This window comes from Carya illinoinensis, chromosome 12 (assembly GCF_018687715.1).
Source record: "Carya illinoinensis cultivar Pawnee chromosome 12, C.illinoinensisPawnee_v1, whole genome shotgun sequence".
NCBI lineage: Eukaryota > Viridiplantae > Streptophyta > Magnoliopsida > Fagales > Juglandaceae > Carya > Carya illinoinensis.
Genome location: NC_056763.1, coordinates 25,001,663 through 25,222,418, shown reverse-complemented (window position 1 = coordinate 25,222,418; position 220,756 = coordinate 25,001,663). Strand labels below are relative to the sequence as shown.

At 34.4% G+C, this 220,756-nt stretch overlaps 19 protein-coding genes and 5 long non-coding RNA genes across 36 annotated transcripts; 13 read left to right on the top strand and 11 right to left on the bottom strand.

Moving 5' to 3' along the window:
• The first annotated feature begins 7,483 nt into the window (after positions 1–7,483).
• On the top strand, positions 7,484–11,119 carry LOC122288931 (metal-nicotianamine transporter YSL1-like). Of its 3 annotated transcripts, none has more exons than XM_043095763.1 (8): positions 7,484–7,630; positions 7,814–8,189; positions 8,313–8,485; positions 8,699–8,793; positions 8,893–9,039; positions 9,130–9,319; positions 9,397–9,511; positions 9,819–11,119. In XM_043095763.1, exons 2-8 carry the CDS (start codon positions 7,829–7,831, stop codon positions 10,742–10,744), a joined length of 2,007 nt encoding a protein of 668 aa, XP_042951697.1. In that variant the 5' UTR covers positions 7,484–7,630; positions 7,814–7,828; the 3' UTR covers positions 10,745–11,119. The 3 variants fall into 3 exon arrangements, with proteins under 3 accessions (XP_042951697.1, XP_042951696.1, XP_042951695.1); XM_043095762.1 differs by having other exon boundaries at positions 7,526–7,630; positions 7,811–8,189; XM_043095761.1 differs by lacking the exon at positions 7,484–7,630 and having other exon boundaries at positions 7,637–8,189.
• Positions 11,120–11,265: 146 nt separating this feature from the next.
• On the bottom strand, positions 11,266–17,407 carry LOC122288932 (protein HLB1-like). The gene is made up of 14 exons (XM_043095765.1): positions 16,967–17,407; positions 15,995–16,117; positions 15,733–15,802; positions 15,164–15,277; positions 14,623–14,706; positions 14,169–14,219; positions 13,945–13,974; positions 13,694–13,756; positions 13,509–13,574; positions 13,297–13,425; positions 13,052–13,087; positions 12,063–12,182; positions 11,723–11,911; positions 11,266–11,518 (listed from the first exon to the last, which is right to left on the bottom strand). Exons 1-14 carry the CDS (start codon positions 17,341–17,343, stop codon positions 11,408–11,410), a joined length of 1,563 nt encoding a protein of 520 aa, XP_042951699.1. The 5' UTR covers positions 17,344–17,407; the 3' UTR covers positions 11,266–11,407.
• Positions 17,408–20,745: 3,338 nt separating this feature from the next.
• On the top strand, positions 20,746–23,233 carry LOC122288930. Its single transcript, XR_006236056.1, has 2 exons — positions 20,746–20,946; positions 22,233–23,233. It is a non-coding gene; the product is annotated as an uncharacterized LOC122288930 (long non-coding RNA).
• A 1,668-nt stretch (positions 23,234–24,901) lies between these two features.
• LOC122288928 (rab GTPase-activating protein 22-like) lies at positions 24,902–29,567 on the bottom strand. 2 transcript variants are annotated; one of them, XM_043095759.1, is made up of 5 exons: positions 28,976–29,567; positions 27,934–28,069; positions 27,741–27,790; positions 26,609–26,662; positions 24,902–26,477 (listed from the first exon to the last, which is right to left on the bottom strand). In XM_043095759.1, exons 1-5 carry the CDS (start codon positions 29,248–29,250, stop codon positions 25,199–25,201), a joined length of 1,794 nt encoding a protein of 597 aa, XP_042951693.1. In that variant the 5' UTR covers positions 29,251–29,567; the 3' UTR covers positions 24,902–25,198. The 2 variants fall into 2 exon arrangements, with proteins under 2 accessions (XP_042951693.1, XP_042951694.1); XM_043095760.1 differs by having other exon boundaries at positions 28,652–29,120.
• An 11,546-nt stretch (positions 29,568–41,113) lies between these two features.
• LOC122290159 lies at positions 41,114–44,329 on the top strand. The gene is made up of 5 exons (XR_006236314.1): positions 41,114–41,325; positions 42,299–42,380; positions 42,495–42,602; positions 42,689–42,825; positions 43,971–44,329. It is a non-coding gene; the product is annotated as an uncharacterized LOC122290159 (long non-coding RNA).
• A 15,245-nt stretch (positions 44,330–59,574) lies between these two features.
• Positions 59,575–62,305, top strand: LOC122290250 (methionine gamma-lyase-like). 2 transcript variants are annotated; one of them, XM_043097855.1, is made up of 2 exons: positions 59,575–60,454; positions 61,498–62,305. In XM_043097855.1, exons 1-2 carry the CDS (start codon positions 59,677–59,679, stop codon positions 62,052–62,054), a joined length of 1,335 nt encoding a protein of 444 aa, XP_042953789.1. In that variant the 5' UTR covers positions 59,575–59,676; the 3' UTR covers positions 62,055–62,305. The 2 variants fall into 2 exon arrangements, with proteins under 2 accessions (XP_042953789.1, XP_042953788.1); XM_043097854.1 differs by having other exon boundaries at positions 59,579–60,454; positions 61,477–62,305.
• Positions 62,306–72,861: 10,556 nt separating this feature from the next.
• LOC122290032 (cytochrome P450 78A9-like) lies at positions 72,862–75,137 on the bottom strand. Its single transcript, XM_043097547.1, has 2 exons — positions 74,094–75,137; positions 72,862–73,807 (listed from the first exon to the last, which is right to left on the bottom strand). Exons 1-2 carry the CDS (start codon positions 75,057–75,059, stop codon positions 73,187–73,189), a joined length of 1,587 nt encoding a protein of 528 aa, XP_042953481.1. The 5' UTR covers positions 75,060–75,137; the 3' UTR covers positions 72,862–73,186.
• An 11,303-nt stretch (positions 75,138–86,440) lies between these two features.
• On the top strand, positions 86,441–89,563 carry LOC122290455 (mediator of RNA polymerase II transcription subunit 10b-like). Of its 2 annotated transcripts, none has more exons than XM_043098180.1 (6): positions 86,441–86,622; positions 87,702–87,968; positions 88,068–88,148; positions 88,262–88,364; positions 88,489–88,578; positions 89,171–89,563. In XM_043098180.1, exons 2-6 carry the CDS (start codon positions 87,742–87,744, stop codon positions 89,240–89,242), a joined length of 573 nt encoding a protein of 190 aa, XP_042954114.1. In that variant the 5' UTR covers positions 86,441–86,622; positions 87,702–87,741; the 3' UTR covers positions 89,243–89,563. The 2 variants fall into 2 exon arrangements, with proteins under 2 accessions (XP_042954114.1, XP_042954113.1); XM_043098179.1 differs by having other exon boundaries at positions 86,442–86,622; positions 87,721–87,968.
• Positions 89,564–90,290: 727 nt separating this feature from the next.
• On the bottom strand, positions 90,291–91,364 carry LOC122290454 (homeobox-leucine zipper protein ATHB-7-like). The gene is made up of 2 exons (XM_043098178.1): positions 90,809–91,364; positions 90,291–90,734 (listed from the first exon to the last, which is right to left on the bottom strand). Exons 1-2 carry the CDS (start codon positions 91,070–91,072, stop codon positions 90,402–90,404), a joined length of 597 nt encoding a protein of 198 aa, XP_042954112.1. The 5' UTR covers positions 91,073–91,364; the 3' UTR covers positions 90,291–90,401.
• A 9,292-nt stretch (positions 91,365–100,656) lies between these two features.
• On the top strand, positions 100,657–103,438 carry LOC122288822. The gene is made up of 2 exons (XR_006236030.1): positions 100,657–101,952; positions 102,400–103,438. It is a non-coding gene; the product is annotated as an uncharacterized LOC122288822 (long non-coding RNA).
• Positions 103,439–110,128: 6,690 nt separating this feature from the next.
• Positions 110,129–111,616, top strand: LOC122289362 (transcription factor MYC1-like). The gene has a single exon (XM_043096340.1). The coding sequence runs from the start codon at positions 110,129–110,131 to the stop codon at positions 111,614–111,616; it is 1,488 nt and encodes a 495-aa protein (XP_042952274.1).
• Positions 111,617–126,215: 14,599 nt separating this feature from the next.
• On the top strand, positions 126,216–128,195 carry LOC122289443 (transcription factor MYC2-like). Its single transcript, XM_043096428.1, has one exon. The coding sequence runs from the start codon at positions 126,370–126,372 to the stop codon at positions 127,834–127,836; it is 1,467 nt and encodes a 488-aa protein (XP_042952362.1). The 5' UTR covers positions 126,216–126,369; the 3' UTR covers positions 127,837–128,195.
• A 3,045-nt stretch (positions 128,196–131,240) lies between these two features.
• On the bottom strand, positions 131,241–135,970 carry LOC122289065 (probable lysophospholipase BODYGUARD 3). Of its 3 annotated transcripts, XM_043095979.1 has the most exons (5): positions 135,760–135,968; positions 135,016–135,465; positions 134,553–134,881; positions 134,202–134,401; positions 131,241–131,763 (listed from the first exon to the last, which is right to left on the bottom strand). In XM_043095979.1, the coding sequence occupies exons 1-5, from the start codon at positions 135,779–135,781 to the stop codon at positions 131,442–131,444; spliced, it is 1,323 nt and encodes a 440-aa protein (XP_042951913.1). In that variant the 5' UTR covers positions 135,782–135,968; the 3' UTR covers positions 131,241–131,441. The 3 variants fall into 3 exon arrangements, with proteins under 3 accessions (XP_042951913.1, XP_042951912.1, XP_042951911.1); XM_043095978.1 differs by having other exon boundaries at positions 134,202–134,380; positions 135,016–135,970; XM_043095977.1 differs by having other exon boundaries at positions 135,016–135,968.
• A 7,087-nt stretch (positions 135,971–143,057) lies between these two features.
• Positions 143,058–143,538, top strand: LOC122289429. Its single transcript, XR_006236158.1, has 2 exons — positions 143,058–143,310; positions 143,411–143,538. It is a non-coding gene; the product is annotated as an uncharacterized LOC122289429 (long non-coding RNA).
• A 3,220-nt stretch (positions 143,539–146,758) lies between these two features.
• LOC122290327 (beta-carotene isomerase D27, chloroplastic) lies at positions 146,759–148,940 on the top strand. 2 transcript variants are annotated; one of them, XR_006236356.1, is made up of 6 exons: positions 146,759–147,372; positions 147,545–147,637; positions 147,938–147,999; positions 148,159–148,265; positions 148,413–148,552; positions 148,623–148,940. XR_006236356.1 is itself a non-coding variant. In XM_043097963.1 (6 exons), the coding sequence occupies exons 1-6, from the start codon at positions 146,989–146,991 to the stop codon at positions 148,670–148,672; spliced, it is 792 nt and encodes a 263-aa protein (XP_042953897.1). In that variant the 5' UTR covers positions 146,764–146,988; the 3' UTR covers positions 148,673–148,940. The 2 variants fall into 2 exon arrangements, 1 of the variants encoding a protein (XP_042953897.1); XM_043097963.1 differs by having other exon boundaries at positions 146,764–147,372; positions 148,457–148,552.
• A 760-nt stretch (positions 148,941–149,700) lies between these two features.
• LOC122290326 (uncharacterized protein At5g39865-like) lies at positions 149,701–151,140 on the top strand. The gene has a single exon (XM_043097962.1). It carries the CDS (start codon positions 149,830–149,832, stop codon positions 150,796–150,798), a length of 969 nt encoding a protein of 322 aa, XP_042953896.1. The 5' UTR covers positions 149,701–149,829; the 3' UTR covers positions 150,799–151,140.
• Positions 151,141–157,520: 6,380 nt separating this feature from the next.
• Positions 157,521–159,126, top strand: LOC122289460. Its single transcript, XR_006236164.1, has 2 exons — positions 157,521–157,659; positions 158,877–159,126. It is a non-coding gene; the product is annotated as an uncharacterized LOC122289460 (long non-coding RNA).
• Positions 159,127–161,867: 2,741 nt separating this feature from the next.
• LOC122289073 (NAC domain-containing protein 12-like) lies at positions 161,868–164,119 on the bottom strand. Its single transcript, XM_043095994.1, has 3 exons — positions 163,687–164,119; positions 163,243–163,511; positions 161,868–162,921 (listed from the first exon to the last, which is right to left on the bottom strand). The coding sequence occupies exons 1-3, from the start codon at positions 163,871–163,873 to the stop codon at positions 162,139–162,141; spliced, it is 1,239 nt and encodes a 412-aa protein (XP_042951928.1). The 5' UTR covers positions 163,874–164,119; the 3' UTR covers positions 161,868–162,138.
• A 12,128-nt stretch (positions 164,120–176,247) lies between these two features.
• LOC122289789 lies at positions 176,248–177,252 on the bottom strand. The gene has a single exon (XM_043097073.1). It carries the CDS (start codon positions 177,033–177,035, stop codon positions 176,421–176,423), a length of 615 nt encoding a protein of 204 aa, XP_042953007.1. The 5' UTR covers positions 177,036–177,252; the 3' UTR covers positions 176,248–176,420.
• A 1,370-nt stretch (positions 177,253–178,622) lies between these two features.
• LOC122289788 (polyadenylate-binding protein-interacting protein 12-like) lies at positions 178,623–184,069 on the bottom strand. Of its 2 annotated transcripts, none has more exons than XM_043097071.1 (11): positions 183,853–184,069; positions 183,145–183,714; positions 182,747–182,860; positions 182,592–182,636; positions 182,438–182,510; positions 182,232–182,344; positions 182,081–182,140; positions 181,940–181,987; positions 181,761–181,829; positions 179,569–179,630; positions 178,623–179,447 (listed from the first exon to the last, which is right to left on the bottom strand). In XM_043097071.1, exons 2-11 carry the CDS (start codon positions 183,679–183,681, stop codon positions 179,390–179,392), a joined length of 1,179 nt encoding a protein of 392 aa, XP_042953005.1. In that variant the 5' UTR covers positions 183,682–183,714; positions 183,853–184,069; the 3' UTR covers positions 178,623–179,389. The 2 variants fall into 2 exon arrangements, with proteins under 2 accessions (XP_042953005.1, XP_042953006.1); XM_043097072.1 differs by having other exon boundaries at positions 183,857–184,069.
• A 2,910-nt stretch (positions 184,070–186,979) lies between these two features.
• On the top strand, positions 186,980–196,136 carry LOC122289757 (ubiquitin carboxyl-terminal hydrolase 9-like). 2 transcript variants are annotated; one of them, XM_043097023.1, is made up of 14 exons: positions 186,980–187,127; positions 187,404–187,570; positions 188,239–188,490; positions 189,283–189,430; positions 189,797–189,856; positions 189,960–190,055; positions 190,998–191,396; positions 191,515–191,655; positions 192,240–192,410; positions 193,071–193,328; positions 193,431–193,579; positions 194,304–194,864; positions 194,985–195,255; positions 195,402–196,136. In XM_043097023.1, the coding sequence occupies exons 2-14, from the start codon at positions 187,419–187,421 to the stop codon at positions 195,540–195,542; spliced, it is 2,799 nt and encodes a 932-aa protein (XP_042952957.1). In that variant the 5' UTR covers positions 186,980–187,127; positions 187,404–187,418; the 3' UTR covers positions 195,543–196,136. The 2 variants fall into 2 exon arrangements, with proteins under 2 accessions (XP_042952957.1, XP_042952956.1); XM_043097022.1 differs by having other exon boundaries at positions 187,068–187,295.
• A 276-nt stretch (positions 196,137–196,412) lies between these two features.
• Positions 196,413–199,543, bottom strand: LOC122289759 (glucan endo-1,3-beta-glucosidase 11-like). 2 transcript variants are annotated; one of them, XM_043097027.1, is made up of 3 exons: positions 199,119–199,543; positions 197,879–198,996; positions 196,413–196,751 (listed from the first exon to the last, which is right to left on the bottom strand). In XM_043097027.1, the coding sequence occupies exons 1-3, from the start codon at positions 199,171–199,173 to the stop codon at positions 196,662–196,664; spliced, it is 1,263 nt and encodes a 420-aa protein (XP_042952961.1). In that variant the 5' UTR covers positions 199,174–199,543; the 3' UTR covers positions 196,413–196,661. The 2 variants fall into 2 exon arrangements, with proteins under 2 accessions (XP_042952961.1, XP_042952962.1); XM_043097028.1 differs by having other exon boundaries at positions 197,879–198,993; positions 199,119–199,539.
• A 739-nt stretch (positions 199,544–200,282) lies between these two features.
• LOC122289758 (granule-bound starch synthase 1, chloroplastic/amyloplastic-like) lies at positions 200,283–205,315 on the bottom strand. Of its 2 annotated transcripts, none has more exons than XM_043097025.1 (14): positions 205,157–205,315; positions 204,158–204,530; positions 203,942–204,022; positions 203,564–203,662; positions 203,372–203,461; positions 202,552–202,615; positions 202,363–202,463; positions 202,155–202,264; positions 201,801–202,044; positions 201,540–201,716; positions 201,256–201,447; positions 201,079–201,165; positions 200,835–200,963; positions 200,283–200,688 (listed from the first exon to the last, which is right to left on the bottom strand). In XM_043097025.1, exons 2-14 carry the CDS (start codon positions 204,512–204,514, stop codon positions 200,572–200,574), a joined length of 1,848 nt encoding a protein of 615 aa, XP_042952959.1. In that variant the 5' UTR covers positions 204,515–204,530; positions 205,157–205,315; the 3' UTR covers positions 200,283–200,571. The 2 variants fall into 2 exon arrangements, with proteins under 2 accessions (XP_042952959.1, XP_042952960.1); XM_043097026.1 differs by lacking the exon at positions 205,157–205,315 and adding an exon at positions 205,005–205,147.
• Positions 205,316–213,451: 8,136 nt separating this feature from the next.
• Positions 213,452–217,459, bottom strand: LOC122289488. Its single transcript, XM_043096526.1, has 6 exons — positions 216,546–217,459; positions 216,036–216,198; positions 215,630–215,806; positions 215,461–215,544; positions 214,578–214,659; positions 213,452–214,257 (listed from the first exon to the last, which is right to left on the bottom strand). The coding sequence occupies exons 1-6, from the start codon at positions 216,887–216,889 to the stop codon at positions 213,818–213,820; spliced, it is 1,290 nt and encodes a 429-aa protein (XP_042952460.1). The 5' UTR covers positions 216,890–217,459; the 3' UTR covers positions 213,452–213,817.
• Between the last annotated feature and the right edge of the window lie 3,297 nt (positions 217,460–220,756).

Genomic DNA, 220,756 nt, shown 5'->3' with positions numbered 1-220,756 from the left:
TCATTAATTAACAATGGCTATCTCGATATATATATATATATATAAAGAGAGTAGAACCTTGACGAATATAAAAGATATAATTTTTCATTTCTATATATATATTTATATTTATTTTGTATCGCTCAAGTGGGAATAGATATTTGTCTATATATATTCTATGTCTTTTTTTTTTTTTTTAAACAAAATATATATTCTATGTCTTGAAGGAAGGCAAATGAGGTCATCGGGCACGTCCAATATATGTAACTTGTCACTTTTTGTGCCTCGCGTGACAATTAAACCAATATGAGATCAGTATTGGTTTTGAGTTCCACATTTAAAGGGAAATAGGAAAAAAAAAAAAAAAAAAAGGAACATGATCAATTTTGGCTGATTCTGAAACATATTGATTAATCTATGCGTATCATGATCAATTTTCCGTAGGTGATTTTATAAAACACTTTATTTATTTTTTTAATTCTCTTTATAAATATATGTGTGTATATATATATGTATATAATTTTTCTCTTCTAATATCAACAATGTATATTAATTAATCGTCTTATGGTTTTGTTCTATTAAGTAAAGTTAGGATAAATGGCCTTAACAGCTAAACCAAAACATGGGCATTTGGTCAGCTCCATTTCAATTTTCCAAGTGGCCATTCGGTTGAGCTTCTTAAGAGATTCTTACTTATTTATTATGGCATATATGGGCTGCTATGTGGTATTGATTTTATGATGGTTTAATTGAACCTTCCTTTTGTGCTTAAAGGTGTAGAGCTTTATGGGCTTTAAGCCCCAAAATTGTTGGTTAGCAGGCTAAGTGGATCGGCACTAGCGTTAAACTACAAGCCTGGCCAGTACATTTGTAATCAAACTAAAATATCTTTTTTAAGTCTTTTTATAGACAAACTCGCAGCCTTAATTTAAAAAGAGAAATTGTTTATTTATTAAGAAATTTCATATAAATAAATTTATAAATTGATGTATCTTGATATGTTACTTTATATTATAAAGTAATTTTTATTATAAAATAAATATAACGTATGCGTAAAGGAGTAAAATATCACAAGGTCCAAAATAATTCTCAAGGTTCAGTCCATTAGAAGTCCATCACTAGATGACAAATGAAGAGATAGAGAAATGAGACAACGAGGAAAATGATGGTGTCAAGAAGAAATGAGGGAAGGGGATGGGACATAAAGAAGAAGTGAAGTGACATAAACTAGGGACAAGGGCACATACGACTTGGAGACTTTTTGGCCAAGCTTATCGAGGAAGGCTTCTTCAACCTCGAGACAAGGGTTCTAGCGATGGGGTTGGAACCCAGAGAGAGACCTCCAAAATCTATTATACAGTAATGATAACAGGCCATGAGAGACTGTAAAACAAGTTTATTATAGTGGATTTTCCCATTTTCGAACCCTCGTGAACGTAGACCTAATGTTGAATCACGTAAATCTACATCTTCATCTCTCTTTACTTTCATTGCATTTCTCTATTGTTTAATGCCATATACACATGGACACCGCACAACCTCACTAGACTACTGTCAAGAACCCACACAACACCGATCCAGGCACAGCACAACCCCAACGGGGTAAGGGATGGATCATTCTCCCCTTCTAGATGTTTGTGACGTTTTTGGGCGTTAATGGTTTGATACAAAATTATGTTAGTTTATAAATTTATTTTTATAGAATTTGTTTGTAACTATAATACTTCTCATATAAAAAATATCTACACCAACTTTCATAAAAAACTCAAGTATTTTAATTTGTGCGCCGGTGGGATGGGCATGTTATAGTAAAACTAAAATAGAAGTGCTACAGACATAAAATAATTATATAAAAATAAATTTATGAGGTGACTTAATTTTATGTGATTTGTTAGATATATTTTACAATAAAAATAATTTTACAAATTACATTAAGTTACGTTATTTAATGAGTTTATTTTTATATAATATTTTCTTTGTAGCTAAAGCATTTTTTAAATTAAAAAAATATATATACAGAGACATGATCCTTCACTTTTTCTTTTTAATTTGTAGTGGGAAGTTTGGCTGCTCCCACAAAAAGCGAGGGTCTTTTTGTATCGCGAATGGTGACTCTACCTGCAAAATCACAAACAATATATACATGAGTACTACTGGCGCTCTAGCAGATGCATTAATAATGCTAGTGTGCATGCAATGGGCAATGGCTGGAAAAGAGATCGAAAAGCGACATTAATTATTGAAAAATGATAAACTTGTGGACCACGCATTAATATCCATTAATACAGTGTGTGCAGTATGGGTACGTACGTATATAGCAAAAGCATTGACTTCATTAATCAAGCACTATCTGTCTGGTGGATGATGAATGATGCAGCTATATATATTGATACAATAAGTTTCTGGATTTGTTTAAAAAACAACGATCGAAGAGACAATTTAGTGGAAAATATCATGTCCGTACGTGATTCTCATGAGTTGAACACTTACGTACGTAGGATGCATGGCTAAAAGAGATCACCGCGGCCACCAGCTTAAACCTTATCTAATTTCTAACGTAAGTTCAAAGTTCTCTTTATTTAGAGGTCAATTAGCTCGGATTTGAAACTGATGGAAAAGCTAGGGGCAGGCCGATGATATGTGCTAGCTAGCTGTATGCAGCTATCATTACCATATAATATATGAGTTGCTGGGAATCATTCGAAACTTGAAAAACAATTCGATCCACTAGTTTGAAGCATTTTTAGAGGTGTTGATACTTTCGTGCTCGATTCGTCTGCACAAATAATGATCTGTCACTGTACCATAATGAACGGTAGGGAATGAATTTATAAGCATATTATATATATGTATATTTAGTGATTGAATGAATTTATCCTTATTGTTAAGATAAGATATTGACATGCACCGTCCAACATTCTTTCCTCTAATGCCTAATCAACTCATTATCATGACTCCTAATTAGTCTTATGCATATATGATATGAGAGAGAGAGAGAGAGAGAGAGAGAGAGAGAGAGAGAGAGAGAGAGAGAGAGAGAGAGAGAGAGAGAGAGAGAGAGAGATTTTGAGTTTATATATTGGGTGGTCTAACATGATTTAGTATAAAAAAAAATCCCCTAGCTATACTCATTTTCTTTGTTTTTATTTGAAGGTGGTGGAAATTAAAAGCAAGCAAGAAGAAACAGAGAACGACACTTGGAATGGTGATGAAGGAAAGCAAGGCCGGATAGGCGCGCTATCCCATCAAAATCCGAATAAAACCAATTAATCAATGCCAGCAATATTTAGTAGATCAAAGGTCACATGATATTGCCAAAAGATCAGCAGTCTCATGTACGCATGCTGAACGAATATTATACCAAGTCAACTTCCACAGTTTCCTGTGTATCAAAGACTTCTAAATAGGAGAAAATATATATGTTATTCCTGTAGATGATCATGACCATACGAAAAATTCTTCATCTTTCAACTTCCAAGCACCGTTAAAAGAAAAGTGGTATCAAAATCGTACAATATAGTGTAAGTGATCCCATGATCGAAGTTGCGAGTATTTCATGTGCACGTGCTCCCCTCAAAACAACTTCTTTTCGAGAATTCTTATGCGCGACGTACCCATCGTTATTATGGACAATGTTAGGTGCATCCAAATATGTTATCATTTTCCTTAATGATTAAGAAATATATATATACTAGTTGAGGGAACATCCTTTCGACGTTTGCTTAGTGGGGGCATAATTTATATGGTAATTTATATGTAAATACTTTACATACGAGTTGATATCATGTTTAAATATATAATTATAATGATGAGAAGTTTATATAAATTTAAAAGTAAAGAAGTAAACACAAACTTTATATATAATTAAGTCAATTTTATCATATTTTCTTATTTCTACTTTTATTATATTTAGTCAAAGATTAATGGTACGTATAGGATTTATGATTATTTTATTTTTAAACATATGCTTATTATTTTTATAATTATAACATTCGTTTTAAATTGTTACAAAAAGTTTGAGTTTTTGAATGTGGTCATATGTATTAGGAGTTGTGCATGTATATATAATTATTTTAAGTATAATATCGTGTTAAATGCAGTTTAGTTAGACCAGCTTTCTCGTGCACATCAGAAAGTAATAATAATTATGTATAAGCATAAGAACTTTGAACATAGGTCAAGCTAATGGAAAAAGGAGTTTGTTCATTGTTAGTCGATTGCCCCACAACAAACTTGAATTTACTGTTGTACTTGAGAATATTCACTCAAACAAAGGTACATACAGGATTTGTCATTGTTTTATTTTTAAACAGATGCTTATCGTTTTTAGTTTGTAGTTAATTTGTAGAAACCTTTCATTCTGTTTAGAAATAATGCAAACTGTAGTAATAATAAGCAAGAAAATCCAAATGACAATGAGATTAAAAAAGAAAGAAAGAAAGCGGTGTTCATATCAGTCAAAGACATTCAAGGTAGTGATTAGTTTTAATTGAAGGATTCTAGCTCATGCAAACAAAAGCATCAAATCCATTAAAAAAAGAAAAAAGAAAAAAGAAAAAATATTCTAACAATAATAATAAATGAAATAAATAAATGCAATATTTATAGGGGAAAATTTTGCAATAAAATTAATAATACATTAAATGAAATTTATTATCTATACTATTTTTTATTAAACATATAAGAGAAAAAAAAAATAAAAGACTGTAAACGAACCACAAAAAAGAAAAACATTGGAAAGACAATACTTTTTTTTTGGGGTTCTTATTAAGTGAAAAAAAAATTTCAATTTCATTTGTTTATATTTTAAATTCTTAATTCAATTTTATGTAAATTTGATATATTAAATGAAAAAAATTTAAATGAATTATTTGCTAATAGGTATGTACGTAATGAAAACTTTTTATAAACATTATTATTAAATTTGCAATAATTATTAATGTATAAATTAAAACAAAAAAATTTTACAACATTTTAAATTTGATTTTTTATATTTTAAATTCTTAATACAATTTTATGCAAAATTCATATATTAAGTGAAAAAATTTAAATGAACTATGTGCTAATATAGGCAAGCAATGAAAATTTGTTATAAACATTATTATTAAATTTTCAATAATTATTAATGTATAAATTAAAAGAAATAAAATTTTGAAACATCTGGCATTTTAAAATTTTAAAACAAAACATTGAAAAAAAAAAGTAAGATTTTATTTTCTCACTACAAATTTATGAGCAATTATCATATTAATTTAAAAAAAAAAATTGAACACACTATAGGTTAATAGTTAAGTTCAAAATAATTTATAAGATTATTTAATTCTCACATATCAAGCAAAATCTTTAATTAAACTAAGCTAATAGTCCAATTCACTGCAACACATGAACACAACACCGTTAAACAAAAAGATTAATTTTGGAATAAATATTAGAACATAAATTAAAAAAGTAAAATATTTTAAATTCTTAATATAACTTTATGTACAATTCAAATACAAAGCAAAAAAATTTAAATAAATAATATATTAGTAGGTAGATCTACAAACATGTAACAATGGGCTTTTTTCTTATTTGGAGAAAAAACCCGGCCCAATGCTCAGCTCGAATTTAACAATAAAGTCCAGCCCATCAACTAGCGCAAATAGCCAAAATGGCGCCGTTTTCAGCACAACAACCCTCAATCCATCCTATTCACATTTCAAAACGACGTCGTTTCATAAAATAAAAACCCTTAGTACAAATAATTGCAAACCACCCCCCGGCCCGATTCTAGATTGTTCTTCCCTACCCCCCTCTCTCTCTCTCTCTCTCTCTCTCTCTCTCTCTCTCTCTCTCTCTCTCTCTCTCACCTTTCTTCTCCTTCTTCCATGTTTTCGCTTCGGATCTACACTGTCTCTCTTTCCTTCCACATTTTTTTAAAACCTTACAAATTTTAGTTCTATGTCTATTTGTGGTGGGATTTATTTATTTGTTGGTTTTTGGTGTGATTGTCTTGTTTCTTACTTGTTTGGTTTGATGTTCATTTTTTGTTTATTTTTTTTGCATTTAGATCTGTGTTCTTAGTCTTTTTATCTTTTCCATTCATGTTTATTTTTTGTTTTGTTTGTTCTTACAGATCTGAACACATCTTCACAAATCTAAAGAGATCTGTTTTTTGTTTATTTTCTTGCATTTATTTACATATCTGAACAGATGAGATCTGTTTGTTGTTCTCGCCTCTTCTATTTTTTTTTTCTTGAACAATTTTTTTTTTTTAAAATCTTGCATTTGTTGTTACAGTCATGTAGAAAATATTTTTTTTCTTACATTTCATGTATATTCAATACACGATTTTTTTTTCCTTGCATTTCAGTTTTGTAGAATAATTTTTTTTTTTTTTTGCGATCTGTGTTCCTAGGATTTTTCCGTTTCCGATCCAAGTTTATTTATTTTTTCTTGCATTTGATTTCTTCCACTTTTTTTTCCTTGTTCTTCATCGTTTGATGTATATTACCTTTGTATTTTTCACATCTATAGAACAAAATAAATTTTCCTTTCGATCTGTCTTCCTATGCCTTTAATGCTTTCGGTTCAAGTTTTTTTTTTCTTGCATTTGATTTCTTTTATTTTTTTCATTTTTATTTTGTTTCTATTTTTTTTTTTGTGATGCATATGCATATGCATATGATGTAATTATATATACTGTAATATTTCATTCATGCAATACTGAAAGAACAAAAAATAACAAGCATACTTACAACGACCGAGATTCACAAGTAGCACGAATCTAAAAGACATAGGCAATTTTGTTTTTTGAGATAGTGAGAATATAGAATACAAATGAATGAAATGCAAATATTAAGTTTTAAATTTGTGGTAGACGAAGTGATAAGATTCTAAGTGTAAAAAGACAACAATATTTAGGCAGTGAAGTAAAACGGCAACGAGCACAAGGAAGTAAACAATAGAAGTTAGGGGCAAAATAGAAAATAAAATAGAGGAAAAAAATTCAGGAGGTTAGAATGTAAAAAGACCAAAACGTCTGTTGAGAAAAAAAGAAAAAAAGAAAAAAAATCACAATTTTCAAGTAAAAAAAGGGCAAAATTGGAAAAAAAAATATAGACGAAAACATTGTACCAAACTGATTCACACTTTATGTATAAGTATAGATATATATTCATGAATGGGTATATTTGGTGAGCATATTTGAGAGTCATATATATATACTATCATTTTCTTTCTATAAAAACAAATTTTAAAACTGACATGGTTTAATGTGATATATTAAATTGTAAAATTATTTGTATTATAAAATATATTTAACCTATCATATGAAATTATGTCAATTTGTAAATTTACTTTGAGATCTCTTTTTGGTCGTAGCATTTTCCTTTTTGAATTAAAATGCTTCTAAATTTCATACTTTTGAGTAATATTAAATACAGTTTTAGAATATGTAAATTTTGCATACTTATTATTAAAAAGAAAGAAAGTGAAATCCATTGTTAAAAAAGTAAATTTTTTCAAATGAATCCTAGACTTACCCACTTTTGAAAGGTGGGTATATATTAATTAAGGTTTTGACAAGTGGCGCTATTGCATGATAATTCTGCAGTGGTACCACACCAACCATTGTTGAATCTAGAAGAACTGAACAACAAGAAGAATCCAGGTGAGTGGTTACATGGAGACAGAGATTTCTTATAAATCTGTCTTCCTCTTTTCATCATATTAGAGTTTGATTCAAAGTTTCATGCACGGTCCACAAATTTTCTCTTATCCTTTTGCCGCCAACTAGTTGGGATTATATCATTTTCAAGCTGAGATTTCTTCTAACATAGAGAGTTTTTAGAAGATTTCTTTAGGAGCCATGAGCATGGAATTAGAAGCAAAAGAAAAGAAAGAGATTGAGGGAGAAGATGTGGGATTTCCAGCTGATGAACATGAGGGGTGGAAGAGATTCCAGCCATGGACAAAGCAGATAACAGTGAGGGGAATTCTGGTGAGCCTTATGATTGGAAGTATGTACAGTGTGATAGCCATGAAGCTGATCCTCACAACCGGGGTAGTTCCTAACCTAAACATCTCTGCTGCTCTACTTGGCTTCTTATTTATCCGGACATGGTTAAAGGTGCTCGAAAAGAGTGGTTTTGTGTCAAAGCCATTCACTCGCCAAGAGAATACCATGATACAAACTTGTGCAGTTGCATGCTATGGCATTGCTAATGGAGGTTTGAAGTTTTAATATCTCGAATTTTGCATATCAAATTCTCTAATTTTCCCCTTTTTTCTTTCCTTATTCCAAGAACTTTGATCTAATCTAGCACTTCTGTTTCTCTTTCGATGAACTGCAGGTGGATTTGGTTCTTATATTTTGGCATTGAACAAGAAGACATATGAGTTGGCTGGGGTCAACAATGAGGGGAACTCCCCAAAGAGTGTCAAGGAACCTGGACTTGGTTGGACGACTGGCTACCTCTATTTAATATCCTTTGTTGGCCTTTTTGCCTTAATTCCTTTGAGAAAGGTACATACATTCCATGGTCTCTACTCTCTTTTGACATTCTTTTCTTCAAAAATTGCAAGAACATTTTACCATGTTTGAGCAGTTTATGTTGGAAGTCAGTGGCATAAAACCTAATGATTTTCATCACCTTTGGTTCAACTCAAAAAAGAAAGCAAGCCATGATGAATTTCTGCCAAATTATCAGTGGTATAAGAATCGTTTTTCATTTTGCAGATAATGATACTAGACCTCAAGTTAACTTATCCAAGTGGCTTGGCAACTGCGGTTCTCATTAATGGTTTCCACAATCAGAGTGATAAGATTGCCAAGTACTGCAATTCTCTTAATTTTAGTATTCATCATTTTCTATCAACAAAAAACCATATAAAAATCAAACCTCAAATCGTCATGGAAACATTTTTTTGCAGGAAACAAGTGCAGGGGTTCATGAAATATTTTTCAATCAGTTTCTTTTGGGGTTTCTTTAAGTGGTTCTTCAGTGGGACTGGGACTGGGAAAGTGCAATGTGGATTCGGACAATTCCCCATTTTTGGATTGAAAGCATGGAAGCATACGTGTGTATTTTTCTTTCTTTTATGCTTCTTTTGAGCTCAACATGTTGCTGTTAGTGATCATCCTATTTAGTTGAATATTGGATTTTGCAGATTCTACTCCGATTTTAGTATGACATATATTGGAGCTGGGATGATTGTTTCCCACCTCGTAAATTTGTCTTTGATTCTTGGAGCTGTGCTTTCCCATGGATTAATGTGGCCGCTTATTAGTAGACATAAAGGAGATTGGTTCTCTGAGAGTTTGCAAGAAAGCGACATGAAGAGCTTATTTGGTTATAAGGTCTTGCTCTCTCTCAAATTTCGTATGTGACTTCTTCTATCCATAGTTGCCAATTTACACTCTTAATTTCTTTGCAGGTTTTCTTATCCATTGCTTTAATCCTAGGTGATGGGCTTTACAATTTCGCGAAGATATTGGCATGCACAATCATCAATATTCATGACAAATTGAAGAATAGGGACCTCGAAATGGGTATAACGAACAAAACAACATCTAATTAACTAGATAGTCTTGGAATGTGCAAGTTTATCTTAAATATATATTTTTTTTTCACGTGAGTTTCAAACTTATCCAATTTTTTCAAAGGGAACGCACAAAACTTGCACACCTTAAATCTGTAAAAATTATTTTCATTTCTACAAACAATAGATAACTCCAATTCTAAAAGGAGATTGGAATTGTAATTCCTCAAAACCAGTAAATAAAGTCTTGTAGGTGTTGAGGAAGATATTAATTTACGTGATTATACTTTGACATTTGGTCCTCTTCTCCCCTGTAGTTGTGGGTGGCCAAGAGAAGCCCATTGAAGTTTTGAAACGGAACCAAATTTTCATCGGAGAGAACATTCCCATATGGCTTGCAACCGTAGGATACGCCCTCTTCGCCATCATCTGCACCCTCGCGATCCCATTCATGTTCCCTCAACTAAAATGGTACTATGTAGTCTCAGCCTATATTATTGCTCCATCTCTAGCATTCTGCAATGCTTATGGAGTTGGCCTCACGGATATAAACATGTCCTATAATTATGCGAAAGTTGCAATCTTCGTCCTGGCCGCAATGAGCGGAAAAGAAGACGGCATAGTGGCTGCGCTCATTGGGTGTGGTCTCATCAAATCTGTTGTTTCTGTCGCTAGCATTCTGATGCAAGATTTCAAAACAGCCTATTTGACTTGCACTTCCCCAAAAGCAATGTTCTTGAGCCAAGTCATTGGCACAACGTTAGGCTGTGTGACAGCTCCTCTAAGCTTCTTTCTATTCTACAAGGCATTTGATGTGGGAAACCCAGATGGAGAGTTCAAAGCTCCTTTTGCGTTGATGTACAGAAACATGGCTATTCTAGGAGTTCAAGGTTTCTCTGCTCTTCCTAACCATTGCCTACAAATCTGCTACGGCTTTTTTGCCTTGGCAATCGGAGTCAATGTAGTGAGAGATATGTCTCCTCAGAAGGTCGGAAAATATATGCCTCTTCCGATGGTCATGGCCATGCCTTTTCTAGTTGGGGCATACTTTGCAATTGATATGTGTATTGGGAGTTTGATTGTGTTTGTGTCGCACAAGATCAACTCCAAGAAGGCTGAGTTTATGGTTTCTGCAATTGCTTCTGGATTAATTTGTGGGGAAGGGCTCTGGACACTTCCTGCTGCTGTTCTAGCTTTGGCCAAAGTAAATCCTCCCATCTGCATGAAATTTTTGCCTTCCTAGGAACAATTTCTCAGGGGACTTGGCTAATAACATTATATGGTGCGAGGTAATCCTGACTGAGATTGTTCAATGCCAGGTTGCCAAAAAAAAAAAAAAAAAAGGAACATCAACTAGATGGAAGGGCAAAACAAACTGTATCCGTTCTCAATCATCAATAAGAATGCACCTTGTATTGTTGTCAGTTGTTCTGGTCGGGCTCATCACCTATCTATAAACAAAACACAGCTTGGTTGGAATCACTATTGGACTAAACCATCTTTACATGCGTACTTTTATATTCCCTAGTCAGGTACACATGGGTTGTTGCTCCACAGTTGTACAGAACCTCATACTTCCGAATGTATAGAGAATAATATAGGTTTTATTTTTCTTTTTTTCTTTTTTCTTTTTTTGGTCTGAACCTTCATATGATAGTTATTGTTTTCAGAACACCTCGAGAACCACTGGTTTCCCCCCAACCAAAATTAAGAAAAATTAAGGGAGAAACTGAGGAGAGAAGAAAGAGGAACAGACTAATGATGTGAGTGTTCTCCGGTAAGATGAGGAAGAAATATGTATTGTGGACTAGCTTCAGGCCTTCTCAAATGTATCTCAAATTTTATTACACAAATTGTTAATCAACTCAACAAAAACACAGCACTGCTGATAAATATAACAAAATGATCAGCTAGTTATGATACCTGCCAGAACATCGCTCTTACCGCGTGCATAGATTGTGTAAACTAGACGGATTGCATCAAGCCATCCATCCAGGGATTCCCAGGAGTCAGCAACCTGAAGGATCAATGAGCAAAAATTATATTTATGACTTTCCAAATTCAAAAACCTAGTGGACTGATCCACCTCTTTTCATTTGAATCAAGATCCAAGCCATAATGCAAATGCAGAATTGATCTGTGTCTGACTAAGAATTATTGGGTTTGAACTTACAATGCAGGACAACAAAAATCTCTTTGGAACAAATAAGATAATGCTTACCATGAAAACTGGCCCATTGATTGTATCAATGCAGAGTCCTGCACCAGGTGGTAAAGTCAGATCAGCACACGCTGATACAGAAACTATATCTGGAACGTCAATTCTGATGGCTCTTTTGTCAATATTCACTACATCTCCCGATCTTCCAGAGAGGCTTTGTGGCACTTGTTTTTGCTCAACTTTGTTTACCTGATGAGAGGGGCAACAAAGAAAGAAGATTTGAGACTACAGAAATAATTATAATTTGCCACAAGAGGTTACCAGCCTATCAAAACCAAGGCATGATTTTCATTATCTAGACAATATTATTATTTTGCAATATAAACAAATCAAAGTATACCTGATAAAGCCCTTCATGGTTTAAAACAAACTGCGACCGCTTCCAATCATTATGAGGTGCCACTTGTATTCCTACAGGGGGTGCAGTCAGGTACCCAACTTTCAGATAAGGCAAAGGTAGCTGTCAAGAGTTGAGTTCTGTCAGTGATTCTCTCAACCAGCATCATTGAAACATATACACAGAGCCCTGCTATCATCTGAACTGAGGGACTCATCTAAATTTCATTTGGGCACCAAATGTAGCATTCCATTGTGAACAATAATCAACCGCAACATCAAGAAGAGAAGCAATGACATACTATGGGGAGAAAGAGAGAGAAAAGGAACAAGGGCGGTGGTCTGAGTTGAAGTGATATTGAATAAGTTTAGGGATGGAGGTCCCAAACTAAGGTGGGGTAAATTATTTAGCTCCAGCAAGGAATTTTACCACCGAAACAATTCTGTGATGAAGCCATGCTGGACCTAATGCAAACATGGTGAATTGAGAACAGAGAAGGAAGAGTCGACACATCGATTTAATGTGGTTTGACGTTAGACCTATGTCCACAGAGAGACTATTTTTTACTGTACTCAATAAAATTAGGATTACGGCATATACATCCAAACCCTAGCCCAGTATATAGAAATTTCCATTCCTTTGTCATATAGTGGGCCAAGAAGCCTCTGCACTTCCCAACCTATTCTTCTAACTCGGCATCAAACTAATTTTGCTCCCAAGATATGGCCTCTTACTTTACTTCTAGAAAATAGTATAAATATCTCGGTATAAATAGGAGACACAGTTGGTTAATGCTATATATTGTAAGTCACCCAAGAATGTCTTTACAGCCTAAACTTAGAATATGCTTGATTTAGGGACCTAAAGGTCAGAACATACACTTGCCAGCCATGTCAAATCACGTGCAGAATTCATAGGCCTGTACCTCACCCTAGCGCAGAACAAATTAAGAAAAGAAAGAAAAGCTAGTGACTGATCTCATAGCAACTAACCATGGAACGCACCAGCCGCAAGGCACTGCTGTAAACCTGTAAAACACATTAGAATAGTCAGTGGAAAATGAAATCAATGTACGCACCAATAAAACACCAGAGTAAGGGCAAAGGAAAATATGTTTACTGTAAGACTTTCTGAATTTCACTTCAGATTTCATTGGTCATGTTTATATTGGAGTCAAAATTCTGTTACATTAGTAAAACAACTAATATTGTCACATACAAAATAAATTCATACATACTGAATAATTTGATTTCAGTGCATGGGCAGCTGCAATGTATATAGCAGATTGGCTATACAACTCATTTGGTGAGACTTCTTTAGCAATGACTGATCCCCCAGTTCTTAATGTGTCCTCTGCTAATCCATACTGCAAATAATGACACCATTTTTACAAATTTACCACTGGAATATTGGACGTCTCAAATATGGAAGGATAAGTTACCAACTGACCAAAACAGTTCCAAGGTTGTAAATTGCTCGATGGAAGTCAAACTGCAACCGTATTGCGGCACGGAACTGCATTGGAAGACCAGTACATATTGAAAATCTTTGGACGTATCATAGGTAAAATCACATTGCAGGTTGTTCCTATACAGCTATCCAAGCACTCTGATATTTTCAAATATATTTTGTACCTTACTGATTGCAGCTCTTACGATTCTTTGCTTTTCTCGTACAGGAACAATTGCGCTGAGTTCCTAAGTTTCACATTAAAAGCATAATTTAAATTAAACTTCCCCGTATAAACACAGGAATAGACATATTTGAAAAACTGCTGAAGTACTCGCAAGTGACCAAAAGTAAGAGTAAAACTACTTAACAAGAAATAAAGAATAAGAAAGAGAAGCTAATTTTTGAGAGGAAATGTTAATGTAACTAAAAATACCTGAAGAGCAAGTCCCCAATTATTAAGTGCCTGAAACAGATTTTAATGAACTTATTACCAATGAATGTAATGTAAATGATTTTTATGTGCTTTGATGAATCAAATAAGTTTTTGAAAGGGAGAACAAATGCAGAGAAATGGAAAGAGAAGGAAGAGTATCAATAAAGATGCTGGAGTACGCCATTTGGAATCATAAATTAACTCAACAATTTTTTGGAAGATACCTGCGGACTGTTCCAATTGAGTTGGACAGCTTTTTCATAGTTCTTTGTAGCCTGCAAAATCAGATTAAGAGAATCACCGTTTAAGCACTATAATTCACTGGAAAAAGTTTTGGTTACTTGTCAATGCAAAGAGCATAATAGCTATTGTATAACACTAGATGGTAGACAATATAAGTGAAATGGGGAAGAGGGAACCGCATCAAGCATAATTATTGCCTTTTAATGTCAAAAAGTTCAGCTACTCCAATCATCAGAGCAAACCACTATATACTACAAAGTAGATTGTTTTATATCTACAATGCTCTAACATTTCAACTATTATATCCATTTACGGCTGCAAAAAATCATCTGGACACCAAAGTAGCAGGCAAAAAACTACAAAAGATGGTAAATATTTCAAAGTTATGGAAGTCAAAATCAATCGCAACTGATTACTCATATGTTGGGATAAAACCTGCTTCCATAGTTCTTCAGCCTCCTTTGTACGACCACGCATTTTCGCTCGATCAGATATCGCTATAGCCCAATTATAGAAAGCCTGCATGTAAGAATAACATGTTACTTTCACATAATATATATTTTTTAATAAGTATTCACATAATATATATTATCAATGGAAGTGATGCATTTTCTTCAGGATACATACATCATGGATAATATGAACTGCTAGGTAAGAATTTAAAGAGCGCCATTTTAGCAATGTTGATGCCCTTATATTTTCCCAGGAATAGAGAAAAATCATACTGCAAATTCCTTGGCATTTAAATTATAACCAACCACAGATCAAAGGTTATAAATACCACAGAATATGGGATAAGTACAGTCAGAGAACTTTAAAGATCCTCTCCCCCCAACCTGCCTCCCCATCCTTAGTTGCCTAGATGGCATAGGCGTTCAAGAAAGCTATCAAGCTTCCAGCTAATATTTACTTCTAAGAATTTGTATCAACCAGTTGACTTAATAAGATTGACAGCTATAGTGAGTCGTGTCCATACATCATGAAGTGTTGGGCAAAGACGGGTAGCCTCATCATACTTCCTACAGGCTTCCTCAAGCAAAGCATCCTTAGAAGGTGAAGGAGAATCTTGGCTAACATTATCTGCACTTTCCTGCATGCCAAGTGACAAAGGATCATGAGGCGAAATAAAATTCACTTAAAAAATACACTACAGTGCCTCTAGAGTAAATAGAATGTGCTTAAATATCACACAATCTGATTCGATCCAAACAAATACAGAAACTGAAGCCTTTTTAACTAATCATAGGATGAACGGCCAACATATCAAATATTAAGCACTTAAACCCATTCCATTCTACACATAATTTTTTGGTGTATGATGTTGAGCAGTGTTCTCCTTTGCGGGAATTCGTCATATCAAAATTTCACGCTACAGGAAAATGCTTTTTCACTCTTGAAATACATTATGATCATGAATAAAATCCGAAAAACCAGTTAAGCAGGTCAACACCAAAGCAAGTTGGTTGAAGTTTTTAGTAGAGTGAAAGAAAAATAAAATTCACACATGTTAATATTGTGAGAATCAAATGAGACAGTATTTCAGACCTGAAGAACCAATGCCCAGTTGTATAGTGCGTCATAATCTTCTGGGTTTCTGTCTATGGCAGAAGCATACCTACAAAATTTGAATATAGTAAAAATTTGGAACAGGACTCTAAAAGAGCTTACAATCTTGTATTTTAATAAACTTACAAGTCTAAGAAAGTGGTTCATAACACAGCATTAAGATTTTGTCAGGAATAAAAGAAAGGAACAAAACAGACAATACTGGCAAAGTTGATAATTATGAAGGATAAGATGATGATACCTCCTGGCAGCAAATGTAAGAATCCGTTGGCGAGACCGACCTTCCTCATCTACACCCGTAACACTATTGATTAAGTCCATAGCAGCATTGTTTTGGTCTACATGTTGTTGTAGACTTTCTTGACTAAACAATTGAGAAGCACATAGTAAAAAGCAAAGTTTTCGTAAAAGAAAATTACAGATAGTTATTCTTACTTGTGATAATATTAGGATGGACGATATAAAAACAATGTGTGAAAATAAAGAAGCAAACAGCTTAATAAGAAATAATTGTTACCCTGGTAATTGATGGGTATTTTGGCTATTACTCCTACTAGCAGAATCAGCTTTCAGAAAAATTTTAGTTCAGGTTCGATGCTTTTAAGATATGAACACATAAGCCTATAGAATTAGGCGTAAAAGTTGAATAATGAGGAAAGCCACGAAGTCTAATGTGGGTAGGCAACATCTAAGCATCAATAGAAACGGTTCGAATCAAATTTTTACCCAACGACGTCTGCCATTGCAAGCAGCAATATTATGTCATATCAAATTCAATAGGATATAGAGAGTGCACACATACACTTGACTATAAAATGGCAGCTACAATCAAATAGGGCGGGCACAGACCAATCTCAGTGGAGCAACCGCGAAAGCAAGTGAATCAAAAGACGGGAAAAATTATCCACCAAATTCCAGATTCTGATGATATAAAAAAACGACTAGAAATAATTGTGTCAGCGACTAGAATCAAATCAATCTTGACTGTTGGGTAGATAATTCAGATCATGAATTTATATAAATGGCTTAGAGATAATTTCATTAATTCTACATGAAGTAAATTAATTTTCAGTAAGATTTAATTCATCGTGGCCCATCGTCTCGCAACCTATGAGCTATATTCAACCAAGAAATATGTTTATCAAGCATGTTTTGGTGTTAATTAAATCTAGAAAATGTTATTAGTCGGATGCGGAAAGGGAGACTGGCTGACCTATAAGGTGAGGGGGCATCTGGACCACTCTCATCTAGCTCGACGCCTTTCAATCCACCGAGTAACTCCCTCATCGTGAAAGTTCGGCTTCCTTCGTCTTTTCGCAGCTCACGCTGGGCGGGTGCGTTCGCTGCGGAGTCATCGGCCTCATCAGATATGAGCGAGCTTTGTTTGAGTTCTTCGGGCTGAAGATCTGCATCGACTGCCACCGGTGACTCGAGTTTAGGCTCCAGCACGGAATCCGATACCGCCGGTTCTATTTCTCGTTCAGGCTCCGACGATTCAGGTTCGGTTTCCAGTTCTAAGTCTGCTTTCAATTCTCGTTCTGGCTGAACTCCGTTCTGCAATCCAGGTTCCTCTGCGGTGGTGGTGGACATGTTGACAGACAGATCTATTAGACTGTTACTGTCGCAAGCGAGGGCAGGAAATGGGAGTCCTAGACTCCTAAACCTCTCTTTAACTGATTTCGCGGTGAAAGTGAAAAGTGAAAAGAAAAATATAATTATAAGTATAATTGTGTATTAATTTGTGTATTAATATGATGTGATTGGTTAAAAAGTAGATTTTATTAAAAATAGTGTTAATTTAAATTTTAAATATGAATAAATCAGTATTGGTATGCAAATTAGTGCGCAATTACGTTTATATGTAGCAAAACCTTTATTATTATTATTATTATTGTGATTTAAATTATCACCCTTTCATAGTCACTTATATAATATACTAGGTAGAAGTAACGTGCAATGCACGTTTATCTAGTTTAATGAAATAATTATTTTAAAAAAAGATATATATTTTAATTCTAAATCTCAAATTTTAAAATCTTCATCAAATTATAAGTGCAGATAGTATTTTTTTTTTTTTGAAATCAATTTGAGAAAAAGTTTAAAATTTAAAATTTTGTTTTATTTTATTTTTTAATTTTATAGGATAGTGGTCATATTTCAAAATTTCTTAACAACAACTTATGTTCTAAACTTACTTAGAAATAAAATGATTATTTTGAATATATTTAAGATGTGATATCCTTCGTTTAAATGCATGGTTTAAACTTTTTTATACTTATATTTAGAATAAATATAAAAAAACTTGTTCAAATATGATTTTTTTCAAAATGCTTGCCATTATTTTCATTTTTAAAATTTTTTTTAATAGTAAAGAAAGTAATTACTAATGACTTTGTTTTTTTTTTTTTTAATATTTAAAGATGTTTAAAAAGATATAATTGCATACAAGAGAAAAATCACGAAGGATATATTTAAAGATGTTTACTAATAAGGGCTTTGTTGGTGATTTTAAATAAAAAGTTACAAAAACTTCAAATATTATGCATATTCAATGATTCATATAAGTGGCAATACATGTTTCCCAGCAAAAAATAAAAAGTGGCAATACACCAAACATGTATTTGAGGTATTTGAGGACTATTAACCTCTTTTACCAGCTCTAAGCCTAACGCAAACGAGGCCAAAGTTTATAAAAGTAAAAAAATTATATTTAAAAAATATTAAATTTAATTATAAAATGTGTAAGTCTCTTATATTTTTATTATAAGGAAAAAAAAAACTAATTGTTTGTTGGTAGATTATTTTATGATTTTTAAGGTGTGAGATTTATTTTAATATGTTTTCTTGATATTAATTATTGATTACATTTAAGTTACTCTTTGACGTTTTAAAATCTTAATATAATTTTATGTAGAATTGATATATTAAGTAGAAAAAATTAAAACTTAAATTTAAGAGAAAAAAATATTTTAAATTGTTAATAAAATTTTATGCAAAATTTACACATTAAGTGAAAAAATTTAAACGAACTATATACTAATACATAAGCAATGAAAATTTTACAACATTTTAAATTTTACAACATTTTAAATTTAATTTTTCATATTTTAAATTGTTAATAGAATTATATGTAAAATTGAAATATTAAGTGAAAAAATTTAATTAGGCCGTGTTAAATGACGCCGTTTTAAACCCCTTAACCCACCCCCATCCCTAACCAAAACGGCGCCGTTTCACACCACAAAACCCTAACTATAAAAGCTCCTCAAACGCCCCTCCCTCCCCTTTTCGAGAGTCTTCTTCCCCGCCCCCCTTCTTCCCTTTCTCTCTCTCTATCTGTCTCTCTCTAGGTTTTTCCCCTTCTCTGAGCGTTTTCTCTGTTATCTTCTCGTCCCCTTCGTGTGTGGTTCTCCGGGATGGGGGTGGAGGCCAAACGTGCTCTGCACGTTTGCTTAGTTTTTTTTTTGATTATTTTATACAAAAATTTGTTCAGAGTAAATTTAAAAAAAAAATACAAACAGAATTTTTTTTTTCATGATCATTGTAGTTCTCGGCTATATTGCACAGGGCCAATAGAGATAACATTAAAATTTTTATATTGTTGCTAATTGAATATTTCTAGATCAACAACAAAAATACACTATCATGAGAAATGATCAGGACCCATTATCGAGATCCCAAAAAAAATAATTGGGATCCCAAATTTTGGACTCAAAAAGTGTCCTGAATTGACTTTTTTTTTTTTTAATGATTAGATAAAGTTTTTTTTTAGTAATGATGTGAATTTATTTTTAAAAAAATATTTGAAAATATAAAAAAATGAATAAAAAATACAAAATACAAAAAAATATATTGATTCAATTGATGTTCGATAAAAGTCTTTCGGTAATTCTAACAGCACTCTTTTTCAAACCATTAGTCTTTGTTTTCGGTATATCTTCTACCATCAACTGAATTTAACATATAATACATTAAAAAAATCACAAAAATAATAACGGTAGTTGAATGCTAGAGTGGTGGCTTTAACAACTTCCTTATTTGTAGACTATGTGGGTATGCTTTGTGAATTTGTTCGTGCTCACCTTGTCCATCGAAGATTATATTTACATTTTTTTACATTTTTAGCCTTATTTGACTGTGGTAATTTTTGATTTGGGTCTTTTCGAATTTTGTCTACCTGATAGAGTCTAGGTTCTTATGTTTCCCTTTTATTGGATGATCTGGTTCTCAAAGACAGAACATACTTGTCATTTATTGAATTTTACATAATATAATAGATATATTGCATGCTGGTGTGAAGTGTTATCATACTTATTAGTATGGGGAGGCGTGATGGCAGGTTGATGGGAGGGGGGCAGTTTCGTTATGTTTTTTTTAATTAGTTTATATATTAATAATTTGATAAATTTTATAATTATAGAGACGTAAAATAAATTAATTTTAACATTGTACTTAATTATAAAATCATATCGAGGGGCTAATAGGTAAAAAATTATCACCACAAAATAAAATAAATAAATAATAGTGATGCTATTAATGGTATTATCAATATCAAATTTCTTATTAATATAAAATTTTTATTGAACAATTAAAATCATATTTTCTAAATATCAAATTTCCTATTAGTATCACATTTGTTATTAAAGGAATAATTTTATTCAAGAAAAAAAAATAGTTATATTTTGAAATGATATATTTAAATAAATCATTAAATGGAAATAATTATTAAAAGAAAAAACATTGTATAACAAACTCAAAATAAAAATAATTAAAATTTTATGAAACGTTAATTTTATCTTTTAAGTTTTTATTTCTATCATATATTTCTTTTTCTTTTTTTAAAAAAAAAAAAATTGGTGTTGCTTTGTAAAGTAAAAAACAACTGTAAAAATTCAAATCAATCTGACACCGTTTAAACAAACATAAAAGCCCTTTCTTTTGACCTTTTTTTCTCTCTTCTTTTTACTCTCTACGCCGACAGAGTGATGTCTCTCACCTTTTCTCTATTTTTTTCTCCATTACTGAATCACATCACCACTCTCTCCTCTCAGCCCTACGAACACCAAGATGAAGAGCAACCGTGATAAACCCCCATCTTCACCATTAACAATTTTTTTTTTCTTACTTACTTCCAAAGTCGGTACCGTTTGCATCATCCTCTTCACCATCTGCAACCACAGACTGTTCGCAAAGGTATAATTTTTTTTTTCTTTCTTACAGGTAGATCTGGATGTAAATCATGTATAGAACACCACCGTTGCTCTTCACGGCATGAGTTATTGATTTCTAACTTTAGTTTTTCATAAAAACCTTCCGAAAGCTAGGATTTTTTTTTTTTTATAGTAAATCTGGAGCATCGGGGCACTGTTCTTCGCGGCATGAGTGATTGATTTTTAACTCTAGTGTTTTGTAAAAACCTTCCAAAAGTTAAGATTTTTTTTATTCTAATTTCTTCGCAAATCTGGAGCGTTGGGGTTCTGTGTTCGTGAAATCGTGCAGAGCACGTGCAGAGCTCTTGGCTTCCTTTGTGGTCTTCATGCTTTGGAACTTGAGCTGATTCTTTTATTTCATTGCCTTCTGAAGCAACCAAGTTGGGATTTTTCAGTCGTTGGATTAAAAGTATTGTGTGTTCTTGTGTCTTTGTTTTATCATGTTTATGGCTATAAAAATGAAGTTGCAGTATTCATGTTGTATTGTGTTAGTGAAATCTATTGATTTTTCTTTCTATGTTGTCAAGCTTAAATTCTCTAGTCTGTTGACTCCTTTTTGCTGTTAACTGGCTGCTTTGTTAGCCCATCTTTTTGTTGCCTATTGCTTCTTTTAACTCGTCCTGTCGATGGTGATGTACGTGTGTTCTGCATTTCAGTTTAGTAGTCAGTAATTTATGATAACATCTGGTTGATGAAATATTTCTTAGGCTGTTTCCGTATGTTTTATTGCTATCTATTCATTATTCTATTCTTTGTACACTTATTATGCTTAAAATTGTTGAGGTGGCTTCTTCTTTATCTACAGGCAGAATTTTAACTTGCCTGGACTGGTTATTTTCTTTGATGATTATATTTCAGAGATTTGGCATTGTTGTGCAAGCTATAGGCTTTTGATGGGAAAAATGTTAAAATGTGATACAAAAGAAATGTTAAGTCCTAAACACTATACAATTTAGTGTTTTGGGTTTTTGGTCTGTTTTGGGTTTTGGGTCCAATGACACAACATCACACTATTTCACATTACTTTTCTTTTCTTAACCTATTCACTATCAAGATAGCCAACAAAAACAGAATACATTATTATTGGAACACATTTTTATTTTTAGATCCTCACCCTAGGATGTTTATCTAATTCTGTTTTTGCTCCTAACTTTAGATATATCATTGACAAAACATGGAACTTTGCTTAACGTATAATGGAACGAAAAAAAAAATTACTTATATAGTCTTTTTCATTTTGAAACTTATTAGTATTTTTTTTTTTTGCAGGGCTAGGGTTTGTCACCCAAGAAATCAGCAATCCTGGAATTAGCCTTGGATATGTATCAGAGGGTTGAAAAATACAAGCCCAAGTTTCAGATATGTTTTGCTATTTCTTATTACTGTCAGGCTATTGGAATTATATAAATACTTATTTAATTTCTAGAGTTCATCTGTTTTTTTTTTTAATTGTGGGGTTTTATTTATTTATTTGGGTATGTTATATGCTGTTGGCTCTTGGAATTATATGGCTTCTTGGGTTAAATGGATTACGGTCTGTCTTGGGTTTTGGGTTTGTGAATAGTTCATCTAGTTTAACTGCTGTTCCATTTTTTTTTTTTTGTAGTTTTTTTTTGAAGTTTTTTAATTTCCAATGACACAACATCACACTACTTCACACTACTTTTCTTTTCTTAACCTATTAACTATCAAGATAGCCAACAAAAAGAGAATACATTATTATTGGAACACATTTTTATTTTCAGATCCTCACCCTAGGATGTTTATCTAATTCTCTTTTTGCTCCTAGCTTTAGATATATCACTGACAAAACATCACACAATTTTTCTTTTCTTAACCTATTCACAAAAGAAAGAGTACACTTTTATTTTTAGATCTTTGATAAATCTGACAATAGCAAATGAAAGGGATCGAAAAGTGGAAGATAACAAAGATCTTTGATAAATCTGACAATAGCAAATGAAAGGGATCGAAAAGTGGAAGATAACAAAGATCTTTGATAAATCTGACAATAGCAAATGAAAGGGATCGAAAAGTGGAAGATAACAAAATAAGTAAACCACAAGATAGACTTACAGAGATAGAAATCAGAAATGTAAAACTCTGAAAGTCTCCAACCAAAAAAACCTGAAAAGAAATCACCATTAGAAACGAACAGAAAACATTAAGCACTGCAGGAAACAATGAAAAAAAAGAAGAAGAAAGAAATGCTAGTAGGGTAAGGTAACAATGAAAGAAAGAAGAAAGAAAAGCCAGTAGGGTAAAGAAAATAACCCAAGAACTAAATGTGCAGCTCTGAAAGAAAGCACCAAACGACATAAGCAGGGTGAACAAAAATAATCTTCATAGACCCTTTTAAGGTGCAATGGCTTCCTGAACTATCATCCTAGGAACTCCCATCGCATGCAGCAGACCACTACAAAACCAATCAATCCACTGGAAAACCAATCAAACCAAATATTGGAAAACCAAATGGAAAACTGGCAGCATCATACCACTGCATATGCATTTTTTATTTCTTGCATTTTATTTCCCATAATTATTTTAAAAAAAAGGTATATATTTCATAATAAAAAAAATTAACCATACGTTTTATTTCTTTTACATCAAAAAGAAATTGTCGTGATTGATTCTTTATTTCTTGCATTTTTATTTATCAGGATTAAATATTTGTGATTTTTTCATATGGCATTTGTTTTTTCTTCTTAGGTAGTGAGCATTGTTTTCTTTGTTGTGATTAATCATATGTCATTTGTTTTTCTTCTACACTGAGCAATTTTTTCTTCTTTATCCTGAATGGGCAGGATTTTTTTTATTTGTTTTTAAGGTTTTAATTATTTTTTTTATCCAGATTAAGAATGTTTTTTTTAATGGTTTTGTGATTCCATATGTTACAGATGTAAAACTCACAATTACCCATACGCATGCAAGACTCACAATTAACTACAGGCATGCACTGACCAACTGAAGGATCTTCTATACGCATGCACTGATAACTGACAAGAGGGGACAAGAGCAGGGCTTGGTACCAATGCAACCAGCGTGTTTAGACTGCACAACCAATGAATTTAAACACTTTTGCACGGATGAAACACACAAGCAAAGAGTAAATACATGAAACACGGAAACGGAATGGGATTGCACTGTTCATTATTGTAGCAGGATCATTGATGCTTTTTATTATAGAGAGATATTATATTAAAATTAAGATATAAAAATAATATCTATTGAAAACTAGGGGTGTAAATCGTTAGCTCCAGGTGTCCATTATTTTTTTCAAACAGGACCGAACCGGTCAAATTTTTTTTTTCTTTTTTATCAAATAAATTAAGAAAAAAAGTTATTTAAATTATTATATTAAAATTAAGTAAATTATTAATATGGATTATATAACTAGTTCATTAAAAAAATATTTTATATGTTCAATGAATTATTTAAAATTTTATATTATTAATGGTGATAGGTTAGATAAAAATTATATAATTATTATATAAAATAATATATAAAAAATATATTTAAAAATTAAAAATATACATTTTCATATTCGTTCGGTCGAGTTTGGAAAAATCTCACCCCAACATCAGACCGAAAATTGAAAATTGAAAAATCCTTGAATCAAAACTGACCAATCTGAACTGAAACAGTCTATTTGGTCGGTTTCTCCAATCCAGATTAATCGGCTTTCAACCCTACAGTGAAAATTAATATGAAGTATTTTCTAACATTCTAAAACATAATTAAAATTCCTATTTGCTTTTAATGAAATAGGTTTTACAGACCGAATTTAGATGTTTTAATTTTATTATCTGTACTTGAAAGATTTAAAGAAAATCATATAATATTATAGAATTCGCTCTTGAGAGTCCTCCGTGTATTAAATAACAGCGATCACTAGCCAACAACATAATTTGGGTCATTGATAAATCACACCAGAAAACAAAAGCAAAAAGAAAGAACGTCAATAAATACCATAGCCAAGGGTTAAGAAACTCAGGGCAAAGTTAGAAGTAATTCTGCAGCGTTGCCAACATCTCTCAAATGCCTCCTTAGTGAGGACAAATACATTATACATCCCATAATTTACTCACTGTAGGCTGGTATCAAGCATTGTGAATCAACCTTAAATTAGAAGTTAATTTTCAAAAGGAATCTTTTGGTTGTTTGGGGGGGGGGGGGGGGGGGGGGGGTTGGTTGGGTTGTGGGAGATAATGAAAAGGAAACGTGAGCAGGTTTTCCTAAATCTTGTCATGGAGGGTGACCACCAAATCATGAGCACCATCAAGAAGCTTCCACACATCCAGATGGCCGGCCATGCTATTGCACTCCTTCATTATTTCGTCCATGCCGCTGTACTTCTCTATTATGAGCTTCCTCCTTTGTAGAACGCAGGCTGCTATCGCGTAAAGCAACAAATCATCATTAGGAGGGGCTTTCAGCCGTATTCTCCCCCATGTTGACTTGGCAATCCCTGCTCTAATTGCTGCCTGATCAGCCCATATTACCTCCCAGAGGCACAGAGTCTGCTCAAAGCTTAACTCCCTCCGGAAGAGAACCACCACCATTCTGTACACAAAGAAGCAATCCTCAGCTTGAAGCTTTTCCAGGTGCCTGTAGAGATGAATATCCTTGCCCTTGATAATCTTGGAAACAATTTTCAGCTGCCGTTGGATTCCAACCTCATCAAGCCGGAAATTATGCCGAGCTTTTTTCATGAAACCCACAAAGCACCAGAAGGCTTCATGGTCCTCCTCGAACACCGTGATTATTGGCGCAAGTAGATCACTCATACCTTGGCAGTAACCAATCTCGGGATCATAGACTGCATATGCTTCCAGGATAGCAACCAGGCGAGCAGCATGGAAAACCCTGGATGGATCCAAGTGATCATACTCGTTCAAACCAACACTCTCTGCTAACCAGTGAGCTTTCATCTCGGACACTGCAGCCTGAGATGGCGAGTAAATAAACCATTCATCATTTGCCCTCAGAGCATCAAGACGGATGATTCTCCGCCAATTGGCAAAATCTTCAGCAGTGAGGATTTTGGACTCACTTTCAGCATTCAAGGAAGACTCATTTTCTGCATCAGAGGGAGATGTGTTATCCTTGGCAGGCTCATCCAGGTCATTCTTTTCAGATACTTTGTTGGCAAGTAGAGGTCGCATGTCCTCAGATTCTTCCCAAGAGTCGGAATCAGTGGACTCTGTATCTCCAGCAGAGACATCTTCAAATGTCAGTCCACTCTTATGCGCATCTTCTTCCAAAAATGAATCAGAGGACTGGGGGGCATGATCAAAGAAAGTGGGTCCATCCTCAGCTAATGGAATTCCTCCCTCAGTAAAAAGGGACCTACTGGCACTGACCACCTCTTCTAAGCTAAGAGAATCTAGAACCTGACTAAAATTCACACTGCCCTCATTGCTGCAGTTCCCAGAAGTTTCCTTCAGCTTTAAGCTGTTCTCACTGCATTTTAAAATTTTCTGGCAATGCTTCCGCAGGTTATCATATTCTTTTCTGCATCACAGGTATGGACAGTGACTAGGGGAACAAGAGAAGAGGGGGTGGAAAACACGAGCAAATATATGGGCCGCAAAACATAAAAACCTAATTTTGGATGTATTTACAAACTAAGATAAATTCCCCACCTTTTCCGTATTTTGACCAAATCCCTTTCTTTCTGAGAGCTGTTAATGTCATAGCTGTTGCACATGAGAAATCACAGTCAAGACATGAAAGAGCTAAGGGCTTGTTTGGGAAGTGAGATGATCTCATCTCAAAACTTCTCATAATTTCCTTCCCAAATATCATTCAAACACAAACATTTTTTAATTTCAAATCTTTAACTTTTTCATATAATCATTACAAAATTTTCAAACTTCCAAACAAAATATAAAAAATAATACAACTTTTTTAAATTAAAAAATTATATTCTAACAATATTTAAACATCATAATATTTTTGTTCAACATTTTCTCTTTCATTTCCCAAAACCTAATAAAACATCTTAACTCAAACCATTTCACTACTATTCACATAATTCTCATCTCTTCTCATCTCATTACCCAAACATGCCCTAAAGCAATTTGGCCCTTGAAAAAAACAGCAACAATGAACACAAGATAGCCAGAAACAATATTATAGCAACCTATATGTCTGTTTTCTCATTCTGAGAGAAATTCTCCAATAAGTCAATATACATAGCAAACATAATGGTGCTGCTGGAAGCTTCTTTCTCAAGGCTTCTTACAACCAAACTAGTATTAATAGAATTGAGTTAGTTTATTTCTTAAGGCTTCTTTTAATCAAACTAGCATCAACAAAATTAAGCATGGCCAAAAAAAAAGTCATATAAAAGGTATCTCTTGTTACAACTGAGCCTGAACTTTCATGTCAAGCTCAGGAAGCAACTCAGAAACAAAAAAGGTGGATACCACCCAAAAAACAAAAAGGCTAACCTGAGCCTATGACTAACAATGTATAGAGACAAAGATGAATGACTCTGAGTCTAAAACAAGAATGATTGAAAAATATGGACAACAGTGGAGCAATAAATAACACAAGACCACCTAAGCCTTACAGTCAACCACAGATCAAGGAATCCATACAACAAAAGCTAAACTGTGGCTATGACTAACAATGTAACAAGATGTGTCCAAAAGGCAGTAAAATCTATCTCAAATTCTCATCACAGAGAGAGAGAGAGAGAGAGAGAATGCAAATATAAACACACAAACAAGTGGAGTCATGAATATATAAAGGTAGAGATGGCATGCTTACACTCCAAGAAGGAATGGCCAGACCTCTGTTCTAAGACTTGGATCGACACCCTGCATCAGAGATATTGGGAATTTCAGATCTTCATAACGGTAACAAATATAGGGAAAAAAACAGAAGCAACTCATAGCATTATAATTAAATTTGACAGGAACTCCGAACAAACAACTAGGCCCGAGAAAAATCAATAGCTTACTCCATCACGAACTTTCTTCAGAAACTTGACCCCACCGTCACTGAGCTTCCCATCTGGTGTAAAGAAACTCTTCCATAATTTTGGCACAAGGGCATGTTTTCTTCTCCGGCGTGACCAAGGTGATTTAAGACCAACCCTGAAAAATACAAAAAAAAGAATAAAAACTTCTCCCAATGGGGAACAAAAAAAGAAAATGGCGAGGAAACTGACGATAATGAAACTTCAAATAGAAACTGAGGAACACAGTAGCATAAAACATTGATCTGCACCAGAAAACAGACGAGCTTAAAAAAAAAAAAAAAATTATAACGGCAGTAAAAAATTAGTAAACAATTTCATAATCAAACGCCGATTCCATTTCCAACATTTTCATCCTCCACCTTAAATTTCTGTAAAAAATGAGGAAAACACATAAAGAAAAACAAGAGCACCATCGCACTCGCTATATGACCGGATCAGCTAGGAACACACGATCTAAACCCGCATATAAATATAAAATAAAGGAACGTGAATTTCACAGGATGAGACAGCTTTACTAATAAGAACTAGTTAAGTAGTGGCGTTTTCGGACAATGGAATCCACAATTGAGTACTAATCAGATCCGGATCTAAAGAGAGAAACCCTACCCTACGAGAGATGCGATCACATTGATTGATGGGAAACAGAATCAAAGGGCAAAAAACTGAGGATCATAGGAAGAGGAAATTAAGAACTCACCGATCAGTGGAAACTGGTGAGGACGAAGATGACGACGACGATGAATGAGCAACGACTAACAAGACCGATCGCAAATGAACCCAGGAAGAAGATGACGTCGAAGAAGACGACGACGCTGACGGTGAAGAGGAATTTGACGACGACGACGGTGAAGAAGTGTGACTTCGCCGTAGGGCTCTCATTACGTGTTTCTCTTCCGTAAGCATTTATCTATCTATCTAGTTCTTCCAGGGTTTGAAACTGAATTCGGGGATTGGTTTTGATTCGTTTTCATTCCGTTAGGATTCGGATTTCGATCTTTGAGATTTTTCTTTCCTTTTTTACCTACGAGAGTAGACGACGGTGCCGGTCAAGGCGAGACCGACTATGGCCGTCACAGCGATGGTTATTCCGACATTGGAAGCCGCCGCAGAAGCCCAGAAGCCGAAGCCGCTTCCTCCACCAGTGCCGCCGCCTCCGCTGCCTTCAACTAACAGGATCCATCCTTTACCATCAGCGCAGCCACCGGAGGAGAGGAACAGAATGAACGAGAGGAAGCACGGCGAGGACACCGTCAAGACCTCGCAGCCATTATCTCTCTCACCCGTCCTCAACACCATAACCGGGAAGGAAAGTAATAAAACCCACCCACCCGTGTATATATATATATATATATATCTTCCCTTCTTCTCTGCTCGCTCTCTCTATAAGCTGCTTTATCTGGAACTCTGCTCGCTTTCCATGGAATGCAATAATTAGTGCAGAGCTACTAAATCAAATTTACTAATTTTTATGTTAGTCTTTCTGTGAAATCAGCCAATCCACATCTCTCTGACTCTGTCTCTCTCTCTCCTCAGAAGCGAATCTTCCTATCTTTTTTTCATTTTGTCAGGCCTCCCTCTGTGACAGATAGTGGGGGCGATAATGGTAGAAAAACCTTGATTTGCACTTTAGCGGAATGGGCGGGCACCTAAAATGTTTCGGCCCGCTTTCAGAATTTTATTTAAAATTTTTTTGTCAGAATATCTTTCAGAATTCATTCCCACAAATCACACTTTTCTTTATTTTTTTAATTTTTTAATTTATTTTTTTTAAATTAATTAAATTCTTTTACCCATTAACAGTTATCAAATATTTAAAAAATAAAAAAAATATTATATATATTGCGTGAAAATAATTAATAAAATTTTTCTATTTATTATAAAAAAATTAAAATAGATATAATTTGTGAAAATAATAAGTAGAATTCTTCTAAATTTAACAACCTGGCAACAAGTTTAATAATATAGTTTTAAATTTGTTAGTCTAGTAAATTCTCTTTTTCTTTAAAGCAAACTATGATAGATTATTTAAATGAAATGATTAGGTTATATTTAGATGTTAAAGTGATCTCAAAGATTTGTTAATATTAATGAAAAAATTAAAAAATAATAATAAAAAATAAATAAATAATTTATAAATAGTAATAAATTATTTGTGAATGATAGCAAAGTAGTCTAACATTACTTCACTTAAACAAGCACAGCCTAAGACTTAAACTTTTGAAAAGTATGAATATAATTATATATCAAATAAGTCTTTGAAAAATAAATTTATAAATTATTATAATTGATAAATAATATTTACAGTTTTAGAGTGTAAGTTTCGGATAATTTTTTTAAAAAAAGTAAGTAAATATAAGTCCCACGTGAAAAAATTATTTTTTAATAATAAATCTTAGTTTTTTAAAAAATGAGTACATGAGACTTATGTATCCTATATATTATTACTGATTGTAATTTGATATGAAAATATCAAATAGCAAAGCTTATTTGCATATTGCATTAAATCACCTTGAGATATTTTTATTAGACTTAATAATTCTCCTTACTATAAGTATCTATAAAATAAATTAAAATTTGAAAATCAAGCCATAACTTTAAATAGATATTAATAAAAATTCAACATACACATGCAATATTTTGCAATTATTAAAATGCTTTCCTTTTAAACAAGCATGACTATGTGCAATTTAATTTTAATATCTTTAATAAATTGATAATATCATATTAGTTGGTTATAAAAGAAATATTATATGAAATTGAGCATCTTGTTTTTATTTTAATAATGTTATGTGCATCTTATAAAAAAAATTTTACATACATGACTCTTTTTATCATTTTAATTTAATTGAGTATATTTTAACCTTTTCACTTTAATTTTTCAAAATTCTATAAAATATCTTAACTTAAACTATTTTAAAATTATTCACAAATCATTTTATTATTATTCACAAATTTTTCATCACATCTCACTTAGCTGTATCATCAAAAGAGATGTAAATGAAAGTAAGGATAATGAGAGGATTATAATTAAGGATAATCAAAGGATTATAATCAGTGGGACCAAGGTTGGATTGATCAAATGGAATACTAACATTATGCATGTGAATTAAACTGCATGAAAATAAAAAAAAAAATTAAAAAATCCTTGGGGGCTGACAAAACAAACAATGAATCATGTCGGACCACACGACTCCTTGCTTCACCCCTTTACCTTCCATTTTAAAAGAAGTCACATGAAGTGTGAGGATTCATCTTAATTAATATTTTATATTTTATATTTTGTGTGTCAATGGGTGCTCTCATTTACATTGTAATTATATACCCATTGGATCATTATCGGGTCGATGGGATTATTACCCTCAATAATAACTAAAAATCACATGGGATATATAGTATAGAAGGAAAAATAATTAATTATTAGATGAAAGAAATAGAGACAGATTTGCAATCCCAAACAAGATTGTTCATTCGAGTTTTTTATCAGATATTTGGATATACCCAATCTGGAACCCAAATTTTGGCCCGGATTAATTCGGTTATCACCCGAACTAGAATCCGGATGAATCTGGTATATATTTTTTTTTCAAAAACTTATATGTTACTCTCTCTCTCTCTCTCTCTCTCTCTCTCTCTAATCTAAAAGGCTATATGTTATTACAAGTTTTTCAAAAAAAAAATGTAGAAAACTATAAACATGTCAAAATGGAAAATTAAATTTACGCAAAAAATAGAAAACTAATTAACTTTTTACAAAAAAAACTACATATTACATTTTAATACATCGTTTGAACTAATTTACTAAGAACATTACAAAAAAACTACAATTGTTGTGTAAAGAAAAAAATCTATTTCCATGATATAGTCGTATTATCCTTCAAAGCACATTCTCAGATGACAACTTGATCAATAGATTCCAACTCGGGTTCTTCTCATTCTTCATGTCCTAGTCAATAGATCAATAGGAACATGCCAGTACTTGAGTTTAGTAAAGTAAAGAAAACACTGTATGCCAAAAATCAATTTCAAAAGATAAAAACAACATACTCAGACAAAAAAACTCTGAATATGCTTTTGCATTAAGTTAGAGAGGTTGTTAGATCTGCATCAGGTACTTTTCACAATTCAAAAAGAGACAGATACAGTATATAAATCTCATTCAAACGGGCAACTCTGTATTGAAGGGGCCTACGTGTAAACCTTGAATTGCAAGGCTGTGATCATATTGAGTTCATCTTCTGGTAGATGATCCAGGATCACAACCTTTGCAATTTTTTTCTATCGTCGTTATATAAATTTCTTAGATCCTAAAAAGGAGAAGTGGGAATTAATCGATCACTGGCATTCTTTTAACAATATAGAGTAAGACAAGCCAACAGCTAGTTAAACTTGGTTTCATTCAAAGTACTAAAATGATTAATTGGGAGCAAAGTAACATCCATACATAGCCAAGGTTAATTGGGAGCAAGATGGAAATCGTGAAAGAAACACTTCAACATAAAAGATTACAACTTTAGCAACTCGCACATTACCCTATATTTCTCACAAAAATAGTACCCTAAAGAAATCCCAACCCTATATCTCATTACATGCCTTGAGAGCAACAACATAATCCATAAAATAGCCAGCAACTTCAAGAAACAAAACAAATCCACTACAACAACTGAGAACCCAACAAAAATATGAAGCGTTAAACAAATAAAAGGCAAACAAACCACCACAAACAACAAAAAATCAAATCTATATAGCAACTTTGAATCAAAACATAGGCATTCACTCATTCAAATTTGAACTTATGTCCAAAGTATATCTCTGGGCTGACAAAGAAGCTAGTCCTCCATCGGCAAAAGCCGCAAAATAATGGAAGTCATATATAATTTGTTGACTATGTAACTAAAGGAAGATAGAGACAGAGAAATACCAAATATATGCCCAGAACCGAAGGTCACACAAATCCTAAAAAATACGAAATAACACTGGTAGATCTGGCCAACCAATCAACCAAAACACTACTCATGCATTACCATAACATACCGATGATGATGGCTAGGGTTTCAGCTTCCCCAACACACCCTTGATACGAAAGAAACCTACCCCCATAGAGAAGAGATCTAAACGCTTAAAATAGAGAGAGAGAGAGAGAGAGAGAGAGAGAGAGAGAGAGAGAGAGAGAGAGAGAGAGAGAGAGAGAGAGAGAGAGAGAGAGAGAGAGAGAGAGAGAGAGAGGTGGGGGAATATTGCAAGAAAGCATTGAAGAGGTTAGTTCAAAGGTACTAGCTACTATCGAGGCTATTAATGCCAGTCGGGTACCAAGCAGAGCCTCCCAAAGTAAGATTGAGTGGCAAGGGCGACGTGGAAGAGGAGTCGACGGTGCTGCTCTGGTTAGGGCTTAGGAAGAGAGAGAGAGAAGTTAGATTATGAGCAAGAGTTAGGGTTTTTGTTACAGATAAGAGACGAAGAGTGACTGAGAGGCAGTTTTTATTTTTGTGGGTGAAGCTCCGAGCCGGTCAGGTGTATAATCTATTTTTACACCTACCAATCAAGAGCTGCCACGTAGACGATTCAACAAACTCCACTTTGCAGCCGCATACAGGTAATGTTTCTTTGATCTCTCTTTCGCTCTCCCTCTCCCTCCTCCCACCCCGTCTCTCTCTCTCTCTCTCTCTCTCTCTCTCTCTCTCTCTCTCTCTCTCATCTCTCTCTCTCTCTCTCTCTCTCTCTCTCTATAAAATACACTCTCGCTCTCTCCAAGTAAATAATATCTCATTCGAAACTCCCTACCCTCTCTCCTCCGATCGTTGCCCCCTAAACTTCAAGGAGGACATCTTCGAGAGATCAAATCTACAAGGTCTCCGAGGGATCTATTACTACGTACTGTTTTTCTTTCTTCTTCTGTTTAATTTTGGGCTTGTTTGATATGTTTTTTAGACTAGCAAATCTGCTTCTATGCAAGTCCCAAATGAGGGTGAAGCAAATCTACTTCCAATCTAAGAAGTATGTGGAAAATATGACAGTTTTTTTTACTTTTTTGAACCAAGCAATAAGGCTTGTAAATTTGAATAGGTTTTGTTTATATATAAACCCTTGATCAAGGCAAGGCATGACAATGAAAACTATTCTCCCATGACAACTAAACCAAGCAATAGGTTTAGTTGCACGAGGAGGGGGAAGGGAAAATTTGAGAGGGACAAGGAACTGGGAAGGGTTCTTAGGTAAAAGTTTTCCTACATGTAGGTGTAGATATTTGTTTCTTGGAACTCATATGTGGCAAGTTTTCATTTGTGGGTGTAAAAATAATATCCTCATCCTAGTGGCCTAGAGTTTTTCTCTATTTTTATATGTATAACCCAGGTACTAAGGAAACTTGGAATCGGAACCAGGTCCAGATGAACAGTCTTACTAAACTACTAAGTACGTGTTTCTTCAAAATGAACCGATCTATAACTAAATTTTGATCTCATTTAGTCACTAGTTAGCATGGTTGATTTATACAATATATATCACACATAATAATATGTTAGATACAAAAATCAGGATAATTAAAAGGATTAAATATCCACCAAAAAGAAAGAAGAATAGAACACGGATTGAACCTTCAATATATCAAAAAATAATAATACTATAAACACAAAGGGAACACGCACACTGATATAGCATACTGTCACGTCTCCCCATTCTTCTTCTACTTTTCCCTCACCTTTTCTCCCCCCTCCCCCCCCTTTCCGTCTCCCTTTCCCAACTCCTCCCCACTCCCCACTCCCTCAACTCGACAGAGAAAAGGGACGTTGACAGAGGCGAGGACGTCGAGGGGGGCAGTAGCGACGTTGGCAAATAGAGAAGAAGCTTTGATGGCGACGTTGGTGAGAAGCGACGGAGGAGAGAGAGAGAGAGAGAGAGAGAGAGAGAGAGAGAGAGAGAGAGAGAGAGAGAGAGAGAGAGAGAGAGAGAGAGAGAGAGAGAGAGAGAGAGAGAGAGACGTGGTACATTGTTCCTCATCAATATGTGACATTCCTTTGTACCTCTAGGAGTCCTTTATACCAAAACATGGATCTAAAATTTGGGCTACAATCATAGACTCTAATTAGGACGTGAAATGCAGTGAACGGTCTAGGCTATGGCAAATAAGAGAGAGAGAGAGAGAGAGAGAGAGAGAGAGAGAGAGAGAGAGAGAGAGAGAGAGAGAGAGAGAGAGAGAGAGAGACCAAATTAAACCCACCTAGAGCATCAGATATGACAGCCCGGCCCATCTCGCATGGAATGGGCCATGGACTCCCTCGGTCTTTAAAGGCTATAGGAGTCAATCCTCCAAGTCCAACGGGTTGCAATGATCTCCAGCTATCTTAAAAAATTAAAAAAACAAAATCAAAATGTTACTTCTTTTTTTCCTAATTAGCTATATATTAAATCTCACTTGTTACCAAACTAGGGGTACCTGGCCTCTCCTGATCCCTAGTATAACATATCATTCATATTGCATATTTAATTACTAAGTTTCTAAGAGAGAGTCAAATAACTAACGTAATCCCGTATATCCCTTTTTATTACAATTTGTTAAGGATCTAACTATTATTTCAATAGTTTCGTAACCATTGAATGCTGATTTAGTTGAATTCTTACTTTTTATAATCATAATATTTTACCACGCTCTAAGAGCCGACATCCACGATGATTCACTCTATGGTTATTGAACCAATTAATATATAGTAGCTAGCTCATCTTGATCTTTTAAAGACTTCACTGAAGATTATTTACAAGCATATATTTTAATGATTTAACATTAATTATAACAAAGCATACCATACATCAATACATTTTAAACTTGTGTATATATAGGCCGTAGTCCTCCTGATATTATAGTTATTTAAGGGATCGAACAACCATATTAACCATGCAATGACCGAGGTGCACGTTGGCTAGCTAGCTAGCGTTGGTTAATTACATGCCTGTGGCTGCGGGTGAGTAGGATCAGCACTTGTTCTCTTAATTATTATTTTCGTTTTAGTTCAGGCATGATTCCTTGCACGATTACTAAAAAGGTAACATGTACGATTGCCCTTTTTTTTTTTTTTCCTCCTCTTCCGCTCTGCAAGTAAGATATTTATAGATAAATTAACAGATATAAAATATAAATTTGATGGGATAGAAATTCCTTATAATCTTTCCAAAACTAACACATATTACAGCACAAAAACAAAACGGATGATCAGAACCAAACAAATGGCTCCCACCTAATTCCTATGAGGGAAAACTGCTTAATGAAGGTTTTAACACAGTCTGATGAAAAAACTATAAAATTACAGCTGGAAGCTGCAGTGCGAAGGAGTGTGCTGCAACGTATTGGTATGGATTGGCTGGAAAGAACTATCACATCTACTTTTTACTTGATTTTGTATTAGGGAAAGTTGGAACATAGCGTAGCAACCAAACACTTTGACAAATCGTCGGCAAAGGGCCAACATTGGCGGTGGCAGTGCATGCAGGCCTCGTGCCACAACTGGAGAGATAAAAACAACTATATCTAGAAGATCCGAAGGCGTTGGTCCCGAAACTACCACAAATGGAGGTAGAAAACTTCTCGAAACACGACAGCGTGTGGATCCTACTCGCGGCACAAGCAATGTGTAAACATAACGAGCTGCACAAAGGAGTGGATTTCTTCTGCTACCAAGACGATCGGCACTTGGGGAAACTAGCTGAGGGGCACGTGTCAGCCTTTGATCACTGGAAGACAGTAGATTGGCAAGTGATGGTACTACAAAAAAAAAAAAGCAAAAACAAAAACAAAACTAGGAAACGACGCGAATAATATATATATATAAAATCTACTCACATATATTTTTTTATCATTTTATAATGTAATATTAAATTATAGATTTATAAGTGAGACCTAATAAATAGTTTTCAATCATGCATCTAATGTCACGTCATGAAATGATGATAAGATAATAAAAAAAGTATGATGAGTAGCATTGCTTATATATATATATATATTGAAGCTGATCATGAGTAGGATCAAGTTGCATGTTCACTTTACTATTTTCATTCATTCTTGAATCCTTAGTGTTAATTACGTGTTTCGTACACCTAAGAGCTGGGTTTTTAGTGGTTCAGGTCTTCTTTGACTTGGGCTTGCAGATACAAAGATAGAGTAGGAAAAGGTGGCCCTGGGATATCCCAGGAAGCCTTCGATACCAAAGTCAGTGATCGTTCTCAGCAAGTAGGGATTTATGTAAATTAAGTATTGAGTATGAGGAAGAGCTGATTAGAGGAAGTAGTCCCTTTTATTTGAAGGTCGAGTCACCTTATATATCTAGTTCCAGGAGTCACAAGGCCATACCCTGCGACTTAGAGGGGAAGGGACATCTGACATCCTCCCAGAACCCCCTTCACCATACTATCATTAATACTGCGTGATTATTTGGTAAACTCACTTAATGCAGCGTGATCTCCCCGTGCTGTTTTAGAGTCCCATCCCTTCTCTTTGGTGTGCCTCCTTCCTTTTCCTCTGGTTTTGGCTTTCCATGCTTTGTGTAACGTCCCATCCTGACCCAGACGGGCATGCCCTGTAAGAGTTTTATTTAAACTCTATGTCTCACACACTCATATCTAATAGGTTTATATTAACTCAATCTTATCACTTAATTTAAATGAGTTACAGGAGGACTAAAATACCTCTATACCTAATCACAGTGAGATACAAAGTTGTTGAACCCAAGATTTCAAATTTTGTGTAATTATATATTTATACATGGATTTTGATGATAACAAATGAATTCAAAGAATAAAGAAGTCTCAAGCTCAAGTTGTCTACACAATGGAGTCAAGCACATCAAGGAAACAAGCATGACCAAAAAGGGAACAAGTTCACATTAAAATTATAGAGTAATGTTGTAAATCTCTTCAAAATTCGAAATTAGGATTAATGCTCAAAATTAATATTTTATCATAAAGTATTAAAATACATTTTCCACATGTGTATGAATATTTTTGAAAATTAAATTTGAAAATTTTGAAAGATGATTGATTGTCATCTTTTGCATGTGCATGCCTTGATTAAAGGGTTGAACTTTGAAAATATTAAAGATGATTGATTGTCATCTTTCACATGTGCATGTTTTATTTGAATATTTTCAAAAGTGATTGATGCTTTTTTAGACTTATACAAAAGGTAGATGATTTTGTTTGAAAATTTTGAAAAGTAAAGTGTGCTCATTTTGTCATATGCAAAAAGTAAAAGATTAGATTTGAATTTTTTGAAAAGGAAAATGTGCTCATTTTGTCATATGCCAAAAGTAAAAGATTAGGTTTGATTTTTTTTGAAAAAGTGAATGATGTTGTCTTTGACAATTGAAAAAGAAGAACATTTTATTTGAATTTTTTTGAAAAAGTGAATGATATTGTCTTTGACATGTGAATCTTTTTAAATTTGAATATGAAGTCTCATATGCCTATAAATAGATCATTTGAGAGCTTCACATTCACAACACCAAGAGCATACAACATTCATTCAAAGCTTTCATTCTCTCTTCTCTAAGCATTGAGCCTTAATCCTTGTTCATTTTGAGAGATATAGTTTGCGCTGTATTGTTCTTATTTCACTCATTGAGGAGTGTTTTCTGATAACCTACCCACTATCAGCTTTTGTATCAAAAAAAGGGTGTGTATAACCCTTGTGCGTGTAGAAAATATTCTACACGGGGAATAGTTGAATCACCACGTGTAAGGTGATTGCAAGTGTAGAGGGTGTTCTACACGGATCCTTTGTAGCGGTATTGTTCAAAGGTGTAATAGGTTTCTATCTCCACCTGAAGGAGGTTGAATAGTGAATTTGAGAATCCTCAAGGGGTAGCTTGAGGCGAGGACGTAGGCAGTGGGGCCGAACCTCGTTAACATACTGAGTTTACTTCTCTCTTACCCTTACTCTTTATATTTATTGTTATTTCATATTTTTTATATTTTATATTATATATTTGATTTAAATTGTTATTTTTTTAAATACAACTCAATTCACCCCCCTCTTGTGTTAGTCATCTGGGCAACAAAAGTTTATAGATTTCATGATGATCAGGTCATATTCATTATCAAACTATGATGGAAAGATGTACGTTTTCTAATTATTATTATTTTATTATCGTGAATCATAGAAAATCAAAAATCCGATAATTAATGTTCATGTTAAAATATTTAATATGTTCAACTTCTGTGGGTTGTAGGTCCCACTCGGGTTGTCAAGGGACCCTGCAGGGTCTAGCCTCTCAGGCCCCTAAGGGTGTGGAGTACTTGCCTGATGCTGGGCTGGGCCGATCTTCGTGGGCCTCACGCCCTCGGCAAAAATTTCCCCAATACTTATATTAAGGTTGTATTTGAATAGTGAGATGATCTCAAATACTCTGTAAATAGTAATGAAAAGGTATTAAATAGTAGTAAATACTAATATAAAATAATAAAAATAAGTGAAAAAATAAAATAATAGTAAAATAGTCTCACCACCCAAACCAACCTAATACTATTCTTCGCCAATGCGAAATGGCGAAGAGGCGAAGGGCGTCACATCACTGCTGGATTGAGGACGAGCGCGTTGGGGCCATGATCATGCATGGCTTGGAAGAGTGCTCCCGCCACTCCATTATATATGGAGTCTCCATATATAGTGCTATTGCAATTAGAGCTATGGTTCCCCAAAGGTGTTATACCCGGCATGCAAGATCTCGAAGAGTACAGGCGACTATCGATGTATATATAGACACGAAAGAATTAATAAATAAAAAAAGACTTAATTAATGCGTATGCAAGAATATTTGTGAGTCAGTAGTGACCAATAATATCCGCAGGTTCAAAATTATTTTTAAAAAAATCACGCCAAGTTTGGAAACATGTTCAAGTAATGACATGCATGCACAAGCATCATCTACGTACAACAGGTACGCTACACAAGCTCTCAAATAGCACGATCCGGTTGCGACCTTTCCCACAAGTTATTTGATCATCACGCAGCACTTCGGGCGTTCATGATCCCACTAAGTTATTTAAATCATCTTTTTGTTGACCAACTGGAAATGACACCATAATTATGATCAGGTTCACTGCATAGATAGATCATAAAATGTGCAATGTCATTGTCATCTAGCACCTGTGACCCATGTTTCACGTAAGAAGATTGTGTCCTTGATATGGCAACTGAGAAAGGGATGCAATCGTGGGGTGGGTAACCCAATATATATGTATATTATATTATGGGAGATTAATCTCTCACTACAAGAAAACAAGGTTTTTTCATCGACTTTATGATCGTTGCAAAAGAAATGGTTGCAAATGGACATTATTTGCGATGTTTTTCATTTCGTTGCTAAATTCCAATGTGAAGTTAGGAAATAATAGTTGGAGAATTTATTGTTCACTTTGTTACGCGCGACTTTATACCTATTGTGACAGTTTTTATCATCGCAAAAAACAATAATTACTGTAGCAGCGTTTTCTTTATGTCAAGCTGGAGAAATCGTCTCAAAATTCTATTTTTGCAGCGACTTTTTTTCACGGCAATAAAATATGTGGGAAAGGGAGACTAAACATATATTTGAGGCTAAATAAATCCTTATTTGCGGTGAAACTAAATTGCGGCAAGTAAACTTTTACAAAATTAAAAACATTTCGTGCATACGTACCCCAAGCCATCAAACACATCTCACTCCCGCACCCCTCCCTCTTGCCCTATGCCCTAACCCCTCTCCCTTCAAAGCTCTATGCCCTTGAGGCCCCCTCCATCTCAATCCCGCACTCCTCTCCCTCCATCTCAGGAACCACATTCCTCCCCTTTCGTCTCTACCCTAATCCCTCTCCCTCCATTTTAGTCCCGCCCGAAGGTAGTGAGAAGTGAAGAAACCCTCCCCCTCAGCATCAGTGACCCCTCCCCTCCCCCTCCATCTCAATCCCACACGAAGGAAGATTTTTACCTGAAGGAAGCGTGAAACCCTCCCTTTCATCTCCTATCTCACAACTGTGATTTCCCCTTCCCCTTCTATGTGATTTCCCATCATCTTTGAAAGTTGATGAATTTCTCCCAAATTCGAAACCACTCAATAATGTCCTCTCTCTCTCTCTCTCTCTCTCTCTCTCTCTCTCTCTCTCTCTCTCTCTCTCTCTCTCTCTCTCTCTCTCTCTCTCTCTCTCTCTCTCTCTCTCTCTCTCTCTCTCTCTCTCTCTCTCTCTCTCTCTCTCTCTCTCGTTGCTCTGTGATTGATTCCATATTGACGTAATCTCTGTGATTTCTCTGTCATTTTAGGGCACGGGCGGCGTCTAGAGATATGAGGAAGAGAACCCACCCACATCTAGAGATTTGTGCCACTGTATGGTATTTTTATGTGTTTTCTTACTCAGGTTTGTGACTAAAAAAGACCTCACCCACAAACTAATATTGTGATTGTTCTCTAATGTTTCACGCAAACACTCCCCCACCAAATAGTATTTCCTTTTTACCTTTTCCCCTGTTTGATCTAAAATGTTCACGTGTAGTTCAAAACATAGTAATGTCCATAGTGACTTGTATTTCTTTTCTTTGTTTAATTTTCTAACTGCAGCTATATGAGGTTTGAAAATTGCAAACTAACACCCTAGTTTTGCATTTATAGAGTAATGAGGCTTATAGGGATTTCAATTTTTCCGATTGGTACATGATTGGGTGTTTACTCTGTATCTTTTTTCTATTGTTTCATGTGACTCTATATATATAGCTGCAGCTATATACTTTTTTCATTTAATGTCTCCATTCACCTAATTACCTATAAATTATAATTACTAATTGAAATTGATCTCGATCATGTGGTGTTTGGCTAATTTGTCACAAATTGTCAGGTGCATGCCTACATAACAAGAGAAAAATGCAGGTTCTAATTTGAGGAAACCAAAAACCTCTTAAATTAGCTAGGTTGTGAACATAATTCCACGACCCTTTTTCTTTTACTTTATAAACTGAACTCTCTCTCTCTCTCTCTCTCTCTCTCTCTCTCTCTCTCTCTCTCTCTCTCTCTCTCTCTCTATATATATATATATATAGTTGTGCTTCAATAAGGTTTAAGGATTTCGGATTCTAAAACTAATATATTAACTTTATTGGATGTGGTTTGGATGTCTAATGGTAGACAACTGTTTGGTGAGCTATGTGTGTGTTAGGCTAACATTTCAGGGGCACCCAAATTACAAGCCTAACTATAGCATAAGTGAAGTAGCTATGTTAAGAGGAGCCTTTATTTATTATTGCTTAGTTTTCTTGGTAACCAAACATGGGGTAAAAATGATGTTGTAATCGTAATGAATTCATATATTATGTTTAATGCTTTGTAAATTCTTGTAGTTGCTGCTGAAATTTGATGATGAGTGAGTGACAAAAGAAGATGGAAATAGGGCATTAAAGGAGTAACATGGGTGAGGCAGAGGTAACATCTATTTGCCTATTGGTTCTATGTAATTTCTTAGTAAGTTAATTTTAATTTATAGTTAATTGATGCCTTCTTGGTATGCATTAAGAAGGACATTGTAAAACATCTCAGGGTAACATGTTTAATATCTCATGGTTGACCATATTGGAACATTGCAACCAAAACAAGAGATTCAAATGACTATATTCTCATGGTGGTTTGTTTGGGCGGCTCATGCATGTAAGTATCTAACTTTAAACTGTTTTCATTTAAGTAGTAATGCAAAATCAGATGTATAATATTAGCAAATTACGTTTTTATCACAGGTGTCGAGGGGTTCAGTTGGGGTTGCTTGTGGCTGTGTGGACATATAAAAGTTGATAGAATTCTACAAGTACACGATGATCTGAATATATGTGGTTCGACTCGAGGTTGGATGTAAAATATGAGAGTTCATAAATAGGTAATGTAATTTCAGACCATTTTTGCTTCTTAGCATAACTATGCAATTATTGGTAGTTGTTTACAGACTAATAATAAATTAACCCTATGATTATGCTGGTAGGTTATATTGAAAAGCATGGTAATTATATATTTGTTAGTATTGAACAATGTTGGTAAATGTGTTGTTATGATTTGTGATTACAAGGAGTGGTGCATTCGCTTTTATTGAGTTAGAAACATGTGTATAGTCCAGTCATTCTAGTTTAGTTAGTTGCTTTTATTGTGTGGATGCTATTAGGTCAATTAAACATGGGCTGGGCATACAAAGAAAGTTATATTGAATCCCCTTCACACGTAATTGCAATTAAAACCAGTTAATAATAAATATATTAGGGGTGGGCAGCGGTGCCCCGCACCTGGCTACCATGCCCCCATTGGCCCCGCCCCGCATGGGCGGGGGCAGGGGCCCTCGCTCCACATCTAGTCCCCCTAACGGAGGTGGGGAGGGCCCAACCCCTCCTCGCATTTCCCCCGCCCCGCCCCCTACATATATATATATATAAACATATATTTATGTTTATATATATAAATATAAATATATCTTTATATTTTACAAATTGTATATATATAAATATATATTACAATTTGCTATACTTGTTTACAAATTATACATTAACAAATTTAAAAACTATATAGTTTAAAACTACTACATTACAACTTACATAAAATATGTACTAGCAAATTTAAAAACTACATAAATTTTAAATTATAGTCATATTTACAAAATTTAAATTTACAATTTAGATCTAAAAATATATTTTTTTATCACTTTTAGATCTATAAATAATTTTTTAAATATAATTAAATGTAGTTTATAATTAAAGTGAAAATGAAGTGGGGCGGGGTACCCGCCCTCGGGATGCGGTGGCGGGGGACGGATGGAAAAATCCCACCTCCGCACCATGCGGGAAGGCACCCCTAAAATATATAGCCTGGGGCTTTATATCTTTGATGGTTATATTCTATTTATGGTTGATGATTAATTTTAGCTCCACAAAATGGATACATAGTGTGTGCATGGTATTTATAAACTATTAGGAAAAATAAGTGTGAATAATGTTAGTTGATGCTAAAATGGTTGACCAGTTGATTGAATTAAGACAGGGCATAGTTGTAAAGATGTGGCTGCTTATATATATGTGCATATTAGCTGCTGCCCTGAAAGAAGCACGACTGTAAGTTGATGGTAAAGATGGCCCGAAATGCTGCACCTTAGTGTTAGTGGAACCAAGGATGATAGAGAGATGCTGAAAGTGGAAACAATTTGCTTGAAGAAATTTGACGCACACCTGCTTTCCCAACATTCATTTTGAAGTTAAAGAGGAACCTCCACTAATTCAGTACATGACAAGTGTTTATATTATTTTGGTTAACATTTGATGGAATGTAATATGATATTATTTATGTAATTTGCATGACTGGATGATTGCAACAGTTTAATATATAGAAATTCTGTTATTTATATACATGTAGTTATTATCTAAACTAGTACTTGTAATGGCAAAGGGGCAACTAGCTAAGTGTATGGGTGGTTGCTGCTCATGACATGTAACATGTTAATATATATATATATATATATATATATATATATATATATATATATATATATATCCTCAGTAATTATCATGTGGAGTGTGTATTGGCTGAATGAAAGAGCAGAACATGTAGAGCATGTCTTAGCAATTTGTAGATACTTGGTGATCGGAATCTTGTTCATTGTCTTGATGATTTTTATTAATGAGGATAGTGTCTATTCGACTTATTGGTTGCAAAAATGGTGTCTAATATTAATAAGGATGGGAGCTTCACTGCTAAATGGCAGCATAAATTGCATCCAAATCAAGTTATTTTTGCATCGAGTTATTGTGGATGCAAATGTCCACTCGCATCTAAACACATCAGTGGTTAGGATGATTAATTCCAACCAATTTTGAATTTTTTGAAGCAGATAAAAATCGATACAAAAGGTAAGGAATTAGCAATCATTTCATAAAATAGATGTTAAAACTAAAAAATAACCAAATAATTGCATCCAACTGTTGACGATAAAAAATCGCTGTAAAAAGATATTTGTATTGATTTTTTCAACCAAAACAAGCGATACAAATTACCATATTTCTTGTAGTGTCTGTTTGAATGTTGAGATGATATAGTAGTGAAATTATTTATAAATAGTAATAAAATAATTTGAGTTAAGATATTGTATATAATTTTGAGAAATGATGAAGAAAATATTGAATAAAAATATTATAAAAGTTAAAATATTATTATAATATAATTTTTGTTTTGGTGTTTGATATTTTATTTGGAAGTTTAAAAATTTTATAATAATTAGAAAATTATTAGATAAAAAAAACTGAAAATTTAATATTTAAAATTATAAAATATTTATATTTATAATATTTAAATATTAAGATAAAATAAAATGAGACAGACTAAATCATCTTACAAACCAAACGGGATCTAAAAGATAGCAGGACCAGTACCAGTTCCAATCATCCAAAGCATATCCGCAGACAAAAGAAAATGAAAATCTCCCAAAACATGCACACATATATATATATGGACAAGGTTGTGGATTGGGTTTTAATTCAGTGGTGGGCCGGCATTGTGTACCCATTCGTGACAGTACAGTGGCCTACTGTGCATGTGGGGTTTGTCTGCATACACGTCCAATGTCATCCAAATCAGATAAAAACCTAAAATCTATTAATCAGAGAGTACCGACACCATAAGAATGATTGATATTTTATAATTAAAATAAATATTTCCGACGAAAACGTGCCATAGGCGATGAATGATATATAAATTATAATAAATGTTCTAATTATGACAAAACAAGAGGAGACCCCAATGGCATTAATCCCATCAATAGTGGACCATGTTATCATTGTCATGTACAAGATATATAGCCCGCTATAACAAAGAAAAATTAAAACACTTATAGATGTCGCCAAATTCCCAATTACCCCACTTCTTTTAGAAAGAAAATTGATATATAGTTTCCACTTCCCATTAAATTTAGAAGTCATGATCGTCGATCGATATATATATATCTATCTATAATAATAAGTATCTATGTTTTTGCTACAGTAATAAACAGTACAATCCCATTCTGTTTCCGTGTTTCATGTCTTCACTCTTTGCTTCAATTTGTGTATTCCATTCGTGCAAAAGTCTTTAAATTCATTGGTTGTGCAGTCTAAATATGTGTTGTTTCATTAGTCAATGACTAAATTTTGTGATTTCCGCCGGTTGCATTGGTACCAAGGCCTGCTGTTGTCCCCTCTTGTCAATTATCAGTGCATGCGTATAGAACCTCCTTCAGTTGGTCATTGCATGCCTATAGTTAATTGTGACTTTTGCATGCATATAGGTAATTGTGACTTTTACATCTGTAACATATAGAATCACAAAAATCATTAAAAAAAATATTCTTAATCTGGATAAAAAAAAAAAAATTAAAATCTTAAAAACAAATAAAAAAATCATGCATGTTCAGAATAAAGAAGAAAAAATTGCTCAGTGTGTAGAAAAAAAAAATTGCCATATGATTAATCAGGACAAAGAAAACAGTGCTCACTACCTAAGAAGAAAAAACAAATGCCATATGAAAAAATCACAAATATTTAATGCTGATAAATAAAAATACAAGAAATAAAGAATCATAAAAACATTAAAAAGTATAGTTAATCAGGATAAAGATCCATATGATGGCATGCCCTAAGAGATCAGTTCTACATCTACATATAAGTGAATAAATAAAACTGCATTCATTACTGCAGGAAATTTTTTTAAAAAAAATATATAGTTAATCCTGATAAATAAAACGCAAGAAATAAAAAATGCATATGCAGTTATCTGATGCTGCCAGTTTTCCATTTGGTTTTCCAATATTTGGTTTGATTGGTTTTCCAGTGGGTTGATTGGTTTTGCAGTGGTCTGCTGCATACGATGGGACTTCCTAGGAGGATAGTTCAGGAAGCCATTGCACCTTAAAATGGTCTATGAAGATTATTTTTGTTCACCCTGCTTATGTCGTTTGGTGCTTTCTTTCAGAGCTGCACATTTAGTTCTTGGGTTATTTTTTTTACCCTACTAGCTTTTCTTTCTTTTTTCTTTCATTGTTACCTTACCCTACTAGCTTTTATTTCTTCTTCTTCTTCTTTTTTTTTTTTTTTTTTTTCATTATTTCCTTATCCTACTAGCTTTTCTTTATTCTATTTTTCATTGTTTCCTGCAGTGCTTAATATTTTCTGTTCGTTTCTAATGGTGATTTCTTTTCAGGTTTTCTTGGTTGGGGACTTTCAGAGTTTTACATTTCTGATTTTTATCTTTGTAAGTCTATCTTGTGGTTTACTTTATTCAATTTTTTTTGTGTCATTTATTTTGTTATCTTCCACTTTTCGATCCCTTTCATTTTCTATTGTCAGATTGATCAAAGATCTAAAAATAAAAGTGTACTCTTTCTTTTGTGAGCTATCTTGACAGTGAATAGGTTAAGAAAAGAAAAATTGTGTAATGTTTTGTCAGTGATATATCTAAAACTAGGAGCAAAAAGAGAATTAGATAAACATCCTAGGGTGAGGATCTAAAAATAAAAATGTGTTCCAATAATAATGTATTCTCTTTTTGTTGGCTATCTTGATAGTGAATATGTAACAGCCCGCTAGAAATTCAATTAAGGAATTTCTATTGACTTTAGGAACCTCGTGAAAACTCTGTAAGTTTACACGAATCGACTAATCGCATAAATTTTAGCCTGTCAACATAGTTAGTGTTATCACTCACTATGGTGCCAGAAATGCGATTTTAATTATTTGAGATAGTTAAAAGTGTCAGAATACATTATAGTCTACACCACTAGGCTTAATTGAATATTTAGAATTTTTCAGTACTAAGTTTATTACGTTTATTTTTGGAGTGAATAGTAACCTCGGTAAATGTACTGAGCGCAGTGTTTTCAAAATCATAGTGTGAAATGTCCAAATTAGAATAGCGATATTTTATTTGGACACTTGGCAAGATCTTAACCACACATAATGAATAGTATTAGATACTTTGCACAAAGAGAAACCATTAGATGGAATTGTGAAGGAAATCAAGGTGTGAGATCGTGACACCTAAGCAAAATACACATTTGGAAAATATCTTAAGAATAGAGATTTAAAATACACATAGAAAGATTTTAGCCACCTTACTCTTCCAAGTCTACTCCACATTTGGAAAATATATTGAGCTGATTTTTATAGATATTATTGGATAGAATATTTTGAGATAATATTTTATAGATATTTTGGGTAGGAGAAAACCACACTCAACTCTCAACTCCAGCCTTATCATCTCCCTTATCTCTTCCATAAGCATCTCCAGCCATCACCCACGAACTTATCTTCATTTACACGTTTCTTTAAAAGAATATAAAACATTCTCTCTCGGACAGCTTTTAGGAGTTCTTTTGCATGCCCATTTCGAAGCTGTTGTAAGTGTTTTATCATAAAGTCTCCTTCATATAAGTTGTTCCTTTTTTAGTCTAGTTTACATGGATATCTTATTTGCCCCATTTGAAGATCATTTGGTCAGTCAAATATTGTGTAATCTATAGAAAGGTCATTCTGGGAGATAAACTGGAGAATATGTTATAGTTTGGAGTTTTTGACCAAGCTAATGGATAGATATTGGTCCGAAATTTTTATGGAGTATTGTTAACATGTATATATGACTATTGGTTGAGGATTTTTGCATGATTGAAGGTTTTGATGAAATATTTGCTTAGATTTAGAAACTTAGAAACTGGAAGAAGAAAAACAGTTTCTATTTTGAGAAAGTTTAACTCTTTGGTGGTCTAAACCTATTCTAATGACTTTGATAATTTTATTGGAGGATCCTAAGCATCTTATATACATGTTATATTATTATTTTGAAGATATTTGATGTTAGTTTTAAAGATATGAAATTTTATGCAAAGAGATATTCAGATAAGCCAAAGTGTGGATGTTCTTGGCTAAATTTATGTTTTGGTTAATTTTTAACCATGTGATCTAGAATTAGAAGCTTATATATGTTTTAGGACATCTTTTTAAACCATGTGATGGTTTGGTTTGAAGATCACATATTTATAAGTCATAGATCAAAAGGTTGATCAAAACAAGTTGGAAACAAAAATCAATAGAAATAGCATATGAGAATTTCGGCCCTATGGAGTTTTAATAGTTGTGATTAGTTTTAAATTTTTCTAAATTGATATTTGAGTTGAGGATAAAATTTACATGAGGCATGTAAATTTTGGTGACTTTTGGAGTTAGTATGCAAAATCATTAAGTTATGGGTAAAACGGTCATTTTCCTACATGTAGAAAGTAAAATGGAAATTTTACTCTTTAAGTTAGTATTTTTCCATATTTCAAATTATTAGTGATTTAGTACTAACTTTTAGAATCACTAATTACAGTTCCTCGTGATCGCGCTTGAGGTTTTATAAGAAACGCGGAGATCGAGGTAAGTTAGCTTTTAACTTACTAGCAGTCTACTGTGTATGTGTGCTAAGTAAAAGAACTACAGTGTATGTATGTATGTTATCATATGTGTCGTGCCATGCTAAGTTATCACGTAATTGTCTGTTATACGGAATTTATTCTGTCATCAGTTTTTATCTGTTACATAATATATTCTGTCATGTATTATTGTACGTTACAAGTACGTCATGCTAAGTATGCCATCTATTACATGTATGTCAAGTCATGTAATATTCATTGTTGCAAGTATGTCATGTTAAATATATTGTTTATTATATGTTATGCCATGTTACGAAATGTTTCTCTCTCAAGTTGGTCATGTATTTCAAGTTATGTTAAGTCAAGTTTATGTAGAATACATGGGGCCACAACAACTGTGGAGTATGTATTTAACTGCATAGTGATGTGTAGAATACATGGGGCCACAACAACTGTGGAGTATGTATTTACACATAGAATACATGGGGCCACAACAATTGTGGAGTATGTATTTTTCATGTTAAGTCAAGTTTATGTAGAATACATGGGGCCACAACAACTGTGGAGTATGTATTTAACTACAATTGTGATGCGTAAAATACATGGGGCCACAACAACTGTGGAGTATGTATTTTTCATGTTAAGTCAAGTTTGTGTAGAATACATGGGGCCACAACAATTGTGGAGTATGTATTTTTAAATGTTAAGTCAAATTGTGTAGAATACATGGGGCCACAACAACTGTGGAGTATGTATTTAACTACAAATGTGATGCGTAAAATACATGGGGCCACAACAACTGTGGAGTATGTATTTAACTACAATTGTGATGCGTAAAATACATGGGTACATAACAACTGTGGAGTGTGTATTTTTCATGTTAAGTCAAGTTTGTGTAGAATACATGGGGCCACAACAACTGTGGAGTATGTATTTTTAATGTTAAGTCAAGTTTGTGTAGAATACATGGGGCCACAACAACTGTGGAGTATGTATTTACACGTAGAATACATGGGGCCACAACAACTGTGGAGTATGTATTTTTCATGTTAATTCAAGTTTCAGAGCAAGTTCATGCTAAGTCAAGTCCAGTTCATGTTTCAATTTAAGCTATGTCAATTATGCTATGTTGTACACTAAGTTATGCTTTAATTACTTATGAATTTGATTATGCATTTATGCTTTTACTGTCATCCATGCATCATTAGTCTGTATGGAAGTTTTTTGTTAACTTGCTGAGATTTGTAATCAAATCTCACTGTGGTAGTCCCAACTACCATTCCCCCCGAATGGTAGATCTTGTTACAGGACCTGAAGGAGGATCAGGAGCTGACCAACTAGACACAGTCGACTGAACGACGGTGCGTCGTTAATGTTAATATAGTAGTTAAATTACTACTTGTACGATGGAGTTGCATCTCCAGTACTATTGGATCATAACTATTTTGGAATAGTGTTGTGATCTTAGTTATTCAATGGATCTTTATGTATGAAGTATGTTTTAAGTATTGGGATATTTTCAGTTTGGTGCATAGTATTGCTAAAGAAAAAAAAAATTATCCGCTGCGAATATTGCATAATGTTAGATGCATGTTAGGATTATTGCATCTTATATGTTATGAATGGGGGCAGGTAACCTTGTGTTGCATGTCTCGACGCTTCAAATGTCCGTCCAATCCCAAACGGAATTTGGGGGCGTCACAGAATAGGTTAAGAAAATAAAAGTAGTGTGAAGTAGTGTTGTGACGCCCCCAAATTCTGTTTGGGATCGGACGGACATTTGAAGCGTCGAGACATGCAACACAAGGTTACCTGCCCCCGTTCATGACATATAAAATGCAATAATCCTAACATGCATCTAACATTATGCAATATTCGCAGCGGATAATTTTTTTCTTTAGCAATACTATGCACCAAACTGAAAATATCCCAATACTTAAAACATACTTCATACATAAAGATTCATTGAATAACTAAGATCACAGCACTATTCCAAAATAGTTATGATCCAAAAGTACTGGAGATGCAACTCCATCGTACAAGTAGTAATTTAACTACTATATTAACATTAACGACGCACCGTCGTTCAGTCGACTGTGTCTAGTTGGTCAGCTCCTGGTCCTCCTTCAGGTCCTGTAACAAGATCTACCATTCGGGAGGAATGGTAGTTGGGACTACCACAGTGAGATTTGATTACAAATCTCAACAAGTTAACAAAAAAACTTCCACACAGACTAATGATGCATGGATGACAGTAAAAGCATAAATGCATAATCAAATTCATAAGTAATTAAAGAATAACTTAGCGTATAACATAGCATAATTGACATAACTTAAATTGAAACATGAACTGAACTTGACTTAGCATAAACTTGCTCTGAAACTTGAATTAACATGAAAAATACATACTCCACAGTTGTTGTGGCCCCATGTATTCTACGTGTAAATACATACTCCACAGTTGTTGTGGCCCTATGTATTCTATACAAACTTGACTTAACATTAAAAATCCATACTCCACAGTTGTTGTGGCCCCATGTATTCTACACAAACTTGACTTAACATGAAAAATACATACTCCACAGTTGTTGTGGCTCCATGTATTTTACGCATCACAATTGTAGTTAAATACATACTCCACAGTTGTTGTGGCCCCATGTATTCTACACAAACTTGATTTAACATTAAAAATACATACTCCACAGTTGTTGTGGCCCCATGTATTTTACGCATCGCAATTGTAGTTAAATACATACTCCACAGTTGTTGTGGCCCCATGTATTCTACACAAACTTGACTTAACATTAAAAATACATACTCCACAGTTGTTGTGGCCCCATGTATTCTACACATCATAATGTACTCAAGATGAAATGTGACTGGAATACGAAAGGACTGAAGTCCTGACGTAACATAACGTGACTTGAACATAACTTAGAATATATGACCAACTTGAGATAGAAACATTTCGTAACATGGCATAACATATAATAGACAACATATTTAACATGACATACTTGCAACAGTGAATATTACATGACTTGACTTACATGTAATGGATGACATACTTAGCATGACGTACTTGTAATGTACAGTAATATATAACAGAATATATTATATAACAGATAAAAATTGATGACAGAATAAATTCTATATAATAGACAATTACATGATAACTTGACATGGCATGACACATATGATAACATACATACATACATACACTGTAGTTCTTTTACTTAGCACACATACACAGTAGACTGCTAGTAAGTTAAAAGCTAACTTACCTCGATCTCCGCGTTTCTTATAAAACTTCAAGTGCGATCACGAGGAACTGTAATTAGTAATTCTAAAAGTTAGAACTAAATCACTAATAATTTGAAATATGGAAAATACTAACTTAAAAAGTAAAATTTTCATTTTACTCTCTACATGTGGAAAAAATGACCGTTTTACCCATAACTTAAGGATTTTGCATACTAACTCTAAAAGTTTCTAAAATTTACATTCCTCATGTAAATTTTATCCTAAACTTAAATATCAACTCAGAAAAATTTAAAACAAAACACAACTATGAAGAACACACTATGGTTGAAACATCCATAGGTCATTTCCCTTTATTTTTGTTGCAATTCCTTCCAACTTCAAAACTCATGCTTAAACCAAAATTTTGCAACAAACATCTTCCAATCCTAAGTTCAAAACCATACTTAAAACATCCATTTAGAAAAAGCTAATAATCAACACCAAACTTTTTTGTAAAAAGATCCAAGCACTTGAATCACAAGTTTTGACCTTAAATCAAAACATCTCCAAGAATTTCAAAAATCAAATCTTACTTCTAACATATTCATAATATCATCCTAACATCAACCATGCTTTAAATCATCAAACTAAAGTCACCAAAATCACAAAATAAAATTTGGAGTTTTTGGTTTTACACTTAGTCCAAAAACAGAAACTTTTTCCTCAATTAGTTTTGATAAATCTCTTGATCTATGACTTATAAATATATGATCTTCAAATCAAACCATTCCATGGTTTAAAAAGATGTCCTAAAACATATACAAGCTTCTAATTCAAGATCACATGGTTAGAAATTAATCAAAACATAAATTTAGCCAAGAATATCCACACTTTGGCTTATCTGAATATCTCTTTGCATAAAATTTCATATATTTGAAACTAACATCAAATATCTTCAAAATAATAATATAACATGTATATAAGATGTTTAGGATCCTCCAATAAAATTATCAAAGTCATTAGAATAGGTTTAGACCACCAAAGAGTTAAACTTTCTCAAAACAGAAACTGTTTTTCCTCTTCCAGTTTCTAAGTTTCTAAATCTAAGAAAATCTTTCATCAAAACCTTTAATCATGCAAAAATCCTCAACCAATAGTCATATATACATGTTAACAATACTCCATAAAAATTTCGGACCAATATCTATCCATTAGCTTGGTCAAAAACTCCAAACTATAACATACTCTCCAGATTCACGCCCATAATGACCTTTCTATGGTTAAAAATACTTTTGACCGACCAAATGACCATGTAATGATACGAAAAATACATCTACGGAAACTAGACTCAAAGAGGAACAACTTATATGAAGGAGACTTTATGATAAAACACTTACAAAAGCTTCGAAATGGGTGTGCAAAAGAACTCCTAAAAGCTGTCCGAGAGAGAGTGTTTGGTATTCTTTCAATGGAAAGCATAAATGAAGATAATTTCGTAGGGAGGGATGGCTGGAGATATTTGTGGACAAGATATGGAAGAGATGAGGATGGAGTGAGAGTTAAGTGTAGGACTCTCTTACCGGAGTGAGAGTGGAGTGTAGGACTCTCTTACCTAATAATATCTACAAAAATCAACTCAAGATATTTTTACCCAATAATATCCATGAAATTAGTTCAAAATATTTTCTAAATGTGGAGTAGACTTGGAAGAGTAAGGTGGTTAAAATCTTTCCATGTGTATTTTAAATCTATGTTCTTAAGATATTTTCCAAATGTGTATTTTGCTTAGGTGTCATGATCTCACACCTTGATTTCCTTCACAATTCCATCTAATGGTTTCTCTTTGTGCTAAGTATCTAATACTATTCATTATGTGTGGTTAAGATCTTGCCAAGTATCCAAATAAAATTTCGCTAACCTAATTTGGACATTTCACACTGTGATTTTGAAAACACTGCATTTAGTACGTTTACCGAGATTACTATTCACTCCAAAAATAAACGTAATAAATTTAGTACTGAAAAATCCTAAATATTCAATTAAGCCTAGTGGTGTAGACTATAATGTATTCTGACACTTCTAACTATTTCAAATAATTAAAATCGCATTTTTAGCACCATAGTGAGTGATAACACTAACTATGTTGACAGGCTAAAACCTATGCGATTAGTCGATTCGTGTAAACTTACGGAATTTTCATGAGGTTCTTAAGGTCAAAAGAAATTCCACAATTGAATTTCTAGCGGGCTGTTACAAGTGTGATGTTGTATCATTGGAAATTAAAAAACTTAAAAAAAAACTACAAAAAAAAAAATAGAACATCAGTTAACCAGATGAACTAATCACAGTCAAACTAGATGAACTAATCACAGACCCAAAACCCAAGACAGACCCTAATCCATTTAACCTAAGAAGCCATATAATTCCAAGAGCCAACAGCATATAACATACCCAAATAAATAAATAAAACTCCACAATTAAAAAAAACCAGATGAACTAATCACTATCAAACCAGATGAAGTAATCACAGTCAAACCAGATCACACAACATGCTCAATTTATGGGAGTCACCCATAAAGCCACAACTCTAGAAATTAAATAAATATTTATATAATTCCAATAGCCTAACAGTAATAAGAAATAGCAAAACATATATGAGACTCGGGCTTGTATTTTTCGACCCTCTGATACATATCCAAGGCTAATTCCAGGATTGCTGATTTCTTGGGTGACAAACCCTAGCCCTACAAAAAAAAAAAAAAATACTAATAAGTTTCAAAACGAAAAAGACTAGATAAGTAATTTGTTTTTCGTTCCATTATACGTTAAGCAAAATTCCATGTTTTCACAGAAACAAAAAAGCCATATGTCAAATTCACATCCATTACCAAAAATTAACTCAAATCGTATAATAAAAGAAAAAAACAAAAATAATCAATCCTAAACAATATATGACATAGAACAAATCAAGAATGGAATATTTACAATAATAACATGTTCAAAATAGATGAACAGATGAACAAAAATTGATACCTCAAAAATTAAAAAAAAAAAAAAGATTCCCATGTTCAAAACAGAGTAGATCTTCGACTACTGATAGCATATAAACACAAATTAAAAAATAAATTAAAAATCACGTGAAGCAATGCTATCTCTGATTAGAGCAGATCTAGCAAAAATAAACCCATCTTCGACTACTGATAGCATGTAAACAAACCCACAATCAACAAAGGGAAAACGACGGCCATGAAGAAAGAAACCCACAATATGTAAAAACAAACCCACAATCAACAAAGGAAAAACAATACAAACAAAGAAGAAAAAAAAAAAAAACACAAACCGAATAGAACTTAAAAATAAAATAGTAGATCTAGTCAAACAGATCGAAAAGTACAAGACGAAGAGAAGCAGCAGCAGTAGTACACGAATTTGCAGAAAAATAGAACCAAACAAGAAGATTAAAGTTCAAGCAATTACCTAACGAAAATGGAGGAAGTCGACTGCAGCAACACCGATTGCAGAAGAAAGGAACACAATAAAAATGAAGAAGAAGGAATGGACGGCGTGTAGGAGAAGAAAAATAAAAGAAAGAAGAAGAAGGGTAGTGTGCGGCTGCAGCAGGAGAAAGGTGAAGAGGAAAAGAAAATGACACAAGTCCTAACTCTAAGCAAGGCCAAAACGCACCATTTGGGGAGAGAGAGATGGTTGAAAACAAGCCAACGAATTGAGCTTCCAACAGCTACAAGGCTGGGCCCAAAACATGATTTAAAACCCACTAAAAATAAGCCCACCCAAAAATAGAAGGGTACAACAAATAAAAATAGTATAATAAAAATAAATAAAAGTTAAATAAAAATACTACAACTCAATATTAATAAAATAAAATATTTAAAGTTCAACAATAAAATAATTAAAGTAAAGATTAATTTAAATGCAAAGTAATAATTAATATCAAGAAAGTATATTAAAATAAATTTCACAAATTAAAAATTTTAAAATAATCCAACGATTAACACGTTAAATTTAAAACGAGAAAACCACTAATTCTAATAATTTAAAAAATCATTCAATAAAAAGATTCACCATTCCACTGCTCTTTGTTCTATCTGTTTTCTTGGATATTAACAATTTTTCTACGCATGGAAAGTAATATACTTAGAACAATTTAAAATTTTAAGTAGCCCATCTAAAAATTTTATCGCAAATGATTTATAGTATTTTTTTTCTTTTAAATTAATACTAATTGTTCATAAACGTTTTATGATAAAATAATTTTTGACATGTTAGATTATAGTTTAGATTATAAATTTCATAAATTAAAAAATATATCATCTCTAAATTAAAAAATGTATAATAATTTTGAATAATAAATTAATCCTACAAATTTAACAAAAATATTTTAAATATTGAAATTTCTATATTCTTTACAATAATACATGATTTTTACAAGTCGATGATCGTACGTAAATAAATATGGGTTTGATTGTATTCATATTAAATCAAACTTGATTTCATATTTTATATTAATATTGACCATGTTAGGCTAATATATATATTTCTATATAATAAATGTCACATTATTTTATATATTCTTCTTCAACATATAAATTTATTCATCCATAACATTAATATTACATTCATGGAATGGGGGTTAATTCAGTAGTCATTTGATCATTTTTTTTTCTTATATTAATGGAATTAGTTTTTTTCTTTACATTTTACAATTCAGGCAATTAGCTAGCGTCTTGTCTTATTTCTATTGTGAGAACATATAAGAGCATTTACTGTTTATAGAGACTGTTGCAGTACAAATTTCAGAAAAATAGTAGATGATTCAACTTGCTGCAGATTCAGAAATATTCAATCAGCAACAACATAAAAATTTCAATGTTCTCTCTATTTTGACCCTGTACAATATGGCTGAGAACTACAATAATCATGAAAAGAAATAAAAAATTTTATTTGTATTTCTATTTTTTTGTTCAAATTTATTCTGAATAAATTTTTTTATAAGACAATAAAGAAATACAACTAAGCAAACGTGCAGAGGCCTCCACTAGTATATATATGTGTGTGTGTGTGGAAGTTGGCAGAAACCACTCGGCGATTTTCAATGCGAATTAAAGTTGAAAATATGATTAATTTTGGTTTTGTGGGCCGATAAGGAAGAAAATTATCAATATTAGCAACATTTTAACAAATATTTTTACTAGTTGCGAGCAGAAAATTATGAAATATCGTCAATTATATATATGCAATATGCATGCTTAATTGTCTCAGGGCTTGCAATTTGTACAGTGAGATAAAATGAGATAATTTTAAATAAATATTGAATAAAATATTATTTTTTAAAATTTAAAATATTTATTATATTTTATGTAAAAATTTAAAAAAATTATAATAATAAGATGTGATGGTTCTTAATCTAAACGATTCCTAAATTTGAATAAGAATACGATCATAAATATATACTGAGAAGATCAGGCTTTTAATTAGTAGTAATTCCTCTCCCACTCTCTCTATATATATATATATATGTATATATTTCTTATTGGTGAAAGAGAGAATTTGAACCCAATACGTACTTACCATTTCAGCTTATTTATAGTCTATAATTACGTACCAGCTTGTCTTCACAGGTATATATTATATTCCTTCGTTTGGATAAGAACAATTTGGATACGGTAATGATACATTTATCACTCTTTTATTACTATTTTATCATTTATAGTGTATTTATTTTTTTATCATTTTCTTTTAAGTATTTTTTTAACATCTTTAGCCATTAAGAAAAAATTTTAAAAATATATAATTTTAATGATAGTCACTTGCTTAATCATTAAATAAAAGAAAAATTTTAAAAAAAATAAAAAAATTAAAAAAAATGATAAAAAAGTGATAAGATAGTGGTAAGGCTATCATTATTCATTTGGATATGCATATTTCATGATGACAACGTATAGATAACATTTACAATATATATATATATATATATATATATATGTATGTGTGTGTGTGTCTGTCATAAGCCATCGGACTCATCCCCACAAACTGATCATCATGATGTGTGCATGCATCATCCAGTTCATACATCATCGAACCGTCCTCCTGATGTGCGTCTTTTGTCCTGTTGAATTGAAAAGGGTACACTCACCTTTAATACAGAGGATACTCAAGATCATCAATAGTCTAGCTGTCTGCTCTACTATAGGAAAGGAATACTAGCTGAGAATTCTACGTAAGTTCAGTCATGCTGTATATACCCCATTGAGTGGGCACCATACATTCCGTATGCAAGATGAATACAGAGCCTCTGATCTCTATCTCATCTCCTGTCTTCCATAAATGCGGTGCATCCATATATGGACTCTAGGCTGTCAAAATTGGCCACGAAAGCGCAAAAAAAAAAAAAAATAAATAAATAAAAAAAAATAAAAAAAAATCTTAAAATAAATTGTTAATTTCCTACTGAAAAGTAGAAATATTGTAACCAATATTGACATCTTAGTGCAAGTCTTCAAGGAAACATATTCATGCTCTCAAATTTTTTAAATACACGATACATAAAATTATATTCACAATATTTATTTATATTATTATAAATTATTATGTAACATTTATTAAGCATTAATATTCTTTATTAGGACAATGCTACGTCCATATAGGATCCTCACCTATCAACCAATATTTTTATTTATTTATTTACTTTTTTTCTAATCATTTTTAAAACTATTTAAACATTTTTTTTAAAATAAAGAAAAATCATAAATTTAATTAAAAACACTTCTTTAATCATTAAATAAAAAAATTTTAAAAAATAAAATGCAATTCGATAGAAGATTTCTACGGAATTCATTTTATGTGGAAATAGTATTTTCCTTATTATTATAATTCGTTGGTTGTCTGTCCCAATTAAAGCAAAAAATAAAACTTAATTCTGACCCGTAATCTTTAATTTGTCGCTGATCTCTCAGTCTCTCTTTATTAAACCTTTACATCTGAAGCCTCCTCCCCATTCCATTCAATCTCTCCGCAGCCGTGTGCCATTGACATTTGCAACCAAGCCCCGAGCACATGGCTGAAACCAAAAACCAAACCTTTGCTTTCTCCGACAAGAAAAGAACCGATTCCGATCACTTGGACGGCGATAATCTCATCACCGTGAAGAAACAAATGCTGTCCTCGGCATCGACGTGGGAGGATCCGGCAGCAGCGTTAGCGGCGGCGCGCCACGAGTTCGGAGAGCACGGAGGGGTGAACATGTCCATTGAGGCCTCGGCCACCTTCACAGTGATGGAGCCGGAGACGCTGAGCCGCATGTTCGCCGGGGAGCTGGGCCCCGACAGGGACTTCTTCATCTATAGCCGTCACTTCAACCCCACGGTGTTGAATCTCAGCCGTCAAATGGCGGCTCTCGAGGGCACTGAGGCTGCCTACTGTGCCTCCAGCGGCATGGCCGCCATCTCCTCTGTTCTCCTCCACCTCGTCAGCAGTGGGGACCACGTCTTCGCTTCCACGGCCCTCTACGGCGGGACCCACGCCCTGATGACCCACTTCCTCCCCAGGGCATGCAACATTACTACGACGTTCGTGGACGTGGACGATTTGGAGGCTGTGAGGAACGCCATCGTTCATGGCCGAACCAAGGTGCTGTACTTCGAGTCCATCGCGAACCCCACGCTGAAAGTCGCCAACATACCCGAACTTTGCCGGATAGCCCACGACAAGGGCATCAAGGTTGTCGTCGACAACACCTTTGCTCCCATGGTGGTCTCGCCGGCTCGGCTCGGCGCCGACGTCGTGGTCCACAGTATATCCAAGTTTATCAGCGGTGGGGCCGACATTATTGCAGGCAAGCAAGCATTTTTTCGTTTTCAACTTTTCTAAACTTGGAAATACAGTTATTGATGTCATTAGTCATATTAATTTTTTTAAAATACAGCTAATCATATTAATGCTTAAAAATATATATATATAAATATAATTATACATAAAAGTTTTAAAAATTAAAAATACACTAAAAAATGAGACATTGATTTAAGAGATTATTGGAAAAAGTGCTTTAATTTTAAAATGATTTTATAAGAATAAATTTATAAATTAAATAATGGATTAAATTATAAAATCATTTTATTAGAATTTTGGATTCGCGTCATTGTTTAATTTACTCGCGGTCAATGATGTAATCTAGACTTCTAGTTCCACCTTCGAAACATGCCACGTGTTATATATACTTTTTTCACTAGACCATTATTGCTTGTTTTATGCGGCAGATGAGCTTCATTTGTTATTCCCCAGTACGACTAGGGCCACATGACCGTGGTCATGTGAGCACCGTCCAGAGTTCTAATATCCCTAGCTTTTGTTTACGTGTGCCTTGTGGATTAGGCATATGTGGTGTGATGTGTTATACTTCCGGTTACTTTGGGTCGTCTATGTCGGTTGAACTATAATATCTTGTGAGCTTTAAATAACATAAATTATGAAGTGTAAATGAGAAGGCAAAATCATCAGCTATGGTATATTTTCAATTATGAAAGTGGTTGAAGGCTGAAGCGTTGATTTGTTTTCTCGAAAATGGTTTGTTATATATTTGGAATAATTCTGATATATATAGTCATTTTCATATGTTATTTATGAATTTTATTAATATGATTAATTGCATATTTTTATTTAATATGATATAACTAATTACATTAATAAAATATATAAAAATGAATGCATATAAGATTTTTGTATTTGAAACGAAGCAGCATTTTATACGTCTTGTGGATAATTTTTGCATATGCTATTTTCAAGAATTTTATCACGGCCTCAAGTGTCGACGTTGCAATAAAAATTTAAGACTGTAATATCTACAATGACAAATGACAGGAGCTGTGTGTGGGTCAGCAGGCCTCGTGAACTCCATGATGGACCTCCAGCAAGGGCCCCTGATGATTTTGGGACCTACAATGAACGCCAAGGTTGCATTTGAGCTATCCGAGAGAATTCCTCACTTAGCCCTGAGAATGAAGGAGCATTGCCACCGAGCACTGGTTTTCGCCACGAGGATGAAGAAACTGGGGCTAAAGGTAATCTACCCGGGGCTTGAAAATCACCCGCAACACACCCTTTTGAAGTCCTTTGCCAACAAGGACTATGGCTACGGAGGGCTCGTCTGCGTGGACATGGAGACCGAGGAAAGGGCTAACAGGCTGATGCACTACCTGCAGAATAGCACCCAGTTTGGGTTCATGGCAGTTAGCCTGGGATACTACGAAACCCTCCTGTCCTGCTCTGGCAGTAGTACCAGTAGTGAGATGAATACCCAGGAGAAGGAACTGGCTGGAATTTCACCAGGGTTGGTGAGAATTTCCGTTGGGTATATTGGGACATTGGAGCAGAAGTGGAGCCAACTCGAGAAGGCGCTTTCCAGAATGCAGAACTCGGGTTCCTCGAACAAATATTGATCATTTTCTCCTGCCCCTCCTCCATTATTAAAGGATTCTGATGGTCGTTTTTTAATGTTTGCGCGCATGAGTCTTATAGTCTATTTGTTTCGCCTGTACTTGGATGTTAAGCAGCACTGTAATATTCTGCTGGTGCCTATATTAATCATGATCTATTGTAACCAAATGATGGAGGTTGATCCCCAACTTCGTTTGTGCGCAAGAAAGATTTTCGAAAGCAATAAAAAGATAGCATTTAAAAGTTAAAGGAATATGGTCTGCTCGCCCGGTACTGGTATTATTTATAAGAGAAATTATATTTACAATTATAGAGATGAGCGTAAATATTGCCATGCACTTCTTGTAAAAAAAGTGAGTAAATAGCATTACGTACTCAGCGACTTAGATTCAGATGATGAATGCATTAACACATGATCTAACTCACCTTTTACAATTGCTGACAACTGGTTTGAGTTTGAACTCTTAAAAGACTATACTTAAAATTTTCAAATAGTTGGATAAATGAAAATTTTCAAATAAGAGTTTTAAATCGTGCATTATTGAACCGTGTTCATCAACAGCACAAGACAAGAGTACTCCAAGTCCAAATCTATCTCTACATCTTCTTGATATGCAAGAATAGAGTTTAAACCCAAGTCCACGTCTACCACCAAAATAAGATAAAGATAAAGACTGCATTGGTGATAAAAGGCCAATAGTAATGGAGTCCTAATCTAACACCAGAAGTTCAGTAATGATTAGTCCTTAATGGTATATATCATGTAGAATCTATAGTTATCTCATATATATATATATATATATTGTACGTAAATAGTTTATAAATACACCACAAGGACACATTTTGGGTGATGCATTTTATCAAAATTGTGGGTACTCTGAGATGGTATCATAATAGAGTTCCGGAATTCAAATCTTGAATCTATACTCAATTCTATTTAATTAAATATTTTACGTGTTGGGCTCACTCATTAAAAGGGAGTTTAGCCCACACATAAGAGTGAGCGTTAAGATATAAAATAAATAATAAAATCTACATCTTTTTATCATCTTAAATTTTTAAGATAATTAATTATTTATATTAATCACTACATTATATTGAGGCTTTGGAAAAAGCAGTAGGTAAGTCTCAATTAAGATCAACTCAGTTCAGTCTAATTTTAAGTTTATTCTAACATCAAAATACTTAACTATTAAATTACTAAACTCTTCTCAACTTAAAACTTCTTACACATGAGATTTATAATTTTTTTCAATTCAATATCTATTTATATGTAGAATTTATAATCTTTTTTAATTTTTATAAATATCATCTTAAAATTTTAAAATAAATGATAATTTCACGTGATATTAATCGAAAAAGTAGTAAGCTTTAAGCTCCATTATATCGAGCAACCGATCGTATTTTTGTTCAGCAAATTGAAGGCCCATCTGAACATGTTCATTGTTCCCAATGAATAGAGATCTAAGTTCTCACATGCAAGTTGTACTCGCGGCCATATCCTTAGAAAATTGGCTGCGATAATTTGGGCTGGACCCAAAAAAAAAAAAAAAGACCATTGAAGGATCTGAATCCCATGCATGCCCAGAGAGCATTCTGGGCCAGTCTTTGGTCCATTCACGTGAGAGGGAGTCCATTAACCTCTAATAGTGAAAGTGTGAAATGTGTGTTCAATTTGATACGTTTTTCGTACATATTTCGGATGATCCATTATTCAGTCGTCTGGTTAAAAGTGAACAATTCAATTATTAAACGGGTCACAGACCCAGGTTACCCTTTATTAACTAGAAAGATCTTAACATATGAATTGTGAAACGTGACGTGCCATGCTCGATCAAATAGACATTCTTTTTTTAAATAAAGAATTCTTTAATTAAATTCTCTTCAAAATTGTGTTAGAAATTCTAAATCAGAGTACAACGGAAGTGATATTATCTTGAATGGTAAATTTTAGATATTTCCATAAACTTTTTCACACTAGTTGTTTGCCTGAATTCATCATCGTCAATGGTGAAATGTGTCGTGCGGTAAAATCTAGGGCAACAATCACATTTTTCACAACCTAAATATCAAAACTAGAGAAAAATATATTGGAGAGAGAGATTTTCACTTTTACGCTTGAAGTGCATGCCTCATCCAAATGGGGGATGGGCTATGTAATAGTCCCTCTAAATATAAACCCCCCCCCCCCCCCCCCCCCCCAAAATCATCGTCAATGGTGAAATATGTTGTGTGGTAAAATCTAGGACAACAATCACATTTTCTACAACCTAAATATCAGAACTAGAGAAAAATATATTTGAGAGAGAGATTTTCACTTTTACGCTTGAAGTGCATGCCTCATCCAAATGGGGGATGGGCTATGTAATAGTCCCTCTAAATATAAAACCCACTCCCCCCCATCATAGTCAATGGTGAAATGTGTCGTGTGGTAAAATCTAGGACAACGATCACATTTCCCACAACCTAAATATTAGAACTAGAGAACAATATATTTAAGAAAGAGATTTTCACTTTTATGCTTGAAGTGCATGCCTTATCCAAATGGGGAATGGGCTATGTAATAGTCCCTCTAAATATAAACCCACCCCCCCCCCCGCCCCGGGGCGCCCGTTGGTCTTTTTATAAGGCTCGCCATCAAAGTTCTTGAAGTGGCTCTAATTAAGCCAGTTCACAACCTATGAGCATATGGAGGGGACATGGTGCCCACTATATATGGACCTCCTTTATTACAAATTGTATAATTCAGTTCCATTAAAATGCATATATCATGTGAGTCTTAACATTTTCTTTTTTGGGTGGGAGGGAGCCGGGAGGAACACTTGATGGTTTAAAGAAAATAATTAAGCAGAAGCACCTTAATGAGAGCATCTTGACTCTTCCACTGAGTCCAAGATCACCAGAAAATTGAAACAAACGAAAGGAAAAGAATCAGTGCATTTATTCCTTTCCATTTTGAAACATAAATCATGACAAAAGGCTAGAAATCCATCATTCTTATTAGGAATCGTATCGTTCAGTGAGCACACAACTTCTGTTGTATATTCCATTACACTTTCCATTTTAATTCATGATCTTGACCAATTCTCCAATTAAAAGGAAAAAAAAAAAAAAACCCTGTTGTTCTTGAAATGGCTATTCGAGATCAGCAAGATTTCTGTTGAATATTCCATCAAAATAACTATTAGCCATTTGACAGACATTTGAAAGTGGGCATACAATATATTGGTCACCCACAAGACAGGCACAGCTTTTAGTATTCGCATATCAAAATCGATCATGAATAAATCATTCCACCATTTTCATCTTTATATCAAGGCATCCTCTCTCTCACTCTCTCTCTCTAGATCTGTGTCTTTATGCATATTGCATATATCATTCGCTTGTACCTTTCAAGAAAGTTAAATCTCACAGACACAAATTTGGTTCGGAAATACATCGATTCCTCTCGATGCTCTGTTGATTATGGAGTTCTCATGAAGACATGATATATTCATCTACAACGACCATTCCACCCATATTTTTTTGAGATAGAATATATATTCTCTTTGACCAAGATAATTAGTGGTGCAAAACAGTATACGTAGCTGTAAAGGAGATCATAATCTTCAAACATCAGGAAAATTAATAGGCCAAAATATACAGTACTGGATGGTAAGATTTCTTGGATATCTCTATTAAATTCCAGGTTTGCTTCCTTCAAAAATCAGGACTAGTAAAAGAATATTATGCAACAAAAGTAAAGAAAACTCTGTTGTAATATATCAAAGACATGCATGGCCAGGTGATTATAAGATTAATTGGAGAAAGAGACGTGACTAAAAGGACACGGTGACAATGTCGGCCATGATAATACTGTCAAGCTTTTGGTCCAAAAATTGAGAAGGTAGGTTTAAATTAAAGGCACGTAGATGATAATTATTTACGTGTACAATATATATTACTCCGTAGGTACGTATCGATCGAATAATTGATCACAAATAAACATTTTTCTTCATGTAGCACTCAGTATTGTATCCAATATATATCTTTCTTAATTTGCAACCACAACATGATTAGCGTGAATATATGGATAAGAATCTACGAAGATCGCGTGTATATATATATCGTGCATGGCATCAGTAGTAGTACTAGTCAATCTCATTATCAGCAGAAACATTAATGGTTATAATTAAAGAGGAGTACGTACTCGATGATCCAAGGTTGCTATTGCAATTACGACAAATGCATGCTCATGAAAAGGACAACGTGATTATTGGAGTCCAAAGAGCTTCTATAATGTTCCGGCCGAGAAATTTGAATTGGACCCAACAAAGATACCTCTTACACAAACAGACAGAAATATCGATCTATACATGTTGGGCAAGGTGGACAAAATTCTTATGTATGGGAGTTTTCATTACAAGTACCATTAGTTGCTTTCCATCCACGTGTGTTTCACGTTCATTCACCTAGTTGCCGATGTTAAGTGATTATCGTATCTAAGCTCCAACGATGGGAAGATATGTATGAAAGGCTCATAAATATTGTAAAATAAATGAAAATGCCAAACTCACAACTGTACTTGTCTTTAAGAAGACAACTATCGTCCCACAATCTAACACTGGTACGTACCAAGATCGTGCTGACAGCTCTAATTTGTCGAGCATCGATCTCGATCTCTCTGCACCCGTGTTTTTTGCCCTTTTTTATCCTTTTCATTTTGTTTTGACAATATTTCGAATAAGGGAAATGTTATACATCATACCACACCACACATTTTATATATTAAAATAATATTTTTTATTTTTTTTATTTTTATTTCATTTTATTCTTATTAAACTAATTAAATTATTCTATTTATCATCTACACACTATATATTTATTATAAAAAAAAATTAAAATAAGTATAGTATGTAAAGTGTGAAGATGATAAAAAGAATTTTCCTTCAAATAATACGTTCCTTTTTCCATATATTATTATTATTATTATTATTAATTCCGTTCATTGCGGCTAGCATTAAATATCTAGATTTAAAATATCTAGATTTTATTTGTTGACTACAAACTTTAGGATCATGCGTCAGCCATGCATGCATTAAAGCTGTTTGTCAACAATGGCCCGTGCAAAATACCCGCTGGGCCGCACAATCCGATTGGGTCGAAACTGTTAAATTCGGGTTGAGTAAATGTCAATTTTGACTGGGGATGAATTCGGTCATGTGTTTTTCACCTGATCAAACCGAACTCCCTTAGGACCGATCCGGTCCATTCAGTCTATTGTTGTCTTTTTTTTTTATTTAATTTAATGACATTTTATTTAATACTTATATAATTATATTGTGATAGATTTAATATATATACATATAGTATACTATTATATATATATTAGTAATACGTTAATACTATTAGTCTATTAGTAATAATATTATAACTAATAACTATATGTAATAATAGTAATAGTGATAACTATATATCTAATTATATGTAATACTAATAACTAATACTATTAGTACTAATAACTATACTAGTACTAATACTATAAATATATGTAATGATAGTAATACTATATGTAATACTATATTAAATAATAGTAATACTGTTATTACTAATACTCTATGTAGTTATAGTGATTTAATACTAACATATTACATATTAAGCTAACTATACTAATACTATTATAAATTTACAAATATATGATATATTATAATTTATACCATAACTTTATAATATGTTAATACATTAATATATATACTAGTACTATATATATTTTTTTGATCGGTTATACTAGTATTATATATTATAGTTAATAGTTATACATTAAAGAATATAATAATACATTGATACTAAATATATATATAGTTATAGACTTATAATGATTTAGTTATTATGAATTTATGATTAATATAACTATTTAATTGTATTAGTATTAGACTATTAGTAATTCAATTTGGCTATATTATATTAGTTATGTTGAATCAGTTAGTTAGTATAACTATATTCTATATTATTAGTATTAATATAAATATTAGTATTAGTTATAACTATATAGCCTACATTAGAATTGAGAGTCTTAAACTATATAATAGACTAATAATATTAGTACAACTATATAAGTATATTGTATAGCTATATATTAGTTTTAATTATAGTGATTATTTTAACTATATAATAGTAGACTATTAGTATAACTATATATTAGTATTAGTTATACTGTTATGGTGATTTAGTATATTATAATTTATATATTATATTTATACTATAACTCTTATAATATATTAGTATATACTAGTACTACATAATATAGTTATATATTAAAGAATATGATAATACATTCATACTACATATATATAGTTATATTTCTAGTGATTTAATTATTAACTTATCATGAATAGTATAACTATATAAATTATATAATAGTATATTAGTACTAATAGTAGACTATTAGTATAGGTCACTATAACTATTGTTGAAGTATTAGTTATAATGATTTAGTATAACTATATATTAGTATAAGTATAACTATAGTCTATATTAGACTATTAATATTTTTTATACTATATATAATTATATACAACTATTATATAAATAATATATATATTTTAATTTCTATTCGGTCCGATCCGGGGTGAAAAACTCCTGGACTGAGACCGGACCGAAACCCTTCAGTCCCTTGAAAAATGGACCGGACCGGACCGGTCTGGTCCAAAAGTGGCTGGTCTAGTCAGTTTATCTGGTCTGGACCTTCCGATTTTCAGCCCTAATTTTGACAACCAAACAACCTGACCAATATCGAACAATATTTAAACCCAACTCAAAATTCATTGAAGTGAAAAAGCAAAGCTCCTCTCTCATTTCTCGCTTCCGTTACTCTCTCAAAATTTAGATCCCCTTGCTCCACTGGGTTTCCATTACTGTTGGGTCTGAGTGCGTCTTTCGCCAAATCTAGATTTTAAATGCAACAAGTCTCAGGCCAGAATAGTTCTTCCCGTAATGTAAATTCAATTACTATTAGGTCTCCAGGTTCCCTTTGCCAAAATTAGATCTATTTGGATTTTTCTTGTTTGATTGATCTGGAGATCTAGAGGCTAGTTACACAGTAACAAAGACTCACATCAATTTTGCATTAGAAGAGTCACACTTCAAGCTGAGATTCGCATCGATGGTGCATTGGAAGTAGGGGTGAAAACCGACCCCTTCGGCGCGGTTTTTGGGCAGAACCGCCGCCGACCGATGAGAGGGAAAACGGTGGACGGACCGACCGTAACCGGTCGACGGGGAGGAGAACAACCGGCCGTATCGACTACGGCGGTTCTCTGGCGGTTTACGGTCGGTTCTCGGTTTCCCTCCCGCGGCGTCGTTCGTCTGAGAGAGTAGAGAGAGAGAGCTGCAGAGGAGAGAGAGAGGGTTATAAACGCAGAAACGGAAAGGAAAAAGGAAGAAGACGATGGGACTGATGGGTTATATCTAAACGGCGCCGTCTGGTGCCGTTCTAATTTTTTTTACTCACCTTATAAACAAAACGACGCCGTTTGGTTTAATAACAAACGGCGTCGTTTAATCTGTGTGTAAAACACAGACCTAAAAGTAAAACGACGCCGTTCTACTTAAACTTAAGTGGAACGGTGTCGTTTTATATTGATAAAATAAAAAAAAAAAAAAGGAATATTACATCGGCCGGTTCAGCGGTTTGAGCCGGCCTCAAACCGCGACCGAACCGACGATAGGCGGTTTTGCTAAAACGCTGCCGACCGCCGACCGGTTCCTTGACGGTTTCGGCCGGTTCCAGCCTCTGGCGGCCGGTCTGAGTCGGTCACGGCCGGTGTTCCGGTTTCTTGTACACCCCTAATCGGAAGAGTCACACTTCGAGCTAAAAATTGCATCTCTTGCTCTAACAGTGGAGCTTTTTCTTGCTCTAACAGTGGAGCTTGATCCAACGATGTCGTAGTGAAAAATTTCTATGTATCGATTGACCCATACCAGCTTAACCGCATGAAGAGTAACAAGTCTCTCAGAGTGCCATAAATGTTTCTGTCAGTATAATCCCCGACGAGATTTGGATTGTTTTTATGAGTACTGCAACTGCTGTAATTTTTGAGTTGTTTTGTGAATATATGGATTGATACGTGGTATTGATGCATATGTTATTGTTAGAATTGTGGCTTTTGGAAATTCCAAGTTCGAGTGCATGTGGAATCAATTATCAGACATCCACAATGATTCCTAAGTATGGAGGAAGGAGAGATTTCGGAGGAGAGGGAAGATTTGGCTACATTGGAGAATGACTGCAAGAAAGTTGTTGGAGTAGAGTCCCTAGAAGGCGATGAGGATTATAGCCCGACCGCATTATGACCCGACCTGAATGAATCACATTATCGTTTTATTTTATTCTACTATGTTAGAGGTCCATAATAGAATGAATATATATATATATAATATCTTTTTCAAATACCATGAGGAGAAATCATATACACGTGCACAATAAAATCAATTAGTGGTGTTATTATATATTAGTTTTCTCAATCAGTCACACAGGTTTGATTAAAATATTTGAACCTCGACCAACAGGCCGAACGAAGTTAGGTTTAAATACAGAGAAGGCTGAGCTAGGACTGATTTTCTATTTTTATTTATTTATTTATTTTTTTACCTTTTTTTATGAATTCCACGAGGCAACACTCCAAGAGACACCGTGTCGTGTAAATTGGCCGTGCACATCTAAATTACTTTAAATTTAGAAATTATGTTTAATAAATAGTAAATTTATGTTAAATTAAAAAAGAATATCTTTTTAGTGCCTTGATAAGATATATATATATATATATTTATGTAATAGTGCAGTATAATTAAGGATGGTGTTACAGGCACTGTTGGTGGCTCCCGAAGCCACTGTTTGGCAAAAAAAAATTTTTGTTTTTTTATTTTTTTTTTAAATTAGTTTTTAATAATTTTAAACATTTTAAAAAAATATAAAAAAATTATAATAATATTAAAAAAATTTCTTAATCATTAAAAAAAAAAATTAAAAAAAAAAAATTTAGGCCAGCAATGATCTTAGTGTTTTCCTATAATTAATATGTCCACCTCGAAAGGATTAGAATTTAATATTATGGAGCTAGCTAGCTAGCACAATTAATGACAATGAATTTGTCCGTTTCTCTCGACGAGTCGACAGGTACCGTTACATGACCAGTTATGGCCTGTGTATTATAGATGCTTCGAATATTCTAGGATTCTTTTATGACATTTTACCATGGCCTTCCCATTTAATTAATTAATTAAACTACTGCTTCTTCTAATTTTATATACGCCTTCAAGAAAATGATTACACGACTAAGACAATATTTCATTTTGATATTAAAATTAGAGTTATGTTATATAGTTTTACAATTTTAGAGCACGTTAGTTCTTCGCATTCATTTTGAAAATAAATGAATTTTTCATATGAATTTCAACTTTCTTTAAAGTGAATGTAGGACTTAAGAATTAAGATGAATATGAATGGGTACATGATTCATTATAAATATAGTATTAATTCGCTGCATAAGATCATTAATTAATTGTTGGGTTTTAATATATAGTTGTCAAGATGTATAATGACAAATTAGGGAAAAATATGTTTTTCACCCTCCAACCATCACGTACATTTTAATTCTTTATAAGTTTGTTCATCAATCACGTCGACACGACTCATGATAACTATCGAAATAGTGTCATATATATGCATGTCCTATTTTTCATCCGACCAAAAGAGTCAAACTTCAACCAAATGCGAAGAATATGCACACGTTGATTCTTTTGGTAACTTATATACTTGGCTAGAGACTGTACACGTGTACATTACATAAATAAATATTAAGAGTTTATAATATGAATTGGAAAGAGTAATAATGGTAATTTAGAGATCATATAAAATGAAATTTCCCTAAAAGTAATCTACAACTTATATATGTTGAGTGTTAGTCCTCAGCAAGGATTGAACAAGTAAACATAATCATGCATATTGTTTATTAATCTAGGTTGATGCTACAATTTCTCGAGAAATTGATGCAATAAGGGGCCACCTACACCAAATATATGTGGAGGCAACAAGGACGTACACATGCATCATGCATATATAAATAGATAGGCAACTTATTTTTTCTTAAAAAAAAAAAAAATCAAGGATTACATTTGACTAAGGGTCTATTTGGAATTGTATTAGAAGTCTTAAAAAGTATTTAAATAGTTTTAAAAGTTGATCTCTAATGAAAAAATTAGATTATTTGACCGTTACATATTAAAAATATACTTTTTAATTGATCTCAAATAAGATAAAAATACATGTTTAAGGATGTTTTTCATCAAACGCATCTTTCCTGGTAATCTGAAATGTAATTCAAATTTTTAAAAAATTGTCAATGAAAAAAAATACTCATACAATTTTAAATAATTACAACTTTTAAATTTTTAAGAATATGATTATAATTTTTAAAAAATAAAAAGATTGTCAATTAATTGTCATTTATACCCCAAAAAGTATTTTTTCTTAATTTATTTCTAAACAAATATAACGTAAACTTTGAAAATGCTTTAAACTTATAGAACTTATTTCTCATCTCAATTCTAAACATGCACTAAGTGAAAAAGAGAACAATTAAAAGAAGCTGTTTGCAGTCCAATTTATAGTATAATCGTATGTGATTTAAAACCACAACTGAGAAAGGAGCAGATATTGCTTTAGTAGTTTACGGAGATGTTCACTCGTTGCATGCATGCCTTGAAATTGTTGGACAAAAAATAAAGAAGAAAGTAAGTAAGGAAAACGCAAGACAAGGTACCATGTATATATATAAGAAGTAGCACTTTCACAGCCATATTATATAGATAGATGTTGTTTTCATATAACTTATTGGGAGATTACACAGTACACACATATATAAACGAAGTGACGATGTTGATACCTAGAAAGCAAACAGACTAGAATATTACACATCCACGCACTAAACAAAAACTAAAAGTCTGCTCACTAGCCCATACATGGAGGCTGCAGCTTAGGAATATTTTAAGATATTTAACAGTACGACCAACTCCAATATATCCATTATTATTTTAATATGTACATGATAAAGTTCTGTCTTAATTAGATCTGTCCAACGTTTGCGTTTGGCTTTCTTTATCTGCGCCTTGGTTTCAGTTGCACGGTAAGAGGGCTTGCCATTTCACATGAAAGCTTCAGCACCTCGGAGAGATCCACCGGGTTGCGATCCGATTGTGCCCACTCGAATTCATGCAACAAAGTTGCCACCCAGAAGGTCACCGTGGTCAGACCCAATGCCTTCCCGGGGCATGACCTACGACCAGATCCGAATGGCGCCAGCCTGAGGTCGGACCCCAGAACAGAGTCAAGTACGTCAGCTGCATCCTTGCACACGAACCTCTCTGGCTTGAACTGGAGTGGGTCCTGCCATACACATGGGTCCCTCGTGATGGCCCACATGTTAACCATTGCCGTGGTCCCCTGAGGTACGTCATATCCATCTACTGTAGTATCCGTGATGGCCAGGCGGGCCCACGAAAGGAGTGGCCCTGGTGGGTGGAGCCTCAGAACTTCCTTCACCACCGCCGGCAGGTAAACCATCGATTGGATATCCGATTCCTTCAACGGGCGTGATCTTCCGACGACTTGGTCGAGCTCATCTTGCACTTTCGATTGGATATCAGGGTGGAGTACCATCCTCGCCAGTATCCACTCTATCAAAACCGCCACAGTATCCGTTCCTCTGAATATCATCTCCTGTATTAATATATAGAAAAAACACAATTAAGAAAAGGATTAATGAGCATTATTCAAAAGATTATAATGTCTCTTAATCTGTGTGAGTGAATCTTAAGTACTCCGTACAAAAGAGCCACACGGCCAACACTGTTGTAGATTCCAAAACGTTTGATCATTAATTCGTTTATCCTCCTTTTCTTTTTCTCAGAAACCAAACATGATTTTTTATAGGGAATAGAAAATGTGCAGACAGAGTCGTATACGAGTGTTTCATGTTAGTTTGTGTAATAAGTTTTTTGCTTACCCACAGCACGGCGACCATATCGTTGTCAGATAATTTATCAGGCCCTTGAAGAGAGAGAAGAACGTCCACAAAATCATGGTTTCTTTGGCCAGTTTGGGTTCTATGTTCTTGGATAATCCGGTTCACGAACCGCTTCACTTTAGGGTTCAGTTTGGAGCATCTGAACCTGATTTTCTGAAGGTCAAGACCTGAAAGCCATGGAAGGTGGTCGGACCAGTTGAGTTTTCCTAACAGCTCGTAACCTTCTTGCACGAGGTGACCCAGTTCGTCGCTTTCGCTGTCCGATGGCTCGAGGTCATAGTTTCGTCCGAACACCGAGCACATCATGTTGTTGAGCGAAGCTCGCTTCAGTATATCGCGGACAGAGAACTCTCCAGAACGACATGCCATCGTGGACACCATTTGAGCAGCGATTCCGGACCTCTGAGTCTCAGAAGCGTTGATTTGTTTGGGGCAGAAGAGATGATTGGCGGCGATTCTCCTCAGTGTTCGCCAGTAAACTCCGTAAGGAGCGAAGCCTATCGCTTTATTGAACATTAGGCTGTACGCAGATTCTTTCACCGGACGATCCGCGAAGACGGAGCTGTTGAGGATCTCTTTAGCTACATCAGGGTTGCACGTCACGATGAAGCGGGTTTCACCGAGACTAAAAGCCATCAGCCGCTTAGCCCCGAACCACTCTGCAGCTGCAGCGAGCTTCTGGTGAGCCAGGTTAGCCATAAGGTTCATGCTTCCCAGCACAGGGAACCCTCGTGGCCCTGGTATTGGCTTCGGCATGGTCTTGTTTGATATTTTCCACCAATACCGCCCCCATGCAGGACCTCCGGGATAAGCCCAGTACCACAGAGCCGAGCACAGCCAAGCCACGCAGAGAAAAACGAAGAGAAAAATGGTGTTTTGAGAAGAGAAAGCTTTGCATTTGGAAGCGAGTACGAAAACCCACAAGGTATCTACCTGTGTTTCCATGGTGGAAATTAGAGACAGAGGCTAGCTAACACGGGGCCAAAAATATGTGTGGGTTTCCTTATTTGGGATAAACCATGAAGTAGGCGTTCGGTTTATATAGAGCGTGCGGGGTTCGGGATTTTAAACGTTAAATTTATTATGTGTTTGTTTTTTTGATCGTATAACGGAAAAAGATCTGGCAGTTATGGAAATAACGGCGTGCGCCGCCCCGCCTATATGTAACGGAAAGGAAGTGGTCTCTAGTCCTCACGCTTATTTAAAACGCGTGGCATATACCTTATCTCTTTGACGAGGGAACGGCCAATATATGCAATAATTATATATAGAAATAAAAAATTTAATTGCAAGCACAATTATATATTAATATGTGTATTAATTTATTATAATTGGATAAAAAATAGATTTTATTGAAAACAATATTAATTTCAAATTTAAATATGAAAAAATAGTATTGATACGTAAATTAATATGCGACTTTACTTGTATGTAGCAAAACTTATATATAAAATCTTGAATGATGTAGATTCTTAATTATTTCTGAAGTACAAGGTCCAACTGGACAAATAGGAAGACGAAATGTCAATTAATTAGTAGCACAACTAAGCGAGAGATTATAAAAATATCAAAAATTTTATATGTAATTATTTTTATGTATTTTTTTTATGAATTTCATTCATATAATCGACTGTATTACTTTTTTAAATATAAAATATTTGTTTTGACCAATTATATTAATAAAGTACGTAAAAAATTTATAAAAATAATTATATGTAACATAACTTTTTATATAAATCACACCATATTAAGATGATATACAAGTAAATTAATCAACACTCATAAGAAAGAAAAATTTAGAACCATATAGTGGGGATGACGATATGGGGGTGATGCCAGCAATACCATCCTACAGTAGCTAGAGATATTTTAAGATATTTTTATAACTAATTAATTAATTTCTTAAAAGTATATTTATCATTTTTAATTATATTCTTCATATTATATTATTTCAAAATACAATTTAGTCATGAGATACGTATATTGAATCAATAAATATATAGTCGGGTTAATAGAGAGTTAAGAAACCATTATCTCCGTGAGGATTTGAGAGCAAAAATGTAAAACAAGCGAAAACTTGAATTTAAGTTAAGAAATAGGACGTTATAAATAGAAAAATCAAACTACCAATGAGAATTACTTTAACCGTCAATAACGATATCGTCTTGTTTGTATTCTAACTAAATTTTCTGCTAATCGTTGAAAAGGGAAATGAGAAATACATTATATTTGTAAAAAGTCAAATAAATTATAAAATTATAAGTTAAAAGAAACGACAAATTTTGCGATTATGCTACAACAATTACAGTGAAGTTTATCAGGCTTTTTCTTCTTGACCTAGACCAGTTTTTTCTCTATACGACAAGTCTCGACGTGACAAAATTATCAAAAATACCATCAGAAGTTTTCGGAAATACTTAATTTTATATATGTATATATACATATATTTAAAAAAAAAAAAAGATAAATAATATGTGGTATGTGATACGTGGTTCGTGTGGTAGGAGTTGACAAACACGCATTTCAATTCGAGAGTGTTCTAACTCTTTCCTAAAAGACAAGAAGCCTTTCTCTCGTTTTTTATTGTTTTCCTTCTTTATAAATTTAAAATTAATTTCTCTTCGCTTCTTACGTTACGAGTTTAAAGCGAAAGCAGGAAAAATCTAAAACAGCGGGACACAACTTCGGTGTGATGTGCACACGCGTCCCGGACAGAAGGCCTGGGGCGATGCTATCGTGTCCTTCACTCGGTACTTAAAATCGCGCATGGATTTCTGGCAGATTGTAGCCGTCAGGTACCATGGGCCATGACCACAGCGCGAAGGTAGCGAGATCCCACGCGGGCCCCGCCTATCTGCTTTCCATCCATGTTGTGAAATGGTCTTTTTTTTTTTTTTTTTTGTCAAGACCAAAGCTCCTGGGGGCGCTAGATCTTCGAATTTGTGGAGAGGCTGACGTTTCAGAATAGCCTTGGCTTAAATAATGTGGCCTCTTGTGTTTAGGGCATAATTGTCATAGCATAATCATAGGACAACATAAAACGCCATAGGATAGTCCAAAATTGAGGATGATGCCCATCCAAGTTGGGTCCCCATTCGTTATCTTGTAATTCAGGTGGGTCTCTTTGGAATCCCATGACTAGTCCTAGACGTTCATAATGTCGATATCGGTTATCATGTCACATTCTTATAATGCCATTTGGCACGCATGGTTATTTGCAGAATTACTCTTTTGTTTTCCTCTCAGAGCAATCTTTTATATCTACTAATCAAACACACAATACAATTGAAAGTTCAATCTCATCACTGACAAAGAAATTATATACATGATCAAACATGTCGAGATAAAAGGTCATGTAATGCCTTTTAGATGAACGTGAATGAAAAGATCTGTTAGTAAACCTTTTGAGTTAAATATTCAACACTTATCGCGCATTTATGGATAGCATGAATATATCCAAAAGCATTCATGAGCATCGTGTACAAAATCTGGATTAATTAGTAAGGTAAAAGTAAGTTGATTCAGTGAGTGAAGAATAATTAGTTGGTTGTGTTCCTCTTATATGAAAGAACAAAGATATCTTTGTTTACAGTAATCAGGAAAGGATAATCAACAAAGTAGAATAAACTAAAATGTGGTAACGAGTGGATTCATATCACCAAAGATTGGTGGATTCCTCCTAGACTTTGTTGGGACATGATCATGAAAAGGGGGGAGTGAAAGATTTGATCAGTAGTTAAAAGGAGAAAGAGATCAAGTGATATGGACATGATCTAGCAAAGGTTAGTGCGTAGGAGGAGGATAAGTATTCCTCCCTAGAAAAGCTTTGCATTAACTCATTAAAATTGCGTTTTTATAAAAGAATTTGAATTTAAATTTGTATTTTAATTATGATTTCAAATTGATGTCATGATTTCGAGTCTCTTTTTGTTTTTATTATTTAATTGGATATTTATAAGTTCAAATAATCCCAATTTAACAAATGATCAAAATATAGAACTTAATTGTGATTTTAAAGACTTAAATCCATATACCTTTGTATCAGCTAAGTTCAAGATCGAGTTTGAAATCAATAGACTCAAACTACTGAAATCTGCCATGGGATAAATTGCTACATGATCTTAGGCCCCCGACTGATTCTATCATAGAGGCCAAAGATAGACGTACAATAACTCCCCAGCGTGAACACAGTTTACAACTTTCATCATATAATCCAAGTACTTTTCTCCAAATATAGCTACCCAAACACATCATAGAGTTTCTATTTAATTAAACATGAACTTTATCATGTACATAATGTTCTCGCGCATGTTTCAATTAGTTAAAGCCGGGTTCACATTGCATATATCACTGATCCAACATCTTGCCCTAATTAACAAGGGTGAATTTAGATGTTCAACTAATTCATTGATCCTTATCCAGTCAAACCGATGCTTTAATTTGTGCATGTTGGCAGCTGAAGTTATCGTACTTGTTATTTATTAATCCTGTTCGTATAGCAAATGATTCTACTTGAAGACCTTAATTCCTGGAGTAGCCTGATCTAATACTCCATCAATAATGTCTTTATGATCCATTTTTGAAATGATTCAAGGCACAAATCTGATTTTAAAATATAATTAGCACTTGGTCGTTTTTAATCATTCCTAGCTAATTATGTGCGACAATGACGTTGGCCGTTCAAATAGCTCCTTAATTGCTACACGATGACTCAAATTACGACAGATCTGTGAGTACCTTCGTACCCTGACCAGATGAAATGACCACAAATTTTCATTCTTTTTACACTAATTATAAGGATACTGTAAAAAAAATGGATATTTGTAATCAATATTTTCTAACTAAAATGATTATTTTCGATTAAAAATGTACTCATTTTTGTAAAAAATAGTCATTTTGATTGTAAAATATTTGTCACAAAAACTTGTTTTTTTTTTTGTAGTAAACGTACGAACTATAAAGGCTTATAATTTCCCATTTCCCAAGAGATTAGACCTAAGGAAACTAATAATTCGGGTTCTTTCCAAACTCAGGTGGCATAACGTACGAATTGTTCAAGAATTGCATGAGATCGATCACTGTATCAAGACCCCTCATCGATCCCGTCCATGAAGAAAAGGCCTCAAAGTCGTTGTATTATCATGTCTATTCCGACATGTATAGATTCTCCTACTCTATCTTCAATCACATGAAATTGATACAACATATATGTTGAGATCCCTCGAGAATATATGAGGCGGTACGATCTTGATATGGTAAACTTTACATCAATCTGACATGATAAGACTTTGCACTGCCCACCAAAAAGCCCAATATAATTAGGAAATAAAGCTCTTTATGTTCCTAAGAAAGGCAAGCCATGCATTCCCATCGATCGACCACCAACATAAAGCTGTTTATGTTCCTATGACAGGAGGGCGATAGCTAGTAGCTGGCCCTTGGAGGGAGAATATATATATTCGGATCTAATTAATGCTAAAATTATATATGCATGGGGCAGGAGACGTTATTATCCATGTTGGTGGCTGACACCATGCATGTTCGGATGGCTGGCCTACACACGTACGCCCTCCCGCCTTTTCTCTTTGTTTAAGCCCACCAAATTAAGCTTTCACAAAGCATGCATGCATATATGGGTCGAACCTTTCAAGAAGGGGCTGAAGATCGATACGAGTCGACTCAGGATCAAAAAGAAAAAAAAAAAGCTGCAACAACACGTACGTACGTTTATAATTTCTATTGATCGAGGTATAGTATGGATCGACGAATCCCGAAAGCACATCTGGCATGAAACAGCCAAAGATCTTTACTAAAATAATTAAGAGCTAGTGCCACCTGAGAATGATCAATCAAACATATGTTTTTAATTTGATTATTGGTTTTGTGGGTTGAGCAACATGATTTCTATAAGCCTTAATTTCTCAGACTTATTGGCACAACATAATATTCCAAGAGAAAATACACAATTGTTTATTTCATTTGGAAAAAAAAAAACAGTGCTAGGCTAAGCTAGCTAGTAGCTACCTACCTAGCTACCTACCCACCCACAATATTCCGATGGTGCATGTTTTAAAACTACTAAAATCCACGTCCACACACATTGTATCTAATATCTATACAGTACCAAGTGTTTGATCAAAGAGCTTTGACGCCATTTTAAAAGTACTCGAACATGATTGAATATTTCTTTTAAGGAGAGCTTCATTCTTGTTTCATGCATGGCGACCTTGCAATTTAATTTGCAGAAATCCCTTAGTAGTGTGCGTCATCTTTCAACGACCATATATAAAACAGTGCACAAATTGATAATTATATTCATCATATCTGTGTGTGTGTGTGTGTATATATATTTATATGAAATTCAGAAAATTTCTGGTTTAACTGATAATAATTATGATATATAGTTTCATTAATATTTATATTAATAATGGTCGTCCTCCAAGTATATATCTTGGATGTGCGTGGGTCTAATTCTTAATTTTCTTTTGGATTTCATCATCTGCTTGCTGATCATTGATGGATTGTGCGTTGCCCAATGCTCCTCTTTGATATTCCACATTAATTAAATAATGTTATGCCACTGATCTAAAAACTAGTAACCTTGATTAATTACCTGTCAATTGGTGTGAAAGTATATACTTTTAATTAAGTAGTTTAGAAAGGAGCACTACTTTTGAATGAATCAATCTGATGGAGTAATGGGCGGGTCGGTTGCCTATGATAAGAGTAAAAAGGGAAGATGAAAGAAACCTCTATAGCAATATCCTTTTGAAAAATATTATTAGGAAAGGAACTTCTCTTTCTTTCACTCCCTTCCCACCACCTTCCCGGCCTTCTCCTTTATTATTCCATGAAAGCTACTTTCTTTTAAGTGATTTTTCTTTTGAAAATTTTATTTACAATTCAGTAAAGATTGATAACATACCTAACAAATCAAATATTACTATTTAAGTACTGTGAATTGTGCGTTTTACATTTTGCAAATAGAATAACTCTTTTTGGAGAGTCGATCTTGTTCTTGTTGGAGAGTTGATGGGAGACTAACGAATCATGCATTTTGGATGTCCACCATATATACAGCAAGCTTCCATGAAGAATTATGCTCTCCAACAGTCAATCTACCATTTTCGATAGGTTGTACTTCATTTATTCATTATGTCCTGAACATCAAACTCACATGCCGCACCCTTGCATTAATCCCTAATCTCCATGCAATTTGTAATATTCTTAATTGTTGCATTTCCGATGAAACATTTAGGCTTATATCTTTTATATTAATAATATACGCTTAAAAAAGGTTAAACCTGATGATATAACAATATTATATATAGATGAATCCAGAAATTTATTTATTTTTTACTTGATGTTGCTTATAGAATAAATGGTACAAAGAGAAAAAGAATCGTCATCAGAACTCATGTTTGTACTGATTTTCTTTTTTCCTCTTTTGCTTTCTTGATGATTGAGATATGATATGTTGGAAAATTGGCGGGTATTTTCGCACTTTGACAGTGTCGAATGCACGCCAATTGTACGGTGTAATTAACTCAATCGGGAACCTTGATTAAGTTGTTAATTGGTGTGAAAGTACTATATATGTTTAACTTAATTTACGGGGGAGCACTATCTTTTTGAATAATAAGTCTGATGAATTAACATGGATCGATCAAATTGATGAGGATTTATATGCTTATTATTATTATTTTTTTCTCCAAAAGATTTGATTCGGAAAAAGATTGTTTCAGTGATTTAATTATGTTCAATTTGAAATTAAGGTTAAAGTTTCCCACCATATGCATGAAATGTTAACATCTATCTCCTCTCCAGTACTGTCATTTTCTTCATAATTCGACATATTAAATTGTTGGTGACAAAACAACTTGCTTATGGCATATCACTCCATGTTGCATGCTAGGACCACTAGAAATTCGAGAAAAAAAAAATACTAAATTCATGGAAGTGATAATTAATGAAGTTGGTTTTTGATGGCGATCGAATAAGGCTTTTAATTTATATATATATATATATATATATATGAAACTCTTATCGTGAGACATCATCGGCCATTACTTTTTGAATTAATTATTTTGAAAAAAATTTAGAATTTTGATTTGATAATAATAGATAATTTTATATTCTTATTATAATTAATGTGATGAGAGTGAGATGAAAATATAATATATGGCAAGTCTTTATAATATTTATAAGGGTAATGCCAGCTGCTCTACCTCCTAGCGTGCCCCATATGCTAAATGCTATTTTTTTTTTTTTTCCTTTTTCCTTTCCACATTTTTTTAACATATTTAAATGTTTTTAAAAAATAAAAAATATATATCAATACACTAATATTTACTTTCTTAACCATTAAATAAAAAAACAAAATAATAATACGGGCACGCTAGCATTTTCCTATTTATAAGGAAGGATCAATTAATTCATTCTAAAGTCTTTGAACCAAAGTTTTAAATTTAAATTATTATTTAAACTTTTTAAATAATAATAATAATAATAAATTAAAAATTAAAGCACCAGCTGGTATTTCTCATATAGGAATAGTGACCGGTATAGGAAATGCATTTGCTTCGTATATTGGTCATACCTGTGCATTTCGATTAATACTGATCGAAATTTGTGAATTTTTGTAATTTATGTAAAAATTCTGATTTTTTCATAATTTTCACTTAAATTTTCGCATCTGAAAACTATTTTCTTAACTTTTTTTAATCCCAATTTTCTCGAGGACTAATAATCAAATCCTACTCCTCTTTTTGCAATGAAGATGAGGAATTATTTTTTTAAATAGTTGGATTGAGAGTTTAGAAGTATTATTAAGTTTTATAAATATGTGTTTTAACTTTTTAAAATTTGCATTGATACTATTTTAAATATAATTTATACATATATAATTAATTTATTATATATAAACTATCCTGAAATGATATTAGTATTGAAATATTTTATTTTAATGCTTTAACCGAAATGACCATTAAAACGATATTCAAAACTTAACTTTGACCCACCACGGTCAAGGGCAGAAATAAACATATTTATCTACGAATGCCATCCAGAAGATTGATATTACCTTTGTGGGAAACTGGAATGACTCCTTTGACGAATGGGGAAGGATATCATTAGGCCTGGCCTAAGGGTATAGTAGTGCCATGAAAAAAGCATTGGCCTAGTTATTTTATTATCTTAATATTTCCTTTTTTTTTTTTGTTCAAAATGGATAATCATTATTTGGTCAATACTGGATGCCGGTAAAAAAAATTCCATGAGGGTAAAAACATATATTATCTAGAAAAATGGCGACAACTCAACTACCATGTTAGACCCTAGCTAATTAAGGACCTTAAAAAAATCGTGTGGCATGGCGCATATATTCACATACATGGTCGATCTTGATCCTATAGTAGTACTTATTCATTACATCCTTTTCAAAATCATGATCTTGATTTTTTCCAAGGAAGTTGCATGCGCATGAAGAAATTAATTAATCAAGCATTTACATATATCTTAAGGGCAATTCTTCTATAAGTTTTCAACCTTTCATCAATTTGGGCAGCATATATTCCATGCTAAATTCATTCATGATTCGTGCGTATTTCTAACTTTTGCTTTTGGGGTTGCCTTTTTCCGATCAAAACGCATAAGATCTTATAAATAATGTTTTTTGGGAAAGTGGGATTGATTATAATGGTACTTGTAATCCAAAAAAAATCCCGTATGTTTCTTGCATGATATTATGTAAGAAATGAAGCTGAAGACTAAGATATATGCATGGCTTTACCAGCAACTGGGATTGAGCAGATAGAAAAACAATTTTTGATCAGGATACAATGGCTATATATGCTTCTATATATTCTCCAATATTACAAACTTATATATCCAACTGATCAGCCTGGTCATGCATTGTCCAATCTGATATGTATAGCTCCTGTGTTTGATTTGCATGGTCTTATCATACACTTGGAATAAATGTTTTCAAATATTCTTTGAAAATATTCAATTCTAAGACTGGTTATTGGTTAAAAAAAGGGTTTTTCTTTTATTTTATTTTTCTGTTTGTTTAGGGTTCCAGTAATTAGACATTGGGAAAGAAACAGGAGATAAGAGTAGAAATGGAGAGAGTGCGGTATATACCGATTGCGAAATCAATTCCAAAGACAAAGCAGATCATGAAAAAAGAATATATCTGCTTCAGCTTTTAAATGATTAGGAACAGCACTATACGATCCATGCGTGAGTGAATATATATATTACATTCAATTGAAATAAAATCAACAAAAGCCAATAATTTAAGATTAAGAAATAGGTGATCATGGTCTTGATATTGACATCTTCCATTGTCATTTTAGAGAGAGAGAGAGAGAGAGAGAGAGAGAGAGAGAGAGAAGCTTCAGAGAAGGAACCCAGTACACTGATCATCATGTATATATTTCATTCATGGTCTTCTTTTGTGTGTTTTTTGTATTTAATGGCACTAGTGTTGGGCCCCATCCAAATAAAATCAAATTTGTTGCTTGAGGAAACAGCTGGCTCTCTCCAAAAGGGAAGGAGATCATTTTCTTTTGATATAAATAAATAAATAAAAACTGCATGTAAAGTTGGACACTGCTTTATCATTTTGTATTATGCACTGCAAGTTGATTAGGTGATCTCCATTTCCTAATATATGTACAAAACCAGCTTAGTCACAAGTTGGATAAAGCTTTCAGAGTTCAAAAAGATATCAGCCCCATGATGTTACTGTTGCTAATATATATATATGTATATATAATATTATATTATATAAAGAGCTCATGATCTAGTATATATATAGTTGAATGTATTTCTTATTAGGGCAACAGCCTGGCTAGTGCTAGTTAGTGAGTATAGTTTGAGTCTTTGTCAGAGAGCTGTGACCTGATTGATATTATCTCCATCTTAAAAAATGGAGGTCTGGAGTTCGAAATTCCGCTCCTCAAATGTATATAAAAAACAGAGAGTATAGTTTGAGCCTATGATCTCTTTGTGTTTTTTTTCTAAGTAATACAAGTAGGGGTGACAATATGTTACACGACCCATTAACTCAACATGAACATGACATGATAATAGCAGGTTAGCGTTTAGTATTAAGTTGTTCGGATCAAAACAGGTTGATCCGTTAAAACACGATTACTTAACGGGTTGATAACAGGTCAACCCATTATGATATATTAAGAAAATTAAAGTTACAATTATACCCTTATACTTAAAAGTAAAATTGTTAGAATTTTAATTTCGATATTTTTATTATTTGGATTGTAATTTTAGACTTGTAATTAGTTTTATAATTTGTATAGATATTGTGATTTTAACATTTATATAAAATTATGTTAAATTTAATCAGTTCAAACAGATTAATTTAAGATGTATTTAATCAATTTACATAAATAGTTTGAAATGGGTTGTATTGTGTTGTGTTAACCTAATTCATAATATTTACTAATAGGTCAAAACAAGTTGACATGACACAACCCGTTAGGTTAAAGGATCGTATTAAAATTTGAGATTTTGACGCGATAAGTTTAACGGATCAGGTTAGAGTTGACCTATATAGTATAATATACATGTTTTGACACGATACAAATACGACTCATTAACACAATTTAATACCCCTAAATACAAGTTGCAAAATAACTATATAAGTTCAACTTACATAGATCCTCTCAACTGCACAATACACAACAGATCAAGTAGTATATATAAAAGTAGAAGAACATTGCAGAAAAGACAATTTCGGCTATTTTCACACGGATATACTCAACTCACCACTGATCTGAAAGCCTTTTATATCGTCTAAAGCATGAATGAATATTCTTTTTGAACAGTAATTAATTTTACAACAAAGAATATATTTGCGAATTAACTTAAAAATAAACTCAAACCTAAATATGGAACTGATGATGACCAACATTGGCTAGAGTGCCCCCATTGTGTACTCCTTCCCTCTCTACATATGCATTACAGAACATATGGGCTGCCTTTTGTGGTTTGTGATTCGTAACGTCACTGCCTTTTAGAAGGACACAATGTTCTTTTGGGCCCAGATGAATGCCCAGTAAAATTTAGAACATTTCGGATGAGGCTAATTGGGTTAAGTGAAAGTGAGTGTCCAATTCTGTGGATCCCATCCTTGGGCCGATAGATGTGCATTATACTGGGCCTGGATTTGTAACCGGACTTGAAACAGGAATAATTTGTAGAACCTCAAATTAAAGTTTTGACATCCAAATATGCTTCAGTGGTTTAACAACTCGGCCCAGTTCAGCCAAATTTTACAGCCAAGGCCCAACCTCCGCCGATTCTCTCTTTCCCTCCGATTCCATTTTCCACCCAAGAGACCTCTTTCTCTCTCTCGATTTCTGTTTTGTTGAAACCAGAGTCCCGCAATTTTGCCTCAAGCCACCGCAGCGGAGCGCCATCGATTTCTGCCTGAATTCGGAGAATTACCCTACGTGCAAGTCTCCACGGATTCGGGTCTCTGGTAATTTTCAGTCATTCTCTCATTTTTCCATATTTTTCTTTGAAACTGAAGGATTTGACCAGGTTGACTTTCTAAGGAAGTGATAGTTTTTGGGTTCTTTATGTTTCCGTTTGGGTGTGTGCAAAATATTTTGGGGACCGAATTTCGAAGGTCACTTGTTAAGTATTGTTAATAGGTTAACCTCAATTCTGTTAATTGAATTCTGGGCGTTTCAGATGGATGTATTCAGAATTTTAGGTGGGCTTTTATCGTCTAATCTTCTAGGGTCTTTGGTGGTCAAAACATGATTATAGGAAGTTTACTTTTTGTTTCCTGAAATCGACAATTTTCTTCTTGTAATACACCCTAAGACTGTTTCATTTCGTTTAGTGCCCCTAATTGATGCTTGCAACCATTTTAGATTCTGATTCTTCATCCTGGGCGTAACAACAAGATCATTAGTTCATGAGGCTAAAATCAAACCACAAAAGCGGTATATGGTATGCTAGGATTGTTTTCTTTGTTTAATTAGTGGCAAAATACTAGGAAACATATGCTGAGTTTAGTGGTTTTCATAGGATTAAGAAAGGGGTCCAGATTGGGGTTTTATTCTCTAGGTGTGAAAATAGGGAGGAAGTAAGGTGCTCTGTGTGACTTGGATGTGGATTGGAAATGTCGGAGTGCGCTTGGTATCCTTTCAGTTACCTTCCTTTTAAATCTGGTCTATTAAATAGATACCATCACTTATGGCTTGTTTAAGTATTGTTGTTTATTTTGGATACGCTTCATGTGACATCACTAGAGGCTTTGAAGGACAGTTTTGCTTTCGAATTAACCTTCTGATGGATTTTTCATGAAATCTTATTTGTACAATATGAATTGACTTTTGGAATTCCCAAATCCCATGCATGCACCAATTTGCATTATTTTGGTAATGCTTTTTTAGGGGAAACTCTGCAAATCTTGGTTTGTTGGAAGCTACTGTTTACTTATTTATATTTCGATCTGAAAAGTTACTCTGTGACATGCTTTATAATCTATTACAGTGCCTATTATGTTGATGCCTTTGTGACAAGTTGTGATTTTTCCTTATTTTGTAGCCTTGAATCATATTTTCAGGTAAAAGTGTAAAACGCAACAATGGATTCATCACAGAGTGCAGCAACAGCAGGGACTGCTGGTGGAGGTAATGGGACGATGACCTCTCAGGCCAGTGCCATGGTGGCAACAACTGTTGTAGACGATCCAAAGAAGAACTTGAACCAGGTCACCAACTCTATCCAGAAAGTTTTGGGCCTCCTTCACCAGCTCTACCTAACTGTATCTTCCTTCAATGCTTCCTCTCAGCTTCCTCTTCTTCAATGCCTGTACCGTTCTACGAGCCTATTTATCACAATCTATTCTTTTGTTCGTTACTTGCTTTTCTGCTTTTCTAAGAACTTGATTTCTCTGGGTCGATTCTGCAGCAATTCTCTTGTTTTGGAGCTTGACAACATGGTTAAATTAGCTGAGAAGTGCAACATTCAGGTTCCTATGGAGCTTCTTAAGTGAGTCTGTTGCAAATTTGCAATGATTGCTTCTTCAAAACAAATCCTTCTTTATGACTTGTTTCATGATTTTCCATGTTTTCTGATTGCTGATACTGTACTTTTGCTGTTAGTTTGATTGATGATGGAAAAAATCCAGATGAGTTCACAAGGGATGTCATAAACAGCTGTATTACCAAAAATCAGATCACCAAAGGCAAAACTGATGCCTTCAAGGTCACCTTAATATACTCTTATGTAGCGTATTCACTATTCATATAGTTATATATTTCCATTTAAATGCTCCGAGTAAGTTTGAGATTTATGATTGAGTTTTGGGCTTGGTTATTTTATTTTTCAGGGTTTACGCAGACATCTTTTGGAAGAACTTGAGCAAGCATTTCCTGATGAAGTTGAATCTTACAGAGAAATACGTGCAGCCTCTGCTGCTGTAAGTTATATTACATTGGCCTTCTAGTTTCTTAAAATGGTATTCTATATTCAATTCATTTTGATTTTTTCCCAACCCCCTCCTCCCAATTCCCTTTCTATCATATTTTGTCAATCTTCTGTGGTTATTATCTCCTGTTGTTGCAAAGAATGTGGAGCACGTCTTCCTTAAAAGTACTGGACGTTCATCTCATATAATTCTGTTTATGAGTTACTCGTAAGGGATGATTATTTATTGGCAGGAATAACTTCTGTTGTTGATGATTTTAATAAGACCATAGCTAGGGCAATCCACAAGTCACTTATAAGGAGAATAGAAATGCTCTGTGCATGATATCGAATGGAGATTGTTAACTGAATGCATGGCATGAGAAATTGGGACACCTTAATATTGAGTTAGAAATCTATTCAAGTTATTTGCTTGCTTATTAATGGCATAGAACTTGCTTATTAAATCTATTCAAGTAGATCGAGCTGGAACCTATCTGGTCAAAAATAGGTTATTCTATCTGGTCAAAAATAGGTTATTGCACTGTTATTTTAATGTTTTGTGTTTCTACAATCCTAAGCGTTCAAGCTTTTATCTGATGCAGGAATTGAAACGCCTTGCACAAGCACAAACCACTTTGCCAAATGGAGATGTGAAGGTTAAGTCCGACCTTTAGGTGCCCATTTCAGTATTACCCCCTGTTTAATAGTGTTCATCTCGTAGCTTGTCTGTGATCACATGGTTGTTGATAAAAGCCTAATGGATACCTTGATCCAAAACAGTAGAAGTTTTTTCACTTAACTTCCTTTTCAGCACACGCTGATCATAAATTTGGGAATGTGAAACTTCAACTTTCCTCCTTGATTGTAGCATGCTTACTGTTTTTTTTTCCCCTTTTGGAGTAGTTCATGTACCATACATATTTTTAACTGATGTATTGTGAAAAAGGGTAAAAAAGTTATGTCCTGCAGTTGCAGGCTTTCTTACTTAAAGAACATATACTTGCATTTTATAGCTTTCTGTCTCTCTCTTCTTTTTATAATTGGGAAATACAACATATTTATTAGTCATGTGACATGAATGCATGCGTAAACTTGTATTCTCTTCTATTTTTGTATGTTAAGTTATGTTGCCAATTCCCACCATCTTGGGTGTATAGTTTCAATTGAGGAGAGGCTTGCGGGATACATGAGGGATTCATGTTGTTCGATGTTTTTAGTTGGTGTTACCGATTTTATTAGAAACAACAAATACAGTGGCCAAAGCACGTGGTAGTAATTGTTGATTCTTGGTGCATTACGAGGGAATCCTAATGTAGGTGTATTTAGACGGCCGCAATAGAAGAAACATTTCCAAAGAAGAGCCCATAAATAGACTGTTCTGTATGGTATTTCTGAATCCATCCGAACAGCTTCATCTAATTGAAAGAAACTCCATTAGAGGAGAGATCGGAATCTACTTTCCCCTACTAAAAATTATGAAGTTCTTTACGGCTTTAACCCAACTTAATTATCAGTAAGTAGTCGTCTTCTCCCACATGTTTGATAGAGTTAGATTCATTCCTGTGCATTCACAGCACGTGCATGGAAGCACACATCTGCCATCTGCCATTATCCCGTTTCTTCCTACTTCTACAATTTCTTTCGAGTTCCCTTGGCATAAAAACGATACCTTTTTTTTAATCAAATCTATATTAGACTGAAATATACTAACTGGACGTTAGGTGGAGCAGCAACAGTTACAGTACTGAGAACTATTAAGATCCTGGAGCAGCAACACTAACATTTATTGTCATACATGCACTTCCATGCTAATTGTAATGGGTGTGCAATTGATCAAGTCCATAACTCCCACCACTCTGAATTCCCACTTGAATCATCTGGAAAACAATTGCACCAATCATCTGATGATGTTTGGGAACCATGATCTATTGGTTGTGCTGTCTTTAGAATCCCAGTTTCTTCCTCAGAGCACTGAGCATGCCTGCAGTTAGTATCCCCAGCCCCAGGAAGCATGTTTGTTTTCTGGTCGTCACCTTCCGGTAGAATGCTCATGCTGGGTTTATCTTTTGCTTCAAATATAGGATCTCCTTTCTCTGATTCGCCAGCACTGCAACTTCCTTTTTCGTTCCCATGCTGCTTACCCAAAAGGCTTTTCAGTTTCTGCAACTGTTGAAAATCACAAAAACAAACTTAGCCGAACTTCTTTCTCAATATCTTTAGTCTACTAGGGTAAATGGTACCTGAATCAGGAGTTGATGATTCTCTCTTTTTCGAGACTCAAAACTGGAAGCCAGATTGTCATAACTTGCTTTTAATATGCAGTATTCTCGCTCAATCTGCCTAGTTTTCAATCTAGCTCTCCGATTCTGGAACCATATAGCAACCTGGCGAGGCCGCAGTCCAAGCTCGTCAGCCAGCTGCTGTTTTACTTGAGCCTCTGGTCTCGACTCTGCTTCGAACATAATTTCCAGCGACTTGGTTTGTTCTTCATTGAACCTTCGCATGTTGTTCTTCTTCCTCGAACATATGAGATTGTGCAGTTAAGATTCTGGCATGAAAAATAACTCTCTCTACCACTGCTGATGCTCACACTCTGTTGCCAACATTCACGGCTTATAATGAAGTGAGGATTTGTGTCTTTTGAGGCAGTTTGAAATGACGGAAGAGTTCTAGACTTATAGCAGGGGAAGGCGTGTGAGAATCTGTGTGGCTAGGAGAAATATCCCTTGTTCTCGCTGAAGAGGAGCGAGAAGCTGTTCAGTACTTGCTTCTTCGTTCGTACGCTTGTCGAGTAAAAGGGGTTATGATGTCTTTAACTGACCGCCTATTCATTTTCATCCTAACAATTCAATGAGTATGCGAATCTTTGAAAAAATTAAAAAGAAGATTTTGATTGATCGAGTCAGACAAAATATCGATCAAAATCAAAATAATAAAATTAATTATTAAGTAATTTCATAAAAACAAAAAAAACGTTTTGAGTTATAAATAAATCATAGAAAATAAAATTACGTATTAGTTTATAAAATAGATCTAATATATCATATGAAATTATTTTAATATATAAATTTATTTTTATAAAAACTCTTCGTAACGGTAATATTTCTCATTTTAAAATTCAAATATACAATACCCCCACTATATCATAAAAATGATAATCACATACATAAATTTAATGGAATTGCATCTTGTAATAATATTAAAGTATTATCTCATTGCATTTAATTATCACTGGCTAATATTATGGGAAGCCTTCATATGCCTTCTAGTTCATTAAAGAATCAACCCCTAATCATTGTCCCATGTTGAAAATATGAAGAATAGGATTAGCGAGTGCATTGCATTTACATACATAAGCAAAGATGGGTATCATGTCAATGCGAAGGAAAAAAAATCTTTGTCCTCTTTTGCTTCATTGCCACGTTGCTCTTAAAGTATCACTTTCTGAAATAGCAAAGGCACCAATCACTGGCACTTTGGGACAAAGTCACAAAGTCTCCTGACCAATACAATTGCACCACCAGGCTTGTGGTCGTCTACCCATGAGTCCATCACACGTGGTTTTATCTTCAAAACTTTTGTTTTCTCTGCCATAACGTGGCATCAATGTTTTGGCGTGGTGATCTAATTAACCACGTGGTTATTTGGATTGAGCTAAAAAGATACTCCCTTCCACAATTAATATTTGAAAAAAAAAAATATAGCTGCAGATGCAAAATTATTATATAAAACAAATTTATAATTGATATAAATTTATAGAATCTGTTAAATATATTTTATAATAAAAATAAATTTATAATCTAATATCTATATCAAATTGCATCGATTTATAAGTTTATTTTTATATAATTCCTTTAGAACAAAAGTATTTTTAAAAAAGAAAAAAAGAGAGAAATGCTAGGGACAACCGGCTGCGTCCCCGGCGTGGCCTCGGGTCCTATCTAGCATAATCCCTAGATGACGTCGTTCTAATTTGAACAACAAAACAAACCAAGCCACCCACTTCGTCTTCTCCTCATCTTCATCCCTTCACCCAACTTCGAGAATCGAAACCCACCATCTCCGGCGTTCTCTTCACCCATTATCAACTCCTCCCCACCAAATCACCCATCTTCTGGTTTCTAAGACTTCATGTCCTAATGTTTTTTTTTTTTTTTACTTTTTGGGACTCATTTTTTTCTTTCTGTTTGTCATCAAACCCAAGCGTACGTTCTCCCTTCTATTTCACTGCTTTTATTTCATCCATTTGTTTCCGATCTAATTTTCAACAAATGAAGCAATCGAATTAATAGATAATCGACAAAACTTAGCAAAGTTAATCACTTTTTTTCCAAACCATAACCATTTTTTCCAACCACATGCACACGGAGACACCACACGAAGCCGATGAACGCATGAGATCTATCAGTTGTTGTGTCGAATCTCATATTTGTAGGATATGCGTGATTTTCCTCTAGTTTCTCAGCAACCAAACATACTGTTATGGACCATTGCAGACTATAGCGTGATTTTCTTCCATTTTCTCGGTAACCAAACAGGCTATTACAAAACTATTTTCAGATTTTTCTCTGTTTTCTCGGCAACCAAACAGATTTTCCTTTGCTTTCCTCTGTTTTTCTCAAGGTCTTTTTGCCAGGCTTCGAGCTTGTCTTTGAGCTTGATGGGATGAGAATGCACTGGAAATTCGAAGGGAATGAGAGGTTACGGAGGTAAAAAAGGAGAGGAAAAGAAATGAAGGGAAAAGAAAAGGCAGAGGAATCCTATCTCAAAAGAAAACGACGCCGTTGTGTTTTTTATGCCATGTAGGATACGAGGCCGCAGCGGGGGCATCTCGCGGTTGTGTATAGCGGTTTTAAAAAAAAAAAATGCATGTCCTAAAAGCAAAAGCCCAAGAAAGAATAACTATATATTCATTGGGCTTAAGGACTCGGCCCAAGTGAAGCCAATAGTGCCCTCTTTTAGCTTGGGGCCTCCCCAACAAAAGTTGCTGACGTGCTGCTCAATCAGGTCCACTCCCAATTGTATTTTGAGCCTTGATAGCTATGATTTAGAATGGGCCGGTAAGTACATTAAGAAGCACATTTGGACCTTATTGATACGCTCTGAGTTTATGATCAGTTTTCCTCAATAATAGATGATTTACGTGTATATGAGCTTTGTTACTCATTATTCAATATATCACACTTATTTTTTATTATATTTCTCTTAAATTAACTAAATTATTCTACTCATCATCTATATACCACATTTGGTAAGAAAAAAAAAAAAATCATATATGGTGTTAGCATGATAAGTAAAATTTTTCTATATATATATATATGTATTTATATACATACATATATATATACACACATATAAACTAATCATTGTACTGGCTGTTTTACTAGTTACACAATGAAATATGCATGACTGGTTCATTTTAGCTTTAATTAAAATATTATTAATCTAATTATATTTTATAATCTTCATCATTTTTCCAGTAAAACACAGTTCCCCCACATGACCTGCTCCTCACGATTTTCCACTATTCATATTCAAATACTTGAAACGAAACTCAATGTGTCGTTTTGTGCATATTTGAGTTCGTGGTTTCCAAAGATTAGAGGAGTTAAAAATTAAACACACACACACGACACACCAAAACTAGCAGCTTTGGTTCTGTTTTTCTACGTTTGTCTGGTTTGCAAAGAATCTTTGTTAATTTTCTCAATCAAGATTCAAGGCCTATACAATACAAAAGGCTCCTCGCCTTTTTCACTTTTTAACCACTCCTTGCACGTTCCTTTCCTAAAGCTGGTAATTTGCATGAGAAAGAGGGCGGGATCTTTGGTTGATATTGAAGACTTTTTACTATTTTAAAAGGAATTAAAGTAGATTTACATCTTTTAGGCTTTAGCATCACAACTTGCTGTCTGTCACAAACGATCATTCATGAATTATCTTATCATGATTGGATCAAAGGAGCGTTGATTTGTACAAATCTTAAATATATAAGCATCGATTGTATATACTCATTTAAAAAAAGTGAACCCACCACAAAAAGCTGTAAAAAATTTATTTTATCTGATGAGGTTTGCTTTGATCACATGAGACGCGGCATTACTCTGATCGATGCTCGATAAATACCATTTCGTAAAATTTTCTTATGTAAAAACCTTTTATAATTAATTTGAACTGTGGACTCAATCTGTTGTATTTAAACTGAAAATTTCTTACTAAAAGAATTACAAGCAATCCTAAACCGTTCATAAAATATACATTGAACTCTTGCATGGGTTCACGGATCAACAGTAGAAATGGGGCTCTGACATAAATTGTTCATGACATATACATATTTTTAAAAGGAAACATTGTTTACTATAGAATTCCAAAATTTTAAGAAAAGAGGAGACAATGCCGTCAAGTTCATGGTGGGAGTTGGGAAAGAACAAGAATCTTTTGGTGTCTGGATATGGGGTTAGGTGCTTAATGAGGTCAATGACCAAGAAATTAGGGCGCTTTGAAAAGTGATATCAATCAGAAATGCTGCTTTCCTGTTTTTCACAAGTTTTTGGTCATAAAAGGGGCGACTTGAGGTCAATGGAAGCACATCGGATTCAACAGTCATTTTTGTTGGTTTGCATGGTTCCAATCTCTCCATTTGATATTGTCGTCTAGAATATAAAGTTCATTGGCATTCGTACCCAACGTCTCACATTAAAAATTGACTGATCAATTGAGAATCAAGATTCTCTTCAATAACTATAATGAGATAGATATAATATGCGGACCTCATAATATTTAACATTCCCATAAATAGAAAATTGTGGATTTATCATTTATTTTATTTTATTTTTATGGCCCATGACGAATCTAATGAATCTTACTAATACACAAAATAAAGGTTAGATAACGCCTCTAAGTTATTAGGAAAGATCACTCTAATTAATACGAAGAACCGTCAAATATATATTTAGGAGAATAATTATCTTCATGACTCTATACCCTTATAAATAACACTTAGATGTAGCTTTGTGATTTAAGTCAATTGTTCATATACTTATACTAAGATTACTTGATCTCTAACTTACATATCGGAGTTCCAACAGACAATTAGTATCATCCTCTTATTCTTTGCAGATATCTATATAATTGATGGTATGAAATACATCTTTAATCGGATTTGTTAAAATTTTCTTTTAAACACATAATATATTATGTACTTTCACAGCCTTGTATATTCTTTAGGAGATATATAGAGGGCACTAATCTCAATCATAAAAAGCATTTACAACGTGGCACCATTGAATTGGTGGTTGGCAATAGATTTGACCATTATATCTTTCCTTCTATCTTTTACTCCTATTAACAAAGTGATCATATAAAATAGGGGAATAAAGTAACAAGCAAACATACTAGCACATCTTTTTTGGCATTTGTAGTACCACGAAAAACAGGTCAACTTGTTTTATGCTTTTTTTTTTTTTTCTTTAATGATGAAAGCTTTTATTAGGGGTGCTGCCCCGCACCCCCCCGCATGATGCGGGGGATGAAATTTCATCCCGCACCCCGCTCCGGTGTTGGGGGGGCGGGGTGAACACCCCATCCGCCCGGCCCCTGCCCACTTCAAAAATCCTATATTTTAATGGGCTTAAAAAAAATTTTGTGTCTAAAAATATTATTTTTAGACTTAAATTATTATATAATTAAATCTTAAATTAAAATTTATATATATAATAATAATTTAAAAACTAATAACATAAAAATTATATTACTAATTTTTAAATTTGTTAAACTTGTTCACAAGAATCACAAGAGAGTGAGACTAGTTCATCACAAGCTTGCATATGCCATGGGCACCCTAGGCCTCATTTATATAGAACTCTAAGTCCATACAAGAGTCTTACTTGAGCAATGTGGGACTTAACAGTTGTGAACAAGTTTAACAAATTGTAATATTATATATGTATATATATATACACAATTTGTAAAATAAAAATATATATTTATAAATATAAAATATATATATTTATAAATATAAATATAAAATGTGGGGCGGGGTTGAGCCCTACCCGCCCCCCGCCCCCGCTTAGTGTTTTTCAAGCGGGGCGGGGGATGGTGTGGGGTACCCCGTCCACCCATGCGGAGGCGGGGCGGACGGGGGCGGGGTAGCGGGGGGCGGGCCCCCGCTGTCCACCCCTAGCTTTTATCGACAAACTAGCTAGCTACTGTATGGCTTAGTCAGATTTGGATAATGAGTTGAGATGAGATAAGTTAAGATGAAAGTTAAATAAAATATTATTACAATATTATTTTTTAATATTGTTATTGTTTTGTAATTTGAAAAAGTTTAATTGTTTATTATATTTTATATAGAAATATAGAAAAATTGTAATAATTAAATGAAATAAGTTGAGATCAATTCTAAATCCAAACGGGGGGAATGAAATTATTCTTGTGCCATATAGCATGTGCTAGTATGTTTCCCTATTAGAATATATTACGCTTGTTACACTTGTTTTTTGGATTTTTTTTTGTTTTCTTTTATGGTAAATGGTCTAAACATCTCATTAGCTAAATCTTCGAGATAAAGGTTTTTCATAAAATCAACGTCTAATATGACTTCATAAAAAAATATTAAACTTTTTATTTAAGAAAAATGATATTTACAATTATATATAAGTTGTGAAAGTCATGCATATTCCATTTGAAAAAATGGATAAATGATCTAGAATTCACATGAAAAAACTATTTTTTTAATGCTAGAATTCACATTTTTCAAAAAAAAAAAAAAAAAAGCGTAAAACTTATACATTATATTATTGTTTATTTAAACTTACAATTAATTTACATAACTGCTATTTATTTAAAGAGAAACAAGGTAGAAAAAAAGAGTTGTATATGTATCATTACTCAAATTTTTTATATCCGACTGATAATATCCTCGTTTTATTATTATTATTAAAATAAAATTTAACCACAAATTATTTTAAAATTGGACTTATCTTTTATTCATTAAAAACTAAAGGGAACTGTACGTGTAGCGTTTACTACTCCAATTTATCCGAATTGGCTTAGAATCCCACGTGAGAATTTAATTCCTAAACTGTACAGTCTCCTTTCTGTATAAAAAATTCTGCAAAGTACCTAACAAGGGAAAGTAAATAATTAATTAGAGAATAAATAAGACATGAGTACTAAATTTATGTTATTGGTAGCCATAATTAAAAGTCGATAATGGAATAAAAATACGTACAGATCATCAGGAAGATATTAATTGAATGGACGATGCTACTCTGCCGCCGAGTGCACCGCTCCATTTGACCGCACGGTCAAAAATTTTTTTTTTTTTTTTCATTTTTCGTTTCAGATTTTTTTAATATATTTAAAAATTTTTAAAAAATATAAAAAAAATATCAATACACTTAAAATCACTTCCTTAATCAATAAGTAAAAACAAATTAAAAAAAAAAATTTTTGTGACCAGCAGTCACTTTGAGGAGACACGGGGAGGCGGCACACAAGCATTTTCCTAATTGAATTGGGTCCGGGTTTAAGTAGGACTACGTACGTACTGGAGAGCAACAGAACATATATAGATCAGTACAGTAATATATAAGCTGAGTATCTGACGACTCGGCTCTTTTATGTCTGTCATGTGTCTGTCGTCGTCTCGAACCCCCCGCGACCGTAATAAAATAAGTGAAACTGCACTGAACGAGGTGGACGGGTTTTCCTTTTTTTTCACGTAAAATATTTATAACGTTACCCAATTTTACAGTACCCATAAAAACGTAAAAAGTTAGGCTCTTGTACCATGCAGGCTATAGGCATACTACGAAGAAAACAACAGACATCATAGAGAGAGAGAGAGAGGAAAGTAAATATCCTGGAATAATACATTGTCCGTAATAAATTGTACCTTAATCAGTATTTCTTACTCATCTTTGGTACTATACACGTTTTGAGCCTCATCGATACGGCCATGATAAATGATCATCACATCCTTTTTTTTTTTTTTTATTTAAAGGAGGATGGTAGTTAATTCCGAACTTTACTGATAAACCCTCATATTTGATAGAGAAAAATTATGGTTACAAGACCTTTTAATAAAATAACCTTATTACCAATTAATTACAACCAATAAGGACTACCCAAATCATAAAAAAACAGTAAACATTAAAAAAAAAAAAAACAAATTAATATGACATCAGACGAAAAAATCTTCTGCGTAACTGATCTACTAAAACCAAACACGCTAGGTTACTCTCGACAATGCTTGCTTTCTTGTCTGCTTAGTCTCACAATAGAAGAAATACAAGTATACAACTTACCTTGTACTGAAAATGATATGGCCTGCTTCCTTTATCTTATTTGCACATAGGGTCAAGAACATTTGTCAAGGTATAGCAAACCTTTTAGTCTTCTAGGAAGAAAACTATGAACCCGAAGGTCCATACACGAATTACGGGCTCCTTTTTTGACAAAATAACCAGCCACCATATTACGTTCTAAAAAATTGTGGCAAATATGAGCATTAACATGGCAAAATGATCATCACGTCTGCTAGGATTATTTAGGATAAAAACATACTGCATAAATGATAAGGGTTTTTGGAATTGTTGAGATCATATATATTTGGGTTATTTTGGATAAAACGTACTGCCAAAATTATACGTGATGGTGTGATTAGGTCATGAATTAATTGATTATCTGGCGCTCTCGACATGGGTTTTACATGATGAACGTGTCCGTAGAGGTAAAATTAAAAACCACTCATGCGCGTGAGAGAGATAAAGATCAGGAGCTGAATTTCATATGTAGTATGTAGCAGAAACGACTAGATAGATCGTGAATGATAGAAGTGACTGAGACAGACTGAAAAAACAAATAGAGGGAAAAATGTGGTCGTAAATGATAGAAAATATAATATAATAAAAATTGAAGACGGAGAAGAGAGAGAGGAACGGAAAGATATTGATATATTTTTGCTATTTTTAATTATAACAGAATGCAAGTTATAGATTTTTATTTATAAAAAAAAAAAAAAAATTTGCATTGAGATAAAATAAATTAAACGTTTGATTAGTCATAAAAATCAAATCAAAGTGAATTGATAATTTGATATTATCTCAAACTTTGAAATTGATAATTTGATCGTCAATGAGACAAAGAAATTGATGTTAGCGATGAGCGGTGCATGTCAAAATATCAAATCTGAGTTGTGACTAATAATGGGTTGATAATGGGTTAATGCCAATAAAGAGTTAGGCTGAAAGATTGAGCTAACAATGAGTTACAGATCAGTTGTAAGATTAAACTTAAAAAGTCAAAAATGGGTCTGAGATTTCAAACGGTACTCAAACCAAAATTCAATAAAATAGACTCACAACTAATAAAAATACTCGAGGGTAAAGCTACGGGAAGAAAGTATAATATAATACAATTTGAAGATGGAGAAGAGGGAGCAAAAGAGAGAGTTTTTTAGGGTTATATCTTTGTTATTTTTTTTAATTATAATTGAATACATAGATCTATATATATAATTACAGAGATGAAATAAGGTAAGTATTTTAATTATTATGAAAATCAAATTAAGATAATATCACAATATAGTGATTTGATAATTATAAAAATTAAATCAAAATAATATTAATTCAAATTCTAGAGAAGATATAATCTCCGACAAGTAAGTATGTTATTTTAAGGAAACCCCCAATTAAATCTTTATTTGCATTAAATCATTTTAATTAAAATGTGACCGTTAAAATGATTGATAAATTAAAAAAATTAATACAAGTTCCACCCACCTAGATAATGGATAATATTGTAAACTTTTTGGAAAGTTAAAAGGTGTACTATTTTAGATCCCATGAATCTGTTTCAATAATGAATATGATGCGATATTTATTAACTTTAATTATTATTTTTTATTGATATATTTTAGGTAATTTTATAGATAATTATTTAGTAGAAATCAGTTAAAATATGACCCCATATAATATAAGATATAATTTTTATGATAAATGAGATTGTATATATATATATTATATCTGCCAATAGTTAAAAGTTACAAATTATAAAAGAGAAATTTCTAGTTGAAGCACAATGCGCTTACCGTACTTTTATTACTACGTTTGTCCTTTTCACCTCTCGTCTCTTCTTCTGGCCTTTTTATCTCTATCTCTTCCTTCTTAAGTTCTCACTCACCCATCTCATTCCATCGTGATCACACAGACCCATCTCGTCCCCTTCCAGTATCTCTCAGCTCTATCTCTCCATACTCTAGCCTGAGAGTTTCTTAGAATACCTGAGTCTGTGAAATAGAGGGTAAGGACGAAGATGAAGATAAAGGAAGCGTTTTGTTTTGAGGGGAATGTTGTCTGGCTCGAGGCCACAAACTAGATCTATGATATTATCTCAATTTCACCAATTTGCCAAATTAGATCTTTGGTATCCCCAGTTGACAGGGGTGCTCATATCATTGATCATGAGTTTATGACGTCGGACCAGGCTTCATTCCCCCCAATTATTGCTTCCATTCAATCTAATCACAATCTCCTTAAGTTTGTTCTTCATTTTTTTTTGTCTTGATCTACTGGTGAGCATTCTTACCTCTTTTTCATGTGATTTTCTCCCATGTTTGGTATATTCTTATCAGCTTTTGGGACTTTTTTTTTTTCATTATGTAGACATATATATTACTATGGTTTTTTTGTAATTAGAGAAATTATGGTCGTTGGGCAAGAGCAGATTGGAGTAATGATGATGGATTTTGACTGCTTTTTTCCACCCCTTTTTCTGACCGAAGAAGAGTGAACGGATCATCATTACTCTTTTATTTTTTTCTCTAAATTTCATGGATCAGGCAGGCTTGTGTTTTTCCCTGTCAGTCTTTCTAACCCTCAGGTTCATCATTGGGCTGGTTCTTTCATGATGGCTTCGCAAGAATCTTCTCTGTGCGTTTCTGCCCTTTCCTGTTCTACTTCGTAATTGGCTTCTTCTCGAACTTCCATTCCTAGCCTCAACACCAAACGGTACTTTTGCTTAGGGTTTTCCTCCGATGGATTCGTGCAGTACTGTTCATGCCGAGAGAAGTTCAGATCTCATTTACTGTGTTAATTTGCAAATTTTTTCTCAAATAGACTTTCATATATAATGGTTATAATAATAATAATCGATATCAATATGCATGCTTGTAAAACTGGATGTATTATTATCATGGTTTTCGAAATATCATTCTGTGGGTATATGATCTGGTTTGATCTTTTGTCTTTTATTATGCAAGTTATACTGAGATGGGTGGATTGTTGGCTTTTCTTTTGTCTGGACCTCTGAGTCTGGTCACTTGATGCTTTTTTCATGGATGAAGAGACGGCAAAAGCACTCGATCTGTTTTTTAGAGGTATGCTTAGGTTACTAACTCCATTGATCACTTAACTCGATGTTTTTTAATTTGCAAGTTTCGATCCAAAGATGTTATTAGCTTTTGTAATGCGTGTATTTGACACCACATCCATTGCTTCAAGAAAGGAAAAAGAATAATTTCACAAGGCTGACAGATGTGCGAGTAGGTTGTGTTCGAGAAGCAACCCACTAGTTATTTGCAAGAGCACTCTATTATTTGCACTACTTCTTTTATCTAGGATGTTTTATCAGATTTTAGAGCGATGAGAACGCGAATGGTGACATGTAGTAATATTTACACAAAATAGAGAAGAAAAGGAAAAAGAATGATGTGATAGATTGGATATCTGATTTTACTTGGACCTTCTAGTCTTGTCCTATGTGGCTATGTATGAGCAAGTTACAGTTCAGAACAGTAACTTCTTTCTTTGGTTTTTCTTCTTAGAAATGAAACCCCACATTCTGCAATCTGTGAGAGGAGGAAGATATGTTATAAAAACTAGTGTTGTGAACGGGTAGCTACTAGCTAGCTGTTCATCATGTTCTTCGACCAAGAAGACAGCAAAATCTGGTTTTCTGAATGCCCTGTATATATTCTGCAATCCTTCTTTTGCGTAGTATTCTACAAGTCTTCCTATATCAAGTCCATCATTTATGCTTCCTAGACTGCATTGGGATTTCAAGTTTGAAGTATTTATGGTTAATTTCGAGAATTATTTGTTCAAATTTCAACGAGATCGGACGCGGGACAGAAGGCCGGAAAGGCGGGATGTAATGTCATGACAATCTTCGACGTCTCTTCGCAACAGTAATATTTCTCTCCAAAACTGAGGTGCTGATCATAAAGAGTAAGCTGCATGGGTTACATGAAGAAGTGTTTTCTTGCGGTTTTCATGATGAATTTGCTCTTTCTTGTATAGAAGGAAATATAAAAAAGGAAAGAGAAGATCATGAAGCGATTTGAAAGATGAAGGAGAGAAGCTTCACCGAATTAGAAGACAACGTCCGTGATGGGTCTCTACTCTCTTAATTAGTGCTTTGTGGTGTTGGGTGGAGTGTTGTGCATCATTCGGTCATCAATTTCTGAAGCTGAGTGCATATGAAAACGCTGAATGCCTTTAATGGCCTGACTCCTTTTCCCTCTGAATCATTTACCATAATGCAGTTAGGTCAACATCAGCAGTTACAACATGGATTCCCCCATTGTTTAGTATTTCAATTACTTGTTAGGAATCTAGTACAGCAAAAAGATGTCAGCTCAGTGTTACACCTCCCAACACATGATGTACTGTCTCCCTAACTCGTCTAGATAAAAAAATTTAAAGAGAATATAAGTTTAGATGTATTTATATAAAGTAAAAAAATATTGTAGGTCTTGCGTATAAAGAGACGCTAAATTAAAAAAGATTGTGGATTCTATGTGTAAATAAGTTTTGAATTAAGATGATTTTAATAATTTGAGAGTTGAATGTTTGAATGTTAAACTTAACTTAAAATTAGGTTGAAATGAGATCCAACTTTCAAATGGGGTCTTAGATGTCATTCATTTCATTAGTCAACTTCTGTATATGGTATATATCTTGTTTAATCTTACTGTAAAGACACTCTATCTCGAGAAAATTAGATTTTCAGAATGCATTCCATGTTGACCTGTCTTGCTATAAAACCTATTAATTGGCTCAAAAACATTCAAGGTTGTTTGATTTCATCATGTTGGTGAGTGTTTGTGTGTGTGTACGTGTGCTGTGAACTTTTCTTGAAGTGTTAATCAATTCCAAATTTGAGAAGTCATTCTGCACATAACCTTCCAGGGGGTCTGGCTTGGGTCTTGTGGCAAAATAACTGGATACTGCCTGTTATAGTCAAATCGCCGTCGTGTAATGTTTGGTTAAGGAAAAAAATTATGCTGATGGTCTATCTAATTAAGAAGTTAAGAATTCGGGAGTTTAATACTATTGGATTTTGGAATCATCTATTAGTTAAAGTACTAAATAATAATTATAATAATAACAACAATGGAGAGAATAAGAAATTGGAAACTTTAAATTTAATTCAAATTTAATTATATTCATGGACCTTGCCTTCCAGCAATTTTAAATCTCTTTCTAAAATATTTAAGTTTCACATATTTTGTTTGAAAAAGGTAAACAAAACTTTGAGAAATAATATTTGCAGTCGTGGTTGTCCAAGCGTCACGCAATCTCTTTGAAAAAAGTGAATTAATACAGAACCCATATGAAAAAAAAATTAATTTTTTAATCGTAGACTCCACTCTTTTTCAAAGTGATTGCACGGTGTTTACACACTCCATAACTATACATAGAATACTCTAAAACTTTTATTCATATAAGAAATTTTATTTTTAATGGCTAACCTCATAATTTTTTTAATGAGAGTATACCACACTTACACACTCCGTATCTATAATTACTCAATAAAAAAAATAGTGCTACACATATGAACAATATTATAAACTATCTCATTTTATCATTTTTTTTTATTTGATTTTGAATTTTAAGATTTTTACTATTTTCAATAGTTGACACATGTTATATAAGTAAAATTGTAAATAAAGATAGTACTTCCAAAAAAAAAAAAAACATTCTGTTTAAATGGGCTAACAGATCATTATGGTGATCAACAACAATTTAAGCGACACTTTTTTTTCCTTAAAATTCATGAATAATATTGCTGTTTGTTAGTTTAGAATAAATAATATTCAGTGCCACGTTGTTGAGAATTCAATATTGAGATTTCTTTGCTCGGAACCAACGTTGTGGAATTATTATTTAAAAAAAAAAAAAAAAAAACTCTAGAACTTCAAAAAAACACTACACTTTGTCGGTTTGGCTAACGGGAAGTATTCAGTTATATTTTCGCCTCAGGACCCAAGCCAAACCCCCTTCCAGGTAGGCAAAAGAATCTCACAATATATAGACAAATTAAGAATCAGCTATTCAATGGTTTTCATGTTCGATATATGGTAAGTTACTAACTTTCTTTAGAGCTGACACTGCCTTTCATTTTAACTTTTGTAATTTTCCAACGCACGACTTATATGATCCACCACCTAAACCACAGTTACTCAAAATACGTTAGCGAGATGGAATAAACTGCGGCTTTCTTTTTTGTGGGCATTTCTAGTTGTATGCGCGCTGTTGTCTATACCTTTCTCGGGAAATTGAACCGACTATTTTGCGTCTTGAGGTCATCTGAGATGATTTGATCTGTAAAGAATGAATTTTGCAAAACGTATAAGCAAAGTCGCGTACTAATCTGCATATCAATACTGATTCATTCATATTCAAAATTTAAATTAACATTATTTTCAATAAAATTTACTTTTTGACCAATTACATTAAATTGATACACATATTAATGCGTAGTTATGCTTGTTACTAGTTAGATTTTTCTTTAAAGAATAGTGTTTTATGAGTTTCATAATTGAGATGTATTTAAATACAAATATTAAATATATAGATTCATATGAATTTAATTCTTTTATAAAAATTTAAAAAAATAATAAATCTTATCATAATTAATTTGAAGTAAATTGAACTCACTTTTAACAACTGAACACAGCTTAAACAAATCCGGAGTCTGCATTTTAAGCAGTCGGTAAGAGATGTGAACCCATTACCTTCCGGGCCTTCCCCCACCTGTGCGGCTCTTGTACGCGGCCCATAACACAATTGGGAGTGGACCTAAAGATCAGAGCCCGAATGTAGCTCACTCGAAGGCCTGAATCCTAAAGACTAGCTGAGGCTCTAATGTTCATAACTTTAATCATCTCGTACTCTTACCATTTGTTACTTTCTCGATCGTTAGTACTTCATGTCGTTCAAACAACTAAAATTCCATTTTGATATTGATTAAATGACTGATAATAATTAACACTCGCAGACTGTTTGCGTTGTTCATGACAGATCGATCATCGCAACACCATCTGTTCAATAATTCCTCCACCTCTGAGGATGATTTTTTTTATTAGCCTCATGAATTTGTTCTTTCAAAATTATTACTAGTGTAATTGAATCATTTTTTTTTCTTTCAAATCTTTTTTAATCACCTTTAAACATTTAAAAAAATTACACATTTATTAGTAGTCACTTCTTTAATTATTAAAAATATAAAAGACACGAGCAATTAAAATGGGGGGATTATAAAATCTTGAGACTTAATAGTATTATCCTTGTTCAATATGTGGAGACTTGATTTGTGGGTTTGATTTGTTAGAGATGTAATATTTGTTTATGATTAGAAAAATTTTATTCATCATCCTCACTGCATATATACCACATACTATATATTTTTTTATTTTATTAAATATATATAGATAATGAGTAGAAGAATTCAATTAATTTACGAAAAAAATTAAATACGATGGTTGTGGATAATGAACAGCATAACTGATCTTGTGGTTATTATGATTTTATGCTCGGTCGGTCGAAATTCTTGACTTAGGAACGACATGTAGCATCCAACATCTATCCGACAGAAACAAGTGACAGCTACTTCAAAAAAAGAAAAAAAGAAACAAGTGGCAGCAACCCTACATATTGGTACATATCGACAACTTAGTATTAAAGCAGTCATCCCTATCCCGATTCGCCTTGGGGTGAAAAAATGAGTGCACTTTTCACGTTCGAAATCCTTTGGCACGCAACAAGGACAGAAAAGTCTACCATCGGTTCCTAACTTCCAGCTCATGTGCTTGGATATGTTTATCCTAAAAATAAAAAATAAGTAAATAATTAGTAAGAGGTAGTAAGTCTGCTGTCATTATCCTTCTTGTAATTGGTCATCAATATGCATGCTTTCTTGTAGATCATATGCTGTTAGGCTTATACAAGGAGGTCAAGGTAGCAAGGGATCATGTTTACACTTTCGAATAGTAAGACAACAAACCCAATTTCTTGTGTGCATGCTCTCATTATTCATTATTCATCCAAATTAACTAATTAAGTACGCATTAATCAATTTCCCAGTTGAGAAAATTATTGGACTGGTCTTGAAATTTTGGCATTTTTAAAAAAAATTGGCCTTCTTGATGCCAAAAAAAAAAAAAAAAAAACTTCCTACTGATCCTACAGAAAATATATATTAAGTTCTTCTACTGATAATTTGGTATGTAAAACAAATATTCTATGCCGTTGACACGATAAGACTTGATTTGTAAGAGATTAATTAAGTTTTAAAGTTTTTCTTTATACATTAAATCTTGTCATATTAACGGCATGGAAGGCTTGTTTATGCCAGCTGATCAATAGAATTTTTCATATATATTTAGCAAAGTGGTTTCATGATCGATTCAAGTATCGTCAAAATGGAAGGAAAATGCTGAGACGACACAGATTCATTTTTCACTTCATGTATATGTAATCAGTGATCACATGCAAATGGATGCGTGTTTTAATAGTACACAGTCATCCTTTTGAAATTTGAATTCTCGGGGACAACATGATACACGCGATACGCGCATGGTTCCAAATCCAATGATCACGTGCATGCAGTTGTGAAACGTGTTTGCACCTGATTTGCCGGTCTTGATCAAGTGGTGCATTAATGAGAAATCGATTACCCTTTTAGTACCACATGAATTAGTTCATATATAAAAGGTTATATGGCATAAGTCAATACAATAATTTTTGGCCGGCAACCTGCTCAACCGATTGATTCATAATCTGGGAGTGCGACATGGCGTGAAAAATAATCTCATCCACGTGATATTATTCTTATAAAAAAATAATAATAATTATATTGAAGGCCTTTACACTATATTATATATGATCCAAGTGATATAATTTGATTTAGAAGATAAATTTTAAAATTTAAATCTTATAAATCGAATTATACCTTATAAATTGTGTCTTGTGTAAAGTCCTTTAAATAGCATAGCACTACTCATAATATATATATATATATATATATATATATAAATATATATAACTATTAAAAAGATCAAATTTTAATAGTAAGTCTCTATTTTTCACAAAGTTTGTACAAAGCTTTCACTTCTTTTTTTAAAGAAAAATGTCATTATTCATTTATTAAAAAAAATTATATCCATGATCGGATACGTGCAAAGATATCCTCATATCAACCATTATCTCATAAACTAATTAGTGCATTTGGAACTTCACTAGTACATTATTTTTTTTTTGTGACTAGTCTGATATTCACAAGTGCTGATACTCTCTATAGACAAACATCCAAGAGACAACACTCTGCTTAAACAGAGAATCAATCTCACCCTTCATAAAAAGAGATGACTCAACCTCTATAGATAAAAGTCCATGAGATGAAAACTTTTTTTTTTAAATAAATAAGGAAAGTAGTAAGATAGATGTGAAAATGGATGGATTAAAATTTAGATCAACTCTAGTAGACTTCAGAATTAGTACCAGTACTTAATTGAAGATAACACGTTTGTCTCTTTTCAGCTACAAAAATTAGATATGAAAGATTTGATAGTGGCGATTTTGGTGATTCAGTGCATGTGACCAGATGAGCTGCTGGAAGGGGTGGCATGTGACGGTCACGTGCATTTGTGAATGATATGTGAGGACCACGCATAATAATTTTTACAAAACTGCTACTATCCTTCGAATGATTTGCTGCCTGTGAGTCTTCTTGTGCTGTGTCTATCGAGCGTTGTTGAAAAATTATATATTGGTCTTTTTTAGCTTTGAAGAAAACAAAATAAACAAAAATAAATGACTATCTTAATAAAAAAATGAGTAAATAGAAAAAAGAGAAAATGGGAGGGAGGAGAAGGCCTTCTCCTCTTCATTCGGTAAAAATCACATCTGGAGGCTTTGAGAGAGAGAGAGAGAGAGAGAGAGAGAGTTTGTCTTTTTAGAGGGTTCCGTAGTTTGGCTTTTTAAAGGGTTTCGTCTTTTCCAAATTATTTTTATTATATAATATACCTAAAGCTCTCCCTTCCTAGATGGCCGGCATCATCGTACCTTAAATCAATACCGAAAATGTTTTACTTTAGGACAAAACATGATAGAATAACAACCATATTACAACTCAAATATAACTTCATATTTAAAAAGTTTTCACCTTAACTCAAAAATTTGGTCAAAAGTACACTAGGTCAACGTAAATTAAAACTTTTTAATTTTTTAATACCCAATTATTATTAAATTATAGCATAGTTGTTTTTATATTATCTTCCTTTACTTGATGAGAATTATAGAAGTGCTCAGGCACTCTTCCAAACATTGGTTTCGTGTTTCTTATGAGAACTAGGTCCGTTTGGATAATAAAATGAAATGAGAAATTTTTAAAACTTTTTAGAGATTTTTACGATTTTATTTTTAAATATTATTTAAATACAAAATACTTTTTAATTTTAAATTTTTAAAATTTTTATCTAATCATTACCTAATGATCATTACAACTTTTACAAATTTGTAAATAAAACACAAAAATCAATACAAAGTTTTTAAACTCCAAAATAAATAAATAGAAAAATTAAAGTCAAAAGAATTTTTTAATTTTTTAATATTTATATTCAACTTTTTCTTCTACATCTCTTGAAACCTAATAAAACATTTTAATTTAAACTATTTAACTATTATTCTCAAAATTCTGATATACTCCAAGTAGTGAAAAGAAAAACTCCGAATTTTATTACACTTAGAAAATAATTTTTGCAAATTTAAAATGTACTATTGTCTTTTCTTTTTTTCTTTTTATTTAAAAAAATTTGATATCTATCCAACATTGTTTTTTTTTTAAAAGAATAATTGATACAATTATTTAAAAAAAAATTTAATTACAAGTATAACTACATATTAAATATATCTTAATTTAATGTAATTAATTAAAAAATAAATTTTATTAAAAATAATATTAATTTAAATTTTAAACAACTTTCTTTACAGTTAACAAAACTCTTTTTTCTTTTTCCAACCATTTGCGGGCTATGCAGTCGTATTGCGTACGAAACCTTATCCAAAATTCCTTTGGCCAACAAGAATTTATTTATTTATTTATTATTTTCTAAGCTAACAGGAAAACTATTTATAGCATCATCGCTCATTTCCTTCTTTGCTGATATTTCTCTCCCTATTTGCTACTTTTCATTCATTCTAATTATCACAGCTTAATCAAAGACGCTAAGTTAAAAAGAGATCAACAGCAAGGGCATGCAAGAGAAGCAAATGGATGAGATAATTATGTGTTCCCCTTCTTCTACTCCGCTTGTTCCCGTTTGTCATGAGACCTCACCAACGATTGAGCAACTTCTACAGTTCATAGTTCAAAGCCGGCCTGAGTGGTGGGTCTACTCCATCTTCTGGCAAAAGTCCACAGACAATAATGGCCATGCTGTTCTATCATGGGGTGGTGGTCATTTTCGTGGCACCAGGAGCTTTCTGTCCAAAGCGAGCAATGATCATGACCAACACAAAAATGGGTTCAGTTCGGAAAAACTCAACGTGAGCGAAGGACCGAAAGTTCTTTTTGCCGATCAGGACTTGGACATAGACAAAGTAGCAATGGATGATGTCACCGAATCCGAATGGTTTTACGCCGTCTCGTTTACACGATCATTTTCTGTACGCGATGGTGGCGTTCTTGGCCGCGCATATAGCAGCGGGGCATACATTTGGTTGTCAGGTGATCAAGAGCTTCAATTCCATGAGAACGAGAGAGTTAGAGAAGCTCGTATGCATGGGATCCAGACTTTAGTTTGTGTTGCAACCTCAAGTGGGGTGGTTGAACTTGGTTCTTCCGATTCAGTTCAAGAAGAATACTGTGGTTTGGTGCAACAAGTAAAGTCCCTTTTCGGTGTTGGAAATGCTAATTCTCGTGAGGAGCCAAGGCAGCTGGGAAGCCATCGGGGTCAGCCACCAGTTGCCAAGCGCCCGGATTTTCCTTTTCTAGATATCGGAATGTTTTTACAAGCTCAAAAGGCGTGCACCTTGCAAGAGATCAAGCAACCAGAAGTTTATGCAATATTTAAAGATGAAGGGGCAGCTGGTCTTGGCCGTTCATCATCTTACTCAGGGCCTTCTGATTCTAGAGGTGATTTTGCCTCTGAAAGTACTGAGAACATTCGGCCGAAGAAGAAAGGGAGAACGCAAACGAATAGGCGAGATTGCTTGGTCAACAACTTGGAAGCAGAGAGGAAGCGCCGAAAGAAGCTTAACCATCGGTTCTACGAGCTCCGTTCGGTGGTTCCCAATGTTTCAAAGTTGGACAAGGCATCTTTACTCGCTGATGCAGTCGTGTGCATCAATGAGCTCAAGGTCAAAATTGATGACTTGGAGGCAAAACTCAAGGCACAATCCCGAAAGGCCAAGATTAGTAATTTGAGTGGTATGTATGACATGAATCGAAGCATAACTACCTCCACAGTTGATAAGAAAAGGCTATCATCATCAAGTTATACTGCAACTACGATGGACGTGGAGGTGACAATTGTTGGATCAGAAGCCTTGATCCGAGTACAATGCCCGGACTTGAACTACCCACATGCAAGATTGATGGATGCAGTCAGAGACCTTGAGTTTCAAATTCATCATGCTAGCATCTCAAGCGTGAAGGGGCTGATGCTTCAAGACCTTGTGGTACAAGTTCCTGATCATGTATCACGAAGTGGCGAGGAAATGAGAATAGCTATTCTTAATCAGGTCATGCGGAGTTAATTCGTTGTTATCATGTGGTACTTAATCTACTTAATCATCCTGCATCATATCCTATTAATTCGCACGTAGCTAGCTAATTCGACAATTAAGCTTAATTACAATCGATATCTGATCAAAAGCTCAGTTTTTGTATTTCTTCCTTTCCTATTGATCTCTTCCAAGATTTGCTTCAACCTGTCATCAATCATATATATTTTGGCTCGAGTTCCGTCGAAGAATTCTCCAATGAATCTAGGCAAAACAGTCGAAAGCCAAATGTCGCAACTTGCGACATCGATCGTGATTGCATTTAGTATACATATAAATATATATATATATATATATATATATATATATATATATATATATAAATATATAGTTCGAATTACGGTGCAGAATGAATGCATGTTTCCGAGAGAATGTAGTCCAAGAAGTTTCGTCGTGTTTCATTCTTTGGTACATGAAAGTTTTGCAACTCGCCGTTGACTTTGAACGTTGAATAGTACTACATATTAATTGCGTATTCTTATTCGTCAATTATCAGTAGCTGATGAGAGGTAAAACTCCTATGAGGCTAATAAATCTGAGCTTAGCACGGAAGTCGGACGGTAGTGCACCGGACGGGTCAATGGTCAACTTGTCTTTTACTAGAGGATGATTACATGATGCATGACATAACACGTCAATGACTTGAATATTAAACTAGAAATGCTACTATGCGCGCTAAGTATAGAGTTGGAGTTGTCCCATTAACGTGTCACTTTCATGTGGTGCCAAGTGGCTTATTAAAAAAAATTTAAAATACAAAAATAAAAATGATAGAAGGAATTTAAGTTTACCTTTTTTTTAATCCTATTTTGTTTTAAATATATATATTTTTTTAATAAGGCACATGGCACCTCATGATGGGGACATGTCATTGGGACATGTCATTGGGACAACTCTATTAATGGCATACTTAGGTGACAGAGTAGAACTCTATTTAAATATGTGAAAGTTATGAAAAATTTGTACAGTATTAAAAGGTCCAAATCACACGTCTTTTATTTGAAAAAAATTGACAAATTTGATATCCGTATGAAAAAGTTTACTTTTTAACAATGAACCTTACTTATTTTTAATAGAGTATGCTATCATTAAGTTAGGAGTAAATCTATTAAGCAAATAACTTTTAAAAACATGATATATAAACAGGTAAGCCAAGCAGAATCAATCTATTTTGAAATATTTAGATTTCATTTCAAAATTATAATTTTATTATTATTGAGTTATAATATTCATATCTGTTAGCATGCTTGTATTTTACGTTGGGACTGTAATCAAGGAACTATGCTCATATTTTTTATTGTAGAGTTTGTAATATTGATTTTATTACATGTTATAATTTGAAAAATATTGATATTTATTTCTTAGTAAGTAGTATCATTTCTTTTTAAGATATTGTGACTACTAGTAAATATAGATTTTAACTTTTATATAAAATTATCTAACTAAGTCAAATGAGTTAAGCACGTTAGCTCAACCCATTTATATGAAACGAATTTTAACTAAGTCATGTTGTTTTAATGTATCAAAATGGGTAATACGAAACGATTTGTTATCTAAATGAGTTTGGTTAGGGTTTGAAATTTTGATACATTTATCTTAATGGATCGGATTCGAGTTGACCTATGTTAGTTAAATGTTCATAATTTGACATGACACAAACACGAAAACAAGAATTGCCACTCCTAATATTTTTGTAGTACAGATAGGTTTGGAGAGTGAGATGAAAATTTTTTATTTTAAATTAAGGTTTAAAATATTATATATTAATATTATTGTTATTTTAGGATTTAAAAAAGTTAAATTATTTATTTTATTTTATATTAAAATTTAAAAAATTATAATAATGAGATGAGAATTTTATATTTAAACTTAATTACGAAACCTAAGCGACTATAGTTTGCATTTGAGTCCTATTGCTAGTAATCTGGGCCGGGAGATAAACATGGGAAAAAGGAGCCCAGACCCACAACCCCACCATGAAGGCCGTGGGAGTACAGGCCCATTGCGCCATTGTGAAACTTTCGATTTCACACGGAAACACTCGTACTGGGAGTCTTATATTTGTTGTATTTCTATTAAATAATTCTATTTTACGGTATTTGCATCACACACTATTTATATGATATAATTTAATTTAAAATATAAATTTTAAATTTTGAATTTTATAAATTTAGCTATCTATTGTAGACTTATTTATTGTGTTTGTTAAAAATTATGGTTTATTAAATTATTACATTAAATATATTAAAATTAAAAGTAAAAACATATATAAATAAAATAATAATATAAAATATATGAAAAAAATATAGAAAGCGTAGAAAAAATAAATGAAATAAAAGGCTTCAAAATCCCTAGGAATCTAAAAACAGAAAAAATAATAATAATAAAACAAAGCAAAACAAATCCAAAATAATTTCAAAGAAATTACCTCCTAAGAGTAAAGTTACAAAACAGACTCCAATATCACTTTAATTTTATTACAAAATTTTTAAAAATCATATCATCTTATTTCAATTCAATAATGTGATTCTCATTACTAATAAAAAATTATTTTAACTTATCTCACTTTCAGAACAAGTCCTAAAATAATAGTATGAACATAGGGGCACTGACTGTCTTCGTACCAGAAGGTATGTTGGGTTGGACTTTAGAAAATCTTGGTCGTGGTCGGTGAAATATGGTTCAACAGGCTCAGTTTTTAATATTTCAGTAATATTCCTGTAATTCAGAAAAAATCTCATATATAATATTATATATTAGAAATTGACCCTCTGTAATAAATTGATAATGGGGAGTGGCTGCTACCAAAATTCCAACCCCAACCGCACGTACCCACAGTTTAACTAACCTAATGAACCATAAGCTTGTCAATTAAGCCTAATTAACCACGTGTCACAAAATTAAGGCCGGACAGGACGTTACAATTTTATCGGCAAACATGACATCATTACTCTTGCAACAATCGGGATCGCTTCAATATTTCTTTGATATAAAGTAATGAATATTGAATTATTTTGGTAAGACATGATTAAAATATCCCACATTTGACCAAGAGAATCGAGTAGCTAGCCGCAACTACTTTCTCCTAGCTAGCTCGCTAAGGAACATGAGGAACATGGCCGATGGTTTGAATGAAAGGCCACCATAATGTAATCAATTTTCATAATTATTTGCGGTTGAAAACTTGAATATTGTAGCTTGACTTTACTTTGATCATGTGACAGATTCTGGGGATGCATTTCAACATGTTGATGCCATGTTTCGCGGCCGAGTAATTCTAAGATGGTCTAAGCTTTCAGCACCTGCAACAAGAGGAAGAAGAGTGGAGTCCAGAAGAGTGTGAATCTTTCAATGCTGAAGTTAGTTAGGATCTGTTATGACAAGGTTAGTATGTAGCAAAGAATAGAAAGATCATACATTTCTCCGTGGGCAAGATTAGGATATTTATACTTGACCTGAGCTCATCCGTTGAGGGAGATTGTACAGTGTCAGGTCGTGCCTAAGTATACCTGCCACCTCCCTATTGCTACAACGAAGTGTCAAGTCGAGGTCGTGTTGTCCCATGAGTGTGCCATCGAGTGTTTGCTTCCCCTTACATGCATTAAATGTAGCGTGTCTTTGACCTTGTGTGCCCTCAACCTTGCACATCTAGTCTCTTGGGTCCTGAGGCAGTCACCTGTCAACGTATTCTTTTAGCGGGCCTTGGTTCCTTACTGAACCCTCAGATCACCATTGCTCGTAGTGGGCTTTTTGACCAACCCGGGCCCTAGTCCGAAGGCCCTTCAGAAGGGTGGACGTGTTATAGGGGCGACAAGAGCCCCTTCCACCCCGAGCCACCTTATCTTCTGTTGGGTGGGCCTCAACCTTAGGCCGCCTTGCACCCCTTGTTAGGTGGGCTGCAGTTCCCCCAACTTGCTTGGGTCTAGGATTATTGGATGCCCTATTTCGAACCACTCGGATCGAGCCCTTTTCCCCTCACACAACTTGTTTAGTGGCATATTGCATGAACATGGATCTATCTATCACTAATTCATGACCTTGTTGGATTTGATCATACAAAACAAGTAGCTTTGTCCTTCCATTAATCTTAGAGATCATTAATTCATTTTTTTTTCTAAGTAGGTGATTAATTCATTTTATAAAAGAAACATGTTTTAGATTACTTTGTTTGCATATATATCATAATAAAAAAACAAGCAACAATCTTTTAAAGATCATATAAAAGGTAAAAGATCATATCCCAAATACGATAATTGATATTAAGACTGTGCATCTAGGTTGGGAAAGAACCCAGCCTCGGTTCAGAAACCGGGTTTCAATTCTGGTGACCATATCGCAAACTCGGGTATAACTCAGTCCGGGCACTGGTTTTAAACCCGGTACTCGATTTATTTTTATTTTTTTAAAAAATGCACAGAGAAATGACTTCATTTTTTTTGTAAAACCCCCATCATTTTTTTTTTGCTCTTCAGTTCAGCCCCATCCCCTAAAACTCTCTCTCTCTCTCTCTCTCTCTCTCTCTCTCTCTCTCTCTCTCTCTCTCTCTCTCTCTCTCTCTCTCTCGCGCCAAAACTCTAGCAATTGTCGCCAACTAGCAAAGGCTGTCGTTTGGCTAGATCTAGTCTTTTCTCTTTGTTTTGGTTGACTTCACGTGTGGTAATGCATGAATAGTATTTTGTTTGGCCAGATCTACCCAGGTTGTATTATTATTTTTTAGGATCTAAGCTCTATTGATGCTTGTGTTTTTCAAGTTGTCTAACATCATAGATTATACTTAATAATAAATAGAAATTGGCCTTTAACAGAGTTTTACTACACATAGGCCCACACACTACATATATATAAATATATATATGTTGGGTTTATTCTTCTTAAATTAATTGAATTCTTCTACTCATTATCCATATACCAAACATTTGGTAAAAGAAAAAAAATTAAAAAAAGGTATATTGTGTAGCGTGTGGAATTATGTTTAGAATTTTTCATTTAGATTGCACGACTAGACAGGATGACCTTGAATTTGAGATTGCATGACTAGACATGAAATAATTAAAGGAGTGCATGAATTGAGATGTATGTTTCCATGTGAAAAACATGGGATGTGGCTTTGCCTGGTGGGAAATTTGAGAAAGGAAAAGGAGACGCTGATGACGCAAATGAAGGTTCTCAATACACATGTATCAGCTATGGAGGAATACTTTAATTGATTGTATGAAGCAAACACATTATGTATTGGCTCTCTGTAATCCACTTTTGATATTTAATTTTTATATATTATAATTTTTTGTTTTGTAATATAATGTGTAGATATCAAATAATGTAATATGTAGTAAATTGCATTATGTGTTGCATAGATTTTACATGATAAATATCGAATTTCTTTTTCTTTTTAGCTTCATTTAGTTAAAAAGTTAATTAGTTGGTTTTTATATATATATATAATATTTTTCTTCAAAAATTTGTAATAGAATATAGGCTTTTAGATAAATAAAAATAATTATGCTTTTCAGCAATATATTTTTCTTAAAAAAAATAATAATATAGGCTTTTGAAAAAAAAAAGAAAAAGAACCTCGGAGAGTCTGGTTTCCTGCCCGGGTCATAACCCGGGCCAGAACTTGACCTGAGTTTGAAACTCGGGTTCAGAACCGGATATACCTAGATACCTAGCCTAGAACCCGAATGAACAGTCCTAATTAATATATCTTATATTATAGGTTATATATATATATAGGATAGAACTACGTGACATGAACGTGTTTAAACAACAGAACCAGATGCAGACATGCGTGTGAAAATATTAACCATGAATTCATAACACAGTCAGGCTATTATGTCGCTCAGCTATTATAGTTGGGTGTGCCGCCTCTAGGCTATTGTTTTTCAATTTTTTTTCATATTTTTTAATATATTTAAATATTTTTAAAAAAATAAAAATAAAATACATAAATATACTTAAAATTACTTCTTTAATCATTAAGTAAAAAATTTATATATATATATATTTTTTGGTGAGCAGTCAATAGGAGCGGTACATTTGATGGGGGGCAAAGTAGTTTTATTCTTCATAATATATCGTGTTAATGTCTACAAAAAACAAATTATTGTTCTAGTACTGCAATGATCGATATAATCTATATTGTCAAATCTTATATATTTTAGAAAAAATTACTTTTGCATAATATCTTAAATATATCGAAGTCCACACGCAAATTGCTTTAGGCCAACTTTATGAAACAGCTACTTATGAACAATCCAAGCTAGCTAAGGGTATTTTCCAAATTTTCGGTGTAAAGCAAACTAATTTTCCATTTTTTCGGTGTAAAGCAAACTAACATTTAACCATGTGGAATGTGTGACAAATAGATTTGAAGTTTAATTCAAACTAAAAAACGTAAGGTACTGCTTCAGAAATGGGGCATTGAAGTCGCCCCTAATAAATCATGCACGTGCGACGCCAAGTACTTGTTTTAATCGATCCCCAGCTGCAGCGCCCTGAATGGATCCTTCGTACGTTGTAGGAATTACTAAATGGCATATATAGTAGTGTGTACGTCACATGTCGTACCCGATCGATTACAGAAACAACTGTTTATTTGTTTCTAAAAATAACTCTTTAATGTAAAAATGAGTTTATTATCATAATTAATATTCATCTTCGTCGTAAATAATTTATCATAAATGTTTTTTTTTTTTTTTTAATAATGCATATGCTTGCCTTAGTTTTTCTAGAAATAGATAAATCATGTGGAAATATAATACCACATCAATATAAATATAATAAACTCAAATTTTCTTTTTCATAACGATTACATTGCACTGTATACAGCATTCCTTACTATATAATATATAGTTTAAACGGCTCCCCCCAAGAGGACAAAGCTGGATGGCCGGGAACATGTACTATTCTTGTCTTGTCCAAAGTTCATCTTATTGCTGATCTTACAATCCATCCATGTTCGGAAACTGTAAACTAGGCACCCCCAATATATAATAAAGTCAAACAAAGCCGAAGGCCTTCATGATCAATCATTCTTCCCAAGTGAGATTGTTCTGTGGAGTCCATTCAATAATATATATATATATATATATATTCATAATTAGTTGAGTGTTTTTTTTAATACGATAATATTTTATTTATAAAAAAATTAAATTCAATTATAGTCTTCATACTAGCTAGCTTGTAATTAAAAGAATTCGTCCCCTTGAGTTTTGATTGATATATTATATTTTAAGCATATAGTATCAAAATAAAGTTAATGAAAGGAAAAAAAAAAAAAAAAATGTGAAAATAATGAAATTTATACTCAAGTGAACAAAACAGTACGGATGAATTATTGTACGGAAAAATAAAATTAGCCGGGAAAAGCATGCATACTACATAATCACGGGCATATTTTCTTTCTTTTTTAGGTTTCCGTAAGCAACCTATATACACTCTGCTGTATGGACTTATATACACTTCATCATAATAATATGAAAATATTGATGAATAAAATAATAGTATGAACAAAGGGGTACTAATTGTCTTCGTGTCTGAAGATAATGGGCCGGAGAATGTTGTGTTCAACTCTTGAAAATCTTGGTCGTGGTCGGTGAAATATGTTTAAACGGACTCAGTTTCAACGGAAGAAAATATATTAGAAATTGACCATATGTAATAAATTAATAATGGAAAGTGGCTGCTACCAAAATTCCAACCCCAACTTCCCGTACCCACAGTTTAACTAACCTAATGAATCATAAGCTCCTTGTTAATTTAGATTAATTAATTAACCACGTGTTTAGTGTCTTTTTTTGTGTCACAAAATTACGGCCGGACAGGACGTTACAATTTTAACGGAAAACATGGCACATAACCCTTTCAACAATCGGGATCTCTTCAATATTTTTTTAATATAAAGTACGGAATATTTGAATTATTTTAATTGGTAAGATATGATATTTAAAGTATCCCATCCACATGTGACCAAGAGAATCGAGTAGTGCGCTAGGCAACCACTTTCTCCTAGCAAGCTCGCTAAGGAACATGATGACTGATGATTTGAATCACTACAAGAAATTTGATTTTTAGACCGAAATTTGTTAGGAATGAAATATATTTTGTCCTTAAAAATACTTTTTAGAGACAAAATTTTGAATAGTGTGACTCTATTCGAATGCGGAGGAAGAAATATAATGATAAATCAATCGGCTCTCCCTGTTTTAACCGTAACAAAAATCTGGCCTATTCAATCCCAAAATTAATCTTGTGTTTTTTCGGATCAATGTTATACCCGACAATCAGATTAAGCATTCTAAAAAATGCTATACAGTCGGCTTGTCGGATTACTTTACTGCCATCATATGGAGGAGCTGAAGGGTCTTGCACTAGCTCACGAACCTGATCGTCTGTGAGAGCATCATCAGGTACCTCATCACCGCTTTCACTATCATCCAAGCCAGCGTCCAGCTTTGCGGTCTCTACACCCAGCGCTAGCAATGAGAATACAATTAGTGTGTCCTCTCCAGATGGTCAATTGTCTGTTCGAACAGTTAATACTTTTCTTCGAACAAAAGTCACTTAAAAATGTATTGGTTCGAACAACCTTGGTCAAATATGGTTATTAGTTTGAATTAACATTTCATGTTGTTCAAACAAAATTTTAAGTTTGAACAAAAATTTTTCCATTCGAACTTGATTCTGACACGACATTTTTTTATTTAAAAAAAAAATTTCCATTCGAAAGGTTTCAACCAATTTCATCCCTAAAAGTATTTTTTTGAGATGAAAATCAATTTTTGTCTCCAAAAACTTTCTGAAACAGTCTTTTTAAAACAAAATAGAGACAAAAATTTTTCATCTTAAAAAATTTTTAGGGACGAAATTTAGATTTTTTTTTTGACAAAATTTTTTATCTCAAAAAAACAAATCTCTTTTAGTGAATGAAAGGGCACCAGATATAATTAAATCATTTCTCCTAATTATTTGCAGTGGAAAACTTGAATATTGTAGCTTGACTTTATATACTTCGATCATGTGACAGATTCCGACCGGTACTGCTGCATGTCAACTTGTTAAAAGTGGTATATTGCATGAACATGGATGTATGTATTGACTAATTGACCAGCCTGTTGGATTTGATTATACAAAACAAGAAGCATAGTATCCGGCTCTGTCGTTCCATTAATCTTAGAGATCATTAATTCATTTTATAAAAAAAACATGTTTTTAGATTACTTTGTTTGCATATATATATATATATATATATATATATATATATATATATATATATATATCATAATCAAAAAACAAACAACAATCTTTTAAAGATCAAATAAAAGGTAAAAGATCGTGTCCCTAATACAATAATTGATATATTTTATATTATAGATGAACGCTGCTATGGCCACCACTGAGAGCTCTCGCCCGCTAGGCCAAAAAAAATTCCTTTTTTTTTGTTTTTTTTTTCACATCATTTTTTAATATTTTTAAATATTTAAAAAATATAAAAAATTCACAATAATATTAAATAATTTTTTGTTAATCACTAAGAAAAAGAGAAAAAAATAAAAAGCTGGGAGCTACCATCCCCCAGCGGGGGATCTAGTATTATTCATTATAGATTTTCGGCAATGCTACATACAGTCGTGGAATTGCAAACGCCACGCAATCGCTTTGAAAAAGAGTGGGGTCCACGATGAAAAAGTTAATTTTTTTTCATATGGGTCCCATATTAATTCATTTTTTTCAAAGTGACTGCACGCCGCTTGCACAACCACGATTGCAAATATCATCTCTCATAGATTTTATACATAGGATAGAACCATGCACGTGAGATGAACGTGGTTAAACGACAGATCCACATGCATGCAAACAGTGTGATAATATATAATTAACCATGCATTCATAATATAGCGTACTGTTAAAGTCTAAAAACAAAAGTTATTATAGTTCTAATACTTCAATGATTGATGTAATCTATAGAGAAATACTTTAATTATAAAGTAATTACATAAAAGTAAATTTATAAACTGGATTGATTTGATGTAATATGTCAAATTGTAAAGTTACTTTTAATATAAAGTAGATCACTATAAAAAAAATTAGTAGATTGGGCACTTTTTATTTCCTACAAGACTAATATAGCCGGAAGTAGCTAACATTTTCATTATGTAATATCGTGGATTTACTTTTGTATAACTTTTTTATATCTGTAATATATAGTTCTCTAATTTTTACTGTCAAATCTTATAAATAGATCCTTGTTGAACCTAAGATTTCAAGTTTTGCGTAATTATATATTTACACATGGATTTTGATGATAACAAATGAATTCAAAGAATAAAGAAGTCTCAAGCTCAACTTGTCTACACAATGGAGTCAAGCACATCAAGGAAACAAGCATGAGCAAGAAGGGAACAAGTTCCCATTAAAATTATAGAGTAATGTTGTAAATCTCTTCAAAATTCGAAATTAGGATTAATGCTCAAAATTAATATTTTATCATAAAGCATTAAAATACATTTTCCACATGTGCATAAATATTTTTGAAAATTAAATTTGAAAATTTTAAAAGATGATTGATTGTCATCTTTTGCATATGTATGCCTTGATTAAAGGGTTGAACTTTGAAAATATTAAAGATGATTGATTGTCATCTTTCACATGTGCATGTTTTATTTAAATATTTTCAAAAGTGATTGATGCTTTTTTTGACTTATACAAAAGGTAGATGATTTTGTTTGAAAATTTTGAAAAGTAAAGTGTGCTCATTTTGTCATATGCAAAAAGTAAAAGATTAGGTTTGAATTTTTTGAAAAGAAAAATGTGTTCATTTTGTCATATGTCAAAAGTAAAATATTAGGTTTGATTTTTTTGAAAAAGTGAATGATGTTGTCTTTGACATTGAAAAAGAAGAACCTTTTATTTGAATTTTTTGAAAAAGTGAATGATGTTGTCTTTGACATGTGAATCTTTTTAAATTTGAATATGAAGTCTCATATGCCTATAAATAGATCATTTGAGAGCTTCACATTCACAACACCAAGAACATACAACATTCATTCAAAGCTTTCATTCTCTCTTCTCTAAGTATTGAGCATTAATCCTTGTTCATTTTGAGAGATATAGTTTGCGCTGTATTATTCTTATTTCACTCATTGAGGAGTGTTTTCTGATAACCTACCCACTGTCAGCTCTTGTATAAGAAAAAAGGTGTGTATAACCCTTGTGTGTAGAAAGTATTCTACACGGGGAATAGTTGAATCACCACGTGTAAGGTAATTGCAAGTGTAGAGAGTGTTCTACACGGATCCTTTGTAGCGGTGTTGTTCAAAGGTGTAATAGGTTTCTATCTCCACCTGAAGGAGGTTGAATAGTGAATTTGAGAATCCTCAAGGGGTAGCTTGAGGCGAGGACGTAGGCAGTGGGGCCGAACCTCGTTAACATACTGAGTTTGCTTCTCTCTTACCCTTACTCTTTATATTTATTGTTATTTCATATTTTGTTTATATTTTATATTATATATTTGATTTATAATTGTTATTTTTTTTAATACAACTCAATTCACCCCCCTCTTGTGTTAGTCATCTGGGCAACAATCCTTGTACGTGATGTTTTGGAAAAAATTACCTTTGATTCTCCTGGATGTTCGCATGCAAATTATTGCTTTAGGACTAGTACAGTACTTTATGAAACAGCTCATTATGAACAATCCAAGCTAGGTTGAGTATTTTTCCAATTTTTCCTTTTAAAGCAAAATAATATTTAACATATGGAATGTGTGACAAATAGATTTGAAATTTAATTCAAACTAAAAACGTAAGGTGATTCAGAAATGGGGCACTGAATCATGTGTACATCATGCTACGCCAAGTAATTGTTTTACTTTCCACCTTGTGTAGGTAAACATGCATAATATCAAGGGTACAAATCCATAATCCCCAGCTGCAGCCTAAATGGATCGGCCTTACTGCTCGTATGTTGTAGGAATTATTAAATGGCATGTATACTGGTGTACGTACGCACGTAACTACAAGAAAATAGTTATTTACTAGCGTTAGTAATTTTTGTAGATAATAATTATTTTTTATCAAAATGAGCCTATTCTCATCTCAAGTAGTATTATTTTTTTTGTAAATAATTCGTCATAAATGCTCATCTCTCTTATAATGCATGTGCTTGCCTAAGGTGTAGTTTGGATCATGAAATGAGATGAGATGATTTTAGATAAAAGTTGAATAAAATAGTATTAGAATATTATTTTTTTAATATAATTATTATTTTTAGATTTTAAAAAATTAAATTATTTATTATATTTTATAAAAAAACTTGAATACATAAATTATAACGATGAGATGAAATAGATTAAGAGCGTTGCTCAATCCAAACGGGACAATACAATACTATCAATCATCCTTCCCAATTAGTGAGATTGTCCTTTGGAGTCCATTTAATAAAAAAAAATTATATTCATATATAGTTGAATGTTTTTTTTAATACGATAATATTTGATTTATAAAAAAATTAAATTCAATTATATTCTTCATGCTAGCTTGTAATTAAAACAATTCGTCCCCTTGAATTTTGATTGATATATTATAATGAAATTCATAGTACTGTTAAGTGAATAAAAGAGTATGGATGAATTATTGTACGGAAAAATTAAATTAGCCGGGTCAAACATGCGTACTACATAATCACGCGCCGGGCAACTTTTGTTTCTTTTACTTTTTTGGTTTCCGTAAGCAACTTCCCCATCTCCAACGTCCTGCATGGAGAGCAGAAATCTGCAGAATCAAAAGCAAGTTCTTAAAATGTTTTTCGCAAGTCGAGATCCAGAGTTTCCGGTCCCCTTCCTCGTTAAGAGGCATATGTTTCATGTGGGTCTGTCGAAATCAAAGATTGATACGCGTTAACGCAGAAAGCTAGCTAACTAGTCATGATCGAGCGTGATCATGACTTGGAAATTAAAATGTACGTCCCATAAAATCTGGGAGATCGAGGATAATCAATTACTCGTTATTGACAATTGATCCGAAACGAAGACGACGTGGGACATGGCGCCTGAACGTACGCAGGTTCAAATCCAACCTGATGAGTGATGATCGACCCTAGCTTCTCAGACCATAAGATTAATCAATTTTGCACGCGGGCAAATAAATGCTCAAATTAACTATCGTATAAGGACAAGATCATCTTAAAAGAAATTTTCAAGATTAAAATCATAGCTACATGTTCTTGGGGAATGTAGTACTTCAGTTGGTACCTCGTTTTTTCTTCTTTGAACAGGAACAACGACCACAGGTCCTAAAGGTCTAGAAATTACAATTTGTTTCTTAAGAGTATTTTTGTTCAAACATATTCATCATCATGCATGTTCTTTTCTATATTATTTTTTTTCTTTATTCAATGTGTTAACGTCGTATTTTGCACATTTTTTAGCTGAGCTCCCAACAACTTGAGTCTTCAATCTTAAACTTGCAAACATAGAAAAAACATCGCGAGATAGGGGTCGTGATGGTGGTCGCACTACAAGAAAAATGACTATTTGTGATAGATTATATGTGACGAGAATGATTATTTAAGACCAAAACAAACTCATTTTTTGCCAAAAATAGTCATTCTTGTAAGAAATAATTAGTCACAACAGAACAATTTTCTTGTAGTGTCGGGCAATCTCTGATGCCAATGTCATTATCATCTTAGAGTTCAATATAAGTGAGTAGAGAATTCAGACAGAATTTATCGTATATGGGGATCGTCTTGTATATATACCTGGTCTCTGGGGTCAACTGTCTAATTTTTTGTGTCAGAGATACATGTTATCTCATATATCTTCTTAGTCAGGTGTTATAAATGCAGCTTGGCCTTCAATACATGGACACGATTATAAGTATTATAGGATCCACTTTCATGTATATTTATTGCACGCTATATATATAATATGCCCTAACCTAAGAACTCTAAGAAATTTAATTCCCATATAAATATTGAGCCAAATTAATCCCCCTTACACACAATTACATGGACGATGGTACCGCGAGCAGCCTAGCTAGCCACATGCTGCATGGTCGATTTCAATGCGGACAGCTAGCCTACTTATCGAGGACCCCGCCACGTGCAGGGGTAAGAAGTGCATGCATGTATCCTATAGCCTTATGATATAAGTAGGCTAAGTGTCTCCTCTTTTAAAACTCGCAAATGGTATTGTACGTATGCCTTGAGCAAATCTATACGTTTGGAGCCAGTGGCTGTGAGTCATGGAATGAAGCACGTACGGATCAATGAGTAAAATATAAAACAAATTATGGAAGAAGATCAACAGAAGAGGTAAAAAATAAAATAAAAAATAGTTATCGCCATGTCCCTCTACGTAATTGGCCGGCAAAAGAGAATTACGGATTCTCAAAAAGATGGCCGGCCGGAACCGAGATCTTTCTAGAAAGGATCTGCGACGACCCACGAAATAAGTTCCCCTATATTTGGGGACTTTAAGTACATACGGTAAGGTGTTTATCACATGGATTTTGACCGAACAAATTACTAGTGAAAGAAACCCAATATTTATAGCACATTCATAAGCGGCATTTTAATACTCAGAATTCCTAAGCAACATCACACACTTTCTTCTTTGCGGTTTCTCGTTCTCGTTTCTACTATCCTTCGCTAGCTTTAATTATCAGTTAGTCAAAGACGCTAACAAGATCAATCAGATCATCAAAAGCAACAAAGTGATCAAGCAAATGGAAGAGATTATCTCTTCCGCTTCTTCCTCTTCTCTTGTTAACGCTTACCATGAGGCCTCCTCATCCACGATTCAGCAACGTCTCCAGTTCCTTGTTCAAACCCGGCCTGAATGGTGGATCTACTCCATCTTCTGGCAGACGTCCAAAGACAGCAACGGCCAAGTTGTTCTGTCATGGGGCGATGGCCATTTTCGTGGCAGCAGAGACTTCGTGTCCAAAGTGAGCAACGACAAAGGCGATAACCAACCCAGATATGGGTACGGTTTGGACAGAAAGAGGGTGAGTAAAGGAGTCCAATCTCTTTTCCCTGAGGACTTGGACGTAGACGGAGTAACATTGGATGGTCAGGTCACCGACTCCGAATGGTTTTACGCCGTCTCAGTGACACGATCATTTGCTGTACGCGATGGTGTTCTTGGCCGAGCATATAGCTGCGGGGAGTACATTTGGTTGGCAGGTGATCAAGAGCTCCAATTCTATGAGTGCGACAGAGCTAGAGAAGCTCGTATGCATGGGATTCAGACTCTAATTTGTGTTGCAACTTCACGTGGGGTGGTGGAACTGGGTTCTTCGGAGTTAATTGGAGAAGATTGGGGCTTGGTGCAACAAGTTAAGTCCCTTTTTGGAGCTGGAAATGCGAGTTCTCAGGTGTTGAGGGAGCTGGGAAGCCATCAGGGTCAACCACCTATTTCTGCCAAACGGGATATTGCTAATTTTCTAGATATCGGAATGCTTTCACAAGCTCAAAAGGAGTGCACCTTGCTGGAGAAGCAACCAGAAATTGATGCAATTAAAGATCAAGGAGGTGGTATTGGCCGTTCCTCATCTGATTCAGGGCATTCTGATTCAGATGGTAATTTTGCCACTGAAAATACTCAGAACATTCGGCTGAAGAAAAGAGGGAGAAAGGCCACGACCGGGCAATATTCCCCGGTAAACCACGTGGAAGCAGAGAGGCAGCGCCGAGAGAAGCTTAACCATCGGTTCTACGCCCTCCGCTCGGTGGTTCCCAATGTTTCAAAGATGGACAAGGCATCTTTGCTCGCCGATGCAGTCGTGTACATCAATGAGCTCAAGGCCAAAATTGATGACTTGGAGGCGAACTTTAAAGCACAACCCCGAAAGGCCAACATGAGTAATTTGGGTGTTATGTATGACAGTCGAAGCATATCCTCCACTGTTGATCACACAAGGCTATCGTCATCTAGTTTTACTGCAGCTGCGATTGACGTGGAGGTGAAGATCGTTGGCTCAGAAGCCTTGATCCGAATACAATGTCCGGACGTGAATTACCCGCATGCAAGATTGATGGATGCACTCAGGGACCTTGAGTTTCAAATCCATCATGCTAGCATCTCAAGCCTCAAAGGGCTGATGGTTCAAGACGTGGTGGTTAAAGTTCCTGATGGATTGCAAACTGGGCAGGCAATCAGAACAGCTATTCTGCAAAGTATGCGGAGATAGTTAATTTATTGCAAGTATCAAATGTGGTCAATTATCCTGGATCATCTCCTTTATTCGTATGGATCAGCCAAGCCAAGACATGCACGCTCTTGCGCGATGTCTCAAAAGCCAAGTTCAAAGAAAGAACTGGGTATTCGTAGTTTTTCTTGTTTCCTACTTCTTCTTTCTCTTTCCAATTTTTGCTTGAAGTGATGAATAATATTTCGAGTTCCGAGGGAATTAGTCGAAGAAGTTCAGAGTTAACCAATCAAGGTATAACTGCCAAAGTAGAATGAAACAAATACCAAAATATATCGAGATTTTGTTTGGCAGCCATACCTAGTGAATAAACTCACGCACAACAGTTTCTTTTTTTTCTTTTTTTTTTTTAAAAAAAAAAAAAAAAACCTAAAACTCTCTCCCTCCCACGGCTTCTCGTCAGAGGGCTCTCCTGATCTCTAAAACCGATCATCTCCTTCCCTCCCTTCCTCTCTACTGTGCTTTCTTTTCTGTACTTGTTTTTTTCCCTCCATTTTCATAGTTTTCTCCGTCCTAAGTACACCCCTCTCCCACCAAATTCACAGCCCTCTGATCCACATGAGTACCGCACCACCGAAGGCACTATCGAATTGGCTCATCTGGCTAATCGATGCATGATCATCAATGCATGTGTTGCCACTTAAATCAGTTTGCCCGCGTTTTTAAAGCTCCAAAATTCACTGATTCCTTTTCTTTCTTCGTATTGGACGCCTATTTTATCAGAAGCTATCAATAGATTCGCCCTTTTTCATGGACGTGGTGAGGAGATCTTTATGGACCTCCTCAATAGGAATAATTCCCGGCCCTTGAGTCGATAAAATATGTAACTAAAACTGTTAGGTTTCAGTTCATGGTTGGTTTTACTATTATATGATTGTAATATTTTGTTTTTGTAGTGTTTGATGGAGATGTATTGTCGTATTTTAATTTTTGTTAATTCTATTTTATAATAACAGAAATTTGATTAGTTTAAAGTTACCCACCCGTGCGAATTGGAACAGATCTTTTTATCCATTTGATACCCTATTCTAATAAGTGATAATGGTAGGTGATCAATTTTCTATATTCCAACACAAATAGGCCAGCCGGGGGGCTGTTTTAATACTTTTACATTCTAAACTATTAAAATTGATGGATCCATTGCATAATTCTACAACAAATTCAGTTCAATTATATATGAATTCTAAGATGAATGGAAATTGGCGACAACATAATTTGAGATGTCGGACGTCCGAATTTTTTAAAGTCATGTGTATATTGAATTTTAGTAATTTAAGAGTATAAATGTATCAATTATGATAATTTGATTAGAAAAAATATAAAAAACACGTAGTAGTTATAAGAGAGTACAGTCAGTTTGGTTTTGATTCTGGGTTTCACTTTCTGGTTAACCAGAGATAGGCCGTCAGTTTGGTTCTAAAAATTCTTCACCAGAAATAGTGACTTCAGTCATGGCCACACCCTCCACCCCTGCCTATTCACCCAAAAACTTATTGCCTAATAAATCCTCTACCCTGCAATGAGTGAATTTAGAAACTGGTAGCTGTAAGCTCATGTCCAGTGGAAGGAAGTCGTTCGATAGTAGTCACAATTATAGCTGCCTACCAACCTCTGCGCTGAACCAGATCCCTGTAGGCAACGTACGTACTGGTAATGTTTTAACAACAAACATTGATTGAACAAAAGTAAGTACTCAAATGAACGTATGTGACGGAATATTTTAAATTATAAAATTATTTTTATTATAAAATAAATTTAACAGATTATATAAAATTATATTAATATATAAAATTATTTTTATATAATCTTTTTATCACTACAATAATATTCATGTTTTAATTGAATTCCTTATAATCATTACAAAAGGCAAAAAAATAAAAATAAAAATTATTCTTTTCAAATAATATCTACTTTCCATTTATGATCGTTAATCTACAGTAGTCAATATTCTAAAATATATACTAATATGGTTAAAAAAATTTACTTTCAAGTCCCAGAGTACATATATAATTGATTAAGATGTTTATATGTAATTTAATTTGAAAAAATAAACATTAAAAATTTAAATTTTATAAATCAAATCTTACTATTTAAATAATGTGATCTAAAATATCAGGAATAAAAATAAAAAAATACACATCACTCTTTCCAATACTTTACACAATAATGTTTTAAAATAAAGAATATTTATATAAAATATCTTATAAAATTAATATTATTTTATAAAAATATCCTTATTTTATAACACGTGTTGTGAAATTTGTGAAATATTTTAGAACACAACACGTGTTATAAAATAACTCCTACGATTTCATGACGTCGATCCTCCCCAATATCATGAACAACTACTACCGGTCATCTTGGCCAAAAAAAAAAAAAAACTACTACCGGTAATGTTGTACTGCTTTTGTAGTGGTTTTGAATCGGAGGTGTACGTGGTACTAGATGAGTGGCTAGGCTAGCATGCATTTGTTGAGATCAGGTACCACCCATAGTTCTTTTACATTAATTAATGACATATAGCATGCATGCCAATTAAATAAGCCTTAATTGTTCGGTGGCCGATTAACTAATTGACGTGCACTCCACTAATAAAGGAAATTGAATTTTTGTAACTAATTTATTATAATTAAAAGATTATTTATAATCAATTTTAGTTAGAAATAATTATTTTGTTAGAATTAATTTATTGTAAATAAACAATTTTTTTATAGTGAAATTTTTTTAATAACATGACATTATTAGTACTGGCCGGTTCATTGATCATAGTAGACATTAATCCTGGGAGGCAAAACAATTGATGTTTTTCATTATATATAAATCGAGTAATGATAGATATAATCATTTACCACAAACATGATCTAGATGTAACTGGGATTTATTGTTTCAAAATGAATCGTTCATTATATTATCATGATTACACATTGGCATTACAATTGTAATAAGTCAAAATAATAAGAAGATCGAGTATTGCTAGGTACAAGCTGTCTTAAATAGATAAGTCTCATATGAGTATAATTTGTAAAAAAGTAAATCTCGCTAATAAAGAATAGTTTTTTTTGCAATTATTTTATGTGTGATTCACTTTTTTACAAAGAATTGTATGAAACTTATCTATTTGAGAATTGTACAAGAGGAAACAAAACCGTGCAGGTTTTTAAGACACAGGTTCAAACCAATGGTCATGATCTTTATCTTAATGATCATCATCCAATTAACAGTTGTACAAGAATTTGACAACTCAAGTAATAATGGATCATTTTCAATTCATGGGGACCAAAATAAGTCTGCACACTTTGAAAAGTTGAAGAAATTAACAACTATATATTATATATTTCATTTTCACTTAAATTGAATAGTGTCTAATTAATATAAAATATGCGATCTTTAAATAATTTCACTCATCGATATTAATCATTCTTAGAAACACAATGATCGACTAAAATATTTTATATTTTACACTGAATGAACAATATCTCTTTGGAGCGAGAATAGAGAGCAACCTTATCCTTTATATATCCACTTATCATGCATTGGTTTGGATGGAATTAACTTATGGTCTAACTTATGGTCTTAAAGTCTTAATATTAACCACTTTTCCTCCATATTTTCTCCAGTTCTCTGGCAAAGAACTTTTGTCTTCCAACAACGATGGTAATATGGTCTTTCTTCTCAATCACTTTGACCCGGGCACGAGGGATTTTTGCTTGCAAATTGTAGCTGCATTCAACTGGAATAAGTTCATCGTCTTGTCCATGGAACACAGTAACGTCGCACTTGAGGTGTTCTCGGACTGCATCCACGTACGCGTCAAGCTTGCTAGCGGTGCCGCAGAAGACGTTGTGCAGCGTATGCCATGCAGCGTTATGCGTATGCAAGAAGAAACCCTCCAGCAAGAATGTCCTAATCCTGCATAGAAGACAACAGCAATGATAAGTAGAAGGAGAGTTTGAGATCAAGATAAGTAATTAATTTTACGACCATGATCATGATGAAAGTTGTTAAATGTCTTGTCCAAAAGAGGTTGGAATGAATTATATTGAACATGGCCAACAACGCGCGCGCGCACATTGAATGAAAACCACGAGGAATTCAACATCTGTGACCCCATGTCGGTTGTGACTCAGTCTGAATTTGACAAATCTTCCGACATAGCCGGCAAAAATTAAGAACTGGGCAATACTGTATTCAGATTTCCTTAGAATAGTAACAGCAGGCACGTATATACGTTGCACTTTCGGTGGAATATGATTAATTCATAAAGAAAATAGAATATCCTACAATCTTTTATCTTACTAATAATTTTATATAATACTGATGGAAAACATCACATCAATACAATGTGATAGAATTAATGTGGCCGTGAGGATCGGTAGAATATGGTACTATATATATATAACTGATCTTTGCTAAGAATTATATATACTGTATATTATTAGTATTATGAATGATGAAATTCAAAGTTAATCACTTTATGATATGATGAAAAAAGATGGGTAAATCTTATTTAATATTAATTTAGTAACGGGAGGTATTGGACAATGAAAATGCGTATTAGTTTTTATCATTAGCATCAACTTCCTTTAGACTCTTACAATCAAAATATATCATAATTATTAAGAAAAATTTTAGATATATAATACATTTAATAAAATATTTATATAACATAATTTAATTTAAATTCCCTCCATCAAAATACTGCTTCCCTTAGTCAGCAAAAAGAAATTGAGATTTGAGTTAAATACTCAATTGCACTTATAATAATATAGAAGAATGTAAAATAATTATATTTCAAATATTTTAAGCCACGCACCGACTACATAATATATGAATTTTATTATATACAATTAAAATTATTTATTAATCTATATATTAATATTAATTTATTTATATTTAAAATTTAAATTAATATTATTTTTAATAAAATTTATTTTTTAACCCATCACGTTAAATTAATATATAATTATAGAATAACCATATTTTTCTTAATATATATGGATCATCTCGCGGGAGACAATACATAAACGGTCAGTTAGAGCACTTAATGCGAAACGACTGACTACATCACTATCTACAAGACTTTGATATTGCAGTAGTACTACAAAACATTTGTAAGAGATGATGATCTGGCCCCCACTACGTTGAAGTTTGAACGACTGATCAATAACCGAGCGTATTGGGCCTTTTCTAAGTGAGCCGAGGGTGTAACACAAGGATGCTACCGACAAGACCAACTGGTATTTTCTTTTTCTTTTTTTCTTTTTTTTTAATATTTTTTTAAATAATTCATAATAACAATAAAAAATACTTACAAAATCAGGATGGATTTGGAATAAGAGATGACATCAACTCGTACTGAGTGATATTTTCTTATCCAAATTTTTATTTTAAAATTAATTATTAATTCAAAATGATCTCATCTCATCTCACTTTTTAATTTAAATATATAATTTTTTAAAATCATCTTATCTCATTTTAACTCAACAATCTTATTACTATTTATAAATCATCTAATCTCATCTCACTTCTTACTTCAAACATACTAAATTTTTAAAAATTATCTCGTCTCGTCTCAACTCAAAAATTTTATAATTATTCACAAACCATCTCAATTTATATCATAATCCAAACCGTTAAAAATAAAAATAAAAAACAAAACAAAACAAAACAAAAATTAAAAAAAAAAAAAATTATCGGAGAAATGCTCGTACAATTATCGGGATTCCAAGCATATTTCTTTATAAAGCCTTTTATAGCCCGTTTGATACATATTTCCTTTTCGTTGAATGTGCGTCATTTGAATTTTGAGTTTCATGTCGATACACAATGGGGAAAAGATCACTAAAAACCCTTATAATTTTGCATGACATGTTAAAATTTTAATTCCAAAATCAAGCAAAGATCCGTGATAAATATTAGTGTAATTATGGGAGTAATTTTTTTTTTTGAAAGGGTAATTGCGGGAGTAATTAATTGTAAGGGGACGGAATCGTAGAAGATTAATTTCATCCAAATATAGTCAGTATGGCGCATAAAGATATATATATATATAGTATTAATTCACGATGATCTTCTAGTCTTTTTCTATATAATGATCAAACGGTGGAGGTTTTGTGTTTGAATTTTGAACCAAAATAAAATATCAAAATAATAAAAAGAAGAAGAAAGTTGGTGTACTCGTTAAAATTTTATATATGCAAATAAATATCGGGAAATTAAAACCTTGTAGGTCATGAAAAAGGGGTATATCCATTATGATTTATTGAATGCAATGCAAAGTATTTGAGCTCTTAAATTAATCTGACATGGTCTATGTTGGTAGATAATGGAGTTGATCAATTACGTACCTGTTTCTAGTGACAAGTTTGGTGAGAAATTCCCACAGTCGATGGTTCTTGCAAATGAGCAAGCAAATCGTCCGGGAAATGTGCTCGTACCAGCATGCAATTGACGCTCCAAAAGCAATCGGGGGCCACACGCGCCTCGGAGCTACCCTTCTCATCACATATTGCGTACCTTGTTCACCCTTAGGCACCGGATAATATGGCTGCATGTGAGGTTATCCCCAAAAACGTACAGACAAGCAAACAAAATATAGCTATTATAAATTAATATATATATGTTGTACGTGATGCAGCTTGATATATTGATATGAATATTGGTGGAGTAGATAGATTATTGGACAAAAGGAAACTTACTGGTGCGATAAGGGTTAGAGATTTAACATAGCCAGGGTGCTTAACTGCGAGAGCCAGAGCCAAAATGCAACCTAAAGAATGAGCCACAATATGGAGGGATTTGACTTTGTATGGTTCGAGAACGGACCGTTCAATCATGTCTAAATGCTCTCTGAGCGTGTAAAGGGAGTCTGTTGGCTTAGGACTCCTTCCAAACCCAAGCAGATCAATGGCAAACAAGCGATAAGTTGACTTAGCTGCTCTTGAGAAATTTGGAAATAATGTTTCCGTCCAAAAAGCCGAAGTTGAAATGAAGCCATGAATGAACAAGACATCTTCTCGTGCTTTGTCTGACGTATTAATTCATAATTAAATACGTGAGTATAATAAATATAAGACCAAGTACTCCAAGAGTATTTGAGCTTAAATTATTTAAGGAGTTAGTAATAATAAAAAATGAAGAAATTGGGTTCAAGTAATTGACCTCTGGGTCCTTCGGCTCGAACAAAAAGAGTTTCTTTGCTAGACGAGGTCCACGATGTGCAAATTTTACAACAACAGTCGGACCACCTCGGAATGGGATGAAATTGCTGTCTTCCAAACTTTCCTTGGAGCATTTCAACAATGGTGGAGTTAACCTTGAATGTTGAGCGCACCGTGCCGTTCTTGATCTTCTCACAAGATTGTGCATTAAATGCCCTGTCCTCCTTGAGCCGTTTGAGCTCGGATACAGTGAAGTTCGAGACCTCGGACACCAAAGAAGGACGTGAATAGAGTGTGTCTGAGATCTCCTCCAGTTGTAGTTTGCTGGAACAAAGGCAAACAATCTTGGATTTGCCTCGTTCGGAGACCAATATTTTGCCACTACTAGTGATGGCTTCTTTGCCGGAGCAGCAGTAACATGGCTTCCATTCGTCTTCAATGAAGAAATCAGCTAACTTGTAAACAAAACAAAGAAGGAAATCAACAAGATCTAGCACAGAGAAAACAATGAAGCTGACAGCCTGGTTTATAACTCTTCCAGTCAGTACTAAAACCGATTTGGTTTTGCCCATGACAGCAATAGAATATTTCACAGAGCCACGAAATATAGTACCCGATGGTGGAATAGCCGCCGGCCGAGAGAGGACCGGAGAACACGAGATTGAGGGAATCACAATGAAAATGTATTATAAGCTGGCACGCATTGGCTTAATAAGATTTCAGAGAATCATTGGAAGGTACGTACCGACAGGCTCAGTTCTGTACATAGCTAGTATCTGTTTCTCTGATCTCCTCTCTTGACAAGTAAATCCTATGCTACCAAATGGAGAGAGTCAAGCTAATGAAAAGTAATACTTCTCCCATGCATGATGTTTCACGTCATGTAAGGAAAACGAGAGAGAGAGAGAGAGAGAGAGAGAGAGTTTTTTTTCCTTTCTCCGGCATGGAACAAGTGAAAGAGATGCATATATAAGAATGGGGGTATTTCATTTAACACGGTTTACTGGCAAGGCAAAAGGGTTAGGTGGTAGTTGAACCCCCAGAAGGAGAAACAAATTCTGCTCAGCAAGCATGTAGCCCACATGTACAACTTTCTTTTACTATATCTGCATAATTCTTCTTCCAATACAATCCAGTTTGTAAGTACAAGGATACAAACGTTTCTTCTCTCTTCGTGCCCATGAAAAGGAAATTAAGGATGGACCACTCATTTCTTGCTCATAAAAGAATTATAGGTGGCTCATTTGTTTTTTCTCATCCACTACGTTAGGCGCCTCTTCTTAATTATCAGTAAATAACCTGACTCATTAGTGTCAGAATTATTCTCTTTTTTTGTTTGACAATATGAACAGGTTTTTAAATCAATTCTAAACGTACGTCCGGTATTTATTGCAGCCCATGTTAGATGGGGCTAGGCAGATCAGCCCCATCTCCCTGTGCACATAGTCAAGGTTTAAACTTGGTATAATTAATAATCCTGGCTAAGTAAGGTTTAGTTTGAATAATAAAGTGAGATGGATAAATTAAGATAAAAATTAAAAGTTAAATAAAATATTATTTTTTAATATTATTACTATTTTGATATTTAAAAATATTGAATTGTTTATTATATTTTGTATAGAAATTTGAAAATTTTGAAATAATAAAATGAGATGAAATGAAATAAAACGAAACATTTTTACTATCCAAAACAAAGCCTAAGTGTAGAAGCATGCATGTATTGGTAAAAAGGTGAATTCTATCATAATTATTAACGTCGTGTTTCGCACGCCTTTAGGCCAGGTTCTTAGCAATTCGATCTTGAGCCTGTGAACATAAAGAAAACACCGTGAGACGGAGGTCATAGTGGTGACTAGGGAGTCTCCGATACCAAAATTAGTATCGCCTTAAAGTTTAGTGCAAGTATATAGAGAGTTCACAGTACTTGAGGATCGTTTTATATACATAGTCTATTGGGGTCAAACACCCATGCCTTGTGTTAGAGGATGTGTTCCTTTAGCAGTTTCTTTCGTCACGCTGCTTTAATGCGGTGTGGCATCTGGAATGGTGCATTTAATAATGTGATGCGGCTCTCTGGGATAGTGCATTTAATGTAGCGTGGCTTTCTGCCCCAGCAGAAAATCAAGAGCTCCCCGCGATCTGAGCTCACTTGTCTACTCAAGGCTATATGGGGTTAAGCTTTGTCGAGATGGCGTGTCCCTCCCTGTTTTGAGTTATGGTGGGTTTCCTGCTTTCAAGGTCATAGACCAATTCCTGCCCCAAGGTTTGGGGCCCTTTGATTAGGCTGATGGCTGGGTCGTTCGGTCTGCCTGGGCCTCTCGTGATATTGGGCTCAAGCTCTGAACTTTTGACCCGAGGGTAAAACTCCTTTACAATAATAATATATATGGTTTTTTTCTATATATATATATATATATTTTTTATGTATGGTAGGATTATTTTTTTGACAAAAAGTCTACGTAAAATTTATATATATATATATTTAAAATTTGTAAAAATCATTATTGGATGGCTAAACTTATATTTGAAATTGTAGTTGAGATATACGTACGCACGTACATGAGCATGAATTTTTTTATATATATAACGAGGCGGGAGGTTCGAATCTAGATTTTTTATTTAAAAAATAAAGTTGGATGCTGGAGGTTTGGAATGAGGTAATTGCAATACATCAAAGTATATTCATTAAATTCCCATAAACGCCTTTTTGTTTTTGGATTTTTTCACATATTAATTAATCATTAATACATTTGGATGACATGATTTTTTGATCTGCAGTGTCTTATATATATAAAATAAGAAAATTGCTACAGACATAATTAAAGAAATTATATAAAATAAATTTATAAATTGATATAGTTTTATGAAATTTGTTAGACCTATTTTATAATAAAAATAATTTTATAATCTGACATATTACATTAAATTATATTAATTTATAAATTTACTTGTGTGTAATTGCTTTGTAGCTAAAGTATTTTTTATAAAACAATTGTTTAAATGCAAAGCCTGTATTTAATTTGTTGATTTATCGAAAAAGTCTGCGTCAACAATATTTGAAAGGGCTTTGCTAGATGTAGTCGGTAAATACAAGCGAGATGCAAACGGCTGTACGGAATAAATAAAAAATAATAATTTTTTTTTCATAGTTGTACGGAATGAATAAAAAAAAGTTATAAAAATAATTTTTTTTTCATGTAGGTCTCATATTAATTCATTTTTTTAAAGCGACTGCACGCCACTTGCAGTTGTCGACTGCACAAATCATTTCTCTATTTGAAACTACCCACTTGAAATCCGTCACTACACAGCTATTTGGGAATTAAAAATCTTATAATTTTACGTCTTAATTGGTAATGATTATGCAATAGATTAATTACTTTCTAATGGCACCACAAGACATTATTCATATATATATTGCCATCGTATTTAATTTCTTCGTTTATATATATATATATACACACACACACAAGACACTACTTTCGCACGTGAAATCTCAAAATCACTAAAAATTTACAAAATGTGCACTTTATTTTATATATATTTATATATATTCACACGCGATACGTAAAAGAGTTTATAACATTAACTGCGTGGGGCCCTTTAAATTAATGCATTTCTAGACGCAATTAAATTAACTTTATCCAAATTGCATGATAAGCCACTCCAGAAGTTATAATTTCCTTGTAGCCGACGCAATATATATATATATATACACATATATTTTCCCATACCATGCATGCAAGCAAGTTTGCTGGTTCATGCAGCGAGGAGCCCACCTAGTTAATGGGATGATTCATCATGTTCATTATTTTTATACCCATTCTATGAATACCATGAAGAATTCCAAATATTGGGTTATGGAGATCATATGGGTCATATTTATGTCATAGACCCCAAGTCTCCTAGGCTCCTAGCGGTCTGCTCATGGCTAGGAGACTTGTTCAACTTTGTTCTTACCTGTATTTTTGTCAGGACATGCGAATTGTCTTGATTGTTTCTCAATTAAACTGCATCCAATTTTATTTATAGTTAAATTTATATTTTTTAAAGTTTGAATTCCAGAGTTTAGAGTACAAGAAATTAAAAACCTTTCACTTAAGAAAGGTATTATAATATTTACAATTATGATAGGTGCAAGCGGGAGGTAATCGACTGTACACGGGAGCTTATGTGAAAAAAAAAATAGAGCTCTCTCTCTCTCTTTTTCTCTTTCTTCTTCTGATTCTACCTTTCTGGGTTTGGTTTTTCTGCTTCATCTCTTTCTTTGCTTTTTTTTTTTTCTCGAGAAACTGTGAGAAAACTAAAGAGGCAATTGAATAGGGATATAGCTTTCCTTAATTATCTTGTCCGGGCTAATTTTGTATTTTTTGGCCCAAGATTTAAAAATAAAAAATAAAAAGAAATCGACAAGAGACAAAATCGAAAAATGCAACCGACGGAGAGCATTGGGTTCTAGACAAAAAATGTAAAAATGCTAAAAAATACATTGGTTTGTAGATGACGAGACACTTCCCTTCGTCTTTGTGGTTGGAGCTTCTCTTCTTCGTGCATTAATCGAGCTTCAACAATAGCTCTGGAAAAAAAAATTCCAACAACTACTCTATACATTTCCAAGACAAATCCACTATAGAACCCAATTTATCCTAATCTATGTTTCCCTCCCAAAAACCAGGAAAAATGAAATAGAACAATTAAATAGGTAGTCTCTATATCAAATAGCAAGTGGATCCAACATTATTGGGAAAAAAAAAAAAAATTGAAACGGGTATGCAGTAATAGAGGTCTCTGGGTTAGGGAAGGAGGATGAATGTTGGGTGAACTCTTCGATTTATTTACTGTGGGTTTCGTGGGTTGGAGCTTCTCTTGAAAATTTTACTTCTCTTTTTACCGTGTATTGAAACTTGTTTTGAAATTTTTTTGGAACAAATTTGTGCGAAATCAAGGTGTTCACTTCCTCCCTCTTGGTTGCCAACATAGTGTCGACACAACCAGTGCATTTCTGGTTCTCTTTTTGATTTCGATTTCTTCTACAACCTAGTGTATTTCTAATTTTCTAAGCTTCTTCTCTTTCCAATTTCCGAGCATGTACAACCCATACGATTTTTGTTTGTAAAAAATACACTAAGGGGGAAACAAAAGGGAATGAAAAAGAAATGGAGAAATGAGAGGAGAACCACGGATGGGGAGAAAAGAATTAAACAGTTCGTTTCATTTTCCCACGTGGAGGCCGATTGCGCGGCAGTTCCTTCAGACGGCTACAACAAGAATTATTCTAATATTTATAGTTATTTGAGTGAATATATAATGCAACATTAAATACTAAATAAATGACACGAGATCCACTTAATTCATGTATGTATCACTCTTAGTTTAAGAGGTTGTTTGGAAAGTAAGATGAGTTGAGATAGTTTGAAATGAAAGTTAAAAGTTTAATATTATTATAATATTAATTTTTAATATAATTATTATTTTAAAATTTTGAAATAATTAAATTATTTATTATATTTTATGTATAGATTTAAAAAAATTGTAATGATAAGATGAATTAAATGAGATGGATTAAGAACTGTGTTTTTGGTTCCAAATATCCCCGTCTCAAAACTTTATTTTTACAACCACCATACCATCAAAGCACCAACTCTTTATCGCGTGCATTGGTGAAGATCTTAAATGGGAGAGAGTCGAGAGACCAATCATGCATGTGCATTTTGCAAAAGGTTACCATTCCTTTTCTTTTTTCTTTTTTATTACTCAAGCATCAACTATATATAACTAAAAATCAAAATACATCAGTCTTGGTGTTCCTTATTTACATAATACTAAGGTGGATCTTTACCACCATGAAAGTTTAATAAATATTGCGGAATAAAGTTAAGTGGAAGATTTCCATAGGCCTGCGTTGAAATTATCCATTGTGTCAGATTGTGCATATATTAATTTTTGTTTTGATGTATTTTTATAACTTTCCATTCTTCGAAGTTGCCAAGAAGGTGGTTGATATCTCTGATGATGTTTTCATAGTCCAGTCCATGGATTGCTTTTTTCTATTTATTGCTTAAACAACCAAGTTTGAATTATCTTGAACTATCATTTTCTTGAGATGTAGTCTAACCGCTTTATTTATGATCATTAAGGTAGTTGATGCCTCACCTATGTTTGGATTGATGCTTTGTATGTAATCTATTTTTACCATAATTACCCTTCTAGAATATGATTTACAAATTGTAGTAATTGTACTACCTTATTTTCTAACCGCAATATCAAAAGTTAAGAGGTGGAAGCTTTGACGTGAAAAACTGTTAAGGTTTTCTGAAGCTTTTGACTTTTCTATCCAAGCTTTTGTATGCTCTTGGTATGATTTGAGGGTTTTTAAGACAAACATCTAGGGTGACAAGTTTTCTTGATCATGCATTGCTCTGTTTCTAAAATACACAGATTGTCCATTGTAATTGTGGCAAAAATTTGAAAATTTTGATGTTTTTCTATTGGGATCTTTAAACACTGAAAATGGTTAATAATGATTGCTATCCAAATTTTAATGGATTGGATTGCAACACATGTGATGTCCAGAGGCCATGGAGAACTTTTCTAAAGGATTCTAGTGTACATGCATTTGAGAAAGTGTTCCAAACTTTCAACATCTTCGTTACACATAGGACGAAAGGTTACTACTCAATGAGTAACATCTCCTCTCACATGCATAATGACATATTTTCTGTCTAGATGTGACAGAGCACATACCGTTGTTTGTAAGTATGTGTTAGCTAGGAATCCTAGGACTGATTTCCTTCACAAAATCATTCGATTTTCTTCTTAATTAAGAAGGCAATCCTCTCTCGAACCACTGGGTCCAACCATCCATGCATACCTTTGAATTAAGCAGCTATCAAGCACCGGCCGTCCATGTATAACTTTCCCGGCCACATTTAAAGCCCAACGGCAACGCGCGTTATATTTATAACAGACAAATTAGGTCGACTCTAGCTACCGTTTCTGATACAGAAAGAATTAACTCACAACAGAAGTCAACCCGCCGCCCACACTCTTTCATATTTTGCTAGCTCCTCTGAGTCTGATCTATAAGAGAATAGAGTTGACCACTGCTCCCCCCCACCGCTATTTATTCTGTTTCTCAACTTTCACCAACCTATGAATTAAGAAACGGTCGCAACTACGATGTGGTCCAGCTCCAGTTTTTGTTAATTTCAACCACGGTTTGACCTGATAGAGCTGTCCCTGTGACAGATAACAATGAGTTTCGAGAACCCAATACAATATTTTAATAAAACACAGAAATCATAGGTACCTTTATGGTAAGAAATTCCTAAATGGTCTTAGACCCGGGCCCCAATATCGTATCTTTCTATCCTCGATTTGATACTCATTAGGTTTATGTTGGCGTACATCGGTTTCGGCCCGGTAAATGATAAAACCTCGGCCTTGTTTTAATTTGGGCCTAGCCTAGCTTACTCGATTGGATCTATACACACGATTTGTTGAGTCTTGAGGCCCAATCTCCGTAGCTAACTTTGGCATTGTCGAGCGCTAGACATTTTCCCCCACTCCCGAACGCCGACAACTAGCACTGTTCATATGGGCCGGGTTTTACCCGACCTAGTCTGGAATCCGGTTATGGGTTTCGGTCCGGAATAAACCCAGGTCGGAACCCGCATCATCAAACCCGGGCCCATCCGACCCGGATACGGTTTGACAAACCGGGTTAACCCAGTACCTGGATTTAATAAAATCCTTTAGAAACCCTAGCGCCCCCCCCAGAGGCTGAAACTCAGACTCTCTTTCTCTCTATCTCTCTTGCGCCCCCCCTCCCCCGAATCTCACTCATCTCTCTCTCTCTCTCTCTCTCTCTCTCTCTCTCTCTCTCTCAGAAATAGCATTCAAGAACAACATCCTTTCTCTTTTTTCTTAGATGGCCATGAAGTTCTTCTCTCGGGGCTCGCCGAAGGTATTATTTCCGTTTTCTTCATCCTATTTCTTGGGCTCGAAGGTCTTCTCTCCACCTCTCTCTCTATCACACACGAAACCCTAGCCAGTGGCCACAAAGGTTTGTTCTCTACAATTTGGTTATGTTTTATTCCAATTTGGGTCTGTGTAACTTTTGTTTAGGTCAGATTTGTTGCATCATTCTTCACATCTTTTAGGGTTTTTTTCTTTTATTACTTTTTTTATTTGGGTCTGTTGTGATGAGAATGTACACTCTCTCACCGATGGCTTGTGGGAGCTCAGCTTTGACATCCATATGCCATATGACATCCATCCGAGCCTTCTAGACCCGGTAATTACTTCTCATTTGTTCAGAAATTTTTGTGCTACTAAATCAGAGTTTTTGGTTGGATTCTATCTAACCCTTTTGGTTTTTTGTCTCTCTTTTGCAGCCAAAGTCCAATAACTTCATGTGTATGAGTTCAACAAGCGCGATAGTGGAAGCCCTGCCTACCTACGATTGAGGCATAAATCGGTCAATGCCCTCAGCGATCTAGTCCCTTTCAGTAACAAGGTAATTTTGATGAGCTAGCTTTTGGGTATGTTTTGTTCTCTGTTTGTTGCTTTTGGATTTGTTTTGATGTGAATGTTTGAATGGAATAATCTTTTAGGAGTGGTTTTATGGGTTAGATATGAATTTGTGAGACCTAGGAATGGTTTTATGGGTTAGTATGCATGGTGAAAAGATAAAAAGCGGTCAAACTTAACATCATAGAATATTACTGGTATTTAAGAATTTGAGACAGATTCATTCAAAGCTTACTAAAATATAAGCTCTTCTCGTTTATTTTCTGGACAATGACCATCATTTCTTTACTGAAGTATTCCTATATAGTACTAATGGCTGATGATGATGGAGAGGGTAATTTCTCTTTACCACCAGAATTTTTTTTATAGGGTTTTCTTCTATATTTTCCTTGCTAAGTAATGTGGTTTTGTGATTTTAGGAGATTAAAAAAATTGTGGTCTTTGAAGGTGCATTGGAGAAGATTTTCAGCATCATTAAAGAGGAAGGAGAAGGTTCTGAGGAAGGAGGTCTAGAAGATTTTTCAAAGTTGTGTTTTGTAATTTATATATTATAATTTTGTGTTTGTTAATATAATGTAATGTATAAATACTAAATAATCTAATATGTAGTGAATTGTGATGTATGTTGCATGTAATATGGATATATTTTCTTTTACATACATTTAGTTAGATAGGTAATTAGTTTCTAACTTTAGTTTCTTTTACATGATTTTCTGAAATAAATGCTTTTAAACAAAAAAAAAAAAATTGTCTTTTTTTTGGTAAAAATTGAACAATGTTCAATGCTATTATGCTTTTCAACATAATTTCTTGAAATATAGACTTTTAGGTTAAAAAAAAAAGTTTTCTACATTTTGTTTTTATTAGAGAAAAATTTAACCAAAGGTTTGACGTTTCTGGAAAAAAAAATAATAAAAAAAAAATTCAGGTTCAACCCGGAATCCGGAATACGGGTTTTATGAAATCCGGATCCAACCGGGTTCGGACCAGATCTAACCCGTGTTAATCCAGTCCGGATTCCGGCCTGGATTTGACACCGGATTCCGGTCCGGGTATACCCGGATTCCCGGGTCGGAACCCGAATGAACAGCCCTACCGATAACCAAAAAAACTAAAAAAAAAAAAAAAAAAGGCTTTTGAACAAATATGATACGCCGATTTTATTTTAGTTCGGTTTATTCTGGTTATTATGAGTTCTGCTACCTGTAATAGAGTTTTTGATTGTTTTATGGGTGCTATACTCACCGAGGGGAGCTACCGACAATCAAAAGTCTATATAAGAAATAAAATATAACAGACCCATAATATTTCCTAAGCCCAACTCAACGGGAGGACTCATTAAGGTAAAAAAAAATGAGGAGAAAGAAGAAATGGACAAAAGGCTAAGGAGTGCAGAGTGTCAGGAGGAAGAGAGGAAAAGTGACATAAAGAATAGGTGAATGGACATAAAGCAAAGGGCAGAAGATAAAATATGAGATAACCAGACGACTTGAGGGACTTTTAGGCCAAACTTCTTTTGAAAGGCTTCGTCAATCTCATTAAAGGAGTTCCAACGATAATATCTCCACCAAAGGACAGACCTTCGAGATCTATTTATAGTGGATCATCCACTCCCCAAACCCCCGTGAACATAAGCCCAATATCGAATAACGTAAACTTGTCTCTCTTTCTCTTTTTATTTTTTCTGCATTTATTTATTGTTCTATGTCATGGATATATGCACAAATACCATACAACCGATCCAGCCTTTTGTTCCCTTTTTTAGCGTAAATAAGCTAAATTATTTTTTTGTTATTTTTTAACATTTTTTAAATCACTTAAATATTTTTTTAAAAAAATCACAAACTTATTAAAAAAAATACTTTTTTAACAATTAAGTTAAATAAAAAAAAAAAACTAGTCGGTGGTTTTTCTCGATGACATTCATTGGTGGGAATATCATTTCCTTTTTTATTGGATGTGTCTTGTTATAATAATGAATGAATGAGATAAATTTTTGTAAGTTAATTAATAGACATCGGGAGTTCATTTTTTAACATGATACATGTAATGGCTTCAATTTTTCATGCGGCCTTTAGAAGATAATATCTCATCAATAATTTGGTTTGATCTGATTTGATTATATAATTATCAAATATTTTTATAATTTTCAAATTAAAATATTTGATTTTTAAATATATTTATCTTATTTCATCTCAACGTAATTTGCTATAAATATGAATATATAGATCGTATTCAATTACAATTAAGAATAATAAAAATGTAGCCTTCAAAATCTTTTTCTCTCGTTATGTTATTGTCTCCCTCTCTATCTCAATTTCTATTATATTTTGTAGTTTACACTTTACAATACTCTTTTGTGAATTTTCGGTCTCTTCTACGAAGTTAATTTTATCCACAAATTCAAATGAATTTACCTTTTCAAGCACTAGGTTGAAAAAGAAGATGAAGATAAAAAGAATACACTAACGGTTTGGTAGTAAGATAAGAATTTTGAATTTTAAGATAAAATATTAAAACATTATATTTTAATATTATTATTGTTTTGAAATTTGAAAAGATAAAGAAAAAGTTGAATTATTTATTATATTTTGTATAAAAATTTGAAAAAAATTATAATGATGAGATGAAAATTTTGAAGGACCAAACCATACAAGATGTCCTACAATTATCTATTCCCAGTATTTTTAACAATTATGAGAAAGACACTATGGATCATTTTACAATATATAATGTCATGAATAAAATGAGTTTTAAAATCAAATATTTTAAATTAACATATTATATTTATTTCTTAATTATATAACAGATCTGATTCAGGATATTCTCGAAACTTCTTGATTCATATAAACCTCATAGTTATTTAAATTTTGTAATTTTTTTTTGTGAGAACCTAAATAAAAGTTTGGAATGTCACCTCATATGCTTTACACACCTCAAGAGTTTGTAGTTAAAATACAAAAAACGAAGCGTGGCAGCTATTTTGGCCTTAGAACCATTGCAATATTGATGCTGAAATCACTAAATTAACCATCCTAAATATGAGTACATAACTACATATGATATATTTATATTCAACACGGATGAAGACGAATGGGGCCACTTAAGTCATTCCACAAATAGAAGGTCCAATAATTAAAAATGGGAGGAAAAAGAAAAAAGAAAAAAAAAGAAGTGGATATAATCTCCTCCAAAAGTGGCATGTATGGCCATAATCTTTCCCATGGAAACAACGGAAACTCAACCAACCACATGCTGGTTACCCTTTCTGGGGCTGTCCTTTACTGTTCTTGCTGGAACACCCAGAAGCTACATACAATTTTGAGGTTAATGAGAGTGGTCTATCTTCTTGCTTCAATGTGGTCTTTATACTTAAACTCTGTTGAGAGAGCCTAGACTCGTACTCCCATTTATTTGGAGAAAACCAATACAGGAAAAATCCATGGTGGTCCTAAGCTTCCAAGCTGTCCAGTTCATGCCTCCTCAACATCTTCCATTGCATAGACCAAGCACCGGAAATGTCATGGTCATCCGGTGTGGGATTGCAGAGCCATCGGGAGAGCCGGCTCCTTTAGGACAAAAAACACGGTACAATGATGGCTTCTTTGATAGGGCATTCATGACACTCTTTGCTCGGAAGATGGAGAAGTTTGCAGCTTCGGCTAAAGCCGGGACAGAGACGAAGAAGAAAGGGTGGTGGAATCTTGACTACGAGAGCTTTGTGGATGTGTCTAAGAGAGTAATGCAGGGAAGGTCTCGTATGCAGCAGCAGCAAGTTGTTCGTGAGGTGCTCTTGTCTATGCTCCCTCCAGGTGCGCCTGCTCAGGTGGATAATGCATAATAATTATAAGTTTGATCTTTTACTCTTTTTTTAATTGTTTGATGGTTAATACTTGGAAGAAATGGTCTCAGTCAGGGACATGGTTTGTTCTGGTCTATACGATGTGTAAATCCAGGTTCTAATAAAAGAGGGATTAACAGAGTTGTTGTGTCTGCAGTTCAGAAAACTATTTCCTCCAACGAAGTGGGCTGCAGAATTCAATGCTGCATTGACAGTGCCCTTCTTCGACTGGTTAGTTGGGCCTTCTGAGGTAATTATGCTGCCAACTCCTCTTATCCATAGGTTTGAATGTTTTGCTCAGAGGCTCTCCTGATAAAGTTTACAACGTGAAAATTGGAAAGATTTCTGGGTACAATCGAATATTTACTTTCTAGTTCTACAATCCAAGTTAATCTACTTTTAAACTTGACATTGGGCATTAAGGAGGCTTGTTTTTTATTTTTCAGTTATATCCAACACTAGATAGACTTCTGTAATCTTTCATCTTGTGATTTATGTGCTGCTTCCTTGGTGTTCTTTACCTAATATTAGTTTGATGGGTATCAACTAGGTTATAGAAGTTGAGGTAAATGGGGTGAAGCAGAGGAGTGGAGTTCATATAAAGAAGTGCAGGTAAAATCTGGATTCTGGATGGTGCCAAGACCCTTTCGATCCTTTGCCTTCCAGCTATGGCAGCAGCCAGATAAAGAAGTTGATTTTATCGTTTAGAATAAATTTCTAACAATGTTTCTTCCAATTTTTTATTTTTATTTTCAATTTCTTCCCACCAAGGTATTTGGAGAACAGTGGGTGTGTAGGAATGTGTGTGAATATGTGCAAGATTCCTACTCAAGACTTCTTCACCAATGAATTTGGGCTTCCTTTAACCATGATTCCAAGTATGTCTCTCACTCTCATTACCTTGTTTTTATCTTGCCCCAAAATCTTTGATCCAAGGCTGATATTGTTTTGCCGTGTGAGAAACTAAATTTTGCTCTGATTTCAAAATTTAAAACTACATTCTACATGTTGCACGAAATTTGCAGTCTGCAGATTCGTAATGGATCATCTTCTCTGTGTTCATCCTCAGATTTTGAAGACATGAGTTGCGATATGGTGTATGGCCAAGTTCCGCCCCCTTTTGAAGAAGATCCAGTGTCCAAACAACCTTGTTTTTCAGATATTTGTAAGTTTATAGAATTTCCATCACAATCAACGGACATTTTTCTGTTTTCTAACCATCGCATCATTTGCAGGCTCCATGGCAAATCCCAACTCCGATGTTTGTCATAAACTACAGGCTTAGACAGATACTTCTCCCTCTCCTCCCTTTGTTCCTCATTTTGGAGCATTAGAGAGAAACAATGGGGTAAACCTGTGGCAGACTGTACATATATCAGATACTCGCTTTCTGTTCAAGAAACAAGACATGAGACACGTATTGAACCTGAATTCCCTTTAATAATTTCTTTCATACTTGTGCTTTCATACATTTGTAAACTTTATCCCCTTGGACGCAAATTATATGTCGATGCATTTTCCAAAATTAGTCCATATCAGATGTTCATTCTCCACTTTCACTCTTCATCTCCTGTAGTTTACTCGCTGTCTAGCTTATTCTATTGAGGATTTATATCTGTCCCATGTAAGTTTGATTTAGAGAAAGTGGAAACTTTCCTCATCCAGCCATTTTGGGTTAAGAAGACGTGAAAGTACTTCAAGGGAAACGTTCCGAGGCATCAAGAGAGATAAGGGGTTTGATAATTGGAATTTGAGCCAGTGATTACGAGGTTTCGTGAGAGACATGCTTCCATTTATACAAAACATTTGCAACAGAAGTGCTTTAAGAGTTGGATCCTAAAACGCTATTATCTTGAAACATGTTTGGGGTCTAGTACACGGTCATGGTATAAATGGCACCCAACTGACAAAACCCAACCCTCATGGTTCAATAGATCTCAGTCCGTTTCTACCTACATGATTCAATACGACTAAGCGCAACAATACATCGAAAAATTGGAGACGTCTCCCACGCATGTGCTGCGGGCTTTGCCTCCCTCCCATCAAGGGAAATGGATCGGGCTTTGCCCTTTGAAATAAACCGCATTTGTGGTGATACAATAAAGTCGACCTTGAGGCAACCCAAATTCCACGCTACAGCCTATTCCTACATTCTCATTCTCATTGAATTTGAATTAAATTTTAGCGCTCAAAGTTCGTGCCCGCAACGCACGGTTTGAAAATTGAATCAAAGAGTAAAAAACAAACTGTTCTTTCCTCGTGGCACAAAAAAAAACCCATTAATATTATTTTACTCGTTAAAGGTAAATAGTAATCATTTACACTCCCAAAGTTGTCGCCTTGCATCAAAAAAGCCTTTTGTCCTCGCTCTCAAACAACTCTCGCTCTTTTGATTTTCAAAAATCATAACCAGACAACTCGAGGACCCAGAAGAGAAGAGACATGGGTTGTGTGTCTTCCAATCTGCTCAACCACGACGACGACTTCACCCAACTCGGAAGCTCTGCACTTAGTCACCACATCGTTTCTCTCACCTCCACCACTTATGGCCTCCTTACTCTTGACCCCCCACCACCTCAATCAACCTCCAGCCCCCCACCAACAATCCCTTTAACCCCGCCTTCTCGGTTCACCCTCGGCTCCGTCTTCTCCGAACCCAAATCCCTTTGGTCTGATCCCAGGCCCCCGCTACTCCGCTCTGGCCCAACTGAGGTCATAAACTCTTGGGAGCTCATGGCCGGCCTCGAGTACACCGCTGACAGTTTCCGCTTCTTCAAAGACCTTAACAACGCCAACAAAGAGAACTCAAACCCTAATCGTAATCACCGTACCCACTCCGAGTCAAACAGTTTTCTTAAGCCTTTGAACGGCAACGTTCCAAGACCTTCTTCGGTCCTGGACAAGTTCGAGAGAATATGCCCACCCAACGGAGAGAACAGAGTGGTGATCTACACGACGACGTTGCGAGGCGTGAGGAAGACTTTCGAGGCGTGCAATGCAGTGAGGGCTGTTCTGGAAGGGTTCGGCGTGTTGATCTCCGAGCGAGATACATCAATGGACCGGGGTTTCAGAGAACAACTGAGGGAGCTGATGAGAGGGAAAGTAGAAGCAATGGTGCCTCCGAGAGTGTTTGTGAAGGGGCGGTATGTGGGTGGGGCTGAGGAGGTGTTGAAAATAGTGGAGGAAGGGTGGCTTGGCGAGCTTCTTGAAGGGCTGCCCAAGAAAAGAGGTCCGGGTGTGTGTGAAGGGTGTGGGGACGTGAGGTTCTTGCCATGTTTCCGATGCAGCGGGAGCTGTAAGATGGTGATGGTGGAGAAGGAGGAAGTGGGCCAAAGACAAGCAAGGACTGTGGTGGTGAGGTGTCTTGATTGTAATGAAAATGGCTTGGTGCTCTGCCCTATCTGTAGTTGATCTGCTTGGATCTTGTATCTAAATCTAATCAACTACTGAGAGTAAGATTTCCCAATTTCGCATATTCTAGTTTTGTGCTGAAACGATGATCTTATATGCTGTATTTTGGTTTATCTGTAAGGCAGAGTATGTTCAATACGATGTTGAATAATAGAAAATAAAGCACAGTTATGGACAGGGAAGGAAGCTGGACTGCTTGTGTATGCTGCTGTGTTAGAAATTTTTGTTGATGATCTTAATTGCATTTCCAAGTAGGTCTGATTCCATTGTTGTAAGCTATATCTAGTCAGTAGACATGTATAAACTTAAGTGGAAAAGAATTTAGTTCCAAATGGCACCAAATATGATTGTTGTCGAGACTTTCTACAGACATCTTTCTCCTAGCTTTTGGAGAGTGCGTAAATTGGAACATCGTGGGGCATGGGTTGTTGTTGGCCGGCCCTGATTATGAGAGAGGCAGATATGAAAATTTCAAGTTTTGGAGTTTGCTATAATTATGCTGTAGATCATACTGAGGTTGGTGTTGAGCCCAATCCCGTTTCAAAAGGTCATTTTGGTGCATCAATTCAACAGTAGAATGCCCTAGTTGATTTCTTAACATGGTAATGAAGAATCTGTCATGAAAGCCCAGGATTACTGATCTCTCTCTCTCTCTCTCTCTCTCTCTCTCTCTCTCTCTCTCTCACACACACACACACACACACACACACACACACACCCCAATGCTGAGAGAATCACCATTCAATTTCACAAATGCTGAGTATTCTCTATTCACATTACTCAGTTAACTTATTGGTCTCTTCCCCATGCACACAAGCAGGGAAGTTAGCAAAGTCAAAACAAATGCAACACTACGATCTGTAATGGACAATTCACGGGTGATTACTCAACCATCAGCTGCAAATGCAACAGTACTACGATATGATATGGGTTTGCGTTTCGTGTATGTGGTCATATAGAATAAGAGCATCCACTTGGTTTCATCAAAACCATCTTCAAAATTTGATAAAAAGTACAAGTTTTTCATAAATATAAAATCTTCCTATCCATAATTCTATATTGGATTAGTTATTGGATTCATCAAAATAATAATATAATACTTTTTTTAATAATAATATAATTTTTTTTTAATAATAATATAATTTTTTTTTTCATATTTTCTAATTATATGGATATATATATTTTTGCCTTTTATTAACTTATATGAATATGCAGTAAAGCAGTTAACTTATTAATATGCAGTAAAGCATTTGATGAATTAAAATGCAGTAAAACAGTTTACATATAATATGCAGTAAATGCAATAAAGCATTTGATGAATTAAAATGCAGTAAAGCAGTTGATGAATTAAAATGCAATAAAGCAGTTGATGAATTAAAATGCAGTAAAATATTCAGATGATGAGTGTACAGTAACCCTTCATATTTGAAGGAAATGAGGCAAACACTATAGGTCAAAACTTTCCATTATTTGGTTTGACTAATTCAATGCAGCTCTTTCCCACCCATATTCATCATTTTATACATTTGGCTTGGCTTTTGATGAAGCCAATGCCAATGCTCTAAGGGATGCATTTCCTGTATTATATTATAGAACCTGATGATAAATATTGCCATAAGAACCTAATAACTCTAATATTATTCTATGGTGTAATCTTTATACAGGTTAAATCTTGAATAATAGGGCGAAAATGGAATGTCAATGGCTCAATTGAGAGCAAAACACTTTATGATTATTTTATCGTGCATATACTGAAATGTTACTCAAGTGGTAAAAATTTTGGTCTTGGTGGTATGCTCTCTTTAAAGTCTAAGATTCAAATCTTACAAAGTGCACACGAATTCCTAGGGGCTATCGGATTAAGAGAATTTTTTTTTTTTAATTATCTAATGTATATTTGTGGAAAACTCATTGCTGAGAGTTAGGCCTGTGCAAAAAAGGACTTGGCCTGATTAATCCGACAGATCCGATATGGGTCCAATTGACTAAAGTCGGGTTTAACGGGTCAAACCCTTTACGGGTTTATTATATATTGAAACCGACCAACCCGTCGAAACTGTCCCCATTTCTCCCTCATCCTCAAACCCTAGCATCTCTAGAAATCAGCCTATAATCTCCTATTCCGGCCAGACCCCTGGACATCAAGAGCTGCTGTTGGAGCATCTCTCTCTCTCTCTCTCTCTCTCTCCATAAATGCAATATTATGTCACCTCACCCATACTCCCCTCTTGATTTTCTCTGGATTCGAAAACAACATCTACTCGATTTGAACTTCAAGAGCGTACCGAAATGGTGTTGGCGGGTCTTGTAATCTCGCAGTGGCATGAAGCTGAAGACATGCAATCTCGACATCATTTTTAATGGCTTCTATGGTGGTCGTGGTGGTCAGTGGTCACGGTGGTCGTAGGTGTCGCAGAGAGTTGCCTTGTCAGCGGTGTAGAACATCAAGGCCTCATCCTTGTCACAGACATCACACTAGATCTTCATTTATATGTTGTTTGTGGTAGCCGACGTGAGAGAAGAAAAGGCACCAGAAATGATGGGCAAAAAGAAACAGGTTCAACTGGATTGACACTTCCAGAGAAGGAAAAAAGAAAGTTTAAAAAATAGATGATAAATAATACTATTGATCTCCTCAAACCCTAACTGGGTATTGCAGAAACTTTCCGGTTGTTCCAAGTGGCTTTTCACGTAGTGGGTATCGTGGATGCTTAACAGCTAGCTGTTGACGCAAGACCTCCTTCAAATACCCAGCCTACGGCTTCCCCACAGCCTCGATGCATCACTGACCTACACCATTGTTGTTCAACAACTTGCCGCAGTTTCCCAATAGCCATCTGCAGGATGAACAATCTTCTATTTTGCTGCTAAAAAACAGAGCACGGCCAAAGAAAAACACTACCCCACTCCACGGTAATCACACCTCTCTCCAAACACAAAGTCTCTGAAAACGACATTTTTTTCTTCCTTTACTTTGTGGCTAGTTTTCGATCTGTCTGTGCCTTTTTCGGAACCACATTGATGAGTCTGATCTTTTTGCCTCCATACGTATGGCAAAACGAACGAGGATAAGATGAACAAGTTCGACTTGATCCGAATTATATGGATCGGGTCAGGCCACCATGAACCGCATCTAACTGCGGGTCGGGTCGGTTCCAAATGCTTCTCGGATTGCTCGGTGTGCATTAACCCTGTGAGAGCTTATGTACTATCAGGATTAGTTGGGCATTGTTACCAAACACCTGATGCCAATGAAAAGAAAATGAGTAGACAAGTGTATATGTGCTTAAAATGTTTCTCAAGATGAAATTTAGCATTATGTACTAATTTAAGTAGAACAAGCATAATCATTTTTATCATCTAAAGGATTCACTTTCGACATACTGTTGTAAATTTGTAATTCCAACTCATGGCTTCATTTGTGATAGATTTTGGATTCATGCTAAGAAATATGAGACTGGAATATTTATTAAAGCTTTCCATCCTCGCTTTGTACTACCTTTTAATTTAATAAAAATGAATACTTTATCCATAAAAGAATTACACATAAGAAATATTTGATGTGATACATCAGTTGTAAAGTTATTTTTATCGTAAAATATATCTAAGAATTATATAAAACTACGTCAGCTTATAAATTTTTAGGTGTAAGTATTTCTTTTATATCTATAGCACTTTTATCTTTAATAAAATTATTATCTTGCTCATTTGGGTACTCTTTGCTTATCTCCAATGGACACATGCTTGATACAACCAATAGAACATGATGAGCATTTCCATTCTGTCGGGCACTCTTTGACATCACCAAATAATTGATAATTCCATTGAAGCTTCCCTGCTGACCTATAAGTAGCTCAATTCAATCTTCTGGATCTTGATAAATTGGTTGAAATGAAGTTATCATATGGGCGGGGTCACTTCAATTGTTAACTCTTCCATTCATGTTCGAATATATTCCATTTCCTTGTTTGCTTTAATAATGGCTATATTGATCCTCCCAAATCTTTCTGCCATAGGTCCCAAAACGACCCAAACATGTTTTGTTTTGTTGCCAACATTATTTCTAGGAGATAAAGGTCTCTCTCTACCCTTTGATCTCCACTTCTAATAATACTACAATTGATTCCATTTCTATGATTTACTAGCCAGGACTTAAAACTTAAAGTTAAACCATTATTGTAGGGGGTGGGGTCCCTTTTACCTAATCATCTTGCCTTTCATCTAATAACATAATTTCGTTTTTTTTTTTTTTTCTAATCCTAAACACTCTATTAAGTATGTCATCCACGCAGTTATAAATAATTTCTTTTATATAAAATTTTTATATTTTCAAACTGGTATATAGAACACACCATCAATACCATTTAAATGATAAAATTTAAATGTAAAATTCATTTTTAAAAATGTTCAAAATTGAATCATATAATCATATTTATCGTCTATCAGACAAAAATCATGAAATACATTATTATAGGAAAATATTCAAGTAAATTCAACTACTCATGACATCTGAATTTTCTTTACTTCAATATAATCTAACAAAATTAACCTTCAAGAGTTGCAAATATTAGGGTATTTATCCCTTTCCTGACTTAAAACTCCAACACATGGATCCATTTCTCAAAAGATCATACAGGTAAAGCATTGGGGTATTGGTCCAAATAAAAATGATTAACAAGATTGCTAAAAATCTTTCTAGATTAGCTTAGGAAAACAGGGAAGCGTCCATCCGTCTATCCATGGTTTGGACTTTGGACCTTCAGCTTTTGGGCCTACAACTGCAACAAGGATGATTACCATCTCTGACTCCATCCCTTCCCTTCTGTGTGGGGCCCTTAAAAACATATCTTGTTGGATCCACACTTTTGTCGCATTCGAGCCCGGGTTCTTCCATGAATATCCACATATTTCAACGAACGTGTCATTGAATTGTGGAAGTTGTCAAGTGGTATGTTAAAAGACTTTTTAAATAAATAATATTTATATTTGTGATGTGTATAAATATAGTATAATTTTTTTTAAATAAATAAATATGAGATTTATATAAAAAAATAAGATTTATTAAATAATAATATATATTTTTTAAAATAACTGTATAATACTTGTATACTCTATAACTATATGTAGTATTACTCTTATAATTATTCCAAATAATATATAAGATTATATTTCAACACTCAAATATACGTATGCCGCCCTTCATGCACATTGCTAATTGAGATTTGAATCCTCTAACTAAATTGATTCTCTAATCTATATGTCTTCATATTATATTATTTTAGAGTTAAATATTAATGAAGAAAAATAATATTATTAATTATTGTTTTAACTATATGATTTCATAGTCGTCCTTTTACATCAAATGAATAAAAAAAAATTGAAAAATGACATATAATCTTATAATAATATAATATTACATAGAGGAATCATAAAAAGATAGTTAAAAACGATAAATAGTTAATGGTATTCTTTTATTCTTTTTTTTTTTTTTTCCTGATATAGAGTAGGTAACGACGTAGTAATTGCCAAGTGGGAATTGATAATCTGACACGATGATCAGTGATCACGAGTAGTGACACATCCTCCCGACCGGGTCAAGTCAACGATACTGGTTACTCTAATATTCAATTACATTCGAATGCCCAAAGAAACAAAACAAAACAAATTAAGCATGCACCCTTCACATTACTTGGTGATCAACGTTAATTTATTGAACTATACCATTAATTAGATCATGCCGACATGATAGCATTTAAGATAATGATAATGATAATATTAAAGGTGGAAGCTGTACATTCGCTGTACATACGTGTATTGCTATAAAAACTGTAGAAATTAAGTCGGAAATTAAACACGTAAAAGCTTCGTTTGGTAGAAGTTGTAGGGCACAAAAGAAACCGATTAAGCAGATCATATATGATGATGATGGTGATATTGGGGTGGATGAATAATGAGAGACGTCCCTGTTAATTAAAGTATATATAATAATTGATTGAAAGTCCCCTCTCATGTATATATGGGTCATGATCTTCAATTACAATTAAGGGACACATTCATTTCGATTAAGAAAATTCATCCTTTTTTTTCGGTTACGTGCATCTGATCATCTTACGTACATGCTAGGCCAGCCAGAAGATGATCATCGATCGACCATCTTCCAGGTAGTTGCGAAACCAAACACATGAATATTTTGGTCAAACTAGCATTAATCCTACTCAAAATAATTAATCAGCCTCTCTTTGGAGAAGAGACGCACATTTCATTTGTTTATAGCTTTCAAAACTTTGACTGATAGAGGATGGATGACGCATCGATCGGGGGACTGCCGCCAACTTTTCCCTTAGAGACATTTTTTCTTTGCTATCATGTAGTTTGTCCCCCGTTTTTTCCTTGTTCCGAAGTATTTTCTACTACAAGGCTGCTTTTTGTAGAGCGTATATATTATAGGGGTGTGCAGATATATTTATAAACCGATTGACCCGATTGACCCGATCAGATCCACCCGATAAAAGCCGGGTTACAATTTAAGCGGGTCGTCTGAAGAATTATACGGGCGAAACCGCAGCTAAAGAACCAACCCGTATCCCATCTGTCCCAAGTTCCAACTCCCTCCGTCTTCAACATAGCCCCCCCTCTGTCTCTCTCTCGACCTCTCTCTCATCACCGTGGGTCTCTATTTCTCTCGCTCTCTCTCTCTCTCTCTCTCTCTCTCTCTCTCTCTCTCTCTCTCTCTCTCTCTCACACACACACACACACACACAGACGGCGGCGTGGGTCTCTCTCTCTCTCACTCTCACTCTCTCTCTTCGGCCGCAGCTCCAAGATCAGCTTCGGCGTGGGTCTCGACTCTCCAAGACGGAGGTATGTTCCTTTTCATAAAACCCTTCAGATCAACTCATAATTTATTCACAAGGCCATACCTGTGCATCATGATTCATAACCCCAATACAGACCTACACAGAAATTAATAATCTCATTTGCTAGCAAATAACCTTCTGTTGTGTGTATTTTTATATTCGGATTTGTTGGGCTGTAATTGCGGTGGTGATAAGAAAATCTTAATCATTTTCTAGTTTTCTTTGATAATGTTTCCTAAAAATGGAAAATCTGTAATTGAGGAGGCCCAAGTTTTATCGATTTTTCTCTTCAGCCTTTCTATTATGCCCTGAGATATTATTATTAGTATAAGAATTGGTTAAAAAGGATGTTGGGTTTTTTCTTTTTGGATGGTTGCTGAATTTTCGCCATTATTGGTTAAGATTAATGTGAACTATTTTTGGAAAGTATCGTCCTTTTTGGAGGGTTGTTGAATTTTTCCCCATTGCTTTGTTTTATACATTCTTTTGGTTAATGGCTGGAATATTCCTGGCAGAGGGAATAATTTAAGGCCAATTTACAGTATTAAATTTATAGATCTAAATGGATGTGGGGGGTTTTTTTTCTTATAGGATGTAATTGCACAAAGATTTGGGTGAATGATTTCTTGAATTGAAGGGTTCTTGCTGCTTACTTCGTACTCTAGAAATCATACTCCTTTTGGAGGACAGATGCATTGGATTGGGTTTAAGTAAATATCCTAGGGTACTTATTTCTGCCATGAACAGGGAGCTACCCACTTCTCCATTTTGTCTTTAAGAATGAAAATGATAGCATGATTCATTTCAGGAATGGTATAAGTTATATCTTTAGAATCTGAATGGTATAAGTTAGGATTACAAAATAAATGCATTACAGGAATTCTTAATAATTAATTACTCCTATTAATTGCTTTTACCTTAATGTTCTGTTCTATACTCATTAATTAAATTAGTATCAAAACCAAATTAATAAGATACAATTAATGTAATCATCATTATGAGATTTGGGTTATCAATTTGAATTCATAGCATAACAAGATTTGATTTTGGTCAATCCACATCAAACATAACAGGTTTCTGTTGTGATAGAGGTTCGAGTATCATGACCCCATTTTTAGTTTTGTTGTTTTTGTCTTCCATTGTTATAAACAGTACAGCTTATATTTCATAATGTTTATTTTTATATAATTTAATAATCTTTTTTTCTTTTTTTTTTTTCAGAATTTGATCCCCAATCAAGCTTTATTTATGTTGATGATGAGTGACTTAAGGCTTATGGTCTACACATTCTATATTGTTTATTGTTTATGTTATGGATGGCCTATGGGATGTAATGTAGTGGATAGATGAATGGATTTGTGAGAAAGGCTGGATGTTATATTCATGTTTATTTTTAGTTCATGAATTTGTTTAAAAGGACTGTATTATTTTCTATGGATCATAATATATATAGTCATTATATTCATGTTTATTTTTTATTGTTTATGTTATGGATGGCTATGGAATGTAAGATGGCCTGGGATGTAATGTTTAATGAGAAAGGGGCTGGAAACGGGGTTCCAAAAAAAAAAAAAAAAAAAATCGTAGATTTAACCCGACCCGAATGATGCGGGTCGGGTCGGGTCATTCTGTGCTGGTCCTGGGTTGCGGACCACAACGGGTCGGGCCAAATTTTGATTGGGTCGGGCTGTTGTTCAGGCCTAGTATATATTAATGTTACCGGTCAACTCCGAAGGAATTATTTTTAGATGATCAGTTTCATTAGGTCTAAAATGACGGCAATGGAAGAAGTAGTGCCTGCTATGAGTGGCTTTAGATTACGTCGTTACGATCCTTGGGCCAATGCACTGATTTGGGAATTGACCACTTTGATGAGATCCTCAGGTGGAGACCGCAAGGATTCCCTCCAAGGCCAACTTTTGCAGTCCCTTAATCTTATCACACGTACGTACGCATGATACACACACAAATAATATATGTGTGTGTATGTGTGTGTATAGATATATATATATATATATAATATGTTTAAAATATATATATATAAAATATATGTTTATGCTGTGTGCGCGCGTACACGTGATGCTCTCGTGATCATCAGGTTTGCAAGCATGCATGCAGATATAGCTGGAGACATTTGGGACCTTGGGTGCCAAAAATGTACGACCAACTTCACGAAAAACCGAAGAGAAGCTCTAATTCATGCGAGCCTCCGGTACTCTAGATAACGACCGGCCCGCCACCACATTGATGATCTCTTCCAGAAGCCATTTTAATTTGGGGCACAGGCTGGAGGCGGATGATCACGTCCCGGTCAAATGTCAATCCACGTATGAACCGACTTAATTAAAACTCGGGACTATCTATGTATATAATTAACTCACCATGCATTTTATCATGTGGGTTATCATATTTTCGATTTGTACGCATGCACATTAACAGTACAATGCGCCTCGACACGCGTGGTTCTTTTTTATTTTTTTGATAGCTGACACGCGTGGTTCTTCTGTGCTGCATGCCATGCTCTAACATCTTATAACGTAGTTTTTCAATTTTGTATAGAAAATGGTCTAGCTACAAATTAAAAGATTACATAAAATTAATTCTATAAATTGATGTAATTTGATGTGGTTTGTCAGATTGTAAAGTTACTTTTATTATAAAATAGATATAATAAATTAGACGAAACCACATCAATTTATAAGATTATTTTTATGTAATTTTTTTGTATGGATATAACAGTACTCTTTTTGTATATATGAGTCCAGTTTTTGCTACGAGTTTCGTATACTTTTTTACACCTATAACGTTACGCCAAAGTTTAACAATAATAGTTTCAATTCCGAAATACTAGAGGGTGAGCTTTGCAACAACTGATGCATGTCTAAATCGTCTCCAAAATAGCGAAGTGGAAATCTTTTTGATCTTGGCATATATCAAGCCAAGAAATATTACATGAGTTCAGGGCCGACCCGACAATGAGCAATTTCTCAATTTATATCTTTTTATTTCTCAATCCAATATTAATATATTGGATTGGGTGTTTGTGAAATCTTCCTCTGTACATATATAATATTTATCTTAATATATTCCTATCTTACCAAGACAAAAATACGTAGATTTTCTAGGCTACTTCATTCTGTTAGAGATTCCGAAGTTTGTGAATTGTAATATTGATCTTACACTTGCAGACATTTTCCGAAGTCCTATATCAAATGTATACCTAAGTAAAACCAGATTTGAATCTCCTTATTAATTCTCATCCGAAGAGAGATATAGTACACAGATTGCGTAATATTTATTAAACATTTAATGTTAACAGAAAAATTTATGCAGACAACGTCAAACTAATATATATATCGCGTTGGGAAATGTGAATTTTCTTGTAGTATGTATCTGTAATTTGAACAACAACTCTTAAAAATCTACATCCAGTAAGGACTGTACATTCAACAATAGTAATTATCTTTGTAGCTTGGATTATATGGACGTGATTTGCATGGTTTGGGATTTTCATGAGTTAATTAATGTTGTGACCTAGCTAGTTAGTAAACTGATCGTGTGCACATAGCACGAGATCAAACTCCATCAATCAAGTCGTACGTACTGTCCTTCGTAATTTTCTTCCTACTTAATTATATATAATATCTTGACTTATAAAGAGAAGGAAGAAAAAGATATTGGGCGAAAATATATAATGAGAAATTAATAAGTAATACAAAAAAGGTAGTACTGCTCTATTCTTGGACTCTTCCCCTCCTTTCCCCCGGCAAAAGTGAAAAATACGCTATGTTTGTATTATGATTCTCGTGCTATATATATAATGTATCGATCTTTACTTTGTAAAAGGCGATCGACTTTTGCTACAACATCTTTATTGCCTTATTGGTGCAAACGTTAGGTGCGACCCAAGAATCTCACTCAATTGTCGACGCCAGGGATAACAAATAATTCGATCATTAGAATGACGTCTTACCGGCCAATATATATTAATGTTACCATGCATGCCCCATCGATCAGCTATATATATATATATATTCGCATTTGTAGATATTTGTGTGCAGCGCAAGAGAAGTAGACCCCAAATTAAACCGATCGATCCGACTAAAAAGTCGGCATAATGGCATGATTAACTTGTCAAGATTTTCTTTCTGGTTAACGAATTGGGGTCGGGGATATGATAACTGCAGGTAGAAATTAGTAAAAAATCATCAATAGCACCCAAAATAGCTGGCTTTTCTAAACCAATATTTGATAATAATAGTGGTGGACCGAAAACATAGTTATTTAGGCAAGAAAATTAAGATTGCCACCCCCACATATATACGCACCGGGTACATCTCGAATATATATATATCATAGATTCATAATCACCTGATTATTCACGCAATACATGTGTTAAGTCTTTGATCATGATGACTTATACCTATTAGCTAGAGTAGTACTGACGTACCAGAATTTATTAGATACCGATCGAAGACTTGGGTTATACCGACAAGTGGGATAAAGGGTCAGATGATGATGATATTGGTGATGATGATGATTTGGTGAAGCTCCATATGTCATTCTCGCTAGTATTGTAGACATGGGAGATTTGACTTTGCCTACTCAAACGTATGTCCGAGAATTGTACATCATCGTGATCAGGAGGACAGAAAGCCATGTTGTTGGGGTCATTAAAGCAGGATAATTGCTGGGCTGTCTCCTCGGCCTCTTCGGCTCCATTAAGCTGCGACGCCACCATCCGATCGAAGGCAACCCAGTTGGCCTCATGGTGATCGTGATGATGATCATCATCAACCAGCTTGGTCTTGTCCTCGTTGCCACCACTAGCATGATTGGTGAACGAAGATGGTTGAGTATCTGTGACCATCTGATCGTGATGATCAAATGACTGATAAATGGGAAGCGAAGGAAGGGTTGGGCTCTCTAGTCGTGGGAGATGAAGGAATCTGTCATGGAGACCTTCATCGATATGCTTTGCAGTGAGAAACATCATATTGTTGCTAGTAGTAGTACTGTTGTCGGAGATACTGATGTTGTTGCCGAATGATTCGTTTTCCGGCTTGCAATTATTCCTTCCCATGTATAAGATTATTTGATCCAGGACCCCGTCATTTCTAGAAGCAAGTATCTGATGAGTGTTTGAATCCAAAGAGATAGACGAGGTTTTAGGACTCTCTACGGCTTTCTGAAAGTTCTTCTTCTTGAATACACGGCAAACCACCCATCCGTCTTCCGCCATTGACTCTCCTACTGAATTACAAACCTAAATAATGCACATACTCAATACATTATGTCAAATGATTCAATATTTGTCTTAAAGGCTTTAAACTGATTACAAATAATGAATTCTCATATGACGATTATTCTAATGCATGCTTATGATCATCACCGAATTGAAGAAAACAAAAAAGTTATCTAAAGCAAATAGTACACACCGGCAAGAAAAATCTCTCATATATATACGGACGAACTTGAGATAAAAAGACAATTTATAGTTTGTCGCATTGAAGATAGAGATTAATTAGCTACTAGTGCTTGCTTTTGAATGATTATACATTGAAAGGCATGGAGAAGAAAGTCTTACGCTAGTTTCATGGATGCTTTCATCTAGCCTATATTCATGCATGATCCAGTCTGATTTTTGTCCATGTGGTGCTCGTCCTTTGTAGAACACTAGAGTTTTCCTCAATCCAATTCTTCTAAAGCTGCTATAGATGATCTTATCTCGGCCGGTGGCCTTCCAAAACCCAGCTGCTGTTGCACGATTTGTTCGAGTCCCAGTTGGATACTTTTTGTCTTTATGACTGAAGAAGTACCAATCATTTTGAGGGGTGGATCCTATCTTGCACTTCTCTACAAGGCAGCAACATAATTATGATCAAAGCAAAAGAAAAGGAGAGAAAACATTTGCATATACCAAAGGCAAAAGAAGAAAAAAATAAAACATTTGAACCATATATAAATATACATATTTATATAAGTGCTGCAATTAGTAAATGCGGGAAAAGTAGACAAACAGGCACACTACCTTGAATATCCCATGGCTCGAGCTTATTAAGATCAACTTCGCGGATTACATCAAGGTCAATCTTCTCATCGGCAACTTTCTTCCTCAGGTAGTAGTGCAGAAGTTCCTCTTCGGTAGGGTGAAATCGGAAACCTGGAGGAACCTGAGATTTGCCATTTATGGACAGATTCATGATATCTTCTGCCATTAACAGGAAGATCCTGACAGTTCTAATTATCAGTGTCCAGGAGTTCGATCGATTCTGATCCTTAGCGATGCTGCTGTCCTTAAATCCCCTCAAAATCTTCTTCAGAATTAGTACCAAACAATGAAACAAGGAAACAAAGCCGGTACTGTATAGTCTGGATTAGAGGAAAAAAAGAGAATAAAGAAAAAGGAGAAATAAAGGACAACAATAAGGTGTAGGCTAGGGGTGTGCGTAAAGGGTAATGCAGTCATGATAATTTATAATGGTTGTAGGACATGGTCAATGGGTGCATCCAGCAAGTTTCTTGACATAATTTACGGTTCATTTGGACATATATTTAATTAAATAGTACAAAAGTATTATCATTTAATCTATTGACTTTAGCATATAAGATATAGACGCTGTGAATTAAAGGTGATCACAAATTACAAAATTACAGATTATTATGAAAGCTAGCTCGCTAGTGCGTTCCACATTTCATATATACATAGGTTATGGATGTGGCCGGAGAAGACAAAAACAAAAACAAAAAGTCAGAAAATTTTTTAGCACGGAAGATAGTTCAAAGCCACAAGCATTCAGAAGAAAAACAAGAAAAATATTTTGAATATAATTAAGGAAATATACAAAACATGCACTACACATGATCAGTTTATGTAAAGCAATATATATTTTTTGTTAACTTTTAAATTTTTTTTAGGATTTTAAGGAAATTAAAGTCGATTATTTTATGAGATTAATTGAGACTAGATTTTAAATTTTGGCATAAACCTAGCTAAATATGGAAAAATGTTATTTGTATTTTTAAGTTTTATTTACATAATAATACATGCTATATGTCAGCTATTGATATGATAAAGATTACCAAATTTGAAATTCAAAACTCATTTTTTGTACGGTAAAATCATAAATAAATTTGTAATTAAGTGCATATTATGTAGCACTATTTCTATATAGATACCCGTGGAATATTACTCTTACTTTTTTTAAACTTTTTAATAGGATTAGGAGGCCATGTTGGGGGAGGGGAGGGGGGGGCGGGGGTAGTTTCAAGATTTTTTGGGGTCTCTGATAGCACCCTGCAGGGGGCCGGGGAAGGGCGCGGTCGCCGGAATCAGCCGCAGGGTATGGGAAGGGTCCAAAAATGCTTGGAAAGCTTAGGTATCATGCCCATCAGTGTACTTGGTGTGGGGTCAGGGCCCGCGAGAAGAACCAACCACCTAAACCTAGAGACTAGAGAGACAGATAGAGAGGAGGGTGGGGCCGGGTCTTTGGTCCCACATTAATATAGGCAGTAAAAATAGGGTCCACCCAAAATAGGGTCTTTGGTTCAGAGGAAAATTATGGGAACAATATGTATAGCTAAGTGAGAACGGAGGGCAAGCCTCCATCTTAACTATGACACTGGACCTTAATATCTGAATGGAAAGCACCTCCAAAACCACCACTTTTCCCCAAAAGAATCTCTCTCTCTCTCTCTCTCTCTCTCTCTCTCTCTCTCTCTCTCTCTCTCTCTCTCTCGTTTTACTTGTGCAACCAACTCGAGGGACTAGCTAGAGGGTAAAAGAGAGAGATGATGAGGTCGGAGGCACTGAGCTTTCATGGTCCCATTGTGAAAGAAATGAGATGATCGATGGGGTTTATGGAGACTCCGAGAGTTTGGATCTCCTACTCTCACTTATTTCTGCCATCATTGCTCCCACCAACTGCAGGCACTAAAATCAACGCCTGTTGGTACCCAAAAATTCAAAAAAGATCAGAGGCCAGGTTAATCACTGCTAAAACTGGCATGCATGATCATGATACTATCAGTCATGCTATATCGGGAAGAATATATGCATGTAAATTTTAAGTCCCACAAAAATGTAATGCGCACGTGTCAAAACCCTCAAGATCTACTATGTCTGCAGTAACACTCTTGGTCAGATGCCCTGATTAATGAAGGTACTGCCACTCACATCAATTCATTAATTGTGAAAGTGCACCTCTCAACCGTTGCATACATTTTTTCCGAGTAACTTACTCATGTCCTGCATATTCTGGAGATCTTTCTTTCCATGACTGTTTCCACGGCCTGCTAGCTTTACTTCTGTTGAGTCTTTCATTCGATAATAGATAACATTTCGAGATCACTGCATAACTCTTGGAGAGGTATGCATGCATAATCAACCTTTGCCATAATCAACCTCTCTTCTCTATCCATTTTTTTCTCTTTTTTTGAATTGTCTAGCTATCTCCAACTGATATTCCCCGGCCGGCCTCGTCCATATTAATGAGCATTCAAGTCTGTGCACGACTATTAGCAAGTATAGACCCTACATGCCAATACTAAAGGCGTTTCATGTTTATGGCACCTTCCTTATAAATGAAAGGGTTGAAAATAAAACCAAAGCAACCTTTTTAATTTACACAGGATTTAATTATATAAATTGTGCTTTGAACTTTTCATAACCAGCCATCGTAATGGAATTGTTCACTGCAGGCCTTCATGATTTTTCTTCAAAGCAACATGATCGTACGTACGTGTTGCGACAATTAGTATATATTTCATGCTAGCCGCATGAACGCACCCTTAATGGTAATGATCCAGGCAATAATGAATTTTGGCTGCCGGGTCAAAAAGCTAGCTAGCTGCTAGGAGAGATCATCGATTAAAATTCGTTTTTTCCCTGTTGTGCGTCATGTGTTCATCTTTTTGCAGTACATAATTGCTTAATTTCTACAGGCATAATGGTGATTGGATTTCACTCATGATCATGATTAATAATTAACTTGTTAGAATTTTTCTAATTGTACGAAGAGATCATAGAAGTTCTGCACACAGATCGAACATGAAACTATTTAAGTAATTACGCGGCCAGCCGAGTTTTATCATGCTAGCCGGGTTCAGAATTCATGCATATATGAATTCTGACCCCATGAGTTGTCTGTCATTACTTGAGAATCCCGGTTTAGTCAAGAGAGTTGTCTGTCATCGATCAGGCGACCCCAAGAAGGCGGCAACTAATAAATTAGATTAAGCAATCAATGATGACATCTTGCTGGCCTCTAGTACTTGTATATACATGATATAATTGAGACATGTTTTAACTATAAAAATAAACTCATAAATTGACGTAGTTTAATGTGATACGTTAGATTATAAATCTACATATTTTTATTATAAAGTAGATTTAAAATATCATATTAAGTAATGTCAGTTTATAAATTTCCTTTTGTAAAATCTTTTTATGATTATAATACTTTTCTAATTAATTTATAGCTGGCATTCGGCATGATCATATATGTGGCCACTACTTAGCATTCATGTTATAACCGACGAGGTGGGTTATTTTCTTGTATAGCACACAAATTAATATATATAGTTTCACCGACATACTTTATATGGTCTTCGCCAATTATAATTCTGCTGCTGGCCGGCAGCTACTGGCTGCTGTTCCTGATGATCATGATCGGCCTCCTCCCTCTTTCAATATTATTCAAGTAACGGTACCATGAGTACCTAAGCACTACACATATAAATTCCGTTATGAGGGTCTCGTGTCTCAACCCAAATCATGATCCTTACTGCAAATTCTCTTCTTAATCATGGTTTTTTGTAGGACAATTGATGGAACAACCACTTCTTACTAACCTGCACTGGACATCTCATCTCTCCTTATCATCTAACTTAATGTTGTTGTAGTTGGTTGTCGTTGAAAAATGTTTGTTCTAATATAAATATATAATATAATATCTAATTACCATTTTAATGTACAATATTTCTCCCAATTAGTTTCTTTTAGCTAGCTCCAGAAATAAATAAATAAATAAATAAAATCTTTCAAACCAATTATATATATATGGCTAATTTGATCATGATCAAATATTGACGTGTATTGTGACGACAAATTTCTTGAATTCCGGTCGGAGAAAACAAAAGTGATCAACAGGCGATATATCGAGGTTTGAAGTTTTCGTGACAAGCATTAATCTTGGGGGATGCACGTAGTAATCTGTCATGGAAAATGCTAGATCCCCCGCGCTGGGGGGTCCCCCTTGGGAGCTAGCTACCGAAACCCGTGTTTTTATTTTTATTTTTTTATTTTTTTAATAATTAAGAAAATTTTGTTTAATATTATTATAATTTTTTTTTTATTTTTAAAAATATTAAAAAATGATGTTAAAAAAATAAAAAAACTTCTAAGCCTAACTAGAGCTACCAGCTGTCTCTGTAGAAGGCTCCAATCTGTCATGCTGTTGTTAAAAACTTAAAAAGCTTCATTTTGGCGTATAATACGTACTGTATGCAGCAAGATGCAGACCATCCTAGCTAGCTAATTTTTTAATTAATTTTTTATTATTTCTAGCTTTTAATACTATCTTGCTGATCTAATGCTATTTTGTACTCAATTTGAGTTATTAAATATTATATATGGCTGCATGCATGTGTCACGTGATCTGGTAAACAAAATATTATATATATATATATATATATATAAGGATTAATGCTGGTGCAATCGTAAAATAGTCTATAAGCATCATGTAGTTAAAAATTAATTTTTTTTAATATAAGTCTCATATTTATTTCATTTTTTAAAAATAATTATGTAATACTAGCTTACATACTCATAATTATAACTATTATTTCTCATATATAACATAGATGATCCCGATCAACTTGTAACAAAATCATGACAAAACTTAATTAGTAGGTACTAATTTGCAGAGCTTTTTGTCGACATTTTCTCTCCCTTTTCTTATTACTATTGAATAAGCAGCGTTTCAAGATTTTGATAAATTGACAAAGGGAAACAATGCCGTCATAGCCTCGTAGCTAGGATGGTACTCTATCAATTGTGATGAGGTTAAATTTGTAAATAGCGAAGATATATAGTTGAGGGTTCTTATTGTGAGATAATTAAATATAATTAATTAAATTTTTTTCACGATTAAAAAAAAAAAAAAGTGCTAGCTCCACTTTAATCTCATGACTCTGATCTATAAATTACCCATTCCTATCTACTATTAAAATTAGGATATCGAGTTTAACTTGACTCTACAAATCTATAATTAGTTTACAATTATTTTACAACTCTATTTAACATGAAGGGTAGTTATGTAAAGTTAAAATTATTTATTAATGAAGTGATACATGAATTATATTGACTAATTTAAAATAAATTTTAAAATAATTATACGTATATCATTACTCTTTTTTCGTTTCATGTATCAATCCCTAATTCTAACCAAACTTAAAATCAAACTTAGGCCGCTAGCATATATGTATGTGAGTAATATATACTACATACAGTCATAAAGTGTGTAAACGTCATGTAGTCATTTTGAAAAAGAGTTGAGTCTATTATTAAAAAATTAAATTTTTTTTATACAAGTTTCGTATTTATTCATTTTTTTTAAAGTAATTGTCCGGTATTTACATACTCACGATTGTAAATATTATATATATATATATATATGTGTGTATGAAATCATGAGCAAAACCCTAATAGTATTGTCGAGACGATGGATTGGAACCTTCGAAATTTTAAACAACGTGCTGCACATGATGACCGCGTTAATAAGATATAGGTGCAGAGAGAGCACTGCCTTTGACCTTCCAAACGATCATAGATGAGATGGATGATCATGATATATATCTATCAAGTCAAATCTAATGCGCGTTACATATTATATGCATGTTACTGCATGCAGGCTACATGCATGTAGATGCAGATAGATCGATTAACATTGGAGACATCATATATACCTCTAGTACCCTAGCTAGCTTGTCACTAGCTAGACAAGTAGTTGCCATTGTCCCGTCAAAGTTGAAAACTTCGATCCAGGCTACGACGACGTTTTCTTCACAATTGATAGCATTTTCAAACATTGCGTTTGGGGGTTTCTCTGACGATAATGGCCGGAAAAGACAGGCCAGCAGTCGTTCAGCCAAATTCAAGTGTTCAATCATCGTACGTGGAAAATTAATATGTATACGAGTTAATTTTATAATCGGTCCATCCGATTTTCTCCAAATAAAAGCCCTCTAGTAGATGAATTAATTCCACATATCCTCCTCACTTTAGCTTGCATGTGTCATGTACACTGCATGAGATCACGCGCATGCTTACCCTCTTCATTCTCTCCTAGCCTACCCAGACGACAAACCCAGCGGGAGCGAGCCACCTCTCCACCACTCTCTTCATCCCCTCTCTTCCCTAACATTTCCATCATTACAGCTTTTGATAAAGAATTACGAATCGAATTGATCCTTGTTTCTCAGAAGATTCTCTCGTCCTTCATATTCCCGTCAATCCCATCATTCTCCCTCTCAGTCCCAGAATTAATCAAAAAAGTGAGCAGAATTCGCACCATGTTAATTATATAAAGGATCGAAATGCTTTCGGCAATAAATATTCACAAAGAGAAATGATATTTACAGTTGTGATTGTGCAAGCAACGTGCAGTCGCTTTGAAAAAAATGAATTAATATGAAATCCACATGAAAAAAAATTAATTTTTTAATCGTGGATCCCATTCTTTTTCAAAACGATTGCGCGACGTTTGTAATTTCACAATTATATGTAGCATTGCTTATTCACAAAAGAAAAAGTTAATTGGACAGCTATATATAGAACATAGCTAGCTAGGGAAGTAGCATTGACACACACATGACAGATCCGTAGGAAGTATTACATAGATATATATATATATATATATAATAAAATATTTTCTTTTATGGTGTTGTTTTTGTCATTGCACACTGTGTTAATTAACAAGGTAAAATGGAAAAACACCCATTATTTTACACAAGAAATTGATACTTATTTCATGAGATCGATGTGAGGTCTCATGCGCATCACTTATTAATAAAAAAAAAAAGAGTACATTGTTTGAACAGTTGATTGTTAATTGAGTCAGCCGTTAGGCCAAGATGAGTCCAACCAATTTTTATCTGAACCTACCTCTACAAGAACGAGCGAGACATCTGCCACGTACGGCTGCCCCATTCCCTAACATTGGGAATCCAGCTTGTGGGTGGGGCGAATAATTAATGAGGATTTGGTAAAAATGAAAATGATGATACAAAACAAAGTATAAGGGAAATTAAAGAGGTGTCTCGCACACTTTGTACTGTTCATTTACTGTAGAGTTTAATGGTGTACGTGTATCTTCTTCTTCTTTCTTTTTTCTCTTTTTCCATCCGTATAAGTAGTACTACTCTTGCTAGAAAATGGATATAAATCCTCAAAAGAATTAAATATTGTTCGATTCCCAATCTTTAATTTGACGTGTTGTCTAATCATTTCTTTTTGTAAAATCATCATTTAGATGAAATTGATAAAAAGATATAGATTTAATTCTGTCTTGATTTAAATATATGTTTTAATCTATATACCATGCACCTGGATATATATTTCATAGACCCAATACTAGCTAATGTATGTTCAATTTACATTAACTTTCGAAACTCTTAGGCCTCATGCATGCGTGCCTCTTTTGCCTGCAGATAATTTGTCTATTCAGCATGGTGTAAGGCCCCATTTCACCAAATAATTAAAAAGATGATTAAAGCTGATTTAGCAACATGGTCGAGCTTGCTCTTCTCCGGAAATCACTTACATACGTGCAATCAAACTTAGCAGAATCTTGATAAAGCAGCTTTATTGTAAAGTAACAATGGCATGAAGAGAAATTATCAGTGAATGATTTAGTTTAGGCCGAGGTTTTGTATCAGTAGGGACACTTGTTGAAGATATCGACAAGGAGATTAATTAAGTTGCCCCTAATTAGGTTGGTACTGCCTAACAGGGAACACTTCGATTGGCAAAGATGGGTCCTTTGCTCCAAGCATTAATGTTTCAAAGTTCGTGGAAATTCACGTGGCTGGGGCTGCTCCAGATCATTTCATGCAGTACGTAGTACTACAACTTGAAAACTTTGATGATGTACCTTCTTTTTCTTTCTTCTCTTTCTTATCTCATTGTGCTCTTTTGATCAGCTTTAGAGAAAATTAATAATTATTTATCACCAAAAAGCATCATGTGGCCGGCATCACTTCAATCTTCATCGAATATCAATTCGGAGAAACTACATCAACTAAAAGAGATTTCATATCCGGCCTGAAAAAGTTGACAGTTTTGTTTCCCCAACTTAAGAAACATTTAGTAGAAAATGAATAATGCTTATAATAGCCAACATGTTGATTGTTATGTGATGGTATTCCAAACATGACTTAGGAGTATTCCAAACATGTGCCATATATATCTACAAATTGAGACACATGACTTAGGTGGCCAGCAAATTAGGAAATTTCAACATTGCACTTAGATATAGGAGTACCATGACTGTATCTATTTTATAAATAAAATCTAGTTCTTTCCCACATGCAATGTACATGATTACCACACGAGGGTACGTAATAAAGAAAGAGAGATCGTTTTTTTTTAGTAATAGTCGATCGTCAAGATCATCTCAAATCTTGTATGTTTTGATATCCAACATTATCGCAAAAAATTAGCTAGCCTCCGATATGATCACATGATTTTACCAAATCCAAGACCCTGCCGGCCCCATGCCAAGAGAAAGTTGGCCGGAGGGAGGACCCGAATTAGGTAATATTTAAACTCAAATGAATCAGATCAAATTACGTGCTTAGAGCGTTCAATTCAAGGAATTCATATTTCAGCCATCTGAGATATACCAACCAAGCATGCATGATAGCTAGTACATTTTTCAGTTAACTAATTAATTACGGAATCAAAAATTATAGGTGCAGTCAATTTTACATACTTGTTACACATTCTATTAATATAATTGGTTGCGTTACTTTTTTTTAATATAAAATAATTATTTTAACCAATCATATCAATAGAGTATACGAAAAAAATACAAAAATAACTGTATATAAAGGAATTAGGTCCGTGGGCGGACTCATGGAGAGATCAGAACTTAACTCTCCCAACTCCAACCCTTTGAATTGGCCATATTGAGTTTTAATGACGTTTGGTGCCAAATTAAAGCGAAAATGATGTCTTCTTGACATGAGTGTCATAACAACTCATTTGGACAGGCATTATATGCATGAATTAAAGACAAGACTTATAATGCATTTACGAACTTCTTGCCACGAAAATCTCATGCTCGGACGTTGCAGCAGTACTACTTGTCGCATGCATGCACTATATGTTTTTTGTTTTATTTTTTCCCATCTCTATTCATAGGTCAAAAAGCTTCATTCTGCATATCTATTTTTCAGACCACCTTTGATTTGGGTTTGATCTCTCTTTCAACGCCCACCTAAGTTGAAATATTTAAAGAATTTACGGCTAAGATTTAACGTGTAATTCATGCATATATATCCACTTTTTTGCCACCATTTCTTATGATGATCTGCTTTCTTGATGAGAGATTCCGTCGTCCATCATACCAATCAAGCCTTGAAAATTAAAGTTCTTTGAGCTAGCTAGCTACGGCTCTTAGCGATCGGGCACATGTTGAAGATGGCAAATATCTTTTTCAACAACCAACAATTAGTGGAAACATAGAGAAATATATAGAAGATCAATCCTTTGAGCCTTGAGGTCATTCTGGGGCTAGAAAACCAAGCCTACAGATCGATCGTTGTGTCCAATCAATAAGGAGTAGTTTTGCTACATACAAGCACAGTCACACACTAATCTGTGTATCAATACTGATTTATTCATACTTAAAATTTAAATTAATACTGTTTTCAATAAAATCTATTTTTTGACCAATCACATCATATTGGTGCACAGATTAGTGCATAATTATGCTTGTAACTATATTTTTCCATCAATAAGTACCTTTTTTTTCGTATGTATAACAGTGGCTCTAGAGCCACACATGGAATCCCGACAATGATTTTTATTTATGTTTTCTGTATTTTTTTAATACTTTTACATATTTAAAAAAAAATCACAATATTATTAAAAAACTTCTTCTTAAATTACAAAGTAAAAAAATAAAAAATTTACACTGTTGGATCCCCAGTTGTTCGTTTGTGGCTTTAGCATTTTTATAAATATAATATAATTAATGTAACAATTTTTATTTTTCAAAATAATTAATGTTTTAACAATGATTTGATATGTCAACTGATGTTGAATAGTCGGGTTGGTGATTAGCTAGAAAAGAAAAAGGCGGTCGGTTGTTAGTTTTTCAATGCTAGCTTGATATGTATCAAACCCAATTTTTTCAATTTCTTTCATGTTTTCCTTTTTCTTTTTTTGATATAAAGACATATTTAAAGCTAGGTAAAGAAAAAGATCAAAGGATGATATATTTTTCCACAACATGACGTTAATATTGAGTCGGTAAATAAAAACAATAAGCACGAATACGTTATTATACATCATATTTATATAAATTGAAACTCGTAATTCCTCATCTATTAAACTATATTGTAGTAAATCTCTTGCCACTAAGTCCAGGTGATTCTAATATCAAGTGAGGTAAGAGCACATATGATTCAATAATCAAGACAAACTAAAGGTACATTTTGATATATGAATATTATGATAAGGGAAAACAAAGGCACGGCCCAGGCCTAAAGAGGAAAAGCCCAAGATCCATAGTCATGTACTTTTGAGTGGGCCGCTCCTTGTTTGACGATAAAGCCCAATGTCTGACTCGGCCTAGAGCTCTGGGTCCAGCTCTAGAAAGAAATACTAAAGATATTTGGAATACTAAACATATAATTAATTATATTAGTTAGCATGAAAAACATTTGACTTCTTAATTTTATTTTTTATTTTTATGATTATTCTGATTTCTAAAATAAATGAATGTGTTTACAAATCAATCCACTTATAAATAGTAAAAGATTATCCAATATAAATGGCTAGTCATGATTTATTGGAAAGCCCAGCAGGAAATGGCAATCCCTAGTCTACCAGGCTGTTTCAGGCTTCAGGACCTCGGGAATGGGCTCGTTTTTAATACTGAAAGCCTAGAGAATGTTGAAATGCCTATTAATTTCTTCCTTTATAAGTCCATTAATTTGAGAGAATTTCTACAGATAAAAAATATATTATATAAAATAAATTTATAAATTGATATGATTTTATAAAATCTATTAGATTTATTTTATAATAAAAATAATTTTACAATATAATGCACTACATCAAACTACATCTGTTTGTTAGTTTATTTTTATATAATCATTTTACGGCTAAAGTATTTTTCTTAATTTCAACTTCACGTAGTTATATATATATAATATAAGAAAAATGATATTTTAAGTATTAAGGTATGCAAGTCTCGTGTATTCTTTTTAAAAAAAATTAAATAAATATGAAATTTATATAAAAAAATTATTTTTTTATTGGTAGATCCCATTTTTTAATTTTAAATAGAATACATGGAGCTTACATTCCCTAAAACTATATATAGCATTAGTCAATCTATAACATTAAGGCCTCATTTGTTTACATAAACCTAAACCATCTAATCTTATTTTACCTAAACTCATTATTACAATTTTTTCAAATCTCCACATAAAATATAATAAATAATTCAAAATTTTCAAATCTCAAAACAAAACTAATATTAAAAAATTATATTATAACAATATTTTATTCAAATTTTAATAAAACATCTCATCTCATCTAATATGAACTTTATATCCAAATGAAATTATATGTTATGAACAATACATGAATTACATACTGCGTAGTTATCTATCCATCCAAACGTGAATTCTCTCTTTAGATATATTTCATTCAGATAAATTGATAATTATAATTTTTTTTTAAAAATAATATGATATTAAATTATAAAATTTTCAAATTAAATACGATAGAAAAAATTTAATGGAGACCAAAAGCTAATTTAATGATGATAAAAAAGTATGGACAATATACATCCCTTAACTTTTTTTTTTTTTTTTAAAGAGATTAATCGTATTATAAACTTAGATGAGCAAAATTGTCAAAAGTTGAAAAGGTAGACGTTGCAGCTTGGCTAGTAAGATGAGATAAAATAATTTTAGATAAAAGTTAAAAGTTAAATCAAATATTTTTAATATTATTATTATTTTGAGATTTTAAAAAGTTGAATTATTTATTATATTTTGTGTAAAAATTTAAAAAATTATAATGAGAGATGAAATAATTGAAAGTATTTTTCAATCCAAACGAGCCTAAAGCACCAACTAAAAATATTTTGTCAGAGCCTTGGTTCTTGCCTCTCCCCAGCTTCATCCCTAATTATTATAAAAAAAAAAATTATGTGTGATATATACGGAAAAAAATGACTCTTTACAATAAAAATTGACTCATTTTAATAGAAAAGCATCATTTTTATCTCGAATAACTTAATACATATAATCATTTTTCTTATAATAAACGTTGAAATAAACTATGAAAGTCTGACAACAAAATTAACTTAAATTCATATTGGAAGTTTGACAAAGCTAGCTGCATTAACTTACATATATATAGATAAGACTAGACATGAGCTAGTTTTCATATCATGGAAACTTAAAACTAGAAGAAATGAAAAAAAAGAGAAGAAAGAGAGAGATATTCTACTCTACAGCGTACTAAATCATGTCTACTAATGCTTCTTTCTTGGAGGAAGCATTCCAACTGCTTGAGAGGCTCCATTGATCTGAAAATTCCAGATCCGAAACACCACCCTTCCCACACTTTGCCACGGTCCTCACGCTCTCTATCAACTCTTGGGTGCGACCCTCCTGTGACAGTATCTCCGCCAACTGCTCTGGGCTAATAACCAGCTTCACTTTCCAGAATCGCCCATTGTTGTACTTGGAGAAAACATCCGTGTACGACCTCTTCAGCAACCCTTGGTAGTCGAGCGACATCCTATATGAGACAGCCAATGACGCTGGTACGCTACTGTTGGATCGAACGTGTCCTCTCCGGACGATTTGGCCGTGTCGACTCATGTCGTCCTTGTCGACGTCGTCATTGACTGGGAGCAGATAGTATGACTGTCCTGCCACGAGTTCTTCATGGAGAGAGAGCGGTTTCCAGAAAAGATCATGGCTGCGGAAAATCCCGTGGCCTGGGAATTCTTGGGTGATGCAGCCTACGGAAATTGGCGCATAAAATTCCATGACACCTCCGTTGGACGTAACCACTTCGACTACTCCATGATCAACCTCTCCTAAGCCTCCAAACAGACAGTTTCCCATGTATTATAAGATCGATGAAGCTGAGTTTCTATGGCTTCTAGATGGCTATATAGAAGCCATGCATCTATGAATTGTGGTGGGGTTTTGGAGGGTATAAAAGAGGAGGGAAAGCCATGGTGGGATAGGGGTAATCGTCGGTGGGATTGTTATTGGGAGGATTCTTATATCAACCAACAAAGAAGACAAAAAGTTGCAAAAGACAGAACACAATGTGGCAAAGCAAACCTGGTGGCATATATATGTATCGTTTTGAAAAGTACGTGGTCCAATTGTTCATACGCGTAAAAAAAAAAAAAAAAAAAAAAAGGAGAGGAGGTATTTAATTTTCAGAACATGGGCGAGGGGTGATGGATGGACGAGGCTGAGGAGCTAACTGGTTACTGATCTTTTGGGGCCCATATCAAATAGGCTACAAAATCCTCGAGAGTGATTTAAGATCTTTAGCCAGTCAACGTCAGAATCATCGGTCAAATGAACGAGGGGACCGGGGCCATGAGGCTTCCTTTGTTCTTTTTTGCTTTATAAAAATCACTCCTTGGAGATCAGTATGAGTATTGGACCCACGAGTGATCTACAGCTATCAAAGTAATTTTCTTTTTGTTTTCCCCCCATCTAAATGGGAAAAAAGAAGAAGAAACGAAATCCCCCCTCTTAATGGGCAAACTACCAAACTAGTTCGAGAATAATTCTTTAATTACGAAGGTGCATGGGAGATTTATATTTTTAACATAGAGAGTGAGAGAAAGACCAGCCAATAGCCATTGGTGCAACGTTTGTTCAAATCTCCCTCCCTCCCTATGGCAGGACATGTCTGATCTTCATGTGATGGCTCATGAGCTCAAACCAGTGAGGGGTTGTACCGCGCAAAGGTGTACGCATGCATGGAGAATCTTCTCTTTTCATTGAAGCGGCCATTTTAGATGGAGTTAGAGCCAACCCCTTTCGCAATATTTGTTTTGCTATCTTTATTAGGCTAACACAAATACTAAAGGCGTGTTCTTTTAGTACTCCTTTTTCTTTTTTATCATGAATTGTGGGTTTTAATAAATTCCTTGAAGATTTTTCTTTTTCTTTGTGGATATAGATCAATTTACCTTTATCCCTACAGCTTCTCTAGCTTGTGTCAATACCAGACTACATCCTTTTTATACCTTGAACTGAAAGCTTTCGCAATTCGCACCTTGGAGGGTTGAAAGATTTCAATTCTAGTTTTTAGGATCTTTTCTTTTAGAATTTTATTATCTGATTGATATTTTAAATACACTATAAAATTTTAAATCTATGAACTACTTGATGTGCTCATCGATGGGAAACCATGGAGAGGGACGATACCCTTAAGCCTTTCTTACACGCTGAACGGCAATCAGCTTCCATGTCACAGAGCTAAATCAACATGCATGTGGCAGAATTTGAAGGCGTGACTCATTCTACCCTACCATCCCTAATAGAGCTCATGTTATGAGGACGTATGATTTGACAGCATTCTCTTCGTTTCTATTATGTTTGGGTTTAATAGCATAGGAAGTTGGTGGTCACATAACATCCCCAAGTCATCAAAATCCACTACCAACATGCTGGAAGACAGAATAAACAGTAAAAACATCATAGCACTTAGAAGAGAAATGTTAAGTCCCTACATAAATTTTCTACAAAGAGTAAGTAGTTACACGCTGATTTGGCGAAGTCTTTGATCAGCTAAAAGTTTGGTAAAATGTTCAACTCATGAGAAAGTGTGCGACGCATTAACGACCACTTTTGCAGAACTCTTGGTGCAGTGAAAGTTAAAGTATTCAGGACTCAGGAGTTTAGAATATAACAAACAAGCAGCAGACGATATCTACCATCTCTTGAAACTAAAGCAGCAAATAGCTTGGTGCGGTAAGATTCCAAAAAAAAGAAAAACACACGATAGACTAGCGACTCGTGTTCTGTGTTATCTGTGCTCGCAGCATGGACCCTCGCAAGCTATCTTTGAAATCCCTGTTGTAGAAACTACAACTTTGCATAACAAAAGGACCGCTACATTAGTGTCACAGGCGCTATAGACGGTGGTCTCCATGAGTCAGAAACCTCAGTTTAGTGATTAATCTTGGGAACAACCCAATCCATGAGTCAGAAACCTCAGTGCAGTATACATAAAATCTTCCAGAGACTCCGAGGTTCTGTCCAACTCTATATACGCTAGGATAAACATGACATAATCCCCACGATGACAAAAGATGGTGCAGCATCGATGCACAGGACGATATTAATTGGACTAACCAGGGATGGAAAACATCTTTACATGTTGTGTGTGTGTGTGTTTGAATATAGATAAACTGGAATGGTTAATCAGTCTCGGGAGCCAAAAGAGTTCAATGTATTGGAGGACGAGGAGCACGCGGGCGGACAGGCGTCTTTGATGGGCTTACCCTGAATGTGCAAGACACCAAAAATCAATTCAATACATGAAGGAAAGAGTTATATACTACAAAATATCTCAAATAGAAAAATTGAATTTCGGATTTGGGAATGAATGAACAAACAACAAGACCTTATAGGCAGGGAACCCAGAATCACACCGCTACAGTTGAGAGCAGCAATTGCACTTTCAGCCTGCAGGTGATATATTGAAGTTTATATTGCCATACATTGCAGCTACCAACATAGAGGTCGAGGAAAACTGAGATTTGACATTGCATGTGACCTAAACCCACTTAAATAATTAAATATGGTCATCAGTCACACAGGGCAGACAATCTCAAAAGGAAAATGATAGTACGACTACCAAATATGCCCACCAAAATGTGTCCACTCATATATTTTTATTTTTATTTTTTTTAATGGTTAAGGAAGTGACTATTAATGAATTTATATTTTTTTAATTTTTTTCTTAGTGGTTAAGGATGTTTAAAGAATGCTTAAAGGAAAAAAAAAAACGCATTTATACTAGTGTGCACATTTGGTGAACACATTTGGTAGTCACCCTGTCATTGTTCATCTCAAAAATGTGCAACGTGACTTAAAATTATAAAGCTGAGCCTTTGTACGAACACTGCAACCAAGTGGTCTTGTTAAACAACCTTAGGCCCAAGTCCTCCACTATAAAGTTGATCATGTTTACAATTATGTAGTCCTAGAAACCCCATCCTGGAACCCATCATGTCATCTCTCCTGACAAGTCTCATAAGGCATTTGGTCTTCTCAAATAGGGCACCACTATAGTCAGCGCAACAGATCACATTTGCCTTGTAAATATCATAAAGACATTTTATATCACAGAGAGGTTAATGAATAAGAATGTTCTTGTTCAAGTAAAGAAATATATATTTTTTTTTTGTCGGGGAACCTCCCCAAGGCAGGGCCCTTTGGACCCACCCCAGCAGAGGTAGTATATTATAATTTTCATTGGTTTAATATTTACAAAAAAATAATGTCACTCTAGACAAAAGTGCGCCACAATCGGGATCAATCCAGGGGCAGTATAGTCTTTTGCGGAAAAACAAACTGAGCATATGAACTCATGTCAGCCAAAGTGGCTCATATTTTGCCAACTCAAAGAGTAAGTGGCTCATAACTTCTTGTTTGTGCAACAAGGAATGATCAAGATGTTTCAATATTGGACACACCATTACATTTTACCTCCTGTCTACCTCATTTCTGAACCAATAGCACCAATTAGTTTTTCTTGTCGGTCCACCCAATTTATCAAATCTGACTACACTTTCTTGTCGGTCCACTTTTCTTGGTCCAAATCTACTCACCACTATAAATGGTGCAAAACTCGTCTTATATCTATAGCTATGACCCACTTATAATGACTTATTGGCCTAATCAAATTCATAGTTTTGCCCTATTTATGTGTGTCGAATATAATTTTTTTATGAGTAATATGCAATAAGTAAATTAGTAACAATACAATGAAAAACTGCTGAAGGGAAATATTCTATTGAATAAAGAGCATATCCTCATTGTCCTAGATCTGGGAGTTCAATCAACAAATCCTTCAACTGTTAGCACTTTAGCATGAGATCGTCTCATTAAGAGTTAAGGGTATCCTTTTAAGTTATATGATTGTGGATAATATCACCATGGCAGAAATTATCAATACAGACTACAGATTGAGACATTGCTAGCATACACCAAAAAACAAAAATTGTTAATCACCAATTTCTATTGTTCCTTTATTTGACTAGACACAACTACATCCAATCCACAAATACAACTGTTGACAAACCTTATCCTAGGCAACTATAATCAAAGAAAGAGGTTTAAATCCATATAGAAGAATTTATCAATTCAATCCCAAATTACTCGAAGATTTTTTTTTTTTTTTTTTTTTTTTATATAAGTCCAAATTACTCAAAGATTATTATCATTAAAATATAAGCACCAGCCTCAAAACCAGCAAAAGTTATACAGAATATACAAAAGAAGGCCCATGAACATAGTTTGAACTATCTCATTTTAATCTAACATAATCAGCATAAGGGAGTAGCAATCTCTGCTATCTAAGTAGCCCTTACGGATTTCTCAATCACATTAGTCAGTACAATCCTTACTGTTCACCAGAGAAATTTTTCTCATCGTTAACAGGATTTGGCCTAGGATCCAACTTTCTTTCCAAGAACTGGTCATTTGAAAACTCTTCATTTCTTACAAATCTTGATGCTTTAAAGGAACAAAACTATGCATGAAAAACAAAAAAGATTCAGCATGCAGTAATAAAGAAAAAGGAGCAATTACCATAAGAAACTCAACAAAAGCGATACGGGTGGAATGGTTGTAGTCCCCTAGTAGCCTCAGGCGAAAAACCTGCATTTAAGAAAAACAGGTTCCCGCCCCCATTAGTGAATTTCTTGCAAATGGTAATCCATCAACAACAAATAAAATTTCAGAATCATATCAGAGGGATGATCACAGACCTCTCCACAGACTGATTCAAAAAAGAGCTTGACATCAGCTTGAGAAACCTGTGAAAAATGAACCAAAAATAGTTCTGATAAAGATGATCTTGCAGGCACACCACAGACCATATTCAATGATAGAAAACTAAAAAAGATCACCTTCTTGTCAATATTTGTACAATAGATAGTTCTTGCACATATCTCACGTTCATCTTCTGTCTGAAATCGTGAGAACCAATCAAATCAATACAAAATAAAGCAATGGCCGATAACAAAAAATGCAATCTTTAGAATAGGTAGGCTCCCTCACCCTAGGCAAAAAAGTTGGGTTAACCGGTGCAATAGCTGTTTTAGAAGGCAGCACCCTCACAGGGTAGAATCCAAGCATCGTCCCCGACAGATCTAAAGCAGCCCTTGCACTTTCTGCACAATGAACAGAGCCATTGATTGAGTAATCATCACAATTCATCACCACTCAGAGAACTTTTAACTATGCACAATATAACTACACATTACCTTCATCGGTAAACTCAATAAAGGCAAAACGAAGTACAGAATTAGGGTCACCACATATTCGACAGTCAACAACCTTCAAGCATAAAAGCACTTGTTCAAGACCAAAATCTCAACCACCCTATGCCAAAACCATATGTAGAAAAAGTTCCATTACCATTCCACAGTTGATAAACAGAGCTGCAAGCTGTTCTTCTGTGACCTATGTCCCAAAAACCAACACATGAATCTTGTTACTCATGAAAGAGACTGAACTCAGACATTAACCACGAACTACAGATAACAACTGGCAACCAAAGGCGACTGTTATACCTGTTGATCAATGTCAGACACATAAACAGTCCTCCGAATGGACTCCTCTCGCTGAGCCAAACCTGTCCTGGTGTTCGGTCTCCTTTTCCCTTGATTATAATTCTTCCTCTGAGACTAACCCCGACCATGAAACAATTAATTGCTAAAACCCGGAAACCTAAACCCTATTAGGGTTTTGAACCTGAGAAAAAAAATACTCTGTACCCAACTAAACCCAAAAACAAATTTTTTTTTATTAGTAAAAACCCAAAAACAAACTTATCATGCTTCAAAGACCAAATTATCCTGCAAGAAAGCTATCATTTTTATGTTCTTTTTTCCATTATTATCTCGATCACCGAACAAAGGATCTACAAGACAAGAAAGGGAAATGATATTCATGTATATATAAGGCATACCCGTCGGCCGGCGTTGCCATTAATAAACTCATTCCCGTTGTTGCCGTACATTGCCAAGTTGTTAGCGTGGAATCCATCATTCAAACCAATTAGCGACGGAGGCACAAACTCCTTGGCCATGGGGTTCAGCTTCGAGAACAGCTCCTGTAACTCCCTCAAGTCCCGATTGAAGCTCTCTCCGCCGCCGGTCATGGCGTCCCCATTCCTCGCGAAATCCCTTTCGTTGGATCGGTGGGCCACGATCTTCGCATCGAAGCTCGTCTGGGGCATCTGGCCGCCGCTTACGTGTACCGTGGGAGTAACGTAAAGCGGCTGATCGGGATGGTGCATCAGAATCGGGACTTCCCCGTTGTTTTGTAAGCTCTGGGGGTCGATAAGGTGTCGCACGTGGCCGTGGTTGGTCTGATCGTAACCGTTCAATGATGACGACGGTGCCGCAGCTGCACCCCCTGATTCCAGCGAAGGAATCTCCAAGCTTCGGCTCGAGGAGCCCACGCTCAACACCAAGTCCACCGCAGCATTCTCAACGACGGCCATGATGATCCGCTCACGACGAAAAAGTTCTCTGATCTTTGATCAAAAAAATCAAAACCAAAAGACAAAGTCAAATATTTTTTCGAAAACACCGAAAAAAGGAAAAAATGAACCGATATGACACAGTAAAAAGGACAATTTTCTAAATATCTAATTCAACATATAGTAATTTACCTACAGTGCGTTAATGTTCTGTTGGGGCCCGGGGGTATGGGTTTTCTGGGTATTATAGGGTTCGAGGTTGTTCGGTTCGGATAGCGATGCGGATCTGCTTCACATCGTCCTAGAACGACAAGCGGAGCGTGCTTCTTGTTCAACTCAGATTACTCCGCTCCGCTTTGCAATGCTCTGGCCCTTCGCACATGTGCGCGGACGTACACAGACAGCACAGAACGATGAAGTTTTTCTTTTTCCTGGGCCCTTTTCTTGGGCCGAAATAAACATCTTTAATACAAAAGTAGAAGAAAGAACAAGGAGGGACCATCCTCCTCAAGCGGAAAAGCCCACGACGGTGTTGAATGGTCAGATTATGCATAGCTGGCCAGCAGGAAAGCATCTTCAGTGTAATTTTATAACAACTGTTAAATAGAAAATAATTTGTACACTGTGTAAATTCTATATAAAACTTCTGATAAAATATAAATTCATAAAAAATAAATTTATTTATAATATATTTTATTTTATTTTTCGAAAAATATATATAAAACATGTACATTATCTAACAATTTTTCAATAAAATGAGTTATTATATTTTTAAATCAGTATATAGAGTATACAATCCACATCACTTAAATGTTAAGATTTGATTTATAATATTTATATTTAAAAATTTATATTCTAAATTAAATTGTGTTGTATGAAAATGCCTTATTAACAATGTTTACTATAATAACTTATAAATATAATTTGATTTATAAGTCCTGTGACATCGCAATGTGCTGTTACGCGACTTAAATTAAAAACATAAATAGATGAAATCTAAGGTTTTAGTCTTTATTTTTTTATATTTTTATACGACATTTTGTTCTGAATATAAATTTTTTTAATAAGATAAGTTGCACCGCATTTTGGTGTTAGAGCAAAGTGAGTGATCTAAATTATGGGCTATAGTAGCATCGCTCATTGAGATTATACAATAGTTATTCACATAAGTTGATAAGTTTTAAGTAATTTTTTTTTTTTTTTTTGTAAATGATTGCTCAAATTTTAATCTGTCTTGAAAATAATAGTAGGTATAAATCTTAAGGTTGAAGTTTTGCGAAGACCCTTCGTAGAAAAGACGGTCCAAAAAAATAATTAAAAAAAATATTCTCAATACTTTTTTTTTAATAGATCCATTTTTTTTTTTATAAATAGTCTGCACAAGATTTATATACTCAAAACTTGTATAAATTATTATGAGTTTCGTTATTGGTCATCCATATACACTATATTTATTTTATTTTTTTAATTTTATTTTATTTTATTATTCCTAAACTAATTAATTTCTTCTACTCATCATTATTTGGTAAGAAAGAAAAATAAAAAATAAAAAAATTATGCGTGATGTGTAATGTGAGGATTCTGAATATAATCTTTCTTGTAATTTTAGCCTTTAGGGTGTATAAACACCGTTTCAAAGCAAGTAAATATGAGATCCATATGAAAATTTTATTTTTTTAATAACAAACTCTATTTTTTAAAAAAAGTACGCAACATTTATATACTTTAAAATTATATCTATCATTCTTTATTTGTTATAAATAATTTTTACATAACTCTTTAATAAAGTATGATTATATTTTTAATTCAAATGTATCAAGATCATAAGACTTTTAATCCTAGATATAAGTTCAGGGTATGCAAGTTTATGCAATTTTTTTTAAAGAAAAAAGTGAAATACATTATAAAAAAATATATATATATATGTTTCCGTGCGAGTCATATATTTTGTCAAATTGTCTAATACAGGGCTTGCACGTCCTAATCTAAGTCTGTATGAATTAATTTTTAAAAGAAATGATTTTTATTAAGCTCTGTCTACATATTTCCAATGGGTGCTGCTTCTCAGCCTGCTTATTTTGCCCTGTTAAAGTTATCACTACTTTAAATTAGTTTTTTATGCGTTTTTAATTTTTTAAATATTAAAAAACTGCATAAATATACTGGTGGTAACGTTTTTAATAATTTAGAAAGAAAAATTATACTCATTATTTCTATACATCATATTTATTTTTATTTTTATTTTTATGAAATGTGTAATATACAAATTTAATTAGTTTAAAAAAATAAAAAAATATAATACATAATGTATAAGAATGATCAGCAGAAAAATTTATTATTAAAAAAATTTAAATATACTAATGATAATTTTGAGAGAATAAAATGAAGAGACGACTAACATTGTTCATTTTTAAAATAAATAAGAAAATTTTATGTGCAGTTATTTTTGCGGATTCCTTTGTGCACTTTAGTGATATGATTAGTTGTGTATTAAAAAAAATTAATCCAGCTAATTATATCAGTAAAGTATATAAAGAGTGCATAAAAATGACTGTATATAACATTACTCAAATAAATAATATGAAAATGTATCGCCACTTAACACGTGAAATATGGCATGCGTATGCCACGACAAGACACAGGCCGCTCACGTTGGACACAGGGCCTTCGCCACGTCAGAACATCTAGACGCGCCGTATTACATGGTGCAGCCTGGTTGATCAGTTAGTTGTATAATATTCATTTTAAACCTATTTTTTAACAATGAATTTCTTTAAATTTTAAAAATAATACGTGTGATTTATATGGAGAGTGAATTTTAACTAAGTCATAATTATAAAAGATGTGATCACAAAAATATGAAGGAAATTTTCTTTTAAATAATAGATAAATCTGCGAGATCTTTTGTCTTCATAAAATGATAAATAAATCAAGAATAATGATAAGATGATTATTAAATATATCTATTAAATACGCACGTTAATATAAATGATTTTTCTTAATAATTTTTTAAACATCCTAAACCAGTAAACAAAATATATAAATGAGCATATTTGGTAAACCGATTTAATAGTCACACTGTTATTTTCTGTAAATTAAATACTCAACTATAAAATTATTTATTTTATATTTATTCATTGACACCGTCTAATGTCAAAGACATTGGCACAGATAATGCAGTTGGCAATCGGGTTTTTAGGACAAAATCTTGAAAGATAGGGCAAGGCATACGCATTTCGATTGTACCGTCAGTGTTGTTCTGAGAAAATCCAGGAAAAAATGAAAATTTGACAGAAAATGGACAAAAAAAAAAAAAAAAAAAAAAAGGTCATAATCAGCTCCAGGCATGGGAAAAGTAAAACAGTTGGCATTACATAAGGCCTTCTTTGCAAGTTCCTTTCTTGGAGGCTTTAAAAGCGTTTGTGTCTCAAGAAATATATAGAGGACAAGGTCGTTGGAGCCTGGAGGTCCGTAAAACAATTTTCTCTTGTTAGTTCTTGGTCTTTCTTTACCAGATCATTTTTCCTCAACCCCTGCAATATAGGGTCTCCCAATCCTGCAAATTTCTCTTTTCCTTCCTGGATATCCCTCCCAGCTCCCCCGATCTCTTTCTTCCCTCGATATTTTAACCTAAGGTTCGACCAGTTCGTGAATCTCGGACACCTTTTGGATAAAAAAAACTCCCAAGTTTTAAGTTTTATTTTATTTAGATTTGAGATCTTCATCTGATTTTCAATTGGCAGGTTTTGTGAGTGATCATGACGATTCCGGATTCGGGTTTCATGATGGAAAACGGGGCGAGTTGCTTGCCGCATCCGCCCGAGGAAGAGAATCGGATCGTAAAGGATTTGATGAATATCTCCGAAAATAATTTGAAAGAAGGCAACATCTACTACGTCATTTCCAACAGGTACTTTTTAGTTTTTGGTCATTTTTTAAAATACATATCACACACATTTACACATACATATACATCCAGTTGGGATTTTCTAAAGAAATGATCGTTTGCACGATGTTTCTATGAAGAAACTATGGTGTGTTGCTCCAGGCATATCATTATCATGGGCAATAATTGTCATTGCGATATTTGTAGTTTTTCCCCTTCTTTTGCTTGCGAGTTTCGGTGTACATTCGGAGGGAGAAGACGAAAATTTTATGAAGTAGTAGAATAGAAGATCACTCTGTTTTAGGTACTTGTATAAAATACTTTAGTGGACGGAGTAAGGTATTAAATGTGGCTCTGTTGTTAGTTTTAGGGTTTTAGCTTGTTGCGGGCAGATTGGTCCTCTAGGAATTAGGAGAGAAAGCGTTGAAGGCTTTACATGGTAAATACCTCCAGTTTCGATTTTGTATAGTGGGCTCAGGACGGGTTTTTGGTGGCTTCTCTTTGTCTGAGGGCTGGTTTCAACTTTGAGTAATGGCTACTAATGTACTGAAATATAATTTCTCTCTCTATTTCTTTTTTCTGTGTTTTAAGTTGGTGTCACTAATAATACTTTCTAAGTTGCTTTTTGATCCTGAACGTTTAATACTAAAAGGCTCACGTTTGTGATTGCAATTGGTCGAAATTTTCTCTAGGTGGTTTACAAGCTGGCAGAGGTATGTTGGTCAGGGCAATGTTGAATCAACTGAGAAGCAGTTATCGGGTTCTCGGCACTCGAAAGTGGTTCCTTCAAAAATGGCAGATAGACCTGGACCAATTGATAATTCTGATATTGTTCTAGACATAAACGATCACGGGAGCAATGATTTAGAGGTTCGAAAATCTTTGCATGAAGGGGTGGACTATGTTTTAGTTCCTCAAGAAGTTTGGGAAAAGCTTTTTGATTGGTAAATTTTACATACAATTTAAATTCTGTTCTTAAATAAATACCGTCACTGTTTATTTTTCCCATCTTTTTCAATTGTGAAGGCTGTTTGTTAATTTGAAGAAAATTTATTATTTTTTATGACATGGGGTCTCACTAAGGTAGGGCCCTTCAGACCCCCACACCCCCCTCCTCCCGTGGGAAGCAACCCCAGATTCACAACTCCACTCGCTAAAACCATGTATAAGGTAATATAAGAGACCTCCTATTGCAGTATTGAACTAAAGATGTCAAGTCTGTAGCTCATCCCCTGCCCTAACACTAGGCTGCCTGCACTCTGACGGGTGATTTGAAGAATATATATGACATATTTAGTTTAAGGAATAATGTAAAGTTTGTACTTAGAGGCTGGAGTCACTTACATACATGTCTTTTGTCTGATTGTTGTGCATGTGGAATGTGCCTCCTTTGGTGCTATTTGTTTCAAATGTTAACTTATCAAATAGAATTAAAAAGGAGTCATATATAGATATGGCATCAGTTATCACTAGTTATTCTTGTAATGAAATTCACCACCTGGCATGCTTTTGGTCATTCAATGTGAATATGCTCACCTTTAGTTCTCACATTCAACGATGTTTGTGTGGCTTGTTATTGTTGAATGTATTTCATTGGGAATGTGAAATTATGTCTTTGGTTGAAGCCCCACATGTTCAAAGTGCAGCCATGACTTGAACTCCATATTGGAGGGTAGGATGTACCACAGTAGTACAGTAGTTTGTGGGTGATAATTTTCTCATTTTGTTTTTTCAAGGTACAAAGGAGGACCGGCATTACCGAGGAAGTTGATTTTACAGGAAGGTGTCAAACACCAGCAATTTAATGTGGAGGTTTATCGACTTTGTCTTAATTTGATTGATTCAAGAGACAACAGCCAATCAGTTGTAAGGTTAAGCAAAAAGGTACTGGCTTCTTCTTCTTTTTTGCAGGATACTTTTCTCTAGATTATACATTCTTGTTAGTACTTCTCTCTTTTAATTTTACAACGCTTTTGAAGTGTTTGGAATGAGGATAGTGTGTCTCCATGAATTTAATGCTTTGATGGTCTTCCCTTTTCTAGCTTTTTGGTTGTGCCAAAAACTTGTGGATTGTTAATTTGTCAAACTCAAGAACCACATTCCTTTTGTTTTTTTTTTTTTTTTTTTTTTTTTTTTTTTTTTTGTGCTTTTAAATTAGGATTTTCACATTTGTGAGTGCTTGTGAAGTTTGAACCATACTGTTTTTACCTCTTTTTTTTTTTTCTTTTTGTTCTCACTCCTATTTTTCAGGCTTCTATACGTGAACTTTATGATAGGGTGTGTGCACTTAAAGGAATAGCACAAGGAAAGGTGCTTCTCTTTTTTCTTTTTCTTTATTTTTTCCATTGGGCTATTGTTTTTGGTTTCTTTGAGGTAATATAAAGTTCCTTTCTTGTTGGTTATTGGTTTACAGGCTTGTATTTGGGACTACTTCAATGAGCAGAAGCATGCACCTTTAAATATTTTAAACCAAACCCTGGAGGAATCACACTTGCAGATGGATCAACATGTGGGTACTCTGGCAACTTATTCATCCTATACATGATAAGCTCAAATAAAGCTTTTTTTGGGGCTTCGAATTTCAGTGGAGATGGTTGTTATAATTTTATTGCTTCTATTAACTGACTATAGTTGATACCTTATTACCTTCTGCAGCTTGGATGCTAATGATTAGTTTTATTGACTCTGCTAGTTTTTTAGCATCTTGTTTCTGTCTGAACTTCAATCTGTTTAAGAATCTGGTCAGATTGCTGTGACTCTTAGGCAAGTTCTTTTGTGTCATGCTTGTTCTAAACTTTTAGGTCTCGTTTGGTTACGCAGTTCAGATGAGATGAGATGATTTGTTGAAAGTTGAATAAAATATTGTTATAATATAATTTTTTAATATTAGTTTTGTTTTGGGATTTGAAAATGTTGAATTGTTAATTATATTTTGTGTGGGAATTTGGGAAAGCTGTAATGATTATATGAGATAAGATAGCTTGGTTTTGTGCAACCAAACCAACCCTTAGTTGGGTGGGAAGTAGAAACATTGCATGAGCTAAAAAAATGTTTTCTTCTATCGGTAACTCATAGGAACGCCTAATTTCTTTTGAGCCCATGACTTTACCCTCCATCTGGTTCTTACTGGGGGAAGATGTTCCATTTTAGTTTGAGTTTGTTGGTGAAACAATATGAGGTAACTATAGTAACTGTGTCACAAAAGACGGAGAAAGTGATAAATGTGATTCTGTAAAGATATTAAGTGAAATTTTGGAAATGCCTATTTTTTTCAACAGACAGTATACTATTTTCTAGTAGAAATTTGCTGCCATACTGTTAATAGAATGTATATTACTTGTTGGGATGTAAGTTCTATGTATTCTTTAAAGATGATCTCCAAATTTGCGTTTTTGGGGATTCATGTAAATTAAACCACAGCTGCATTGTTGATGCATTATTTTCTCCACAGATCCTTCTGGAGGTACAAGTTGATGAACATTATTCTTCTCAATTTGGCATGGATTCAACAGGAAATGAGTTAGCTCTGGTACCCCTAGAACCTTCAAGATCATCTTTGACAATTGCAGGGGGCCCAACCACATCAAATGGGCATTCAACCGGTTATGGTTTTAATTTGAATCAAGGAAGTGCATTGAGCACCGGATTTAGTGATATAGATGGTAGATATGATAGTTATAACTCTGGGAGAAAAGGAGAACATGGAGGATTAGCAGGACTGCAGAATCTGGGGAATACTTGTTTCATGAATAGTGCCATTCAGTGTTTAGTTCACACGCCCCCTCTTGTTGAATATTTCTTGCAAGATTATTCTGAGGAGATCAACAAAGAAAATCCACTAGGAATGAATGTAGGCCGTCTATTCTTCCCCTTCTGCTTGTTTCCTATGGATTGAGATAAATTATGGCTCATTGTGTTGGCTGGTCTTTCAACCATCTAAAATGTAAAAATTCGCTGGCATTGTGCAGGGTGAGCTTGCAATTGCATTTGGTGAGCTATTGAGAAAATTGTGGTCTTCAGGGCGAACAACAATTGCTCCACGTGCATTTAAGGGGAAACTTGCTCGATTTGCACCACAATTTAGTGGTTATAATCAGCATGATTCTCAGGTTAGTATTGCAAAATATCAAAGTTCTTTACGTCTCTGCTATTTTTGTCAGTTGATATTAGCCATGCTATATTTTATAGAGACTGTTGTCTCATCATACCTGTATTATATTGTGGGAAGAAAGTCAATCTGAGGAAATCTTGGAAAAGCTTAAAAAAGTACATAGACTTTGTTATGTGATTTTAGTATCTCCAGAATTCCATTTTTTAATCCACTTCATATGATTAAGTTTTAAAAAAAGGTTGGTTGTTCCCTGTACAATCTTCATCCATTCCTAGAAAGTCTGATCTATTAGTTCTATGCTACTCCGTTCCATCTGATAGTTATTTGGTAAATGATTGTGTAGGTAATTATATTTAGTAATTGTATGTTGTATTATGTGCAACATCTGACTGCATAGTTGTTTAAACATGGCGAACTGTATTTTTGTGCTTTAGTCTTACTGCTTGTTTGTCAATTACATGATTGCTCGTCACATTTAATATTGAGTAGCCTTTTAGAGTTACTGTTGTTTGTTCTCAGTGATAGTTTGTATTTTACATTACCTTTATGTATGTTCTAAATGATGATATTTTTTCTCTCTAGGAACTTCTTGCCTTCTTACTAGATGGGCTGCATGAAGATTTGAATCGTGTCAAACAAAAACCTTACATTGAAACGAAGGATTCAGACGGTCGACCAGATGAGGAAGTTGCAGATGAGTGCTGGAAGTATCATAAGGCCCGGAATGATTCAGTAATTGTTGATGTTTGCCAAGTAAGCAATTCTTTTCATGTGCATCGGTTTTTCATAGGATTAAAATATTCAGTCCCTGTGATCAAGTCCGTTTCATAGCCAATATGGTCAACCACATTTGAAAATTGTGCTTTTATCAGTATGGCCTCACCATACTGTTAAGAGATTTTTAATCAAGTAGGAGCCTTCAAGCACCTCTATAAATATGGTTGCTCTATAATCTTCTAGCCTTCAATGCTAAATTATTTTATTTATAACAAAATAAAGATCTTATCAGAAAAATATTTTTAGTATATTGGGTATTTTTCCTATTAATATTTTTTGAAAGTAAAGAAATTTTATTAAAGAGAGCAGAGGGGTGCAATGCAATTACATTGGAAGTATAGAAAGGGAAACGCCCAACTAGCAAGAAGAAGAGGAAGACAAAAAATCTTTTAAAACTTTTCTGGTAATAATTTTAGTAACTAACCTCAAGGTTTGATTATTAATGAAGCCATTTTGGGAAGTAAATTGGCTTTAGGTGTTTAGTCCAGCTTCCTTCTTCTTCTTCTTCTTCTTCTTCTTTTTTTTTTTTATATAAATAAAGATGAAATTTTTACACCGTGCTGCAATCTTAGGATTAAATTTTGTTTCCTAGATACTCTTTTCTTAGACTCTCAATATCCTTATAATTTTTCTCAGGGTCAATACAAGTCCACACTGGTTTGCCCGGTATGTGGCAAAATCTCAATTACTTTTGACCCATTCATGTACTTATCATTGCCACTTCCTTCAACTGTGACGCGGATAATGACGGTTACTATGTTTTATGGTGATGGAAGTGGTCTTCCTATGCCTTACACTGTGACTCTGTTTAAACATGGTTGCTGTAAAGATCTTACCCAGGCATTGGCTACTGCATGCTGCTTGAAGGGTGATGAAAGCCTTCTGCTTGCAGAGGTAAGCATGTCTTTCACTGCTTTTGAGGTTTTTTTTCTCTCTAAAGTAACTTTTTCACTTCTGATAAATCTCGGAGATGAGAACTTTCTTTTGATTTTGTAGGTTTATGAACATCGGATCCATCGATATTTTGAGAACCCTTTGGAACTGTTGGCTTCAATAAAGGATGATGAACATATTGTTGCCTACCGAATATCCAAAAGGGGAACAGGAAGAACAAAGCTAGAAATTATTCATCGACTGCAGGAAAAGTAAGTTTAATTCCTTCAATCTTTGGCTACTTGCTTTCCATTTGGTAATTTTACATTATGTTAGAAATTTTCTTAGTAAAAGCCTGTTTTGGATGGCCCACGGTCTTGTGATTGGATTGAATGAGAATGTTGACCCAGCCCAGTGCAAGGATTTTTTTGTTCCTTATAGTTGGAGCCCCGTAAAGGAAAGGAAAAATGATTTACACTTGTGTGAGAAAAGAATGCCATAGCGAGAAACATAATTCAGAGCCTCTGCGCCTTCCACAGCATCCCTAAAGGCCTCTCTATCTAGGGAGCTATAAGCCCTATTTATCAGCAAAATAATTTAAGATTGGAAGCTGAAAGCTCCCTTCCCTATGTTTAATAATTGTAATAATATAAAATAGTAAAGGGTTGAAGGCTACTTGTTAAAAAAGGCTAGCCCCCTTTTCTTTCTATAAAAATTAAGAAGCCTGTGCACAAGAGAGGGGGAGAGGAATGCTTCTTGCATTTGCTGTGCCTATGGTGCCAGCTCAGTTTTGATAAACAAATTTGTACTAAGTATGTGAGTTCTTTTGCAAAGGCTCTAAATGGGTGTCTGTGAGTGTTTACAGAGAGGAGCAACTGCCTTCTAGAGAGGACTAATGATATCTAGTAATTGTCCACGTATTGATTAAGTTCTTCAGTCCTTTTTTTTTTCCTGGATCAAATTTTCTCACCAAATGCTTTTATTTGTTATATGTAGATGTACATCCGACAATCTAAAGGGTGGTGGTAGGAAGCTTTTCGGAACCCCTCTGGTGACTTACTTAGGAGAAGATGCTCTAAATGGAGCTGGTATTAGCATTGCTGTTTCTAGAATGCTGTCACCTTTGAGGAGGAGATATTCTTCTTTGACTAAGGCTCATAGCAGTGTAGAAAATGGCTGTGTTTCAGAAGCTATGGACGAACCATTGGACAGCTACAATGCTCAGTCTGTACCGGGAGACCAATCAATAAACAACACAGAAGTAGAGGAAACATCTAGCAGGGACTTATCCTTCCAGCTCTTTTTAACTAATGGAAGTGGTTTGAGCTGCAAGCCAATTGAGAAGGATTCTTTCATAAAATCAAGTCAACTTGTTAAGGTGTTTCTCGACTGGAGTGACAAAGAACGTGAATTATATGATTCCAGTTACCTCAAGGATCTCCCTGAGGTTCACAAGACTGGGTTCACTGTGAAGAAAACCCGGCAGGAAGCTGTCTCTTTGTTTTCATGCTTGGAGGCATTCCTGACTGAAGAACCTCTAGGGCCGGATGACATGTGGTAGAGTACTTAAGTCCTGACGATGGCTTAGATTATATAATTAGGAATTTTTTCCACCAATATTCCTCTAATATTGGACAATGTTCTTGCCTCATCCTATCTTTCAAATTTTAAATGCAGGTATTGCCCAAGGTGCAAGGAACATAGGCAAGCAACAAAAAAACTTGATTTGTGGATGTTGCCAGACATCCTTGTTGTTCACTTGAAACGGTTCTCCTACAGCAGATACCTGAAGAACAAACTAGATGCTTTTGTGAATTTCCCTATTCGCAACCTCGATTTGAGCAAATATGTGAAGGGCAAAGATGGTCAATCTCACGTTTATGAGCTATATGCTATCAGCAACCATTATGGTGGTCTTGGTGGTGGGCACTACACTGCATATGGCAAGGTAAAGGATACGATAACTAATCCAGTTTATTTTATTTTATTTGTTGTGTTAAATTTTAAGTGGGAGATACTCGTTGAGACTCTGCGGTACATGATTGGATATTATTAGGCACTGGTTCTTATGGCTTGACTTTGCAACTTGTGCAGTTGATCAACGAGAATAGATGGTACCATTTTGATGACAGTCATGTTTCTCCAGTGAGTGAAACTGACATCAGGACTTCGGCCGCATACCTGTTATTCTATCAGAGAGTTAAAAGCGATCCAAGGTCAGGAGCAGGAGAGTAATCCCAGTCTAACATGGAGTTTTGAAGGCAATGATTGGGGTCATTTTGCTGTTTCATTGCCTTTGAGCTTCCCTTTTACTATGTGTAGCCAACTTTGTTCAGGCATCAAGTCCATAGAATGAAGGAGTCTGCTTACTGGAAAAACATGGAACTCTCAGCCTTGAGATACATGTCACTGAGATTGGCGTGGACGAGATTAAAAGTGGGAGCGGTTGCGGAACATCGGCTGGTGGGAGCAGGGATGGTGACTCTTATCAATACCGTCTATATAGTGAAAATTTTGGCTGGCTATTAGGTTGCTGATAGTTTCCTGCCTGTATGTTCTATGCCAGGCTATGTAGGGCGGCCGTAGTCAATTCTCCTCATCACCTTTACAAATTGTCCTTCCTCTAATCTTTTCAACACTTCATTCTATTGAACAATGAAAACCATTATTTTTCATTGTCTAGAAGATATGTTGTATGAGCATAATGTAAGCCGGTGAAAAGTTTTTGTACTGGCATGTGCACTTGTAATGATAAGTTTGAAGACAAAAATGCAAAGAAGAAACAAACCATAATAGCATATTCTATAGATTCACGAGGGTTTGTTATGATTCCTTGCTTCATTGAAGCCCCATCCTCTGTTTAGTAGGATTTGTGAAAATTGCTACAGAGCATCTATCTCCTCACCTTGTAACTTTACATCATAAATTATGCTAATATACTCAGATTTTAAAAAATTGAAGATCCTCTTCAGTAATAACATAGCTGAAAGAGGAGCCACAACAAACACATCAAGCCAAGAATCTCCTTAATCTTTCACATACCTATTCTTAAAACCAGTGAGAATTATTTACTGTACGTTGCCAACTGGAAAGTGAGAAAATGTATGAACAAGCACCAAATCATCCAACTTCAATCCTCAATAAAACTACAGGCCACACCAGCAATTATTAATCAAATGAAAGAGGATGCATAGATGGGGTAAAGGCCCAAAGGGTCCCCATTAGTTTGGTTTGATGAATATGAACACAGTAATGTACACAGCATAGTAGCCTCCGTTTTCTCTCTTTATTGCTGCATTTTTTGCTTTTAACTTGGAGGCTGGGACAAGTTTGAACGCTTAGCTCTCCCCATCTTTAATGGTGGATCAATCCCATCACCATCATCATCATCATAGACGTGAAGAAGAAAAGGAATGCCGGAGCAGCCACCGATTGGTACCTCTCCTGAAATCAACAGCACCACCATTAGTGTGTGTTGGGTTTGACGACAAATTACTGTTATTTTGAAGGGACCTCCACAATTTAACAACTCTATCCATCGGAGGGACCAGTTTTGAAGGCTCTCAAAACTTCAGAATTCATGGAGTTCTGATAAAAATTTAACACTCGTGAATATCTTGTCAGGATTTTAATGGCAATTAAAATTTGGAAACTGGACCAGGCGACAGGTAGGCATCTTGTACATTTATGTGCACAAGATCTATCATGTCGTCTTTGCTGCTTGACAGGTAGGTATTTACCGTCCATCATCTTCTTTATTCGTTATTTTTATTTTTTGATATCTATATATATATAGGAGGTTGAATTCGTGGAAGCAAGGTCTCGAATCACCTCGTTAAGGCTAGAAATATGAAATAAAGTATTTTATTTATAGTTTAAGAAATAAATCAGAAAATATAAAAGAAATTTTATTATAAATTTAGAAGTAAGATCCATGGAGGAAACCCATTACCGAATGCCAACAATGGGTTTTCCCAAGCAAAAAGTATCTTGGAATTCTACATGAATGTTTTTGCAGCATTTATTGTTGTTTATATAAATAATATTAAAGTTTTGTTTGGATGTTAAGAATATTCAAATAATTTATAAATATTAATAAAATGTTTTATAAAATATTAAATAATAGTAAAATAGTGATGAATAATTTGTAAATAACATTAAATTATTTATAAATAGTAATAAAATAATTTAAAAATATCCGACATCAATTATGTTTCCAAACACAGCCTTGAGACTGGTAGCAAGAATACAACTATTTTAGAGTCTGTTGATATTTTGGTAAAATAATAATTGTTTTAGAGTGATATTTACAACTCTTCAGTGTTTTGAAATAGATTTTTATTTGAAAAATCGAATTATATGTTATGTAATTAAACTTTTGGTATTATTATATACTCTTTTAAGAGTATACAACTCCCAATTAGGATTTGAATTCAAGATATGCACGTCGTTTTCTACCTTTGAACAGTTACCTGAAGCATTATCCATGGTCCCATTATCATACACTAAAAACGGCAAAGAATTTTTTTTTTTTAGTTCTTTGAAAAAGTTATCAACAAAGAGTTACTCACCGGAGCAGCAGAGGTAATGGACAAATAACCTGTGGGCGGCGTCAGGGGGGTATCAGAGCTCCCAGGAATAGGGGCCCCAGGAGTAGAGCCCCCGAAGTTCGTAGTGTTACTAACGCCGTCGTTTGTGGCAATGCAAAGGGCGTACGCAGGAGTCCCGTCAGGCTTGAACAGCCCATAATTCCTCTCCGAAGTCGGTCCGGGCTTCATGTTCTCGTTGAACAAAGCAAAGACGTAGATGTTCAGGTCCGAACTCGGCCTCATCGGTGTACCCTTCTTCTTCATCAGCTTAAACAGATTCCCGTTGTACTTCTTGGCGTTCTCCGGGGTCGCCCCGACCTCGTTCTCGTCCCCTCTCGACGGCCAACCCGTCTCGGAGATGTGAACCGGCAACTTCTTGTAGCCAGCTGAAGCGAGTGCGGCGTACACGGCGTCGATCTGCGCGAACAGCATGTTGTCGTAGCGGAGGTTCGTAACAGGGTCTACGACCCCTGGGTTCGGCTGGAAGAGAACGAAGTCCAGCGTGACATGCTTCGGGCTCGCCTTGTACGCGAAGTAAGGGTACGCGTTGATCAAGAATGGCGAGCCCGTCTTGGCGTGGAAGCTCAAAATCTGGGTGATACAGCCCGACAGATCGCGGCGAAAAGCCCCGGCCGAAGGTGGGTACGAGGTTTCGAGAATGGCCAGGGAGTGAGCGGTGGTCACAGCCACTTGCTTGTCTAACCCAAGATTCACGAGCGCCGTGTGCACGTTCTGCATTGCTGGTAGGAGACAACCTGCGAGAGAGGTGTCGTTGAAGGTTAAAACTTCGTTGCCAACGAAGATGGAGGTGATTTTCGTTGCCGGAAGGTAGGCCTGGACGTTGGTCTTGACCCAGGCTTGGGCATTTTCTGGGTCCTTCATCTTCGCCAAGTACTCATTTCCTAGCCCGACAACGAACTCCACGCCGGTGTTGGCGAATGCTTTGAGCACTCGTGGATCTGCGTCGTAGAGCTTCACCTTAGTGGCACCGATGGTTTTGACAAGAGGTACCACGCTCTCTGGCGAAGGTAGATTGTTCGCTATTTGGCCGTAGTTTATCCCAATTGAAGCAACCATTACAGGAAACAACAAAATTCCTAGTAATGCACATTGAAACCCGAAAATGGAACTTCCAAGTCAGAGAATGTAGAAACCAATTTACCAAACGAAGCCAAAAAGCCACAAAATACATCAGAAAAAACGAGATGACTGTGTAGCATACCTGAGATAAAAAGTAGTATTACCGAAGACCAGTCGCGAAATGTGCTCAACTCCATGGGACCGAGGATTCTCTCAAGCAGAAGATGAGATCAACTTGATTGATCGGTACTAGGGGGGAGCCAACTGAAAAGTTATGCAGCTGCGGCTCTTAAAAAAGAGTAAAGCCGTAAGGATATGAACGAGAAATAAATAGCAAGCAGCCAATGCGAGTCTGAGACCGTACGTGTGGACTGCAACCGGGAACGCTAGCTGTAGACCGAGAGAGAGAGAGAGAGAGAGAGAGAGATGGGTAATTTATGGTGTGCTGTATGCGCAGAACAGCGAGAAATCGGTAGTATTTACGATCAGTCGAAACTGCGTGATTACATTGTGATTACGGAGTAGGGTGTGTGAGTGCGAGGCTCCTGACTGAGATAGTAGCCGTCTTGTCATTGTCTTAAAAGAAGCATAGGGAATAGTAGTTGTGCGATTCTGATTGATTCTCTCTGCGGGGATGGTTATGATGCAGGGTTGAGGCGGGGCCCAAGGCTTGTTCTCCGACACCTTTCACATGGTAACCATTTCCAGACCAGGAAAAGCTTTTTTTGCGGTAAAGATTTACTACGTTTTCTGTTATTTGGATTTGTATTTATGTTGATTAGAAAAAAAAAGATTTGTATTTATGTTTCTTCCTCTCTTTAGCTGAAAGAGAAACCAGCGCAGAATACGTGGCCTACATGCAAAAAAAAACAAAAGAAACGGCAACTGCGACAACCTTTCGGTGACTCTTGCGTTTTATGTGGTAAAAAAGTAAGAACATTTTTTTATGAACAGTGAAGAAATAGAGCTAGAAATGAAATTTTTTGAAACGTGGCCCAGCGTGCCAAACATGCACTAAAGCTAATCATTCCGATGCATTGTCCCAGCTGTTTATCATGTAGGGAGCACAAAGCCTGCGACATCTTCAACTATTGATCCTAACCGTTCATTGAATTCCACTGACTTTGAAAATTATTTCAGGGGCAACTTGAGCTTGAACTTAGGTTGAGTCCGTTCTGAGAGGTTTTAGAACCCAACCCATTTGATCTCAAACCAATTATAGGATCCAATCCTTCGGAATGAATCTAAAAGCAACCATTTGCATATCATGAAGATGGTGAATATGCAGGAGAAAGAGGCACTTCACTTGCTGGCAAAATAACTAGATTTATTTACTTATATATTGCTTGTAAGTATTTTTAAGCACTAACTTCCAAAACCGGGTTTATCTTCTTCCTTTGTTCATAACAGCACATGTTCGCTTTATAACCCTCAAAATACTACAAAACAGCAGTGAGGCATGTTGCTTTTGCTCACGATTTGATACTTGAATGGGGTGAAAGCGCCAACTCCTAATATGATGTAGATTCTGTACGCGTGGCCAGACTTGTTAGTGTACTTAATACTAGTAGACGATAAGACATTGGATGTGGTGCTCAAGGAGTGGCAACATTTTCCTTGGCAAGAGGAGCAATTTCCTCTCCTTCAATTCCAGGTTCACCGCCTGCAACCCCCAGGGTCAGCAGCATCTTTTCCCATAGTCTGGCTGGTCCCTGCATCATACGATTCAAACCAGTGAGATAGAGAAATATTTTCTTTAATTCAAGCTTTAACTTGAGCAATAGAAAACTTTCTTGAGAGAATGCAAGTAAACTTTACGAATGGAACTTGCATCCCAAAGGGCGAATATTATACTGACCTTCCATGAAAGATCTTGGGCCATGCAATTCTGGATGATCTCTTTCAAGGCAGGGCTACCATAGGTTGCAAGAGCTCTCTTGACAGTTGCTGCTATTGCATTCACATCAGCTGGATCAACAGCATCACACTGTAAAGCATCCCGGCAACACAGATTCATTAGTTTCCATATGAAGTAGAACAGAGAAACAGAGGAATTGATGCACTTTCGTGTCACGGAGAAGCATGAAAATTCATTTGCTTACTTCAACATTGAAAGCTCCCATCTGAAATCCTGTAAAACCTTCTTCGACAGTGTCTACGAGGCCCCCAGTCGAGGCACAAATAGGCACCTGCGGACAAGTTACACGATAAGTGATGATTAGCTATGCAAAGTTTGTCAAGTGAGCTTTCAAAGTTTGTCAAGTGGAGAAGGGCTCTACCGTTCCATATCGCATAGCATGCAACTGAATGAGACCACATGGTTCAAATCTACTTGGGACTAGTATAAAATCAGCCCCAGCAATAATCATATGAGCCAAGGGGACATTAAATTTTGCCACTCCCCTGGCCTTGTTGGGATACATTATCTCCAGCATTTCAATTTGCTTCTCCATGGTTTTTTTGCCGGTTCCCTGATAGAAACAAAAGATTCAATTGTCAAACTCAATATGGTGCCTGTTGCAGCAGCTACACTTTAGGAGAGAGAACATCCTAAATGACTTACAAGGACTACGACTTGAACATCCTCCCCAATAAACTTTGGAATAGCCGCTGCCAGAATATCTGAACCTTTCTGCTCTTCCAATCTTCCAATGAAGCCTATCAAAGGAATATTTCTGTCAACAGGCAACCCAACTTCTGCTTGAAGGGCTTCCTTTAATAAAGGCTTTGCATCCATAACCTATAAATTATATATAATACCCATAAGTAATGATTTTTACAGGAAGATTTCCAAAGGAACTGAGTTTTTTTGCAAGTTACTTACAGTTGTGGCATCATACTTCACATCTACGTATTTATCTGTGGCCGGATTCCATTCTTGAACATCCATCCCATTCACAATACCAGTGATGCCAGTCTTACGAATGATGTTATCCAATTCAACACCTTTTTCAACTCCAGAAACAAGTTCCTGGGCATAGTATGGGCTCACAGTTACGACCCTGTCTGATTCTAATATTCCGGCCTTCATCCAATTGATTTTCCTTCCCTTGACTGGCTTTTCATACCTGCACCACAGAAATATTAACAACACATCTAGCAAGAGGATCATTCCCCAAATCTTGTCTATCTGAAACTCCTCGTTCTAATACAAACAAGAATCATTTAAGAGACTTACCCATCAATAAAGTCAAAAGAACCCTTGAATTGATCAGGCAAATTGAGAAGCGAGAAGTCTGGAAAAGCAAATCTGCCCTGGTAGGCGATGTTGTGGATACAGAAAGCAACCTGCCATCACTTATCAAGCTGCGTTAGCCCCTAAGTAATGAATAGTCAAGTTTAATCACCATTTCATAAGATGGTACTTTGAAGCAATAGCACCTTACCTTGGCAGTTTGGTAAATTCCCCTTGGTTTGTACATGGTTTTCAGGTAGCACGGAAGAAGAGCAGTGTGCCAATCATTAGCAATGAAGACAACATCCTCCCCTGCAAGGGGCAGAAAGGAAGATCCTTAATGAAGCTATTTATAGACAGAAACATCAAATTTTTTAAGAAACGAAGAAGGGGACCGCACCATATGGTCCAGAGAAATATTCACTGCTGTTTAGGTTCAGAACCCTTGGTGCCTCCAGAGCAGCCTGAAAGGTAAGAAAGGAGGTGGGGGGAAGTTTATTTGAGTTATCCTAGATGCTAAAGTTGATAACTATGAGATTGATCGGCTACCAGACTACAACTACATACTGAATGCATGATGAGATGGGAACCAACCTGAGTAGGCTGAATCATTGTTCGGTTTAAAAATGTCATACTAAAGACTTCAAACATTTTGTTACAAATTAATTATAGAAACACTCATTTCTCCCCTTAAAAGGCCTAATAAGAGGAGTATGATAACTCCTTATAAAATCCAGAATGAGTTTGTTCCTAAACCGTATGGGACTTCTCAATACACCCCATTACATGTGGGCCGGTATTTCCGGTACCATCATCGTGGGTAGGTTGCAGGAGCCCATCATCGGTCATAGGTTAGCCTGCTATGATACTATATAGAAACACTCATTTCTCCCCTTAAAAGGCCTAATAGGAGGAGTATGGTAACTCCTTATAAAGTCCAGGATAAGTTTGTTCCTAAGTTGTGTAGGACTTCTCAATATTAATTACTAGTAGATGAGCACTTTAAAGTTGGCAGATCATGGGTTGAAAGTCTGGCTTAATTGCAAGTAATGAACCAAACATTTTTTTCACCTTAAGAAATGACAGATAATTGGGAAAAATTCACAATTGTTGTGTGCCATCAGCAAAGTCAATTTTATGCTTTCTTCAATTTTCATCCCAATTCAATGGCCGAAGTTTGAAAATAGTAAATAAAATAAAGGGAGCAATGGATAAGTTACCTGGCACAACAAGCTGAAACGAAGTTGGTTATCTTGGTAATCCAGCCCAGTTCTGGGGCCATAGATTTTGGATCCAGTTTTACCCCATACCTGGAGTATTCAGAAAGTCAAACATCAGATGAATATTCTACTATTTTAAGTGTGGCTCATACCCAAGATTTTGGTGCTTCAAACACAAAATCAAAAGAGAACCTTCTCAAGGAATATTGGGTGATCCACAAATACACGATCAACTCCTCGCTTGTAGCAGTGGAAGAAGCGAACAGTTTCCAGTCTATCCCCAACTTTTATCTGGCACATGAGAGAACAATCAAGGGGGAATTCATAAGCCTAGAAAATTGAGCAAGACATGATCCCGCCAAAAGGAAGACTCTCCATAAACATAAAAGGAATGCTAGATTCAGTCATAATATATGAAGTTCTGTAGACTCTTTAAAAGAAACAGAGTCAACCATGAAAAAGTTAATTTTTTGATGTGGTTCATATTTCTCATACTTTTTTTCAAACAAAGTGTACTGAGTTTGTATATTCTAGGACTGTATAAATCATTTTCCAACCATGGATATTTACCTCAACTGGAACTTCAGTGTCCCATGCATCTTTGTACTGGTCATAACGTGGAGAGACTGTCATAACTCGGTGCCCCTTAGCCTAGACATTAATTGCCATAATAAATCATCAAACATATCCAACCAAATGCTCCAACTTATACCAGAATAGCTACAAATTACAACTGCAAACCAAGCAATGAGAATAATCAACAGTAAAAGAGAACTCCGCTATTACCGCCATTGCGGGTGGCAGTCCTCCAAGAACATCACCAAGTCCACCGGTTTTGCTCCATGGACCTACTTCAGCTCCCACAAAGACCAAATTCATTCCTTGTCCACATATAATTTTCCCAGCGGGCCTATCATTCTGAGTGTCTCCCACTTTGCTTCTTGCTTGCCCGGCAATTGCTTTTGCATTGGTTCTCATCTGTAGCATATCCAACTTGTTCAAAGATCTTAACCCATTATGGGTCATTGCTTGGCTCCTGAGCCCCATTTGTGCCAAGTTTGCTTTAGTTTCTGATCCTGAACTTCCATGACTGCTGGCATGTGAAGTTCTTGATACAAAGTGGGAGCCGGTCACGGTGGCCATCAATAATGCCCTTGGTCTGACATGAATAACAAGAGTAGTTCACAAAATGCTCGACATATATACTAATTAAAAATTACGATGCTGACCATTAAATGGAAAATTACTGTGAAATTAAGGTAGGTATCGAGCTTTCAATTAAGAAACTGACGACAACTGTTATCAAGACCGTAAGCAACACGCCCTTAGATGATCGGGATTGTTTTTGGGGAGTAATCAGATAATCAAATCGCTTGCAACAAATAAATTAATTTTTTTAGTAGTGAAATTAAGGTTGATTCGGACCTGACATGTCTCAAAGATGACAACAAAGCCAGAGCTCACTAAGCAAGAGTTCTACGAAAACAGATATAATACTTGGACGTTAGAAGACTTCTAATTTTCAGACTCTAAAACCAACACTTCAGCGAATGGCACAAAAATAGCTCAAGAAAGCAAATTTAACACACGCTCATGATAACAAACACAACCCTGAGGAGAAAATGAGAATCACTTTCACTTTCAAAATCACATCAAACCGAGAAAATCTCTGAACTTGATTTCTGATAACATCAAGAACTGAAGGCATCATAGGAAACCGAACATCCCAGAACTATTCTAGCAAAGTTTGGTTACAAAATCGTAGGAGATCATCTGGGTACTTACAAAGTTGCAACCTCAAAGAGTGAGGAAGTGTTTTTCTGATCACTTCTCAGTCTCAGGAGTCAGAATCGAGCTGCTGACAGTTGAAAGGTTGGCTTTAGGACTTTCCGTGACCGTGAGAAGGCGTACACCGAAGATCTAGTATTTGTACTTGCGCACCAAAATTTTCGTGCCATGACACGTGGCGATATAGGGATGGTTGATTTATCTACCGTTTCCTGGGCACCTCAATACTGGCACGTGGGTGGGCCCGCCTAGTGCGAAATTGGTCGTCTGCTCAGCCCACCTCCCGAGGTAGATATTTTTGCTTATTTTTTGAAATAAAACGACACAAGTGGAAGAAAACGACACCGTGGAGGCTTTCTTTGTGGTTCAGGTTGATTGAAGACGACTCGGGGGCGGGCCCCGTTTGAAGAAAGCAACAAACTCAACATGTCAGGACTCAGAAGCGATCTGGATGGATTCCATTCCCGTCCTGAGAGTTCATACGTTTTCTAATGATATAAAAATCATATATATAAATTACAATGGACGGTGGAGAAGCTAGCAAGTGGAATTTTGTTTAGTTAACATAATTTTGAGAAATTTTTTTAATTAATAAAAAAAAACTTATTATGATGCATATTCTATAGAGTTTTGTGAAGATAAATAAATCATTTTAAAAAATAAAATTAAAAAGTTATTTGAATATAATCATTTTAATTTTTTCTAAAAATTATTTTAATTTGCAATTTTTAACTTTTCAGCGAAAATCTAGGTAGACGACCAAATAAAAAGTTGAAATTAATTTTTTTAAAATTTTTTAAAGATATTTGGATTAAAATTGGATTTTTTTTTACCTTTTAAAATTTAGGAAAATCAAATAAGCCCTTTAAGTCTTATTGAAACTTTATATCTTAATTATACTGTTTATAGCAATGATTTAAAAGTGACTCGATAAGTATATTTTATCTATTTTATTTTTTTATGTATTTTTAATATTTAAAAATTATAATATTATTTAAAAATATTTTTTTAATTATTAAAAAAATATCAAAACACATTGTTAAGATCTAACTATCAGTGAATTTAGCATTTCTGTAATTTAAAATAAGAACTGGACACGATATTTAAAAATAAGAAAATTCAAAAATAAATGTCGCGTTAATGATTCAGGAGATTGATGTGATTAAGGTCGAGTACTGCAGGAGAATAATGCACTTGCACTCGTGGCTCACGAGTCACGGGTCTTTCCACCAGAAAGCAGTTGTCATCCTTTGGAACCACGCAAATTTCACTGTGGAAGATTTTTTTTCCCCAAAGCACCGGTTGTGGCTGTAAAAGAACCGAAGAGGCAGGCTCCTGTGGCCGAAAGCAATTTGTTTTGAAATGGGTGGATCCTTTGCTTGCCAAATTGCAATCATGCACAATGCTTTTTCTTCACGGCCACAATATCATGGGTCCGGCGGTCATGCTGATCGCTCCTGGACGAACGAACCTTCAGTCATTTTACGAACACATATCTATGCATGTGGCTTTGAAGAAAACGCCAGACGGAAGCATTTTAGTAACCTGGTATAAAAGATCATTCTCAGAAACGAATGACTCTTTTTGAGCTTAAATATTAAAATGATATTGATTTTGACATTAGAGATTTCCTGCTTACCGGTCTCTATCTCGCGGTATTTTTTTTATCTTCACAGGTCCAGGATTGAAATTCTTAATTGTTAAGAGTCTAGTATAAAGATACGCAAAATACGATGCTAACAAATATATTATATAAAAATAAATTTATAAATTAACGTAATTTTATAAAATTTATTATATTTATTATCTATTTTATAATAAAAATAATTTTATAATTTAATCTATTATATTAAGTCACGTTAATTTATAAATTTATTTTTATATAATTATTTTATAGTTAAAATATTTTTTTTTTGTCACGTGGCAAGTTACATTGCACTTACTGGTCCAACTATCGGTACTAGTAGCAGGATTCTATTAAGATATTTTCGATATTCTTAAATATTTTTTTTCCAACATCACTCAAATGTAATATATTTTTAAATTTTAAATCTTGAAATTTTTTATTTAATCATGATAAATTTTTCAAACTTTCAAATAAAACAAATAAAATAATATAAATTTTTTAAATTTTAAAATAATAATATAATTTTTTGTATTTATTTTTTTTCTCTTTTCTCAAGACTCAGTTAAATGTCTTAACTTAAAGTATTTTACTATTATTTAAAATATTCTAAACGTCTAAAAAAATCTTAATATTATTATTATTAATATTGTAAGTGAATATAATTCGAAATTAAATAGTACTAGCAACCGCAAACAACTAATCTCCTTGGAGCTTTTTTTTTTTTTTATTGCATCATGTGTTGGAGAAAGTTAGTAAACAATAGAATTCTAAAACCGGCTAGGGTCTCACAATTTTGAGGTTCGAATTAGAAGTGTAGTTATGTTTGGACGTTGAGATGAGAATTTTTAATTTGAGATAAAAGTTAAAAGTTAAATAAAATATTATTTTTTAAAATATTATTATTTTGAGATTTGAAAATTTTAAATTATTTATAATATTTTATATAGAAATTTTAAAAAATTATAATGATAAGATTAGATAAAGTGAAAATTTTGTGTTTAAAAAAGACTTCCAAACTATTCTAATTAAAGAGGAAGTCTATGAAAAGATAGAATTTGATAGCTACATGTTTAGTATTTCCAATTATTTTTTAATACATATTATTTTTCCATATTTATAGATAAACAAGACTGGAGAAAGAATAGAAATATAATAAATTAATAATATTAATTGAGTTATGTAATAAATTAAATATGATAAAAAATAATTTAGAATACTGTATATATTAAAATATTATAAATATCTTTTATAAAAAAATTATATACATCATATTATCATCTTACTTTTTTTCTTAAAGAAGAGCGGAAGGTCACATATCTAAAAGTGACCCATTTCTATATTTATTAAAAACCCTCATTTTTCACGGAGGAATACCGTGGAAACAAAAACAAAACCCAGTAAAAAACCAAAAGAACCAAAATCAAAAAACTAAACAACAACAATTCTATTAGACAAGAAAAACAACTAGATCTAACATTTTAAAGATATGAGGCCTAAACTGTCTAAAAGGATCAATCATCGCAGAAATCGAGGCATATTACAATTATTATCATTTTATTTGTATCACTATTGAATGATTATTTATTATATATATTTTTATTATAAAAAAATAAATATATCACATGTGAGATATTATAAATGAGATGGCGATATCACGTAGCATCACTTTTATTATTAAAACCAGTCACAACGTGGGACAAACCAAACCCAACAAGTCTGGGAAAACTAACGAGGTTGCCTGGAAGTTCAAAATCAAGAAAATTCCTGAAGCTTTACTTGTAAAACCAAGAAAGGGCACTTTTAAAAAGAGCTCCATTTTACTCTGTCCCGATCGATCCATTGCCGGTAAAGTACTAAGAAACCCTGCATTTAATTGAGTAGAAATTATATTTAAGTTAGAAAGTGGGTAAGTTTATGCATTATTTAAAATAAATAAATAAATAAATATGATATTTATATAAAATAATTAAATTTTTAATAATATATATTTTTAAATGCACGGTATTTACGTACGGTATCTAACATGAGTTTTATTATATATAAATAAAATTATATATTAATCTATAAATTAATATTAATTACTTCATATTTAAAATTTAACTTAATATTATTTTTAATAAAATTTACTTTTTTAACTAATCATATTAAATTATAACTAAATTTTTACATCTAACGTTACTATTACTGATGGGGTAAGTGCAAGCCAACTAACCCAGCAGATGAGAAAGGGTGGAAAAAATAGTAAGGGGAAAGATAAGCTCAAAAAGGGGAAAGGTTAGTACATAAATGAATGCAGTCCGTCAAAGGTACGTCATGTCCTAATCCATATCTCCATGTGTTTGAAGTTGGAACGGTTCCCCCATCCCCAGACTCATTCCAAGTTGCAGCTTCGCCTCTTAAGCCAGGAAGTTTCACACTAATGCGTTCCTATCTTTCTATCTATTATAAGCATTATTGGCATTTATGCTATAAACATTTACTTTTGTATATTTTATATATATTTTATTAATACAATTGATTACATAAATTTTTTTAAAATACTACTAATCATATTAACAGAATATATAAAATAATACATAAAAGTGACTGTATATAAAATTTTTCTTTGTTGAAATATTAGGTAGCTAAAGTTTATAGAATTATGCTTCAAATTTCACTACCATTGGCTAAAAGTGAGCTAAAAATTTAATTAGTATTGTAACACAACTAAATAATAGAATACCCTCTTCTTCCTCTCCCAAGAAATAGATGGAAAAATAATAAAGTAGAAAAGGAAATAATAATTTATTGGTATAGAGAAAAGTCAGCTAATCAAACGTGGAGAGAAATACATTGAGCCAAGTTCAAAGAAGAGAAGTAATATTTATTTCAAAAATGAAAAATGGAGCCCATTCAATGTTCCGATCTGGAGGTTCCTTGCCCCTTGGCCGATCAAGTATCAAGGAACTGGAGCTAAGAAAAATCTATGTGGGTCAGAGTTGGTGTGCGGAAGATGTGAGTTTGAGATGTATCTTACAAAATTAGAACAAATGTTGTTTTGAAGGCGCATAGCTTTGTTATATGTTGTTTGAAATGTTGCCACAAGTTATATTAATTAAAACAATGTCGACGCAAAGGAATTCTCACACAGGCTATGAAACCTTCATGGGTGTCAACTTGAATTAGTAAATGAAAATGGGGCAAGAGACGTAACGCCATCATCCGCACTTGTCTGTTCATGAACACGCCGACTTTGTGAGTCCCAAAGTCTCTGATGATGCTTAAGGGCCGCCATTGATGGTGGCTTTTGACGTCATTAGTTTTTGCCAATTTTCATGTCAAATGCTTTTGAGCAAATGAAGACCAGGTCTTTCTTTCCTTCGCTTTGCTTTCCCCTTAGGCTATCCTGAGTAAACCGACGCTGACTGTCGGCTAGGATATATTGGAATCCTACGCATGCACACTGGGGCATGGGGTCCAGTTGCCGTCTTTAGCTTTCCACGCTTTTTCGAGACACACGCTTCCTAGAATTCCCCCACCCATTACGGAAATTGAACTGCTTTCCGTTTCCCTATTTTTTTCCTATATATATAACCTTCGTCTGCTGGTCCTCACAATCAACGCAAACCAGAACCAACATCAATCCCTCTACAGCTTTCTCTAGACAGAAACCCTTTTCTCTTGGGGTTTGTCTTTCGAGGAGTAAAGACTCAAAGAGAGGGAAAAAAAAAGTCATGAATTCCATGTTCAGTTCCTTTGACGCCGTGTGCGCAGAGTTGTTGGGCCAAACTGTGAGGGCTTCCTTCCCTTCTATCGCCAAGGGGAGCAGTAATACAACCGCCGCCCCCGCCGCCAGCATCGACATGAGCAAGAAGCAGCAACAAGGAGACTCGCTTCCAACGCCGGCGTTTGTTAAGAAAGATAAGAAGCAGCAGCAACGGAGGGCGCCGAGGTTCGCTCCTGAGTTGGATGGACTGAATTGCTTTGAGACCCTCGTCTCTCACTAGTTTTTGCTACGTTTTTCAAGTTGCGCTATATGAATATGTTGTGCGGCTGATGGAGATCGGATTACACGTACGGATATAGCAGATGATAAAGATTAACGTTACCGAAAATTTGATTACTTTTCATCCATTCTTTGATGAATCGATCTTGATTCCGACGGCTATGTAAACTACTGGTTCTCTAATTGATCAGCTGTTGTTCCTCTTTATTACTTGTTTCTCTTCTTATTTTTCTCAAGATTCGTTTATTGATTCTTATTCATTCATCTCAACTTTGGGCATGAGATTCTCAAGCGCAAACTCATTTAAACGTGGGGTTTATTTTTTATTTTTATATTTTTCTGATCAAGCTTGTATTAAAAGTTAAGAAGATAAAAGAGGAAAGCATATGAGAAACCTAACAAAAAATTTATTACAGAAATTGCAGAGCAACAAATTAAAATGAGCAATCGATCCTATTGGGTACGAAATGAATCTGGTCCAACCCACTAGGAAACAGTTTCGTAACTTCGTTAGTAAAATGATGAGGACTCAAACGCAAAAAAAAGGTAAAAAGCACCTAAATAAAAGATGAGTGCTCTCTACGAATTGGATTGATCTCCACTATGCACAGAGGCCCCTCAGATTTTCTATCGATAGAAAGAATGCGTCTTCTTAAACCTCATTCAAGACCCAAATTTCTTCGAAAAGTATTAAGAGATATGTAAGATCATGAGACCATACAAATCATCAAGTATTAAGCGATATGTGGACACTTTTGGTTGTCAGGACAAAGCCAGGGTCCAGCCCTGGCCTGCCCGGGGTTTCCTCAGGCCCAATAATATATATATATATATGTATAATATATATATATATATATATATTTATGTGGACAATGCTAGGGTATTATCAAATATATTCACCAAATGTGTTTAATTATGAAAAAAAAATCACTAATAACTACTTATTTAATTATTAAGAAAAAAAAATATATGAGTGAGATCATTTGATGGGTATATTTGGTAATCATATTATCATTTTTCTCTATATATATATTAAAAAAGTAAATTTGGAAGTATAAAATAGTGTTAACCCCAAAACGATCGTCATTTTGATGGTTGACTGTGTTCTATATAAAGAAAGCTGCAAAATCCTAATTCAATGCCATTCTCTCCTCTCCTTTCTACTCTCTCCCTTAGCCCTTATGTAACTTTGTTTTACCTCCAGGTTTCCCTTCTCTCTTATTTTGTTCACCTCCTCCTCCGTCTTCTCCTCATCCGCTTTTCCTTCTCCTCCACTTTTTCTTTTTGAAGATTTTGACTGTGAGACAACCGTGGGCCAAAAATGGTCATGGTTTGGTCATGGTTCTTTGCTCAAACCCACGACCTCATCATGGTCTAATAGGAGCAGAAGGTTGCGATTTTTTCTGAAATGTTTTTTTTTTAATCTATGTTTGTAACTTTGTATATTTGTTGTTGGTGGTTTTCTAGATAGATCAGCGGATTTGGTGAAAAACTTGGGTTGGTTTTGGATTTTGTTGTTCTTTTTCGGTTGTGTTTCAATGTGAGTGGGCGGGGTGGGGCAAATGGCCATGGGGTCAATCTGTCCCCCGGCATCTAATCGGGAGCACCAACTCAGGGGGGTGGGGCCAATCTGTCCACTGGGTGGGTTCTTTCTAGAGAGAAAAAAATTTGGAGATAGGGAAAAGGTTTCAGGTATTATTAGTAGTGGGGTTTACAAAGTGACTCAACAAGATTGTGCTTAACCATTCACCGTTTTGTGCTCTTCAAATAACATCTGATTTATTTAATTAAAATATTTTAGTTCATTTGGATCTAATTAAGTTGAAAATTTCTATTTATCATCTCTACGGCACACACTATATGATTTATCATTTTTGTGTAAATATGTGTATTTAAATAGGACAAAAATGACAAATCTCATATTAGTATAAGATGTTAAGATGCAAAGTAGCATTTCTCGATTAAGTTATCCTCAGCCTAAACAACAATGTCAACAACAACAAAAGACTGTTTTAAGCTTCGGGTGTGAACAGAAGTCGGAGTTTTTCAAGAGTTATACAATCTTTAGATTCAAAGTCTTGGGCTTTATAGTAGGGTAATAGTGACAAATTGGAAGCATAAACAGAACTGGGATACGTGCTCAAGGAATTCTAATTTTGAGATCCGAAGACCTTGAATACTATGCCTTAAAAGGAACTTTACATAGGGAGTCCCAGGGGATGATCGCATGTCTACGCAATAAACATATGATTCTGTGCATACATGAATTGTGAGAAACCCGGGGATTTGCTAAGCCACATGCAACGAAAGAAACAGAGCTTACCTCAGGGATGCATGGGCCCAGCGAACCAGAGGGCACCAGGCTCGCCTTTTGATATCACTCAGTCCTCCATGACCCACAGATGGGAGGCCATGAGGCATCTATTTTTCTTAGATGCATTATGGCTCTCTGTGTATCCTCAACTCTTTTGTAAACCAAACCCCATACGCATTCGACCAGTTTTAGAGTCTCGGTCGAAATCCTCTCCTCGATTGGAAAGTGGCCATGCATGAAGAAGCTCCAAGGCAGATATCACAAAAAAATACGAGTTTGCTTGTAAAGGGCACCAGTAATTGCATAATAAACTCTTGCAAAAAAAAAAAAAAATTCATAATCAACTCTTTTTAAGGAAATGCATCATGCTCTGAAAATTATCAATGTATTCATATTCTGTTGTTTGTTTCTTTTAGTCATAATGCACAAGGATGAAGCCACGTAGGAAATATGAAAAAGACCGAGGACATGAATATGAAAGAACTTGAATATTCTTGTTATTTCTGGAGCATGAGATCCTTAATGACATCTCCAACTATGACGACTACATCTACGAGCGGTCTTCTCTTCTCCAATCTAAAGCTGCTCTATAGCTCAAACAATAGGAAAAGAATTATGTTTTCTATCCTCTAAAAAGGGGGCAAGTAGGAGATCCATCATTGAGCAGTTTCTCACTTCACTGCAACAAAGAAGTGGCCGGTATCTCTCGAATGACGCGAAAAGCATTCTCAATCACAACCTCCTTCCAATTCTCCCAAACCTTCTGGCTACTCCAAATATAACTGCCTTAGTCAAGAGCCCCCGGTCAAGGCTACAGGCAAGGAGGATTGCTCCACCAACAATTAGAAGCTTGGGTATGTTTTTCTCCTTTTGGTTCCCAGATGAGTCTTGCTTTTCAACCTCAGACGAATCACTGCTGTTGTTTTCCAATGATCTCACGTAGTCTGCACTGACCTTGGTGTTGATCTGGGCCATGAAAGCACAACGTGATAGTGGGGCTCCAGATGCTCTCTGCTTTTGATATGCGCGTAAACCGGGGTCAATCTTCTTTACAGCACCCCACATGCCTTGACGAACCCCAAGCTTTGCAATCTCCCATGGTATACCCATATCTTCATGATGAAATAGCAACACCTCACATGCAGTCAACTGGCCATCTCTCTTCGATTCAACTGGTAAATATACAACAGAAACACGTCTCAGTCATTGATTTGGTCCAAGACCACGAGAAATAGCATAGAGAAAATACTAATAATCTAAGCTGCTGCGGCACAGACCATTATGTCTCAAGAAAGATACCCATCTTAGGAAAATTCACAGGTTTTCTTTTTAATCCTCTTTCACTAGTGGAAACCAAAAATATACCAACTTTGCAGCAGCGAGATTCAAAACTAAGAATGAAGGCGTTCCACTTTTACAACACCACAAAAATGGGAGGAATACATATAGGCACTTTTCATGATGAAAAGATGCACGGTAAAACTAATATTACCTGCACGAATGCACCAACTTGAATAGTACAAATCAACACGTCTAGGTTTGTTGCGCCTTGGCACCAAGGAGCTGGGTACTCCCTAAGATGATAGAAAACATGAAAACAGGTTATTCCTTATTCAGAAACTTCAAGAAATCAAATTTAGCCAAAATTATAAACAGTGGTAAACAAATAGAGAAATGAAGTCGAAGGATGCCATTGAGAATCGTGAGTTAGCTGCATGCTGCTTATGACACTCCATATGTCCTCCACTCATCCTTGAGTGGTTTTTGTAAGAAATCAATTCCTCGGATGGTTTTTGTGCAACTTTTTATTGTTACTAACAATTTGAGGAAAAAAAAGTGCCATGTGCAAATAAAGCTTATGATACATAACTTGTGACTAGCCTCACATTGCCCAAGTTTTGATGCTACAGGAAAATCATTTGCAACAGAATCTCTCTCTCTCTCTCTCTCTCTCTCTCTCTCTCTCTCTCTCTCTCTCTCTCTCCCTCCCTCCGGAAAAGATGCAGTAGTTATAAAGCTACATAAACCATCATACTTAGAAAACTAACAACTATCATCATATATCATGTCACAGCATCAAATTGCATTGCAACAAGTGGTTAGAACACAAAAAAGAATCTGAAGGATACTACATCTGTTTGTCCAATTGACTATACATTCTTGAAACTACGAAGACAATTTGAAACTACAGAAGTAGATAAATGTGAAGACACTTCTAGGTGCAACAGATCTCAAACTTAAGCATTTTCCCTCTCAGCAAATACAACAAAAAGAAACAAACAGAAGTGCCTAATTCCTTAAACTAAAGAACACACTTCAAAACTATAACTTTGCCAGTTTTAGATAATACCAAATAAGCTGAAATCATCCCATACCTTTGTTACACAGTAGTAAGATCGTCCAGATTGCCAGATTCGACGGCCTATTATATACTCTCTATCACTACAAAAGAAGGGGAACTGCAACATAGAAAACATTGTAAGACACAAGCAAATGAAACAAGGGCAATACAAGCATCTAAAGATTAAGAAATGCTCTCCTTACCTTTCGCACCCACTGCACCAGCATGTTTCCTGTAGTGGGACACTCTTCCAAGGTTGTAGCATGTATAAGCATGTCATCCCACTTTACTCGAAACTCGTCATCCCAAAAGAATTCCCTCACCAACTCAGGAGTAGCATCCTCAAACAAGGTCCTACTCCGATATTGTGGAGGGCCAGTCTAGCAAAGACACCAAAAAGTAAATCAAAGAGTGCACAAACGTTACATTCCAAACTAATATGATGCTAGAGTCACTTCCACAAGCCCATCATGTCGCCATCAAACTACATTTTTTTGTGGTCGTTCTCAAAATACATATCCTCTTTTAATAAATAATGGTGGGGACATAATTAATTGTTCATAAACTACATATTCATGGTGGGAAGCCCAAGAAATGAAAGAAAGGCACCTCAGGGTCTCTACGCCAAGCTTGATAGCTCATACTAGGGGTAGAACGGTCCATCATCTGAATCCAAGCAGGGCCACCATCACTTTCCTCAACTAGCCGGCATATGTGCTCTAAATCCTCTTCCGTCACCCAAGCCGATTTTTCAGCATCGTGCTGTGACAAACTGCCCAATTAAAGTAAAGTTGTTAGAAGATCACAGTTTCATTCTCAATTGCCATTTCCATGCTCTGATTCAAACTCCATGATTGGAAATTTTCAAATTCACATTAGCTAAAAATGACCTGATGGCTTCTTTCTTTCCGGAGCAGAGCTGCCTTGCTCGTAGCTCCGTATCGAAACCAAAGAAAAAACAAATCTAGCTTCTAGACAATGACATGACCCAAATCTTAATTCAACAGTTGGACTTATTTCCACCTCCTTAACCAAAGTATTAAGAAATGATAAGAAATGAATTATTAGCAAAGCCCAAGTCACTAGATCGCTTAAATAACAAAAACAAACCAAACAAACCTGGAATCAGATTTGGTGGCAGCGGGTGGCAAAGAGAGACTCTCCTTATCATCGGCAGTCCAAGAAACGCAGCTGGGCAGCTGAAACTTCAAGGTGTTCAACTTCAAGATTGGAATGGAAGCGAAACACGTGGTCATCGATGAGGCCGGTGACGCTGGCAAAGCGTCCTTGGACACGTAGCAATTGCCCAGATTCTTGGCCCATCTGGGCTTCCATGCCCATCCAACCAAAACCCCAACAATAACCGCCATCCACAGAGGCGTTATGAACATCATGAGCTCGCTTAGCATACCCACCATTGTGGGTCTCCGCAAAATCTCCAATAAAGCCGAAAGCAAGGCCATAACCAAAGAAACCCGACAATGAGACGAGGGGACGCCCGAATTAAATACTCAACGAAGACCCAGAAAAAAATAAAAAATAAAAAAAAATAGAAACAATATTTGAAAGAACTCTCGATTCAATCGGATTGGTGAAAGTCAAAGCACAGCGATCATTCGAGGGTTTCAAGGGAGGGAGAGGGAGAGGGAGAGGGAATAAGATAAAAGATAAACCCCCAGAACCAGCCTCAATAAATTCAGTCGAAATATAAATTTAAAGAAAAGAAAAATAAATAAACAGAGAAAGAAGCTTGGTGAAGACTGAATGATGAGATTTAGATACGAGTTCTTGCAGCAGCCAGCGAAGAAGACAAAGTATTTTCAGAAGCTACGGATAAGGATTTCGAGATAAGCGGTGGAGAGACGTTGTGTTGGGATTACCGTAGGCCCGAAATTTTGGTATTTTCAGGCTCTTTAGAGATGTTTTTGGCTTTTGGGCAAATTGCTGCTGTTTGTTTGTGCGCGCGCGCTATGTTTAGAGGGGTAAGAGTTATCTTTGATGCGCAACAAATGCTCGAGGAAATGAATTTAAAAGGGAAAGTTACACGGATAAGGTTTTATATATACACATAACCCAGAGAACGCGACGGACGCGGAAATTTACCCCCCAAACAACTGCGAACTTCTGCTAAAAAAAAAAATGTGCTTTGAAAAATGAAAACGTACGGTCTATTGGACCTAATCTACGGCTGACTGCTCATTACCACTCCACAGTCTGTATCACATCTCTGCTGTATAATCTACGGCTCTGTTGTCACCGCGTCCGCGTTCACACGCCTTTCTTTTTTGCATTTCTCAACCTTTCCACACCTTTCATTTTGTGCTTGCATTTTTTGTGGTGTATATTGATAGGGAAAATGCATAAAACATCCCGATGATTGGTTTCAATAAAAAAAAATATTTTTATTTTTATTTTTATTTAATAATTAAATAATTATTTTATTAATAGTATTAAGAATTACTTAATGATTAAAAAAGATATTAAAAAAATATATGAAAAAGAAATAATAAATACACTAATTAAAGAATCTCTCGAAAACTATCGTCGATAGTTGTAGTGCTATCCTATTGATAGCGATCAATGTAGTTTTCTGTAATTTTCCATTTGAGACAAACATATAAAGTAAACTTTAAAATATTTATTAAATAGTTAATTTTATTTTAAAAGATTTATATAAATAATAATAACTATTATAAGATATTTATATCTTATTAATATATGATAAAAATATAAACCTCTTGTCTAACTTTTACCATCGCTTGTATTCATAATATTCCAAAGCACGCCACTTTTTTATTTTATTTTTATTATTTTTTTGATAGATCCATTATCCATTACTATTATTATTATCCTCCAAAGTTAAAAGTTCTTATTTTTCTTTAAGACCCAAGTTTTTCAAAAAAAAAAAAAAAAAAAACACTTTAAAAGCACGTGTTAAAGGTATAGCAAAGGGGCACTTTGCTGATTTAATAACAATAAAACAATATTCCGTGCACTTTGGTTGACATCAAATTAGGGAACCGAAACATTGGACGAGGATGAACTTCGTTGCAGGTTCCGGCCTCAGTAGCCATGCTCGTCAACTTTACCCAAAAACGAGTAGAGAAAAGTCTATTTCATACACTTGGTTAGACCATAGAAGAAATTGTCTTAAGAAGTGGATTCAACACTTTGACCTGTTTATTTTTATGCCAACATAAATTAACGTGCACAGCTGTATATTCAAAGGTCCCCCTCACCGCTCTTCACAGTCAAGTTGTTGAAGCTTTCGCGTAACAAGTTGGTCCTTAATTAATTGCAAAAGTTGCTTAACTATTAAGTAGATATATTATCAAGTCTGATTTATTCAAGTCATAGGCAAAACGTTGATTGTTTTCACATATGAGATGAGATAAGATTAAAGTTGAAAATTAAATAAAATATTATTAAAATATTTTTTTAATATTATTTTTATTTTAAGATTTAAAAAATTTAAATTATTTATTTTATTTTGTATAAAATTTTAAAAAGATTATAATAATTAAATGAGATAAAAAATTTTGTCATAATCTACATGTGGCGTGTATAACATTTTATGTCTTCCATTTTCTCCTCTTTTTGCTAGAAGAGACTATTAATTATGCTATAAATATTATTTATCATCCCTACACTACATATCAATATGTGATTTGTCATTTTTATTCTTTTATTTAAATACACATATTTACATATTAATATATTTGTATTTAAATAAAAAAATAAAAATAATAAATCATATATGGATGTGTGGTATAGAAAATGATGCATTATAATCTAACCTCACAATTCTAATATACTTTCAAGACAATTACTGACTATAGGCACATACATTATACTCTTCTTTCGAGACATGGCTGTCAATCGATGTCCGACACCCAACTCTCTGCCCTGCAGAGATAAGTGTTTACTAAACTGTTTAATATGAATGTTTGATCATCAACAATGCTTGTAGATTAACAAAGCAAAACTGGTTTTGCTTGTAATTTGTTAGAGCTTCCTTGTTTTTTTTCACTTAAAAATGATAACAGGAGGCGACGAGAGGTGCAACTGGAGGTGATTTCACTACCTGGGTATGACTACTATAGTAATACTTTATCAACTAAAAATTTAATAAGAGAGACTCAGAGACCCAGACGGAAATAAATTTTAGGTGCTTTCTCACTTTAGATTTGAGCCATGACTTTAGACTCCAACTCTCACTAAAAAATTCGATAATTTTTTAGGCGGATGCTTAATACCAATAGAGTGAATCTATATTCGGATCCGACTGCAACATGACCTAATACTTGCCAAACCATTTGAGAGCAACCCAAGAATAATTAAACCACCACCCTTGGTATTTCCAAAATTGTGGTATATAACACATGAGGCACAAGCATATAATCATTAATCACTATCTGAACCGACCACTATCAATGTGGTTTATAACACACACAAACATCTCACATCCTGTACCACCGACCACCATCAAAGTACTATCAAATCACATCTCTACATGTTTTCCTCACGTTGGTTGTTTTTCTTTCTTTTGTTGTGGTACACACTTTTAATTGTTCAATGAAGAAGGAAGAAAAATGCACACTATTTTTGACCTTTTTTTAGTGTTTCTGCATCATGACACGAGGTACACACGGTTGAATTAGGGTAATGTTTGAGACCCCCCCCCCAAAAAAAAAAGGCATTTTTCAGGATTTCCAAAATGCAAGTAGGTGAGTTTCATGCGCTACTAATGGGAGTAGGGACCCATTATAAAGAATTGGAGGCTGAAAAGTATTCCTACTACAATGATTTCTAGTTTGGTAGAAAGCCTCCACAGACGGCCACAAACACACACATATATATAGAGGCTCTCTTTTGGAACATATGAAAAGCAACAGACGGCCACAAACACACACATATATATAGAGCCTCTCTTTTGGAACATATGAAAAGCTTTAAAAGATTCGACAATCGATATGACATCTCATGAAGTAGAAGACAATAAGAAGTTACTTAAATACCTAATTTGACAGTGAACTTGATCCATCATGTCATTATGAACATGATTGTGACAATTTAGTTCTACCAAAAATTAACATGTTCTTCAATAATAAATAACATGTGTCCTTAATCTAAATATATTCATATCTTTGTATAGAGAGAAATAAATACATTATAATATATAGAAAGAAAGTATATATTGATCATGTCCCTAAAGTTCTTCATTGATTTATTTTATATAAAAAAGTTTTATTTATAAATCGGTGTAAATAACACGTATAATAAAGTGTTTATATGATATAATTTAATTTTAAAAAAATATTAAATTTTAA

Bases quoted from the DNA above. Each gene is read 5' to 3' on its own strand.
- LOC122288931 (XM_043095763.1), top strand. From the start codon at position 7,829: ATGAGCATGGAATTAGAAGCAAAAGAAAAGAAAGAGATTGAGGGAGAA. The intron at 9,040-9,129 runs GTGTGTATTTTT...TGGATTTTGCAG, and splicing joins TTGAAAGCATGGAAGCATAC to ATTCTACTCCGATTTTAGTA. The intron at 9,512-9,818 runs GTATAACGAACA...TCTCCCCTGTAG, and splicing joins GAATAGGGACCTCGAAATGG to TTGTGGGTGGCCAAGAGAAG.
- LOC122289789 (XM_043097073.1), bottom strand. From the start codon at position 177,035: ATGGGAAACTGTCTGTTTGGAGGCTTAGGAGAGGTTGATCATGGAGTA.
- LOC122288932 (XM_043095765.1), bottom strand. From the start codon at position 17,343: ATGTCCACCACCACCGCAGAGGAACCTGGATTGCAGAACGGAGTTCAG. The intron at 16,118-16,966 runs GTCAGCCAGTCT...TCAATTGTTTAG, and splicing joins GATGCCCCCTCACCTTATAG to TCAAGAAAGTCTACAACAAC. The intron at 13,757-13,944 runs GTATTTTTAGTT...TGTGAAACTTAG, and splicing joins ATTGGGGACTTGCTCTTCAG to GAACTCAGCGCAATTGTTCC.
- LOC122288928 (XM_043095759.1), bottom strand. From the start codon at position 29,250: ATGGTGTTGAGGACGGGTGAGAGAGATAATGGCTGCGAGGTCTTGACG. The intron at 27,791-27,933 runs GTAAGCTATTGA...TCTCTGATGCAG, and splicing joins TGAAGAAAGTTCGTGATGGA to GGTGTCGATCCAAGTCTTAG. The intron at 26,663-27,740 runs GTAAGCATGCCA...CATGTGCAACAG, and splicing joins TGGCCATTCCTTCTTGGAGT to CTATGACATTAACAGCTCTC.
- LOC122290250 (XM_043097854.1), top strand. From the start codon at position 59,677: ATGGCTGAAACCAAAAACCAAACCTTTGCTTTCTCCGACAAGAAAAGA. The intron at 60,455-61,476 runs GCAAGCAAGCAT...GACAAATGACAG, and splicing joins TGGGGCCGACATTATTGCAG to GAGCTGTGTGTGGGTCAGCA.
- LOC122289073 (XM_043095994.1), bottom strand. From the start codon at position 163,873: ATGGCAGAAGATATCATGAATCTGTCCATAAATGGCAAATCTCAGGTT. The intron at 163,512-163,686 runs GTAGTGTGCCTG...GCTGCCTTGTAG, and splicing joins CGAGCCATGGGATATTCAAG to AGAAGTGCAAGATAGGATCC. The intron at 162,922-163,242 runs GTAAGACTTTCT...TGCATTATTTAG, and splicing joins AAAGCATCCATGAAACTAGC to GTTTGTAATTCAGTAGGAGA.
- LOC122289759 (XM_043097027.1), bottom strand. From the start codon at position 199,173: ATGGAGTTGAGCACATTTCGCGACTGGTCTTCGGTAATACTACTTTTT. The intron at 198,997-199,118 runs GTATGCTACACA...AATGTGCATTAC, and splicing joins AATACTACTTTTTATCTCAG to TAGGAATTTTGTTGTTTCCT. The intron at 196,752-197,878 runs GTGAGTAACTCT...TGTTGATTTCAG, and splicing joins CCATTACCTCTGCTGCTCCG to GAGAGGTACCAATCGGTGGC.
- LOC122289443 (XM_043096428.1), top strand. From the start codon at position 126,370: ATGGAAGAGATTATCTCTTCCGCTTCTTCCTCTTCTCTTGTTAACGCT.
- LOC122290454 (XM_043098178.1), bottom strand. From the start codon at position 91,072: ATGCGAAGGTTCAATGAAGAACAAACCAAGTCGCTGGAAATTATGTTC. The intron at 90,735-90,808 runs GTACCATTTACC...GATTTTCAACAG, and splicing joins ATCATCAACTCCTGATTCAG to TTGCAGAAACTGAAAAGCCT.
- LOC122289758 (XM_043097025.1), bottom strand. From the start codon at position 204,514: ATGGCCACCGTGACCGGCTCCCACTTTGTATCAAGAACTTCACATGCC. The intron at 204,023-204,157 runs GTAATAGCGGAG...ATTAATGTCTAG, and splicing joins GACTGCCACCCGCAATGGCG to GCTAAGGGGCACCGAGTTAT. The intron at 203,663-203,941 runs GTAAATATCCAT...CTCATGTGCCAG, and splicing joins ACACTGAAGTTCCAGTTGAG to ATAAAAGTTGGGGATAGACT.
- LOC122289362 (XM_043096340.1), top strand. From the start codon at position 110,129: ATGGATGAGATAATTATGTGTTCCCCTTCTTCTACTCCGCTTGTTCCC.
- LOC122289757 (XM_043097023.1), top strand. From the start codon at position 187,419: ATGACGATTCCGGATTCGGGTTTCATGATGGAAAACGGGGCGAGTTGC. The intron at 192,411-193,070 runs GTAAGCAATTCT...AATTTTTCTCAG, and splicing joins TAATTGTTGATGTTTGCCAA to GGTCAATACAAGTCCACACT. The intron at 193,329-193,430 runs GTAAGCATGTCT...TTGATTTTGTAG, and splicing joins AAAGCCTTCTGCTTGCAGAG to GTTTATGAACATCGGATCCA.
- LOC122290327 (XM_043097963.1), top strand. From the start codon at position 146,989: ATGGTGGTCCTAAGCTTCCAAGCTGTCCAGTTCATGCCTCCTCAACAT. The intron at 148,000-148,158 runs GTAAAATCTGGA...CTTCCCACCAAG, and splicing joins GTTCATATAAAGAAGTGCAG to GTATTTGGAGAACAGTGGGT. The intron at 148,553-148,622 runs GTAAGTTTATAG...CATCATTTGCAG, and splicing joins ACCTTGTTTTTCAGATATTT to GCTCCATGGCAAATCCCAAC.
- LOC122289488 (XM_043096526.1), bottom strand. From the start codon at position 216,889: ATGGCCTTGCTTTCGGCTTTATTGGAGATTTTGCGGAGACCCACAATG. The intron at 216,199-216,545 runs GTTTGTTTGGTT...TTAATTGGGCAG, and splicing joins GCCACCAAATCTGATTCCAG to TTTGTCACAGCACGATGCTG. The intron at 215,545-215,629 runs GTAAGGAGAGCA...TCTATGTTGCAG, and splicing joins TGGTGCAGTGGGTGCGAAAG to TTCCCCTTCTTTTGTAGTGA.
- LOC122289065 (XM_043095977.1), bottom strand. From the start codon at position 135,586: ATGGGCAAAACCAAATCGGTTTTAGTACTGACTGGAAGAGTTATAAAC. The intron at 134,882-135,015 runs GTCAATTACTTG...TTAATACGTCAG, and splicing joins TCGAGCCGAAGGACCCAGAG to ACAAAGCACGAGAAGATGTC. The intron at 134,402-134,552 runs GTAAGTTTCCTT...CCTCACATGCAG, and splicing joins CTCTAACCCTTATCGCACCA to CCATATTATCCGGTGCCTAA.
- LOC122289788 (XM_043097071.1), bottom strand. From the start codon at position 183,681: ATGGCCGTCGTTGAGAATGCTGCGGTGGACTTGGTGTTGAGCGTGGGC. The intron at 179,631-181,760 runs GTAATTGCTCCT...TATCACCTGCAG, and splicing joins CTTTTGTTGAGTTTCTTATG to GCTGAAAGTGCAATTGCTGC. The intron at 179,448-179,568 runs GTCTTGTTGTTT...TTGCACATTCAG, and splicing joins CTGGGTTCCCTGCCTATAAG to GGTAAGCCCATCAAAGACGC.
- LOC122290326 (XM_043097962.1), top strand. From the start codon at position 149,830: ATGGGTTGTGTGTCTTCCAATCTGCTCAACCACGACGACGACTTCACC.
- LOC122290455 (XM_043098180.1), top strand. From the start codon at position 87,742: ATGGATTCATCACAGAGTGCAGCAACAGCAGGGACTGCTGGTGGAGGT. The intron at 88,365-88,488 runs GTCACCTTAATA...TTTATTTTTCAG, and splicing joins GCAAAACTGATGCCTTCAAG to GGTTTACGCAGACATCTTTT. The intron at 88,579-89,170 runs GTAAGTTATATT...TATCTGATGCAG, and splicing joins TACGTGCAGCCTCTGCTGCT to GAATTGAAACGCCTTGCACA.
- LOC122290032 (XM_043097547.1), bottom strand. From the start codon at position 75,059: ATGGAAACACAGGTAGATACCTTGTGGGTTTTCGTACTCGCTTCCAAA. The intron at 73,808-74,093 runs GTAAGCAAAAAA...ATATTAATACAG, and splicing joins ATATGGTCGCCGTGCTGTGG to GAGATGATATTCAGAGGAAC.